This window comes from Citrus sinensis, chromosome 7 (assembly GCF_022201045.2).
Source record: "Citrus sinensis cultivar Valencia sweet orange chromosome 7, DVS_A1.0, whole genome shotgun sequence".
In the NCBI taxonomy this organism is placed as follows: domain Eukaryota; kingdom Viridiplantae; phylum Streptophyta; class Magnoliopsida; order Sapindales; family Rutaceae; genus Citrus; species Citrus sinensis.
Window position 1 is genome coordinate 9,473,719 of NC_068562.1, and position 250,235 is coordinate 9,723,953.

The 250,235-nt window shown below is 34.0% G+C and overlaps 20 protein-coding genes, 1 long non-coding RNA gene, 10 other non-coding genes and 1 pseudogene across 60 annotated transcripts; 21 read left to right on the forward strand and 11 right to left on the reverse strand.

Annotated features, from left to right (window-relative positions):
• Positions 1 to 36,959: 36,959 nt before the first annotated feature.
• On the forward strand, positions 36,960 to 39,795 carry LOC102614474 (F-box/LRR-repeat protein At4g14103-like). 2 transcript variants are annotated; one of them, XM_006465468.4, is made up of 4 exons: positions 36,960 to 37,181; positions 37,457 to 38,679; positions 38,797 to 38,985; positions 39,381 to 39,795. In XM_006465468.4, exons 2-4 carry the CDS (start codon positions 37,468 to 37,470, stop codon positions 39,606 to 39,608), a joined length of 1,629 nt encoding a protein of 542 aa, XP_006465531.2. In that variant the 5' UTR covers positions 36,960 to 37,181; positions 37,457 to 37,467; the 3' UTR covers positions 39,609 to 39,795. The 2 variants fall into 2 exon arrangements, with proteins under 2 accessions (XP_006465531.2, XP_006465530.2); XM_006465467.4 differs by lacking the exon at positions 36,960 to 37,181 and having other exon boundaries at positions 37,188 to 38,679.
• Positions 39,796 to 40,914: 1,119 nt separating this feature from the next.
• On the forward strand, positions 40,915 to 42,802 carry LOC102615257 (hypothetical protein). Its single transcript, XM_006465470.4, has 3 exons — positions 40,915 to 41,673; positions 42,279 to 42,350; positions 42,477 to 42,802. The coding sequence occupies exons 1-3, from the start codon at positions 41,092 to 41,094 to the stop codon at positions 42,480 to 42,482; spliced, it is 660 nt and encodes a 219-aa protein (XP_006465533.2). The 5' UTR covers positions 40,915 to 41,091; the 3' UTR covers positions 42,483 to 42,802.
• Positions 42,803 to 48,903: 6,101 nt separating this feature from the next.
• Positions 48,904 to 50,505, reverse strand: LOC112498874 (uncharacterized). Its single transcript, XM_052431468.1, has 2 exons — positions 50,024 to 50,505; positions 48,904 to 49,597 (listed from the first exon to the last, which is right to left on the reverse strand). The coding sequence occupies exons 1-2, from the start codon at positions 50,244 to 50,246 to the stop codon at positions 48,906 to 48,908; spliced, it is 915 nt and encodes a 304-aa protein (XP_052287428.1). The 5' UTR covers positions 50,247 to 50,505; the 3' UTR covers positions 48,904 to 48,905.
• A 773-nt stretch (positions 50,506 to 51,278) lies between these two features.
• Positions 51,279 to 53,484, reverse strand: LOC112497191 (uncharacterized). The gene is made up of 2 exons (XR_003063894.2): positions 52,346 to 53,484; positions 51,279 to 51,570 (listed from the first exon to the last, which is right to left on the reverse strand). It is a non-coding gene; the product is annotated as an uncharacterized LOC112497191 (long non-coding RNA).
• LOC112496479 (U5 spliceosomal RNA) lies at positions 51,284 to 51,400 on the reverse strand. Its single transcript, XR_003063043.2, has one exon. It is a non-coding gene; the product is annotated as a U5 spliceosomal RNA (small nuclear RNA).
• On the reverse strand, positions 52,338 to 52,488 carry LOC112496467 (U4 spliceosomal RNA). Its single transcript, XR_003063028.2, has one exon. It is a non-coding gene; the product is annotated as a U4 spliceosomal RNA (small nuclear RNA).
• Positions 53,303 to 53,497, reverse strand: LOC112496404 (U2 spliceosomal RNA). Its single transcript, XR_003062954.2, has one exon. It is a non-coding gene; the product is annotated as a U2 spliceosomal RNA (small nuclear RNA).
• A 1,226-nt stretch (positions 53,498 to 54,723) lies between these two features.
• LOC102616133 (DEAD-box ATP-dependent RNA helicase 1) lies at positions 54,724 to 61,602 on the forward strand. 9 transcript variants are annotated; one of them, XM_052444732.1, is made up of 11 exons: positions 54,725 to 55,057; positions 55,895 to 55,999; positions 56,110 to 56,247; positions 56,338 to 56,572; positions 56,690 to 56,944; positions 57,456 to 57,610; positions 58,127 to 58,304; positions 59,089 to 59,276; positions 59,485 to 59,689; positions 60,459 to 60,564; positions 61,095 to 61,602. In XM_052444732.1, the coding sequence occupies exons 3-11, from the start codon at positions 56,135 to 56,137 to the stop codon at positions 61,205 to 61,207; spliced, it is 1,548 nt and encodes a 515-aa protein (XP_052300692.1). In that variant the 5' UTR covers positions 54,725 to 55,057; positions 55,895 to 55,999; positions 56,110 to 56,134; the 3' UTR covers positions 61,208 to 61,602. The 9 variants fall into 9 exon arrangements, 7 of the variants coding, with proteins under 7 accessions (XP_052300692.1, XP_006465539.2, XP_052300695.1 ...); XR_008056591.1 differs by lacking the exon at positions 55,895 to 55,999 and having other exon boundaries at positions 54,724 to 55,057; positions 59,827 to 60,564; positions 61,095 to 61,138; XR_008056592.1 differs by lacking the exons at positions 55,895 to 55,999; positions 61,095 to 61,602 and adding an exon at positions 59,921 to 60,105.
• A 424-nt stretch (positions 61,603 to 62,026) lies between these two features.
• LOC102617991 (shikimate O-hydroxycinnamoyltransferase-like) lies at positions 62,027 to 83,415 on the forward strand. 2 transcript variants are annotated; one of them, XM_052444737.1, is made up of 3 exons: positions 62,027 to 63,014; positions 63,178 to 64,860; positions 82,417 to 83,415. In XM_052444737.1, the coding sequence occupies exons 2-3, from the start codon at positions 64,450 to 64,452 to the stop codon at positions 83,080 to 83,082; spliced, it is 1,077 nt and encodes a 358-aa protein (XP_052300697.1). In that variant the 5' UTR covers positions 62,027 to 63,014; positions 63,178 to 64,449; the 3' UTR covers positions 83,083 to 83,415. The 2 variants fall into 2 exon arrangements, with proteins under 2 accessions (XP_052300697.1, XP_052300696.1); XM_052444736.1 differs by having other exon boundaries at positions 62,027 to 64,860.
• A 3,015-nt stretch (positions 83,416 to 86,430) lies between these two features.
• LOC102618272 (shikimate O-hydroxycinnamoyltransferase-like) lies at positions 86,431 to 101,071 on the forward strand. Of its 3 annotated transcripts, XM_006465482.4 has the most exons (4): positions 99,226 to 99,370; positions 99,470 to 99,908; positions 100,020 to 100,439; positions 100,549 to 100,719. In XM_006465482.4, the coding sequence occupies exons 2-4, from the start codon at positions 99,495 to 99,497 to the stop codon at positions 100,570 to 100,572; spliced, it is 858 nt and encodes a 285-aa protein (XP_006465545.2). In that variant the 5' UTR covers positions 99,226 to 99,370; positions 99,470 to 99,494; the 3' UTR covers positions 100,573 to 100,719. The 3 variants fall into 3 exon arrangements, with proteins under 3 accessions (XP_052287603.1, XP_006465545.2, XP_006465544.2); XM_052431643.1 differs by lacking the exon at positions 99,226 to 99,370 and adding an exon at positions 86,431 to 86,584 and having other exon boundaries at positions 100,020 to 101,071; XM_006465481.4 differs by having other exon boundaries at positions 100,020 to 101,071.
• On the forward strand, positions 86,709 to 87,065 carry LOC112498876 (hydroxycinnamoyltransferase-like). The gene has a single exon (XM_025100693.2). The coding sequence runs from the start codon at positions 86,709 to 86,711 to the stop codon at positions 87,063 to 87,065; it is 357 nt and encodes a 118-aa protein (XP_024956461.2).
• LOC127898760 (DEAD-box ATP-dependent RNA helicase 1-like) lies at positions 87,095 to 88,733 on the reverse strand. Its single transcript, XM_052431250.1, has 4 exons — positions 88,472 to 88,733; positions 88,147 to 88,381; positions 87,775 to 88,029; positions 87,095 to 87,262 (listed from the first exon to the last, which is right to left on the reverse strand). The coding sequence occupies exons 1-4, from the start codon at positions 88,582 to 88,584 to the stop codon at positions 87,095 to 87,097; spliced, it is 771 nt and encodes a 256-aa protein (XP_052287210.1). The 5' UTR covers positions 88,585 to 88,733.
• LOC112496429 (U2 spliceosomal RNA) lies at positions 89,319 to 89,513 on the forward strand. Its single transcript, XR_003062990.2, has one exon. It is a non-coding gene; the product is annotated as a U2 spliceosomal RNA (small nuclear RNA).
• Positions 90,621 to 90,947, reverse strand: LOC127898761 (uncharacterized). The gene is made up of 2 exons (XM_052431251.1): positions 90,913 to 90,947; positions 90,621 to 90,867 (listed from the first exon to the last, which is right to left on the reverse strand). Exons 1-2 carry the CDS (start codon positions 90,945 to 90,947, stop codon positions 90,762 to 90,764), a joined length of 141 nt encoding a protein of 46 aa, XP_052287211.1. The 3' UTR covers positions 90,621 to 90,761.
• Positions 90,709 to 90,859, forward strand: LOC112496469 (U4 spliceosomal RNA). Its single transcript, XR_003063029.1, has one exon. It is a non-coding gene; the product is annotated as a U4 spliceosomal RNA (small nuclear RNA).
• Positions 95,978 to 96,095, forward strand: LOC112496480 (U5 spliceosomal RNA). Its single transcript, XR_003063045.2, has one exon. It is a non-coding gene; the product is annotated as a U5 spliceosomal RNA (small nuclear RNA).
• On the forward strand, positions 96,850 to 97,052 carry LOC127898971 (U2 spliceosomal RNA). The gene has a single exon (XR_008050739.1). It is a non-coding gene; the product is annotated as a U2 spliceosomal RNA (small nuclear RNA).
• Positions 97,907 to 98,039, forward strand: LOC127899009 (U4 spliceosomal RNA). Its single transcript, XR_008050777.1, has one exon. It is a non-coding gene; the product is annotated as a U4 spliceosomal RNA (small nuclear RNA).
• A 2,708-nt stretch (positions 101,072 to 103,779) lies between the features above and the next one.
• Positions 103,780 to 103,930, forward strand: LOC112496472 (U4 spliceosomal RNA). Its single transcript, XR_003063030.2, has one exon. It is a non-coding gene; the product is annotated as a U4 spliceosomal RNA (small nuclear RNA).
• A 1,076-nt stretch (positions 103,931 to 105,006) lies between these two features.
• Positions 105,007 to 105,201, forward strand: LOC112496389 (U2 spliceosomal RNA). Its single transcript, XR_003062926.2, has one exon. It is a non-coding gene; the product is annotated as a U2 spliceosomal RNA (small nuclear RNA).
• Positions 105,011 to 108,573, forward strand: LOC107177364 (transcription repressor OFP14). Its single transcript, XM_015531075.3, has one exon. The coding sequence runs from the start codon at positions 107,501 to 107,503 to the stop codon at positions 108,395 to 108,397; it is 897 nt and encodes a 298-aa protein (XP_015386561.2). The 5' UTR covers positions 105,011 to 107,500; the 3' UTR covers positions 108,398 to 108,573.
• A 523-nt stretch (positions 108,574 to 109,096) lies between these two features.
• LOC102618736 (regulator of telomere elongation helicase 1 homolog) lies at positions 109,097 to 120,409 on the reverse strand. Of its 6 annotated transcripts, none has more exons than XM_015531085.3 (23): positions 120,221 to 120,409; positions 119,477 to 119,733; positions 118,934 to 119,082; positions 118,069 to 118,150; positions 117,774 to 117,921; positions 117,427 to 117,583; positions 116,887 to 117,173; positions 116,713 to 116,758; positions 115,608 to 115,749; positions 115,362 to 115,516; positions 114,697 to 114,788; positions 114,306 to 114,404; positions 114,133 to 114,201; positions 113,908 to 113,994; positions 113,266 to 113,325; positions 113,043 to 113,173; positions 112,454 to 112,511; positions 112,278 to 112,383; positions 112,107 to 112,162; positions 111,371 to 111,973; positions 111,065 to 111,210; positions 110,317 to 110,429; positions 109,097 to 109,601 (listed from the first exon to the last, which is right to left on the reverse strand). In XM_015531085.3, exons 1-22 carry the CDS (start codon positions 120,320 to 120,322, stop codon positions 110,354 to 110,356), a joined length of 3,108 nt encoding a protein of 1,035 aa, XP_015386571.2. In that variant the 5' UTR covers positions 120,323 to 120,409; the 3' UTR covers positions 109,097 to 109,601; positions 110,317 to 110,353. The 6 variants fall into 6 exon arrangements, with proteins under 6 accessions (XP_015386571.2, XP_006465546.2, XP_015386565.2 ...); XM_006465483.4 differs by having other exon boundaries at positions 110,317 to 110,395; positions 112,095 to 112,162; XM_015531079.3 differs by having other exon boundaries at positions 112,095 to 112,162.
• Positions 120,410 to 122,912: 2,503 nt separating this feature from the next.
• On the forward strand, positions 122,913 to 127,634 carry LOC102619242 (heat shock 70 kDa protein 15). The gene is made up of 10 exons (XM_006465485.4): positions 122,913 to 123,105; positions 123,794 to 125,008; positions 125,161 to 125,388; positions 125,501 to 125,596; positions 125,675 to 125,911; positions 126,175 to 126,363; positions 126,450 to 126,596; positions 126,701 to 126,850; positions 126,967 to 127,097; positions 127,214 to 127,634. The coding sequence occupies exons 2-10, from the start codon at positions 123,839 to 123,841 to the stop codon at positions 127,422 to 127,424; spliced, it is 2,559 nt and encodes an 852-aa protein (XP_006465548.2). The 5' UTR covers positions 122,913 to 123,105; positions 123,794 to 123,838; the 3' UTR covers positions 127,425 to 127,634.
• A 4,031-nt stretch (positions 127,635 to 131,665) lies between these two features.
• LOC102619540 (trihelix transcription factor ENAP1) lies at positions 131,666 to 133,930 on the reverse strand. The gene has a single exon (XM_006465486.3). It carries the CDS (start codon positions 133,141 to 133,143, stop codon positions 131,926 to 131,928), a length of 1,218 nt encoding a protein of 405 aa, XP_006465549.2. The 5' UTR covers positions 133,144 to 133,930; the 3' UTR covers positions 131,666 to 131,925.
• A 3,343-nt stretch (positions 133,931 to 137,273) lies between these two features.
• On the forward strand, positions 137,274 to 139,975 carry LOC102619830 (FCS-Like Zinc finger 10). 3 transcript variants are annotated; one of them, XM_052431513.1, is made up of 3 exons: positions 137,274 to 139,064; positions 139,170 to 139,344; positions 139,441 to 139,975. In XM_052431513.1, the coding sequence occupies exons 1-3, from the start codon at positions 138,365 to 138,367 to the stop codon at positions 139,586 to 139,588; spliced, it is 1,023 nt and encodes a 340-aa protein (XP_052287473.1). In that variant the 5' UTR covers positions 137,274 to 138,364; the 3' UTR covers positions 139,589 to 139,975. The 3 variants fall into 3 exon arrangements, with proteins under 3 accessions (XP_052287473.1, XP_024948444.2, XP_052287472.1); XM_025092676.2 differs by having other exon boundaries at positions 137,278 to 137,509; positions 138,287 to 139,344; XM_052431512.1 differs by having other exon boundaries at positions 137,283 to 139,338.
• Positions 139,976 to 142,630: 2,655 nt separating this feature from the next.
• Positions 142,631 to 146,663, forward strand: LOC102620664 (MAR-binding filament-like protein 1-1). 2 transcript variants are annotated; one of them, XM_006465492.4, is made up of 4 exons: positions 142,631 to 143,048; positions 144,138 to 144,181; positions 144,302 to 144,433; positions 144,689 to 146,663. In XM_006465492.4, the coding sequence occupies exons 1-4, from the start codon at positions 142,778 to 142,780 to the stop codon at positions 146,396 to 146,398; spliced, it is 2,157 nt and encodes a 718-aa protein (XP_006465555.2). In that variant the 5' UTR covers positions 142,631 to 142,777; the 3' UTR covers positions 146,399 to 146,663. The 2 variants fall into 2 exon arrangements, with proteins under 2 accessions (XP_006465555.2, XP_006465556.2); XM_006465493.4 differs by having other exon boundaries at positions 144,305 to 144,433.
• A 369-nt stretch (positions 146,664 to 147,032) lies between these two features.
• LOC102621314 (uncharacterized) lies at positions 147,033 to 149,815 on the forward strand. Its single transcript, XM_006465494.4, has 4 exons — positions 147,033 to 147,198; positions 147,341 to 147,900; positions 148,430 to 148,656; positions 149,286 to 149,815. Exons 2-4 carry the CDS (start codon positions 147,677 to 147,679, stop codon positions 149,291 to 149,293), a joined length of 459 nt encoding a protein of 152 aa, XP_006465557.2. The 5' UTR covers positions 147,033 to 147,198; positions 147,341 to 147,676; the 3' UTR covers positions 149,294 to 149,815.
• Positions 149,816 to 150,288: 473 nt separating this feature from the next.
• Positions 150,289 to 154,821, reverse strand: LOC102621812 (probable sulfate transporter 3.4). 2 transcript variants are annotated; one of them, XM_006465496.4, is made up of 13 exons: positions 154,409 to 154,821; positions 153,848 to 153,896; positions 153,546 to 153,753; positions 153,274 to 153,445; positions 152,898 to 152,963; positions 152,700 to 152,813; positions 152,483 to 152,599; positions 151,945 to 152,071; positions 151,561 to 151,847; positions 151,241 to 151,431; positions 151,061 to 151,146; positions 150,885 to 150,961; positions 150,289 to 150,786 (listed from the first exon to the last, which is right to left on the reverse strand). In XM_006465496.4, exons 1-13 carry the CDS (start codon positions 154,742 to 154,744, stop codon positions 150,643 to 150,645), a joined length of 1,974 nt encoding a protein of 657 aa, XP_006465559.2. In that variant the 5' UTR covers positions 154,745 to 154,821; the 3' UTR covers positions 150,289 to 150,642. The 2 variants fall into 2 exon arrangements, with proteins under 2 accessions (XP_006465559.2, XP_024957432.2); XM_025101664.2 differs by lacking the exons at positions 152,483 to 152,599; positions 152,700 to 152,813; positions 152,898 to 152,963.
• A 19,054-nt stretch (positions 154,822 to 173,875) lies between these two features.
• On the forward strand, positions 173,876 to 196,766 carry LOC102622096 (F-box/LRR-repeat protein At3g59190-like). 6 transcript variants are annotated; one of them, XM_052444463.1, is made up of 5 exons: positions 173,876 to 174,023; positions 174,276 to 175,504; positions 175,631 to 175,828; positions 176,308 to 176,470; positions 196,629 to 196,766. In XM_052444463.1, exons 2-5 carry the CDS (start codon positions 174,287 to 174,289, stop codon positions 196,682 to 196,684), a joined length of 1,635 nt encoding a protein of 544 aa, XP_052300423.1. In that variant the 5' UTR covers positions 173,876 to 174,023; positions 174,276 to 174,286; the 3' UTR covers positions 196,685 to 196,766. The 6 variants fall into 6 exon arrangements, with proteins under 6 accessions (XP_052300423.1, XP_052300422.1, XP_052300425.1 ...); XM_052444462.1 differs by having other exon boundaries at positions 176,308 to 176,422; positions 196,581 to 196,766; XM_052444465.1 differs by lacking the exon at positions 175,631 to 175,828 and having other exon boundaries at positions 176,308 to 176,422; positions 196,581 to 196,766.
• LOC127903759 (putative F-box/LRR-repeat protein At5g41840) lies at positions 173,920 to 196,766 on the forward strand. Of its 4 annotated transcripts, XM_052444469.1 has the most exons (4): positions 173,920 to 173,937; positions 194,092 to 194,177; positions 194,430 to 195,658; positions 196,466 to 196,766. In XM_052444469.1, the coding sequence occupies exon 3, from the start codon at positions 194,441 to 194,443 to the stop codon at positions 195,491 to 195,493; it is 1,053 nt and encodes a 350-aa protein (XP_052300429.1). In that variant the 5' UTR covers positions 173,920 to 173,937; positions 194,092 to 194,177; positions 194,430 to 194,440; the 3' UTR covers positions 195,494 to 195,658; positions 196,466 to 196,766. The 4 variants fall into 4 exon arrangements, with proteins under 4 accessions (XP_052300429.1, XP_052300428.1, XP_052300426.1 ...); XM_052444468.1 differs by lacking the exon at positions 173,920 to 173,937 and having other exon boundaries at positions 193,946 to 194,177; XM_052444466.1 differs by lacking the exons at positions 173,920 to 173,937; positions 194,092 to 194,177 and having other exon boundaries at positions 194,184 to 195,658.
• Positions 196,767 to 204,812: 8,046 nt separating this feature from the next.
• Positions 204,813 to 207,429, forward strand: LOC127898916 (uncharacterized). Its single transcript, XM_052431417.1, has 3 exons — positions 204,813 to 204,972; positions 205,102 to 206,076; positions 206,807 to 207,429. The coding sequence occupies exons 1-3, from the start codon at positions 204,951 to 204,953 to the stop codon at positions 206,857 to 206,859; spliced, it is 1,050 nt and encodes a 349-aa protein (XP_052287377.1). The 5' UTR covers positions 204,813 to 204,950; the 3' UTR covers positions 206,860 to 207,429.
• A 29,074-nt stretch (positions 207,430 to 236,503) lies between these two features.
• Positions 236,504 to 236,600, reverse strand: LOC127899011 (small nucleolar RNA Z247; annotated as a pseudogene).
• Between the last annotated feature and the right edge of the window lie 13,635 nt (positions 236,601 to 250,235).

The following is a 250,235-nucleotide window of genomic DNA, read 5'->3' on the forward strand; positions in this document are numbered from 1 at the left end:
AACAGAGGTCCTGTGCAACGAATTAAAATTCACTTAAAGAGCCATGTTGCACAAATGTGTGCAAGGACATAATTTTACAAAATTACTTTTCTTATGTTACAGAATTCATATCTCATATGCATAGGGTCTAGAGGAAAACAATTCATACACAACAATCATTTTATTTAAATTTTTTAAATTTATACATAACACGGGGTACAATTTCATTTATGCAAAATACATATAGCAACGATTATCCCTAAAATACAACATACAATAGATAATATAGGCAGAATAATACAATCATTTCTGCCTTTATCAGTTTGCACAGCTTTGTTGCATGTAGGCACTTCAGTTTGCACCCCCTTTTCGAGTGTTTCCACAATAAATTTTGTAGTTTCTAACATATTGGATGTCTCTGTCAATTTTTCATGCCTTTTTATGTAATCATTGTAGGCTATTTCGGCATCCAACAAAGATTTATAAGATTGATAAGAATTCCCTTTGAATCCATTTACTTTCAGGCCAAGAATTGTATATGCCTGGCTTTCGTCCTTTGAAAACAACATAACAACTTTAAGTAGGCATTTGAATTCTACATTGGAAAAATTTAGATCAAATATTATCACAAATAAATATTCTAGACATTTATGCTAAGAAACTCCTAATGATAATATATATTGATATGAAATACAGGGAAGTAAGACTCTGAACTTTTTATGGACTTTGTTGATTTCCCTGCCCTGCACTTACATTGATCTTATGGACTTTTAGTCGACCATCTCTATTATAACCAAATTTTTATCTAACAATGACTTCAAACAGTCAATCAAAATAAATGTAATAAGTCACATAACTTAGGATTGAAATTGAACTGATTATTATGTTCTTCCCAATGTACTCCAATATGATTTTTTTTTCCAGAAAAAAGTGACTAGTCTTCAACTCTCAATATATTGTATATTAAGAATAGAAATTTATAATTTGAATATAAGAATAGAAATTTAAGTTGTGCTATAATAGAATTGACCACAAGAATTCCACAGACAAAATAATTTCAATGAGAATGATTTGAAGCATATATTATTCAAAGCTTGTCAGAAGAAACAAGTCTATTCGTAGCAGGAAAAGAAAAACCAAAAGTAACAACAAATGCAAGAAATACAGCTCCCCGAAGTAGGAAAACAATTTGGGAAATTATTTAAGGCAAAATAAATTATATATGGAAATTCTAGTTGCTAAATTATTCTTGCATCAAATAGTAACAAAAGGTAACAACAATTTAATGGTTAATTTTATGGGGACAGGAGAATAAAGATTTTTGGGAATAATTACCTTTTCATAGCAAAAATGAAAATTAATTAGAGATAATTTTCTTTTATATCAAAAGTGCAGTTTTTTTATTTTTTTAATATATCATCAGTGTGACAAATCGCAGTAAAAGATTAATAGAATTCGGAAAAGATTAATTAGAAAAAAGATTATCTGTTCAGCACCCATTACTAGTTGATACACAAAGATGATCTCAAACTGTCAATCGGTAGCACTGAGAATTGAAATAAGCTTGAATTGAACATGCAAATTATCTCGAGTTGCAAGGACCAGAATATTTTGATGGTATAATTAATTAAAGGTAATTTTTGACCATCAAAGAGAGCATAAATGGACTCTTCAGCTAGAAGTCTCAAAATTTCATCATCTATAAGATAAAATAAAAATAAATAAAAAGAAATACTTACGGATGGGTCACTACAACAGCAGCAACAAGCAACAACTAGAAGTCTCCAAAGCAGCGACATCATAGATGAAGAAGAGTCGATCATGTCCGTTGTAGATCTGGGCTAGGCGAGAACAAGAAGCGGTCGTCGTTCGGTAACAAGAAGCCGACATCATCCGGTAATGAAGCAAATGGGGCTGGGCGAGAAAAAAAAAAAAGGGGCTCGGCGAGAACAAGAAGCGGTTGTCATCTAAGGGGAGTCCGGTAACGAAGCAAATGGAGGGGGAGTAAAATGAGTAGAGGGGGAATAAACTAAGGAAAGGAAAATGAGTGGTTGGGGAGGGGGGAGAAATGACCAGCTTTCCATTCCTTTTTATTATTTTATTTCTTGTGGATCCACGCAAGACTAAAAGAAGCAGAACTCAACGCGTGAAACGACAATTGAACGCTGCGTTTCTGTCGTCCTTTTGTCTTCTTTGAGTTCGTTTACCATTTTCCTTTATAAAAAGTTTCAGGTTTGTCTTCTGAAAATTGAAACTAAAAGATTGACTAGTCAATCATTAGTCAAATACTAATTTATAAAAGGGTTCAACTACCTTAGAGTAGCTCTAACCTAGAGCAGCCTCTAAAACCGTTGAATGCACGTTGTTACTATTGTTTCAGATTCAGGTACAACCATCCAACGATTCTGGAGCTTGCTCTATATTGGAGTTGCTCCAACGTAGTAGTTGCCTTTATAAAAATGTTTCATATCCATTGGTCGTCGTTCTATATGATTGTTGTTTTATTTTTCTTTCTTTATTGATGGTTTCTTTTCGATTTCTTAATTATATATTTAGATTTGTTTGATTTTTCAAGCAAACGTCTTAATTATTTTTCTAGGCCATCCATTTTGTATAACAACATAGAAACAATAATTTATCATCGTTATGTGATTTATTTCAATAAACATAGAAAAAGTCCAAATAAAAATCTAGAGTGAAACTAATGACACTCCAAAGTCTTCTTAAAATCCTTTTTTCTTTTTCAATCTCATAAAAAGATAATATTATAAAATAAATATCTAATAATACTACTTTTAATTCGAAGAATAACCCTCATCCAATGTGTTTTCAAACCCCAATTCCTGCATGGTTCTTATTGCTCGCAAACGTTGTCTTAAAGCAAGTTCTTTTCATCTACTATTTCAAGGAAAATAAGCAATTTTGTCAAAAAAAATAAATAAATAAAATGAGCAATGGCTATTCTTATTGCGCACGTACTCCTCATGCTTAATGATTGTATACCAAAAAGAAAAAAAAGGAAAAAAACTTACATTCATCTCTTTCCATGGAGTGTTAGTTTGAGAAAATTGGTGTATATATTGATAATTTGTTTTTCAGATTGATTAACTCATGATGGTAAGGAAAAAAAAATCAAAAAATTTGGCCTACATGTTTTATTAGATAATTATATTATTATAGTCACATGTTAAATTTTCTCTTACGACTAATAAAACGTATGCCCTTGGAAAAAGAAAATGCACATGAAAATACACCTAAATGCATGCATTTGTACAAATATAAAAGCAAGAGCAAAATTATATGTTTTGATATTCCACAAAATACATTTATCATTTTACCTAGATCAATCAATATCCAACGTAGAATCTTTTTGCTAATATATTTATCATTTTATACATGTAAATATAAACATATTAAAACTTATAAACACCACCAACAAAGGATCCTTATTCAAACACTTACTCTAATCAATTTAATAGTTTGGATATGCTATCCATTTGTTTTCTATCAATTACTTTTTCTTCTTTTTAATTTGAATGAGCTATTTGTACTTTTATTTTTGTTCTTTTGAATTGAAATGTTGGAGAAAATTAAAATTAGGCATGGGCAAATTTCGGTTCGGTTCAGGCCTCTTTTATATTTAATTGGCATGCACTATTAATACTACATGGACTCCAAATTTTTTGTCCTGCATTGTATGTTAGTTAGCTATAGACTAGGGTCTTAACGAAGTTTAGCATGCATTCTGTTCAACTTTATATATTATAATAATGGTTAAAATTATATATGTTCAATAGAGCTAATAGATGGGTTCACCAATTCAAAAAAAACATATTAGTTTTTTAAATTTATCAAATCATGGTAGTAAGAGAAAAAGATACATCAAAATATTTGGCACGCACACACACATATACAGACACACAAAAGTATACATGTTATTTGTTCACTTAGTGATTTTTAAGTATACATCTTTCTATTCACTTGGTGCACATGCTAGTGGTCGATGAATATACTTGTTATGTTCACTTTCAATATATTTTTATTTTCTTTTTTTCTTTAAAACTAGTCATGTGTATTTTTTTTTTTGTTCATTTGAATTGAAATATTGAAGAAAATTAAAACTGAGATTATTTTCTCCAGTACTTCAGAGTTTAAAATTGTTGTTGTTTTAGTAAGTAAACTAAAAATACCGCGATTGACACTTATCTTCAACTGAAAAAATTTAGATTAGAAGCTCTCTAAAATATGTTAGAATTAGATTTAAACTAGAAAAATACCACGATTAGGGCTGGGCATAAACCCACAACCAATGGGTTTACCCAAACCCAAACCAAATTAAATGGTTTGGGTTGGGTAAATCATGAAAATTGGTTAGATGTGGGTTTTATATAGAAAACCATTTCATTATGGGTTGGGTATGGTTTATCCATGGGTCATGGACAAAACCCCAACACTTAAATTTTTCAAATAAAATAAATGAAAACAAAATAAATGAACACAAATAAGTGAAAGGCCACCATTAAATTTTTTACGGTGTGATCAATTGTGAACAGTTAGAAAATGAAAATAACAGTAAAAATAAATTTAAATCAAATAAGTATTGTTGTAAATAACATAAAATTTTTTCTTATTTACAAAAATAATTCCTCCCACATGGAAGGATTATCATAGAAAGAGCAGGAGACTCTACTAGTGATCAATAATAACTCGGCTTGGATTGGGTCTGATATGCTAGATGGCGGTATATCAAAACATATATTTCTTATTTTTAATGCTTTATTTTTTATTTAGTTTCTATTCATGTGATTTATTTAATTTATAATAAATATAAATAAAAGAGTAGTTGAAAATAAGGGTAATATTGTAAACTTATACTATTAGGGGAGTTTTTGGCCATTATAAAAACAGAAGTGGGAAAAATGATATATGTTGATTACTGTAGGGGGGAAAGTGGCAATCTCCTTAAAATTAAGCATATAAGTAGACAACATAACGCAAAACTACGAAAACGATAAATAAAAACAAATATTGCATAATTAAATAAATAACAAGTGGCAAAATTTATTATTAGATTGTTAATGTCATGTTTGTGAAAGTTTATTATTAAAGTGTACGTTCTTATTTATTGAGAAATAATAATTTTTGTGATTAAACTTTATTTTGATTCTCTAGTATTCTTTAATTTAAGGATTAAGTTATTGTAAAATTTATAATTTTTATCCACTATATTTTTTATATTTTAATATTATTTTAATAATTAATAATAATTATAATTTTGATATAATTAAATTTTATTAAAATAAAAATTATTTTGATAATAAAATTCAAACCAAAGTTGGGTTAAAAATCTTTCGGTTGGATCCAAATTTTTATGGTTTGGTTTGGGTTGACTTAAAATCCAACCCAAACCAACCCATGCCCACCCCTAACCACGATTGTCAACAAATTTGGAATGATAATGCAACCGGGTTGCCTCCAACATTTTAGAGACATTATGTGCACTCACTGATGCTTTCAAGAAATGATCATCCAACTCCACAAATACTTGCAACAAATTCATACTCCCTTTCCCCGCTCTCTTCTCCCCCATTCCCCCGGTTGACTTCCCTCTCTTCACATTCCTCCCCACTAGGGATGGCAAAATCCGGGTCCGGGTCCGGGTTTAGCCTTCCCGGTTCCGGACCCGGACACCATTTTCTTATTCCCGGACCCGGATTAAAACCCGGTTTTTTTCATCCGGGTCCGGAACGGGTTCAACCCGGAAAAATCTGGGTTTCCGAATTCCGGGTTTTGAACCCGGATCAATAAATTAATTTCTAAAATTCTAAAAATAAAATCTTAATACATTTCCAATCAATAACATATCCGGATTGTAAATCATCCATAAACAATACAAAATTCTAAGCAATAACACATCTAATAATATAAATCCATAAATTTCAATATTTCAATTAATAAAACAACCACAAATATTTCTCCATTTTCTATGAAACCTGCAAGCAGCGGGCTTGATGTCTTGAAAGCGACGACTTTCTTGTCCTGCATGATGTCACAAAGCAAAAATAATTAGCACGTTAATCCAAGGTAAAGCCCCTATTTGGTTGCGAAGGAAGTGAAGGAAGATCCATGGAGTTTAAGAGAGACAGAGAGCGGGGCAAATCGAATGAAGGAGCGACGTTGAGGTCGAATTGCGAGCGATTTAAGAGAAGAGAGAAGACGCAAGGAGTCGGCGACGGTGGCAAACTCGAGCTTGGGACGGCAGCTGCCTGGACCGATGATGATGAATAGGCACTTTTCCTGCAGCAGGCGGCAGCTGCAATACGAGAAAGAGGAATAGATAAAATTAGGTTTCTTTTTTTTGTTGTTTGTATTTATATTAATTAATAAATATAATTAAAAAATAATATTAAAATAAGATATCCGGGTCCGGGTTCCGAATATACGGGTTAACGCAAACCCGGAATCGGACCCGGATATATCCGGGTTACTAAAATTCATTCCGGATACCGGATTTTTTACAATCCGGTACGGGTTCAACCCGGCCCGGATTATCCGGGTTCGTCCGGGTCCGGGCCGGGTCCGGGTTAAACTGCCATCCCTACTCCCCACACTCCCTCCACCGCTAGCTGCCGCTGCCACCACTCTCTCCTCCTCCGCAACATCCTCCACCACTGGTGGTGGTGGTGGTACCTTCTTCTACTTTTCCTCCACATTTTCTTTTCTCTTAGGAATTTCATCAAACACCTTGCTCTCATCATTCTCCATAACCTTCTCCTCTTTCACCTCCAAACTTGGTCTTGGATAGTTATCCACCGTCTGGAAAAAATAATCGTAATTCCAATCCCCCATCGACTATATAGACTCACTATTCTCAACTTCCGGTGGCTGTGCCCACTCTTGCGGCACACCTGCTTCCTCTTTCTTCTGATGATCCCTGCTCTGATTTCTCCCACTACTTCTCCTCCTCGTAATCAACTTCTCATTATTCTCAATCTCATCTTCCTCGTCATTACCATCGTTCTCCTATTCAATCATTGACCCCACGCCATTCTCTTGAGTCTTATGTATCTTCATCATCTCCGGCATACTAGCCGCACGCTAAATCGATGCCGGGGACGTGGTACAAGCAGAATAAGGGAAGAAAATTGTGGAATGAATGATTTGACAAATTCATGGGGGTAAGGATTTTTGTTAAAATTAGTACTCTTGACATTCTTGTATGATCTATTGACTTTTATTTGTTTTATAATTCAATCTTTCCAATCTTATTTTCATGGTTACATTTTGAATTGTACAATCCATTTATCCGGTGCCTAATTTCATTAATTTTTTCTTTTAAGACAGTGCCTAATTGTCTGTTTTCTTAAAATTAAGATTTGGTCAGGGTTGAAATTGAGAATTTCTAAATTTAAGTAAATGTAATATGGTCACTTTAGGGAATGAGATTCTCATTTTCACCTCTTTCTATGAGAATGGGAACTCTAGAAATCATTCCTAATTTTAGGTGGGGTCCACCACTTTGACTCTCTTTCCAAATAGACAAATCATTCATACTCATTCCTTCATTCTCATTCTCATTCTTAATTAGTAAACACACCATTATTGTCTTCTACAAAAGAAATTCACTTCCATTTGAAAAGACCATCATAAAAATATTGTATTCTTTGCACTATTTTGAAATTCATGTCATCTTAAGCATGATTGTTTAATTCAGTTAGCAAACTAATTCTACATTCATTAAACCTTATCAAAATTTGCTTTTCTAGGTTAATTACTTACTCTTTGCGAATTATGATAATAACTTGTTATAGCTTGATAGAGGCAAATCACTCAGTTTAATGTTATAAGTTTATGCATAAGTAGATAAAATTATTTTTCATTTTTTAAAGAAAATTCAAAAGCAATGCAGCAATTTTGTCTTTTTTATGTGAATTATCAAACTTCCAATCAGATCTTATTTGGAGGTTTGATTGCATTCTTTAGAAACGATACAAAACCATTAATCCAACAAAGAAGAAGAAGAAATAGAAAGAACCTATCACTTTTCTATTTCTTGTATCAGTTTACATTCAGATTAACTAATAAAAAAAAAAGGAAGATTAAATAGAAAGAATTCTGTCAAAAAAGATAACTAATAGAATGAGAAATTGTACGTAAGTAGGGTTAAATTTGGAATATTCGAAGGCGTAGAGAGTAAATAATAATAATAATAATAATAATAATAATAATAATAATAATAATAATAATAATAATAATAATAATAATAATAATAATAATAATAATAATAATATTCCTTAAATTTTTGTAATAGGTGTTAGGGGTGTTCGCGGATTGGATTTTGCGAATTGGACATTAATCCATATCCGATCCATGATTTTGCAGATTAGAAATTTTTAATCCAATTCAATACAAAACGAATCCATACATCTGTAGATCAGATGTATATTTGACCCAATCCATATCCAATTCACCATTTTGTGAATTGGTTTGCGGGTTAAAATTTTTTAATCATGTCTTATTCATAAACTAACTAAATAAAAAAATTAATAAAAATAATTTTACTATCGATCAAATTTAAAATTAAATGAGATTTAAATAAATTAATTGTTTAAATAAAGCTAGAAAATACATTCAAAATTTTAAAATATAACACACCAAAAAGAAAAAAATTTCATTTGTTTAGATCAGTACATGAATATTAACTGTTTAGGAAGCTATTTTTTATTTAATTATTGGATAAGATATAATATGGTGTTAATGTAACTATATTTTAAGTTATTTATTTATTAGTAAGTATAATGCCATATTTACAAGTCTAATTTTTTTATTAAATAAATATTTTTTATTTTTTTTACAATTCGTAGCTTTTTATGGATTTACATAAATAAATTCATATCTAATCCATCGACTATGGATTTTTAAAATATAACTAAATAAATAAATTAAATTAATTAAAATATAACTAAATTAAGATAATATTATATCTTATTTGATAACAATATAAATAAAAAAATAATTAAATATTACCATCCCTAGGCAGCCTACTATTCATAAACCAAAGAAGCCGGCGAGCCACAGTAATCGTCGTCATGAGTCTCGGCTCAACGTAATGCTGCCGTGTAACGGCGGCGACTCACAGTGCAATTCCGACTTTGTTTGACAAATTGTGCGACGTTCTGTAAGAAAAAGTCAGCGGTGCACGATAACTCGGCCGGCACTTGACGGAAATTCCGGCAACAGTCGCCAGCGACTGATACGTTTATTTATTTTACTATCAAAAGTAATAAAAAAATATACATTCCATTAAACTTACAAAGAAAGCTCATATTACCTTAATTAGGAGATAAACCCTCTCGTCCAGGTGATTCCGATTGTTGTCTTGACAAATTATATGAAATCCCAAGTCCGTTCTCGTCCCGCCTGGGCATCCTCCCTATAAAGAAACATTAACAGTTTATTAAACTTTAAAATAAAGGGAAAAAAAAGAAACAAGAAGAAAATTATTACAAACCTGAATTTTGATGGCCGTGAACTTGTTCCATTTATTGACCGGACGAATCTTCGGCGACACCTTGTCTTCCAACTTACGATATGATTGGAAAATTACAGTGACATAAATGTCATACTGAGTACGTCGATCGGGCCCCTTAGCACGCTTCTCCACTCTTTTTTGAATGTGCTCGTCGATTCTTGGTTTTCTTCTGGGATCTTTTCTTGGTTTCCGAATGTGCTCGTCGTTTCTTTATTTTCCGAATGTGCTCATCGTTTCTTTGTCTCCGAATGTGCTCGTCCTTTAGCACGCTTCTCCACTCTTTTCTGATTGTGTTTCTGTATTCTCGCCATTGTAGTCACCAAGAGGTCACTGACGCAGGCTATCTGTTGTGATATGTTGCGAAGGAGACGATCAACACAGAGCAAATGAAAGGGAGGGGTTTTCTTTCGTAGCAGAGGAGTGCCAGCGAGAGACTGTCACACTCGCTTTTACGGGCGACTGTCACACTCGCCTCTTTCTAAGCAAGAGGGCACGTGTCTTGCTTAGAAAAAAGCAAGTGCGGCTGTCGCTCTCCGCTAGCAGTCCTCTTACAAATTATTCAGTTTAATTTTTTGTTTGTTTATATTATAGGTTTATGGAGATTATTAGAATGTGCATCAATGGTGATGGGTACAAGTTTATGTTGAAGACTTAAAATTATTTTAATTTGTCGTATAAAATTTGATCATTTGTAATTATATCGAAAGTTTAGAATTATTATATTTTTATTTATGTGGAGGTTGTTAAAATTTGAACACTTGTACTTTTATTTCTAATATAGAATTTGATCATTTGTAATTTTATTTCTAAATATGGAGGTTGTTAGAATTATTATTATTATTTTATTTGATCATTTGTAATTTTATTTCTAATATGGAGGTTGTTAGAATTATTATTATTATTTTTTAAAAAATAGAGGAAAGTGAAATATTTAGAAATTATTATTTAAAAAATAGGGATCGGGTCCCCGCTTTAATCCCCGCTCAATTCGGGGACTTTCGGGGATATACCCAAACTATCCCCCATTACAATTTTTCGGGTATGGGGCAAATTCGGGGGAAAGCTTCTAAATTGGGTTCGGGTTCGGGGATTATGATCCCCGCCCCATTGACATCCCTACCTCTTTGTAGAATAATATTTGACATTTTCTCCTAGTGATTCCGAGTAAAAGTGTATGGCAAAGCTTATCTTACATCGGCGGTACATTACAGATATAAATTTTTGAATCATCAGAAAAGTTAATAATTATAACAAAGTCAATAAGTTTTAAAGTTTTATTTTAAACCCCAAGCTACACTGCAAGTACTTCATTTTTTTTTTAAGTTTTTCATTTATATTTATAGCAAATTCAGCACCAAGTTTGTATTTTATCTAATTGAATCTCTAATTTGTTTAATCTTATATTTATTGAGTTTTTATTCATTATATTAATGATTTCTTACTTTAATATATCATAATCTTCAATGTTGAAGTCTTTTATTAATTTTTTAGCTTTATTAAATTTTTTATTCATTTGATCTCCTAACTTTTTACTTTGTTATATGTTTTCTTCATTAAAATTATTAATTTATAATATTTCGTTTGCTTTTTCTATATCATTTATAAATAAATTTTGGTTTCCTAATTTATTTATAAATATAGTGAAATTCAATTTAATTGATTATTTTCCTGCATGTCTGAATCATTGATCAGATCAGAGGATTAAAATCTTTCATAAGAAAATCCTCTTTGTATATACCTAGAATGTGGTATCGTTTGCTTTTTCAATATCATTTATAAATAAATTTGGGTTTCCTAATTTATTTAATAAATATAGAAAAATTCAATTTAATTAATTATTTTCCCGCATGTTTGAATCGTTGATCGGATCAAAGGATTAAAATCTTTCATAAGAAAATCCTCTTTGTATATAGTTAGAATGTGGTAACTCATTAGTTTATATATTTTGTGAAATTATTAGAGATTCTAATGATTTATTCATTGTAACATCTTTCTAGTAATTTATTAGAGTCATAATATATTTATGACATATAATATCTCTTATAAATCAAGATGCTAAATTTAGATTATATATATATATATATAAAAGAAAAAAATCTAATTTATTCTTAGGAGAGACAAGAAATTATAAATGCAGATGCAAATATATATTCATAATTTGTAGATCTTTATGAATATGATAAGTATTTAGATCTTTATAAAAATATAGTAAAAACTTTAAAAAAATTTAAGAATAAATGTAGAAGAGATGGTTAACAAAATCATTTAATTATATAAAATTAATAACGACTTATTTGAAAAATAAGTAAATATGTGATTCAAAATAAATTTTTTTATAAAAAAATATCACACCCATACCTCGTTTTAGGTTAAAATTATTTTCATCCATTAGATTAAGAAATATCAAAATCCAACCACCCATATGTGCTTGTTGTTTGTTGCAGCCGGTGTAACATAAGCTTTGCCGTATAGTTATCCATTCAATAAGGACAAAATAGTCCTCGCAAAAAATGACGGTCATCAGATTGTATTTAGTGAATTTGACTTTTATTGACTATGGAGAAACGCGTAATTAATGAGGAGTACAACGCTCTCTCTCTTGTCTTGACATCTGTCCTTTGCAATTTTATATTTTTATTTACTGCATCAAAACAGGTTTCTCCTCCGGCATTTGATTAACTAATATCCAATATTTTGAAAAATACTATACTCATGGCATACAAATTCATTTTACCAATTTTCCTTTGTCGGCCCCTTACCTTACATTTGACTATTTGAGGAGCTTATTGGACACACTAGCCAGTAGCCAAAATATTATCCAATATTTCTTAAATAATTACATTGGTGTCACACATATTAACTTCATTCGATTTTACTTTTGTTGAATCTTCAAATACATATTACGTTTTTTAGCTAAAAATTCTTTAATATCATATGGACCAGGATAAGTGCTCAATTGAGCACCGAATTAATAATAGTCAGGAGTAAATCAAGATCAATTTCAAAATAATAGTCAGGAGTAAATCAAGATCAATTTCAAAATCGTGATGAATAAATTTGTTCGTTGATTTGATACTCAATACAAATTTTACTGTTCACAGGATCCCCATTCATATCTTAATTTATGATTTGAGAGGCATATTGTGTCCCAATTTTCTTTAGAACCTTAAAAAAATGAATTTGAAATTAATTAAGTTGAAGTATAGACCTGCAACTATTTGGAATATACGATATTTGAGATTTTTTAGTTAAAAAAATGTTATACATTTTTTAGGCGACAATTTTAGTTAAAAAAATGTTATACATTTTTGAGGCGACAATAAAGTAGAATTAAATAACTAACATGCAAGTGTATTTTTTTTTAATATTAACATAAGTGTGAGTATTTAAAAATTATTGAATAATCTTTAGGCTAGTGTGTTCAATAAGCTTCTCATGTTAGAATGTGCAATGAAAGTAAAATTAATAAAGAGTGTGTGTGTGGTACTCTTGAAAATATTGAGTATTATTTTGTCAAATTGACAAAAGACGAAATGTTGTTTTTTATACAATTAATTGAAAAAAATCTTAAAGGATAAAAAAAAGAACTAAAATGTCTAAAGCTGCTTTTACCAGAAAGAAAGAGGATGGGGGTCATTCATGAAATTAAGGCGTGTGTACTTAGAAGGAGGGTGGCATTGTTTTATGCTTTGATGGCTGTATTTAACAAGGGAGGTTTTATAAGAGTAACAGACGGATGCGACAAGCTCCGCGCGTTTGGGAATTATAAGTTACGTGATTCAAGGAAGAGTGACGCTATTGGCACCCCTCTATATCTCTTATGAAACTCCTTTTGTTCTTTATTTACAAATTTGCTCTTTATACTTAATTATATTAAAAATAAAACTTATCTAATTAAACCCACCTATGTTTTCTTATTTTTTTCTCCATTATAAACTCATTGAATCTATAAATTTTGAAAAAATAATGAATTGTCATACAATAAGAATTTGATCTAAATATAAACAAAGTTTTTGTAGGAAAAATAATTTTGTGAAGTTTATTTACTTAGGCCAATTTTTTTTTTTAGAGATTCACACACGTCTTTATGTATATACTAAGGTTATTACCTATTAAGAAAAACAAAGACAGGTAGAGATAAAAATAATAAATTCATGAATGATATAATCAAGAAGAGATTGAAAGTGGTTTGGAATGGGAGAAGAGCGAGAGAGAGTGCCTAATATTTTTTTTTTAAGTATTGATGCAGGGATTTATTAAGAAAGTACAACAAATGAGGGTTATTTTAGGAATTAAGAAGAGTATGTAGAGAAAAGGGGTTTAAAAAGAATGTTAGAGGTGTGCTAATAGTTCAACTCTTCAAGGAATTTGAAATGTATTCATAGCCCAATTCATGCAACCCACTCAACCCAAACCGGATAATTGCGGGTTAGGTTGGGTTGGAGTTTCCAACAAATTGAGTTTGAGTTTGAGTTTTTTTTTTAAATCTTTTTAAACCCAATTTTCTAATAAATTTTGATGGGATAAAATCATTTAAACCCACTAAATGTCTGTTCAATATAACTTATCTAATATGAATAACTGACGAGTTGTTTAAACTTTAAACCCTAAACGCTTTCTCATCATCCTCTTATATATTTTCAACAGCAGAGTTCCCGTTCCTGGAAAGAAGTTAGAACAATCAACTCTGCAATTAAATTTTCTTCGAATTTTACTGGTACGGCTTTGATTTTATTTATTTATTATTTATCTCTATTTTTATTTATTTAGTTATTGATTACTTATCTTTGTTTTTTTTTTATGGACTTCTCGGTATGAAAATTCATGGCTAAGTCAATGATTAGTTTTTTCAGGAATTGCATATTATTGTTATATTGTCCTCCATCTTTTTTTTTCCCTCCCTTTCTTTTCTTTATTGATGGCCGCATAGGCAATGTATACTACATCGATCTGTTCTTTAAATGTGATGCAAATATATGAATAATTTGAATATGATTACAGAGTTGCAGATTGCCATGGATCAAATATCGGAACTGCCTACTTCGCTCATTCATCATATAATGTCTTACCTCTCTGCAGAAGAGGTTGCTCGAACAAGTATATTGTCAAAGAGATGGAATCAGATGTGTATTTCAAACCCCATATTGTAATTTACTAATATATCTCATGACTGGAGACTAGGAAACGAAGAATTTATCAGAATTGTCGATGATTCTCTGCTTCGGTTCCGCAGGCTCAATTTATCTAAACAGAAGTTGAAACTACATGTAATAAGTTTTGTCTTCTCAGCTTGTAGATAAATGGATAGGATTGGCTGTTGAGATTGGGGTAAAAAAAAATAGACGTTGTTGTCCAAACAGCTGATAACGAGTACACTTGGCCTCAGACAATCTTTTCTGCTGAATTGTTAACTTCCTTAAAGCTCACTGGCTGTCGAATGGAGAAGCCCTCGGATGCTATAGGCTTAAGTTTTCTGAAAAAGCTTACCCTATGATCTGTCTCCATAAGTGAACAGATGCTCAAAAAGCTTATTTCAGCACTTCCCTTGCTTGAGGATCTGTCTGTGACTCGCTGTTGTTCCCTCAAAAGGACTAAAATTTCAAGTGATCGGCTCAAGTACTTACTGCTGGGGTACTATAAGTTGACGGAAATTGATATTGATACTCCCAATTTACTTTCCTTTACTTACAAGAACAATCCGATTAATTGCATTATGTCCACAACCGCTCCATGTTCATGGAAAGCGGACATTTCATACAAAGGATATAATCTTGACAATCGTTGGTACCATAGTCTAAAAGAATTTCTTGGAGCATTCAGATAAATCGAACATCTTAATATATACCTGGATCCGACCAAGGTACTGTTTGTTAATTCATTAATGGGTTCCATATAATTGATTACACCATTTGATCACATGTCTAACTACCATTGCTAATTTCTTTTGCATTTTGCTTCATTGCGATTATTTGTTTAGGTTTCATTTAATTTAGAGAAATTCAGAAAATATTCCCCTTCACTCCCTGTTCCAGTTAAGAAAATGGAGCTAACCATGCATGTGCCAAAATCAAAATACAAGATTTTGTTGGATGGTCTTTTCTTGATTTGTCACCCCAAGACTTTGTTTGTGCCTCTAGACAACAATAATTCCGGAGGCGAATTCCTTGCGGTACGGTTGAGAAAAATTCTTTAATGCTGTTGAAGTATTTCTCCTTATCTGTATGAACATTATAATGATTGGTTGGAAAATACGCATACCAAAGAGTGAATGGAAAAGGAGCAATGATCAAAAAGCACCCAAGATTTTTCCTTATTTAAACTGTCATAGTCAATATATTATATTTTGTCAATTTTAGCACTTACAATTCTGAATATTTCTATTGTTTGTGGTTAGTGCAGCCGCTTTTTCAGCAACTATGGAAAAGAGATGTGAAGTTGGAATTCTGATAGTATCAAATGTGGCGACAATATTTGAACGATATAAAGATTGGGAGCTTCGAGCCATATAGATCTGGTAGGCAGATTTATTTATATAATTTGATGGATAGATTGCATATGCATTCGGAAGAAGATTACTATTAGACTTCCAAGTGGACATCCAGCACTCAATCTTGAATGGTGTTTACCTGTACTAAGATCAAGTTAGGAATGCTATAGAAAAGTAGTAGCTGATGTTTCGTTGTTAATTTTAAAAACTTTTATTTTTATTAAAATTGCGTGAGTGAACGGCAACTGTTCTTCTCAATCGTGATTGTTGAAGTCATAAAAGTTTGCAGAAGATCTAATTTTTCTTTATTTCGCCTTTTACATGATGTAAAGACAAAATACACTGATGCAATTGAAAAAAGTAATTGAATCAATGGAATGAGTTTTAATAAAAGAAAAAGAAACAAGCAATTGAACAATTACAAACAAGTAGTACTTTGGCAGATTAATAATTTTTTCGTCATTTGATGTGACAAAAGTTCTCTCACAAACTGGTCTGAATTAATTTGAATGACATTGTAAGCATCTCAGGATTGTAGCCACAAAGACAATGCGATTTCTTCACAATTATATAAGAATTTTCCCTACTTTAAGAGGAGGTCCTTGGTGCTCCTATAGCATTGCTCTTTCTCGATTTATTGCTTGCCATGTGAGTATACATGTTATCATGATTGGCTGAAGCATAATCATGCAATAGCACTTAATGGAAAAGGAAGAGTGCTTCCCGAGACTTTTCCTTAATTGAGTTTATCTTATTTGTGATCAGTGCAGCTGCTTTTTGAACAATTATGGAATGGGATTTAAAAAGAAAGGGAAGGGGGAAAAAAACAGCAATGGAACAAGCAATTTTGGGTTGGAAAGGCAGGGTTCAAAATCATTGACACGTATGGGTTAATAATGGTACTGCTAGTAATCCTTTGATTCAATTCTAATTCGTAATCAAAGTTACAAATTTGACTAGATGTTGACTTGTTAAAATTGAGTACGTGTCCCACCAATTTTACAACTCTAAAACCTTCTGGTTTTTTATTTTCTAAACCGACAAGAAGTTTCTTCTTATATGTGTGTGTGTGTAATAGTTACTCGAAACTCTGTATAGTTCCCGTTCCTCTCTTGGCTGCTGTAAACTCTTGCATAGGATTTACTGGTAAGGTTTTTGTTGAGTAATGAAAAATACCAGCTCGGCCATGTCCTCATCTCTCAACCTGAGGTGAGTCTCCTCAGCTGAGTGGTACGAGCAGAGTCTTGTTGAAACATCGTAACATCATGTACGGGCGCGTACCGACTAGAGATATATACCGACCAGAGATATATGCCGGCTAGATGCTCATCACCCCAAGAAAGGACACACGATCTCATGAAATCGCGACAGTTTCGCTATGCCCCGAACCGTTGGGAAGAACATGGCATTCCATGTTTACCCACGATCTAGTGGTTGGAGACCCATGAGGGTCTGCCATCACCCGAAAATGGGGGGCATGAAGAATATGCAGAAACGTGGGGCAACGACTATAAGAAGCCAGGAGACCGATGAAGAAGGGGACATAAAAATTGAGAGTAAAGGGAAAACTCTGCCAAATTGAAACTAGATTACATTCCATACAAATTTTCGAGAGCATTACAAGAAATCACACAATCTAAATTACATAGTTTTCCCGTAAACACCTTGTGCTAACTTAAGCATCGGAGGGTTTACGCCGGTAAAACTATCGACGTCTCTGATCTGTTTTTTTGTGAACGCAGGCTTAGAAGCGATTCCAACCCCAGGGATTCAAGCAATCGTTGAAATAGAAAGAAGGCGCCATTTTCTCTATTGACCACATAAACGTTGGTGAAAAGATTTGGTCGGATAAAGGGCGAGCAGATTTCAGCACCAACAGTTTTTATTATTATTTTTTCATTTTTCCTTTTGTTTTCTATTCCAATCCGGAGTCCAGACAGCCTCATCGAAATTGTATAGCATGTATTATAATGGTGGCATTAATTAGGAAGCTTGATTTTAGAATTAGAAAAGGATTGGAATTAGAATCCAAATTGGATTCAACCAATAAAGCACACGGATTTGGCCAATAATTGGATGATCGTGGGGTATTATTATATAAGGCTAATGCAAGACGGAAGAGAGGGGAGAAAAAGGAAAGCATTCGGCAGAGAAGAGAAGAGAAGAGCGGCAGTAGCAATTCAATTTTCTACGGCTGATTTTATTTCTTTTGTTGCTCCCAATTCGAGTATGTTTGGCTAATTTTCTTATACTGAGGTTAAGAATGAAATCCCACTTAATGAAATAATTATCTTTTTATTTAATTAATTCCCTATATATGTTTTTTAAAGTTTATGGTTTTTATTTCACATGATTAGTTGGATATTATTAAATTTTTCACAAATTCTATCATGCATTATTGATTGTTAATACTAATATTTGACTAAATCTATACTTGGATCTATAAAGTTTATATATGACTATCTTTGATTTTGTATCTTTCATTAAATTGTTTACACAGAGTGCTTAGGAAAACTTTGACTCTTTATTATTCAATATGTTTACATGGGATGCTTAGATATCATACTATTAAACAGAAAAAGAACCTATATTAGATTTAATTACTTGGGCTTAATTGTTATATCCATGAGATGATATAGATTGATTTCAAGTTGTCACTCTAAAATTGGGAATTAATTAACAATTTGATAATTACTGGTTGAATAGTGGTGGATTCTGAGAGCTTGGTAATTTTCGTCTTATTGAATTCTCCTTTACTTTAATTGTTTTCTTAGTTTAATTTATATTAAAACTCAATTTGCTCAACTAGGTTAGTATTAATATTAATTTTAGATTTAAATTAGAACTTTCAATTTATAGCAATCCTTGTGGGTTCGACCTCGTTACCAATATTTTATTTTTAGATTCGTACGCTTGCAAGTATATTAAAGTTTTTCACAATAGTATAAACAACATTAAGGGATCAAGAATTAAGACAATACTGCAGACAGCCGCTGTAATTGACTGATGAGTATTGACACTGCCATAAAATTTTAATAAAATGAAAGCGTAGGGTTGCTTGTTGGTAACTCTGAAACCTCCTCTAAACAATGTATCTGGAAGACATGCTAAAAAACTTGCCACAACAACGTATAATCAAAAAGGCAATTGGGCAATTTGTCGGGGCTACTTTGTTAATTAGTCATTTGGTATAGATTCACCATAATATATATGCATACTATATTTGGATATGAGCAATTTTTTTTTTTATTATTGTTGTTGTTGTTGTGATTTTCACTGTAAAACGTATTGAGCAATTTTTTGCATTCGTGCTGTCTATAGTTCACTCATTTCTCTTGGTTAATTTACCCCAACGGATCAGCATCATCTCCTAATCTAATCTTTTTCTAAGGTTTATAAACGGATCCGCATCATCTCCTGATCTCTAGGCAATTGTTTAGATTCAATTCAATTCAATTTACCAGCTGACGAGTGACTATTTCTAACTCTCAAATTCTTCAAAAATTTGAGAACTTTATATGCTAAATCATGAATGTCCGACTATTTTTTAAGAGTGATGATACAACCACAAACTCTCATACAAATTTATCTTGTACAAGCTGACGTGACATTAATTCATTGACGAAGTGAAAATATAAAATAATAAAAACAAATCATGTGGATCAAGTGATATTTAATTCAACTAATCTTATCATGCCATGTCAGTTTGTACAAAATAAATTTGTACAAGAGTTTGTGATTATATTATTACTCATTTTTTAATGTCACAAATTGCCTGAAGATCATAATTAATAATATATCCCAAAAAAAAGTGTAAAAGAAATAAAAGAATTAGAAAAAAATCATAGTGGGTCCGTTTGTTAAACGGTATGCTTTTGTGCTAAATAAGGAAAAGCTAGTAGAACATTCAATCCTGTCCGTAGATTTAATAAAGAACGTGTCAAGATTTTGTATAAAACTTACGAAAGATTAGACTAGGAGAGGAGTCTAAATCCCTTTTCTGAAGCGACAAGAAATTAATTTGCTTAAACTGTACAGTGCCGTGCTGCTGCTAACGACGACTCAACTTCCTATCAGATAAATATACCGGTAAGTCTTTGTCTTATTTATTTATTTGTTTATTTTTAAAGTGCTTTTATTATTTCCCAGGGATAACAATTTTCCTGGAATAATTTTTACTATATCTCTTAGTTACGGTTTTTTCATTCAGAGAATATATGAATAATTTGAATACATTATTATCAGAGATTGTTGCAGATTATGGATGCCATGGATCGAATTTCGGAACTTCCTACTCCTATCATTCATCATATGATGTCGTACCTCGACGCAAAAGAACTTGCTCGAACTAGCATATTATCAAAGAGATGGAATGGGTTGAGTATTGCATTCCCCGTATTGGACTTTGCTCTTCCGTATTCGTTTCACATGAACCTCTATTATGATTGGTATTTGCGGCGGCGGAGGAGGATATTGGAAATTGACGAATGGGAAACTTACGAATGGGAAATTGACGAATACGAATGGGAAACTTACGAATGGGAAACTGACAAATCAGTTCGTATAAAGGAATTCATAAAATTCGTTGATGCTTCTCTGCTTCAGTTCCATGAGCTCAAGCTATGTATACAGAAGTTGAGACTACCTATAATCCGTAATGAAGATGAAGGAATGTTTTCTCATGTTGATAAATGGATAGAATTGGCCGTAAGGAATGGGGTAAAAGAACGAGAAATTGGTGTCATGCCAGGGGAAAACGCTTACAGTTTGCCTGAAACAATCTATTCTGCTAAATTGTTAACTTCTTTAGAGCAGTAGAGCTCACTGGTTGTCGACTGGAGGAGCCTCCGAATGCTATAAGCTTAAATTCTCTGAAAAAGCTTACCCTATACGAAGTCTATATAAATGAACAGATGGTCCAAAAGCTTATTAGCGAATGCCTTTCGCTTGAGGATTTGTGCTTTTACTGCTGTTCAGGTTTGAAGATTTTGAGCGTCTCCCAAGCACGCAATCTAAAGAATATGACAATTGTGTCTGAGTGGCCAAGTGAACATTATGAAGGTATTAAAATTGTTGTTCCGAGTCTTCAACAGCTAACCCTTTGTTTATCCAAGCGAATATTGATTTACGTGACTCTGTCTCCTCATTTAAAAAAGTTTGAGTTTACATGGGAGACATGTTGTCAAAGTGCAAGAATTTATTTCAAATTTTCCCTTGCTTGAGGATCTTTCCATTAATTGGTGCCGCTCCCTCAAAAGGTTTAAGATTATAAGTAATCGCCTCAAGCACTTGATATTTCGCTACTGTTGGAATTTGAAGGCCATTGAGGTTGATACTCCCAATTTACTTTCCTTCATTTACAAGTGCAATCCGATTCCTATTATATCAATGAATGCTCCATGTCCATGGAAAGTGAGATGCCGTAGAGTTATACTTGACAAGCGTTGCTACAGTAGGCTAAAACAATTTCTTGGAGCATCAAATCGAATTGAAAGTCTAACCATAACTCTCATGGAAAGGATCGGGAGCAAAGTATGTACACATGTTTACAAATTCGAAATAATTTAGTAGTACTAAAAGTTCACCTTATCTTTTTCAATTTTAACAGTTTGCGTTCATTTTCTAATATATTTTTATTAATTTTTTTTATTTTGATTTATTTAGGTATCATTCAATTTAGAGAGTTTCAGAAAACATTCCCCTTCACTCCCTGTTCCAGTTGAGGAAATGGAGCTATCTGTGCATGTGTTAGAATCTAACTACCAAATTTCTTTGGAAAGTATTTTCTTGATTTGTTATCCCAAGACTTTGCGAGTGCATATAGAAACCGGCAATACCGACCTCGAGTTCGTTGAGGTGCGTTCAATTTTGTCATTAATTTCTCATACTCATCAAATTATTGTCGTTTTTTTTACAACTTAGATTTACAATATACGATGGGGGAAATGGAGAAAAGAATAGTATTGTGGCACATTCATAAATTTTTCGTTATCTGGTGTTTCAAAATTTATTTCACAACCTGGTATAAATCAATTTGAATGGAATCTGTAAACCCTTGAAAACAAAGGAGGATTAACCTGCTGAAAACTAAAACTATCTAGGCAACAAAACTATTTTAGTAAACTAAAGGACTTTATTAATATTTTATTAAAGAATCACTACAACACTTACGGCTCACTCTTTTTTGTCTCTACCAATTATTCACTCGATGCGTACAACAAGGATCTTAGGGGCATCTATAGTATCCTAAAACTAATACAAACTACACATTAAATTACAAAAAATTTAACAATCATATTTTACAAATATAACTAAATATTCAAGAGTTTTCTACATTTAGATATTTTCACCTCCATTAGATATTTTTGGATTAGAGTCATCTCTCATTCTCTACACAATTCTTGAAACTTCTACGGATTGAGCTTTGAAATTGGGCTTGGACAAGTGTAATTGAATTGAATCATTAAATTGGTGTTGGATTTTTAACATAAACATCTTTGGATTGTAACCAATTTTTTATATGAAGTCTACATATATAATAATACAGTGTAATTTGTTCAAAATCATATATAGTTTAATTAGAATTTATGGTCTTTGTGATTATTGCAGTGGCTTTTCATACAACTATGGAATAGAAATGTGAAGTGTTGCAGGTCTCATTATATCAAATGTTGGCTGCAAAGATTATAAGCTTCTTACCATATCGAGATGGTGAGTCGATTAATATCGATGATTTGACGGATAGATTACGGATGCATCCAGAAGAAGATTTTTCACCTCCAAGAGGATGTTATGCACTCAATCTTGATTGGTGTTTTCCTATACATAATGTTAAGCCTTGAGCTTTTTCACTTCAATTATATCAATGAATGCGCCATGCCTATGGCAAGTGAGCTGTAATCGTAGAGATAAACTTGACAATGTTGCTACAGAACGCTAAAAGAATTTCTTGGAGCATCGAATCGAATTGAAAATCTAACAATTTCTCACGTGGAATGGATCCGGAACAAATTTATTAGTGCTAATAGTTCACCTTATCGTTTTACTTATTGTTTTCCCTTGGCTTTATTGTAATAGATTTAGGTTTCAATTTATTTTAGAGAATTTCACAGAAAATTCCTCTTCACTCCTTGTTCCAGTTGAGAAAATGGAGGTATATACACACGAGTCAAAATCTATCTACCAAATTTCGTTGGATGGTATTTTCTTTATTTGCTATCCCAAGACTTTTTTGTGCGTATGGCTAGAGATAATACCGAACTGAATTCGTTGAGATACCTTCAATTTTATGATTTTACCATTAATCTCTCATACTCAACATATAATTAGAGCTAACAATGATATTTGTTTTATTGAACAACTATAGAATAGAGATGTGAAGTGTTGCAACTCTCATCGTATCAAGTGATGGCAGCATTGTTTAAAGGATATAAGGATTGAAAACTTCCGACCATATGATGAAGATTGTGAGTTGATTAATATAGATAATTTGATAGGCAGATAGCGTATTGTTGCGGACCGCCCAAGTTACTAGTCCAATTGCCCACAATTCCAGGCCGAGAGCCTAAAATAAGGCCAAGAGTGCTAGCTTGGCCCGATTCCGGAAATTTCTAGCCAACTCTAGCACACTCAAACTTACATATCTAGAATTCTCTATACATTTCTAGCTCATGCAAATATCTAGAATTCTAGGCAAGTTGGTAGAATTCTCTAGAATTGCAGAGCCTGGCAAGCCTCCCCTATAAATAGGGCATGGCATTAGGCATTTGAGCAACAAGCTTAGAGCAAGCAACTCAAACACTCTTGTAAGCTCTCTTGTAAGCTCTCTTGTAATCTCTCTTGTGAGTAATACAATTCTCTTCATTCGGCTCCATTGCTCTCTTCTCTCTAACTCTTTCGAAAACCTCTAGGCTTAGCTAGTCGAGAAGCTCAAAGGCTTACTTAGCGATTTTCGGCAAGAGTTGTCTAAGTACCGCATGGGTTCGTTGTGCAAAACACGCACCCCGTGACAGTATGCTTCCAAAAGGAGATTTTAAACTTCGAGAAAGATGTTTCACACTCAATCTTGAATGGTATTGTCCTCCTCTAACTAATGTAAAGTCTCGGGAATTTTTCTACTATGCTACATGTCTTGGGTTGTTTTCATATACACAATTTATAATTCTTCAAAAACCTAAAAGGATCTAGAAGATTTTATTTTGCCTTTTACCCAGTGGAAATTGAAAAGAATGGCGATTGATATCCTAATATTTGAGTCTCAATTTGAGTTCTAATGCTAGGTGTCACCCATCTATTCGATATAAAATTATTTATTATTAAATTCTATCATCTATTAAATTAATATCACATCAGTTGAAATTTAAATTAAAACTCAAATGTGGGAATCTCTAATATATTTTGATTTAATATATTTGTTAGTCTTTTCTAAACGACTAAACTTCATTTCATCCCCAAATAGAATGACAATCTTTAATTTACACTTTAAAGTTGCGAAAACCTCAATTTACCTCAATTTTTGTTTGGAAAATAAGGGCAAATATGGGGTATGTTAATGCTTTAATTTTTTTTGTCTTCTTCACAAGAAATGAAAATAAATTGATATTTTCACACTTTTAGGGGTAAATTAAATTAAAGTTTATCCTTTCTAAATTTGTTATCCCATGACTCAGTGTGTATATACTGCGAGGATCAATGTCAATACTCAATAAGTATATTTAAGCTAATTTCAAAATTTGAGAGTGGGGATGTGTATTAGACCGTAAGTAAAGGAAATTTATGAAAATTTCTCTGAAAAAGCTATATGAAAAAGAATATTCACCCATCATTAAAGCATTGAACCACCTCAACCCAGGTGGCTTTAAAATTAATTCAAACTTTCAGGGTAACCACTAAAATATTTGAACTTCTATTTTCTCTTGGTGGTGTTGAGGTGGAGTTTATTTGTGAGGTGCATATTATTCCTCAAAACTTTAAGTCAGTTTTACTAAGGATGGAATGGATCGGATCTGACCCAACATCCATGTGATCCAAATCCAATTAGATCAGATTTGGGTCAAATTAAAATGGATTTGGATATCAATGCGTGGATCTAATGCGGATCTGGAGCAAATTCGGATTTTTCTTAATATCTATATCCAAATCCATATCCACTCACCATTTAATGTAATTTTATTTTAAAAACAATTATGTAATTAGAAATGATGATAAAATTTATTCATTAGCATGTATTTAAGAATCTTAAAACTTAAAGGTACTTAATTGATAATAAGACAAAAAATTATCAAGTGTAAAATAAAATTAGGATAGACTGCCCTAATTTTTTTTAAGTTTTTCACTCTACAATTTAGTCTCTTTTTTCCTCTTTAGTTTACTCTCGCTTCTCCACTTCATTTGAATGCTTAGATCAATTCTTTAATTGTTAGGAAAATCCATAGACTTGATTTTATTTTTCTATCATTTTCTCATAATCTTATTTATTTTGTATAATCACTAATCAATGGTGGCTATCAACTATAAAATAATTATGTTAATTATATATTTAGTAAAATGTGATCATAATAAAAATAATAAAGCACTGGATATAATAAATCATTTTTAACTTATATGTTATTATTTAATGATATAGGAATGATGATAGTCTGCAATGGATATCAAGATAGTAAAGGAGACATTAAAATATTATAATGATCTTATTCCTTCAATTACTTTTGATCGATATTTTATTATCTTTCTTATTTATTTATTTTGGTGTAAAAGTAGAAGCTACAATACTTATTAGATTTTTTGTACACATTATATAATTTAATTGTTACCAATGCATTTTAGTCTTAAATTTTATTTTTTAAAAAAATTGATCTCTTATTATTGAGATTTAGAATTCATAATGGATCTAGAGCAGATTTGGATTTAAATTTTTCTTTTTGGATTTGGAGCAGATATAGATCTTTATTTTTTGTTTCGGATCTAGATATGGAGCGAAAAATATAGATCCATGATGGATCTGGAGCAGATACGGATATTAATTTTTATTACGGATTTGGATTTGGAGCAATGTAGATCTGCCATCCCTAAGTTTTACAAACAAATTAATTTCAAATAAATTTAATTTAAGTTTGAATGTTTTAATGGATCAAAATTTTATAAAGAAAATAGAGTTATTTGCAGTGAAGTTTTGCTGCCTAAAAGCGAACAGACCAGTAATTTGCGAAGTTCATCGTTTAAATCATTTTTTCTCCCAATAAGTTCTTGCTGAAAATAACAATCAGAATTAATACAACTTAGTTTTCTGTGAGAAAATTTTCACAAGCGTTCTAAAAAGTTGTCTGATATCAAATTCACCTCTCTGGTTTTGAATTAGCCAAAAATAAATCCTCATTGGCCTTTAAGAACATTTAGGTATTTAACCAGTGTAATATGAACTTTTTCAAATGTGTGGAGATATGGCCACAGAAACTGACAGGGAAGATTGAAGTGCTAACTGTTGAAGACAACTCGGATTAATAATTTCAACACTTTCAACACATTTCACTTTTAAATTCATGAATTTGTGTGCTTCGGAAACAACCAAAAAGCTCAAATCTATGTATGTGGCAAGGCGCAAATCTTCCTGTAAAGGCGTTCACCAATAAGCTTTTGGACCATTCATTTCTTCATTTCTATACACATAGTGTTGTTGTGTGCGAAATGCGGAAACAAGCGCACCGAATAATCACAGAAAAATAAAGGACACAAGAATTACGTGGTTCGGCAATATACCTACGTCCACGGGAGCAAGAGAAAAATAATTGTATTATTAACAATTATTTGAATACAAATTTGAGTAAAGAAATCTCACTTTCCCAGAACCAAATACACCTAGTACTCTCTCACACACTCTCCAATTGCTCACACTCTCAGAAACTTATAAGTTTAACAATTTTGGGATGATTTACAAATGAAGAATGCATCTCTATTTATAGCAAAAAACGTTGCACTATTGCACCATCCGCTTTGTAATTTGTCAATTCTCCTATCTGTCAATTTGACAAATTTTGCTAACCTTTTTCAGTTTTCTTCATTTGGTGAAGGATTGTCAAAAGTCATATATTCTACAGCTTGCAATTTGGTGCAGACTTTGAAAAACAAAAGCAATACATGTGGCTCACTTTTCTTTTTCAACCAATTTGAAAAAACTCACCAAAAAGTTTTGACTTTTCAACAATTCTCCACCTCGGCAAAGATTTGTCCAAATCTAAGCCGACTACCAACCAATCATCATCCCCAAAGTGGCTGCATCTCTGTGACTGCCTACGTACCCAAAATTTGGGATCAAGCCAACTGTAGTTCAAAATTTCTGAAGGACATAACTTAACATAATTGAAGGATTTGAATTAGTTTCAAGCAATGTTGAAACTTAACTCCAGAAACTACCTTTGTCAACATATCTGATGGATTATCTTTGGTATCGATCTTTCTCAATAACACAACACCGCTCTCGATAATCTCTCTCACATAATGATATTTCACATCTATGTGCTTCGTCCGAGCGTGATATGCTTGATTCTTCGCAAGGAATATCGCACTTTGATTATCACAGAAGATTGCAATGTTCTCCTGGATTACTCGCCAATCACCTAACAAGCATTTCAACCAGATAGCTTCTTTTACAGCTTCAGTTGCTTCCATATACTCTGCTTCCGTAGTGGACAGAGCAATTGTCGATTGTAGAATCGACCTCCAGCTAACCGGACCTTCACCCAATGTGAATACATAGCCCGTTGTTGATCTTCGCTTGTCAAGGTCTTCAGCGAAATCAGAATCACAATACCCAACACATTGTTGACCACAATCCTTCTTGAACAATAAACCAACATCAACTGTCCCATACAGATATTGGAGAATCCACTTTACTGTAAGCCAGTGATTTTTACCTGAATTGTGCATGTATCTACCAACAATGCTCACTACTCGAGATATATCGGGTCTTGTGCATACTATAACATACATAAGACTACCCACAGCACTAGCATATAGAACATGAGCCATGTAATCACGCTCCTCTTGAGATCTAGGACACGAAGAAGAGCTTAATTTGAAATGAGGAGTTAGAGGTGTACATACCGGTTTAGTTTTGTCATCCATACCGAATCTTTCTAGCACTTTCTTCAAATAAGACTTTTGAGTTAACCATACGCTCTCATTCTTCTTGTCTCTACGAATCTCCATCACAAGTATTCTCTGTGCATCACCCAAGTCTTTCATCTCGAACTCAGAAGCCAGCTGCTTCTTTAATCTTTTGATCTCATCCATATTCTTCGAAACTATAAGCATATCGTCGACATGGAGTAACAAATAGATGAAAGCTCCATCTAGTAGTCTTCGAAAGTAAACACAATGATCGTGTTCACTTCTGGTGAATTTCTGCCCTTGTATAAATTGATCAAATCTTTGTACCACTGCCTTGGCGATTGCTTCAGTCCGTCAAAGATTTAATCAACCTACACGCATGATTCTCCTTTTCAGCAACTCTGAAACCACAAGGCTAAATCATATAGATTTTCTCCTCCAAATCTCCATATAAGAACGTCGTCTTAACATCCAATTGAGCCAACTCTAACTCATATTTTACAACTAAGGCAAGTAGGATACGAATGGAAGTATGTTTTACAACTAGAGAGAAAACTTCATTATAGTCAATACATTCCTTCTAAGCAAAACCTTTTGCCACGAGCCTTGCCTTGTATCGAGGAGTTGCTTGATTTGGAGATCCTTGCTTTTTGGTGTAGACCCATTTATTCCAAATAGCCTTTTTTTCCCTTTGGTAACTTTACAAGTTCCCAAGTCTGGTTTTGATGGAGAGATTTCATCTCTTCTTTTATGGCTAACTTTTATTGATCACTTTCACTGCTGCGTAATGCTTCACCGAAAGTGTTGGGGATGTCATCATCAATAACTGGAAGTGCATAGGCTACCATCATGTCTTTAGTAAGTCATCCAGGTTTCTTTATTTCTCTTCTTGGCCTTCTCGTTGCTATAAAATCATCATTATCTACATCATCAATTGTTTCTTCATTTTGTGGGACATCAGAAGAAACAACCTCTTCTTCAACTCTAGGTGTCACCTCCATAGTTGAACCCTTCTCTGATGTAGAACTAACTGGTACATATGGAGTTACATCAAACTTCACCCGCTGCAATACCTTTTTGGTCTTGTTCTCCACTTGCTGAGAACTTGAAACTTTCATCATTGAAGCTTCATCAAACGTGACATCTCTGCTACACACAAACTTTTTGTCTTCTAGATTGCAAAGCTTGAAGCCCTTTACTCCATCTTTGAATCCCATGAAGATAGCTTTTCTAGCACGAGGATCCAATTTACCATCTTTGACATGATAATAAGCTGGACACCCGAATATACGAAGGGAATTATAGTCTTATGCATGTTTTCTAGACCACATTTCCATAGGAATTTTACCTCTAATTGCAGCAGAAGGCAACCGGTTTACCAAGTGACTTGCGTAGCTCACAACTTCAGCCCAAAACTTTTTATCTAAATCAGCATTAGATAACATACACTGTACTTTCTCCAGTAAAGTATGATTCATACGCTCAGCCACACCGTTCTGTTGCAGAGTATGTCTCATCGTGAAATGTCTTTTAATACCTTCATTCTGGCATACTTGCAAGAATGGATCAGAAGTATATTCACCCACATTATCAGATCGTAATACTTTGATCTTTCTGTCAGTTTAAGTCTCCACCAATTTCTTCTATTTCACAAAAATCTCTAGAACCTCATCATTTGCTCGCATGGTGTACATCCACACACGTCTAGAGAAATCATTAATAAATGTAACAAAATAATAGCTTCTACCAATTGATGTAGTCTTGGTTGGTCCCCATACATCATTGTGAACATATTCAAGGATCTCACAAGCATCGTGATTAGCCGTACCAAACTTGACCCTTGTTTTCTTGCCTACTACACAATGCTCACAGAAATTTAATTTACAGGTTTTGATACCTTTTAAGAGTTTGTGCCTCATCAAAGTTTGCAAAGACTTCTCTCCAACATGTCCTAATCGTACCTGCCATAGCTTGGTAGTGTCACTGTGCGCCTCAACAATATTTACTTCATCAGTTGTACCTCCCTTCAAATAGTACAAATTGTGATGCCAAACCCCTTGCAGAATCACTATAGCCCCATGTGTAAACTTCATTGTGTCATCTTCAATGATAACCTTGTAGCCTTTAGCTTCCAAAGCACCCACAGAAATTAGATTTTTCTTTAAAGCTGGAACAAATCTAACCTCTTTGAGTTCTCTGATCATTCCATTGAACATTTGAGTCGAATTGTTCCTATCCCCATTGTGCGACAAGGTTGATCATTCCCCATCATAACTGCACCAGATTCCAATTCGCTGAAATCCGTAAATCATTCCTTAATGGGACACAAATGATAGGTTGCTCCAGTATCAAGTATCCACTTGCTCGAACTAGTCACGTATACTGCAGGAGTAATACTTAATGAATAATCAGAGTCTTCATATTTCTATGCCATGTTTGTTGCTGCTGGTTTCTTCACATCTCTCTTTTGAGCCTTTGGACAACTTTCCTCCAATGGCCTTTTTTATGACAAAAGACACATTCGTCTCGAGCTATATCTCTGCTTCTTGATTTGGATCGAGAATTCTTTCCACCATGCTTTTTCTTTTTCTCCATTGCCCAATCTTTGCTCACCAAAGCTTCAGACGATACTCGTTCAAAATTTTTATTATTATTCTGAATCTCCAAGTTAGTAAATGCTGTGCAAACATCTTTGAAAATGATCACGCTTTTCCCATATATCAAAGTAGTCACAAAATTGCTATATTCCTCTGGTAGTGAGTGTAATAGAATCATAGTCTTGACTTCATCCTTAATATTTTCATCAAGATTCTTCAAATCAGCAAGTAACTTTTCAAATCTTGAGACATGATCGTGCATTGACACCCCAGACTTCATTCGAAAGCCATATATTTGGCTCATTGCATAAAGACGATTTTCAGGACTTTTTAGCAAGTACTTTTCCTTCAATGTATGCCACAAAGTCATCGCACACTCCTTATCTTTCACCAAGTATTTCACCTCCTTGGTCAAATAAGATCTGATCTGACCACAGGCTTTCTAGTTCATACGATCCCAAATTTCTTCATCATACAAGTGTCTTTTATTTTTCAGAACAACATCGAGATCGATTTGAATAAGGGTATCCATAACTTCGCGCCTCCACATGCCGAAGTTGATTTTCCCATCAAACTTTTCAACATCAATCTTCTGGCCTCCTGTAACAGGTGTTGAATAGTGATGTGATAAATCTCGCCTCCCACCAGAAGTATCTCCTGAAATAGTCTCGGTGGATCTGTCCCCAATTCTGGAAGTTTCACCTTCTACCATTTTTCAAAGAACTATTTCTACTTGAAAAACAACCTTTATGATGTTAATTTCGCGTGAATAAATGCACCAGGAAAGTTCCCAGAAATCTGGATGGGAACTCGGTCCCAATTAAAAATCAGAATCCTTAGACTCTTATCGCCTTGTTGACAGAACTTTCCTAGACATGCAAAAATACACACTACTTACAATAGACTGTCTCCCAAGTAAAAATGACCATCTCCACCGTATTCGTGAACAGTACCGTATGTGAACAATACCATATACGGGAATAGTACCGTATATGTGAATAGTATCATATCCCCTCAAGTACGAACCGTCGGCTCTGATATCACTTGTTGTACGCGAAATGTGGAAACAAGCGCACCGAATAATCACAGAAAAAATAAAGGACACAAGAATTACGCGGTTCAGCAATATGCCTACGTCCACGGGAGCAAGAGAAAAATAATTGTATTATTAACAATTATTTGAGTACAAATTTGAGTAAAGAAATCCCACTTTCCCAGAACCCAAATACACCTAGTACTCTCACACACACTCTCCAATTGCTCACACTCTCATAAACTTATAAGCTTAACAATTTTGGGATGATTTATAAATGAAGAATGAATCTCTATTTATAGCAAAAAAACGTTGCACTATTGCACCATCCACTTTGCAATTTGTCAATTCTCCTATCTGTCAATTTGATAAATTTTGCTAACCTTTTTCATTTTTCTTCATTTGGTGAAGGATTGTCAAAAGTCATATATTCTACAGCTTGCACTTTGGTGCCGACTTTGAAAAACAAAAGCAATACATGTGGCTCACTTTTCTTTTTCAACCAATTTGAAAAAACTCACCAAAAAGCTTTGACTTTTCAACAAGCGTAGGATAAGCTTTCGGAGTATAAGATAGAATTTGACTACACTTGGGTTTTCTAGTAGCAACATTCTTAGTTCATTCGTGTATAAGATTTTGAACCCTGCCTTTCCATAACCCGAAATTGCTTGTTCCATTACAGTTTCTTCCTTATTCCTTTTTAAATCTCTTTCCATTTGATTCAATTTTATGTTCAACTTAGAAGTACCAGTTTTAGAGATTTAGCAAAGTTATCTGCGCAGCATGCATAAAATTCTTGTATAATTGATTATAATTACATTGTGCTTTGTATTTATTAGTAATTACCTTTATAGGTTTTTTGTAATATTAAATTTTACAAATAAATGGGCACAAAAAGTATTTTGTGGATTCAAATATTCAAAATAGTTTTTAGAGTGCAAATAACCCAGGTAATTTGTGGAACAAACTACAATAGAAAATGAGTAGTATTTTTCTGAAAGGCAAGTAATTTTGGTCAATACAGTATCATATTTAAAACTGCTGCTTGCTTAAGACCCAAATTATTCATAAAAATGAGAGTGCAGAAGAGCTTCAAGGAATGCAGATATGCAATAACATAGACAACGGCCTAGCAAAAAATTCAATTTCTATTTTGACTTGAACTTGCTGCTGACTCCGCATCATAGCTTGGGACATTAATGACATCTCCATATGATGCCATTGTGAGAGGGGATAAAATAAGCCTCTGTGCCGTGGAAGCAATATATATCAGTTTTTGTAACTCCTTCTACAGTCAATGCTCCACTCTCACCATGTGTCTGACCTTGTCTATCTATATCTTCCGAAACAGCTATCCTGGATTCCAAATTCATCAAAATAGCTGAGTTGGTTGACTGTATGGCGCGATCTAGCTGTACTTGATTAACTCCTCCAGGAGTTATGCCATAGAAGTAAACTCCCTGCCTGCTAAATCAATGGATTTTGGTACGGAATCATAACCAGTTGTACCCTGGATTCCGAATATGCCAGGATGATTGTAGATGTTGCTGAATGCTGAAAAGGGCTGAACGTGCGGGATCTCATTCAAAACACAACGATGCAGCCTTGAATACACTCCTTTTCCGGGGCCTCCAGCTGAGAATGATCCACCTCCTCCCAATAGCATCTGAATAACAGTCAAAGTCATTGAGGATGGATATTGGGTAAGTCAGATAAAAGTGGTTCTACTACAGATACCAACTGGTCATGTTCAACACGAGAGGCAGCAAGTACCATCCAAGGAGCAGTATAATTTTCGGCAAAAAATTCTTTGATAAGTGTAGAGTTTAATCTACTTATAGCACATTCCGGGGCTAGAAGGGGATTAGCCAATACAACAGAATAACAAGCTGAAAAAATTACCTCTGAAATTAAGCTTTGAGGATTTCTGGTAGCCTCACTAATCTAAGATTTCGTCTTCTGATCAAGTTGTTCATTGACCTCCGAATCCAGAAAAACAGAGTTCAGCAAACATCAGTAAGAAGCTCAACCATTTCAGGGACATAAGTTTCCAGAGCAGCAAAGGAGCACCCCATCTGCTCCCTAGAAGGTGAGGCTTGGATATTGCCTTCATATCTCGCACAACACGCAAGTGACTCCTATCTCTTGTACTCCTGAAAGCCATACGCTCAAGCAAGTCTGTTTTCACAAATGAGATTGGTGACTCATAAATTGAACCACAATCAACATAAAACTATATTGAGCTACAAGGCTCACTGATGTTTCTAAGACGATTTTGACACCATTTGGTAGAGCCATAGAGTCGAAATCTCAGTTTTGCCTTGTTCAACATAATCAGGTTATGAAGATGGAAGAGAAAGACAGATACCTGGAAGTGGAAAATCTAGAGAAGGTGAAGAAGTGGACTGTTCCCCAGTCAGCCAGCTATAGAAACCACCCGAAGAGGATGAAGTTGAAGCAACGGCACTGGAACTTGCAAATCTTGCGGTTGCGGGCATCCTACAACGCACGTGGCCCTTGAGAAGTATGGGGAGACTGGCAGGCTCGTTGATACATTTTGAGGTTTCCATTGGATAAAAGGCAAAATAAAATCTTCTAGAAATTTTAGGACTTTGAAGAATTACAAGCTGTATGTCTGAAAACAACCAAGACATGTAACCTAGTGGAAAAAACACTAGAATTGACATTGAGTGGAGCAGGAAACCCCCATTCAAGATTGAGTTCGAAAAATCCCTCGGGAAGTTTAAAATCCGCATTCAGAAGCATAAGCCATCAGTCTATCAAATAATCTAATATTAATCAGCTCGCAATCCTGGTCATATGGTCGGAAGTTCTCAATCTTTAGATCATTTGAATAATGACGCCATCATTTGATACGATGAGAGCTGCAACACCTCACATTTCGATTCGATAATTGTTCATAGAGCAGCTGCAATAATCAAAATAAAGTGATTCTAATAAAAAATTAAAAGAGATATGACTGTGAACAAATTACATTGTCTTATTTCACATAGACTTTGTATCAAAAATAGGCCTAATGGCTACAATCCAGAGATGCTTCCAAAATGTCATTCGAATTAGTTTTTGACTAGTTTGTGAGAGAACTTTTGACACACCAAACGACCAAAATTAAATTCATGAATCTGGTACCATAGTACTGCTATTCTTTTCTCCGTTTCCCTCATAATTGTTAACTTGAGTAAGAGAAATTAATTACAAAATTGAACGTAGCTCAACGAATTGGCCCCCATATCATTTCCAGACCGCGCACACAAAGTCTTCGGATAACAAATCAAGAAAATGACATCCAACAGAATTTGGTAGTTGGATTCTGACACATGCATAAATAGCTTCATTTTCTCAACTCGAACAGGGATTAGGGAGTGAAGGGGAGTGTTTTCTGAAATGCTCTAAATTGGATTAAACCTAAACAAATCATAAGAAAGAAAAAGGAAAATAAAATAAGTTAGAAACTGTACTTATACTATTAAAAGTGAAAATGATAAGGTGAACTTTATTACCAGTAAATTATTTGGAACCTGTAAACATATGTGCCTTGCTCCATTCCATGAGAACGAAATATGGTTACATCCTATTGTAGCAACGCTTGTCAAGTTTTACCTCTACGATTATAGCTTACAATCCAGTTCTGTCAAGTTGAGTCGTCACCAGGAGCGGCACTGGAACTATACACAGTTTAAAATAAATTAACAAATACGGTTGAATTTCTGTTTAAAAAAAAAAAAAGACATAAATTTGCAATAGAATTCAATTAAATCACTATCATTTTGAATAAATTTTTTAAACAAACTTTTTCATAATAAAATTATTGTTATTAGATAATTATTTCAAAATTGTATTCATTTCTTCCCAAAAAAAATTATATCATATATTAGGATAAAAAATAGTTAGGGTCTTTGATTTGTAAAGATATATTAGTTTAATTAAATATATATTTTTTTTAATGCAATTGTCAACAATAATAGAATTATCATTCCAAAAAGTGAGGTGACATAAGGATATTACAGGGGTGTGAAGAGCATTACTCTTCTACATTGTTATGTCAGCAAGCGAAGCTTCAAAGTTTTTGGTCCAGTTGGGCTTTGGAAGCTGGTAGAGTAAAAGCCGATTCCGCTTAGCTACAAAGCAACTGGGCCTTGAAAGCTGGTCCAGTTGTTTTTTAGAAATAAATTTAATATTTATTTCGTGACAATTTGGGTCAATATTCATTTATTCGATTCGATTTCGATGCGAGTTAAATCGATTTGGCTTTTGAAAAAATTGATTCATTTACTAATTGAGTGAATTCCATCTGATTCGCTAATTAAACAAATCAAATTCAAGTTTGATGAAGTTAATTCATTTAGGAGTCGTCTAATAAATGACTTATAAGTGAATCAAGTAAGATAAATTCATTTGTTATTTCTTTTATTAAATTACTTATTTATCCATAAATATGTATGAAAATATTTTACAATTTGATGGCCAATATTATAATTATAAATGACAATAAGTTTTATTTTATAGGATGTTAAATTTGTGGTCCTTTTATATTTTATTTTGTTTAATTTTTATTTATCAATTATATTTTTGTTAATGAATTCATATTCAATTCGATTTGTTATGAATTCATTATAGGATAAATGAATAGTACATGAATTCATATTAGATTTGATTCGTCTTTTAATTCCAAACGAATCAAACCGAATATTCATTTAATAAACAAATAAAATACGAATTCTGAGATTTCAATTCGTTTAACAAATGAATCAAATCCGAATCAGTAGAGTTTTGACCCATGTTTATAAATCGATTTGAATACAATTCGTTTATTCGTTTTGCTACCCCAATTTATTTGATAAAAAATGTTACAAAATCAAATTATTTTATAAACTTTGATTATTTTTATTTATTGAAAAAAGAAGGGCGGGAGAGTGGTGGGTAAAGCTTAATTCAATTCTATAATTAGTGATTTACCGAATACTCTGCAAACAATTCCTAAGTTTCTTAATAACATGGGCAAATAAACGCAATAATAGATAATATCATCAACCTTTTTCAATTAGGTTAGTAAAAAATGATAAAAAGTAAATAAAATATTGAAATGTAAAACCAAAAATATTGATTTTGTTTAAGTTAAGATAATTTTCGAGAAAATTTTGGTCAGTTTTGTAATTTCATCTAAATTTTACTTCTAAATGTGTCGGAGTCCACAAGAGACCTAATTGAAACTTGAAAGCCTGATAGTGAGAATAGTTAATGTAAGCCCAACAATTGACCTCGTGGCCCAAACTGGGTTTATTCTTAGGCCTAAGCTCATTATTACTTACTTCACATTTTCAAATACCTCACCTATTATTCTCTATTCTCAATTCCCGTTTCGACCAAAAAAAAAAAAAAAATGTGTGTTTCCTATTCTTCAAGTGAAAACAGGCGGAGAATTTACTGGTAATAATTTGTTTTATCATTTTTAATTATGTCTTTGTTATTTTAAATTCTCTAACTAGTCTGTCCAGCTTCCTTGAATCTTTTTAGTATTACTATGTTACTGGGTAAATTTTAATACCTGAGCATGATGAAGTACATAGGGCTTAGCTACAAGGAAATAGAGTTCGCTCGATATTCTTATTGCAACTTTCCTGGAATTTATTTAGCTGCTGCATAAATAGAGTTTTACAATTTAGGTTTCTTTAGAGTGTTATTGGATATGAATATTTTGACAGAGTTGAAGATTATGGATGAGACAGTTGTGGCCATGGATCGAATATCGGAGCTGCCTACGTTTATCATTCATCATCTCATGTCGTACCTTTCTGCTAAAGAGGTTGCTCGAACAAGTGTTTTGTCAAAGAAATGGAATCAGTTGTATGTTTCATTTCCCATCTTGGATTTCGACCAAAATTACTTCTTTCCTGGAGCAAGCAGGTTGGATTATGGAAGCTTTTGTGTGAGGAAGCAAAATTATTCTTTCAGTGAAACTGTGAAGAAATTCATGGATTTTGTGGATGCTTCCCTGGTTAGGTTCTGCAAGCTAAAGTTTTGTATTCAGAAATTTAGGCTATTCCTTACTTTTCTGGATGTTAAAGGATCAGCTCCAATTGTTGATAGATGGATACGCTTGGCTGTGGAAAATGGGGTTAGAGAGTTAGATTTTGAGAACATAACAGACGAAAACACAGTGTACACTTTGCCTCAGGCAATCTTTTCTGCTAATTCTGTGACGAATTTAAGGCTAGTTTGGTGTAGGTTGGAGCAGCCCTTTGATTCTATAATGTTGTGTTCCCTCAAAAAGCTAACTCTAGAACGAGTCTGTTTAGATGAACAGATGGTTCAAAAGCTTGCTACTGAATGCCCCTTACTTGAAGATTTGTGTTTTTCGAATTGTTGGGGTTTGAAGCATTTGTGTGTCTCTAAGGCTTCCAAGCTCAAGATTATGGAGATCCGCTCATTTTCTGAGGAAATTGAAATTGTTGAAATTTCAGTTCCAAGTCTTCAGCAGTTAACCCTTTTATTTTACGGAGCGCGAAGGCCACGTGTAGTTGAGGTGGCTAGGTCTCCCCATCTGAAAAAGTTAGATTTAGTTTCTGTATATTTTGCTGACAATGAGTTTAATCACCTTATTTCAAAATTTCCTTCGCTTGAGGATCTGTTTGTGACGCGCTGTTGTTTGCCCGGAAAGATAAAGATTTCCAGTAATCAACTTAAGAACTTACTGTTTCGTAGCTGCAAATATTTGAAGGTAATTGATGTTGATGCTCCTAATTTACTTTTGTTTACTTACGAGTTTAATCCAATTCCCATTATATCAATAAATGTTCCTTGTCCATGGAAAGTCAGCTTTGTGTGTAAAGGTGTTCTCAACACTCATTGGTACCTCAAACTAAAGAAATTTCTTGGAGTATCCAAGCAAATTGAAAGTTTAAAGCTATCTTTGTATTCGAGCAAGGTATGCTACAAAATTCATATTATAGATTTTTAACATTTCACTTTATGTTGTCACTATTGTTTATGGTTACTAATTTTCTTTTTCTCTTCCCGTCTTTGTTCCTTGCCATTTATCAAGGTCTTATATAATTTAGACGAACTCAGTGAATGTTCCCCTTCACTTCCTTTACAAGTTGAGAATCTGGAGCTGCATACAAATGTGCCATTATCGGATTATGAAACTTTACTGGATTGTGTTTTCTGGATTTGTCATCCTAGGACTTTGCGAGTGAATGTGATGTTTGAGGAAGATCACAAATTCATTACGGTATGTTATGTCCTATTTGATCGCCAATGTGTCATAGTAAGTACAGTACAAGTTCTTTGAACACTGATGTGGAGGATAGGAGGGAAAGAAGAGTTGAAATGTTGTTTTGTAGATTCATAAATTTTTCATCCATGGTGAACTTGAATCTCTGTTAGAAAAGGGCAGGATTTTTATTGCAATTCGAGAATAATTTTAACATTTTAAGGTAATTTATAAGCTCTCAATTAAAAGATCGGGAATTTTTCATGCTTGGTGAAAGGCGGCCTAATTTTTTGTTTTCTGATTTGGAGTTGTCGCTATTGAGACTGAAATTTGCTTTTAACTCAGTCATCGTTTTTGAAGCTGATAATCACTTTTATCTGGACTGATATATCTTTTGTTTGCTTGAATTACAGTGGCTTTCTGACCAACTATGGATTAGAGATGTGAACTGTTGCAATTCTCATCCTATCAAGTGTTGGCGGCATTACTTGAACGATCTAAAGACTGAGAACTTCTTACTAGTCAATGATCAAATATTTCTTGATGTAGATAATTTAATGGACGGATGGACTACACGCACGCGAGGAGTTTCAGAGTTTCATCTTGATTGGTGTGTTCCCGTACTTGATGGGAAGTCTTGAGTTCATTATATAACTTGAGATTCATAAAAATCATATAACTTACTGTAATAGTGTTGATTTTGCTTTATGTACCCTTTTATATGAGAGGACGATGTTGTTGAAATAAACTTTTGTATGATGATGTGAATTATCACTCTTAAATGTGGAACATCATATCGATTCAAGTGAATGTTGATTCATATGGAAACCGAGTGCCAGAGATGAATCTTATATTGCATTGTTTGATATTTTACATCACAAACATGTCGTTATGAGAAGAAAGGGAAGGAAGAAGAGGGGGGGGGGGGGGGGGAGGGCGCGGGGAGTAGAGCTGGCAAAACGGGTCATCGGGTCGTGTTCGTGTCGTGTCAGCTTCGTGTCGTGTCAAATTTAGGTCGACCCAAACCCGACCCATTTAATAATCGTGTCAAAATATTGAGACCCAAACCCGACACGGAAAAATAATCGGGTTATCCAATAACCCGTTTAATATCTATATATTGAACAAAAGTTACATCAAATATTTACACACTATCATACATACGTATGTACATACATACATACATAATTTATCAATATTATAAAATATACATATCTACCAATATATTACACATGTATACTATTGAGGTTTTAATTATATATATATATATATATATAATATTATATATCAATATTATAAAATATACATATCTATCAATTTTTACACATTTATACTATTGAAGCTCTAAATGTATGTAAAATTTTATAAATAAAACATTGTGTTTATATTCACCCTTTTAAAGAATAAAAAAAAAAAGAAAATCATCTCTAATATTTGAGTTTTAATTATAAGAATATGTAAATTATTTTAAAATAAAAAATATAATCGGGTCATTGATCGGGTAAATGGGTCAAGAATTTTAACCCAAACCCGACACGGAAAAAAATCGTGTTGACCCGGACCCGACCCATTTAATAATCGTGTTAAATTTGACGACCCATATCCATTTATTTATGTCGTGTTCGTGTCGGGTAATCGGGTCGTGTCAAATTTTGCCAGCTCTAGCGGGGAGGGGGAGAGAGAAGAGAGAACTTACCATGACTTGAAAAATCATTTAAAATGGAACAAGCAATTTTGGCTAGACGCGCATAAAAATTGACTGCAGAACCGAATTCTTTTGACAATCAAGGTGATGAGCTAAAATACTTTTCGAGAAAAGTGTAGCATTTTGCCATACTTCAAAGCCAAGAATAAATGGAAGAACTAAATTATAATTCAAACTGTGTTGCTTCAACTTGAACCCCACATATATATTTCTCCAATAATCACGACAAAATACTTCATCAATAATTACTGACACCTTACGAGCAAAATTCTATCTTCCGAAACAAGCATCTACTATATTTTTCCACACAAAAACAAACCCAGTAAAGAGCAAAACAACAAAGCACTCACTTTCCTCGCAGCCAACATCTTCTTCCTCCTAACATTTTTCTCGAAGCAGTCAGTTAGCCAGCCAGACCTATGGCTCCTTCCAAAACCACCTCACCTCTGCCACTAGCTACATCATCACAGCCCCACTACTACACAGTGTTACCACCTCAACCCCAGGATGAAAACTATACCATTTTGCCTTACTATTACCTGGCAAATCCAAGGCGAAATTGGTGTGCAACCATCGCCATTTCACTCATTCTCCTAGCTGCCCTTCTCTACGTTTTCTGGCCATCTGAGCCTGAGCTTAAGATTGAAAAACTTCACTTAGCACACTTCCATGTGCGCATGAAGCCAGCAATATGCATTGATATATCCTTGAATGTCACATTGAAGGTTCACAATCGTGATGTTTACTCCGTGAATTATAAAAGCTTGGATGTTTCAGTAGGGTACAGAGGGAGGAAGCTGGGGCACGTGAAGTCCAATCATGGTCGTGTAAAGGCTCTTGCATCGTCGTATATTGATGCTGAACTTCAGCTTAAGTGTGTGAAGGTGCTGTCAGATGTTGTGTACCTGCTTGAGGATTTGGCCAGAGGCACTGTGCCGTTTGACACTATTACTAAAGTCACCGGTCATCTTGGGCTCTTCTTCCTTGAGTTTCCCTTGGAAGTAAAGTGAATTTTACTTTGATATACTTCTTGATTTTTGGTATCTTTTGCTGGTGAAAAAGTTTATATTGCTTAAAATAAGTTTAAAGTTAGTGCTAGCTACTAGGCTTAAGGTTGAATTAAGAAGTAAATATAACTTAATGTATTTCGAGTGATGGTAACACAAGATATGAAACTTCTTAGTAAAGCACTTCTTAGATTAAGCACTTATTAGCTAAGTGACAATAACCATGAGGCCAGTGGGCTTATGCTTCCAGCTATGTTAAAGCAAAGATTGAGAGAAAACACAATAACATGTGTTGTAACTTCATTGTGCTCTCATAAAAATTATAATCTACAATTAAAAAATATAACAAGTCACCGACTCTGACTTTAAAATGACAATTTGATAACATTCGGAAGGCAAGAACGGTAAGTCTTTAACAACTCTGCCTTGGCCCTTTTTTTTTTTCTGATACTGAGTAATCACTGATGATCTCTGATTTTAAAAGTGCGATATCCTTTGTTTATAGCTTCATTGTACTTTTTCCATTGTTTCAACCCATGGCAGTAAAAAATTTATGTTGTGATGATATTGGTTTATGTTCTTTTAAATCCTTTTAACAGGCAAGAGTATCATGTGAGGTTTTGATTAACACAACCAGTCAGACAATTGCCCGTCAAAATTGCTACCCTAAGGTGAGAAAGTCATCAAAACTGAAATCATTCCTATCATTATACAGCATTGAAATGTAGCATGATCCTGAGAATATATGAGCTGTTAATGATGAAATATAACTAATTATCTCTTGATTATGATATCAGGGATGAACCTGAATGCCAATGCATGAGAATTGTGAAGCAGCAGCGCTGAAAGATTCAGAAGTTTGTCCAGCACATTTGACCAAGTTCGGGACACCGGACTATGCGTGTATTCAACTGTTTACAAGATCGCTGTCCAAGTTTATTATTTTAATTAAATCCGGAACAGGTTTGAGAATCTTGAATTTAAAATGTATGCTGCTATAAGATTTGCCTGTTTCTTGGATCATCTGTAAATATAATATGCAGCTGTGACAGTGATGGTGTGCAATCAAATCAAGAACGTAATATACCTAAACTTATTAGGTAACCTTTTCATCATCTTTTCAGTTAATGGTTTTCTGTACATTACTGCAATGGAAAAAAACGAAAAAACAAAAATGATGTGTATGGTTTCTTCGTTTATGAATTAAATAGAGTTGAAAACAGATACATACACTTATAAGCTTTCGGTTACATATATTTCTATGCAATGATCGATACACTATACTGATGAACACATGAAATCTAGCTAGCTGTTATTGGCCTTTAATCGACCGCCCCCATTTATATTCAATTCTATGATACCTACACCTGAAGGACCCCGGATGGCTGGTGGGTGAGCATACACATACCCTTGTTGTTTTAGCGTCACCACCATCAGATACCGTTTGCTGGCTAGCTATCACCCTTGCCTGCGCCGCTCTGAGCAGCAGAAACCGCCTTCGTTCTTGATTACTAGCACCAAGCAAAGGATCAAAACTTGGGCGACACATTTTTTTTTTTTGGGGCACTTTTTCTTAAAGTTTGAGGTCTGAAGAAGAAGTTCTCTAGGTTGTATTCTTATAGAAGAAGAAAGCAAGAAAAAGGAGTGTAAAGTGGCAAAGAAAGAGAAGTTAAACCTTGTAAGTTATATTAACAAAAAAGTTCGGGTTTATTCTTTATGAAAGTTGTTGTCTTGTTAGCCTTTTATTGGGTGGTGGGCTAGTGATGAGTTTTGTAACTGTGGAGTGACGCCACAAGTTGAGGAGGCTTATCTGCAGAGCATGCTCACTCTCATTGGCGAACACTAGGCAGAGCATGGAATTTGTGAAGTGATAAACTCACAACTTGTTTATCAGTTGCTTGTGATGTTTTTTAGCCTTTTTTCCCTGCATTTTTAAGATGAAAAAATTAATTGATTCCAAGTTCGATAAGATCAAGGTAAATTTATTAGTTAAATATATCACTACAATTTGATTACTCTTACTTCTTTCATGAATTGAACTCGAAACATATAAGTTTTCACAAAGGAAGCTGGGTTGGAACACGCCACTCTGTCATGTAATTTGTTTTAGTTAATTAGAAAGATGTAATCACGTAACACTTTGCTCCGAAAAAGATACTCTAGTTGGGTACTTGTAGTCTTAAAATTACAATACTAAAACATTTGGTAAAAATTTAGCTATAGTTTGAAACTAAAGTTTGGTTTTACCTTACACTTGTATGATGAAAATCTTATAACATTTTTGCTATTTTTATTAAAATAATCTGTAGGGCTGCCATTCAATGCGACAATCCCACCTAGTAGCAGCATTTAGAGCAAACCCACTAAATGGCTTTGAATTTTTAAAGAGAAGTATTTATCATATACTATCAATTTTTATTTTATACACACACATACAGAGCCCATCAATATAAAATAAAGCTTTATTATACTGAATTATATTGAAACAAGTGGAAAAGTTATCAATTTTTATTTTTTCCAAACCAATTTTAGAAGGTAGATTATCTTTAGTTTATGTTTTTAATAGGGTACGTGGTGGGTAGAGTGTGGTAAGGAACAAAATAAAAATTATGTCTAGTCAGAAAGTGAATTCAGTCACGCTATCTTGTCTTTGTAATCCAAGTTTCGTTCTTTCGTGGTGTATTCGTAATAAATGAATTAATTGTTGCAATTTTGATTAAAAACACAATTTTTAAGTGCTCCCATATTTTTTGAGAAGGAATTTCCGTAAAAGATAGCTTGGCTAATTGAAATTATTTTGTTACCTATACAATTGATGGGATTGTCCACCAATAGTTATTTGTTAAAAATTATCTGAGAATGCTTAAAACTATCTTGAGTGTCGTTTTATTACTTAATCTCTTGTTCAAGATAATTTTGTAATCTCCTTTTTCAATTTAATATATTTTTAGATTCATATAAAAAATAATTAAAATTAAAATTAAATAAAACAAAAGGAGAGAGAGGCAGATGATATTTTCCCAAAAACAGAGTAGACCAATTTTTAATTGTGCAAGGTGTGCGCATCAATATTCTCATTATGTAGTTCAAGCAACAAACCCATCTAACTTTATAAACCAAAATTCAATTTCAATTCATAGTCCCTTGAAACATTTAACATATCATTTAATCCAACCTCAAAGTTCTAGAATAAACAAATGGGCACCAAAAAAATAAAATAAAATAAAATAAAATATACCATCACATGTCACATAACTTCAAGGTCAATAAATTCTGGCATTACCGTCAGATTTTATTACAAATAAAGTTAACCCCCATTATAGTAAATAATCAAAATTATTAATTTTTATCACCCAATTGGATTACTTTTTAAAATAATCCTTCTATATATACGACTTTATAGGATATGACTCTGAAAGCTTGTACAGATTCCCTTATAGATAGCACCGTGAGTGCATGCACTTTGACTTCTCTAACAAAACGTTCCGAAAACATCCACAACAACCATTCTCATTACTCCTCTCTGAGTATGGACCTCAACGGTTGGTGCAACTCTGGCAATCAAAACATGTGCTGCTGCCAAAGCTATGTGAGAAGGGGCTATGATCGGGTTCTTTCATTTAACGGATTGATTACCGGATCAAAGACTCCGCGGTGGAGGTTACTATGGAGGAAGATCAAGAGAGAAAAGGAGAGGATTTTTGATTGTTCATCGGGTAGCACTAATGTACACGTGCCGTATGATCCTTACACGTACTCACAGAACTTTGATCAGGGGTACGTGTGGGCTGATCCGGATAACGCCTCGCGATCCTTTTCAGCACGATTTGCTGTTCCTTCAAGGGTTTTTCAGAAGAGTGAATTGGTTGCTTGATATTGCAAGACCAATATGTGAACAAGAAAACGGTGTGTTTCTTTTTTTTTTATCTTCTTTAAATTTTTGTTTGACATTTGTTCTTTATGACTATTTAGCAGTAATTTTGTAGTTTTAATGTTAATTTGATATATAGAATGTCTCCTCATCGCCATCTTCTTCTTCTTCTCTTTTAACAGTAACTTAAGCTTCTATAACGGTTGCTTGAAGTAATTAATTAATTTCTTGCAAGCTCATGAATTGATTTATTTTCTTAAGATTTAAACAATATTAATTATGATAATAGTTTATGTTGATGAATGATGATAAGTATTCCAATCTTCACACCGACAATATGTTATTGTTACTATTATCTTGCAGCTTGAAGCAACGACTTACTAGAATATATGAAATGAGCTTAGGCAGTTGAAAACTGAAATGCATTAGCTTTCTTAGGGCTAGATGAGGCAAAAAAAAATTGTTGGTACAATTAGAATAATGAACCCTTAATGCTGTAGTTATGCTGCTAAAAAAAAATTAAAAACTATATTGATCTAGTGGTCCTGAGCCTACTGCAGTGTATGGGGCACTAACCCAGCTGGTCTTCAAGAAGTTACTATACATACAAGCATGTGCTGAACAATATTATAAGCACAACTTCAAATCAAAATAATAAAGGAAAAACTTTTTTATTCTTCCACTGGGTTAAATTCTTTTTATTGAGTCCTTTATAAGTTTTAGCACCTGCTCGGCTGCTCCTCGGCCTTTAAGAAAACTCTTTTTTTTTTGGGGGCAATGCAGCTTATCTTCATTGGATTCTTTTTGGTTAGTAGGGTCACTGTATGTGATAAGTGATATATGCAAATGAATTTATTAATTCATTTTTCCCCAAGGACCCATCCCTTTCCCCATTGAAATTTTTGAAATTCAACTAGTAAATCAGAAATGTCTTTGAAATTTCACAAGCAAGAAATATGGTCCACTAAGCACTTTTTTAAAGAAGTCAAAGATTCATCTGGCAAAATGTCGGTTCATTCCTTCCATTGCAAGCCTCATGAAAGTGTGTACGCATTATATGATGGATAAAGTAGTGGCATAAACAAATTTAGTATAAAATTAAAAATTAAGAAAAAAAGGGGGATTTTTTGGATCCAACCAACAACCAATAACAATTTCATTGACTTAGTTATTTAGTGGCTCATTGGATTTCAACATCATGAGGTAAAATGTCAGTTCCTGAGTAACGCTTGTCACTAGTTGTACTTCAACAAGAGCAATTATGAAATTGATTGACTTGGAGTGGGAAAATAATAATGCTCTGTGAATTAAGTTATGTGGGCAGATATGATGAAGTCTTAACAAATGAATTTGCTTCAGAAAATGGTTTAGCAGAAAAACTAGAAAAGAAAACAGTGAAATCATTCTCAAACACAAACAATGGTTGAGATAAGCTTCAAAACAATAAAGATGCTTACCAAACCTCCTTTTTGTCTGTTCTCAAGCCAATGTCACCTCAAAACAATCAACAATGGAATGCAAAGCGCCTTCGGATTTCAAGTTACCATTAATTAGCTTCCCACATTTTTGATAAAGCATTTTTGTAGAGCCCACATATTAGAATGCAGAAACAGGCAATATAAGCTTCTGGGCAATTGCAAGAGCCAGCCAACAAGATGTAGACACTTCTGCAGGTTTTCTAACTGTACTGAGTCCTTAGTTTTTATGACTTCAACTACCTGCTTAAGAGCTTCTCCATGTTCTACATAATACCAAGGCAACTAAAAGGAACAACTTCATCTACTCTAACTAACAATTAAATGCAAATCATTATCTGCCACAATATAAATGAAGAGGACAAAAGAACTACATTCATGAAGTAAAACTCTTCAATTCTGTTTTCTCCTATTAGTTCTGCCTAGCTATTAGCTTTCACAATGATTACCAAACACAAAATAGTTCGTTTCTCAAATGCATCACATGTACAAGGCTAATTAAACTGCACTGAATGCAACCGGCAGCGTAAATTTCTTTATAGAGTCTTCAAATTCTCACCCATTCAAGCAAATGTCACATAAAGGACTCGTACAATTGAACCAAAAGGAAAGCTTGGCTCTCCAGCCGACATGTGCCTTATAAACATAAGTTAAAATGCACAGGGCTTTTGGCAATCAGAATGCTCTGAGGGACTTTCTGCTCCGAGGGGCTTTCATAAATAACATAATCAACTTCCACATTACGATAAGTCACACTGTGGAAAATTTCATCTAATGCCATGTGATGATGTGAAACATATGTCACAAGAAGAAAGCAGTTACTATGCGATATAACTTGCAAAATTCTCCATACTAATTTTATCGTATTGGAGGTCCCCTTAGATTTCACTGCAGCGACAGTCTGCCAGCAGTGACTTAAATTTCTAGTTGCAATAGATATACAAAATATCAATTAAACACGCCAATGAGCACGTAGCCCATTGGCAATCCATGCGCCCAAAAAATCTTGGGCGCATGGGTTCTGGCGGGGACTCGACTCCTCTCTTAGTAGGGGTTTACTTGTCTCCCTGTATTTGAGATAAAATAAATCTCCCTCCAGTATTAAAAGTGATGATAGATTTCTCTCCAATATTAAGTGAGGGTCAGCCTTCGGAGCTATGTCATAATAGAATTATTAACGAAAGTCTCAAACGATTTCAAATCATAAATATCAGTAGACCTCTGATTGTAATATATCAGTATATCAAAAAAAAAAATCAATTAAACACACTATCTATTCAAGTTTTGATATTGATAACAGAAAAAAGCCTTGACTGGAAACTCATAAACCAAAACGTCCAGTGATTTGACATATGCACCCTGAAACGTTCAGTGACAAATAAAAATCAACGGCTATTATTCATTGCAAGAAATTATCATGTTCTATTCCAAGTACTGCTGCATAATTTAGGTAGCAAACTGTAGCCTCTCTGTTTAATAACACGCATTTGATTTCATGCATAAATAATGTGTAAGCAAAACAATTAATACATGTTTCATTCATATACAAAAAACAACATGTGGCAAATCTATTGCTGCATTCGGGGTACCTGTGTGAAAAGAGAAAAAAAAGGAGCCATTTATATATACCATCTTGAATGGAAATGCTGCATCATTCACTTTATGTCATTACTTAAGCAAAATAGGAGCCTTTTTATTTTCTATATAATCATAGAGAAAATGGAGACAATGGCAACTCCAAGATTACAAATCCGAGCAGAATCTGGCGGACAAAAAAAAAAAAAAAAGGCATAATCAGAATTGAACAAATTTTTTTCTCAGCAAATTGAGGGGTGACTGGAATGAGTCAAAATTTGAAAAAAATTATCTTACTACAAAGTCTAGGCTAAAGAGAGGCCACAGACGACAACCACAGTATAAATGCTGAAATCTATAAAAACTGCCCGGGCAGTCTGATACACCACCAAGCTTCTTTCCATTAGTTGAATTGCTTGTGTCATGTTATTCCCATCTTCCTGAGGTTCCACATTTTCTTTCTCAGCTTCTTCAGACTGTTTTTGCTGCTTAAGAAACACTTGCGCAAGCACAATTGTTACATCAGTTAGCAAGAGAATGTAAAGAGGCCTCAGGGCCTCAACACTCTCTGAGCTTACAATATTGATTCCAAGTAATGCATCATCAATATAAGACAGAACCACCAGAAGTGCTATCATGAGAGCACATAAACTGCGAATACCCTGAGACGCGATAATGCACGAGTTAATTTGCTTGCAAGAGAATAGATTTGGTTTTGGTAGCAGCTCTGTGTCATTTGATGGCTTTTCAACTATTGGCGCTGCCGGCATTGGCTCTGGCTCTGGCCGTGACTTGGTGCTTTCATCCGCAGCAGCAACTTCATTAACGCTTTTGGCATCATATTTGGGCACCTGAGGATCAACTTTTCTTTCATGTTTGGGCACTTGAGGTTCAACTTGTCTTCCAATGTCATAAGTTTTTTCCCTTGGAACAACTAGACTACTATGTTTCAGCAATTGATGAGGACCAGAGGGAGTAATTGGACCCTCAGTACCAGCTGCAGGGCCAAAGAAGCCAAAAGCAACTTTACAAACTTAAAATTCGCAAAAGAATGCATCAATTCGATTACTACAAGTCCTACGCAGAATCTAGAAGATAGCAATAGCCAGTACTAAACAAATTAACCAGAGTTCCTCTGTTAATCGGCACGGTCCATGAAAACTTTCTTTCTAGTAAAAAAAATACAATGGGAATTTACTCCCAAAATGAATTTGAACCAGACACCAAACCCATCTAAGATGAAATTAGGTCAAACATTCAACGAAAGAATTAAACTATGTCACATTCACATTCTAAAAACTTCAGGAAAGATTTGAATCCCAACACCATAAAATGTCCAAAGGATATGTAAAAATGATGACATTCATGCATGCATTATATTGTCACGTAACGGAAATGGAATAAAGAATGGATTTGAGGTCACCGTTGCTTTGATTAGAGAGGAGGCTTTGAAGATGGTCATGATGATCGCGGGTAAAGACTAAAGATTGTGTTGATAAATGAGTGGTTGCAGCACGATGATGATGAGGACTTGATATTGGAGACGAAGGGAGGCTCTGGATTCGGCCGCTGATGAGAGCTAGACGATCCGATCCTCTGTCTAATATTCTCTTTCTTCTTTCTTCTCTGCTACTGCCGGTAGCCATCTTTTCTCTTCTTCTCCCATGCAACTTACCACCAATATAATACCTCTCTCTTTTTGCGCCTTTAGAAATGCCCCTTCTGTTATTCTATTGAATAATATTTTAGACTTGTGAATTTTTAGAAATGTTAGGGGCATTTTTGTAAACGCGTGGGTTCCTAAGCCTCCATTAGGAGTAACCTATTTCTAACTTAATAGATAAAATTTAATTTGAGTTAATAAGTTTTATAAGAGCGAAGTCGTGCGGTTTAGAAGCGAGAGAGAGCGAGACTGAAGTTCTTCACCATCAACTTTCATTTTTGTCGGCAGTTCGTGGGTATCTCGCTGGTATAGACGAAACGAGCATCAAAACATAAGATTGAAGATTAGTTAATCATAGAGCTTTGAACTTATTATTTTTGATAATTTACCGTGAAAAAAAAGAAATTAGAGCTTTTAAAATTCAAGTTGAGGATGCTACTTTAGATGATAAAGATTGTTGTTTTGCTCTTGATAACTTCGTTTACCTTAAAAACACATGATATCAGAGTAAGAACATTAACAAAAATAATTTCTATCGAAATTTCAGACTTGCAGATTTATAGACTTGTCAAAAAGCTTAGAAATCAAGAACACGACTAGAACAATCTAAGAAACTCTAATACTGCAAGATTAGGCACAATGAAATTCACCACACACATGGCAAGTGAATAAGTGAGCTGTATATTTAAGTATAATTGATCATGTTTTATGAAACAAAAACTAAATGATAAATACTCTTAACACCTTTGATTATTAGTAAACGTCAAAACTAATCTTATGATAAATATTAAAGATAATGCGGCTTCATAAGAGAGCATGCAAGATTTATAAAGATTATTTTAAGGCATTAGTTGAAGAAATATTAAGGGTTGTTTGAATTTTGTTGAGAGAATATGGTGATTTTGGTGAAGTATTGGATAATTTTGTAGGACATGCTTTTGACAACAATCTTCGTGGTGACACATTATGCATTTATTTGTGTTTAGTACTTAATATTAAGTTTAAACTAAATTGATAGGGAGCTTTACTCTCGTAAAGCTCCTCCAAAAATTGGAGTATGCCGCTAAAAGTGGCGAGCACACGGTATTCTTTAGTAAAAGGCGAAAGAATAGTTCGCTCTGTGCTCACCACACGGCTCCTTGACAACAGATGGTCACTTATTGCACATTATATTCGCATGCAGTAAGGCGAGGGCTTGATCTTCTTAGCCATGTGGGATTGTCTTCTACTTCTGCAGGCAAATTAGAATGTCTACGTAATTGTATATTGCTGGTACTTGATGGCATCTGCATAAAGTCTTGACTGCCCTTTTGTGAAATTCAGCAGATGTTAGTTGCTTATATAATCTTCATTTGTTAATAAATATGCCATAACGTGACAATTAAAATATACAAGCTGATGATGAAATTGCTGCAGAAATAATTTTTAATCATACACACTCTTGCAAGGAGGTCAAAAAATAGTGTTTCGACAACAGAAAACTGAAATGATTTATGATGGAGCAGAATATGGATAATGTTTGGTAGCTTGGACTTTCTATACCAATTCCTGGTGTTGATTCACAACATTTTGAGCTTCTTAGATACAGACAACCGAGTCTCAGTTCAAATCACCTTATTCTATTAGGTACAATGATTTGTCCTGCATCAACTCTCTATTATATCAAATCAATAAATGTGAATAGTTAAATGTTTACACATTTGAAAATGTTTTTGGAATTTTCAAACTTGACCTTGAATTGTGAGTGGCATTAGGCTCGGGAATACTGCTATTCTTGCCTAATAATTGTTAAGAACCAACAATCACATGAACTTTTAATAAAAAAATGTTAGTCTGATGAACAGAAACTAAAAATTGTAAGTTGCAAATGCTAACTAAACGTCGGCTCGAAAGTAAAAGTTTAACTGATTTAAAATTTTGATAAAAGATTCAGTAGGAGTGCGCCAGGCCCTTGGGCGACGCACAGGCTTCTTGTATTTCAGTAGCAAAGCTACCAGCTCTTAAACCATACGCGAGAATTTTAATATACAAATAGTAATACAAAAACAAAGGAATTTTGAACTAGGAATTGCAGGGCTTTACCCCGGAGGGAGCCCTTCCAGAAATTCTCAAAGGCCAGGGCCGAACCCAGGCCTAAGAGGGGGTTTGGAAATAGTTTTCAACCAGCAATAGACGCGCCTCGGTTAGAACCTCACTAGCTGCGTCATTGCCCCAAGCGCAAAGATACTTTAGTATGCTGATTAACTCTCTTTAAAATTTTGCTTCCGCTAGGGTCTGCACTGCTAACTCGTCGATGTGGGACTTAGCTACTATTGAAGCTTAGTTTTTAGGTTGCAAGTGAAATAAAAGATCGAAGTTTCTGCTCTGCGGTGTGTGGAGGAAAAATATTTGATGCTTCTTCCAAGCTAAGGTTTGAATGTCTTATCTCTTCTTCCGCTTGTATTTTAGTTTCTTAACCCAATAGCACATATACAGACATTACATTGTTTAGAGAAATCAACACTGGTTCTACTGAAAGAATGACAGCATTATAAACCGAATTAGTTCTTTAAGAATGAAGTGCCGTATGGAAAAGGTCTGTCCTCGTAAAAACGTCACTTTTGCGCAGTTAAATAGCGTCATATTCCATAATTGTTAGTTTGTGAATCGGGCCTCCTGTTACTTGTACCAATGCAGTAGCAGCAAATCCTGGCATTGACAAATATACTTTCGTGGATCAGAATTCTTCCTGCATCAGAGAAATTGAGGAAGTTGCATACGTAGAGAAGTTCTGCATATTCGTCTGCTTGTAGTATACAGGAGCCCAAAAGTAACACAATCTTGACTGACTACGAAACCAATCTCCGTAATTACAGAATGATCACACTAACAATGCGAGGGAAACTAAATAAATCATAACTTGCAGCAACGATCAATCAATTAGTAAACTCTTCCGAAAGGGATCCGAAAAAATTGGTTTTCACCACACTCCTTACAATCAGGCATAAAAAAGATCTAATTTGTTTACTCCATACTCCAAAAGTTTCGACGTTGAATTGGTTGGGGTGCGCCAGGCCCGTGCAGTGGTGCAACGCGCGGGCGACGCTCAGGATTCACAGTAGCAAGCTACTGCACTGAACCCTCCCCTTGAAAAATTAATTTAATATCGTGTGGATCGATGATCCACATATCAGATATTAAACTGATAAGAACAGATACTACACTTGATCTTAGCCAAAAGGCCGAGAAAGGTATGCTTTGCTTCATGTCTCGGCTCGGCTTTTATAGTTTCCGTCTGCAACTTGCTTAGGTTGCCCTGTCGATGTGGGAAAGAATTTGCTGCATCTGATATATAAGTTAAGGAGATCATGAGAATGGATTGTGTGACCTTTCGGCATTGAGCTGCAAGGTATTATCATGAGCTGATTCAGTTATTTTAGCATTTTTAGCCCATGAGTAAAAAGCCTTTCACTCAACCTTCAACCTTTCGTTGTTGTTGTAACACACATTAAGACGAAGCATAGATGGATAGTCACCAGAAATTGTGTTTCCAAAACTGCAATTGATTTATCACCAGGATTTAAGATCATCAGCCTATCATAGAAATTAGAGGTGGGCATTTGGTTCGGTTCAGTCTGAATCGAACTGAACTGAATTGTATTATAGTAATTTGGTTCGGTTTGATTCGTATTAGAAAATCAAATAGTTTAAAATTTCTGAACCATTTGGTTTTTAATTTGGTTCGATTTTAAAACGAACCAAATTAAAAACCAAATGGTTCAGTGAAAGAATTAAAATAAAAAAAAAGAAAGTGAAAAGTGAAAACCTAAGCAAACTAAACGGGTAATTTTTAAAAATCTCCCCTGAGGTTTAAACTTGTTGCAAGTAGATAGCGAGAATCTGTTTATTTGTAAAAAACCCCCTACCATCAGTTAACTTTAACATTGACCGTTAGTTGACTGTGCAAAGACAATATTATCCTCAACAATAATTTGTAGACGAAAATAACTAAAAAAAAAATTAAAATTATTGGCGCGAAAAGCACAAACCCTATTTTTTGACAATTTTATCTTTGTCAATTCCAAAAATTTACAATATCATAGGTAAAGATTATAACTATTTCATTTTCAAGTTTTTAATTTTATCTTTTTTGTAGAAATTTTAAGAAAATATCAATAATTTAAAGAGGATTTTTTAAATTTTTAATTTTATCTTTCTTGTAGGAACTTTAAGAAAATATCAATAATTTAAAGAGGGTAAAATAGTCAATAATTTTAATTTTTTTTTAGTTATTTCTGTCTACAAAGTATTGTTAAGGGTAATATTGTCTTTGCATAGTCAACTAACGGTCAATGTTAAAATTAACTGACGGTAGGGAGTTTTTTATAAATAAATTAATTCTCGCCATCTACTTGCAACAAGCCCAAACCGCAGGGGAGGTTTTTAAAAATTACCCCAAACTAAACAGTAAACACACATTTGACTCAAATCAGATTTCATCGCACAGCCGCATAACACTCAACAACTAACCACACACCATCTTAAACTCTTCTTCTCTTACTGGCCGCCACACACGAGTAGTCAGCCACCGCTCATCATCTTCTCTTAGCATCATCGTCATCAGCCTGTTACGGACTCCTGTTCAGCGCCATCTCCTCTCACGGCAGCTCACAACACGCTGCAGCCTGCAGTCCGTCAAGCTTCCGTCAGCGCCATCTCTCACGGAAACTCACAACACGCTGCAGCCTGCAATCCGTCAAGCTTCTCACGCCATCGCCGTCACTAGTATTGCCGAACTGCTGTCAAGGACTCAAGGTGCGTGAGACAGCCAACTACTTTTAAATTTTTTAATCTTGCTTTCATATCATAACATTCATAAGTCATAACAAAACTGAATTGCTGTCAATAATTGTATGGTTTAGTCAAAATAAGTCATAAGTGGTTTAGTCAAATTAAGTTAAATTAATCAAATTAAGTCATAAGTCATAACATAACAGCCCACTGATTTAGGCATTGTGAATGTGGAAGGATGAAGAAGTGGTGATAGGAGGAGTGTTCGTTGGCCATGGAACTGTGGAAGTTTGAAGTTTTTTTTTTAATATGTAATGGATTTTTAAATTATTGTTGGATTTTATGATGTTAACTTACTATTGTTAGATTTTGTTATGTTATTTATTGTTTAGATTTCTAAATTATTGTTGGATTTTATTATGTTAATTTATTATTGTTAAATTCTTTTATGTTGTTTATTATTTGTGGATTTATAGACTAAGGATTGATTTATTGTCGTAGTAATAGTGTATTACTATTATATTATTTTTATTAAATAATTAATATATATATTGAAACCGAACCGAATTCAACTGAACCAAATTACCGAACCGAACTGAACCGAACTGAATTAATTTGGTTCAGTTCAGTTCTATAATTTGGTTCATATTTGGTTCATAAATTCATGAACCATTTGGCCTGAACCAAACCAAACTTAATAGTGCCCACCCCTAATAGAAATCTAACCGTGATATTAGAAGTTCTGCAGTGTACTAGTATGCTTCTATTACCCTCCAAGGAACTCATGTTTGCAGAATATTAACAGCAACTCAGAAACATAATTAGGTTTCATTCAATTGAGTCTTCCATAAATTTTTGCAGAAACAGGCATCATGTAAACAAATAGGATCGATGCTAACTTTAGAAACAAAACCGGGAGAATTTGTAATTTTCAATATGCATTTGACACGTGGCAAACTTTGAGTGGTGAGTTCATATCAGTACCGTACACATGCAAATACAGGAGCACTTTTATATATAAGGACAGGTTTAGCACTTGTAACTAAGTCTAAAACCCATTTGCATCGTTGTTGTAGGGTTTAGATTTGTCGGAGAAGAATAATGGAGGAAGCAAAGAAGAAGAGCGTGCCAGTCTTGCCGTGGATGCGAAGCCCGGTTGATGTCAGTCTCTTTGAAGACTGTCCTCTTGATCACCTCCCTTGTCTTGACCCCAGGTACCCTCTTCAAACATGATATGTATTGTTTTGTTGACTTTCGTAGACATTAATTGCTTTTAGCCCATTGTTAATTTATTGCAAAATAAGGTTGAAGGTGGCTTTGCAGAACATGGGTATCTCGTCACTCTTCCCAGTGCAAGTTGCAGTTTGGCAAGAGACAATAGGCCCTGGTCTATTTGAACGAGACCTTTGCATCAATTCACCTACAGGAAGTGGGAAAACTTTGTCTTATGCTTTGCCAATAGTTCAAACATTGTCCAATCGTGCTGTTAGATGTCTACGTGCTTTGGTGGTGCTGCCCACGCGTGATCTAGCTTTGCAGGTTAACTCTGCTCGGTGCAAATATTGTTGTAAAAATATTTTTGGATTGATTGCGGATCATTCGATTGCTGAAATGTGTGTGCAATTTGATAGTCTCTTGTTTATTTCTTTGCCTCAGGTCAAGGATGTTTTCGCTGCGATTGCACCTGCAGTGGGTTTGTCTGTTGGTTTGGCTGTGGGTCAATCTTCTATTGCTGATGAAATTTCGGAGCTTATTAAGAGACCTAAGCTCGAGGCAGGAATCTGTTATGACCCTGAAGATGTTTTGCAAGAGTTACAGAGTGCAGTAGATATATTGGTGGCAACTCCAGGAAGGCTAATGGACCATATCAATGCTACTAGGGGATTTACCCTCGAGCATCTCTGTTACCTTGTAAGTTGCCTACCCCTATAACTTACACGAATACACTGCAATGCTAAAGCTCTAGTTAAGTATAAACTTACTAAATTCATTTGTTTCCAATTGCCCAACCAGGCCTACTTTGATGGTGTGCTTTGCAGATGCATTGATTCTACAAGTGTTTTGAACATTGTTTATCTTATGCTAACTTTATCAAAAGTCTTGGCAAATTCCATGTTGATATGTACTGCGAAGTTTGTTCCGATTAATTTTGTTATTAAGTTACTTTCATTGATTCACAGTACCATGTGTTCATATATCTGGCTCATCCAGTTGGACATTTCTTTTATCCATTAATTGGTTGCCGCACCAAACAGAATATGAATTGTATTTCATAGGTATACTTATTTTAGGACCATTCATCTGTGGAAAATCACATTCAACTATTGTGACCAGACCAAGCCCTAGCCAATTATCTTGGCATACTCCAATATAGATCATTTTGTTTGCAGTAAATCAGACTCTGATTATTTTTGTTACTCAGGTTGTTGACGAAACTGATCGATTGCTTAGGGAGGCATATCAGGCTTGGCTGCCCACTGTGCTCCAATTAACTCGATCTGATAATGAAAACCGCTTTTCTGATGCAAGTACTTTTCTGCCTTCAGCATTTGGCTCTTTAAAAACCATAAGAAGATGGTGAGTGCTATGTTGATTTACTTCCCTTTCCTTTAGATATATATATATATATATATATATATAGCAACCTGCTGGTGGTTTCAAGTACCAAACTGTGTTGATGTTGGAACTTGGGACCAGTGCTCGGTGCTCTGCAAACGCCTATAAATGAAGTAACTAAATGACTAATGTGAATCATCAGTATTTATTAAAATTAGTATTCCCTGCTGATTGTTGAAGGCGAAGGGCTTGTTATGATAGAACTGACTATTCCGGTGATTTCTTATGCTTCCTAGAGTTTTTTGTTTTTCGGTTTCGTTTTGGTCTTTTAACACATTATTGCGATTTGAAGGGCTTTATCTTATTTAGTTCTGTCAATATGATTGTTTAGGAGCACAAAATATTAAGAGTTTCTTATTTTCTGATTAAAGTTATGTTTTTCATTTGTATTTCCTCAAAGTTTCCTTTATTAGAATTTTGAATTGCATTCCTTGAGATATTCGGTGTTGTTAGAATAATATTTCATGTTTGTTGCAGTGGTGTTGAAAGGGGCTTTAAGGACAAACCTTATCCTAGGCTTGTGAAGATGGTTTTATCTGCCACGTTAACCCAAGATCCAAATAAGCTCGCTCAGCTTGATCTGCATCACCCTTTATTCCTGACCACTGGGGAAACTCGTTATAAGCTCCCAGAAAGATTGGAGTCCTACAAACTGGTATGCCATCATAACTGCACTGATTGAGCAAATTTCTTTCTGTCATCTATGTTTTGTTTTCTGTTATGGTGTTGAAAATCAGGACTAAACTTTACAGTTAAAAAACATGCGTTCAAAGGATTCAAGTTTGTTGAATAATGAATATGATGAATATTTAATCTTGTCATATTCATAATTTGAATTTCAGAAACACCTATGGTTTTCTATAAGACCACAAATAATCCGAAAGTTTAAATTGGAGGGCCGAACTATGGATATTAACAAAACAAACTGAAAGTCTTTTCTTTTTCTTTGCACCAAAGAGAGCTTAAAAATCACATACTCCTTTTTTGATGCATCACAATTCAATAGTGATCTTAATTTAGATCCTGTGGCTTTCGTCCTTTCTAAAGTAAAGAATTTTGACAATTTTATATACTCTCTCTATTTTAAGCTGTTAATATTTTTGTATCAGGATCATTATTGCTCTTTTTTTTTTTGGTTTTATACACCATTGAGATCTTCTAAGCCTGATATCTTATTCTTAAATGCAACTAGGATGTAAACAAATATTTAATAACTAGAAAGATCTTATGCATTCTGTTCAAATCTTACTTTTACTGATAACAATGGTCACAGCTAATAATATCTGATTGTGTTTCGGATATGTTTTTGCTTAAAGCTTCGCATATAATGTTGCATGTTCACCTATTGCATGTTAGGAATTATGCTTGTGCCTTTCTTCATACCTGTGCTCTCCCAACCCCTCTCTTTATATCTGTCTGTTAATATCTATCTTATGCAGATTTGTGAGTCGAAGCTGAAGCCCTTGTATTTGGTTGCACTTCTTCAAAGTTTAGGAGAGGAGAAATGTATTGTCTTCACATCATCTGTGGAGTCAACTCACCGTCTCTGTACACTACTGAACCATTTTGGTGAATTGAGAATAAAGATAAAGGAGTATTCAGGTCTTCAACGACAATCTGTAAGAAGGTAAATATGCGGATGTATTTGTCTGTACTGATAATAGAAGTTGTTCTGCATTTATGATAAGCAGTTGCAGCCATCAACTTGGAAACAAATTTGCTCACACAATCTTTCAACTAAATGCAAATTTTTGCTTTAAACACTTAATTTAATTCAATTTTTTTCCCAATTTGACAACATTTGGATTCAAATGAAATGGAAATCCGGATTTCAGCAAGACGTTGAAGGCATTTCGGGAAGGGAAGATACAAGTGCTTGTTTCCTCAGATGCAATGACTCGCGGGATGGATGTTGAAGGGGTGAACAATGTCGTTAATTATGATAAGCCTGCATATATCAAGACATATATTCATCGTGCTGGCCGAACTGCAAGAGCTGGCCAGCTTGGGCGTTGCTTCACTTTGTTGCATAAGGATGAGGTGTGTTTCCATCTTGATTCCTTCCGATTTCTGGGTTTACTTTTCACCACTGCATGGATCTAAATCACTCCAATTTATTTTCCATCTTGTCAGTTATCTATTGTAGGGTCTAACTTGAAATGTTGTTTGTGGTTGAGGTTGATTTGAACCCGAGACATAAGGCCAGAGAACCCAGACCTAAAGAACCAATCGACCAGATTTTCTTTCATTAATTGTTGGCTTTATGTACAGAAAAAGGGGGCCATTGGTAGGAGCCTGTTCCATCAGAGCAGGGTTTTGGGAGTGGGGTGGTCGTGACTGTTTTTCCCTAAACCTGCTGTCATGGTTTCTTTTAAATGTACAAATTCAAATGTAAGACATACTTCTGAAAATGCTAGACTTGGCCTGAGCGTGATGACTTCATTGATCCCAACTTAGTGAGTATGACATGAGATCTTCCCAGATCCTTTGATTTTCATTCAGCCTACTAATGGAGTGGTGGAGTTTGTTTGGCTATCTTGTTTCAGCTTGCACCCTAAGATCGCTTGATTCAGTATCCAAATCATTTGTGTATTAAAATTTTCTTTCGTGTTTCTCTTTAGATCCTGAAAATTTTTCATAGTTGATTGTGCAGGTTTGTCTGGTAGGATGCTTGACCCCCTTGCTATTATGTACTTCTGATATACTACAAAGGAAGACAAGATTGCAAAAAAGCAAGAGTAGATTAAGGCATAAGAATTATGCTTTGTAAATAAATCCTGCATAAAGTTAACTCTTTCACATGTTTCAGGTGAAGCGTTTCAAGAAGCTGTTACAGAAAGCTGACAATGACTCCTGTCCCATTCACTCTATCCCTTCCAGTTTGATTGAGTCACTCCGTCCAGTTTATAAATCTGGTAATTTCTTGGCATTGACACCTTAATCTTAATCACGGGTGCAATTAACCTAATTTAGGAAATATTGGATCAGAAAGTCCTTCAACATAATCTTGAAGGTTGATAATTTAAGCATCTTGTCTAAGTCATTTGCTAAGTTGCTCTATGCGAGTTGTATGCCAGCAGATAAATAGATTGAGCAACTCAGCTAGTGATTTGGCCTTTTGAAACTTGCACCTTTATGTATTTTACCTAATCATGGTGGAAGGGGAGGAGGGTATATAACTGTTGGGTTCATTCTATAAAGGGGATGTGTAGTTCGAGGAGGCATTTCAGATGAGGCCTTTTGGAAAGTTGGTTGCGATTTGCATGGAGTGAACCGTGTAAGAAGAAGCTTCTACCAAACAAGTGGAGACCGAGCATTGGGGAAGGGGATGGTTGCATTTTGCTCGAATCATGGACAATGTCAAAACTAGTTTATCTTCTTTCTTGTGAAATGTTACTATGCTTTTCTCATCACTGAGTCAATATATTCTTTTTGGATGTCTCAGCTCTAGACAAGTTAAAAGAGACAGTTGAATCAGAAGCGCACAGAAAGCACACAATTGGGTTCAAGCTATCAAGAATGGGCAAAGGCAGAGTAACAGGCCATGCAAAGCAGTAATTTATCCAATGTTCTGACTATTAGGATAATTATGGGTGCGATACTATCGAGTGCAAGTGCAAACACTCTTCATCGTTGAGCAAATTGCAAGAGTTGATCAATATGTCAGAGCTTAGGACTTGGTACCTTTTCCTGATCAGTTCTTCTATTTCTCGTTCCAGCAGACAAATGCCGGACAACATCATTTAGCTTATTGAAGTTTTGTTAATATTAAAAGCAAACAGTTGCCAATGTATTACATTTTTGTACAACAGGTAGGAAATGTAAGATTAGAGGCATTGTGATAGCTTGTGAACATAATTTTGTTGTGACCTTGTGGCTCTGTAAAGTAACAAACTGTATATTACAACTTCTAATCATTCAAATAAAAGACCGTTCAAGATAGCTTAAGAAAATTCTAGTGATTGAACTTGCTGAAGTAAAATTGGTACTTTTAATCCAAAATTACATGCAATTCTTATACATCTCTTCAAATGGATACCATCGATCGTTACTTGTTGAATGACTTTTTAAAATATCATTTTATTAATAGACAGAGCAAAAAGGGGTGAAAGACAGTTGCTTTATTTTTTTAACCTCTTCCTCGAGATATCAAAGGCACTGTGACATTGTAATTATGAATCTTATGAACGTCGATTGAATTTCTTTTGTTCATCCACCATGTTCATGCTAGCAAGATGCAAGTTATTAGGTGAAAATCACTAGGTAAAATTGCATTTTTTTTCTGAAAACTTTTAAACTCTGTACAACATTTAACAGAACAGCATATAATTACAGCCTCTGCAACAATCTAAGGAAGTCTCGGTCAATAAAGCCAAACCCTCTAGACTCCGTTAGCAAAACAACGAAAGATCAGGAAATACATCCCTAACAAGCCATTTCTAAGGCTTGTTAATTCTCAAAGATCGGAAATTTTGTTGAATTGGAACTCCCCGAAGAAAATACTTCGAATCAGAAGCAACAACGGCAGACGCTGATGAGGGAGTGGAGCAGGAAGAAAAACTCCTTGGAGTTGAAGCAAGGGCATCACTTCCGCTTACATCTTTCTCCTCTTCACTAATAGTATCCAACATTTTAGCAGTTCGGTGCCTCATGACACTAACAAACTGTGGTGGTGCAACCTCCATAACAAACTTTGCAATACGAGAATTTGCCATTTTTTCCTCCCTTATATGGTTTATCTTATGCACTTTTGCTAGGGCAGGAAGCAAGAAGCTTGTAACGCAAACCAGAAGAGGGATAAGTGCTCTTTTGCAGGTGGGTTTGTTTTTGGATGAGCATAAGCACATGCTACAGGCACATATTTTATATATGGGTGGGAAAGAAATGATTACGCTGGTATTGAGTCAATAGTTACAATCGAAGAAGACACGAAGTCCTAGCAGCTTGTGCCGCCACTCACTTGCGATATTAATTGCAGGAGCTGGATGATTCTCAACCATTGTTCAGGAGATTACTTCAGCGGTCATTTTTGGTGATGTGTCAAAGTTTGAGTGGAAAATTGAGATATCTCTTAAGATATGGTTTTTGTTTCTATCAATAGCTTCCAAATTTGCACTTTTCAAGCTTAACTGGGACGCATCCGGTTGTATACGACACAATGTTAGTTGATTTTTCTGTGGCAAAAATTAGGGTTATTATCAGATGACAAAGCCAAAAAGTGAAAACTAAAGTGTGTGGATCAGCGAGGGAGTCGCTAATCCTCGATCCAATCTTATACCAGAATATTGTTTGAGAAACCAAGATTGTCGCTGATTCTTAGAAGCTTGTAACAAAAACTAGAAGATGGATAAGTTCACTTTTGCAGGTGGGTTTGGTTTTGGATGAGCATAAACACATGCTACAGGCACATAGTTTATAAGGGTAACAAAGAAATGTTTAGGCTGGGATTGAGTAATAGTTACAATCAAAAGGACTAAAGAAAAGTCCTTGCAGCATGTGCCGCCACTCACTCTTGATATTAACTGCAGGAGATGGATGATTCTCAGACAATGCTCCGAAGATTATTCCAATGGCTGGCTCCATTTCTTTTGGGTAATGTTATTTATTTTTTTCTACTTTGCTATTCACCATATGTTAAAAGTAATAATTAAATCCTAATAATATACTTTATTAATGTGGATCATACTAAGTTACGGTAATTACTTAAGTATTGTTCAACTAAATGTATGCCTTAAATTATTGGGTACAACTCTTGAGTTAAATGTAAGTTACATATAATATAACTTAGCCACGTTCTATTAGTATATATGTGGAATGCAATTTAAATGTGATTTTAATGATAAAATTAGAGAAAATAGTCCAATCTCCTCTTTTTTTAACTAAATTCACCCCAAAGTTCAAAAAAAAAAAATCAAATCTATTAACTTTTTATCATGTTTATCTGGTCAATTGAAAACAATAAGAGCAATATAATAAAGATGACCAAAAAAATAAATAAATAAAGTGTTTCAGCACTCAGTCAAAGTGCACGGGCTGAGACAATAGGTTCCATTCTTAAAAATAATTCACAATCAAACTTCTTTTTTTTTTTTTTTTTTTTGGTTCTTTAGGCTGCTAGTGCATGTCCTTCTTTCTTGTACGAAGAGATTTATTGTACTTCTAAATAACTCATAACTTAAATAAAAACTTCTTTTGATAACCCTTATCATTATTCACATCAATATCTCTAATCAGCACTCAACTCTTTTCGAAAATTTTTCCTTTCCAGATTCAGACCAAACTTCTGAATATTTATGGATTCTTCTATTTCAATGAGCTCAAATATAACTCTTCGTAGCTGGACTAAAGCTTAAATAAGACTTCTAACAGTTGGACTTTTAATAGTTGGACTCTCACACAACTCCCAACAATTGGGCTAAAATAAAATTTCTAGCAGTTGGATTTTCAGCCGCTGGGCTTAGCTAAAGCTCCCAGCAGCTAGGCTAAAATAAACCTTCAAGCAGCTGGATTTGGACAAGGCTTAATCAAGGCCCTCCTTTTTAGACTACAATAGCACCATTCTTTTTTATTATCTCCTCTTTTGGAATTTATACTTTTGTGTAACTTGGATGAAGCTTGACCAAAGCCCTCTTTTTAGACTTAAATGACACTACTTTTTTTTATCGTCTCCCCATTTTTACTTTTGCGTTGCAACGTCACAAATTGCCTTCTTGAAAATACTTTTTATTTGACAAGTGTTACTATCCTATATATATTTTTGTGCCCATTGCACGCGGTGAAGCGAAATATTGATTGACACAATGGAAATTCACGTAAAGGAGTCAACAATTATACGGCCTGCTCAAGAAACGCCCAAGCATTGCCTACAGAATTCTGACCTGGACTTGTTAGTGCCATCAATTCACTACCCTGGTGTGTATTTCTATCGGCGGCCAAATGATTCACCCCACTTCTTTGAAGCTGGCTTGCTGAAGGAGGCTTTGAACAATGTTCTTGTGCCATATTACCCCATGCCTGGACGATTTGGAAGGGATGAAAATGGCAGAATTGTGATAAACTGTAATGGAGAGGGAGTCTTGTTTTTGGAGGCCGAAACAAGTTGTGTTATTGATGATTTGGGAGACTTTGAATCAACCTTGAAGCTTCTGAAACTTGTTCCCGAAGTTGAACATACAGAAGATATAACTTCTTATCCAATGCTGGTGATACAGGTACAAGAAACCATCATAACCAGCGCTATCTCAATTTAACTTTCCAATGCATTTAAAACGGTTCCTTTTTTTTTTTTTATAATTTTTCCTTTTGGCGTTCTCGTTTTATTAAAACGACAACGTCTGCAGCGGATACTAAATTGATTAACACGTATCCAAACGAGTAAAGTTTTTTCTTCTTTACCCCTTTAATGTGATGTTTTATTCCAGAAGCAGTATCACAGCTAGAACTTTGTAATTCATTGGACAACCCACAGAAAGAACTAGATATCCTGACAACTAGAGTTGAAGGATTAAACATAAGTGTACCACCTATAGCACCTGGAATGGTAAATGTAAAAGAAAGTTTAGGACTAAAAGTAATATTAAAAGTAATAGATCTAGAAAGAAATAGTAAGATAGATGTCACTATATCAGGAAGAATTAGGAGATTCTTGTCATTTCTAATAATTTATCTACATTTTCTTCATTTATAATATATTCTACTCTTTATATAATCTCTTTACCACCAAAAAAGAGTAAATAGTGAAATATGAATGAAGAAAGATGCTGAAGCAAAATTTATCAAAGTTTAGATCCAGCTCCAAGAAGCAGAACAAACACCCACATCAAAGATTGCAACCCTTCATCACCAAATAGTGTATCGATTACAAAATCATGCATTAGATCTTCCTACACCTCACACCACATCTGATGCCTTAATGATCCTTACCGACACAGATACAATTCCAACCATCATCTAAATTCCCAAACAAATCCAGAAACAAGAATTGCTCAAACTCATGCCTCTTGAATGGCTGACCAATTATGAGCACTTCCACCAAAACTCTGAAACAGTTCAAACCACAAAAGCCACGTTTGAAAGAAGACAAAATGGTCAAGTCAAACTATCTTTCCAAACACCTGAGCCTCAACCTATTTCAGAAACTCCAAGGCTTTCTTACACTGCTATAATTACATCGGTTCAAACTGGTCAAGAAAAGAAACTTCCAATTCATGGTTTCTCATCCGAAGGGTATCCTGTATATCCTGATAAAATCAATGGTCATTTTCTATGGGATGTTCCTGACGCCCATATGTGTAATCTGGATTGTCCTTACTTGGATGATACGGATATTGATGATGAACTACAAGTCATGAGAAGAAGGAAAAAGAAAAAGAAAAAACCTTCTCATCCAAAAACATCTTGCAAATCTTTTCCTCCACAATCTCCACCAAATCCCAAACCTCATGTTCAACCAATAAGATCATGCCTAATGTTTTCAGGTCAATCTTATGAAGAGTCATTCCCTCCACTTGAAAAACAAACAGACTCTCAAACCAGGGTTGTTTAAAAACCTTTTGTCCAATCCCCAATTACAGCCTCTGGACAACTTGAAAAACCAAAACAGTATGAAGCTGTTTTAAATTGGCAAACTAGAAATGCCAATGCTCAAAATCAAACTCTCAAACAACTCGGAAAGAAAATTGATCGAGTTGCCAGTCAAGTCTCCCAGATTGAAACTAAAGTTGATTCAATCAGCCATCGTCTTGATCAGATGTACATACATCTACAAGACCGTATCTTTGAGCTAGATACAGATCTCAGACGAATGATTAACAATCATATCTGGGGTCCAGAGTTTAACAAGAAAGAATCAGAAATCAGAAAACTTAAAGCTGAATTAGCAAGAATTGATGCTGAAAAGGCTCGTCCCACACTCTTCACCCAAACACAGTTCATACATGTGCCTCCACCTGTGTTTGAAACCTATTCACCTTTTTATACACCTCGCAGACCTCAACAGCCTGTTTACAACCAGTTCTTTGGATTTTCACATCTTCAACCCACTCCTCAACCACAACCCTCTTCACCTAAGAAATCAAAGTCTAAAGTAAAAATTTCATAACCAAAGTCAACACCAACTTCATCCTCATCTGTTCCTCCGGTACCTCCGTAAGATTCACCAAAAGACACTCCTGAACCCCCTAAAAAGGATAAAGGACTAGTGGATCAGTATCATTATCATACTGTCCAAGACTCATCTTCTGAATCCTCTGAACCAACTACAGTATATGAGTCCAATCCGTCAGAGTCAAACCCATCTTCCTCTTCCTCTTCCTCATCCACAAACTCAACCAGTACCTCCACTGACTCTGAATCAGAATATGCTGACATTACAAGCATCTTGATGGCCACCAAAACTGAAGATCCCAATGCTTCAACTTCTACACCTATTGTTGAAGACAGTTCTTCTGATGATGAGCATAAAGCATCTCACACAGAACCAGTGCCACCAATGCCGCCACCAGCTCATGATCACTCAACAAAATCATCTTCAGCATCTTGGTTCACATTTGATGACATTCCTCGTCACAAATGGCCTGCTAGACTTCAAGAATTTGTTGCATGGATTGATCTCCAAGGAACAAAGCCAAATGCTCAATCTCAAACTGTCCTTCGTGAATTCATGGCCCGATCTACGGGTTCTTTGCGAGATTGGTTAGAAAGCTTGAGAGAATACAGACAACTCCAATTCATACAATCACCAGTTGGTACAGCCCTCAATACCATCCACGAATAATTCATTGGAGAAAAAACAATATCTACCGAAGCAGACAGAAAAGAGTACCATCAGATGAAGTGTTGTTATCTCAAACGACATTTTTTAGAATCTCATTACAAAAGAATGAGTATTCTATTTTACAAGCTAAATGGGTTTAATAAAGCTTCTCTCAAACATGTCTTCATAGCCTCCCTTCCTTCTGAGTTACAACTTTATCTTCAAACAACACTCACAACCACTAATCTCAGCATTGCTGACATCTCTTTGGGAAAGATTTTCCAAATGGCAATGTTATGCCTGGATAAAATCTGTGAGCGGAAGGAATTCTTCAAAGACCTCATGGAAGACAAAAAAATCATTTTCTGAAGCTTGTAAAAAACCTTATCTCAAGATGGAGTGCAAAGATGAAAGGAAGTGTGTTTATCCGACCAAAAAGAAAAATCATTTTCAGAAACACTTCCACAAAAAATCATCCTTCAAAAAACTTTTCCGGTATTTCAAGAAGAAATATGTTTCCCAATACATAAACAAAAAGCATAACCGTTGTTTTATCTGCAAGAAACGCAGTCACTTTACTCGAAACTGTCCTCATAAGTTTACAGAAGTTGTTTGTCTCATACAACATCTTCAACATTCTTCCCTCTTATCGGAGAACGAAGATGTTGAATCAAACTTTTCTGAACAGTCAGAACAAGGTGACCAAATTGCTTTCATTATCGCAGAATTATCAGATTTTGAGGATATTTCAGTCATCTCTACAGTTCAAACCGTCAACCATGTTTCCACCATTCCTAGACTTTCACTTAAAATGTCAATCCTTCATTCCAAATTTCATAAACATGTTCCTGTCATCGGGTTTATTAACACTGGTGCAGATACCAGTAGGATTGATCCTACTGTTCTTCCCTAAGACTATTGGGAACCTCATTCACAGTTTTTCAGAGCAGTTAATGGCGAAACTTTTGAGACCACTTTGATTACCAAAAAACACATTGGTATTTAATTCTTTCCGAATTGTATAATTTGGAAAAAGCTTGTAGCCTCAAAACTCCCTGATAAAAATCTACTAATAGGTTTTGACATTCTTCATTTGGTTAAAAACATATTCCTAACCAGTTCTAGAGTTTGCTATAAACAAATGTTCTTGCCTTATACAGATACATTACGTCTATATGTACTTTCAGAAACACCGTCTCTATACAGTCATATCTCCCATAAGTTCTTAGAGTTTTGTCCAGAAAATCATTCACAGTTTCACCATCCTTCCCCACTTTGGAAGAATGAATAATTTTTCATTCATCTTCCTTTCAAACTTAATGAAGACATAAATCCCACAAAAGCTTCACCCGGGTATGTTTCCTTCAGATCTCTTGCTTGCTAAGCAAGAATGTTCCTAGTTACTCCAACACGGTCTAATTGAACCTACTGATTCAGATTAGGCTTGTCAAGCCTTTTATGTCGAAAAACGATCTGAATTAGTTCGTGGAAAAAAGCGATTAGTTATTGATTACTAGCCATTTAATTCTTTTCTTAAAGATGATAAGTTTCCCCTTCCAAAAATCCAAACCTTATTTGTTCATCTTCAAGGGGCTCGTATCTTCTCTAAGTTTGATTTAAAAGCTAGTTTTTGGCAACTTGGTATTTCACCAGTTGACCATCCCAAAACTGCCTTTTGCATTCCAGATGTCCATTATCAATGGACTGTTATGCCCTTTGGTCTTAAAGTTGCTCCTTCATTATTTCAAAAGACCATGACAAAAATCTTTAGTCTTATTCTCCATCATGCTCTGGTCTACATTGATGATATTTTGTTATTTTCCTCTTACCATGAGAGCCACCAGAAGCTCCTTTTAGATTTCTTTCATATTGTGCAGGCACATGGAATCATGCTTTCCGAAAAGAAAAGTAACATAGGAAATAAATCAATTGACTTTCTTGGCATGATGATTAAAGATGGCCACTATCAACCTGGTCCACACATTGCCACTGAACTATTAAAGTTCCTGGACACAAATCTCACCAATAAGAAGATCCAACAATTCCTCGGGATTGTTAATTATGTCCGTGATTTTATCCCAAAAGTTACAATCCACACAAGCCAGCTGTCACGCATGCTAAAAAAACAGTGCCCTCAGTCTAAAAAATTGGTTTGCTAAATATGATTTCATTGTTCAACACATAAAAGGCAACCAGAACCTCATTCCAGACTTCCTTACACGACCAGCTATAAATAAACCCTCACTCATTTTCTCAATCCAAATCATTCCAGTTATAGCCATGAATCGCCAACTTCCTTTCAAAGCCCTCAACCAGAGAAACTTTCCCATGAACATCTCTTTCCAATCGGCTTACCAGCTTCAAGATTTTGCGAAGAAGTTCCTTTACATGTATTTCTTTAATGTTCAAACTAAAAAACCCGACCGTTTTCCTAACCTTTGGATGGAGCACCTGTTTCTCACAGGCCTTACTCTCTCCTCTCTGTCCATCTGTGAGGATGAGCTTTGGTACATGTGGTGTCTCACTACCTTGTATGCTACAAAGCTAGTTTTCCCCGTCAAACCAGTCCTGACTCACCTTACCAATCCTGAGTTCTCACCAGACTTTTTATGGACTCTCCTCGAATGGTATTCACCACTCACATGGTGGCGTAAACAGCTCCAGAATCTGTGTACTTTTCACGAATTAGACAGAATGCCAGACCAGGAAGCCAACATGTGGACTACAGTCTTCATCGTTCACAGGCCCTACTTCCAGCACCCAGAGACAAGAGACTACTAGACACAAGACATGGCATATGAGTGGAAAACTTATCCTCATCTTTATACCCTCATCCATGATACATCGATCACTTCCGTTCTCAAAGCCTATCTCATGGAACTTAACATGTTCCTCCACCTGCCACAAACATTCGTCACACCTCTATTGGATCATCACACACCCTTGAAATAATTCCAAAAGCACAAGGTTGTACTCTGGGTTCAAGTTCAAGTTCTCAAGGAATCCTTGTCATGGAACAACGTCTTGATTACACCAACGTCTTATTCCAAGACGCTCAAGACCCATAGGAAGATTTTCAGTCCCTTCTCCATACTAAAAATCCTCATTATACTGTCACCAACCCAAACTCTCCTGCTGCATCTACATTACAGCACATAACTGCAGCTGATGAAGACAAATATCAGCAAGCTGAGGCGTATATAGACCAGAGACAGATACGTCAACACAAGCGCCAATATGAGAAAGAGACAGGAGACGTGTCACCATCGCGTTATCCATCCACTCCATGATGACAATTTGTCTCCATCACACAACTTTTGATGCAACAGCCCATGTGACTCCCGTTTGCTTTGAATGTTTTATGCAAAAGTCTTAGTCGGTGTACTTTACTTTAATATTTTATGAAAAAGTCTTAGTCGGTGTGCTTTACTTTCTATTTTACTTTATCTTATGTAAAAATCTTAGTCGGTGTGCTTTACTTTTTTAAAATGTGTGTTTTACTTTCTAAAAGCATGTGCCTGTTTGTCGATTATAATCATTTAAGGGGTCCTATCCTCGATGATTTTCTATATAAGACGCCTTATGCTTTAGTTGCAAGGGGGCTAATCGGAAATAAATTCAAGTTTTCTTACATCATGTTTCTCTAAATATTTTCTCTCTTCTAGGAATCAAAGAAAATATTTGGGTTAATAATGATACGCTCGCCTCTAATTCTCCATACTGAGTATGCTTTGCACTTGCCTTAAGTCTAAGGATCCTGTGCATCAGAAAGGTCCTGTTTTATCCTCCAAAACTGATTTTTATAAAATGAAAGTGTTTTCTCACGACGTTCACCCTTTTTGAAGGCCACGAGTGCCGTGTTTTCGGGTGGTATCGTGAAAAACCGTTTTCAAATATGATTTTCGGATTTGGTATTTGATGGATAAGTGTATATCGGTTTGAAACCAGAACTTGCGGGCTACTAGCCCTAAGGACAGACTTCGTTCTGTTGTAGATCTGGCGTAACAACGCCACGTACAACTACCCATTGGTATCGATTACAAAATCATGCACTAGATCTTCCTACACCTCACACCACATCTGATGCCTTAACGATCCTTGCCAACACAGATACAATTCGAACCATCATCCAAATTCCCAAACAAAAGCACAAGGCTGTACTCCGGGTTCAAGTTCAAATCCTCAAGGAATCTTTGTCATGGAACAACGTCCCCAACTTCATCCTCATTTGTTCCTCCGGTACCTCCGGAAGATTCACCAAAAGCCACTCATGAACCCAATGGGTGGTTGTACGTGGCGTTGTTACACCAGATCTACAACAGAACGAAGTCTGTCCTTAGGGCCAGTAGCCCGCAAGTTCTGGTTTCCAACCGATATACACTTATCCATCAAATACCAAATCCCAAAATCATATTTGAAAATGGTTTTTCACGATACCACCCGAAAACACGACACTCATGGCCTTCAAAAAGGGTGAACGTTGTGAGAAAACACTTTCATTTTATAAAAATCGATTTTGGAGGATAAAACAGGACCTTTCTGATGCACAAGATCATTAGACTTAAGGCAAGTGCAAAGCATACTCAGTATGGAAAATTAGAGGCGAGCGTATCATTATTAACCCAAATAATTTCTTTGATTCCTATGAGAGAAAAGATTTAGAGAAACATGATGTAAGGAAACTTGAATTTATTTCCGATTAACCCCCCTACAACTGAAGCATAAGGTGCCTTATATAGAAAATCATCGAGGACAAGACCCCTTAAATGATTATAATCGACAAATAGGCACATGCTTTTAAAAAGTAAAGCACACCAACTAAGACTTTTACATAAAACAAAGTAAAACAGAAAGTAAAGCACACCGACTAAGAATTTTTCATAAAACATTAAAGTAAAGCACACCGACTAAGACTTTTACATAAAACATTCAAAGAAAACGGAAGTCACATGGGATGTTGCATCAAAAGTTGTGTGATGGCGACAAATTGTCATCATGGAGTGGATGGATAACGCGATGGTGACACGTCTCCTGTCTCTTTCTCATATTGGCGCTTGTGCCGACGTATCTGTCTCTGGTCTAGATACGCCTCAACTTGCTGATATTTTTCTTCATCAGCTGCAGTCATGTGTTGTGATGTAGATGCAGCATGAGAGTCTGGGTTGGTGACAGTATAATGGGGATTTTCAGTATGGAGAAGGGACTGAAAATCTTCCCATGGGTCCTGAGCGTCTTGGAATAAGACGTTGGTGTAATCAGGACGTTATTCCATGACAAGGATTCCTTGAGAACTTGAACTTGAACTTGAACACGAAGTACAGCCTTGTGCTTTTGGAATTATTTCAAGGGTGTGTGATGGTCCAATAGAGGTGTGGTGAATGTTTGTGGCAGATGGAGGAACATTATTGAGTTCCATGAGATAGGCTTTGAGAACGGAAGTGACCGATGTATCATGGATGATAGTATAAGGATAAGGATAAGTTTTCCACTCATATGCCATGTCTTGTGTCCAGTAGTCTCCTGTCTCTGGGTGCTGGAAGTAGGGTCTGTGAACAATGAAGACTGTAGTCCACATGTTAGCTTCCTAGTCTGGCATTCTGTCTAATCCGTGAAAAGTACACAGATTCTGAAGCTGTTTACGCCACCATGTGAGTGGAGAATACCATTCGAGGAGAGTCCATAAAAGGTCTGGTGAGAACTCAGGATTGGTAAGGTGAGTCAGGACTGGTTTGACGGGGAAAACTAACTTTGTAGCATACAAGGTAGTGAGACACCACATGTACCAAAGCTCATCCTCACATATGGACAGAGAGGAGAGAGTGAAGCCTATAAGAAACAGGTGCTCCATGCAAAGGTTAGGAAAACGGTCGGGTTTTTTGGTTTGAACATTAAAGAAATATCTGTAAAGGAACTTCTTCACAAATTCTTGAAGCTGGTAAGCCGATTGGAGGAGATGTTCATGGGAAAGTTTCTCTAATTGAGGGCTTTAAAAGGAAGTTGGCGATTCATGGATATAATTGGAATGGTTTGGATTGAGGAAATGAGTGAGGGTTTATTTATAGCTGGTCGTGTGAGGAAGTCTGGAATGAGGTTCTGGTTGCCTTTTATGTGTTGAACAATGAATCATATTTAGCAAACCAGTTTTTTAGACTGAGCAGTTGCTTGTCAGGGAACAACTTGTTTTTGAAGTTAAAGATTCAGGGAAAAGAAGAGTTATCTATGTTAATACGAAATTTGTGGCTGATTAGATGAAATTCAAATTTTTTAATGCCATACTTGACTGCCAAAATCTCTTTGTAGATCACATGGTAGTTCTCTTCAGAGTCTTTGAATTGTCCACTTGCATGTGCACAGAAATGACGCACGCCATTGATTTCTTCGAGAAGAATGGCACTCCAGCAATCATCGCTGGCATTAGTCTAAAGGATGCGTTGTCCAGTTGTGGGAATTCTGAGTAGAGGAGGTGATTGGGCTATCACCTTTAGCTGCTTGATAGCTTATGTCTGAGCTGGGCCCCATGGAGGGCACTGTTTTTTTAGCATGCGTGATAGCTGGCTTGTGTGGATTGCAACTTTTGGGATAAAATCATGGACATAATTAATAATCCCGAGGAATTGTTGGATTTGTTTGTTTGTGAGATTTGTGTCCGGAAACTTTAATAGTTCAGTGGCAATGTGTGGACCAGGTTGATAGTGGCCATCTTTGATCATCATACCAAGAAAGTCAATTGATTCTTTTCCTATGCTGCTTCTCTTTTTGGAAAGCATAATTCCATGTGCCTGCACAATATGAAAGAAATCTAAAAGGAGCTTCTGGTGGCTCTCATGGTCAGAGGAAAATAACAAAATATCATCAATGTAGACCAGAGCATGATGGAGAATAGGACTAAAGATTTTTGTCATGACCCTTTGAAATAATGAAGGAGCGACTTTAAGACCAAATGGCATAACAGTCCATTGATAATGGGCATCTGGAATGCAAAAGGCAGTTTTAGGACGGTCAACTGGTGAAATACCAAGTTGCCAAAAACCAGCTTTTAAATCAAACTTAGAGAAGATACGAGCCCCTTGAAGATGAATAAACAGGGTCTGGATTTTTTGAAGGGGAAACTTATCATCTTTAATAAAAGATTAAGTGGCTAGTAATCAATAACTAATCTCTTTTTTTCACGAACTAATTCAAATCGTTTTTCGACATAAAAGGCTTGACAAGCCCAATCTGAATCAGTAGGTTCAATTAAACCGTGTTGGAGTAACTGAGAACATTCTTGCTTAGCAAGCAAGAGATCTGAAGGAAACATACCTGGGTGAGAAGTTTTTGTGGGATTTATGTCTTCATTAAGTTTGAAAGGAAAATGAATGAAAAATTGTTCATTCTTTAAAGTGGGGGAGGATGGTGAAACTGTGAATGATTTTCTGGACAAAACTCTAAGAACTTATGGGAAATATGACTGTATGGAGACAGTGTTTCTGAAAGTGCATACAGACGTAATGTATCTCTATAAGGCAAGAACACTTGTTTGTAGCGAACTCTAGAACTGGTTAGGAATAGGTTTTTAACCAAATGAAAAATGTCAAAACCTATGAGTAGATCTTTATCAGGGAGTTTTGAGGCTACAAGCTTTTTCCAAATTATACAATTCGGAAAGAATTGAATACCAATGGGTTTTTTGGTAATCAAAGTGGTCTCAAAAGTTTCGCCATTAACTGCTCTGAAAAGTTGTGAATGAGGTTCTCAATAGTCTGAGGGAAGAACAGTAGGATCAATCCTACTAGTATCTGCACCAATGTCAATAAACCCGATGACAGAAACAAGTTTATGAAATTTGGAAGCAAGGATTGACATTTTAAAATAATGAAAGCAATTTGGTCATTTTGTTCTGACTGTTCAGAAAAGTTTGATTCAACATCTTCGGACAAACACACTTCCTTTCATCTTTGCCCTACATCTTGAGATAAGGTTTTTTACAAGCTTTAGAAAAGGATTTTTTTGTCTTCCATGAGGTCTTTGAAGAATTCCTTCTACTCACAGATTTTATCCAGGCATAACATTGCCATTTGGAAAATCTTTCTCAAAAAGATGTCAGCAATGTTGAGATTAGTGGCTGTGAGTTTTCTTTGAAGATCATGTTGTAACTCAGAAGGAATGGAGGCTATGAAGACATGTTTGAGAGAAGGTTCATTGAACCCATTTAGCTTGTAAAATAGAATACTCATTCTTTTGGAATGAGATTCTAAAAGATGTCGTTTGAGAGAACCACACTTCATCTGATGGTACTCTTTTCTGTCTGCTTCGGTAGATGCTGTTTTTTCTCCAATGAATTGTTTATGGATGGTATTGAGGGCTGTACCAACTGGTGATTGTATGAATTGGAGTTATCTGTATTCTCCCAAGCTTTATAACCAATCTCACAAAGAACCCGTAGATCGGGCCATTAATTCATGAAGGACAGCTTGAGATTAAGCATTTGGCTTTGTTCCTTGGAGATCAATCAATGCAGTAAATTCTTGAAGTCTAGCAAACCATTTGTGACGGGGAATGTCATCAAATGTGAACCAAGATGCTGAAGATAGTTTTGTTGAGTGATCATGAGCTGGTGGTGGCATTGGTGGCACTGGTTCTGTGTGAAATGCTTTATGCTCATCATCAGAAGAATTGTCTTTAACAATAGGTGTAGAAGTTGAAGCACTGGGATCTTCAGTTTTGGTGGCCATCAAGATGCTTGTAATGTCAGCATATTTTGATTCAGAGTCAGTGGAGGTACTGATTGAGTTTGTGGATGAGGAAGAGGAAGAGAAAGATGGGTTTAACTCTGACGGATTTGACTCATATACTGTGGCTGGTTCAGAGGATTCAGAAGATGAGTCTTGGACAATATGATAATGATACTGATCCACTAGTCCTTTCTCCTTTTTAGGGGATTTAGGAGTGGCTTTTGGTGAATCTTCCGGAGGTACCGGAGGAACATATGAGGATGAAGTTGGTGTTGACTTTGGTTCTGAAATTTTTACTTTAGACTTTGATTTCTTAGGCGAAGAGGGCTATGGTTAAGGAGTGGGTTGAAGATGTGAAAATCCAAAGAACTGGTTGTAAACAGGCTGTTAAAGTCTGGGAGGTGTATAAAAAGGTGAATAGGTTTCAAACACAGGTGGAGGCACATGTATGGACTGTGTTTGGGTGAAGAGTGTGGGACGAGCCTTTTCAGCATCAATTCTTGCTAATTCAGCTTTAAGTTTTCTGATCTCTGATTTTTTCTTGTTAAACTCTAGACTCCATATATGATTGTTAATCATTCGTCTGAGATCGCTATCTAGCTCAGAGATATGGTCTTGTAGATGTATGTACGTCTGATCAAGACGATGGCTGATTGAATCAATTTTAGTTTCAGTCTGGGAGACTTGACTGGCAACTCGATCAATTTTCTTTCCGAGTTGTGAGAGTTTGATTTTGAGCATTGGCATTTCTGGTTTGCCAATTTAAAACAACTTCATATTGTTTTGGTTCTTCAAGTTGCCCAGAGGCTGTAACTGGGGATTGGACAAAAGGTTTTGAAACAACTCTGGTTTGAGTGTCTGTTTGTTTTTCAAGTGGAGGGAATGACTCTTTATAAGATTGACCTGAAAACATTAGGCATGATCTTATTGGTTGAACATGAGGTTTGGGATCTGGTAGAGATTGTGGAGGAAAAGATTTGCAAGATGTTTTTGGATGAGAATGTTTTTTCTTTTTCTTTTTCCTTCTTCTCATGACTTCTAGTTCATCATCAATATCCGTATCATCCAAGCAAGGACAATCCGGATTACACATATGGGCGTCATGAACATTCCATAGAAAATGACCATTGATTTTATCAGGATATACATGATACCCTTCGGATGAGAAACCATGAATTGGAAGTTTCTTTTCTTGACCAATTTGAACCACTGGTATCAGAGCCACACTTAACGATAAGGTGGTATCATTAGTAACTCCAAATAACCATATTTGATCTCTTAGAAGAAGATTAATTAAACATGGCAACAACTTCATCTTCAAGCTCAACTCCTTCATCGTCTTCATCCCATATTTCTCTTTCCTCTAGTCTCTCTCTTTCAAGATCATGTCAAAAACATGTAGCCTCCAAAATTGAAAACCTTGTCTAATATTCTTATATTCCCGAATCTGCCTAAATCAATAAATCCCAGTTTCCCATCATGAGTCCCTATAATCTATACAAACAAAAAACGTCTTTCACCAGAAGTATTCGAACCCTGATCTCCACCAAAAGACCACTGCCAAAAGAATATATCCAGTCTTCTAGACTAGATCAGTGTGTTTTACAAGCCTCTCAAAGTGAACAGTATGTGACTTTAGAAATACCCTCAGATCTCGTAGCAAACTGGAAACGAGAAAAATATACCCATCTTCATCTTGGCGTTATTAGATTGATTCTGACTCTCCATGGCAAAAAAGGCTTACCTGTTATAGCCAGAATTGCTCTCCTGGATACCATGTTCAAACAGTACCAACATGCTGTTATAGGAACCATTCTGACCACACTCCATGTTGGTAGTGTCCTATTAACCTTTTACCCAAATTTCAACCTCTCTCTTGAGGATCCCAACCTTCCAACAACCATCAAAGTTCAGATCCAGCTCCAAGAAGCAGAACAAACACCCACATCAAAGATTGCAACCCTTCATCACCAAATAGTGTATCAATTACAAAATCATGCACTAGATCTTCCTACACCTCACACCACATCTAATGCCTTAATGATCCTTGCCGACACAGATACAATTCCAACCATCATCCAAATTCCCAAACAAATCCAGAAACAAGAATTGCTCAAACTCATACCACTTGAATGGCTGACCAATTATGAGCACTCCCACCAAAACTCTGAAACAGTTCAAACCACAGAAGCCACGTTTGAAAGAAGGCAAAATGGTCAAGTCAAACTATCTTTCCAAACACCTGAGGATACGCCTCAGCTTGCTGATATTTGTCTTCATCAGCTGTAGACATGTGATGTGATGTAAAAGCTGGTTTTTGGCAACTTGGTATTTCACCAGTTGACCGTCCCAAAACTGCGCTGATATTTTTGTCTTCATCAGATGCAGACATGTGTTGTGATGTAGATGCAGCAGGAGAGTCTGGATTGGTGACAGTATAATAGGGATTTTCAGTATGGAGAAGGGACTGAAAATCTTCCCATGGGTCCTGAGCGTCTTGGAATAAGACGTTAGTGTAATCAGGACATTGTTTCATGACAAGGATTCCTTAAGGACTTGAACTTGAACCCGAAGTACAGCCTTGTGCTTTTAGAATTATTTAAAGGGTGTGTGATGGTCCAATAGAGGTGTGGTGAATGTTTGTGGCAAGTGGAGGAACATTGTTCAGTTCCATGAGATAGGCTTTAAGAACGGAAGTGACCGATGTATCATGGATGAGGATATGAGGATGAGGATAAGTTCTCCACTCATATGCCATGTCTTGTGTCCAGTAGTCTCTTGTCTCTAGGTGCTGGAAGTAGGGCCTGTGAACGATTAATCTAATTCTCTATACTGAGTATGCTCTGCACCTGCCTTAGGTCTAAGGATCTTGTGCATCTTGTAACTATATTTTCAGAAATTTTATTAAAATTGATTCTGAAAATATACTTGTAACTCATACCCAAGACATTTTCCTTTAAAACAGCATATTATCAATAAAATCAGGCCAATGGAGTCAAAAGAAATTTTTAGAAATTTAGGAGAAAATTTTATTAAAACAAAAATTTGTTTTCAAAACTCTTTTTCTTTGGTTAATAATAAGGACCGGCCTTTTTTTGATACTTTAAATATAAATTATATTTTTGTTAGGTATGTGATACTTCTTAACCCAAAATATAAATAAATAAATAAAAGGAATGACGACAGCTTACTTGTTAATCATTTTCCAACTAATATCTAATCTACTAAGTATGAAAAGGAATTTTTATTGCTTCTTGTATGCATGCAAACGTGTAGTTTCATGTCCCTTAAAAGCTCTCTTTTCTTTCAAGTATGAAAAGGAATTTTTATTGCTTCTTGATTTTATTTTTTGAATTCTTTGGCATAGTGCACAACTGACCTTAACCTTATATGTTCGGTCTTAGTTATATGAGTAGATTTTTTAAGTTGAGTCTACGGTTATTAATTTATAATCTTCAAATTCATGATGTGCCTAATAAAATTGTCTACCAATTGCTTGGCTTCTCCACTACTAATTTAAATTGCTCCTCTAAACTGAGATGTTAACATAACCAAGAAAATTCTATTGCAAAAAGTGGAGGTCTAAACTTATCAAACCTTAATATTATTTTATGTTGGGCATGTATAAGTCTTGTTTCATCCCACTCAAGTGGTTTACTATCTGTAAATAATATCTACATAAGGATTATTAGATGTTGCAAAAGTATTTAAAACAACCACTGCTATCTTTCTACTAAATGGGTCTGTCTAGTCTAGATTTAAGAATATTAACTGACTTAGTAATCTATAATCTAAGAGTAGGGCAGGGCTAATACAATTTTGTTCCCTTATAATCTATTTCCATGGGTTCATATTTAGACAAATCTATACATGCTAAGGGTATGCTAAAGATAAAATAACATTTACAAGCAAACTTTGTAAAGGGATAGATTTACAAAGAGGGTCTTCTTTGGGCAAGTTATATTTTTTGTTTTATATTAAGTATCCTACATAATGCTTAATCCTTTAATATTTGTTTCTGATATAGCTAAGTCATTTAAAAATTCAGAATATATATTTGTTTTATCTAATACTATTTTTACTGCTTCTGTCTAATTTTTAAAATTAGATGTGCTGGACATCAATATCCTCCTTGGGAAAAAGAGACAATTTTCATTTTTCAAGCTCATCCATCCCATTCTTTTCTTAACATTGATTTTTATATTATTTGATTACAATGAAGCTTGATGTCTAAGTCTAACGTATGGCATTTGTATTCTAATGCAATGCTTTGGCTACTTAATTATATATTAACACTTTCTAATGCAATTATTTTTTTGTTTACATGTTTCCACTTCACTTTCTAAATGATACCTTATCTTATTAAGCTTTTTAATTATGCGTGCCATGACTTCATAATGATTATAAAATTGTATGGGTGTTGATGACGCACTGTGTAATGGTTTAGTTAGATAATTTGGTTGTATTTCCTTACTAGCATAATTTATTGCTTCATGAAATGGTTAAAAATATTTAAATCGTGGATATTAATAATTGATTGTTAAATCAACTATCTCCTGCCAATGTTTAAAAATGTTTTGTTGTCTACTTGATCATTAATTTGTCTAAAATAATATATGAGTGAATTAAGTGTTTTTATTTTATCTTGAGGGTTATGACAATTCCATAGAATATTGCCTAAGATGTATGCTGATTATCTAATAATTTCAATTTACTTCTAAAACTTAAATTTAATAGTAAAAATATAAGATTGATACAAAAACTTAAAGGCATAGTAAAAAAAAAAAAAACTTAAGTTATTAGCTTTACCAATAGACAACTATATATTATAAAATCATTCAAACTGATGCCAATAGTCTAGGATGGATAGACTTATTGTTCCAAAAATCTAATAAGGATAGCACAAAAGAAAAGAAGAAATAATTATGCATACAAGTGGCAAGTTTACAAAAACTGAAGGAACAAAATCAATCACATAATTAGAAATCTTACGAATAATAAATCTTTTAAATTCATTTCATTTACATATACAAAACAAAATTTTACAATAAGAACAGACTATAATAATACTATAGGCTTTTATGGGAAAGTACAAAAGAAAAAATTTGAAAAGAAAAATTATTTTGTTAGTAAAAGATGAATATATTTCTTAGAAATAATAATTGGAAGATAGTACAAAGCAAAATTTGAACATATAATAGGTAAATATAATATTTTAGTTGATATTCTTTCCTCACTAATTGCTCAATAAGAATGGAGTAATTTATGAATTTTGGATCTATAACACTTAGACAGTTCTCACGAGTAACAGATTTAAGTTTTAAAAGCAAGTGTAGATTATTGGATAATCAGCAGTATATTTTAAACAATTTATGGAATTGCCATAACCACAAGATAAAGTAAAATCACTCAATGTGCTTATGCATTACTTTACACAAATAAATGATTAGTTAGTCATAAAAAATTTTGTATTCTATGTATTAGTTAAAGGTGTACTAGTTAGAGGTAGACAACTAGTCATTTTTTTAACAATAAATTATCAATATCCATGATTTAAAGGTTTTTATGCATTGCAGAAGCAATAGATTATGCTAGAAAGGTAATAGGACCAAATTATTTTGTTGGCCATCTAATTAAATCATTAAATAATGCATCATCATCATCTATACAATTCTGGAATCATTGAGTCGGCTTAATTACCAATAATTTATTGTAGTCAGTTAAGTCTTTTACCTTTTATCTTTGGTCGGCTCATTTGCATAAAGCCTGCTATGCATGTAATCTCATTTCTTTATCTCTCTGTACTTAGAATCAATAGGTAAGATGTACATTTGATTACACACACGTGTGTGTGTAGCTATTTGCTTGAAAGAAAAGAGAGTTTTTAAGAGATGTGAAAAAAATACCTTTGTATTCATACAAGAAGTAGTAAAGTTCATTTTAATATTTAATAGATTTAGACATCAATTAGAAAATGATTAATAAGCCGTTTTCATTTCCATTTCCATTTATTTGATTTATTTATGTTCTAGGTTAAAAAGTCTGCTTAGTTAATGATTAAATAATTTATATTTAAAGTACCAATCAGATGTTGTTCCTTATCATTATTTTAGGGATAAGAGTTTTTGAAAAATAAATTTTTATTTTGACAAAAATATTAAGAACACCGTAAAAATTTCTATTAAATTTCTGAAAATTTCTTTTGAATACGGTCTACGTAGAGTTGGTTTTGCCGATAATATTTACTTTGAAAAAAGGTGTTTTGTTCACGAGTCAGATTTTGAAATGTGTTTTTACAGGTAACTCATTTTAAGTGTGGAGGAGCCTGTCTTGGCGTAGGGTTGCACCATACATTGGCAGATGCAACTTCAACATTCCACTTCATCAACGCATGGGCTGAAATGACACGTGGCTTTTCCATTAGCAATCTTCCGTTCACTGATAGGAAAATAATAGCAGTTGGGGTTCCAACTTCTCCTAAATTCCATCACATAGAATTCGACCCAACTAATTCCATAAATGCCCCTACTCAAAATCCAAAACTCCAATCAAATTCTGAACCGGTTTCTTCTTCTATTCTTAATTTATCGGTTGATCAAATCAACATACTTAAGGCAAAATCAAACAAAGATCATGGACCTACCACTATCAAGTTTACCAGGTTTGAGATCTTAGCTGCACATATATGGCGTTGCTTGTGCAAAGCGCGTGGATTGTCAAATGATCAAGTCAGTGAGTTATACATTCCCATAAATGGACGTTCTAAATTTAATCCGCCGCTCCCATCCAAGTATATTGGCAAAGTGATTTTCATCTGTACATTAAACGCCCTTTCAGGTGATTTCCAGTTAGAACCGTTAAATATCACCGCAGAAAGAATTCATAATGCATTAACGCGAATGGACGATGAGTATATGAAATCAGCTCTTGCTTACCTAAAACAACAACCTGACGTACGGTTCTAAAATGAGATTCACAAATGTTCAAGTGTCCGATCCTCAATATATCAAATTTGCTTCATATGCCTATTTACGATGCAGATTTTGGGTGGGGGAGGCCGATATTTTTTAGGCCGGTTACCGTTTCGGATGGGCTAACATATATTCTGCCAACTCCAAGCAATGATGGGAGCTTATATCTGCTTATAAACTTGGAAACCCAACACATCCAGCTCTTCAAGAAGTTATTTTATGAGATCTAGTGTTGATACTTAAAACTATTTATTTGTAACCATGTATTAATTTGCCACTGGTTGTATGATTTTCTTATATTATGAAAATACCACCCGATGTGTGTTACCATAGTGATCACCTTAGAATAAATAATACTTGTTATTCGTGCATGGATAACTAATATTGAGTTCATGTATTTCATTAGACGTTATGAGATGAAAGTTTACTCCTAATAAATGCATATGCATCAGTTGATGTTAGCCAAAGTTGAAGAAAAAGGTAATTGATCATGTAATCAATTCCATTTGAGCGGATAAATTAAAAACCCTGTGTAATTGTATTATTTCGCTGGATATTAATTCTGGATGATTATTGATGGCATCTGGTTATATTTCTTGACTACCCTTTTATTCGTTAATGCGAATGTTAATTGCATGTATTTTATTTCTCAACACGTTCACACAAAACGTTAATGAACATGCCGAGGCCACTGAAGAAAATCTTTATCAGAAATTTTTAACTCAACTCCGAACTTTTGCAAGGAGAGTGAAAAAAATAGAGTTTTGATCAAAGAATATTTTGATGAAAATGAGGCAGGGATTTAGTTGTTGTTAATAGGCAATCTGCTGTTAGTTTTTGAACTTTGCAAGATTATTCGAGCTAGTTGAGGGTACTTGTCTGATAACATAACAGTTATTAAAACCATTGAAACAAACCCAGATTTCCCTTTGTCAAATACTGAGCTATCAGCCCAAATTGAGGGAATCGTGTGAAGTCATTTGTGAGTCAAATTGAGTAATTCTTGTTTCTTTGAATAACTTGTAATCTCCTCTGCAATTCTGCTTTTTGTTCTGAGAGAATTAATAACAAGACTACGGATTTTCCTTCCTCATTTTTGTGCGTTCATCTCTTTCATCAAAATTTTGATCCCGTTTTGCTCAGTTGATTGTATTTGTTTCCAATCTTGATATCATATCAAGATTCATCAATCCTAACATTAATGTTTGGTGACTTTTGGTCTTTCAACAAAATTCTTGGTGTTTAGTTTCACAATATGTTGAGTTTCCCAGAAATTCACTTCAAGTCTTATCTCAAAAGTCTTCATAATATCATTTGGTACAAGTTGATTTGTCCTGCATTCAATCTCCAAATCTGATCATTGAAAGTGCTTAGAAAAAACTATCGAACTCGTAAACCGGCACAAGGCATCGTTTGAACAACTTGATTTTGAATTGAAAGTTGCACCAAGCCCCTTGATGATTGAAAAAATGGTGTGAAAATCTTGGGGTACGTCCCTATCATTAGTTTTTTTTTTGTCTCCAAAAAACTGAACTGAAAATTATAGATACTTATTTTCTCATATAAGCCTTACAATATCCTAATTCTGGCAGTTAAATATTAAAAAAAAATGCAGCTGATCTAAAACCCATGAGACACTTTGGTTGATTATCTTCATATGAGTCGGAGAATTTGTCCAATGTGCTGAATATTAGGATAATTTATGGACTATCTGATGCAAATGCAAACACTCCTCCCTATCGAGCAAATTCATTTTGCTGTAAAAGGGCTGCGTGATGTTTCCCCCTGATTATTATATTTTTTCCCTCTTTTTCCTCAAGATATCCAAGGCTCTGTGATATTATAATTATGAATCTTTTGAACATTGATTCAATTTTCTTTGTTCATACACCATGTTCATGCCAGCAAGACACAAATTATTAGGTGAAAATCACCAGGTAAAGTTGCATTGTTACTGAAAAGTGTTTAGCTCTGTACAACACTGAACAGAACTGCATACAACTAGAGCCTCTGTATCAACATAAGCAAGTTTTGGTCAAAAAAGCCAAACCCTCTAGACTCCGTTAGTAGAACTACAAAAGATCAGGAAATACATCCCTAACAAGCCATTTTTAAGGCTCGTTAATTCTCAAAGATCGAAAAATTTTGTTGAATTTGAACTCCTTCAAGAAAATACTTTGAATCAGAAGCAACGGAAGCACGAGCAGATGAGGGAGAAGAGCAAGAAGAAAAACTCCTTCGAGTTGAGGCAAGAGCATCACTTCCACTTACATCTTTCTCCTCTTCACTAATGGTATCCAACATTTTAGGAGTCCTGTGCCTCATGACACTAACAAACTGTGGTGGTGCAACCTCCATAAAAAACCTTGCCATACGTGAATTCGCCATCTTTCTCTAACCCTTGTATGGTTAACTTGAGCACTTTTGCAAGAAGTATGCAACATAAACTCGAAGAAGGATGAGTTCTCTTTGGCAGGTGAGTTTGGCTGTGGATAAGCATATATAAACACTAGCTACAGGCACATACTTTATAAGGGTAAGAAAGAAAAATGTTCAGGCTGGTATTGAGTCAATAGTTACAATCAAAGAACACTAAATAAAAGGTCGTAGCAGCTTCTGCCGCCACTCACTTATGATATTAATTGCACGGTCTAGATAATTCTCAGACAATGCTCAGGAGATTACTTCAATGGTGGGTTCCATTGCTGGTAATGTGTCAAAGCTTGGGTGGAAATTTGAGATATCTCTTGAGATATGCTTTTTGTATTTATCAATAGCTTCCAACTTAGTACTTTTCCGGCTTAACTGGGTGCATCCGCTTGTATGACACCTGTCCATTGATTTTTCTACGATAAAAATGGGGGTTATTAATCAATTATCAAATGACTACTTCACTTATGATGATGATGATGATTCGTCCACAAACTTTACGCAACCGGATGATGTATGGATAGTGAAATGCATGACCATGTGATTCAGATTTCGGTACAGCATTCTAAGATTTTTCAACCCAATGCACTGAATTAAAGGATGTAATTCAACAGAGTTAGTTCACGTTACACATGGTTTCTGCAATGCCTTGAACATTAATAATCCGAATGTTTTCCTTTTGTTTCGTTTATTCAAATATTAATCGGATGTATTATATTTCTGAACAGGTTCGCATCAAAATGTTAACGAACATGTTGTAGAGTCATCTGAGAGACCAAAGCCACAGAAGAGATCTCAAATGGCGTCGCCAGTGCAAGGCACGTGATTTCTCAAACGATCAAGTAACCGAGTTATATAGAGCAACTGATGGACGGTTTAGATTGAATCCTGCAATCTCATTTTGGGTGTATCTTACAAATCTCACCCCACGCACAAACCTTATCTTCTTTTAATCTTCTTTAAAGCTCTCTCCTCAGACCATCCTGAGCTTCAATCCACTGCTCAAACCCTCTTAATTGGCCCCCGACTTCGCTGCAGATATCGAAACTTCAAGTTCTCTTTCAAGGTATTTTGAACTCTCTTCAACCTACCGCTTTGCTTTAGAAATGTTTTTGTCCGTTATTTTAAATTTTGTCCCATAATATTATTTGTGTGCCCATTACAGGCGGGTGAAGTGACACGCTAACACAATGGAAATTCACGTAAAGGAGACAACAATTATACGGCCTGCTCATGAAACGCCGAAACATTGTCTGAAAATTTCTGAATTGGACTTGTTGGTGCCATCAATTCACGTGCTCGGGGTGTATTTCTATCGGCGGCCAAATAATTCTTCCGATTTTTTTGAAGCTGGATTGTTGAAGGAGGCTTTGAGTAAAGTTCTTGTGCCATATTACCCCATGGCTGGAAGAGTGGGAAGGGCTGAGAATCGCAAATTTATTGACATAAATTGTAATGGAGAGGGAGGTCTGTCCATGGAGGCCGAAACAACTTGTGTTATTGATGATCTTGGTGACTTTGAATCAACAATCAGCAGGGAATACTAATTTTAATAAATACTGATGATTCACATTAGTCATTTAGTTACTTCATTTACAGGTGTTTGCAGAGCACCCAGCACTGGTCCCAAGAAAGTACTTGCAAAAGAAAAGCGGTTTTCGTTATCAGCTCGAGTTAATTGGAGCACAGTGGGCAGCCAAGCCTGATATGCCTCCCTAAGCAATCGATCAGTTTCGTCAACAACCTGAGTAACACAAATAATCAGAGTCTGGTTTACTGCAAACAAAATTATCTATATTGAAGTATGCCAAGATAATTGGCTAGGGCTTGGTCCGGTCACAATAATTGAATGTGATTTTCCACAGACGAATGGTCCTAAAATAAGTATACCTGAGAAATACAAATCATATTGTCTGTTTGGTGCGGCAACCAATTAATGGATAAAAGAAAGGTCCAGCTAGTGGGCCAGATATATTGACACATGGTATTGTGAATCAATGAAAGTAACTTCATAACAAAATTAATTAGAACTAAGTATGCAGTACATATCAACGTGGAATTTGTCAAGACTTCTGATAAAGTTAGCATAAGATAAACAATGTTCAAAATACTTGTAGAATCAATGCATCTGCAAAGCACACCATTAAAGTTGGCGTGGTTGGGCAATTGGAAACAAATGAATTTAGTAAGTTTATACTTAACTAGAGCTTTAGCATTGCGGTGTGTCTATGTAAGTTATAGGGGTAGCCAACTTACAAGGTAACAGAGATGCTCGAGGGTAAATCCCCTAGTAGCATTGGTATGGTCCATTAGCCTTCCTGGAGTTGCCACCAATATATCTACTGCATTCTGTAACTCTTGTAAAAGATCCTCAGGGTCATAACAGATTTCTGCCTCCAGCTTAGGTCTCTTAATAAGCTCCGAAATTTCATCAGCAATAGACGACTGACCCACAGCCAAACCAACAGACAAACCCACTGCAGGTGCAATCGCAGCAAAACCATCCTTGACCTGAGGCAAAGAAATAAACAAGTGACTATCAAATTGCACACACATTTCAGCAATCGAATGATCCGCAATCAATCCAAAAATATTTTTACAACAATATTTGCATCGAGCAGAGTTAACCTGCAAAGCTAGATCGCGTGTAGGCAGCACCACCAAAGCACGTAGACATCTAACAGCACGATTGGACAATGCTTGAACTATTGGCAAAGCATAAGACAAAGATTTCCTACTTCCTGTAGGTGAATTGGTGCAAAGGTCTCGTTCAAATAGACCAGGGCCTATTGTCTCTTGCCAAACCGCAACTTGCACTGGGAAGAGTGACGAGATACCCATGTTCTGCAAAGCCACCTTCAACCTTATTTTGCAATAAATTAACAGTGGGCTAAAAGAAAGTAATGCCTACGAAAATCAACAAAACAATATGTACTATGTTTGAAGAGGCTACCTGGGGTCAAGACAAGGGAGGTGATCAAGAGGACAGTCTTCAAAGAGACTGACATCAACTGGGCTTCGCATCCATGGCAAGATTGGCACGCTCTTCTTCTTAGCTTCCTCCATTATTCTTCTCCGACAAATCTAAACCCTACAACAACGATGCAAATGGGTTTTAGACTTAGTTACAAGTGCTAAACCTGTCATTATATACAAGTGCTCCTGTATTTGCATGTGTATGGTACTGATATGAATTCACCACTCAAAGTTGGTCACGTGTCAAATGTATATTGAAAATCACATATTCTCCCGTTTTTGTTTCTAAAGTTAGCATTGATCCTATTTGTTTACATGACGGCTGTTTCTGCAAAAATTATGAAAGACTCAATTGCATGAAGCCTAAATTATTTTTCTGAATTGCTGTTAATATTCTGCAAACATGATTTCCTTGGAGGGTAATAGTAGCATACTAGTACACTGCAGAACTTCTAATATCACGGTTAGATTTCTTTAGATTTCTATAATAGGCCGGTGATCTTAAATCCTGGTGATAAATCAATTGCAGTTTTGGAAACACAATTTCTGGAGACGATCCATCTATGCTTCGTCTTAATGTGAGTTACAACAACAACGAAAGGTTGATTGAAAGGCTTTTTACTCATCGGCTTAAAAATGCTAAAATAACTGAATCAGTTCATGATAATACCTTGCATCTCAATGCCGAAAGGTCACACAATCCATTCTCATGATCACCTTAATTTATATATTGCATTCAGCAAATTCTTTCCCACATCGACAGGGCAACCTAAGCAAGCTGCAGACGGAAGCTATAAAAGCCGAGCCGAGACATGAAGCAAAGCATACCTTTCTCGGCCTTTTGGCTAAGATCAAGTGTAGTATCTGTTCTTATCAGTTTAATATCTGATATGTGGATCATCGATCCACACGATATTAAATTAATTTTTTTAGGGGAGGACTCAATGCGGTAGCTTGCTACCGTGAGCTCTGCGCGTCGCCCATGCATTCCACTACAGCACGGGCCAGGCGCACCCCACCAATTCCGAGTTTTCAATTTTTAATTTTTTATTTTAAGCTAAGTAGTCTGGATTTATTATGGAACATTACGACCGAAATAAATGGATCGGCCCTTTGGTCGTCTTCTAGGGTGAGGGTAAAGCTTCCTGCTGAGAGCCCCGTGTCTCTCGCTCAAGCGTTGCACTACTGCAAGGGCCGATGACTTTATACCAAATGAAATTTTAGCGTAAAATATTTTATGTTTTTACAAATAACATTTTACCTCTGGCGCTACCCCTACCAGAATCTTTATCAAAATTTTAAGAGTAAATAAATCATATTTTAAGTTCTTACAAGATAATTTACCTCACAATTTGTCTAAAAGCTTTTTGAGGGTGTAAAGAATTGTTAGGAGCTTGAATAAAGTGTGATGAAAACAAATCTTCAACATTATTCATAAAGATCCTTCCAGCAAAGAGTATTCAGTTTCCCTCACATTGTATGTAATATGATCATTCTGCTATAAGGAGATTGGTTTTCAGACTCATGTTCACTACTACAATTTTTCCCTTCTCTTTTTGGTTTTTTGGTATTAATACATGGTACTGAGTACAACTTCAAATGTGTATAAAAGAGCTTCTCTACGTGTGCCACTCAATCAATTATGATTGAAACTAGATGGCTCTAAAACTTTTGAAGCTACTTCACAACCGGGATCTCACTTTTTTCAATTTCCCTTCACGCAGAAGAATTCTGATCCACGAAAGCATTGTTGCCAATGCCAGAATCTGCTCCAGCTGCATTGGCACTGGTAACAGAAGCTCCTGTTCACAAATTAACAATTTCGAAGATGATCCTAATTCCACAAAGATGACGTTTCCTCTTCCCACTAGAATGTAGAAGTTGTTTCTTAACATAACGCAGCGCTAATGATAAATTCGAATGTCTCTTCCTCAATACCAATTAAACCTACGCTCTTTCTAATCGAGCGTAAAACTTTTATCAAAGACTAGGTTATGGTGGATTAAAAAAAAGAAAAAAAGACGTTACTTGTGGAACTTAGCTTGGGAGAATCATCATACCCTTCACTCACAATAACACAAGCTGGGACTGAGCACAGAAGTTGACGAAGTAAAATTTAACCTCAAACAATAAGCTAATTCCCACATGGACCAGATTGCAATATAGACTGTGATGGAATCAATTTATTAAGAGAGCTATTCAAAATCCCAAAGCATCTTTGCGCTTGGGGCAATGACGCAGCTAGTGAGGTTCTAACCGAGGCGCGTCTATTGCTGGTTGAAAACTATTTCCAAACCCCCTCCTAGGCCTGGGTTCAGCCCTGGCCTTCGAGAATTTCTGGAAGGGCTCCCTCCGGGGTAAAGCCCTACAATTCTTAAGTTTTAAAATTTCTTGTCATTGACGTGCCGACTCAATTGCCCAACACGTGAGCCAATTTCCTTAAGGGGCCACATTCGATCATAAGCTTGTTATTAAGACATCTAATGTCTTTGATTCTAACGCAAAGTGAAAGATTGTCTAATTAGTATGAATTTGATGACAATGCTATGTTTGCTGTAGGATTTGAGCAAAAATAAAAACAGCAAGATTTGATTATGCTGTCAATAAAATCCTGCAAGATTGTAGGAAAAATTTGTTTTCGAATTTTATGATATCATATATATGTTAAAGATATGTAGGCAGATTTTTTGGCTTTGTTTGTTTCTTTTCTTGTATAAATTCTAATACTGCAGCAATGAATGAAATGCAATTAACAGCCTCAATTTCTCTATGTTATCTTTTCTTTGTTTAAAACCAATAAAGTGGTATCAGAGCCCTTATTCTTAAGGGACCTGTAACGTGATTAGAGAGGCTTCCTACACTTCAATATGGCAGGAAATGGTTTCTTATCTGCTCCTCTAGTTTTCACATGTGAAAATTATCAAATATGGGTTGTGAAAATGGAATCTTACCTGGAAGCATGTGACCTGTGGGACTTGGTGGAAGCAAATCCAGAGGATCCACCATTAGCTCATATGAGGAATAACAGGGATGAAAGAAAAAGGAGATATAAGGCCAAGACATGCATTCACTCTGCAGTTTCAGAGACAATTTTTACAAAGATCATGACCTGTGAAACAGCAAAACAGGCATGGGATTTTTTGAAGCAAGAATATCAGGGGAATGTCAGGACAAAACAAATGCAGGTCCTGAACCTGAGAAGGGAATTTGAAATGCAGAAAATAAAGGAGACAGAAACAGTTAATGACTATAAAGACAAGTTGATGATGATTGCCAATAAATTTAGAATGCTTGTGGAAGAGTTTTCTGATAGAAGGATTGTAGAGAAGATTTTGGTGACCTTGCCTGAGAGATTTGAATCTAAAATCTCTTCACTTGAAGAGTCCAGAGATATGTCAACAATAACATTGGCAGAGCTTGTCAATGCACTGCAAGCTCAAGAACAAAGGAGAGCTTACAAAAAGGAGAAGATGGTTGAAGGAGCATTTCAAGTGAAAGAGGCTGATCAAGCTTAGGGAGGCAGCAAAGAAAAGAAACAGTGGAGTAAGAAGATTTACAAGAAGGGGGAAAGTAGCATCAATGAAGGCAACAAGGGCAAGCACTCCCCGTGTCCTCACTGTAAGAAAACCTCTCATCCGCAAAAGAAATGTTGGTTTAGGCCAGACATTCAATGCAGGGCATGCAAGCAAATGGGGCATATGGAGAGGGTGTGTAAAAACAAACAACAAGAAGGACACCAAGCTCAAGCAGCAGAACAACAACAGGATGATCAACTTTTGTTGTATCTTGTTTTTCAAGTAACAGTTCGAGTGATAATTGGCTCATAGACAGCGGATGCACAAATCACATGTCTTTCGATGAATCTCTTTTCAAAGAAGTAAACAAGTCAAAAGTGTCAAAAGTGTCAAGAGTTAAAGTTGGCAATGGGCAGTATATTGAAGTGAAAGGTAAAGGGACAGTTGCAATAAAAAGCTCAGCAGGTATCAAATTAATTTCTGATGTATTACTTGTTCCTAAAATTGATCGAAATCTGCTGAGTCTGGGACAATTGCTTGAGAAAGGTTATTCTGTTGTATTTAAGAATAACATGTGTGTCATTACTGACCCAAATGGTGTAGTGTTGTTCTCTGTGAAAATGAACAGCAAAAGCTTCAACTTAAGTTGGAACAAGGATAAATCTAGTGCATATCAATGTACTTTGAACCATGCTGAGTTATGGCACAAGTGGATGGGGCATTTTCATTATTCTGCATTAGATTACATGCAGAAAAATGATCTTGTGCAAGGAATGACTTTCAATAGAGGAGGAGCATCAGTGTGTGGAGTCTGTCAGCTGGGAAAACAAGCTAGATTGCCATTCCCTGTTAATAAGGCATGGAGAGCAGTTGAGAAGTTTCAGTTGATCCACACAGATGTTTGTGGACCTATGAGGACTGCATCCTTAAATGGTAATAAGTACTTCATGGTTTTTATTGATGATTTTAGTAGAATGTGTTGGGTTTACTTTCTCAAACACAAATCTGAAGTTGCTAGTGTGTTTTGGAAGTTTAAAATATGGATTGAAAATCAAAGTGGCTGTAAAATCAAGGTGATTAAATCTGATAATGGGACTGAATATACAGCTGATAAATTTGCTAAGTTTTGCGAAGCTGCAGGGATTGAACATCAGCTTACAGCAACCTATACACCTCAACAAAATAGAGTCAGTGAGAGGAAAAACAGGACAATCATGGAGATGGCTAGATGTTTGTTGTTTGAGAAGGAAATGCCAAAAATGTTTTAGGCTGAGGCTGTTAATACTGTTGTATTTCTGCAAAACAGGTTACCAACAAAGGCTTTAAAGGGAAAAACACCTTTTGAAGTGTGGTTTGGTTTTAAACCCTCTATTCATAACTTGAGAATTTTTTGTTGCTTGTGTTTTACTCATGTTCCAGATGTAAAAAGAGAGAAGTTGGATCAAAAGGCAAAATGTGGTGTTTTTGTAGGATATAGCACTCTCACCAAAGGTTATATAGTTTATTAACCTTTGACGGGAAGAATCATAGTGAGTAGAGATGTTAAATTTGATGAAATCGGAGGATGGAATTGGGCAACAGCTGAACCAAAGCAAGTTTATGCAGAAGAAAAAGCACCAGAATTGCAAGATGATGATATAATTGATGATGAACCAATAAGAGGTACTAGACCACTTACAGAAATTTATCAAAAGTGCAATATAGCTGTGCTTGAACCTGCAAGTTATGATGAGGCTACTAAAGATCCAAAGTGACTTGAAGCAATAGAAGATGGGATCAAGATGATTCACAAGAATCAAACTTGGGAGTTGGTGGATAGACCACTACACAAGAAAACTATTGGTGTGAAATGGGTTTATAAAACCAAACTCAATGCTGATGGTTCTGTAAACAAATTCAAAGCAAGGCTGGTTGTAAAAGGGTATGCTCAACTATTTGGTGTTGACTTTTCTGAAACGTTTGCACTTGTAGCACGGCTGGACACCATTAGATTGCTTCTAGCACTTGCAGCACAAAAGCAATGGAAAATCTACCAGCTTGATGTTAATCAGCCTTTTTAAATGGCTATTTAGATGAAGAAATCTTTGTTGAGCAGCCTGAGGGTTTTGTTGTAGATCCGAAGAAAGTATATTTGTTAAAAAATGCATTATATGGCTTAAAGCAGGCTCCAAGAGCTTAGTACAGCAGGATTGATGATCATTTGCTGAACATAGGCTTCAACAAGAGCATGAGTGAATCAACTTTGTATATTCAAGTAATTAATCATGAATTGATTGTTGTTTCACTTTATGTTGATGATTTGCTTGTCACAGGAAGCAATGAAGAATTAGTAAAGCAATTTAAGGTTCAAATGATGCAAGCATTTGAAATGACTGATTTAGGAGAGATGACTTTCTTTTTAGGTCTGGAGATTCAAAAGTCACAGCAAGGGATCTTCATTGGACAGCAAAAATATGTAAAGAAGTGCTAAAGAAATTCAACATGGAGGATTGCAAGTCAGTATGTACTCCTTTAGCTCAAAATGAGAAATTTAATAAAGATGATGGTGCTGAAAAGATTGACGAAGCATTATATAGGAGTATTATAGGTTGCTTGATGTATTTGACAGCCACAAGACCTGATATAATGTTTGTTGTGAGTTTGCTATCCAGATATATGCATTGTGCAAGTGAATTGCACTACAAGGCTGCTAAAAATGTGCTCAAGTATATCAAGGGAACTTTGGATCATGGAATAAAATTTGAGAAGAAAGACAAGTTGATTTTGCATGGTTTTGCTGATAGTGATTGGGCAGGATCCTGTGATAATATGAGGAGCACGTCAAGCTACTTGTTTAGTCTCGGTTCAGGTTGTTTTTGTTGGAGTTCAAAGAAGCAGGAAATCGTAGCTCAGTCTACTGCTAAGGCTGAGTATGTTGCAGCTGTTGCTGCAGTCAATCAAGCCTTATGGCTAAGGAAGCTTATGACAGATTTGAAAATGATTCAGGATTATGCAACTGAAATCTTTGTTGATAATCAAGCTGCCGTAGCAATTTCTAACAATCCAGTGTTCCATGGGAAGACAAAGCATTTCAAAATTAAGTATTATTTTGTTAGAGAAGTCCAGATGAATGATGAAGTAAGGCTCGTGTATTGCAAGACTGAAGATCAGCTAGCTGACATTTTGACAAAGGGACTGTCAAAGTCAAGATTTGAGTTGTTGAAGAAAAGAATTGGTGCTGCAGCAAAAATAGCAAGGAGGAGTGATGACAATGCTATGTTTGCTACAGGATTTGAGCAAAAATAAAAACAGCAAGATTTGATTATGCTGTCAATAAAATCCTGCAAGATTGTAGGAAAAATTTGTTTTCGAATTTTATGATATCAGATATATGTTAAAGATATGTAGGCGGATTTTTTGGCTTTGTTTGTTTCTTTTCTTGTATAAATTCTAATACTGCAGCAATGAATGAAGTGCAATTAACAACCCCAATTTCTCTGTGTTATCTTTTCTTTGTTTAAAACCAACAGAATTAAAGTTTAATCAAAGGAAGTGACTGAAAGTTAATCATGCTTTGCAACAATCACATATCATATAGTATGGTGTTGAGAAATTGTTTATGATTCTTCCAGCAAGAGATAAGAGGTGGAATCCTGATTCTTGATATAGATTTCTTCAATGGTTTTGATCTTTCAGTGTACCGGTATATTTATTATTATTTTAAATTTAATATGTTGAAAAATATATTACAACTGAATAAAATCTGCCCAAAAAAATAAGAAGGTAATTTATTATTATAAATGCATTTCATAGATTGTAGTTTATGAATCCATATAGAACATTGTGCAGTGTCATGTCATCTGCTTAATCGAAGAGCCAACAAGCGAAAAGATATAGTTATGTATATAGTCCCACATGGCTAAGTTATCAAGCCAGTTACCAGAAGAGATGTATATAATATAGATAATTTTCGCCAAGTGTTATTATGGAGCCGTGTGGTAAGCACAGGGCGAACTATTCTTTCGCCTTTTACTAAAGAATACCGTGTGCTTGCCACTTTCAGCGGCATACTTTAATTTTTGTAGGTGTTGTATTCTTTTGAGTGCAGCCCCTAGCAAAATTTAGTCCAATGTTTTCTTGAATAGTTTATCATATTTGTATGCGAGGCTAATTTTTTTTTGTACTTTTTTTAATACAAAATGATTTAGCAAAATCAAAAAACACACCACAGGTTTGTCACATTTGTCGAGCCTAGCCTCAACCCTGTGGAGAATTCTGTTCTGGGGTATTTTATATTTATATGACAAAATCATTTATGCTTTATGCCAATATAACAACTGCACAGGATTTAATGCCCATGGCATTTTGGTGGGCTTTAATCTAAAATACCCCTTGCATCTTCATCAAAAGCATATGTCCTACAAAATTATCCAATACTTCACCAAAATTACCATATTCTCTCAACAAAATTCAAACAAACCTTAATATTTCCTCAACTAATGCCTTAAAATAATCTTTATAAATCTTGCATGCTCTCTTATGAAGCCGCATTATCTTTAATATTTATCATAAGATTAGTTTTGATGTTTACTAATAATCAACGGTGTTAAGAGTGTTTATGATTTAGTTTTTGTTTCATAAAACATGATCAACTATACTTAAATATACAGGTCACTTATTCACTTGCCATGTGTGTGGTGAAATTCATTGTGCCTGATCTTTTGAGAGAAATTATTTTTGTTAATGTTATTACTCTGCTCTCACATGTTCTTATGGTAAACGAAGTTATCAAGAGCAAAACAACAATCTTTATCATCCTAAAGTAGCATCCTCAACTTTGAATTTTAAAAGTCCTAATTTCTTTTTTTCACGGTAAATTATCAAAACTAATAAGATCCAAGTGTAGTATCTGTTCTTATCAGTTTAATATCTGATATGTGGATCATCGATCCACACTATATTAAATTAATTTTTTGAGGGAAGGGTTCAATGCAGTAGCTTGCTACTGTGATCCCTGAGCGTCGCCCATGCGTTGCACTACTGCACGGGCCTGGCGCACCCCACCAATTCTACGTCATAACCTTGAGAGTAAACAAACTGTGATGCGAGTGCTTTGAATGTTTAATCTTGAATTTTTTTTATGCCGACATGTTAGCCAGTGCTTAAGGGTTGTATTAGATTGGTAGAAGTACCTTCCAGATTCCTTTTCGAAGAGTTTACTAATTGATTGATCGTTGCTGCAAGTTTACTGATTATTAATTTAGTTTCCGTCGCATTGTTAGTGCGATCATTCTGTAATTATGGAGTTTGGTCTCGAAGTCAATCAAGATTGTGTTACTTTCAGACTCCTGTTTACTACTACAAGCAGAGGAATATGCAGAACTTCTCTACATATGCACCTTCCTCAATTTCTCTGATGCAAGAATTCTGATCCACGAAAGTGTATTTGTCAATGCCAGGATTTGCTGCTGCTGCATTGGCACAAGTAACAGGAGCCCCCATTTAAACTAACAATTATGGAAAATGACGCCATTTAACTACAGAAAAGTGACGTTTTCACTAGGACAGACCTTTTCCATATGTAACTTTATTCTTAAAGAACTAATTCGCTTTATAATGATGCCCTTACTTCTGTAGAATCAGTGTTGATTTGTCTAAACAATGTAATGTCTGTATATGTGCTAGTGGGTTGAGAAACTAAAATACAAGGGGAAGAAGAGATAAGACATGCAAACCTTAGCATGGAAGAAGCATCAATTATTTTCCTCCACTCGCCATAGAGACAAACTTCGACCTTTTACTTCACTTGCAACCTAAAAAGTAAGCTTCTATAGTAGCTAAGTCCTACATCGACGAGTTAGCAGTGCAGACCCTAATGGAAGCAAAATATCAAAGAGAGTTGATCAGTATGGCAAAGTATCTTTGCGCTTGAGGCAATGACGCAGCTAGTGAGATTCTAACCGAGGCGCGTCTATTGCTGGTTGAAAACTATCTCCAAACCCCCTCGTAGGCCTAGCGTACTTCTACTGAATCTTTAATTCTTTATCAAAATTTTATATCAGTCGACTTTTACTTTCAAGCCAACATTTACTTAGCAGTTGCAACTTACAATTTTAAGTTTCTGTTCATCAGACTAAATTTTTTTTCTTTTATTAAATGTTAATGTGATTATTGGTTCTTAACAATTATCAGGCAAGACTAGTAGTAATCCCGAGCCTAATGCAACTCACAATTCAAGGTCATGTTTGGAAATTCCAAAAACATTTTCAAATGTGTAAACATTAATTAACTATTCACATTTATTGATTTGATATAATGGAGAGTTGATGCAGGACAAATCATTGTACCTAATAGAATAAGGTGTTTTGAACTACCACTCGGTTGTCTGTAACTGAGAAGCTCAAATGTGGTGAATCAGCACCAGGAATTGGGATAGAAAGTCCAAGCTACCGAACATTATCCATATTTTGCTCCATCATAAATCATTTCAGTTTTCTTTTGTCCAAACACTATTTTTTGACCTCCTTGCAAGAGTGTATATGAATAAAGATTATTTCTGCTGCAATTTCTTCATCAGCTTGGGTTCCATTGCTGGTAATGTATCAAAGCCTGGGTGGAAATTTGAGATATCTCTTAAGATATGCTTTTTGTGTTTATCAATAGCTTCCAAATTACTACTTTTCCAGCTTAACTGGATGCATCCGCTCGTATGACACCTGTCCGTTGATTTTTCTACGATAAAAATTAGCGTTAGTAATCAATTATCAAAGGACTACTTCACTTATGATGATAATGATGATTCGTCCACAAAAGTTACGCAACAGGATGATGCATGGATAGTGAAATGCATTACCATGTGATTCAGATTTCGGTACAGCATTCTAAGATTTTTCAACCCAATGCACTGAATTCAAGGATGTAATTCAACAGAGTTAGTTCGCGTTACACATGGTTTCTGCAATGCCTTGAACATTAATGATCCTAATGTTTTCCTTTTGTTTCGTTTATTCAAATATTAATCAGATGTATTATATTTCTGAACAGGTTCACATCAAAATATTAACGAACATGTTGTAGAGTCAACTGAGAGACCAAAGCCACTGAAGAGATCTTATATGGCGTTGCCAGTGCAAGGCACGTGATTTCTCAAATGATCAAGTAACCAAGTTATGTATAGCAAATGATGGACGGTTTAGATTGAATCCTGCAATCTCATTTGTGTATATCTTACAAATCTCACTCAACGTCACAAACCTTATCTTCTTTTAATCTTCTTTAAAGCTCTCTCCTCAGACCATCCTGAGCTTCAATCCCGTGCTCAAACCCTCTTAATTGGCCCCCGACTTCGCTGCAGATATCGAAACTTCAAGTTCTCTTTCAAGGTATTTTGAACTCTCTTCAACCTACAGCTTTGCTTTAGAAATGTTTTTGTCCATTATTATAAATTTTGTCCCATAATATTATTTTTGTGCCCATTGCAGGCGGGTGAAGTGACACGTTAACACAATGGAAATTCACGTGAAGGAGTCAACAATTATACGGCCTGCTCATGAAACGCCGAAACACTGTCTCAAAAATTCTGAATTGGACCTGTTGGTGCCATCAATTCACGTCCCCGGTGTGTATTTCTATCGGCGGCCAAATAATTCTTCCGATTTTTTTGAAGCTGGATTGTTGAAGGAGGCTTTGAGTAAAGTTCTTGTGCCCTACTACCCCATGGCTGGAAGGTTGGGAAGGGCTGAGAATGGCAAATTTATTGACATAAATTGTAATGGAGAGGGAGTTCTGTTCATGGAGGCCGAAACAACTTGTGTTATTGATGATCTTGGTGACTTTGAATCAAACACGATCCTTCTCAAACTTGTTCCCAATGTTGATTCTACAAAAGATATATCTTCTTGTCCATTGTTGGTGACACAGGTAAAAAGAAATCATAATCTATTCATTTTCAATACATTGAAAACTGCTTTTATTTTTTTGTCCATTTAATGTGATGGTTTATTTTACTATATGCATGTATTCGTTTATTAGGTAACTCATTTTAAATGTGGAGGAGCTAGTCTTGGAATAGGGGTGTATCATACTTTGGCAGATGCAACTTCAGTATTCCATTTCATCAATGCTTGGGCTGAAATGACACACGGCATTTCGATTAGCAACTTTCCATTCATTGATCGGACAGTACTAGAAATTGGAGTCCCAACTTGTGCTAAATTCCATCACATAGAACATGACCCACCTCCTTCCATAAATAATGCCCCTATTGATCAAAATCCTAGGCCCATTTCCACTGCTATTCTTAATATTTCAGTTGATCAAATCAACACCCTTAAAGCAAAATCAAAAGAAAATTATCGACCCACGAATACTATCAACTTTACCAGATTTGAGATTCTAGCTGCACATATATGGCGGTGCCTGTGCAAAGCACGTGGATTGTCTAATGATCAGGTCAGTAAGTTATATTTTCCCATAAATGGACGGTCTAGATTGAATCCGCCGCTTCCATCCGGATATTTTGGCAATGTGATTTTTCCTGGTACATCACTCGCTTTATCAGGTGATATCATATCAGAACCATTGAATTCTACTTGCGAAAGGATTCATAAAGCATTAATGCGAATGGATGACGAGTATTTGAAATCAGCTCTTGCTTACTTCAAACAACTCCCTGATGTAATGGTTCTAAGACGAGGATCACATACTTTTAAGTGTCCTAATCTCAATGTATCCAATTTGTGTCATATGTGTATTTATGATGCAAATTTTGGGTGGGGGAGGCCAATGTTTTTCAGGCCGATTGCCGTTTCAGATGGGGTTGGATTTATTTTGCCAAGTCCTAACAACGATGGGAGCTTATATTTAGTTATAAATTTGGAAACCCCACGGATCCAGCTCTTCAGGAAATTTTTTTATGAGATTCTTGTATGATAATGATACGGGAACTATACATGTTGACTCTTAAAGATAAGCACTTGTCAACGTGGTCTACAACTCTTTGTGTATTAATATTTTATATTAGCTAAGCGTTAATATGTATGATGATCAGATGTGGCTAATCTAATTCTTTAGCTTATCACATATATATAGTGTATATATTTATAAACATGCAAGACGGATACATACAGTTTTCCACGTCATCTTTCATGGTATCAGAGCTTCCCCTCTATAGAGTATTTATCCAAGGAAAATGGTAAACAAACTAAAGGAAGACTAAATGACGACAAAAACTAGCGTGGTTTCACGCGTTGCCTTACGCCAATTCGAAAATGCATGGGACCATAATAAATAATAAAATAAAGAATAAGAAAATGGAAAAGCAGCTCAAATTTCTTCATTTTATCTTTTTTCTTATACTTTATCTAGCAAATCTCCCCAGAGAGATAGAGAGGATAGGAAACTAATTTTAATCCTTTTTCCTCTTAATTTCAGCTTAGCACCGTGTGAGCATTCCCTTTTCATCAAACGATGTCGCTCTGCATTGCTTCAATTCATTTCAGCTAGGCAGCACGTTGTGAGCTCTGCTCTGTTTCGAAAATAAATCAGAACATAAAAAATTTTGTACCCAGGCCAAACTGACAAAATTGAAAAACTGAACTGACTTTTATTGATTATCTCTATTACAAGCATTGATTTTGTGCTGAGGCCAAACACTTATTATAGAAGCTTGTAGTTGAGACAGGAATAGAAACAGAGACAAACAAAAACACACAAACACAAAAAAAAAAAAAAAAATTACAGCAACAACAACTCCAGCATCAATTCCAGCACCAGTAACACTTTCAGCAAAAAAAATTCCAGTAACACTTCCAGCAACAACAACCTGGCTAAGGGGAGCCGTGGTGTGGCGCTTTGTGAGTGGATGAGGAGATGAGAAGGGAGAGAGGTTGACCCAGTTTGACCCACGAACCCAACCCGCGAACGTGACCCGGTTGGATTTCACGATCCCGGCCATTCTACTGGCCAATCAAGGTATTGATCTGAAGCTTGGAAGCCGGCCCTTGTTTCCCTGCCATCCTTGCCGCCGAAAACCAACAAGAACGCCGTCAATTTAGCTCAAAAACCGCAAATCCGACCCGACCCACGAACGTGACTCGGTTGGATTTCACGATCCCGGCAACTCCACCGGCCAATCAAGGTATTGATCTGAAGCTTGGAAGCCGACCGCTGTTTCCCTACCATCTTCGCCGATGAAAACCAACAGGAACGCCGACCTTTTAGCTCGAAAGAACCACGGCTCCAACGCACCACCGCGTGAGTTCTACTCCCTCGATCACGTGATGGTGGTGGTCCGTTGTCTGTGGGCTCGTCCGTCGTATGTGGTTTGTCAAACGGAAAGTAAGAGTGCGTGGCTGATTGTTGATTGTGGGTGTGATTCTGTGGTTTGTCAAAAGGGAAGTAAAGAGTGCGTGCGTGAGTGAGTTTGTGGTTTCTATTCCAGCTAAAAGAGAGGTGAGGGAGAAAAAAAAATTCTTGTTAATACTTTATTGGCTCACGCATTATGTTTAATTTAATTTTTTAAATTGATTGTGGGTCTAACTTAAAATTCACGCATGCTCATTTTCTAAAGAGAGAGGATAGAAAACGACAGCATGTGCTGCCGTTTCTGTCTTCTTTTTGTCGTTCCTAAGTCTCAATAGCAGCACTCTTTATCCAAACCTTGTTCAAGCCAAATTAACCATCATGACAGTAGAACATTCGGCGACTTCCAACGCTCCAACCTTAGGCCAACTCTCCAACCTAAACCCAACCAAATGGATGCATCTCCATTAATGCAGCTGCTTAGTTGCCTATACGACTGACTTCAGAAAACTACTTTACCTGAAGAGCACAATTTCTACCTCTAGCCTATTATACGAATTAACAAAATTCATTGATGGAACTCATACTTGCCCAGCTATGACCAGTCCCTCTAGCAATGATTCATCAAGCATTCAGCAATAAATCTCGATTATCTTATTAGGAAAACACAGAACCAATTCATTTTCCATACCATCTTCACTTCAACCACCGAAAGAGTAGCCCTCCTCATTGCTAGTTCTACGACATCAAAACAAGCTTAGGACAAGTTAGCACGATTGTATTCACACAAATGCAAAAGTAGGGCTTGTTCATTGAAGAAACGGTTGACGCGAACACGTGGGGAAACAAGGGAGGTGGCTGATTATCACAACACTCTAAAATCTGTAGCAGATGAGCTCCGATTGATGAACCAATCTCAGATGACGACTTGGTTGTGCGCATTGTGAACAGTATTGGGAAAGCTTTCAATGAGATAGCCAACAGCTGGAGTTCGAACAAGAGAACCGTCTATATTCTTTGACGAACTTTATGAGAAACTTAATAGATTATTAAGTAGTTGTCAAGCGTGATGAAACACAATCACCAGTTTCTTCAATCTCCGTAAATTCAAATGTAAAACAGTTTAACGAAAACACCTCTCAGCATCATCAAAACAGCCAGCAATTTCTTGGATCCAATGGACAGTTTGATAACTAATATCGTGGACAGCAGTAGAATCAACAACAATTCAGAGACCAAAATTTCAACACTCAATATCGTGATCCCAACAAGTCAACAACAATCAAAATAGCAAGAAGGGTGGCGGTTACAAGGTTTTCTTTCATCAATTTATACCCTTCACTCACCATAACACAAGCTTGGACAGAGCACAGAAGTTGAAGGAGTAGAATTTAACCTTAAATAATAAGCCAAGTCCCACATCGACGAGGTAGCAATGTAGACTGTGACGGAATCAATATATTAACAGAGCTAATCATGACTTGGAAGTATCTTTGCGCTTGGGGCAATGACGCAGCTAGTGAGGTTCTAACCGAGGCGCGTCTATTGCTGGTTGAAAACTATTTCCAAACCCCCTCCTAGGCCTGGGTTCAGCCCTGGCCTTCGAGAATTTCTGGAAGGGTTCCCTCCGGGGTAAAGCCCTACAATTCCTAGTTTCAAAATTCCTTTGTTACTGTAGTATTTCTAAAACTCTCTCGTACGGCACCTGCAAATTTAGCATAACAATTTCCTGAATATGCGGACTCAATTTACATGTGAGACAATACTACATGTACATAACTTTTCAATACTGGGTTAGTTGATCAATCTATATAACATACAGAACAAAAATTCCGTCATTTCAATCTTAAGTTTTACATCATGTTGTCAGTAACTCTACTTTCCCTGTGCTCTGCCTTCCTCGTTCTCTAAATCGATTTCTTGGTCACGTTCAGTAACACCACCATCACAGTCGTCATTTAGGATTATAATCATTATCAAAATGAAACTAGTAAATAAACTCCTCAACACGGTTAAAACGGAGGACCAATTAACTTTCATTTAGCCTAAAATCAAAGGGAAACTTGAAAACTGAAACTGAGACTAAAAAAACCTAAGTGAAATTCAAGACTCGGGTGCTAAGTAATGTTCTCACTTATAAATGCTAATAAATTATAGAGAATAAATGTATAACAAGACATGACTATTTTCACAAAATAAATTATAAAAAATGATATAAAACTGATGAGGAAAAAAAAGGAACGATATTTCGTAAGTGTCCTGGTCTGAGTTTGACCATAATGGATGGTTGGGAGGAGGCTTCACTTGTTGGCAAAAAGCAATCATTGTTTATTGAAGATATTGTGTTTGTGTCAATACATGAAAATTGCTGTGTAGACATACGCATATCGATGATATGTTTTATCTTTCTGAATGGCATTGACAGTATGTTGTGAACAATAGAACTCAGGATCCCAACGCTACTCTGTTTCTTGTTGAAACTTTCATTTTTGAAATCAGTACTCAGTCCTGTTAACAAGTACGCCACTCGCGATTTCTAGAACTCGAACTAACAAAACTGTTTAATTTCCATACTTGTGCATTGAAATGCAGAAAATTCAAATAATCTCCTCTCAATTGGATACGCATAGCCCCAAGTGCATCCCACATCGATAGCTCAACAGAAGCGAGATACCAGGCAGAGCTATAAAAACAGAGACGATACTTGAAACAAAGCATACCTTTCTCGGCCTTTTGGCTAAGATCAAGTGTAGTATCTGTTCTTATCAGTTTAATATCTGATATGTGGATCATCGATCCACACGATATTAAATTAATTTTTTGAGGGGAGGGCTCAACGCGGTAGCTTGCTACTGTGAGCCCTGCGCGTCGCCCATGCGTTGCACTACTGCACGGGCCTGGCGCACCCCACCAAATGTATGTCAGAACATTGTTTTTTATTCTTAGTGAGATTCAGCCATTGAAACGAGATTGGTGTTTGTTGAAGCGGAAGTTTGAAGTTGTTATCTAAAGAGCAACAGGGGAAGTTTTGTTCTGTAACTAAGTCCCTGTTTGGGAACAAAAAATTATCTTTTTCTCAGGTGAGGTGGCGTGTGATCTCTCTCTCTCTCTGGTCTATGTCTCCTGTACACGTGACAACACCCCCACTAATTTTTACTTCCTTTCTCTCAGCAGTAAGTAATATTCTCTTCATCTAACACAATTGGCTTTTGTATGGTTTTGTTAAGGGAAGTGAGAAGAAAGTGTTTATCAGAACTCTCACTCTCACCTCCCATCCAATTAAAATAAGGCACCTGCTGGGTTGGAGTATCTCCAAAATAGAGCAACCCTAATTTTAAAAATTTAACTGAATATTTTGGAGACTGGTGGTGTATGTTGGAGATACTCCAAGTAACTGAACCCAATAAATAATTATCACTTCACACACACTGTCTAGTTCATGTCAGTCCATCATCCTCTCTAATATTGTATGGACCACAAAGAATAACCTAAGGCCCAACAGAAAGTCTTACAATTAATAAAGGCCTAACTCAAGGCCCGAACAAGAAAAGTCCATTTGTGCTTCAACCAAAATGAAAAGCTCAGAGTTTCCCAAAATGGAGCAAGGGCTCTCATTTGAGAATTCCCATAAAACGAATGAACTTTAACCTAAATGTAACTATATATCTTGATTCATTTGTATAATTTGTTTTGGTTTATGCTATGCGATGAAATGGTGGGAGTTAGTAGGCAATTTCACTGTAACTGGTTGTACATTCATGTCTAGTTGGAAGAACAAAAAGAAAAAGAGAGGAGTTCCTTATTGGGGTTGTCTCAACTAAACATGTATTAAAAGAAAATGATTATATTAAATTAATCATAATCAAAGACAAAAATCATGATTCCTCACAAAAGTGTTTAGTTAAGAGGAATCGAGATTTCAATAGAATATTCCTATCTAATCTGTCAACAAAATATCAGCACTACAATTTATAATACTTTCCATCGAAAATTATCCTACCAAACATGTCACAAAAGAAAACGGTTATAGTAATTTAGCTATCAATGAAGGCAAGATTCGTGATTCCGGACAAGGTTTGGGAATCAAGATTGCAGTGAAATCCTTGCTGCTTCCTAAGTGTGCTAACAAAACGCCACATCCCCCTTTCCTTTCCGGTAGGAATAACCCCCAATTAAACATTCCATAACATAAAATGAGGGTACTACATACAATTCTCACATCAAATTAGGCCCCAAAAAAAAAAAAAATTGATTGTTTTTGTGTTTTGTGCAATTTATCACCTAGTGAAGCATAATTAAATAACAGAAGACCCTTTTATTAAGGGCTAAATGTGATTTCTTATAGACTAATTTTTCAACAGCTCTGAATGGTAGGTACCTATGTGTATTTTTTTTTTTATTAAAACAAAAATCTGTTGGCCCTATGCATGCCAAATTCAAGGGGTTGAAGTGAATAAAATTAATACTTGGTTGAAACATGCAATTCAAAAATTAGTTTAAAGTATACGCGCTGTAATCCATGCCTGTGCTTTTCAACTATTCTTGAATTGCATGCCTAAGCCCTAATATTTCTGAATTGACCAACTTTTTTCAACTATTTTTTGAAATATTTTGTTTGCTCACTTTAAACCGAAACAAAATTATTAAGTTGCCTAATTACACTCTAAAAAAGTTTAATTTTTAAAACATGCTAAGGTGAACTGCATTGCTGTTATTTTATTTTATTTTATTTATTTTTGAAAGGGAATTGCATTGTAATTTACTGCTATTTTACAAATTTTGACAAAAATTGAACCAATATTTAGTTTTAGATTCTCAAGGGATTTTGTGAGATAATTAAGGACTGGAAAGTTGCCCTATATTTTACACAAAAGGGAAAAGAAAATGTAAAACCATAAAAAAATAAATTCTGATTTTAATTCTATCTTTAGGTTCCCCTCTTAATGTAATGCAAATTAATTTCTATGCTTCAGCTCCCATTTATGGCTTGAAAACTTCCACAAAAGCTACCTTCCATTTAATTCCATTGTTTATGATTTGATTTACAAAAAACATAAAAAAATCTTCCACCAACTTAATTCACGCCAACAAAACGTTTGCAGACATTTATTTATTTTGTATGTTACTTTGCTTTGCTTGTTTATTTATAAACCCACTTCACATCTTCTAAAGTTCAAACTCAAAACACATCTTAAGTGAACCAAAATAAAATGCCCAAGCACCTTCAAAAATCTCTCCAAGATTACCTTTCCAAGATCAGAAAACACACCCAACATAATATTCAACATTCCTCTTCATTTCCTCCTTCTAAAGAATGGATTCTTTCAGGTTGCAAGCGCCCGAAAACCCTATCGTTCGCGATTGCTCGTGGCCAAAACAACAACATCGACGACGACAACAACAACAACAACAACAACAACAACAATGATGCTGCAGCTACGCTTTCAGATATTGACCGTTTCTTGTTTGAGAATTTTAGGTCTCTTTATCTGAAGGATGATAATGAAGATAATAATAACAACAACAGCAAAAAGACAGGATTCGAAGACCAAGATGACCATCAAGCAAGCTTCAGTCCAAGTCCAAGGGGGGTATTATTTGGGTCACCTAGGTTTGTTGAACCCCCGCCGGACCTCTGTGGGTCCCACAGGTTCTTCGTGTCACCGGGGTCATCCGGCTCGCTCATCGAGGAAGCCCGGAACAGTCTGACTGCCACATCCGAGGACGTCGGCTCGACGTCGACCTCAACAACCACCCTAAATGATCACTCCTCCACAATTTCCAATGATTCAAATGATGTCAAGCTTCCCGAAGAATGCATTGCCGTGTTGAAGTATTCTCCGAGCCCTTACGACGATTTTCGACGTTCCATGCAAGAAATGGTGGAGGCGAGAGTGCAGCATAATGCAAAAGTTGATTGGGATTTCATGGAGGAGCTTTTGTTTTGCTACTTGAACTTGAATGAGAAAAAATCATACAAGTTCATACTAAGTGCTTTTGTTGATTTGATCGTCGTTTTGCGGGAAAATTCAAATAAGGTTCCGGCAAGATCACGGAATTTTCGAGTCGCTAGAGAAAGGAGGAGGAGAGTGAGAAACGTAACGTAAGATTATGGCAATAATAGGTTTTTGCATTAAAGAAATATGTATGAAGGGTGGTACCAAGAAAACGTAGGGCTTCAAATTAATTACTGGTTTTGGCCTTATTCATCTTAGTCCTCACATGCAAGATGAATATTAATATGTTTGTCAAGAAGAATGGCACTTTGATTATGATTTAAGTTTTTGTATTCTTGTGGTTTTTGGTGAGATTCGGCACGTATGCATTGGCCTTGTCTGTTGCATGTTCCCCGGTGTTTTAGTTGAATTTGCAATTTGCATATTCCGCTAATTCTAAGAACAGCTTGATTCGGTTTAGGGAAAAGGGAATCATGAATTTCATTCACGCCAATGGGATTTACTTGTATTGCACAGTACCAAATGCCCCAATTGTGTTGATTTAATTAACTGAAATATACAAGTATTGAACTCCTGAATAGGACCTTACAACAGTAATAATGTGATTGTCATCGCTTTCTTAGGAAGCATTAATGTTCAGAAGTGTTTCTCACAAAAATATTTGGCACTGCTTTCTCGGGTACATGTCTACAAACTGGAGCGTTAAGAGTGTGGATTTACTTATTTGTTACAGTATACTGACCGTAAATAATCCCTTTCAGCCCAGGCTTTCGCCAGTATTCGTTTATTAGGGGCATTGAATATAATTTTCTAGTCATGTTTACAGATTATAAATGAAAAAATTACCCAGATACAAGAGAATCGGCTTACAATTTATGAATTTTCGGTTTCCAGTCTCTTTCGCCAGTGACAATAACAATATAGTTTCACTGAAAATCATCTGTAACTTCACTACGGTATCCACATAATAATAAATATGGGACAATTATAGTTACAATTGCCAGAAATCATTTCTTTTACAATTGAACCACGTAAATCTAACTAACTTTTTCTATCTCTTGCACCATGGAAGCTGCAAAAAGATGGGAGGCTATGATTGAGGGATCTTTACATTTTTGAGTTACCAGATCTGTTGGCAGAAAAATAGTTAACACTCCAGGCAAAAAATCACTGTGCAAGCCGCATATATGCAGTTACAACCATTAAAGTCTACTGGCTAGCTCCACTCATAGCCTCCATAATATACAGGAAGAGAGTCATTAACCTCTGGGGCATCACAGGAATACTATTATTCCTTCATTCCACGTGTCAAAAAAGTAGCAGCTTAAAAATCCCGGTACGTGCAAAAAGATCCCTGCAGATCAGAATGTACAAAATTAAACGGAGCAAGGAAAACAGTTATCAAGCCTCTCAATTAATTTAAGAAGCATTGTATACCAGAAATTTGGAAATTTCTAGCCTATATATATTGTCTTCAGTTTTGTTATAAAAAAAAAAAAATGTTTCATGTAAATTAACAAGTGAAATTTCATCTTGAATCTCATAATGATAATAGTGTAATAAGAAAACAGTTATTCCAAGAATAACTGAAGTAGAATGATTGGTTCCTCAAATGCAAGTTTCTAGAAAAACAAAAGAAAAGTTTGGCATATCTTCAGATCCTGTTTTAAAAACACAGACCATCATTTAGTTATTTTGGTTTAGCACTAATTTTCAGGATATGAAATTTGTGTTTCTAAAAAATAATAGGGAAAGCATTTTTTTCACTGGTCTCGTATTTGGAAAACAAAAAAGTAGGCTTCAAAGTTAATTCTATTAATTCTAAATGCACCTTTCTTTTGGCTGTAATGCCAACTGTTATTTAACCATTATACTAGATATTTTAACAACTCTTTCTATCACAACTTGACTTTCCATATATAATATATCCATCATGCACATTTTTTAAAGGAAAGAATATATTTTGTAGATGTACTTTTCTTTTCTCAAATTATAGTGGTAGAAACAGTCAAATATATGGCATACTGTCAGCATCTGAGTATTACTGCTACATGAGTATATTTCCTTACTTTATAGAGCACTCAGCTGTTGTTCATAAGGTACTGCTCATACAAAGGATGGTACTTTGCAGGAACATAATCTTTGAATCTGTAAATGATGACAACAGACAGTGGGTGAGATCCTGGAACAAGGTCACAAGCGAAAAGAGATCACTGCAATGTTATAAATTTTTGTACATAGAAAGGAAAAATAAACGAAGACGAGAAAATTTAAATCTAACAGACAAGGAAAGAAGGCTAAAGACCAACAAGAGGAAGATTAATCTCAGAAGCTTAAAGCTCCAGCCCTAACCCACCAATATTCATTTCTACATGTGATTCAATGGATAGACAAGCAGTTAAGTGAAACCGAAATCTAGTAATTTGGTAGGACATATAAGAGCTCTACCATATAATGGAAAGAAAAAAAAAAAAAAAGGCAATGCCACATTGGCAGTATCAAGTGTAGCATAGTCATTTTGAGATATGCATGACAGAAGTAAACAATCGAATTGACCTCACAGGTCATTATTGAGACAAAATTAATCTACATAACTGGAAATTTAAGTTTGAGAGAGTAATACATGCCAGAAACTTAATAGTATCAATTCCGAAGAGACATAATCCAAGCTTTAAAACATACTCCTGATAATTGAAAGGCTATCATCCTATGTAAATAAATTGAAAAACAGAAACTGAATTTAAAGACATCCAGCCTAGGTCAAAATTTTAAAGCTAGAGGCAAACACAGTAACACCTATAGTATGGAACTTAATACCTTCTAAGAAGAGGAAGCCGCTCAGGTCCAGCGAACAATTTTGCAATTGATTGTAGAACATGACTAATTTTCATTGCCTTGGACTTCATTGCTTTCATAAACCCAACAAATTCTTTGTATTCAGTGGCACTAAGTTTTTCTTGAACCTGTAACACATCAAGTTTCGAAATCAGAACTTGTACTTAGGAGACAATGGTATCAGCTTTCATATACATAGCTCACATATAAAACCATAGCAAATGTTGATGGAACTGAATTATTAGTAACGCAACAGATATGTTTCTCATATTGAAATGAATAAATTACCTGAATCAGAAAAGCAGATCCTTTTGTTTCCTCACCACCACAAGGTGGAGCGCTAGAATGAGATCCTTTGCTTTTCTCACTCTGAATTTCAGCTTCTATCCTGTAAGTTGTCCCATCAACTTTACTGGGTGCTGAACCTTGAGCAATTATCCTGCTTCCACTATCAGAAATCTGAGGCTTTTCGTGCTTCACTTTATTAGTAATGGGAATGAAGCTGCTTGGTTGTGAACTTTCAGCATCTGATGCAATCTCAGAAATTTTTTTAACACATTGCATTTGATCGGACTCACTAATTAATACTTTACGCTTCTTAGTAGAACAAGGTGCTATCAGCTCCTCTTTCCTTGGTTTTGCATGCAATGAAGAATTACTAGTTAAATCTATGAATTCATGATCTCGATATTGTATACTTTTCCTGCCAGACAGTAGTAATTTTTTCTCAAACTGGATAAGGTCACTTGAATTCTTCAATTCAGAAGCCCAAATTCCCTTGTAAGGACTGAGAGATGATCGGTTAGCAGGAACTATTTCTCCTGAGTGGCTTGAGGTGTTTCTGTTTTTCACTTCATGTAGAGAATAGCAAGCTTGATCCACTGCCGGAGTCTATTATTTCATATCACAGAGGAAAAAAATTCACACACAAGAAGAAAGAGGGCGGGGGGGGGGGAAGAAATCAGACAGATCAAAAAGATGAGCTCATAATGAGGAAACAGTAAAAAATTACTGAAGAAGGAACCTCTTCCAGAGAAATTTTATCCAAAAGATCCACAGGTTTCAATTCTCTGACATCTCCTATACAATTGAATTTACCATAAGCTGCTGAATGATGGACAGTTATTGTAAAGTACAAATTAGGATTAAAAAAACCACGAAACAGACAAGATTATTGCTCCAAAATATACTTTACCAGAGACTTCAGTTTTTATTAACTTGAGGTTTGTAGACCCACAAATTCTCTCTTCTCGGAAAAAACGGGTCAATGTGTAAACCACGTCTCCAAATTTTGAGTAACACTGCAAGCAAAAATGAGTAAGTATGAAACAAGCAAAAGGAATAGATTATTCTCTTACCCACATAACATACCTGTATATGAGGTTGTATCCAAAGTGATATTTGGGACTTGCGACTTGGATGTGCAAACCTATTAGCCCGGAAGATAAAAGAAGAGCAATACAAGTTAAATGCATGACAAGGTTCTAAAATGTGGATTTTATGAAGAATGATAGCTGGATCAAAACAAGAAAACTATAAAAATAATATTTATCCATGGAAAAACTCGAGTAGTGAAGTTCCGCATTCTTTAATTGAACAACAATAATGATAATGATTCAGTTCAGCAGGCAGAAATGGTAATAAAATAGAAAGCAGATAATCTAAGGTTAAGAATCTCCTATACACTTATATATCTTCCATAGCTTTCTACTAAAAATCAAATTGCAGAATTTATTTTATATCTGGCACCTTTGGTTCAGAACTAAATTGACGCAGTCAAAATGGCAAATTAAGAATCAACACTTAGAGGCTTTATATTTAAAAAAAGAATGGTAGAGGGAATGAAACGACCTAAACAATACCAAAAATAAACTATATACTAGATAATCTGTTTAATATTGCATCAAAATATAAAAAGCAATTTGGTAAAACTTCAGATAGAGCTAATTGTAAACAAAACCTTTCATCACAAAAGATAATTGCCCCATAATCATGGCGATGACGAATAACACGGCCAACAGCCTGATTTACAGCCCGGGATGCTTGTTGATTGTACCAGTCTTCGCCAGATAGAAAAGACAATTTTGTCTCCTAATGAAGTAATAAAATTTTTTTAAAAACTTAATTGAAAGAGAAGAATTAGAATTTTAGCATGATATCCACCTAGTTGTTATTGATAGTACCTTATATTCTCCCCCTTGAGATTGTGCTTGTAGATCCAAATACTCACGTTTAAGGCGAACCTGTTTTATAGCAAAGGCAAAAAAGATGAAGAGAAGACTGAGACAGAATGCTAAACCATAGAGTATATGGGTTCCAACTAATTGATATAAATAACAAAGTAAGTCTGTAAAGTACAATTATCCAAATTAAAATGTAACTGCTACTAGCAATAGTAATAATCTTCACTTCAATTCAAGCTTAACATGATTTTCTTACGTACTCCCTGACTCCCTCACCCCTACCCTAGAGTGTGATGTGAGGGAGATTGTTCCCTGCCTTTACTCCAAGACAAGGAGAACTAGTTGTCAAAATAATCAAACGTACAGAAATAATTGTGGAAAGAAGATTTTCCTTAAGTTTATAACAAGGTATCAAACAAATTCATCTGGATAAACTTAGATTTTTAAAATCTATAATCATTGAACAAAATTGACAAGACAGCTAGTCAGATTTAAATATGTGATGCTTTATTCAATTATTACAGGTTCACCAGCCAAGATCTTGAGAGGTAAAGCTTGAAAACAGCTTACTACAATAATGATAAACATACAGAGATTAACAAAATGATAAGAAGGGGAAACGGGCCTGGAATATTATGATACCTTAGGATCAGTCATCGTAGCAAATGGCATACCAGTGATGACTACAGCTCTTCCAGCATGATCAGCAAAATCTAGCCCTTCACTCACCTGACAAATCAAAGATATGAAGCAGAAATGTTTATGTATAGTTTCAGAGAAATTTCTTTTGTTTTCATTGATCACATGCTATACACAAATGACAACCAGATTGCAACAAAGGTTACTTAAAAGCCTAATGAAATATACCTTCCCACGACAAACAGCAAAAAATACTGCACCAGAAGTTGAGGTGTCCTTCAGTTTAGCCATATAGTCCTGACAGAAAATAAAAAATAAAAAACAGACAACCCAAGATCAAGACAGCACATAGGATCACAAATGAAAAAACGGTGATTATGTCTGTAGTTTGATTTAAGCACCTCAATTGCCAAAGGAAACAATGAAGATTGTCTGGGTTCCACGACAGGTTTCTTATGTTTGCAGATTCTTTCCCATATTGTTGTTAAATTTCCATGGCTCTGCAAAAGTAAAACATAATTTGTACAACAGTAAAAGTCAATGAATTCACTTCCTCAATGGTAAAAGCTAGGGCTGTGAGATGGTCTATTTATGGATTTGGCAGAAATGAAAAAGTGTTAATACAGAAAGACTGAAGTAGTGGTGAAGTTATTAGCTGGAATGGTAAAGGCCTATGGCAAATCTGGAGTTTGATTACTTGTTTTCTCTTCAGAAAGACAAGTTCCAATTTGTAATTTAAAAAGATCACAATAACCAAATTCAATTTTTAATAAACTGTGTTTGATGCCTTACTGTATTTTTCCAGCACGCAATGCATTGGTCCATAAGGTAGTATGATGGAAAAAATATGAGTAGTCCATCAGGTACAATGCGAGCAATATTGACTGGAACATCAAATTGAAGAAAGTCAACAAGTAATCAAATGATTATCTATTATAATTTTGTGTACTGAAAGTTAAAACTTATAGCCAAGTGCTTCAACTAAATTTCAGCATAATGCATCAGATATGTGAAAGCCCTTGCATCTTTTTCAATTTAGGAACCAAATATAGCTTTTAGTAAGAAAATTATTCTGCCCTCTAAATTATGTAGACATTAGCTGATAGCCAGTTTTGACTCATTTAGTTTTGCATATATTAAAATAATTTCCGCTCCCCGATTATGTTTACATTCCCTTTCACCCCTGTACTGGCACAATCTAGCAAGTACAAAAATTCTCTCAACATATGTAGCAAGAGATCATCGACTGTCTCTTTATTCACCAAGAACTCTCAAGATTTGCCCTTCATTGCAATACCTAATGAGTAGCAACTGAGCAAGAACCTTTTTGGCACCAAAAGGATCTATGACCCCCTTATGCATATCAAAAGTGGCATCTAGATCAATGACCTAGTAATGACAAGCAGAGTAGAGTATCAGCCTATCAAATTGACCATCAGCATGCCTATGCTACATACCAATAGTATTCCCGAGCTCTTGCTTGTATTCTATAGAGTCACGGTTCCTGTAAGATGAATTTAATAAGTAACCAGAGGGACCAACAGGTACAATTCCAGCCCATATCTGTTTTGAAGTTATGACATGAGGATTTTCCACTCGCAGAGGAAAATTCCTGACAAGGACAGCAAGCAGTTCTCAATTCAACAATTATGAAAGTCACAGCATGATAATTGAAAAATACAATATGCATGAAAGTTACTTACAATTTCAATTCCTGCGCAAATGAATCCATGGGTGATAGTGTGCCAGAAGTCAATATGATAGACCCCACTTCCAACCTAGAGAACTCTTGCATGGCAATTCCTGGATTAAAACACCACCAGCTGAGAGTCCTGGATGCCTTACCTGCACTTTCAAAACAATGGAGATATGGAATCATCATTACTGAAGAATGGTAATCTGGATCAATAACAAGACCAAAAATGAAGGTAAGGCATAAGAGTAGTAGTTGAGCATTGCACATTTGTTTCAATATATATTTGAAACAACCCAAAGAATTAGGTATCTGTATAATCCAAAGGATTTGTGGTGAAACGTGTGGCTAACCAAATTCAGTTTCATTCTTTTCTTTCATTCCATTTGGTATAGAGCAATAGGGCTGGAGGGTTTTGCATCTCCATCTCCAATATTTTCCTCTTTCTCCATCTTTCTGCCTCCTCATCAATTGAATTATTGGGGAAAATTGATGAATGCTACATACACACTCCTCAACCTTTACTCTCTCTGTTTTTCCCCTTCCCACTTATTTATTCTTTTGTATCACAATGCCAATTTTTTATATTGGACTATAATACAAATTACATCACTTAAGTTTACTTCTGATAATACCCAGCTCATCAAACAAATAAATGATAGCATGTCAATTATTTTAGCAGACACAGATTGTTAAATCCGAAAGAGTAAATAGTATTGTTAGGCATTTTACCTGTATATAAGCAAAAATTTTCAGTCAACTAGTTAATAACATGTTATCAAAGCTGGCTTTACCAAGTTGTTTTTTCGAATCTCCCCCATCAGAATAATTAAATTACACTAAGTTGTTGTGCTTGTATTATTTGTTATGCTTGCAGTTAGGGTTGTGGAGACATGTAAGAGATTAAAATATTATTGTTGGGCCCTTCCCCTTAATTCTTTGTTTAACTTGCAAAGATTCTAATCCAATGTATTTTATATTGCAAACACAGTCAGAAACCTTACAACAAAAAAACAGGAGAAAGTGTAGCATGAAAACATAAAAACATAAAATATAAATTAAGAACAGGTAAAAATATTCTGCCAATTAGCAAAATAAGTTTCTACTTGAATTACCTTTTAAAACATCTGCAGCATTTGCATCAGCTTCCCGCACGTGAACCTAAAATGACAAGCAAGAGTTTAGAATTCAGATTTCTACTTCCTTATGGTACAAGATCAATGAAACATAGAAAAGAACAATCTCAACTTGGTTCTACCATGAATACACATTGCTAGTTTAAGGCTTACACGATAATATGCTGAATGAGCAGTGCCTTTATCTCTAAAGATAATTTTAAGGATGTTGCTAATGCTTTCTATCCTGCAGGCGGTGGTGCTCTTTTTGTTCTGCAGCTTATCCTCCTGAAGAAGCTCAGCAGCTACCTCAACTATATCGATAAGCTTATAGGCAGTTTCTTGAGTGATATTAAGGTCAGCAAGCAGTTCATAGATGTAAGGCCCTGGCTTAGTAAATCCCAGCTCCTTAGAATTAATAGGCACTTCAGCTATTCGTTTCTCAAGCTTCAGAAGAAGTGCTGCAAGATATACGCAACTTGTAAAGAAATATTACAATGTAAAGTACAATAAAGATGAACAGGAGTTTTTCAAGAAATGAGAGAAAGTATTTCTACATTCATATTATACTGAATGTTATAGAACAACAAAATCATATGAATTGGGTTGACTGCCTTACCCACATGATAAACAATGTACTCTGGTTTCAAATTGCTCTAGTTGCTCTTAACAGTGTATCACAAGAATAAAAAATATATGCCAGTAAATACCTACCTCTAAGAATAGCGAAATTATCTGGATTCAATGTTTCGTCGCTTGACTGCCCCCTTCTGGTTGAAGAAATGTCAATACAATTCTTTGCTTCAGAGATGCATGCTGTCAGAAGCCCAGATGACAAATCGAAGGAGGCAGCATCCGCACATAGACCTTCCTGCATGGTATCTATCATGTAAATAGCTATACTATGCAGATACTGATCTGTTGGATTGGCAAAGAATACTCTATTATCCAGAGTGGATCAGCAGAAAAGTGAAATGAAAACATTCAAAAATAAGCCTCGATAGTCTCAGCAGTTTCACATGTGAACTCTCCAAGTCAAGAATTTGAGTATTTCTTCTTACCAAGTTGTGAGCTTCATCAAATATAAGTATACTGTTTTTCCACTCGACCCCAAGACCTTTTCTAAACCAAGGATCAATAAGATAGTTATAGGGTGCAAAGACAATATCCACGGTCTTTTGGAGCTCCCGTGTCATGAAATAAGGGCACCTACAAGAAAGACATTCCAAATAAATAGCAAGCAAAACAGGCCATGCCACAGACAGTGGCAATCACTTTCAATGAGAAATCTGAGTTCAAGAAGCGAACCAACTAAACACGTTAGCATGAATATAGAAGATTATTATAAGAACATACGGTCCAAATGTTTGTCCGATATTGACTAAATCCTCAATGTCAATAGGTTCATCGCCAAGATGAGGATTGTTCTTCATGTAATCTACAACAGAAGCACAGACATATACAAAAAGTATGGGCCGGCTGAGATAATTATTTACAAATACAAGAAAGTAATTTCAGTACAGAAATAATTCACAAATATAATTTACAAATGCATAGAAATATTAACCATTCATGATATCCATTATAAGCCACACATCAAAACATGTGAAAAAACATTTCCCTTGATAAATTAATCCCATTGTCATTTTCATCTATATGCTGAAAGTCAAATTTAGGTGGTTAAAAAGAGAGAGCCTTGTGGTGTAAATAGACACACTGAAAGAAAACAGTGAAGAAATTTACACAGTTCAAATCAACCATCCTACCTGTTAAAGGTAGTAAGTGTGGGATCTATATAACCAACTGACAATGAAGATGTCGTGTCTCACAAACAAATCCATATTTAGCATAAACAGTCACACAACAATAACCAACTGGCATGCAGAGTGTCACAAAAAATACCATAATCAAAGCAAAGCCATTCGGCTACAATCACAAATGCTCAACTGAAATCACATAATATTACTATCAAAACCTTCAAATTAGATCATCACCATCCAGATCCATAAGTTTTTCTTATTGGATAAATCTTGCCTTTTTGCATGACTTGCACTAAATGGATAGCATATGGGACTCAATTTTCTTTGAGATATCTCAAGTTTTAAGAAGATTTCACTTAGTAACAAAAGGATTCAGGGTCAGACGTTTTGTCTATTAATAGTAAAAATCAGCAGAAGAAAGAAAAGGAATGATAAATGCTCGGTACACACTGTGAGATTACCGGCAACACGAGAATGGTGATTGCAGCGACGATTTGTACCCTTTTTGCAAAGGAATCTGCAGGCATTATTTTGTGCACTTCCACGAAGCAAACTGACTTCACGATGAATGCACAATTGCTCTCGAGATCCTAATATTACCATTTTGGGCCTGCAAAATCTCTATAGTTTAGCTAGTTAACATTATTCAATGAGGCTGTCAAAATATAAAAACCAATTTTACTGCAAGACCTTCAAAGATTCTCTAAATGAGCAATCATTTCCCACGTTTTCCTGACGTGTTACGACAGTCATAACCATTACTTGACAGAAAAGTTAAAATCCTTGACAAAGTATAAAAATGAAGAAGGAAATATGAAATAACTAGATTTTATTGTAATTTTATGCTATTTCAAAAAAAAATAATGTAAAATTGAAATCATGCATTTAGAAATCTTCAGAATAAAAAAATAAAAGAATAAAAATGGGATTTTAAAGCCTTTGCATAGTTACAGTCATGGAGATTGAAACGAGCCTAGGCAAACACTTGAGGAATAATATCTAACCTGTAGTTACTTGTTTTCAACTCTTGAATCACTTGCCGGAGTTGACTATGAGTACGAGAGGTATATAGTATTGTAGGAAGTTTAGAATCACCAGATTGTGATGAATTCACAGATGACTGGCTCCCAGAAATCTGATTATTTACTTGACTCCCAAGAGTTGAGAAACTGCCCAAACTCTTCCTCCAAGCCAGTGTGGCACATAGAAGACACAAGGTTTTCCCAGTTCCAGTAGGACTCTCCAAAAGTGCATTACATTTCTGCCACGCCATAAAGGCAGGAGTACAAAGCATAGTTAGGTATTTGTGGTAATAACAATGTCACTCCACAATGTGGACTGCACAACAACAATGTGACTCTAAACTTAAAATGTGAATACAGCCTGCTATAATCATTCGCCATCTGCAATCATCAGCAAAATTGAGAGTTTTATTACTTGATATTAGAACATATAACTTTAAGGCACATATTTGTGATCGCCCAGAAACAACTTTCTGTCACTTGCGCCAAAAGGAATCAGAAACTATTGAATAGCCTCTTGATCGTACACCCATCCCATTAAGATTATCAAACTAACAGAGCATGAAGCAAACTGAACAATTTACATATTCATTTGCACTAAAATGAAGAACTTGTGTGATCAAACCAGACGACGTCGTTACCGCTGCTTAACATAAAAAATGATACTGAAAAGGAAAAATGAATTTTCATGATCGAAACGAAACCGCAGCGTCTTGGAAGACTCACATTTTGAAGAGACTGAATGACTTTTTCCATGTACACGAGCTGGCAATCGTACGCCTCGAACGGAAACTCCACATCGATACCTCTGATTTTGTAAGTCGGCATTTTGTTTTTCCTCTCACTTTCTCTGTTTAGACACCAAGAAAGTGAAGGGAAATTTTCAAGTCCAGCGATACTAAACCCTAACGGGAGTTTTATTTTTTTATTTATTTATTTATTGTACCGTTTTCCCGCCACCAGCTCGTTAAAGAGCGCAACGACGTCGTATCCTTTCTTTCTTTTTTTCTTTTTTTCCCTTAAAATATATTTTTGTTGTCTATCATTTTTTCAAAAATAATAGTTTTATGATAAATTTCGTTATGACTTTTTGATAAAAATAAGTCATGGTACCGTATGAGAGTTTCTTGCTTTAATAAGAAATTCCTTATTTCTTACAACGTAACTAAGATTTATTATTTTATTCAATATGAATGAATACAAAAAAATAATAATAAAAATAAAAATAAATGTCCCTATTGTTTTGTTGTTGATCAATTGGACTGCTACTGTATGTATACAAATTTGAATTATCAAAGTTGAAAGCTCAGGTCGATCGATTTGTGAAAGACCAGTGCATAATTGACCACGAGCATGTATTACATCTACATAACCGGCTATAAAATTTGTATTAGAAGCGATATGATATTTAAAATTTCATAAATTAATAGGTGTTTTAAAATCTAAACTAGCAAATTAATGATGAAAAATAACATATTAATACGTTAAATTAATATAGGAAAATTGAATTGTTAATCTTCTTCAACATAACTATTTATTGCTTTGTTTGATTGCCTCCACCTATTTTCTTATAGAATCTTTTTAAAGTATTGTTAATCTATCTAAAACTTATACAAATATTTTTGAGATATTCCCATTAAAAATCAATATTTGTGTGCAACCGAATATTTAAAGTTTTTTTAACAGATAATATGCATAAGGTGTTATAAAAACATTCTATTACAATAATTTTCTTCAAATATTTCATTTATTTGATATTATATACTACAAAAGAAAAAAAAAATCTAATACAACTAAAGCTCACTAAAATGGACAATTACTTCAAAAAGTCTAACAAGTATAGCATAATAAAAAATCTCCTATATCTACTGAAAGACTAGAACCATCTATTTTAAAATTAAAAGGAAGAGATGCCAACTAATTCAACTGAAACAGAAAAATTATCAGTAATATTCTTCAATTCCTTAATAGAGTAATAACTAAAAAATAAAAATCCATAATATGAAGTGAAGGCCTATAGAAATTCTAAGGCTACAAGGAGGAAACATGAAATTCTAAAATAATGATGTACGAGAGATATTAGTTCATCTTGGCTTTATAGGTACTAGTTAATTTAACTAGAAAATATAACTCTTATTTGGAATTGAGGTACTATATCTTTTAAGTTACATGTATAAAAAAAAAAACTGAAATTATGAAACAAAAATTAATAATATGTAGTAAATATAAATTTTAAATAATAATTTTGACAAAATTATTAAAGATATAATAAATTTTTATCATACGAGTAAAAAGTTATATCAACATAGTTTTCATAGTACAACACTTAGGTGGCGTTTGTTTTTTTGTTTGAAATCTGAATAGATCTAAATTAGTATGAATTCTGAATAGATCTGAATGTCTGAATCTAAATAATATGTTTATTTTTTTATCTGAATCTTGAAAAATAAGTATTAAGTTGTTTGTTTTTTTCAACTGAAAAAGCTGAAAATATGTACTTTTACATTTGTATCCTTATTAAATTTGAATGTCAAATAAATAATATATTAAATACCACAATATTTTAACATTTATAAGTAAAACTATATTAAAGTGAATACATAATTATTTTGAAATTTTAATATATAAAATACCATAAATTTCAAATTTTTTCGTATATAATATAAGAAAGAAAAAACATGGATATTTTTATGTGGGGTAAATGTCTATGAGTGAGTTTTGGGATAGACATGAAAAATAAATTATAAAACATGGATATTTTTGACATTAGTAAGTAATTGACTTAATTCAAATTTCTTCATTAAGTAAAAAGCCAAAAAAATTGGCTTATTTTATTAAGTCAAAATTATCTAAAAAATCTCATTAAGTTATAAAAACAAACATCTCTAATTAACTTAATTAATTAAGTTAAGTCACTTTAAGTTATTAAGTTAAAAAACAAACGTCTCCTTAGTGTTTACTAAATATTTTAGTACTATAACTTTTAGGTTATAACTGTTCATCTTCAATCTTAAAAAGCACCCATAGTCATATTAGATAGAATTAACAGATCTAGAGTTTGAATCTTGCCTATCGTGTGGAGAAGGCATTGAGTCACCGTTAGGCTACAATTAAGCCAAAAAGAATTGTCCATGTTGACTTTTCTGCTTATTTTTCCAAAGAATGAACTTATTGAAAATAAATATAAACAAAAAGGACCTTAGTAAAAATTCTCCTTCCTACATATAAAACGATGCGTTTTGTAAAAGGCCGGCCCATTGTTAGCCCACAAAAGTTTCAAAATCCGCCACCAGTTTGACCGTGTGACCATTTCCCACGTACCTCATAGACCTTTCTAGAACAAATAGTGTCTAGACTTCTCGCGGACCACTTCGCTTCAGCAACAACAGCTTAAAATATTATATTTTATTTTTTTAAGAAAAAAAGAAATTTCCAGTTTTTAATACAAACCCTTAAAGCCCTTTGTCTCTAATAAAAGGCCCCGGCGTCTCTCCTCGCATCTCTCGTAGTTTCGTTTCTTTATGTGTTTTTGGGTTTCTCGCACCACCGAAAGCAAAAATACTCAGCAGAAATTTCCAGAACACATTAAATCCCCTCCATTTAAGTCGCTGGTACGATCGTTTTAAACCTAGAACTCTAAGCTCCGAGATTTGAGTTCGAATTTTTTTCTCTTTCTATAATTCTTAGATCTGTGCCTTTCTCTCTATAGATTCGACTTGTATGTGAACAATTTAATCTTTTGATTGTGGATGATAGATTCAGCTTGTTGCGCAGTTAATTCTTGGCTTTTATTGTTGCTTTCTAATTACAGATTCACTCGCCTTGGTTTTTTTTATTATTGCTTCTTTTATTTTTTCCCCTCTGGATGTGATTTGTTTTCTGGATTTGAATTTGATATATTTTTATTTTGGCTATGATTGTTGCTGAGTTTTTCTGTTTTATTCATGTTTAGGCTGTTAGATTTAATAGTGTATACTTGGTTAGTTCATGCACATTGGTTATTTCTATGATGCAATCGTTTTCTCTGATGTGTGCATGCGATTGGATTTGCAATAATTATCATGAAGAATCAGCTCAGGTTTCATTATTGAAGTTCATTGAATTAGTTGATTTTGTTCAACTGTTTTATTGTGTGCATTGCCTTGGACTCAGGGTGAATTCTTTTAACATACATAAATTTCATGTTTGCTTGGTGTTTCAATTATTTTAGAGTAATTAGGATCCGTTATGTTTTGTAGATAATCTTTCTGGTCAAATTTATTACTGTTAATCCTGTAGTTGTTTTCTTTTCTTTTTCAGGAGCCGACCAATTTAATTTAATAAATTGGTTAATTATTGGCAAAGATGAGCGTGGTTGGTTTTGATTTGGGCAATGAGAGCTGCATTGTCGCTGTCGCCAGGCAAAGGGGCATTGACGTTGTGCTTAATGATGAATCTAAGCGCGAGACTCCTTCAATTGTCTGTTTTGGTGACAAGCAGCGGTTCATTGGCACCGCTGGGGCTGCATCATCTACAATGAACCCCAAAAACTCAATCTCACAGATAAAACGGCTGATTGGGCGACAATTCTCTGATCCTGAGCTGCAAAGGGATCTTAAGTCACTGCCTTTTGCTGTAACTGAAGGTCCTGATGGTTACCCTTTAATACATGCACGATATTTGGGTGAAACAAGAGTGTTTACTCCAACCCAAGTTTTGGGTATGTTGCTCTCAAATTTAAAAGCCATAGCTGAGAGTAATTTGAATGCAGCAGTTGTGGACTGCTGCATTGGAATTCCTGTTTATTTCACTGATCTCCAAAGAAGAGCTGTTATAGATGCAGCCACAATTGCAGGATTGCATCCGCTTCGTTTATTTCATGAAACTACAGCCACAGCATTGGCTTATGGTATTTATAAGACAGATCTACCAGAAAATGACCAATTAAATGTTGCGTTTGTTGACATTGGGCATGCAAGCTTGCAAGTATGCATAGCTGGTTTCAAGAAGGGTCAACTTAAGATATTGGGTCATTCCTTTGATCGATCCGTGGGTGGTAGAGATTTTGATGAAGTTCTATTCCAGCATTTTGCAGCTAAGTTCAAGGAAGAGTACAAGATTGATGTCTCCCAAAATGCTAGGGCTTCCCTCAGGTTGAGGGTTGCTTGTGAGAAACTGAAGAAGGTTCTCAGTGCTAATCCCGAGGCACCTTTGAATATTGAATGCTTAATGGAAGAGAAGGATGTCAGGGGTTTCATTAAGAGGGATGAGTTTGAGCAAATTAGTGCTCCAATCCTGGAACGTGTAAAGAGGCCTTTGGAAAAGGCTCTTGCTGAAACCGGGCTTTCAGTTGAGGATGTTCACATGGTTGAGGTTGTTGGCTCTTCATCTCGGGTTCCTGCAATAATTAAGATACTCACTGAATTCTTTGGAAAAGAACCCAGGCGTACAATGAATGCAAGTGAGTGTGTAGCCAGAGGATGCGCTTTACAATGTGCGATTCTTAGTCCTACTTTCAAAGTGCGGGAGTTTCAGGTGAAAATTTCTCTAAATCTTTGTTTCTCTGTGAGCTACGTTATGTTTTTTTTTCATGACAGCACTTACTACTTGCTTTTGTTTTTGTATGCTACGCTGCTTGTGTATAAAAGTTCTCATTAAAGGATTTTTGTTCTCTCCTGAATGTGAAGGTCAATGAGAGTTTCCCATTTTCAATTTCTTTGTCATGGAAAGGCTCTGCTCCAGAAGCTCAAAATGAAACAGGGGACAATCAGCAAAGCACTACTGTGTTCCCCAAGGGAAATCCAATACCTAGTGTGAAGGCTCTGACATTTTACAGGTCAGGTACATTCACTGTTGATGTGCAGTATGCTGATGTGAGTGAATTGCGGGCACCTGCCAAAATCAGTACTTACACGGTTAGTGATACAATAGATTAAGAGTTTTGTCTCTTGTTTTGCTTGTATGCTCTGTCGTATTTTACTTTCTTTCTATTGTAGTGACAATTTGTATTAACTTTTTGTTGGGCAGATCGGTCCTTTCCAATCTACAAAAAGTGAACGGGCCAAAGTGAAAGTCAAAGTTCGCTTGAATATGCATGGGATTGTGTCTATTGAGTCAGCAACAGTAAGTTTATGGAAACTTCTATAACAGAAAATGTAGTATTCTAAATCCTTGTATTTATGATTGTACATCTGTTTTTAGCTCTTGGAGGAAGAGGAAGTTGAAGTTCCAGTTACGAAGGAGCCTGAAAAAGAAGCCGCTAAGATGGAAACTGATGAGGTTCCCAGTGATACTGCTCCCCCTAGTTCCAGTGAGACTGATGTAAACATGCAAGATGCTAAGGGTACTGCTGATGCTCAGGGTACCACTGATGCTCCGGGGGCCGAAAATGGTGTTCCTGAGTCAGGTGACAAGCCTACCCAAATGGAAACTGACAAGGTAGGTGTCACTGCATTGAATGATTTTGTACTGAGAGTCCTCCTGTTTGTGCTGATTTAACTATATCGGTTTTTTTTTATTTTCTGTTTTGCTTTAGTAAAAAAAATCCTTTGTATCTGGATTCACATGGCTAGAGTAACTTTCTGTTTTACATGCTATGTGCATGTAAAATGTGTAAGATAGCGTGCTGGGTTTAATTTTGTACTGATTTGGGAGTTTCTGTTCTTGGTCTGGCAATATTATGAGTTTCCTTTTGGGTGCAGACTCCGAAGAAAAAGGTGAAGAAAACAAATATTCCTGTGTCAGAGTTGGTTTATGGTGGAATGCTGCCAGTTGATGTTCAAAAGGCTGTGGAGAAGGAGTTTGAAATGGCTTTGCAAGATCGAGTTATGGAAGAAACTAAAGACAGGAAAAATGCTGTTGAGGCCTATGTCTATGACATGAGGAATAAGGTAAAAGTGATGCTGATTATATATTACCACGAAAGTGCATTCTTAGTCTTATTCTGCTTGATTTAATACTCTTTCTGTATCCTCAGCTGTGCGACAAATATCAAGATTTTGTTACCGACTCTGAGAGGGAGCTGTTCACTTCCAAACTTCAGGAAACAGAAGATTGGTTGTATGAGGATGGTGAGGATGAAACTAAAGGTGTTTATGTAGCCAAGCTTGAGGAGCTCAAAAAGGTAATTTTTTAATTGACTGTCGTCTACTTGTTCTTTCACTGATTCTGCTCAAAAAGGAAGTGGCATATGAGCAGTGTGTTAAACTTTGGGTTGGATTATTTCAGCAAGGTGATCCCATTGAGGAGCGTTACAAGGAGTTCACAGATAGGAGTTCTGTTATTGATCAACTTGCTTATTGCATCAACAGCTACCGAGAGGCAGCTTTGTCAAGTGATCCTAAATTTGACCACATTGACATAGCTGAAAAACAGAAGGTACCAACTTGTTTTATTTTACCTGTCTTTTTGCCCCTCTATCGCACAAACACTTTATCTCTCTCCTTCTTGGTGTACTTATTGGTGTTGCAATGTTCTCCCTTGATATTTTCTAGGTTCTGAATGAGTGTGCTGATGCTGAAGCCTGGGTGAGAGAGAAAAAGCAGCAGCAGGATGCTCTTCCCAAATATGCTGCTCCTGTACTTCTTTTGGGTGATGTGAGAAGAAAGGCCGAAGCTCTTGATAGGTATTTTTTCCAGAGTTTTTATTCCATCTTTTAGAATGAATGTCACATTCTTTTCTCCTCCTGGATTTGCATAAAAAAGTTCCAAGGTTTTGAAAAATAGAAATTTCTCCTCACAGGTTTTGCAGGCCGATAATGACGAAACCAAAGCCAGCCAAACCAGCGGCTCCTGAGACACCTGCAACCCCACCTCCTCAGGGAGGTGAATCTCAAACTAATTCTGGGGAGGCCAATGCCAACCAGACCGAAAATGCACAGAATGCTACTGGCGAGGCACCTCCGGCTTCCGAGGAACCAATGGAGACGGAGAAGACAGAGACTACTGCTTAAGTTGGGTGGGTTTATTTTAATGATTTATGCAGGCCAAACAGCTTCAGTATGTATAAGAACTATTTTTATGAACGAGACACGAACTTGGTGGGATGGCTTTGGAGGGGGTGGACTGTTCTCTTTCTTGCAATCTATTCTGTAATTTCTTTTTAGTTGGTTTGGTCTTGTTGTTAAAGAGTTGAGTCATTAGAATCTGAAAGTTTTTTTTTTTTTTTTAAGAAAAATGGAGTTGGTGGTGAGCTTTTCTCTCCCTCTCCCAATCTTATATTGGGAGAGATGTAAGACTTGCTTCGGAAAATTGTCTTACTATTTTTAACCATAGTAAGCAAATGCCTCGGTCGATTATTTCATGTCGTTGGATGTTGTCAATTACAAATTTTGAGCTCGTTTTGAGTTTCAATTTTTGTTTGCTTTTGAAATTTCTCTCTTCCCTTCATGCTCGAATCTTGTTTGTGAATGTCATTGAAAACTACATGAGCTCTCTCTTCTCTCCACCAACACCGTGCATTTCAGGATTCTGGTTTTCAAGTTTCTGTAACTATTCTCCGGCAACACCGTGCATTTCATCCAATTTCCCAAACGAAAGTCCGGACTCGTATATATCGGCGTTTGGGAAATTGGATGCAGCCAGGTTGCTTGGTGGAGGAGAGCAACGATATTTGAACGGAAAATTACGAACATCTCTTGTACTAATATTCAGTTTTTTATTGTTTTTATACTAACTAATAATTTCTTAGCAATATGATTTTATATTGTAATCCTTATATTTAAATGTATCTTTATTTATAACTAATATAATTTTTATTAATAATCATATCAGTGGAAATTAAAGTAAAATTAAGTATTAAAATAAGAAAAAGTATTATTCCATGCGAATAAGAAATTAATAATAAGGTATCCTTATTAAGTATTCTTCTTATAACAAGTATATATTTGATGTTTTAAATTTAAATTATCGAATAAATAACTTATTTATTCTTTTTTTTTTTTAATTTTTACTATATTATAAAAAAATTTAGAGTGAGTGGTATATATATTGATTTGAATAGGCGAAAATTTGACAATCTCTTTATTTGAGCCTTAAAATTTATTTTAACACTCAATTATTCATGTTTATTTCTAAAACCACTGTTATTCATTTTTTTAAAACTGTTCATGTTTAGTCTCATTTCTTATGCAGTTATGCCCATGGATTGTTCTAAAAAAATTTGTTTTATTAATCCTCAAACATTTGTAACTACAACTTATTTGGATGTTAAAAATCGTTTTCTTTAGTTTGGATGTTCATGTCGATACAGTATTTATAAGTATTGACTCATTAATATAAATGAATGAAATTAATATGAACTAAAAAAAGAAAAAAGAGACGTAACCTGTAAAATTTTAGATTCTTTGGAGGAGGATTGTTGAGTCGCCAATTGTTGGTATTGGTGGTGTTGTTGGCACAAGCAAAAATAAAATAAAAATAAAGTGAACCAACTTCTAATCAAAAAACATCATTTATTCTTGTGATGAGTGTTTGCAAGAGAGAAAAGAAATGGTAAAATTTTGAAATTTAAGTTATTTTAATAGGTATTTTAGATATTTCAATTTAAAATGAAAAAAAATATATTAGGGTTAGAGAGATAGGTTGAGGGATCAAATATCACTAATCATATGAGAATGGCTTATCGCCCACGGCAAACATTAATACAACCTTAGTACTAGGTCCAGTCCAGGAGATGAAAGAGAAGGGTTGAGCCCTAACAGCCCCTAACTTTCTGTACTCATTCGGAATTGACAAGCGGGCTTGGTAGTTGGTAGAGCTGGCAGGGTTGAAGATGCCTAAAATTTGTTAATGAACATGCTGAAGAAGGCCGTAAGCCTGATCTTGTGCTCATAGAGAATTTAATTATCATTTTGGGCAGGGCTGAAAGCTTGGGAGATGCTCTTAAAACTCGTCAACAAAATGAAATCTTTACAGTGTACACCCAGTTAATGTGGTCGCATGTAACATCGTAATTAAAGCTTTATTCAAATCCAAAGCTCCAGCCTCTTGAGGCATCTACATGGTTTGAGAAGATGGAAGGCAATTGGTGATCTTTTTAATGAGATGAGGATGCTTATAATGCGCTTATGTCTGGGATGGTTAAGGGGTCGCGTGATATTTCTCCCTTAGAAGCATGGATGAAGATATTGCAGCATTTATCTGAGATAAAGCCAGATGGAGTTTCTTTAGCGGTGAAAGGTTTCTCAAGCATGTTGATAATGGAAAATGCAGAATATTTGATAAAAAGAAAAATCTTACGAGTTTTTGAAAAGAAAAAAAAATTATTTCCTCTTATTATGCTGCTTTATATGAATTATTGAAATTAGTTTTTAAGGAAAAAAGATACCCTTAATGTTTGTTTAAGTGATACGCACATAAATATAAAAATACAAAAGTCTCTCTCTCTCTCTCTCACACACACACACACACACACACATATATATATAACATATGGACTTAACACATAATTAAAAACTAGTTCAAGAGCCAAAGAATTATGTAAGAGTCATATTATAAACTGCTCTAAGTTAATATTGTAGCATATTTTTGCTATCAATACAAACAAGTGAAAGATAAGTGGACAACATTGCATCACTCAATGTTGTCAAGAACATTGAACATAAATTTAATAGAGTTCAATTAGTTTTATCATTTTGGTTTTTGGAGAGAATTTATGGAATTTTTCTTATACCTATTAAATAATCACAATGGGAAAGTAATGAATGTTATTCACCTCAACATTATATCATAACACAAAGGAGACATTATTAAAGTATACAAAAGGCTATATGGAACAAAATAAGTACTCAAAGTTCGCATAATCATGAAGAAGTTATATGAGATGAACTTTCTCAACTAAGAACTAAATGAAATAATTAAAGATGGTGGCATATGAATAGGACATACTCATCCAAAACTGAACCAATCTGATCAAATTGAATTTGTTCAAAACTTTACTAAGTTGTCAAAGTCCAACTATAAGTGTTACCAAATACCTTAGTAGCTGGGCTGCCACACTCGCAAACGGGCTTAAAATGTCAATGTTTAATATGTGTTAAAAGACTACTTTACCCTTTACAAAAATATAATGAGACAAACATTTTACTAACATTTGTTTGTGTTTTATATGATAACCCTTTTAGGGGATTGCATCTTGGCCCAAGCCTTTATACACTCAGGGTGAGTTATTAAAAGGCCTGGGCTTTGGGTCCACTCTCAAAAGGCCTATATTTTTGTTATAATCTCTTTAAAAAACAAAATAACTCAATTGAGGTGTCTAGTTAGGAAATGATAGAATTTAGAATTATTTGAAGTTTTGAACCCACTAATTTTTTTTTTCACCGTCCTCAAACCCACTAATTTTATTACACCATTTTTTAATTAAAATTTTTATTATTAAAAGAATATTCAACAAATTATTTATTTGACCTTGTTCTAAAGTAAATATGACACTTAATGAATAGAAGTGTTACATAAATTAACAAATTCCTTAGTATAGTCTATTACAGATTGAAAGGAATAATGCCCTTACGTAGAAGTGAAAAGTAGATTTTTTTTTTTACCACTTTAATCTATATAATTTTTTTTGGTCAAATTTTGAAATAGATAAGAACATGATATTATTACTTGCACTAAAGAAAAAGTAGATTTGTGATTTAGTTACAAAGAATAAAGAACTTTAGGAAAACAAAAATAATATAATTATTTTATTGAAAAACAGAGGAAATGAAGAAAAGAACAACAGATTTTTTTTTTTTTTTCAATCTCTTTAAACAGTAAACAGAAGGGGTGCTACAACCGGTTTTATTCATTTCTATAATCACAAACAAAAACTTCGTGCAAGTAAAAACAGCCTTTCAAAGTCATATGCCGCTGCCATCGCTTACTGTCACTAGTCGTTAACCCCCAAGACTAACTCCAATTGAATGCAGAATGGACGACCTAGTGGATTGAATCGGACACTTGTACATTTTAATTCATAAATGACCAACTTTATTCCTTAATTATATATCCTCGCATCCCTTAACTACCTAATTATTCAAAGATTAAAATAAATGGCCAAAATTTATTCCTTAATTATATATACTCAGCAAGTTTGACTGGACACTTAGCTGCCTCACCAGCCACCAGCTAGAGTCTAGAATGTCCCTCGGCGCTCTCTAAAGTGGGAAATCAAAAGTTACAAAAATTAATAGAACTTGATGGCGACTGATGGTGATAAATGCAGAATATATATTAATGGTAAAACAGTTACTACAAAAAGTCAAGAATTACAGAGGAAAGAGGAAACAATCATCCTCTCTAAATCTGAAATTTCTGCAAGTATCAACTGATACAACATCTCCCAATTTTTTTTTTTATTGCCGCGCGATTTAAAGCAGGTCGTCGGAAAAGGTCCCCAATGTTATAAAACAGCAGCTATTGTTTGATATGCTAATCGACATTACATATATGCGATCAGGCCTAGATGCATTACCCACTGGCATTCTCAACAGAGACATCGTTCTCATCATCAAGACCCTGTCGTATTTTTGCAATCTCAGCCTGTGCTCTCTCCATAATCTGCCTCTTCTGCATTTCCAGGTCCCTGTGGAAATCCATCCTCATCTTTTCTAGTTCTAACATCTGCTGCCTCTTACTATTCTCAATCTTCTCATATATCTCACTAAATTTGTGAATAGAATCCGCAAGCAATCTAAACGAGGACCTATCATCAGATTCCCTTCCAATCTTCCTTTTCTTCGGTGGAAGTCCATCTGAATCATCCTCCTCACCAGCAGTAGATTCTGAATGCCCTGGACTATCCCTCATCTCATCCACCCCATTTGCACGGTTCAAATATGCCCTAGGATTCATAAAGACATACTCTCCTGAGTCCATCCCACAAGACAGTCCACCTTGTTGCTGGGGCGATGACATTAGCATATCCATTTTCTTGAAATAAACCCATTTGCTGCCAGTGTCGCCAGTCTCTGCCATCCTAAGCTTCTCCTTCTTATATTTCTTCTTTAATGTATCCAAACGGTTCCTACACTGTGTGTCTGTCCTTTCAATCTTGGACACCTCAGATACCTTCTCTGCAACTTCTTGCCATTCCTCAGATCGAAGACTCTTCCTCCCACGTTGCAGAAACCGGTCACCCCAAGCATCTAATAAAACAAATGTTTCATGCTCATTCCAATCGGTAAGTGCATTCCGCCCACCAGATGAGGGCCTCAGTGCTGGAGTAGCCATAACCGGGGTCGGTACTCGAGGAGCAAATTCATAACTTGAAACCAAACTCTTCAACTTCCTCTTTTTTGGGTGCCTTTCTACATCATCAAGGTCATCTGCCTTCCAGTTGTAATTTCCTCGGTTCCCATCATCATCCTCATTATACTCGTCATCATTATCGTGATCTTCAACCTCGTCATCTTCATCATCGTCATCATCATCCACATCTTTCTCCACATATGGAACAATGCCATTATTTTGATTATTGTTTTCTTCTTCCTCACCAAACTCTACTTCATCTTCATCATCATCTACATCAGTCTCATCCTCATCATTAACATATTGATTGCCAACTTCCCGAGAATATGTCACGCCTCGAACAGGAAGCTTTTGGCGACGTGAGGAACCATAACCCTGCTGGTGATTGCCACCATATGGGTTTGGTGGATACCTCGCATCATCATCAGTGTCATCCATTTTAAGCAAAACTCAAGCTCAACAATAAGAAACCACGAAAATGTACACTAGTACGTTTACTATCCAATTTTAAAACAAGATTCAAAAACCAAATATAAAAACCCTCAGCCAAAAAAGGCTACCTCTCAAGACATTCAGCCCTAATATATCCACCAATATCTTCAAATACACAGGATAAGACATCAAAAACAACAAATCCCGACATTCTTTCTACTAAAATAACCTAATTTTTCACTTCAAACATTCGAAACCATGTTTCTGTGATTGGGAAAACAAGACTTTCAAGTTCAAAGCTTACTTTTCAACAGATCAAATACCCAAAACTTACGACCCCCACACATCTGGACTGTCAAACAACCTAATTTCTTGAGTTCCAACAAATATTCTGTCTTCTCAATAATCAGATCAAGAAACAATCGTAATTCATAAACCTCAAACTTCGTTACCGTTACATTAGATTAAAACTAACTATTACTTACTAAACCAAAAACAAATTACCCAGAATTTATTATCCTGAAAAAAAAATCCTCCTTTTAAGCTAAGAAAAGAATCCAAATTCAAAGAAAAACAAAACCCACAATTCTTACCTCAAAACTAGCTCAAAGTTTGAATCTTTTCTTCAGAAACAAACCCCAACTCAGGCTTCTCACAAAATTTGGGAAAGGCCAAAAAATAAAAACCCTAGCTCATAAATTTGTCAGAAATAGAATATGAATTTTCAAGAAAAATAGAAATTGTTTGTGTGGAGAGAGTTGTCAAAAGTACATTCGGGGTTAAAAGAGATGACTGCTAATGTGCGCTAGGTGTGTTTCATCTTGGAATCAAAGACTTTGTGATAATGGGCTTCGGCTTTATACTATTGGGCCTAGCTTCAAGCCCTGAAGTTTGAGACAATCGCAATTACAATAAGAAAAGAATAAATTTTAGATTAATAGAAGTTTGAAGACATGGTGCACAATAGTTTAGATGTTTGGTAAATTTTTATTTTTACTTTATAGTTAATATCTTTTTCTAATTCTCTACGACTGGTAAGGAGTTGTGTAACTCCAAATCTTTTATACGATCCTGATAGGTTTTATTAGTTAAGCATAGTAGTTATATTAATAAAAAGGCAAAATATTAACTGTAAACAAAAAATTCATTGATAATTCGTTAATATTTATTTTTTTAATTATTAGTATTAACTGGTTTATTTTGTACAATACTATTACGATATCATCTAAGTTTCAAATTAAGGACAAGCGCTAGAGAGTGCTCGGAGGGTTTAATTTTTATTTTGTACTACATTTTGATTTTTTGTTTAAAAAAAAATTGAAGCGTTTTATCTTATTATGAGCGTGTTATTATTTTCACCCTATAAATAACTAATATATTTTATGCATAAAAAAAGCTATTTATGTAAACAATACATAAAAGAAAACTATTTTGCAAAAATAAAAATACAAATGATGAAGTAAAGGGTATAATTTTTTAACGTATAAATATATGGCAATGGTAGATATCTCAACAGTCAACAACTAAGTTTTAATTTAAATCTTAATTAATTTGGTCGCTGAATAATGGTTAAATAGTTTAATTTTATAAATTATAAGATTATCGTCAAAATAAATAAATAAATAACACGTAACATAAAGGAAAGAAAAAGGAAACTGGAAAATATCTATAAAGCTCTAAGAAGTCCAACACCAACCGAACACAAACTCCTCATCCGTCGCTGGCGATCAGAAGCAGTTATGTTTCACTGACACAAATGTCTTAAACGTGTGGTGGGTCCCACAAGCCCGGGCGGCAATTGGTTCCCTCTTGAGCCGTTCGATCGCCGGCCTTTTCCCGGGCGAATCTATCTCTGGTGCCGTCGGATTGCACGAGATTGGCACGGCTAAAACTAGCACGTGTGAGTCAATTTTTGTAAACTATTTTAATTTTAGTTTTTCTTGCGTCGCGCAAAACGACGATGCAAAACTGTAAAAAGCGTAAATAAAGAAACTGTGACGGAATCATCACTCAAGGCTCTCAGAGCCTTTTTGCCATGTTTTGTGGGGTCGACCGTGGGACCCACTGTGGCATGGACTTGATAGCGAAATCTTGACGTCGTTTATTGACGGTTTTTGAGTTTTCCACTTGTCAGTGACGGACGTGGCAGAGACTTGTGGTTCCAATTTGCCTCCCGTAATTTCGCATTTACTCAATTACCCTTCAAGTTTTGATTTTTTAAAATTATTATTTTCCAGTTCTGTGATCATACAATAAAATATTTGTCGAGATATTGTTTGGATTCAAAGGAGACCAACATGTAACAACTTGAATTCTCAACTTTTGAGTGGTTAAATAATTATAAAGCATGTGTTTGAAGTGATGATCTAGTTTAAAGAGATTTATTATACGATTAAAAATTGATTCTAAATCTTCATATTAAAATTTAATAATATTTTTAAGTCTAAATAATAAATTAGATGTTTAAATTATAGATGTTTTTATAAACACTAACTAGTTGTAAAAAATGTGATGTGCATAAATAATTAAGCTAAAAATTGTAACTCACTTTATTCACCTTGGTGAAATTAATAAATATACTTAAAAGAAGGAGTTATATTAGCCAATAATAGATTTTTCATAAATTTTTGGTCATTAAAATTAAAATATTACATGATAAGCGAAAAAAATAATCAAAATTGATTGAATAAATATGAGGTGGCAAGCTATCTAAAACTCCTTGAACTGGTGAATAATTTTTTATTTTTTGAATTAAGAAATGGGAAGAAATATAATGCCTTTCTAATTTTGTTTCATAACGGATTTAGAAATTTTTTTTTTTTTCAAACAAACAAAATGATTTTGGTTTTGGAGGTTGATGAACCAAACAGGACCTTATTCCTAGCGGTGATCGTCGTTAAGCGACTGAAAACATCGCCGTTAGAAAGATAGACGCTGTTTGGTAACTTACAATTAAGCTTGAACTCCACCAGTCAACTTTGTCTTTTAGTGCTTACTCCCTCAATAAAAGCTAAATAAAAATAATTCTTTCACAAGCTTCATCTTTAAGTTGAGAATTATTTGGGTCTATCATATAAGCACCGTTTTATGGTCTGAATCCAAGGCATTTATCCACAAATCCACTACTTTTAGACTATTTTCAGGGTTAGGATCTTATCAAAAGAAAAAAAAAATTAGGGTTTAGGATTTTAACTTTCTCTAATGCTTTACTTTTTTCATATAAAAATTAGATATTTAGATATATTTTATTTATTTGTTGAATTTTCAAATTAAATAAAAAGCAAAAATGAAATGTCTGAATTAAGATTATTTAAATAAAATACAATTAAATGTCTTTCTTATTAATATATTCGAGATTTATTTATTATTCTTATTTGTGAGTGTTGGTTAGTGTAACTAATTATATGTTTTTTAAATTCATTCTCATGTGATTGATATTTTTATGATTAAAATTTTTATTCTAAATCTTGATTGAACATAAATTTGATTGGAGCCTAAATTAGTCACCAAATGAAATTAAAGCAAGCCGTACATATTGTATAGTAAGCGTATGCGCACATATTTATATATTTTAAAGCAAGCATGCACACACAAAACACAAGTTTCTATCACCAAAAAACAGTGAATTTTTCACTAAAATCATGTATCTTGATTATAAATTATCATAAATAAATTGTCATAGTCCAAGTCTGCAACTTTGTCTCTCATAAGACACGACAAAAAATTTTATGTATACAATGAAAAGGTAATTAAAAATATATATATATGTTTCACTCGTACTTATACCATAATAAGACACGATCTATATACCAACAAACTAAATATAATTTGTTAATTTTGTATCCTTTCTTTTTTTGCTAAATTATTATTGTGTTTATAACAACAATTCTTATAAGAAAAATGCTGGCGATGGGCTTAGAAATAAATAATATTCACTTTTAGTAATGCGCTAACTAACGGCCGGATTTGCATGATGCCACAACTTAATTAGATGGTCCTAATTACTCTCACGGAGTAATTGGTAGTTTGTCTTTTAATTCGGAATATACGTAGTTTTATACCGTAGCTTATACAAAAATACGTATTGCTTAATTAATTAATCATGAGAGATTGAGAGAGAGAGAGAGAGAGAGAGAGAGAGAGGGAGTAGTAGTATATCAGAAGCCTCAGTGCTTCACTGTTTCTCTGATTTTGAAGCATGCAAGAGAAGCAAAAACTGAAAAAATAAAAAATAAAAAAATATTTTGAAAGTGAAAGAGAGAGAGAGATAGAGTGGGAGAGTTTGTGAGCTCTGAAAGCTTTTTCACTTTGTCAATGGCCATCTCTCTCTGCTGCATTTGTGATTTTGAGGCTTTCTAGTGAAGAAAACCAGGTGTACTTTTGTTATTATTTTTTTTAAAAAAAATTTCCTTGTTTAGTTTGATGCATTTTTTTTTTTTTTTATAGTTGTCAGCTGTCAAAACTGGGTCGTGATTGGGAATCAGATTGATTTATTTAAATTTTAACTGTTGGTTGATGATTTTGAGGTTCATTTGATGCACTTGATGAACATCTAACAAGTTCTTTTGCATCTGGGTCTGATCCTGCTGCAGGTCATTTGATTCATAATTTATCTCCATTATTGTTTTGGATTTAAAGTTTTGTTTTTATTTTGGATTAATCATATGAGCATGCTTCTGTTTTATGCATGATGTCTTAAGGTTGGTTCTTTTCTGCAATCAATGCACTGAGGCTTTTGTGGGGTTATTTGGGTTTTTGTTGATTTTTAATCAAAAGAGATTTATCTAATTTGATTGTGTATGTATTACAAAGAATTTTCAATTGGCTCTTGGAATTTATGATCAGTGTTTTGATTCAGTTGATCATGGAATAAGGTTCTGGAAAAAATTGCAGTTTCCGTTGGTTTTCAGTTTTGATATAACAATTTCTGTAGATTGTTTTCAGGTGAAATTTTTGAGCAGATTTTCTTTTATTCAACAATCTTGATCATCAGTTTCTGTACCTTTTAAAGCTAAAACCATCATTGAAATTTTTTTCATTTGGGTTGCTTAATAAGCTATCATTGCTTTCTTCATTTTGCAAACGTAGATTGCTTCTCTCTCCCATTGTTTTCACTAATTAACAATGAGTTCTATCAAACTCATTGCAGTAATTCGTTGCTGGTTTTCTTTCATGAGGAGTGGGGTTTTCTGATAATCCCCAGGAAACATCTATTCATGTTAATGTGATGGCTGATTCTGCTTCAGAGTTCAGTATTCAGTCTGATAGTTTTGGCATAAGGCAAATAAGCAGTTCACTTTCTGGGTTCCTAGTAGGACTTAGTTCTAAAGGTTCGTCTGACTCCGACACTGTTTGGAGTCCTACATCTCCTTTAGATTTCAGAGCTTTTGTGAACCTTAGCAATCCATTTAGTGTTAAGTCTCCAAGATCGCCTCCCCAAAATGGCTATCAGAAGAAGTGGGATAGTAGTGAGGTAGGCCTTGGTATCATAAACTCTCTTGCCGAGGAAAAAGAATTAACCAGTGAAGTTTGTAATTCATTAAAGAGGAAGAACATTGTTTTTGGATCACAGGTGAAGAATAACATCCCTTATTCCTCGAGGCATTTCAATGAATCGGTTAGTTCTTTTATGAAGTCCAATTCTTTGCCTCGAAACTACATGATTTCACAACTTCCGCAAACCAAAAATCCCAAATTCCCATTCGATAGCTCAAATAGTGTTGTAGGAAACACAGAATTCCCATCACAATCTGGGTCATTTTCCTCATCTCCAACCAGCTCGGCCCAAAACCAGGATTTGAGATCCAAAATGTTCTATTCAGCAGATAGCACTATTACACTGAGTGCACCTCTGGTTATTGACAGAGATTTGCTCATTAAAACAAGTTCGCTTCCAATACCCATTGGTTCTGGCCATGGGCATGCAGGTTCTCTCTCTGCACGAGATATAGAGCTTTCTGAGGATTATACTTGTATAATATCTCATGGTCCAAATCCTAAAACAACTCGTATTTTTGGTGACTGTATTTTAGATTGTCAAGCTCATGAGTTGACCAATTTTGATAAAAAAATAGACCAAGAGGTTGAAATGACTCAAGTGTCCGAGCGCCCAAATGATTTAAGCCAATATTCATCTGATGAGTTTTTGAGCTTCTGTTACTCATGTAAGAAAAAGTTGGAAAAGGGAGAAGACATTTATATGTACGGGTTTGTCTCAAACACCTTTTTTCACATTTTTTTTCTCATACCAATTCTAGCACTAGCACTGACGCTGTATGGTTTTTTTTCCCCCTCTCCTTGCAGAGGTGAGAAAGCATTTTGCAGTTTTGATTGCCGCTCTGATGAGATTTTTGCTGAGGAGGAAATGGATAAAGCATATGAATCCGCCAAAAGCTCTCGTGAATCAAGTTACCATGAAGATATCTTGCTGTTGGGTATGCCCGCCACATAATCAGCTGTCTTTGCTTCCCATGCTCTCATGTCTATTAGTGATGAAGTTATCACCAAGTGCCCCTATCTAAAGAGCTGTGTATGTGAATCTGTCTGCAGCCATAGATGATCCGATTGGAATCTGTTTGTTGAATGTGTTTTGACTTTCGCTAGAGTGTTGAGTTGTGGGTGGCAACAGCCTAGAGTTTCCTTCTGCAATCGGGATATAGAAACAATTTCGACTATTGTTTACCCTATAATTTTGATCAGATGAGTTAGAAGAGGCCAGAAGCCCCGGCTCATCAGTTTTCTTTCCTAATTTTCATGTTTTTGCCTAGTGAAAGTTCATGTAGAATCCTTTGGAGCCTATTGAACTCATTATTCAATGTATGAAGCTCTCTCTTGCTCCCGTTGTTTGCAGCTACATATTTGCTTTGGGTTTCTCTCTTTAGCTTCCAATCACACTTTTGATTTCATATTAACTGAAGTGAACATACATTGATTAGATAGTATCTTTTCAGTTTTCTCAATTTGTTGAAGTTCTTTGAATTTGATTGTCAAAATCTTGCATTAGTGCAAGTGCTTGTAGGTTCAACATGACTGCCCGGTATGCGTATGCAAATTGATCAGATAGTATCTTTTCAGTTTTCTCAATTTGTTGAAGTTCTTTGAATTTGATTGTCAAAATCTTGCATTAGTGCAAGTGCTTGTAGGTTCAACATGACTGCCCGGTATGCGTATGCTATTGCAAATTGCAAATGGCAATTTGGAAGCATTGAAATTGGCTGCCTTGCTTGTGAATTTTCAGTTAATTTTACCTTTATTTTGTGTCAACACCAGCTAAATGATCAGCCATTCTTTTTGAAAAAGAACAATATTGGTGTTGCATCTTGCTCATGAGAGCTTTAAAAATTAAAACCCCACATGATTGCAAGTCAATGGTTAAGAAACCAACAAAACCGACTAGTCATTTTATGTGGGCATATTTTCAATGACTTGAAGATAAGAAGAATAAATTATGGAATGAGAATGAAATGTCCCAAGATATTATCACGTAACATGGTAGTACCCAAAGGGAAATGTACCACATGATTCCAAATTCCAATTTTTACTCTTTTTATTTTTTCGAATTATGAGAGTATCTACTCAAAAAGCAATATAACGTGATATTACCATAAATTCAAAATTGTCGATGTACTTGGCGAATACTTATCTTATTGTCACACATAGTCTTTTATTTACGGAGTACTTATCTTATTATCTCATTGCCACACAATGATTTGTATACGGGTCACATAAATGTTACATCAACTAAAGTAGAAAACTTGCAAGTGTAGCGTTATTCATTTGAAAGCATGTTTCGGCATGTTAAATGAACAATAAAAAACGATTTTTCTGCTAATTTGTAGTATTTGATTGAAAATGAAATAGATAGAATTCATTCGATTGCTGGGATTTTTTTTTTTTTTATGCATAAAAAATGCTTTCTGGTTTGAAAATATTATTAGCTTCAATTATTTATTTATTTTTTTTAATAAGGAATTTATTGGCCCCCAATCCCCATAAGGACGAGTTGAAGTGAGATGAACTAAAACATAGATTTTGTTGAAGTGGCACTAATACAAATTATCATATAGGAAAAAGGTAATTAACTACAAAAGCCCGTCACGTGTCAACGTATCTTAGAGGTAGATTGAGGATAAAGATACTTTTTCCTTACACGGCAAATTTCTATTGGTGATAATCTAGAGAAAAAGGTGCTACATCCGGCTTTATAAAGGCCTCTTTATGAAAGATACCTAATCAATGTCACCAGTCGGATCGCCACTCAACTCACTCAATTTGTGTACAATAAAATACGGGTCGGAAAATTGTTAATCATATACAGCTCGTCATAAATCTCAATTCAATCAAACCCCATCTGATTAATTGTGGGAAAATTTAGGGTTTTGCTTATCCCAAAAATTGGGGTGCAAATTTTATATTAAATTAAAATAATTAGAAAAATAATTAATTAATTAGAACATTTAGCAATACAACAAAAAAAAAATTATATACCATTTTTTAATTTTACACACTTGATTCTCAAAGCAGCTAGATCCATTGTCCTCATATAGATTGTGATTAATAATAATTGTTTTTTAATAGAATTATGGATAAATGATATATATGGTTTATATCTTGAGTAGAGCTGATAAAATTTAACACAACTCGATTATTTAACATGAATACAACACAAATAAATAGGTATGGATCGTCAAATTTGACACGATTATTAAATTAGTTGAATTCGAGCTGACACAATTTTTTTCCCACGTTGGGTTAGGGTTAAAGTTTTTTACCCATTTACTCAAATAATGACACGATTATATTTTCTATTTTAAATTAATTTTTAAGTTTTTTTATTAAAACTCAAACATTGTATATGATTCTCTCTTTTTAATTTTTTTTGGAAGACGGACATATATATTTTATTTATAAAATTTTATATAAATTTAGAACTTTAATAGTGTAAATGTATAAATATTGATACATACGTATATTTTGTAATATTAATATATAATATTGTTTACATATATATAATTTAAACTTTAAATAGTATAAATTTGTAATAGTTTGGAGGTATGTATAATATTTGTTAAATATATAGATATTAAATGGATTATTGGGTAATTCGTTTATTTTCCGTATTGGATTTGAATCTTAATATTTTGACATAGTTATTAAATGAGTTGTGTTTGAGTTGACTTCAATTTGACGCGATATGAATATGATCTGGTGACCCATTTTACCGCCTCTAATCTTGAGTAATGTGGCAGACGTATTTTTACTTTTATTTTCCCTTATTAATATGATAATTTTATATGCGTAATGTGATAAACATTTATTTCACTTTTATTTTTCCTGATTATTATGCTAATTTTTCTGGCGTATCATGATAGATGCCATGTCACTTGAAATAACGTATGTATAAACTAGGTGTCTCGTGACTCGTTCTTTTGAAATCTTTTTTAAATTTCCTAAATACGATTACGACTCCTTTCTTGTTAACTGACCAACTAGCATCGGGGAAAGGCCATTTTGGTAATTTAAACCTCAACTGAAAGAATCACGATCAGAAACTGAGAGATAGAGAACTGACACAAAACTAGGCCTCTTTCTTCATTTCATATCATTTCTTATTTATCTGAATCCAAACCTAAAGAAAATCATGGACCTTGTAATGGGGAGCTCCTCATTCAAACAGCCTCTCCTTCACTTTCCCTCTTCTTCTTCTTCTTTCTATTCTCAATCTTCACTACTTCTCTGTACCAATAATGCAAGGACCAAGAGAAGAAACAGACTGTCAGCAATGGCTTCTATGAGACCAGGAGACCCAAAAGACAACATTTTTATCAGGAGGAAAACGATTCTGCTCGTGGGTATTTCAGTTCTTCCGTTATTGAACCTCAGAGCCAGAGCTCTTGATGGTTTAGCGCCAAGTGAGTGCAGTGTTTCATTTGGTTTCTCTAGATATATATATATTTTTTTGGTTTTTGCTATAATGTTAGAGCATCGCATTTTGTGAAATGAATTCGTTCAATGTTTTCATGAAAATGCATATGTTTGAGGGAGTAGATTGCTTCTGGGTTGTTAATTTGGAATTTTGTTCATTGCTGCTTGTATTTGTTTGCAAGTTTTGTTTTTTGATGCTTTTATTATTAAACAAATGGATTGAACCAAAATTAGTTTTGGATTGGGTTTGTTGTGTTTAGTTCATGAATTTTGTTGTTAGTTATCCTGTTAGATAATTGAGAAAATGAAAAGATATTGGGGTTGGATTGAGTAGAAAATGCTGAATCATGTTGATATATTTGTACTTACAATGTGTCATTCTTAACTGGTTCATTGTTTGCAACAATAGGATAGGAATTCTAGCTGTATATTTGAGACAAGCTGACTATCATTCTTGATAACTATCACAAAATTGAGGAATTACTGTTAAAATAAAAATCTATATGGTAAGTGCAAAAGATGGACCTGAATATCATTGGCTAGGTGAGAGAGGGAGATGGAACTTGTGGGGGCTTGTTTCAGGGCGAGGGTGTTTGCACGAGCTTGCTGCGAAGAAGCTATGTTTATGTTCTGCTCCTCTATCATATCTAGTGGATCAGCAAGCAATGTTTTTGGGATAAAGTCAAATGAGCCAAAGTTAAATTTTTGAAAATTTTCCTAAAATCTTCCCTGTCATGCTTTAACTACGGCATTCTCCTTGCATGGCAAATGATTTAGCTCCCATCTGCAAGAGATAGAAGAGCTTAATGAAGACTGGGTAGGAAGTAGTTTCCGTAGATTTATTTGAGATGTAAGCTTATTTATATCATTTGCATGTACAATGAAGTGAATCACGTGAAGATATCCATGGCCGACCATTTTTGTAATAATCTACATTTCTAGTGGAAGTTCTGAATATTTTAGGTCTGTTTCATGTCGTGATCTGCTCTAATTTCCTTGCTGTGTTTGTGGACGTTTAAGTCCTATCTCAATCTCCTAATTTATGATTGTTAACATACTTGTTTATGCAATTTTAGGGGAAGGTGAGCTAAATGCAACAGATGAAAGCCAAAACTCAAAGGTCTTAATTTATTTGGATCTTTGGTCATATACAATTGAACCCTGAATACAAAATTCTAGCTTTTTTAAGTTGTTATTGTTAATTTCTGAAATGGTCTAAATAGAGTAGCTTTCTTGGCAGCAGGGACTTCAACCATCAAATCCCTTTTTGTTTGTCCTTAATGGACTTGGAATTTTAGGAAGTGGTGTGCTCGGTGCACTCTATGCTTTGACTCAAAATGAGAAAAAAGCCACTGATGCAACTCTTGAATATGTAAGTTGCTCTCACCTTTATTGTTGAGTTTTTGGCACAAATCATTTAGGAGGATAGTTTTGAGCATTCAAGGATGAGTCCATTTAGAGGAAAGTCTTCCTTGGTTAAGTTTTGAATGAAAAATGTTCTTGATTCTCATCGGTTGTAAAAATGTTTCCATCATGGTAATAGCATCCTTTCCCTCCCTGTTCTACGTCTGGTAGTCAGTTTGGACATCGGTTTCTAAACCACTCATACACTGGTTGAAATGCACAGATGAAAGCCAGGCTCAAAGAAAAGGAAGCGGCCATTGTTTCATTGGAGAAAGATTTTGAATCAAAATTACAGAATGAACAAGAACAACGAACTAAGCAACTCAAGTCAGCAAAGGAAGAACAGCAGTTGTTGATGAACAAACTGAACTCAGCTAATACTACAATTTCTGGGTTGGGAAAGGAGCTGCAAAATGAAAAAAGATTTATTGAGGAACTCAGAATTGAAATTGATAGTCTTCAAACCAGCCTCTTGAAATTTGGGGAAGATAAAAGGACACTTGAAGAAGAACGTAAGCAAAAGCTTGACAGAATAGAAGGTTTACAAGATAAGATTAACTTACTCAGTTTAGAGCTCAGAGAAAAGGATGACGGTGTTCAAAAATTGAGCTCTTCTCTCCAGCAGAAGGAAACAGAGTTGAAGAACTTGAATTCTGTCTACAAGCAGACTAAGGATGAACTAGCCAAAGCAGAATCTGAAATCAAAGCATTGACAGATAAACTCCAGAACAAAAAAAAGGAACTAGAATTGAAGAATTCTTTGGTAGATGAATTAAATGCAAGAGCAAGTTCTTTATTAGTTGAGAGAGATGATTCCAAGCAGAAACTTGAGGCGGTTCAAAAGGAGTACAAAGAGCTGAAGTTATCTTCTGAAAACGAGACAGCTTCAAATGCAAAGCGTTTGAGAGAGAAGAAAGAAGAACTTCACCAACTGAAGGAAAAGCTTGAGCTTACTCTGGATGAAGCTTGTGAAAATCGAGCAACCATTGCTAAGTTCACCCAAGAAAAGGATGACTTGAGGAAAATGCTGGATAACGAATTGGGCAATGTAAAGAATCTGAAATATGAACTTCAAATTACTCAGGAAACTCTTGAGACGACAAGGAATGAGGCTTCTGATCTGGAAAAGCAACTAAAGCAATCGAAAGATTCGTGTGCAGATCTTGAGACTGAAATTTCTAGAATTCGGGCTGAATTTGCTGAAGTTAAGCATACCTTGGGAAACAGCCTTGATGAGGCAAAAAGAAGTGGTGAAGTGCTAGCCGGCGAGCTCTTTGCAGCAAAGGAAGTTCTGAAGAAAGCTAGCGAGGAGCTGCAAAATGTGTCCCATGAACTGGAAGCTACAGCAGAAAATCGTGATAGCCTACGAAAGGAATTGGTAAATGTCTATAAGAAAGCAGAAGCTACGGCCAATGATTTAAAAGAACAAAAAGAGATAGTTTCTTCTTTGAACAAAGAGCTACAAGCTTTGGAGAAGCAAACCTCCAAGGACAAGGAGGCGCGCAAGTCCCTGGAAACAGACTTGGAAGAGGCTACCAAATCACTCGATGAGATGAACCGAAATGCATTGGAACTTTCTAAGAATTTAGAGAAGGCTAATTCTCAGATCTCTAACCTTGAAGATGAGAAGGCAGTGCTTTACAAGAGCCTCACGGAACAGAAGAGCATAGCCAATGAATCCCGAGAAAACATGGAAGATGCTCATAATCTAGTCATGAGGCTTGGCCAGGAAAGGAAGAGTTTGGACAAGAGATCAAAGAAACTTGAAGAGGAATTGGCATCCGCAAAAGGTGAAATACTGCGGCTAAGAAGTCAAATAAATTCATCAAAAACTCTTGTAAATGATGAGAATCCTCGGAAAGTTGAAGATGACAACAAGGTCCCAGTCACTGCAAAGAAAACTACTAGGAGGAGAAAGAGTAACTCACAATGAGACTGCAAACTAATTTTTTGTTCTCCATATTCCTAATGTTCATATATTATCCAATGCCACTAGACACTGAGACTTTGCATTCTCAGATTAATTTTTCGGGACGCATATGTACGATTATTGTATAAATGCTGAGGCATGAGATTAGGGAAATGGCTCTTTGTATGTAAGGATATAGTCTTTTCATTTCATTGTCTTCACTTTTCATGAATGTATAATGTCTAGTTGAGGTGACCACTCAGTGTATTTACTCTTTATTCTTCCTTTTTTCTGGGGTGAAGTATAGATTGCTGGTTTGCTGCAAACATTGTTGGCATAGTTTATTTTCAACATTGTGAAGTGTCATGCTTTCACATACATACAAAATACATATGCTAATTGTCCAACACAAAAGGGGAATTACACTCAAGCATTTATGTTGCGCAATTACCAAAATTGATATAAAAAGTTTTCGTAATTTGTAAGATTAATAAGTTTATCATCTATAAATGTAATTTTTTAATACTGCCATTAAAAAAACAAAAAAAAAAACGATAAACCCTTTGGCTGTACTCGAACCTGCAATCTTGAGAAAAGAAAATCAATATGCTAAACCCCTCGGCCGCGATACTTTAAAGCAGCGAGTAATTTACCAATTTGACCAACACGCAACGCCGTTGTCATGTGCTTAACATACAAAAATGGACCAAATTTTCAGGAAATTAAAATACCAAGCTCTTCACTAATTGCCCGTCTGTATGTTTTTGGTAAAGTATTTGTTTAATAACCAAAAGCATAAATCCTTTGAAGAAACCCTCCACATGGTCAGTCTCTCTCTCTCTCTCTCGTTCTGAATTTTGGTAATTTAATGCAAATCTGCTCTATACATATATATATATATACACATTCAATTTTTAAAAAAATTTACTAATTTTTCACAATAATCTGTCCTTTTGTTGCCTCCAGATTTGGCTTGGGTTCTTCTTCCTTCATTCGTCAATTTCCCAGATCCAAGGAAACCTGGCTTTCAATTTGGGTGCCAAGAAAATTGGCATTTAAATTTCATTCTTGTTATTTTATTTTTTATTTGTTTAGGTTTAATTTTCAGAATTGAGTTCCTTTGAATTGGTTAGTGGCGTTTCCTCGGCTTTTGGTGATCTGGATATTGAGGTTATTAGTTTAATTGTTCAAACGAAGTTTCCTTTTTTGGTTCGGAGAATTGGTTTGTGGCCTTGTTGTTACTTTTGGTGATCTGGGTATTGAAGAAATTTAGTCTGAGGTATTACTGTAGTTGTAGAAGATATGTTCTATGGTTCAGTAGTATGGGACCCTTGGCTTATCGTTGCCCAAATTGTCTGTCTGCAATGCTTATACTACCTCACACTTGGTGTATTTGTATCCATTTTTGTTGGCACTCGTGTTTCGCATATGAGTCTTGTGTACTTCTTTGATTTTGCTACAGTCACTGCCTCTACGGTCACTGGGTGGTGTGTTATTGCTTCGGTCCTGCTCACCTCAGTTGCAGGGTGAGAATACTAGTCCCTTTGCTTTAATTTACTTGTAGTTTGTTGTTTTCTTATGCAATATGTTAGGGGACCGTGAGTTAATTAGAATAGGTCTGTAGATTGTGTTATTTCAAGCTTATGCACAGTCATGCATGGTATGGTGCACAAACTGATGGCTCAAGCCACCATAGCCTTAATGAATGGGATTTACATAGATGATATCACTATTGTTATTAGGTTTCAACATTGCCATGTCATTGTTAATGAATTATTCGTTGTGTCTTCCATTGCATCCTTACTAGAGTCCATTTGCTTACTAGCTCTATATTTCTTCATTTTTCTTTCCGTTCATGTGCATCTGTGATTTGGGATTATATTGTATTATCATCTTCAATTTATTTCATAATATTCATTCACTTGTACTTATCTTATTATTGACCTAAAAAGTAGACCTTGTAAATTATATTAGTTTCATAGATTCATATTTATTTTTTCTGTCAAAATGGTTGCTTGCTTTGGTTAACTTTGGACACTGTTGTTCCTTGTGCAGAGCTGGCTACATGTTTCATTTAATAGAGAGGGCAAAGAAGTGCTTAGATTTTTCAGCCACTGTGTATATCATCCATCTTTTTATATGCATTGTATATGGAGGTTGGCCCTCCTCTATAACGTGGTGGGTTGTGAATGGTACTGGACTTGCACTGATGGCTTTGCTAGGTGAATATCTGTGCATCAGACGTGAATTGCGAGAGATTCCTATACCACGTTACAGATCAAGTAAGAACATTTTCCAGTATATGCTCTAAGTGATTACGTAAACGAATATTATTTCATTTATTTATGTCTATTTCATGTTATTTTTTATTTTTCCTATTAACATGCTTCATAATTCATATCAAAATATTGGCTTCAGACTTGTTTTCTTTCCTAGCTTGAAGGTTTTTGTCCTGGTGTGACTCTTATTTTAGGGAAGCATAGAAGCTTTTTTATTTTGTGTCAGGGTGTGTGTTTATTTTCTACGCTCTGTGGGGTAATGGTTTTGCCATCTAAAATGTTCTTGTTATCTGCTGTTTATGCTGAAATGTTGGTGTTATTGATCTGGATGAAAATTTTCATTTGGATGGGATTCCTGTGATATAAAAACAGTTTCTAGAAAAATGAATCTGCATTACAGTTAATAGAAGAGTTTAGTTATTGATAGGCCGAGATTTTTATTGGATTACTTTTTCATTGGATTGCTGTTTGTGTTTATATTCATAGGTGATCTATTGCATGCTAAACAGTCATTTCACTACATTAGAATTTATACCATACTAATTACTTACAGATTTTCTTTTCTTGTTTTCCTTATTTAAATTGAATATTGCTGTGATGTCATCTAAATTAATTGGACCTTGGCCATGCAGATGTTTAAATGAAAAGGAGAGCTCAACAGGCAGGAATTAGTTTTCTTGTGGATTTTTATGATTATTTCTTCACTGTTATGGTGGAGTCCAGGACTGCTTATTAATTAACAGGTCTACTCTGACAGAAAAGAATTGTTTATATCTTTGCCTGTGGCTGCAATGGAGAGCAAATAGGCTCGAGATGGTTGTCAAACGTATGAAGATTGAGCACATTGGACTAGTTATGTGGCTCAGGAAACTTTTAAATGTTATGTACAATTGTAGGAGCCCTTGAGAAAGATGATGCATTGCTTTTCATATCATTTCTTATGGTGGCAAATAGTGATGTGCATAGTTTATTAGGTTTCTACATTTTGATATCACCAATACTGAGTTTTCAGATAAGTGGATGAATTGGGCAAATTTTTGTCATTTGAGTTGGGAGAATATTTTGCAAGGTTGTTAAACTGAAACATGATTACAGATTGTTTATTAGATTTCATAACTCTGAGATGAATCAATTATTGGTATCGCATTTTGCGCCTGGTTAATTGGGCTAGTAAGCTACTTATAGTTTCTTCTTTGGGCCTCAATTTTCCCTACTAATTGTCACAAATTCAGTGGACAGGAATGAGGAAATACATCCATGTAGAACACTCAACAGAAAACTCATTCATGTAGAACTCACAACTTACATTTCAAGGAATCATGAAGATGAACTATAAATTATTATTATGATCTTGAAGAGGTTGTTTTTTTCTAATTAAATTTTTTTTTTTGGTGTCATTTCTAGCTCTTTCGTTGGATTTTACTGATGCCTCAGTTTTAGGACATCATTTCTGTGGCTTCTTGCTCTCTCTCATTGTCTCATTTGCTTTATTCGAAGGCATGCTATGAAAGATGTTGGTTTGGTTCCACGTGAATTGTGAAGCAAACTAATGCTAACATGGTTCTGGTCTTTTAATTATGTGGCATCAAGCTTTGAAGTCTATAGATTGCTCAAATGTGTTATTTCACAATGACAAATGGAAAGAAGAAACTTCTTCATTATTTTTCATTGAAATTAAGTTACTTTCATGGCCAAGCTTTCCGTACACATAATTGTAAGGCGAACAATTCTTCTCTTGCAAACAAGAATACATATAATTAACAATTGAGATACAATTGGATCAAAATCTCTTCTTAGAAGAGCATGCATGGCCGCCGCCTTCTTTTTATGTAAAAAGAAAATGCTTCACTGCCTCCTATTTTTCCGGGGGAAAAAAAAGTATGGAAAACTAATTACTCTGCTCTCAAGCATTCTTCCTAGACTGCCAAGATTTGGATTTGTTAGTGTTCTCTTCATTTTTCTCTTTTTCTTCACACAGCTCTGTAGAATTCATGGTTGAGCCTTCCACAAAGCTGAAATGTCTGCTATGGCTTCTCCGACTGTGAGATACAGTCCATTTAGTCCAAAGGACTCCAAGACTTTTGACTGATGCAACTTTTCTGTCACACTTCCGACCGGATTTGCCAATACAAGCTGCATAGAAAACACCAAGATTAGTTAAATACTGTCCGACTGAAGAATATCATGGAGAATGTGCGTGTGATGGATGCAATATGATTTGCAATCCTTACCTGCAAGGATTGTTTCTCAAGAATTTTTCTGAGTTCACACACCATGTCGATACCACTTGTGTCAATAGCTGTCACAGCTGAGATTAAAAGAGTACATATGTTAGCCAATTGGACTTTCAAGTGAAATAATTTCACAAGATTGGTGATCGGTTTTCTGAATTTTCTGAATAACGTACCGGTCATGTCAAGAATTATGCATTTTAGTGTACTCTCATTGTTTGCTTCTATCCATTCTTCCTCCTCCCGAATCCATCGTAAAATCCTGCAATAAGATAGTATAGAGTTGAGCCTGTCTGGTGTGAATTGCATGATCCAGAACTATGAAACCCAACTGCTAGTGAATTCAGTGAACTAACCTTTCTTGCAGATAAGTTGAATTTGCAAAGTAAATGGGAGATTCAACTGCTAGAATGAGAAACGAAGAGACTCTTAAAGCTTCTCTGTATCGGTTGAGGCTTTGATATATATGAGTTCCGGGTATGTTACCCAAGGCTACAGTGTTTGGCCTGGTGACATGCAAGAGAATCTTGAACACTGAAACTCCAACCTGAATTTTCCAGCGAAAGGTATCACCATAGATTATGGTTATTTATATGTAACGAGATATAAGCACGTTGCCATGTAACTAAAACTGAACAGGGGAGGAAAATTAGTTTCAAGAAGCTCAGAAACTTACTGCAATGGCAAGACCAAGTGGCACAGAAATGAAAAGAACACCAAAGAAGGAACATGAACAAGCCAGGAAATCAAGCTTGTCAACTTTCCATAACCGGAATGCAGCTTGATAATCAATAAGTCCTATGACTGCCGTGATGATGATGGCTGCTAAGATGACATTGGGAGTATAATAAAACAGTGGCATGAGAAAAAGCAGAGTCACTAGCACAGCTGAGGCCATTACTACGTTAGAAACTGCTGATTGTGCTCCAGCATTGTAGTTTACAGCAGAGCGAGAAAATGACCCTGAAAGGTTACGTCAAAAAGAAAGACAAATTTAGAAAATCTGAGTATCATTTTGCTTATAAATTTAGAACAGACAAAATGGAAAATGGAGCATCACCTGTGGTAACATAGCATGAGGTACATGAACCAGCTATGTTCATGAAACCAATAGCCATCATTTCTTTATTGCCGTCAACTTGGTAGTTCTTTAGAGCAGCAAATGTCCTTCCCACTGCGATTCCTTCCTATAGCCAGAAAGAAATAAAATAATATCAACATGATTAGAAAGAGTAATTGTCATAAAAAAAAGAGAATTGTAAGTTTCCTAATTATAAGTAAAAATATAACCATATATTTCAAACATGACAACAAAGTCAAAACTTAAAAGGCCAAAAGAATAGACCAAATAGAAATGGCAAGTTTCAGTTGGCATAATGTTTTTCACTATGCATGTTCTTGTGAATACTCTGATGGAAGGAAATTAATTTTCATTCACTATTAGGTGAGTTACCTATAGGAGACGGATAAGATTGGTTAAGCCACCCATCAAAATGGTTGGAATTTTACTGACTTAATATGAATAAATGCAACATAACCAGAAACCATATACCATGGAATTACCCATAAGACTTTTACTGCTAGTTTTGGTAACTTACGGTGAGAGATAGGATCCCGGTTACAAGGCCAGTTTTGATAGCAACGGCTAGAAAAGGGCCATTAAAGCTTAGCATGTTTGATGAAGGTGGATTCAAACCCTTTGGCAAGTGGCCAATCTGTAGATGAAAAAAGGTAAAAATTTCAATAGCTGCTGCAAGGAAGAATTTTTCTTATGACTGCGTAAGTTAAAAGTAGATGTATATATTGGGTTCTTACAATTGAGATCCCGTGAGCCTTTGATTTGAGGCAGAAGACTATTAGAGTTGAAAGAATAACTGATGTCAACGGGGCAGCAGCTGACACCCAGAAAAGTTTTGGTTTTCTCATGCTCTGTCAATTCATCAGAAGTTAGCGACTTTAGTTAGCTTGAAAAAGGGATTGAATTCTATAGGCAAGCAAAACGACAAGTCTTACAATTTGCCTTGTTGTCAGCAGAAAAACTAGGAAGCTGAAACCCATTACAACAGTTTTCCAGGACCACTGCACATCAGAATCATAATAACTTTCTAATTAGAACTTGATGGTGACTACTGTTACAAAATTAGTCTCTCAAACAAAATTCAGAAAGCAAGCATGCTAAACATATCATATGTTCACAAAATTATACTTTAGCCTTTTGGCATCTTTTGAGGAGCAAATAATTTATAATTATAAAAAAAATATTTCATCAAAAGACAAGAAAAGCATTTTAAGATGCTACCAACAGTGAACTAGTAGACATTCCATGACAATGCTTTATTGTTAAAAAGGAAAAGAAGAGCATATTGCTTGCTCATAGTGAGCCACTAACCTCATCTCTCTGGTTAAAAACAGAGGACATAACAGGAATAAATTGCATCTTGCTAGTGAAGTGAACGATCCCAAGCAATCCTTTAAGCTGTTGCAATGATACAATAACTGCTGCACCAGCCATGAAACCAACAAGTGTGGCCTTTGATAGAAAATCAATTATAAATCCTAACCTGTCAACCATTTATATAAAATCAATTATGCCATAAAATGGGTAAATAAGAGTTGGAGATGAACCCAAAAAAAAAAGGAAATTGTTATGGCTTTTAGTACCTGAGTAGGCCTAAAGAAGCCTGAAACAGGCCAGCAAAGAAGGTGGCAGTGAAGGCCAATTCGAGATAAAGAATTGGGTCTTGGCTGTATGAAACAGCCTCTCCCAGCATTGATCCCATAACCAATGAAGCTATGGAGACTGGACCGACACCGAGATGTCGAGAACTTCCCAGAATAGAGTAAATCAATGGAGGCACAAAACTTGAATCTGCAAGCAACCCAAAAAGCAATTGATTGATATATTTCTAAAACATAATAAGACTCCAGTAATTTAGGACTGCTTGCAAGGGATTGATACTTACAGAGGCCAACAATTGGTGGTAAATTTGCAAGCTTTGCATAGCTAATTCCCTGCAGTATACAGAAAATTATAAATCATATCAGATTACCCAGAAAAGAAAAAGAAAGAAAGGTAATATAATTCTTATCTGTTTCGATCTAAATTCAGGGTGGACATATGAATTTCCACGAAAAATATATTTTATATTGATGGTAATGCATAATGCATAGCATATTGTCTGATTCTAAGGGAATAAAAAGTAAAAACTTACGATGTGAAAGTAAGAAAAGAAACATTAAATAAAATTTGTGTAGTGATTAAGAACAAAAATCTTGTTGAAATCCTTATCAAATTAAACTTATAATTTAGTAAAAAAACAATTTTCTTGAGAGTAAGAAAATATTAAACGAACTTCTTCCAAGCCAATATTCCACCAAACTTCAAAACTGCTACTCTAATGATCCAAAACAAATGGAATATATCACAGTAACCCAACTCAGAGTCCTTAGTCCACTAATTCCACTGATCTTTATTAATGCATGATGCATGTATACATGCATGCATATGTGTATTCTTGTGTTACCTGAGGGATTGCAAGGCTGGCAATGGTGAGACCAGAGATGATGTCAGACCTAAAGAGCTTGAGATTGTAGTCAGGGCCCCATTGGAGAATGGGGAACAAGAACTGAAGAGCCAAGATGAGTTTCTTGCACCATTGTTGGTTCTTGAATCTGTAGAGAGGATCATCAGGGAAGAAGATTTCGGAAAGCCTGTGCTTGAGTTTTTGGAGAGTTGTTTTCTTGGGTGGCAAACAAACACTGTGTATTTCCATTGGTGGGCTTATTGTGTTTGTTGATGGGATTCTAATGGAGGTTTCATGGCTTGAGAAATCTTCAACTCTGTTTGAGTTCACACCCATTTTTCTTGAAAACAAGAACAAGAAAGCAATAATTTAACAAAGAATTTATGAATGGAGAGAGTTGATTTTTTTCTGAAGGAATAAGTTAGCACTGGCTTGCAATTTATAGAGAGCAACATTTGTCCAGTGGGCACTGTGGCAGTTACTGGGGCAGTTGCTGCAATTTCATTGTCAAGAGCAAAATTGTCATTTTATGTTTTGGGTGGTTATTTGCTTATATTACTTTGACAGGTAAAAGCTTGTTTAGTCCCTATATTATAAGTTTAGTGCTCATTTAATTCCTATATTTTTAAGAATACCTCAAAACGTCTTTGCTATTAAATATTAACACTTATGCCATTATTTTTTATTTTTTTTAGCATGCTTTTACAATTTTACACTCTTACAGTAATGTTTTTTTTAGATATTAATAAAAAAATTGGATTATCAAATTAAACCCAAAAATAAAATAAAAAAAAAAGATATATATTAATTTTTGTGGAAGCTCATGTGTGTCCAAAAAAATTTAATTTTGTAAAAAAATAAATTATCAATTTTTAAAAAAAATTAATATTTTAACTTCTCAGCAGAGTGTTCCACAAAAATTAATATATATTGTTTTTATTTTATTTTTTTGTGTTAAACTGGTAATTTAATTTTTCTTTTTAATAATGTTTAAAAAAGAACATTATTGTAATAGGGTAATATTGTAAAAAAAAGTCAAAATGAATAAAAGGTAATGTCAAGGATGTCAATAATTTAATGATAGGGATACTTTGAGGTATTTTTAAAAATATAAAGACTAAACGGACACTAACCTCAAAATATAGGGACTAAATGAACTTTTACCCTTACTTTGACTACATGACTAAATTAGAGGGAATAAAGTGTGAAATTACAGTAGTCAGTTGATTGCGGTGGGGTCTACAGAACACTTCGTTTTTATATATAGATTGTTTTTGCGTATTTTTGATTGGATTCCCCTTTTTTTTTTTTTGAAGATTGTGGAGATTGCACAATGTTGTATAGTCTGGGGGAGCCATTATCATTTTTCATGGACTCTATACTAGAAATATCGCAAATTTGGGGTTTATGGTTAATTTTGGTAATACTATTTTCTTAATATGTTTGTTGAAGAACTAGTGTGTCAATTGATATCAGACAACTTATATGGTTATTGCCATATTATTTGTAATTATTGTATAAACTTACATTAAATCAATTTGAATACCATATTAAGCTCAATTGATTTTTTAACCTTTTATTTTTAAAAAAATTTAAACTCTAGTACCCAAATAAATAAACTGTTTGAAAACTACTTGATCATACTCATGTTATGATAATTATTCAATTTAACAATTTTCTACTTAATGTTACCAGTGTCAATATTGATCTTGGATCCCACAACAAATATTAGTTATGTGAATATTTACATTTTACAATAGTGTACGTTAAAATTTTATTTTTAAAGTTATAATCAAGATTAAATTGTCCATATATTTTTATCCTATAACTATCAATTATAATTTTTAAAAAGTCAGCATAAAAATCAGACGATCACCTAATATTATTGCTTTTACTTTCTTCTATAAGTTATAGTATAAAATTTTTTAATATGATATTAAAATTTGAAATATTCTTATTGAATCCAGATGTGACTGTCACTGATATGTTAAAAAAAAAAAAAAAACCTTGGGGTTAAAGAAAGTAGTCAATAAAATCAACTCAAAAGCTTGATTGAAATATCCCCATATCGTCAAATGAAATTCACAATAACTTTTGGGCACAGTAGATAAAAGAATTATTGGCAATGAATGGAGTATCCGAAGGTTCCAATTTCAACTTCTGTTTAACAAAAATGACCATTCGATTTCAATCGTCCATTTATGCTACTGCTACCTTTAGCACCAATTAAAAAATGATGCTGCTTTTCCTTTTGCCTTCCCCACTTTTCTTCCCATTTGTAAGCAAAAAAATAAAAAATAAAAAACAAAAAATAATCCCTTTTTGAATTTCAACAATCTTTTGATCATATATGTTGTGCTTGGGAGAGGAATAAAATTGGAACATTCCTATTGTGCTCTTTTCTTTCAATTTTCAAGTGATTGCTAACGTACTTACAGTGCTTTTTGACATTATTAAAGTGCATTTTAATAATTAAGCATTTTTCACATATTTTATTAAATGAATAACATTTAATTACAAATTGATTACAGAAAATAATGAAAGCAAAGAATTACATGAAATAATACTTCATTCTCCAACAATTGGTGTCGAGTGCTTCATGAAAAACCATTTTTTTTTTTTTTGGGACAAAGGCAATTCTTAGACTTTGCTTGTAGTTTTTAATTAAAAAAATTGAAAAAGAAAAATAAAAATTGTTGGTTGTTTGGTTTACAATCGTACAAGTGTTGTGATTAAGGTGTTGTTTAGGTCATCTTAAAGTTCTAAATACAGGCTAATAAAAAGAGCTTATCTTAGAAGCTGAATTGCAAAAGCACTTTCCAAAGTTTAGTCAGACAACTAAAATTAAATTAAATTAAAAAAAAAAATCTCTTTTGCTTATTCCAGAAACCATTCGAAACACAATTACGAAGCACTTTTCAATCATATTCTGCATGATTAAGGGTTACAGTAAACAATATATATGTAAATGTAATAGAATAATAATTCATTTCTTTACTCATAACCCTTCTAAGCAAGTAAAAGCCAAGAATCAATTTTTCCAAAGTACTTTTTCCAAGCTTTCTCTAGTAAACTAGCTCTACACCATAAAGTCTTCAACACTCATCATTCTATTTATGGAATGAAAATTTTTCCCAAGTCCATGAAAACAATGGAAATTAGAGCATAAAAAAGTAATTAAATTTTAATCAATTTTTCAATATACAATTTTTGGTAACTTAATCATATTGTGTTTCTGGTTAATTTATTATTAATTAATCGTATTGTTTTTATTTTTCTGTAACTAGTTAAATTATGAAGTCTATACCAAGACATACACATTGATTGTATAATATTTCTAACATTATATTAGATCTAAGGTCAAGTGCTCAATTCTTCCTACATTAAATTCTAACATTGTTTCATTTCAAGCTTTTGTCTCTCAGTTATTAACGTATTTAAGAGTTCTTATTTCCGTCCATGTTTTGTATAAGCCGTTTGTTTAATCTTATCTTTAATTTTATTAATTGTTAAACACTTATATATTGGTTTATAAACTTTTGTATAAAGTGATAACGTGATATATCTAATAAATTAGTTTTACAATGGTTTGAGTTATGAGTAATGATACAGCCACAAACTCTTGTATAAATTTATTTTGTACAAACTAATGTGGTATTAATTCATTGGTTGAATGAAAATATAAATTAATAAAAACAAATCATGTGGGTCAAATGATATTTAATTCAACCAATCTTATCATGCCACATCAGTTTGTACAAAATAAGTTTGTACAAGAGTTTGTGGTTATATCATTATTCTTAAGCTAGTTAGAAAGTTAATTAATTACTTCCAAAATAAAAGTATCTTAGTGCTTCCTTAGTAGGATTGGTGCAACCAAGAATCAAGATTAGAGTTCATCAATTTGACAATTTGACTTTGACAATTTGACTGCAATGGGTCCAAATTATGACTTAACACAGACCAAGATATGATATTCTTTCAAGTTCTCCTGATCCTCGTTTATTCTGTAGGGACAAGCTGATTAAGCAAATTTATCTTACAAAAATTAAAGCAATTGAAAGTTAATTTTAATGATAGGTTTTATAAGAAAAAACTTGCCTCATGTTAATCATCAATTGGTCATACCCACATGGGATATTGTGTATAATATTAAAGATCTACCCTTCTCGAAAAAAAAAAAAACAATCTACCCACTTAATTGATATCACAATCTCACCTTCAAGTTTGGTTTGATACGTGCCAATTGGGTATTTTTCTAAGACCATGAAGTGATTAATACATAGTTGCTTTACGGAAAGTGCTTATTTTAAAAGAGTTCTTGGGCAGGGAACGTGCTTAATGAAAATGGCATATCGCGCCTCTCTTATTTGTTAATTTATGTCAGGCTCGCCACTTCGGCCTTGGCCGAAGTGGTGGGCTGCTGCCCTCACAAGCATTGTGAGGGCAGCGGTTCTAGCCCCCACAAAAGTATTGTGGGGGCTAAATGTTCTTTATATCCTTCTCCCTTGCGAAATGTAAGTGAAGTATGGACATCCTCTCTTATGAGGGGTTATTTGTATTGGGCATGTACTTCATAGAATTTATTATAATAATGTAAGTCCCAACCATGTATATCTGATTGTAAATATCAGTGTAATATCTCTGCTACAATAAGCAGTTGTTGTAAATATCTGTGTAATGCAGTAATCTGATGATTAATCAGTCTCAAAAAAAATAAAAAATAAAAATTTATGTCAGGCTCAAGGGCAAGTGAAGAATGACGATAAATAAAGTTTGAGATTTGGTAGGTTAGTGCCTAATTGTTAAGTTCATTTTCTGAGACACATCACATCATCAACTCAATTTGTGGAGAATGATAATATAGAATAATACATTTTTTTATATGTATATACAATAATTTACTTTTACAACTTTGACCGAAGCCTTAGATACATGTAGTTATTGAATTTTTTTGAAATGTTTACTTCTTGGTACGTACTTAAAAATTGTAATTAATTGATTTAGCTAGTTTAATTAAAGATTAGCAAACCAACCCTATGATCGTGCACTGATTTGAAAGACGATGTTGCTACTCATCATATTCATATAGCATTAAGGGTTACATGAAATAATGAGAAACTATAAATTATAAGAAAAAGGTAAAATAATATATGCCTTTGAATGTTACTTTTCGGATGCACCTTAAATTTTGAACTAATTACATGAATTGTATATATAAATTTTATATTCTCCTATATTTAAAGGGAGAATTCTTTTTTCGAATTATGGAATAACTTAAATTTGGTTTAATTGGTCATGATGTAGCAGCTAGCAGAGGAAGGAAGTACGTATTGAAAGGAAAATGTTATTATAATTATAGAGAAATTATCAGTTTTCTCATGTCAGTATATGTCATTTACCTCATATTAATTTTATAATAACCAATTACCTCATTGACGTCAAAATAATAATGCAAAGTAAGGGCAAAATGATAACTTCATCTACAAATGTCATAAACTACAAATTTTAACAGGTGTGTCATTAGAAACATAAAACCTGAAAAAAAAAAAGGTTTTAGTAAATTAACCCATAAATTTAAAGTTTTTTTTCGTCTCACTTTTGTTTTTAGCGAGTCAAAAAGAGAAAGTTTCACTCTCAATTTTTTCTAACTTTGCTTGTGTTCGCTAGCGCATTTGTATACAGTATGTGGAGATGACTCCATTACATCAAGGTTGGTGAATGGTTAGAATCACAAATTTAATAATAGAGAAAGCTTCAATCCATTGTAGTTCGTTAATGTTGTAATGAAAACGCTATGGGTATGACCGAAATCCAAATGGATATTTTGAGGAAAATTTTGTGATAAATATATAACTTAGGCTATTTGTACTTTAAAATTTACTTTGACTACTCTATTTAGACTTAATGTAATTTACTATTAAGGACAATTTAATAAAATATATTTTAACAAATTTTTATCCAACATCAGATTTTATCTATAATAAACTATATTAATAATGAAAATTGAATCAATGTTTACATCAAAACGTTGTTTATTACTTGTTGACTAAATTGTTTTTCACTTTTGTTTATTAGAATTGCTAGGAAAACATCAAGTAACATGTTCCATTCTTTGTAATTGAAACAAAAGGAATGGAAAACAGAAGTGGAGGAACAACAATAAATTGTTTGTACCACTCCGGCGTAAGAAAATGAAAGAAAATCAAAGAATAAGATTTGTTTTAAATTTACTTTTTGATTTTCGCTCTATCTAATATGCTCCTATCATGGGTTTGAAAAACAAAATTATATAACCGCATTAAAGAGGAGAACAAACAAATATCAAACCTTATTATAAAAGGAAAATAAAAGTTAATAAAAATGGAAAAAGTTTGGGCATTTTGTTTATGATGATGAATATTTTATTGGGAGTACAGAGGAAACAAGGTAATTTAAGAAATGGGTAACGATAACCATATAAGAATTTGAAAGTGTGTTCTAAGTAAAAACTAATATTTTGAAATTATTAATTGAGTGTGTAAAGTTAATAAGTGTCCAAAGTAAATTTTAAAATGTAAATAAATCCATCCTAAACATATTTGGGAAAATTAACACAAAACCTACAAATATTCTGAATGGTAGTGGTACGTGTAATGGAGTCATAAAGTGTAGAACTTTATGTGTGTTTAAGGTAAAACATTGAAAAATTGAAATGGGTATTCTACCTTTTTTTTTTTTTGGAATAGTAATTGATATACTTTTTTAAGTATAGGGATTTGTATCCTATTGGGGAAAAGAAAAGCAAATTTTGTTTTATGTTTAAAACTTTTGGGGAGGTTTGTAATAACTACCTTTCTTTTCTAATACTTATGATAAGTTATTGCAGGAGGATACTTGGATAAATTCAAAATATACATATTTTTACATGATTTTTCAGTTTCTTTAATTACTCTTATACATTTGAGTTTTTATTTTTTTCCCCGCAATTTTGGAAGTGTTATCAATTTGCTATTTTCACTGACTTTATTGTTGTCACTTGCTGCAATGCCTATATGAATATTTGTTGCTCTTAGACCTTTCGCAAAGTAATTGCGTGGCTAGCCTCCAGCTAATTTGAGAGTTTGCTATACAGACTTCCTCTTTGGATGCTATGAAATTTCTTTCAAATGATGCTAAAAATTTTCTAAGATACAATTTTACTTAATTAGATTTTTTATTTTTTCTTGATTTGCAGCCGTTTTATTTTGTTACAGTTGAACTTTGATCTTTTTTATTTTATCATTGTGCATTTTATGAGAATGCACTAAGGCTCACTGCGTCCTTCTCGATTAGGTGTCATTTTTTTTCTATTATTTAATACATATCCCCTCATATCATTGGGGTTGCTTAAAAAAAATAAAATTGATTCTCATTTTCTATTTTCATGGATAACAAAATAGTCTATGATTTGGACTAACGAGAGGTAAAATTCAAATAAAATGCACTCCTTTTTTTTAAGGTTATTCGTTTCACTTTTCATTTGAAAAAGTTCATCTCTTAACATGGAGCAGGGCCGGTCGCAAAATTTTATATTGTTCCGGGCTAAATTAAAAATTTTATATTTTAAAGTGAGCATAAACATTCATAAGTAGAAATAGGAATATCAAATAACGGAGACACAAAAAATCCTAAAAATAGGTAGTCTAAAGAAAAATAATTATAGAAAATAAGTAGAAAATAAAAGACAATTCAAATATAAAAATACTATTTTTCAATTATGGAATCTGACATTGCAACCTATAATAACATGTAATTATATAAGAATTAAGAAATCAATTAAGAATTTCAAGTTAAAATAAACAAATACATGTAATTACAATCAATTAAAAATTGCAAGTAGAATTTTTATGTTTGAAAAGTACTTAATTATCACGTCTAAATAAATTAAATAATTAAAATTTATTCATCTTTTTAAATTATAAAAGTATTATTAGTCAAAAGTTTCAATAATAAACTAAATTCAACCAATCAAAAAGGTATTTGGGTGTCATTATTTCTTTACTAGACACTTTGACTCTCTTTAAAAAAACTAGATGCTAATGATTCTTCTATAAAAAGTACTCAAAATATTCAAATTTTATTTTCGAACTTGTCCTCTTAATTAATGTAACTAATAAATAAAATATAAAAAGTTACATAAAAAATTTATGAAAATGTTGATAATTGTTACTGTATGTTTTTTTAAAGTACTTTTAATACTAGTGATGAAATTATATTACATTAACATACTTTTTTTTCAATTAGAATTTTTTTAAAATAAATTAAAGCGGTAATCACATTTTAGACTCCTAATGTTTTCAATCTATTCAATAAATATTATAATTTAATCATTTTATAAAATAAGTCACTAATTTCAATTGGAAAAAAAATATAATTGAATTAGGCACATATTTGAAAATAAAATAAATCTACTGTAATATGAAATTGATGAAATATAAGGGCAACTGAATAGGGACAAATATAAAAACAAAATAAAAACTCTATTCATATATAAAATTAATCAAAAAATAAGAGGGAAGAATTATTTTCTAGACTCTAGCCCAGCAGCAGGTCCGCAACAACTGACATGGAGCAAAACACCAATCGCAAAAAATATATTAAATGCACTGTTAATTTTAACAGTGCTCTCATGCTACGAATACGATCCCAAGGCGTACTTTATTATTATCTTTCTAAATACTAAGTGTTGTTTTAACCGGCCTTTCCCTTTTATCAAGTTTTCTTGGATATCATTCTCCATCTCTCTCTCTCTCTCTCTTTTGTTTTCCTTAGTTAATTTGATGTGTTTCAATTTTCAAACGCAAATGACTGAAAGTGTTAGATCTTGAAATTTTCTTTCCTATCTCTTTTTTCAAATTTGATTCATTTGCATGCACATCTGTTATGAAGTAATAGATCCGAGAATTTCTTTTCTGCTCTTCCTTTTTTTTTTCTTTTAAAAAATACGTTAATTAATGAAAACGCCCATGTGTGAAGAATTTGATCCAGGATTTTTCCAATTATTTTTACTTGTTTATTCATTGGATTCTTAATTCTTTCTTTCTTATTTTTCGTTTTTGGTGTGATAAACATGCATAATGCATTTATCAACATTACATGCATTTCATCACGAGCTTACTGTGGATTTCTACTAGTACGTACGTTTTAATTATAATTAATCAATGTGCTCAAAAAGCTGTTTTCCTTTTCAGATACTTATAAATTCCTAAAGATTACGCATTTGCTTTCAAAATTCTCTAAAAAGTTCCATATCAGCTGCTGTGTCTGCTTTGTTTACTTACGATTTTACCCTCATTTTTTATTTTTGATCGTGTGATTAATGTGTTCTGTTAATTTGCTTAAATTATTCAGCATATTCGGATTTAGTATAAGTAAATTCTCCAAGATTATTATTACTAATATTTTTTTTATTTGATAAACGATTATTTAAAAAAGTAAGAAATGTAGGTAATTTATGTGGTCTAAGAAACTCATACTTTTAAATTTATGGGGTAAATGATCCTTCAGCATTTCTTTCTTTTTTTCTTGGGAATAAATCCTTTACGTTGCAATTAGTTTAATTCCCAATGCAATATTTGATTTTGTAAAAGCCTTTGTATCTAAAAAAATTACTTAAAACATCTTTGTTATCGGTGGTGGAGCCAAGAATTTTCTGTGGTGAGGCAAAATGATACAATATTATTTTATATATATTTAAGAAAATATTAATATTTAAAACTAGGAAATTTCAAAACATATAAAATAAATCATTCAAATTTCAGTTTCCATACATCTATAGTGAAATCACAATTATTACAATTCCGAAGTAATTTACAGTAGAATTGTGTCTGACTACAAAATTTAGAATCATATTCCATATAAAATTCTGTAGTTCAACTTTTTACGGCTTTACTAAAGCTTCCAAATTTTGGGGGGTTTTTTCTTATATTGCCTTAATATAAGAGATGAAATAGGGTATCAAAATCTACCAGGGATCTGACTGATAAAAATTAAATCTAATTAGATTGGATTTGGGTCCATGTAAAATGGATTTGATTTGAATTTGGTTATCGATACATAGATCTAAGTCAGATTTGGAGTAGGCTTGAAGTTATCTCAATATCTAGATTCAAATCCATATCCACTTTCCGTTTAGTTTAATTTTATTTTAAAAATTTCTTAATAATTGTGTGATTATAAATGATAATAAAACTTATTCATAGCATATTAGTGGTACTTAGAATTTATTTAAGAATTTTAAAATTTAAAGGTTAGTTTTGTAAATTTAAATGATAATAAGACAAAAATAATTAAGTATAGAGTAAAATTAGGATAGCCGGCCTTTTTTTTTGTGGTAAATATTTCACTCTTCAGTTCAATCTCTTTCTTTCTTTTCAGTCTATACTCTCGCTTCTCTGCTTGATTTTAAAATGCTTGGATCAGTCTTTTAATTGTTAGGTAAATCTCTAGACATGAGTTTCCTTTTATGTTATGAGAAATTATCACTCGTATACTCTAAATTTGCGCTTTTATAAAAAATACTACAACACTTTAAGGATGTATCCATTGTCCACCCTAAATTAACAAAAGTTGTCCACCGACCACTAAACCATTAGCTACCGTTTGAAAGTTAACGGAACTGTAGTGAATTGACGATTTTACCCTTGAAAATTATCACTGGTATACCCTTAAAATATCTTATTATCACTTATATATCCTTAAATTATCACTTATATCATATCAAAAGACCATATTACCCTTCTGACGTCATCATATTTAAACGGCAACTAACAGTTTGGTGGACAGCATATATATTTTATCAACTTAGAGTGGACGACTGATATACAATAAAATTGTTGTAATAAATTTGATAACGGAATAAACTAAGGGTATACAATTGATAATTTCCCTTATGTTATTTTCTCATAATCTTATATTTGTTGTGTAATCACTAATTAGTGGTAGCTAGCTACCATAAAATAATTATGTTAATTACATAATTAGTTAAATATGGTCATAACAAAAATATTAAGCACTATCACTGAATATAAATCATATTTAACTTATATGTCATTATTTAATATTATAAGAATGATAGTAGTGTGCTTGGGTATCAGGATAGTGAAGGTGACATTAGAATATTACAATAATCTTATTCCAGCAATTACTTATGATGAATATTTTATTATCTTTCTTATTTGTTTGTTTGGTGTAAAAGCATAAGCTACAATATTTCTTATATTTCGAGACAAATTATATAATTTAATTATTATCAATACATTTTACTCTTTAATTTTCTTTCTAAAAAATTATTACTCTTTTATTATTGAGTTTTAAAATTCATGACGGATTTAGAGTAAATTTGGATTTTAATTATTTTTTGGGGCATTTGGAGCAAATATAGATCTTATTATTATTATTTTTTAGATTTTGATATAGTGCAGAAAATATGGATCCATAACAGATCAAGAATAGATATGGATCTCAAATTTTATGATGTATCTAGATTTGGAGTAGAGTAGATCCAACCTATATCTACCCTATTGACATCCATATAGACATTCCCCTAAAATAAAACAAGTTGTAAACCCAAATTAATTTTATTTTTTTCTTTAAAATCATAACATTACGTAAAGTCTAAATGAATTTTTTTAACACCTACAACACTAAAATTTGAACTCAAGCGACCCCAAATAAAATTGGTTGAGAATCACAGACACTTGGGGGCACTTGAAACATGGATTTGCAATCTCTTTACATCACAATTCAATAAACTCATGTAGCGATGATAATTTTTTTAAAAATTTACATGAGACTGATATTCAAATATTTACAATCAGACAATTTCAAAGAATGTCTAATCCACTCTTATTATTATCTATAATTAAAAAGAATTTAAGTGGACTCGAACCACTACCTTCACAATTGTGAAAGTAGTGGCTCTCTCAACCTTTACCTAAGTGGATCATGATAAAGTTACAATCTCTAATATAAACTTTTTTTATAGAACCGATATAACATAAATTTATGAATTTGATGAAAATATAAAATAATAAAAACAAATCATACAAGAGAACACGTATTTAATTAAACCAATATAATCTTACCATATCATTTTATTAAAAAAAATCTCTCCATTATTATTACTCTTTAACCATATTTCTTCGGAACTTTGTTTCACAGTCTGCGAGTCCACAAGATTATGCCAAAACCATACAATCATGGCCTTCCCTACGCAACCTACTTTGATTATTTAAAAGAAAGTGGAATAATTCTTGTCAGTAGTCAGTATCCCATTAATCTTCAATCCTGTTGGATAGCACATCTTTAAGAATCAAAGCCGGTCAAAAGCTTCCGCGTACATGCCGTTGAGACAACATTTGATTTGCCCTATTTGCTTCATAAAATATCACCAACCAGAACCACCAATTTTTACAGGTATGCAATAAGAGAGAATATTATGCTTATTGTTATTTATCATTATTATTATTGTTGTTGTTGTTCTTGACTCCATTGGCAGCATACAAAATGCAAATCATAAAAATGGAAGAGACACAGACACATTCATTGTCCTTACGCGGCGAGAGGTAGGCGTTTTTTCAGATTTAATTTCTTATCCTTACAAAATTGTAAAGCCCATAAAAGGTTCAAAACAATTTGTTGAACAAGTATCTTTATATATTGTATTGTGTATTGCCCACCATTAATTAATGAACTTTGTTTGATGAGCAGAATATTTATCTTTACGAAAGAAGAGAATTTATTTCTGTTTTAGCTTTTTAGCTGCCATTTGGTTTGATGAGAATATTCTGCGTATTGGCGGTAAGATTTGATAGGTGTGTTGCGGTGTACACATGGTGGGATCCCACTGGGAATCTTGTGTTTTTTTTTTTGAATACTGATTAATCATCAGATGACTGCATTACACAGATATTTACAACTGCTATTTTAGCATATATATTACACTGATATTTACAATCAGAAATACATGATTGGGACTTATATTATTACATTGAATTCTGTGAAGTACATGCCCAGACAAATAAGCCCTTACAGAAGAGGGATGTCTATACTCCACTCGTATTCACGAGGGAGAGAAAGTTTTTTTGAAATATTAAGCAAATAAGCACGTTAGCCCCCACAAATGCTTTTGTGGGGGCTTGAACCGCTGCCCTCACAAGCATTGTGAGGGCAGCAGCCCACCACTCCGACCAAGGCCGAAGTGGCATATTTGATTGTGTTAATATTTGATTGTGGGGATTCTAAGCCATTCTTTGAGGACCTTATTTCAACACCTCAATGCTCTAGATCTAAGAAGGTAACTAAAGAATTTTTTAAAATAAATCATTTACGATAGTGTCAAAGTTTACGTACTTACAGTATCTTTGTATCGTTGATTTATGTTAAATTTATTAATTTTTAGTTAGTATTTAAATTAGGGCAATTATGGGTATGTTTGACCCGATTTATAATGTATTTAGACGCTCCTCCAATCTACTTAATTAATCTAACGCTATCTTTAGGTGATTTTCTCTTTAATATGTAATAGATGAAGAGAGATCCCTTCTCCTATTAATAACTCTTTTTTGTTTGTGTGGGTAGATTTATTGCCGTCAATTTTAGCAATATATCTCTAGTATGAATCTTTCAAGTTAAAAACAAAAATGGCCGAGGGAGTAATTTTTTTTTTTTTAAGTATATGTTTAGATTACTTCAATTATGATATATCAAGCAGGTATTGCTAGGCATTAAACTGGACATAGGTCCAGACAAGACTTTCCGAATGCATAATTTGATTTGAACCATATTTATAAATCATTTTTAAACTCAAATTAACACTAGATCCAAATCTCTCATATACCTACCTGTTAGATCTTGAAGCTTTTGCATGTTTTGACACTTTTAGTGTAGCGGGGTGTGAGTGTCAATTCGGGTCATCCCAATATAAAATTCAGATCCGATCCTAAGAATTTCTAATTGAAGCCATGCATCCTTATCAATCCACTTCTGCTTGTTCTCGACCTCTTGCTTCCAAGAACCAACTAATTAATTAAGTTCTAAATATAAATCACATAGTATTTTATTTATGATAAATTGTTAATGTTTCCATTTAAACCACAATTAACACACGGTCAAATAAGGGATTCTATAGAGGCTTACAAGGAAGCCACCCTCACCAGGCATCATATTTTTCTAAGAACATATGCTTGAACTTAAATGGACTATAACTTCACAAATCCAAGTATTAAGCTGTTAGCGGTCAACGCAGACAGATATGCAAATGCAATGGATCGAACGTGTTTAGAATAGGAAAATGAAATGCTCGCCCCGCAATCTGCTTCGTTAAAAGCAGTTACGCACAATCAGCTTTTTGAGTGCCAATTTTGATTGATTTCCAGAGGCCCAAAGTGCTTCTGTCTACACAATAGTTCACTTTCACTGGTTTATGTGATGACTTTCTTTCGGATATGTTGTCTCAAAGGTTCATATCCAAAAGTTAGAAGGTCACGGACGAGAAATGTTGTAAACAGATATAGAGGTGATAAGGTGATCACGATAGAAAATTAAAAGAATAATATTGGCCGGAGTTACTCTGTTGTAAATTAAGTAAGTTTCATTAGATTTATAGTTGTTTTTATCGTTATTTTGTCTAATTTTTTGGTCCAACATCAGTACTTGATAAACGACAGATTGCAGTTGAGCTGATGCATAATAGTCAGAAGAGCCAATCATGAGACGAAGAGTTATGTAAAAGAGCTGAGGCAGATGTTCAAATCTATTATCTAAATATATTGTAAAGGGATTTAGGATCCTTTCCTAGCTAATTACAGATGCGGTTTTAAACCGATCAATGATGAAAAACTAAATGCATCAAATTCTAAGCTCATTCGGTTTTCGAACTGCCCATAAAAATGTGAGGAAACTACACCGCAAAACTTACCAAATGTGAAATTAAAAAAAAAAAATTGTTCTGTAGCCAGTGAGATTTCCAAATTTGTTCAATGGGCATTAAGAAACATGCAATGAGTTGACATGCGTTTGCTTAAAATATATAGGTACCTAGGTGTCAATAAAGCCCTCTTGAATTGGATGGATGTAAGAGAAATCACTTAAGAAAAATGAGAATGGTGATGAGTGGACAAGTTTATTCTAGGAATATACCATTCCATTCCCTTAGGTCTTAGCCATATATTTTTTTTTTCAATTTTACTTTCACGCGACATTCCTATGGCAATGATCATGATTAAATTGACTTTAGTTTATGTTCTTTTCTATATATGTACTTTAGTGTTCTTCCATTGAAGTCAACTTCATTGGTTTTGATTTGGGTAAAATAGTGTGTGTGTGTGTGTGGATGTGCGTGTTTGATGGTGGGGAATGCACTTAAGTGCTGAAAACTCTATCAGAAGCTGTGCTGTTTTTGTAGATTTTCTGAGAAAAAGTCATGGATTTTGTGCTCAATCATGAAAGCTAGCTACCTATATCTTGGTTATGGCCTGTGGACTGTATAAAACAGATATAGGATTTTTCTTAAAAATGGCAGCAACTTAAATCTTAATTTTATCTAAAAACTAAGGGTTTGCTTGAAGCCATGGGTATGCAGTCCTGAAAAATGAAGGAATATATATATATATATATATATATATATATATATATATATATATATATATATATATATATATATTGTTTTTGGGTCTTAATAAATATTTTGTTTCACTTGTTTACATGTTAAAGATACAAAAGTACATGGGGATTCATTATAGTTATATGACTGGCGTTGTATTAAGTGGCCAAAAGTGCTGCTTTGTTTCATTAGTTTCACACTTTCGCTTATTAATTAGTTCACAAGTATGGTCTCATTAATTGATAATATAATTGCTCTTTTCATTTTGCTTTATCGTTTTTAGTAATTTATTATACTAATTCATTAAAAAGATGAACCTCAAAGGGCACTATATAAGTGAAAATTTATAATCATCATTTTGATTATTCTAGGATATTTTTATCTCTTTTTTATGTCTCGAAACTTTATTGAAAGAAAATGTTGAGAATGCAATCAATTTGTCTCTCTAAAGAAACAATAACAATAAAATCGGTTACACAAAAAAATAGGAATTAACTTCTATTCATGCTACTCAAATTTTGAATTTCCAAGCCGGATCCCCTTAAGTTACATGCATGTAACTTACAACCTTCTCACATGAATAGTGAGTAGCCCCACACCATTCACTATTCATGTGAGAGGGTTGTAAGTGACATACATGTAACTTAGCATTAGCCTTTCCAAGAAGTATAGCCATTTATTGAATGACCTATTGCTAGATATTATCTTATGTGATAGCACTATTAATTCCATTTAATTTTTCATGCATTTCTTGGAACTCAAAACAATTATTCTCAGCAACATGCGAACGTTATCCTTATCTGTTTCTGTAAATCAAAATTCAAGTATGGGGCATGCTTACTACACCAAAAGATTTGTGCCCATGAAACCAAGATGAATGTCCCTCTATATCACACTGTTAAATTGATCTTCACAAGAAATAATTCTCTCTATTAAAAAATATGGACATAGATATGATTGATTCTCATTATAGGCACTTCGGTAACAGTATCAAAATACTTATCAACTATACAGCGTCGTAAGAAATTTAATTTGATTCAATATCAAGAATGCAGCAATTTTTTTTTTTTTCCGGTGATATAATGAGAGTCCTCTAAAAGCAACCACAATCCCTGAAAGGGTGTATGTGCTGCAGAATTTGGAAGTCGTTGAAGACTAAAAAGTCAAATCATCTGGAAGCATATAATGTGAGAAGGCACAAGGATGTATAAATGGATAACACATATCAATTGCATGTGGTATCATCAACACCACCGGCCATTGACTTTAGTTGACTTGTGGATTGCATGGGGACAACAGATTGCGATATAAGTTTGTGCTCAATCATGGAGGCTACCTATAACTTGGCCATGGACCATAGCTTCTATTTGTCACGTAAATACCATCGAGAGAGGTTGGTTCTTGATGGAATTGTGTATGCTTGTGAATCGAATGACAATTTTCAAATTGCTAGACTTTTGCGATTTGTTTTGAATTGCGGTGATGTGACCTTTTAATTCACTATTGTTTTGAAGTTGTGATATATATCTGCTAAGTTATTGAAGTATTGTTCCTCGAGTGTATGCGTATTATTATGAGTGTTTGAAGTGCTTACATGGTAAAAAATAAATGAGAAAAAGTGAAGTCTTATATACTAACAATATATACATGATCAACTGTATAATTCTTACCATGTATAATTCTCATCCAATCAAGTAAATATAACTGTAGGAAGAATCTAACATAGGGTAGCATATATGGAGACATGTCATATTTTTATATTAAGGTGAAACCCATAAGTTACATAATAATCATAAAAATAAAAAAATAAATAAGCAGCAGATCTGTAGAATTATGAATTTTTTCAGATGAAGTAAAGAATCAAAACATCTTTTAGACGTTTTCCTTAAATAAAATTATCACTTTCTTGGTTTATTCTAAATAAATATGTAAAACAGATAGTTTACAGGCCACGTGATGACGAACAGCCCAAACAAATAGTAACTTTATGCTTTAGGTGCAGAGCCTGCCTCATCCGCAAATATATTAAAAATTGACTTGGCCGGGCAAATAGGAGTTTTTCAAATCGATAGGTGTCAGACATGAATTATAAATGTGATATTATTCTCTAGGAATTATGATTAGAAAACATAGCTTAAATGGCAACGAATTTAATATGCAAGCGTCTAAAGTTGTTATTGTTGCAGAACATCTCAAATCAAACCCGCAACTTATAAACTACCTAGAAAGTAAGCTCACGAAGTCAAATAGAATTGGGGTTTCTAGCCATTTACGACCAATGCTTCTTGTCATTTATTTATGCGTCCGGGTATTTTGAAGGAAAGCACTCCTTGTGCTCCAATACTACCAATAATGTATTCATTTATCAATGATAAAACTCCTCTGCTAAAGGTCCAAAGTATCATTTATTATTGCTATGAATATTGAAATTTAAGTATAAAATAAAGCATAGCATTTTAGAATATGTAATAAAAAAGGGGATGGTAGCTAGTTTAATGAAGCCATTAAACAAAGTCATATCATTATAGCAAGGAGATGCGATACTAAAATAATATAGAACTAAAATATATATGCTGTAACATATAATCTTTATACTAGAAAATGGCTAATGACGATGAGTTGAAGCCCGATGTAGCAAATGTCTTAAGTCAATAAATATATTTAACTAATAAAATTAGGGTTTTATAATAAGTACTCACCCGTTTCCACCCATTATTACCACAAAATCCGGGCCTTTCTTGGGCCTTGTCCAGGCCCGACTTGACGCAATGCAGCACCTAGTTGTTGACTTCGGAAAGTTTTTTATACCATAAAAACAATTCTGAACACTTTAATTATATATATTATAAAATTATCCATAATCTGAAGTACTATTAATAATAATTTATTATAAGTCAATATTTTAATTTCTTTAAATGGGCATATAGTACACTCATTATTTAACTTATAATTCTCACACCTTAAATTCTAAAATTTTTATTTTCAACACTTTAGTTAATATTTAGATAGAGAATGAGAAAATCAGTTTTGAGAAAAATTTTAACTACAAAAATACTGTAAAAAGACTTTTTTTTCCTCTTTTTTTTTTTGGGCTTCTGGCCCGGCCCTCTTATATTGTTGTAAGCACATCAAAAACCGCATTGCAATTGGGTAACTTCGATTTGACGAGCGACTGATGCTGGGTTAGATATTAGAGCATCTCCATAAGATTTTTTTCGATTTTATTTTTTAAATATCAATTTATTTAATAATGTGATAAATAAATAGATAGAAAAATATAATCTCTTCCAAAATACTCATTAAATAAGAATAAGTTAATATTATTTTAATTAAATCTTTTCACTATTAAATTAAATTGCTGTTATATTTTTGAAAGGAAATATAAATGATAATTATTACAGTCTTATCTTTTTAATAAATAATAATAAAATATTAATAGAAGAGGGAGAAACTCACTCGATAATATTAAAGAGTGAGAAATAAATCTTGTTTGAAAAATTTAAATTAACGTGTCTTTTAAAATATTTAATATTGATATGACTTTTTAAATAAGATGTATAATTTTTTTTTAAAAGTGTTTTGAAAATACTCTTAATTATGTTTTCGTTCATTTTGACATGAATAATTAAATGGGTTAATAACGGCGTCAAGGAACTTACGGTACCGTATGGTGTATCCAAAGTAAATTTGCAACATGAGGGGTTTAATTGTAAAATTCAAAAAACAGAAGTGGTTTTTGTGATTTTCATAAAACCAACAGGGGATTTGGCCTTTGGGGTTAATTGGCGACGGTAAGAAGCCAGACTCCGGAGCAGCAATAGATTCTTATTCTTAATCCTTATCCTACACGAAGATGGATTTGTTTATTTATGATAATATAAATAAATAAATAAAAGCCAGTCAGGTCTGATAACAATCCCTCGCCGCCTGTTGTAGCAGTTTATGCGGGAGATCTTTATCCTCAGATTTAATTACTTTGTTTTGTATAAGGTAAATTTTGATTCTTTAACCTGCATGTTTTGCATCTTTTAATTGAGTCTGGTTCTGATCTCTATCTCCTCTGTTTTACAATTAAATAAGAATTATAATAATTTAGTTATTCTTGTGTATTCGTCTGCAGTGTTCTGTGTTCCCTATAATTTTTTTTGGTAATTTTTGTTGTTGAGTTTAATATTTTTCAATACGCAGCACTCTGTTCTTTAAATTTGATGCAAACATGAATGAATCTGAATGTTGTTACAGAGTTGAAGATTATGGATGAGACTGTGGATTGTATATCGGATCTTCCTATTTTTATCATCCATCATATTATGTCGTTTCTCTCTGCTAAAGAGGCTGCTCGTACTAGTATTTTGTCAAAGAGATGGAGGCAGTTTCAATCTTCATTCCCCATCTTTGATTTTAGTCAACACAACTTTCGTAGGTCAGAAGATGCTTCTCGGTATACCTTGTTCTTTTTGAGGAAAAACAGAAAATTCCGTAGAAGTCTTAAGAGATTTATCAGAGTTGTTGACCGTTCCCTGTCTCGCTTCTGCGAACTTAACTTGTCCATGCAGAAACTTAGAATCTTCATAAGTGTTATAGATCTTCAACGTTCGCCTCCACTATTTGATAAATGGATAAGATTGGCCTTAGAGAATGGGTTAAAAGATTTAGATTTTGAGATCATATCAGATGAAGAAAATAATGAGGTTTTCACTTACACTTTGCCTCAAACCATCTTTTCTGCCAATTTGCTGACTAGTTTACGTCTAGGCGGTTGTAAGTTTGAGCAGCCCTCTTATGCCATGAGTTTCCATTCTCTCAAAGAGCTTTGTTTAGATAGAATCTATTTAAATGATCAGATGGTGCAAAAGCTTATCTCCGAATGCCATCTCCTTGAAGATTTGTGGCTTGAAAACTGTTCGGGCTTGAAGTTTTTGTGCATCTGTGAAGCTCACAAACTCAAGATTTTGACAATTAGATCAGAGTCGATTGAACTTGAAAGTATTAATATTGTTGTTCCAGGTCTTCAACAGTTAAGCCTTAGATTTACTCTGTCCTGGGGTGGCCCTCGGGTGGTTGACGTGGCTGCATGTCCACTTTTGGAGAAGTTATATTTAACGTCATTCAAGCTTAAAGAAGAAGAGTTTCATAATTTTATTTCAAAATTTCCCTTGCTTAAGGATCTGCTTCTGTGTGGCTGTCTTCTCCTTGAAAGGATTAAGATTTCAAGTAATCAGCTTAAGTACTTGAGTATTAAGTTATGTGAAAATTTGAAGGCAATTGATGTTGATGCTCCCAACTTACTTTCATATAGTTTCCAGAGGAATCCATTTCCCATTATATCAATAAATTCTCGATGTCCCTGGAAGAAAATAGAGTTTACATGTCGCGATGATCTTGACGGTTGTTGGTTCCTTAACTTAAAAGAATTTCTTGGACTATCCAATCAAATTGATGACCTAACGTTAGAACTCAGATTGAGCCAGGTATGTTTATAAGTTCTTTATAAATTGGTTTGATGTTTCCGTTGTGCTTTGTCAATTTTTCCCCCCCTTTTTAACATCGTTCCTAATTGTTTTTGGCTCTTTATTTGCTTGTTGTGGTTTCCCTAGAGCTTATTTAATCTATACGAATTGAGTAGATGCTTTAATTCACTTCCGGTTGGAGTTGGGAGTCTGATGTTATGGATGGATCTTTCGGATGTTTCACCATCAGAGTATGAAATTGTGTTGGATGGCATTTTTTGGATTTGTTACCCAAGGACTTTGTGTTTGTCTACCATGTATGAGGAGCAACACCCATTCATTGTGGTGCGTTTATTTTATGCATTTGTTTATGATGGTCAACACGTTATCGTTGTTTAAATAATTTCACTATATATAAAGGGGGAAGGGAAGAAAGGGAAGGAAAGAAAAGGAAAAATGTTAATTCTCATGAAGTTCATGGGAGGTAAGAAAGAAAAGTAGTACTCTGTAAATTCATTATATTTTTCATTGTTGGTGTACCAAATTTGTTCTCAGAAAATGGTTGGATTTGAATTACACAAATTCCAAAAAAGAGTTTATATTTAAGCTCTCATGTTGAAAGTCTGCTAAGTTTTAAACTCTTACTGTAAACAATAAGTAGATGAAAGCTCATGCTTCAATTTGCACTTTGAGGAGAAATGTCCGTTCCCTTTTTTCCCTTCGTTTTCTTGATTAGGGATTTTATTGGCCTAGAACTGCTATCAAGTCTGTAAGACAATTGTATTTATGTTAACTGAATTATTTGATGTTTGGTTATGTTGCAGTGGCTTTATGACTACTTGCGAAATCCAGAATTGAAAAATTGCAATTCTGATGATATCAAAAGCTGGCGGTATTATTTAATGGATGCAAAGATTGAGAGCTTCAAACAGTTTGGAGGTCCTATGCTTAATTCTGACGAATTGAATCAATTTATGGATGAATGGCCTAAGTTTCCAGATGGATTTTTGCGGTTACATCTGGATTGGTGCTTTAGTGAGTAAGTGTAATGTAGGCTTTAAAGGGCTGTACAAGTTCACCGTGTCCTACAACTTCAACATAATACAGCTTCAATTAATTTTTCATTATATCAATTATTTTGTTTTTATTTGATAAAATCTTTTATTATGAAGTATACTTAATTGAGAATATTTTTTTTCTTTTACTTATCTTTAATCATTGCAAATTTTTTTATTGAATGATTTTTTTAACCTTTTCAATATTATTGCTATAGTGCAGATTTAACACGACTCTGTTCAACAGAGGATCTAAAATAAACGAAGATAGTTTTGTTAGTTTTTTCTTTGCATTTTTCAGCATCGTTTGAGTTGCAACCCCCCCCCCCCCCCCCCCCCCCCCTAACCAAAAAGGGAAAGGACAAGCACACTCCCAACATTTAGGTAAGCACACTCCCAACATTTAGGTAAAGGGACAAAAATTTCTCTAACATTTCAAAAAAAAAAATTTACACCCTAATTTATTATAATTTTATCATTATATCCTTCTAGCATATAAAAAAATAATTAAATTATTTAATTTGTATATATATTGTTAATAAAATTATAAATATACCCTCATTGCCTCATTCCTCTATTTAAATTTTTATCAATAATTATTTTTCAAAAAAGACATCTATACACTTAAAAAAAATTGTAAATAAATTATAATTTTAAAAATAAAATTAGTTATTAATATCATAATAAATAACATAGAAAATTGGTTATAAATGTACAAGTTTAAATGATTGACATGTGGAGAATTGTTAAATATATAAGTTTAAAGTTTAAATAAAATTGATTATTAATAACAAATTTTATTTTTAAAATTATAATTTATTTACAATTTTTTTAGGTGTATAGATGTCTTTTTTGAAAATTGGTTATTGATAAAAATTTAAATAGAGGAATTGGGCAATGAGAGTATATTTAATTTTTTTTTATAATATCCAATTTGTCTATTTACAAATTTATTAACAATATATAGACAAATTGGATTATTTAATAAAAATTTATATGCTAGAAGGGTATAATGGTAAAATTATAATAAATTGGGGTGTAAATATCTTTTTTGAAACGTTAGAGAGATTTTTGTCTAACTTATAATATAATTTTTTTTATATGATAGTAAAATTTGAAATATTCTTATTGAATCCATATGTGACTGTCATTGATAAGTTTTTTTTTAAAAAAAAACAAAAACTTGGGGTTAAGAAAATAGTCAATAAAATCAACTCAAAAGCTTGATTGAAATATCCCCATATCATCAAATGAAATTCACAATAACTTTTGGGCACAGTAGATAAAAGAATTATTGGCAATGAATGGAGTAATCCGAAGGTTCCAATTTCAACTTCTGTTTAACAAAAAATGACCATTCGATTTCAATCGTCCATTTATGCTACTGCTACCTTTAGCACCAATTAAAAAATGATGCTGCTTTTCCTTTTGCCTTCCCCACTTTTCTTCCCATTTGTAAGCAAAAAAAATAAAAATAAAAAATAACCCCTTTTTGAATTTCAACAATCTTTTGATCATATATATTGTGCTTGGGAGAGGAATAAAATTGGAACATTCCTATTGTGCTCTTTTCTTTCAATTTTCAAGTGATTGCTAACGTACTTACAGTGCTTTTTGACATTATTAAAGTGCATTTTAATAATTAAGCATTTTTCACATATTTTATTAAATGAATAACATTTAATTACAAATTGATTACAGAAAATAATGAAAGCAAAGAATTACATGAAATAATACTTCATTCTCCAACAATTGGTGTCGAGTGCTTCATGAAAAACCAATTTTTTTTTTTTTTTTGGGACAAAGGCAATTCTTAGACTTTGCTTGTAGTTTTTAATTAAAAAAATTGAAAAAGAAAAATAAAAATTGTTGGTCGTTTGGTTTACAATCGTACAAGTGTTGTGCTTAAGGTGTTGTTTAGGTCATCTTAAAGTTCTAAATACAGACTAATAAAAAGAGCTTATCTTAGAAGCTGAATTGCAAAAGCACTTTCCAAAGTTTAGTCAGACAACTAAAATTAAATTAAATTATAAATTAAAAAAAAAACTCTTTTGCTTATTCCAGAAACCATTCGAAACACAATTACAGAAGCACTTTTCAATCATATTCTGCATGATTAAGGGTTACGGTAAACAATATATATATAAATGTAATAGAATAATTCATTTCTTTACTCATAACCCTTCTAAGCAAGTAAAAGCCAAGAATCAATTTTTCCAAAGTACTTTTTCGAAGCTTTCTCTAGTAAACTAGCTCTACACCATAAAGTCTTCAACACTCATCATTCTATTTATGGAATGAAAATTTTTCCCAAGTCCATGAAAACAATAGAAATTAGAGCATAAAAAAGTAATTAAATTTTAATCAATTTTTCAATATACAATTTTTGGTAACTTAATCATATTGTGTTTCTGGTTAATTTATTATTAATTAATCGTATTGTTTTTAATTAATTGTTAATTGTTAAACACTTATATATCTTAATTGTTAATTTTTAATTAATCTTATCTTTAATTTTATTAATTATTAAACACTTATATATTGGTTTATAAACTTTTGTATAAAGTGATAACGTGATATATCTAATAAATTAGTTTTACAATGGTTTAAGCTATTTAGAAAGGTAATTAATTACTTCCAAAATAAAAGTATCTTAGTGCTTCCTTAGTAGGATTGGTGCAACCAAGATTAGAGTTCATCAATTTGACAATTTGACTGCAATGGGTCCAAATTATGACTTAACACAGACCAAGATATGATATTCTTTCAAGTTCTCCTGATCCTCATTTATTCTGTAGGGACAAGCTGATTAAGCAAATTTATCTTACAAAAATTAAAGCAATTGAAAGTTAATTTTAATGATAGGTTTTGTAAGAAAAAACTTGCCTCATGTTAATAATCAATTGGTCATACCCACATGGGATATTGTGTATAATATTAAAGATCTACCCTTCTCGAAAAAAAAAAAACAATCCACCCACTTGATATCACAATCTCACCTTCAAGTTTGGTTTGATACTTGCCAATTGGGTATTTTTATAAGACCATGAAGTGATTAATGCATAGTTGCTTTACGGAAAGTGCTTATTTTAAAAGAGTTTTTGGGCAGGGAACGTGCTTAATGAAAATGGCATATCGCGCCTCTCTTATTTGTTAATTTATGTCAGGCTCAAGGGCAAGTGAAGAATGACGATAAATAAAGTTTGAGATTTGGTAGGTTAGTGCCTAATTGTTAAGTTCATTTTCTGAGACACATCACATCATCAACTCAATTTGTGGAGAATGATAATATAGAATAATACATTTTTTTATATGTATATACAATAATTTACTTTTACAACTTTGACCGAAGCCTTAGATACATGTAGTTATTGAATTTTTTTGAAATGTTTACTTCTTGGTACGTACTTAAAAATTGTAATTAATTGATTTAGCTAGTTTAATTAAAGATTAGCAAACCAACCCTATGATCGTGCACTGATTTGAAAGACGATGTTGCTACTCATCATATTCATATAGCATTAAGGGTTACATGAAATAATGAGAAACTATAAATTATAAGAAAAAGGTAAAATAATATATGCCTTTGAATGTTACTTTTCGGATGCACCTTAAATTTTGAACTAATTACATGAATTGTATATATAAATTTTATATTCTCCTATATTTAAAGGGAGAATTCTTTTTTCGAATTATGGAATAACTTAAATCTGGTTTAATTGGTCATGATGTAGCAGCTAGCAGAGGAAGGAAGTACGTATTGAAAGGAAAATGTTATTATAATTATAGAGAAATTATCAGTTTTCTCATGTCAGTATATGTCATTTACCTCATATTAATTTTATAATAACCAATTACCTCATTGACGTCAAAATAACAATGCAAAGTAAGGGCAAAATGATAACTTCATCTACAAATGTCATAAACTACAAATTTTAACAGGTGTGTCATTAGAAACATAAAACCTGAAAAAAAAAAAAGGTTTTAGTAAATTAACCCATAAATTTAAAGTTTTTTTTCGTCTCACTTTTGTTTTAGCGAGTCAAAAAGAGAAAGTTTCACTCTCAATTTTTTCTAACTTTGCTTGTGTTCGCTAGCGCATTTGTATACAGTATGTGGAGATGACTCCATTACATCAAGGTTGGTGAATGGTTAGAATCACAAATTTAATAATAGAGAAAGCTTCAATCCATTGTAGTTCGTTAATGTTGTAATGAAAACGCTATGGGTATGACCGAAATCCAAATGGATATTTTGAGGAAAATTTTGTGATAAATATATAACTTAGGCTATTTGTACTTTAAAATTTACTTTGACTACTCTATTTAGACTTAATGTAATTTACTATTAAGGACAATTTAATAAAATATATTTTAACAAATTTTTATCCAACATCAGATTTTATCTATAATAAACTATATTAATAATGAAAATTGAATCAATGTTTACATCAAAACGTTGTTTATTACTTGTTGACTAAATTGTTTTTCACTTTTGTTTATTAGAATTGCTAGGAAAACATCAAGTAACATGTTCCATTCTTTGTAATTGAAACAAAAGGAATGGAAAACAGAAGTGGAGGAACAACAATAAATTGTTTGTACCACTCCGGCGTAAGAAAATGAAAGAAAATCAAAGAATAGGATTTGTTTTAAATTTACTTTTTGATTTTCGCTCTATCTAATATGCTCCTATCATGGGTTTGAAAAACAAAATTATATAACCGCATTAAAGAGGAGAACAAACAAATATCAAACCTTATTATAAAAGGAAAATAAAAGTTAATAAAAATGGAAAAAGTTTGGGCATTTTGTTTATGATGATGAATATTTTATTGGGAGTACAGAGGAAACAAGGTAATTTAAGAAATGGGTAACGATAACCATATAAGAATTTGAAAGTGTGTTCTAAGTAAAAACTAATATTTTGAAATTATTAATTGAGTGTGTAAAGTTAATAAGTGTCCAAAGTAAATTTTAAAATGTAAATAAATCCATCCTAAACATATTTGGGAAAATTAACACAAAACCTACAAATATTCTGAATGGTAGTGGTACGTGTAATGGAGTCATAAAGTGTAGAACTTTATGTGTGTTTAAGGTAAAACATTGAAAAATTGAAATGGGTATTCTACCTTTTTTTTTTTTGGAATAGTAATTGATATACTTTTTTAAGTATAGGGATTTGTATCCTATTGGGGAAAAGAAAAGCAAATTTTGTTTTATGTTTAAAACTTTTGGGGAGGTTTGTAATAACTACCTTTCTTTTCTAATACTTATGATAAGTTATTGCAGGAGGATACTTGGATAAATTCAAAATATACATATTTTTACATGATTTTTCAGTTTCTTTAATTACTCTTATACATTTGAGTTTTTATTTTTTTCCCCGCAATTTTGGAAGTGTTATCAATTTGCTATTTTCACTGACTTTATTGTTGTCACTTGCTGCAATGCCTATATGAATATTTGTTGCTCTTAGACCTTTCGCAAAGTAATTGCGTGGCTAGCCTCCAGCTAATTTGAGAGTTTGCTATACAGACTTCCTCTTTGGATGCTATGAAATTTCTTTCAAATGATGCTAAAAATTTTCTAAGATACAATTTTACTTAATTAGATTTTTTATTTTTTCTTGATTTGCAGCCGTTTTATTTTGTTACAGTTGAACTTTGATCTTTTTTATTTTATCATTGTGCATTTTATGAGAATGCACTAAGGCTCACTGCGTCCTTCTCGATTAGGTGTCATTTTTTTTCTATTATTTAATACATATCCCCTCATATCATTGGGGTTGCTTAAAAAAAATAAAATTGATTCTCATTTTCTATTTTCATGGATAACAAAATAGTCTATGATTTGGACTAACGAGAGGTAAAATTCAAATAAAATGCACTCCTTTTTTTTAAGGTTATTCGTTTCACTTTTCATTTGAAAAAGTTCATCTCTTAACATGGAGCAGGGCCGGTCGCAAAATTTTATATTGTTCCGGGCTAAATTAAAAATTTTACATTTTAAAGTGAGCATAAACATTCATAAGTAGAAATAGGAATATCAAATAACGGAGACACAAAAAATCCTAAAAATAGGTAGTCTAAAGAAAAATAATTATAGAAAATAAGTAGAAAATAAAAGACAATTCAAATATAAAAATATTATTTTTCAATTATGGAATCTGACATTGCAACCTATAATAACATGTAATTATATAAGAATTAAGAAATCAATTAAGAATTTCAAGTTAAAATAAACAAATACATGTAATTACAATCAATTAAAAATTGCAAGTAGAATTTTTATGTTTGAAAAGTACTTAATTATCACGTCTAAATAAATTAAATAATTAAAATTTATTCATCTTTTTAAATTATAAAAGTATTATTAGTCAAAAGTTTCAATAATAAACTAAATTCAACCAATCAAAAAGGTATTTGGGTGTCATTATTTCTTTACTAGACACTTTGACTCTCTTTAAAAAAACTAGATGCTAATGATTCTTCTATAAAAAGTACTCAAAATATTCAAATTTTATTTTCGAACTTGTCCTCTTAATTAATGTAACTAATAAATAAAATATAAAAAGTTACATAAAAAATTTATGAAAATGTTGATAATTGTTACTGTATGTTTTTTTAAAGTACTTTTAATACTAGTGATGAAATTATATTACATTAACATACTTTTTTTTCAATTAGAATTTTTTTAAAATAAATTAAAGCGGTAATCACATTTTAGACTCCTAATGTTTTCAATCTATTCAATAAATATTATAATTTAATCATTTTATAAAATAAGTCACTAATTTCAATTGGAAAAAAAATATAATTGAATTAGGCACATATTTGAAAATAAAATAAATCTACTGTAATATGAAATTGATGAAATATAAGGGCAACTGAATAGGGACAAATATAAAAACAAAATAAAAACTCTATTCATATATAAAATTAATCAAAAAATAAGAGGGAAGAATTATTTTCTAGACTCTAGCCCAGCTGCAGGTCCGCAACAACTGACATGGAGCAAAACACCAATCGCAAAAATATATTAAATGTACTGTTAATTTTAACAGTGCTCTCATGCTACGAATACGATCCCAAGGCGTACTTTATTATTATCTTTCTAAATACTAAGTGTTGTTTTAACCGGCCTTTCCCTTTTATCAAGTTTTCTTGGATATCATTCTCCATCTCTCTCTCTCTCTCTCTCTTTTGTTTTCCTTAGTTAATTTGATGTGTTTCAATTTTCAAACGCAAATGACTGAAAGTGTTAGATCTTGAAATTTTCTTTCCTATCTCTTTTTTCAAATTTTATTCATTTGCATGCACATCTGTTATGAAGTAATAGATCCGAGAATTTCTTTTCTGCTCTTCTTTTTCTTTTCCCTTTAAAAAAAAAATACTTTAATTAATGTAAGCGCCCATGTGTGAAGAATTTGATCCAGGATTTTTCCAATTATTTTTACTTGTTTATTCATTGGATTCTTAATTCTTTCTTTCTTATTTTTCGTTTTTTGTGTGATAAACATGCATAATGCATTTATCAACATTACATGCATTTCATCACGAGCTTACTGTGGATTTCTACTAGTACGTACGTTTTAATTATAATTAATCAATGTGCTCAAAAAGCTGTTTTCCTTTTCAGATACTTATAAATTCCTAAAGATTACGCATTTGCTTTCAAAATTCTCTAAAAAGTTCCATATCAGCTGCTGTGTCTGCTTTGTTTACTTACGATTTTACCCTCATTTTTTATTTTTGATCGTGTGATTAATGTGTTCTGTTAATTTGCTTAAATTATTCAGCATATTCGGATTTAGTATAAGTAAATTCTCCAAGATTATTATTACTAATATTTTTTTTATTTGATAAACGATTATTTAAAAAAGTAAGAAATGGAGGTAATTTATGTGGTCTAAGAAACTCATACTTTTAAATTTATGGGGTAAATGATCCTTCAGCATTTCTTTCTTTTTTTCTTGGGAATAAATCCTTTACGTTGCAATTAGTTTAATTCCCAATGCAATATTTGATTTTGTAAAAGCCTTTGTATCTAAAAAAATTACTTAAAACATCTTTGTTATCGGTGGTGGAGCCAAGAATTTTCTGTGGTGAGGCAAAATGATACAATATTATTTTATATATATTTAAGAAAATATTAATATTTAAAACTAGGAAATTTCAAAACATATAAAATAAATCATTCAAATTTCAGTTTCCATACATCTATAGTGAAATCACAATTATTACAATTCCGAAGTAATTTACAGTAGAATTGTGTCTGACTACAAAATTTAGAATCATATTCCATATAAAATTCTGTAGTTCAACTTTTTACGGCTTTACTAAAGCTTCCAAATTTTGGGGGGTTTTTTCTTATATTGCCTTAATATAAGAGATGAAATAGGGTATCAAAATCTACCAGGGATCTGACTGATAAAAATTAAATCTAATTAGATTGGATTTGGGTCCATGTAAAATGGATTTGATTTGAATTTGGTTATCGATACATAGATCTAAGTCAGATTTGGAGTAGGCTTGAAGTTATCTCAATATCTAGATTCAAATCCATATCCACTTTCCGTTTAGTTTAATTTTATTTTAAAAATTTCTTAATAATTGTGTGATTATAAATGATAATAAAACTTATTCATAGCATATTAGTGGTACTTAGAATTTATTTAAGAATTTTAAAATTTAAAGGTTAGTTTTGTAAATTTAAATGATAATAAGACAAAAATAATTAAGTATAGAGTAAAATTAGGATAGCCGGCCTTTTTTTTTTGTGGTAAATATTTCACTCTTCAGTTCAATCTCTTTCTTTCTTTTCAGTCTATACTCTCGCTTCTCTGCTTGATTTTAAAATGCTTGGATCAGTCTTTTAATTGTTAGGTAAATCTCTAGACATGAGTTTCCTTTTATGTTATGAGAAATTATCACTCGTATACTCTAAATTTGCGCTTTTATCAAAAATACTACAACACTTTAAGGATGTATCCATTGTCCACCCTAAATTAACAAAAGTTGTCCACCGACCACTAAACCATTAGCTACCGTTTGAAAGTTAACGGAACTGTAGTGAATTGACGATTTTACCCTTGAAAATTATCACTGGTATACCCTTAAAATATCTTATTATCACTTATATATCCTTAAATTATCACTTATATCATATCAAAAGACCATATTACCCTTCTGACGTCATCATATTTAAACGGCAACTAACAGTTTGGTGGACAGCATATATATTTTATCAACTTAGAGTGGACGACTGATATACAATAAAATTGTTGTAGTAAATTTGATAACGGAATAAACTAAGGGTATACAATTGATAATTTCCCTTATGTTATTTTCTCATAATCTTATATTTGTTGTGTAATCACTAATTAGTGGTAGCTAGCTACCATAAAATAATTATGTTAATTACATAATTAGTTAAATATGGTCATAACAAAAATATTAAGCACTATCACTGAATATAAATCATATTTAACTTATATGTCATTATTTAATATTATAAGAATGATAATAGTGTGCTTGGGTATCAGGATAGTGAAGGTGACATTAGAATATTACAATAATCTTATTCCAGCAATTACTTATGATGAATATTTTATTATCTTTCTTATTTGTTTGTTTGGTGTAAAAGCATAAGCTACAATATTTCTTATATTTCGAGACAAATTATATAATTTAATTATTATCAATACATTTTACTCTTTAATTTTCTTTCTAAAAAATTATTACTCTTTTATTATTGAGTTTTAAAATTCATGACGGATTTAGAGTAAATTTGGATTTTAATTATTTTTTGGGGCATTTGGAGCAAATATAGATCTTATTATTATTATTATTTAGATTTTGATATAGTGCAGAAAATATGGATCCATAACAGATCAAGAATAGATATGGATCTCAAATTTTATGATGTATCTAGATTTGGAGTAGAGTAGATCCAACCTATATCTACCCTATTGACATCCATATAGACATTCCCCTAAAATAAAACAAGTTGTAAACCCAAATTAATTTTATTTTTTTCTTTAAAATCATAACATTACGTAAAGTCTAAATGAATTTTTTTAACACCTACAACACTAAAATTTGAACTCAAGCGACCCCAAATAAAATTGGTTGAGAATCACAGACACTTGGGGGCACTTGAAACATGGATTTGCAATCTCTTTACATCACAATTCAATAAACTCATGTAGCGATGATAATTTTTTTAAAAATTTACATGAGACTGATATTCAAATATTTACAATCAGACAATTTCAAAGAATGTCTAATCCACTCTTATTATTATCTATAATTAAAAAGAATTTAAGTGGACTCGAACCACTACCTTCACAATTGTGAAAGTAGTGGCTCTCTCAACCTTTACCTAAGTGGATCATGATAAAGTTACAATCTCTAATATAAACTTTTTTTATACAACCGATATAACATAAATTTATGAATTTGATGAAAATATAAAATAATAAAAACAAATCATACAAGACAACACGTATTTAATTAAACCAATATAATCTTACCATATCATTTTATTAAAAAAAATCTCTCCATTATTATTACTCTTTAACCATATTTCTTCGGAACTTTGTTTCACAGTCTGCGAGTCCACAAGATTATGCCAAAACCATACAATCATGGCCTTCCCTACGCAACCTACTTTGATTATTTAAAAGAAAGTGGAATAATTCTCGTCAGTAGTCAGTATCCCATTAATCTTCAATCCTGTTGGATAGCACATCTTTAAGAATCAAAGCCGGTCAAAAGCTTCCGCGTACATGCCGTTGAGACAACATTTGATTTGCCCTATTTGCTTCATAAAATATCACCAACCAGAACCACCAATTTTTACAGGTATGCAATAAGAGAGAATATTATGCTTATTGTTATTTATCATTATTATTATTGTTGTTGTTGTTCTTGACTCCATTGGCAGCATACAAAATGCAAATCATAAAAATGGAAGAGACACAGACACATTCATTGTCCTTACGCGGCGAGAGGTAGGCGTTTTTTCAGATTTAATTTCTTATCCTTACAAAATTGTAAAGCCCATAAAAGGTTCAAAACAATTTGTTGAACAAGTATCTTTATATATTGTATTGTGTATTGCCCACCATTAATTAATGAACTTTGTTTGATGAGTAGAATATTATCTTTACGAAAGAAGAGAATTTATTTCTGTTTTAGCTTTTTAGCTGCCATTTGGTTTGATGAGAATATTCTGCGTATTGGCGGTAAGATTTGATAGGTGTGTTGCGGTGTACACATGGTGGGATCCCACTGGGAATCTTGTGTTAATATTTGATTGTGGGGATTCTAAGCCATTCTTTGAGGACCTTATTTCAACACCTCAATGCTCTAGATCTAAGAAGGTAACTAAAGAATTTTTTAAAATAAATCATTTACGATAGTGTCAAAGTTTACGTACTTACAGTATCTTTGTATCGTTGATTTATGTTAAATTTATTAATTTTTAGTTAGTATTTAAATTAGGGCAATTATGGGTATGTTTGACCCGATTTATAATGTATTTAGACGCTCCTCCAATCTACTTAATTAATCTAACGCTATCTTTAGGTGATTTTCTCTTTAATATGTAATAGATGAAGAGAGATCCCTTCTCCTATTAATAACTCTTTTTTGTTTGTGTGGGTAGATTTATTGCCGTCAATTTTAGCAATATATCTCTAGTATGAATCTTTCAAGTTAAAAACAAAAATGGCCGAGGGAGTAATTTATTTATTTTTAAGTATATGTTTAGATTACTTCAATTATGATATATCAAGCAGGTATTGCTAGGCATTAAACTGGACATAGGTCCAGACAAGACTTTCCGAATGCATAATTTGATTTGAACCATATTTATAAATCATTTTTAAACTCAAATTAACACTAGATCCAAATCTCTCATATACCTACCTGTTAGATCTTGAAGCTTTTGCATGTTTTGACACTTTTAGTGTAGCGGGGTGTGAGTGTCAATTCGGGTCATCCCAATATAAAATTCAGATCCGATCCTAAGAATTTCTAATTGAAGCCATGCATCCTTATCAATCCACTTCTGCTTGTTCTCGACCTCTTGCTTCCAAGAACCAACTAATTAATTAAGTTCTAAATATAAATCACATAGTATTTTATTTATGATAAATTGTTAATGTTTCCATTTAAACCACAATTAACACACGGTCAAATAAGGGATTCTATAGAGGCTTACAAGGAAGCCACCCTCACCAGGCATCATATTTTTCTAAGAACATATGCTTGAACTTAAATGGACTATAACTTCATAAATCCAAGTATTAAGCTGTTAGCGGTCAACGCAGACAGATATGCAAATGCAATGGATCGAACGTGTTTAGAATAGGAAAATGAAATGCTCGCCCCGCAATCTGCTTCGTTAAAAGCAGTTACGCACAATCAGCTTTTTGAGTGCCAATTTTGATTGATTTCCAGAGGCCCAAAGTGCTTCTGTCTGCACAATAGTTCACTTTCACTGGTTTATGTGATGACTTTCTTTCGGATATGTTGTCTCAAAGGTTCATATCCAAAAGTTAGAAGGTCACGGACGAGAAATGTTATAAACAGATATAGAGGTGATAAGGTGATCACGATAGAAAATTAAAAGAATAATATTGGCCGGAGTTACTCTGTTGTAAATTAAGTAAGTTTCATTAGATTTATAGTTGTTTTTATCGTTATTTTGTCTAATTTTTTGGTCCAACATCAGTACTTGATAAACGACAGATTGCAGTTGAGCTGATGCATAATAGTCAGAAGAGCCAATCATGAGACGAAGAGTTATGTAAAAGAGCTGAGGCAGATGTTCAAATCTATTATCTAAATATATTGTAAAGGGATTTAGGATCCTTTCCTAGCTAATTACAGATGCGGTTTTAAACCGATCAATGATGAAAAACTAAATGCATCAAATTCTAAGCTCATTCGGTTTTCGAACTGCCCATAAAAATGTGAGGAAACTACACCGCAAAACTTACCAAATGTGAAATTAAAAAAAAAAAAATTTGTTCTGTAGCCAGTGAGATTTCCAAATTTGTTCAATGGGCATTAAGAAACATGCAATGAGTTGACATGCGTTTGCTTAAAATATATAGGTACCTAGGTGTCAATAAAGCCCTCTTGAATTGGATGGATGTAAGAGAAATCACTTAAGAAAAATGAGAATGGTGATGAGTGGACAAGTTTATTCTAGGAATATACCATTCCATTCCCTTAGGTCTTAGCCATATATATTTTTTTTAAATTTTACTTTCACGCGACATTCCTATGGCAATGATCATGATTAAATTGACTTTAGTTTATGTTCTTTTCTATATATGTACTTTAGTGTTCTTCCATTGAAGTCAACTTCATTGGTTTTGATTTGGGTAAAATAGTGTGTGTGTGTGTGTGGATGTGCGTGTTTGATGGTGGGGAATGCACTTAAGTGCTGAAAACTCTATCAGAAGCTGTGCTGTTTTTGTAGATTTTCTGAGAAAAAGTCATGGATTTTGTGCTCAATCATGAAAGCTAGCTACCTATGTCTTGGTTATGGCCTGTGGACTGTATAAAACAGATATAGGATTTTTCTTAAAAATGGCAGCAACTTAAATCTTAATTTTATCTAAAAACTAAGGGTTTGCTTGAAGCCATGGGTATGCAGTCCTGAAAAATGAAGGAATATATATATATATATTGTTTTTGGGTCTTAATAAATATTTTGTTTCACTTGTTTACATGTTAAAGATACAAAAGTACATGGGGATTCATTATAGTTATATGACTGGCGTTGTATTAAGTGGCCAAAAGTGCTGCTTTGTTTCATTAGTTTCACACTTTCGCTTATTAATTAGTTCACAAGTATGGTCTCATTAATTGATAATATAATTGCTCTTTTCATTTTGCTTTATCGTTTTTAGTAATTTATTATACTAATTCATTAAAAAGATGAACCTCAAAGGGCACTATATAAGTGAAAATTTATAATCATCATTTTGATTATTCTAGGATATTTTTATCTCTTTTTTATGTCTCGAAACTTTATTGAAAGAAAATGTTGAGAATGCAATCAATTTGTCTCTCTAAAGAAACAATAACAATAAAATCGGTTACACAAAAAAATAGGAATTAACTTCTATTCATGCTACTCAAATTTTGAATTTCCAAGCCGGATCCCCTTAAGTTACATGCATGTAACTTACAACCTTCTCACATGAATAGTGAGTAGCCCCACACCATTCACTATTCATGTGAGAGGGTTGTAAGTGACATACATGTAACTTAGCATTAGCCTTTCCAAGAAGTATAGCCATTTATTGAATGACCTATTGCTAGATATTATCTTATGTGATAGCACTATTAATTCCATTTAATTTTTCATGCATTTCTTGGAACTCAAAACAATTATTCTCAGCAACATGCGAACGTTATCCTTATCTGTTTCTGTAAATCAAAATTCAAGTATGGGGCATGCTTACTACACCAAAAGATTTGTGCCCATGAAACCAAGATGAATGTCCCTCTATATCACACTGTTAAATTGATCTTCACAAGAAATAATTCTCTCTATTAAAAAATATGGACATAGATATGATTGATTCTCATTATAGGCACTTCGGTAACAGTATCAAAATACTTATCAACTATACAGCGTCGTAAGAAATTTAATTTGATTCAATATCAAGAATGCAGCAATTTTTTTTTTTTTTCCGGTGATATAATGAGAGTCCTCTAAAAGCAACCACAATCCCTGAAAGGGTGTATGTGCTGCAGAATTTGGAAGTCGTTGAAGACTAAAAAGTCAAATCATCTGGAAGCATATAATGTGAGAAGGCACAAGGATGTATAAATGGATAACACATATCAATTGCATGTGGTATCATCAACACCACCGGCCATTGACTTTAGTTGACTTGTGGATTGCATGGGGACAACAGATTGCGATATAAGTTTGTGCTCAATCATGGAGGCTACCTATAACTTGGCCATGGACCATAGCTTCTATTTGTCACGTAAATACCATCGAGAGAGGTTGGTTCTTGATGGAATTGTGTATGCTTGTGAATCGAATGACAATTTTCAAATTGCTAGACTTTTGCGATTTGTTTTGAATTGCGGTGATGTGACCTTTTAATTCACTATTGTTTTGAAGTTGTGATATATATCTGCTAAGTTATTGAAGTATTGTTCCTCGAGTGTATGCGTATTATTATGAGTGTTTGAAGTGCTTACATGGTAAAAAATAAATGAGAAAAAGTGAAGTCTTATATACTAACAATATATACATGATCAACTGTATAATTCTTACCATGTATAATTCTCATCCAATCAAGTAAATATAACTGTAGGAAGAATCTAACATAGGGTAGCATATATGGAGACATGTCATATTTTTATATTAAGGTGAAACCCATAAGTTACATAATAATCATAAAAATAAAAAAATAAATAAGCAGCAGATCTGTAGAATTATGAATTTTTTCAGATGAAGTAAAGAATCAAAACATCTTTTAGACGTTTTCCTTAAATAAAATTATCACTTTCTTGGTTTATTCTAAATAAATATGTAAAACAGATAGTTTACAGGCCACGTGATGACGAACAGCCCAAACAAATAGTAACTTTATGCTTTAGGTGCAGAGCCTGCCTCATCCGCAAATATATTAAAAATTGACTTGGCCGGGCAAATAGGAGTTTTTCAAATCGATAGGTGTCAGACATGAATTATAAATGTGATATTATTCTCTAGGAATTATGATTAGAAAACATAGCTTAAATGGCAACGAATTTAATATGCAAGCGTCTAAAGTTGTTATTGTTGCAGAACATCTCAAATCAAACCCGCAACTTATAAACTACCTAGAAAGTAAGCTCACGAAGTCAAATAGAATTGGGGTTTCTAGCCATTTACGACCAATGCTTCTTGTCATTTATTTATGCGTCCGGGTATTTTGAAGGAAAGCACTCCTTGTGCTCCAATACTACCAATAATGTATTCATTTATCAATGATAAAACTCCTCTGCTAAAGGTCCAAAGTATCATTTATTATTGCTATGAATATTGAAATTTAAGTATAAAATAAAGCATAGCATTTTAGAATATGTAATAAAAAAGGGGATGGTAGCTAGTTTAATGAAGCCATTAAACAAAGTCATATCATTATAGCAAGGAGATGCGATACTAAAATAATATAGAACTAAAATATATATGCTGTAACATATAATCTTTATACTAGAAAATGGCTAATGACGATGAGTTGAAGCCCGATGTAGCAAATGTCTTAAGTCAATAAATATATTTAACTAATAAAATTAGGGTTTTATAATAAGTACTCACCCGTTTCCACCCATTATTACCACAAAATCCGGGCCTTTCTTGGGCCTTGTCCAGGCCCGACTTGACGCAATGCAGCACCTAGTTGTTGACTTCGGAAAGTTTTTTATACCATAAAAACAATTCTGAACACTTTAATTATATATATTATAAAATTATCCATAATCTGAAGTACTATTAATAATAATTTATTATAAGTCAATATTTTAATTTCTTTAAATGGGCATATAGTACACTCATTATTTAACTTATAATTCTCACACCTTAAATTCTAAAATTTTTATTTTCAACACTTTAGTTAATATTTAGATAGAGAATGAGAAAATCAGTTTTGAGAAAAATTTTAACTACAAAAATACTGTAAAAAGACTTTTTTTTCCTCTTTTTTTTTTTGGGCTTCTGGCCCGGCCCTCTTATATTGTTGTAAGCACATCAAAAACCGCATTGCAATTGGGTAACTTCGATTTGACGAGCGACTGATGCTGGGTTAGATATTAGAGCATCTCCATAAGATTTTTTTCGATTTTATTCTTTAAATATCAATTTATTTAATGATGTGATAAATAAATAGATAAAAAAATATAATCTCTTTCAAAATATTCATTAAATAAGAATAAGTTAATATTATTTTAATTAAATCCTTTCATTATTAAATTAAATTGCTGTTATATTTTTAAAAGAAAATATAAATGATAATTATTACAGTCTTATCTTTTTAATAAATAATAATAAAATATTAATAAAAGAGGGAGAAACTCACTCGATAATATTAAAGAGTGAGAAATAAATCTTGTTTGAAGAATTTAAATTAACGTGTCTTTTAAAATATTTAATATTGATATGACTTTTTAAATAAGATGTATAATTTTTTTTGAAAAGTGTTTTGAAAATACTCTTAATTATGTTTTCGTTCATTTTGACATGAATAATTAAATGGGTTAATAACGGCGTCAAAGGACTTACGGTACCGTATGGTGTATGCAAGTAAATTTGCAACATAAGGGGTTTAATTGTAAAATTTAAAAAACAGTAGTGGTTTTTGTGATTTTCATAAAACAGACAGGGGATTTGGCCTTTGGGGTTAATAGGCGACGGTAAGCCAGACTCCGGAGCAGCAATAGATTCTTATTCTTAATCCTTATCCTACCCGAAGATGGATTTGTTTATTTATGATAATATAAATAAATAAATAAAAGCCAGCCAGTTCTGATAACAATCCCTCGCCGCCTGCTGTAGCAGTTTATGCAGGAGATCTTTATCTTCAGATTTAATTACTTTGTTTTGTATAAGGTAAATTTTGATTCTTTAACCTGCATGTTTTGCATCTTTTAATTGAGTCTGGTTCTGATCTCTATCTCCTCTGTTTTACAATTAAATAAGAATTATAAGAATTTAGTTATTCTCGTATATTCGTCTGCAGTGTTCTGTTTTCCCTATAATTTTTTTTGGTAATTTTTGTTGTTGAGTTTAATATTTTTCAATACGCAGCACTCTGTTCTTTAAATTTGATGCAAACATGAATGAATCTGAATGTTGTTACAGAGTTGAAGATTATGGATGAGACTGTGGATTGTATATCGGATCTTCCTATTTTTATCATCCATCATATTATGTCGTTTCTCTCTGCTAAAGAGGCTGCTCGTACTAGTATTTTGTCAAAGAGATGGAGGCAGTTTCAATCTTCATTCCCCATCTTTGATTTTATTCAACACAACTTTCGTGGGTTAGAAGATACTTCTCCGTATACCTTGATCTTTTTGAGGGAAAACAGAAAATTTCGTAGAAGTCTTAAGAGATTTATCAGAGTTGTTGACCGTTCCCTGTCTCGCTTCTGCAAACTTAACTTGTCTATGCAGGAACTTAGAATCTGCATAAGTGTTATAGATCTTCAACGTTCGCCTCCACTATTTGATAAATGGATAAGATTGGCCTTAGAGAATGGGTTAAAAGATTTAGATTTTGAGATCATATCAGATGAAGAAAATAATGAGGTTTTCACTTACACTTTGCCTCAAACCATCTTTTCTGCCAATTTGCTGACTAGTTTACGTCTAGGCGGTTGTAAGTTTGAGCAGCCCTCTTATGCCATGAGTTTCCATTCTCTCAAAGAGCTTTGTTTAGACAGAATCTATTTAAATGATCAGATGGTGCAAAAGCTTATCTCTGAATGCCATCTCCTTGAAGATTTGTGGCTTGAAAACTGTTCGGGCTTGAAGTTTTTGTGCATCTGTGAAGCTCACAAACTCAAGATTTTGACAATTAGATCAGAGTCGATTGAACTTGAAAGTATTAATATTGTTGTTCCAGGTCTTCAACAGTTAAGCCTTATATTTACTCTGTCCTGGGGTGGCCCTCGGGTGGTTGACGTGGCTGCATGTCCACTTTTGGAGAAGTTATATTTAACGTCATTCAAGCTTAAAGACGAAGAGTTTCATAATTTTATTTCAAAATTTCCCTTGCTTAAGGATCTGCTTCTGTGTGGCTGTCTTCTCCTTGAAAGGATTAAGATTTCAAGTAATCAGCTTAAGTACTTGAGTATTAAGTCATGTGCAAATTTGAAGGCAATCGATGTTGATGCTCCCAACTTACTTTCATATAGTTTCTAGAGGAATCCATTTCCCATTATATCAATAAATTCTCGATGTCCCTGGAAGAAAATAGAGTTTACATGTCGCGATGATCTTGACGGTTGTTGGTTCCTTAACTTAAAAGAATTTCTTGGACTATCCAATCAAATTGATGACCTAACGTTAGAACTCAGATTGAGCCAGGTATGTTTATAAGTTCTTTATAAATTGGTTTGATGTTTCCGTTATGCTTTGGCAATCCCCCCCCCCCCCCCTGCCTTTTAACATCGTTCCTAATTGTTTTTGGCTCTTTATTTGCTTGTGGTTTTCCTAGAGCTTATTTAATCTATACGAATTGAGTAGATGCTTTAATTCACTTCCGGTTGGAGTTGGGAGTCTGATGTTATGGATGGATCTTTCGGATGTTTCACCATCAGAGTATGAAATTGTGTTGGATGGCATTTTTTGGATTTGTTACCCAAGGACTTTGTGTTTGTCTACCACGTATGAGGAGCAACACCCATTCATTGTTGAGTGTTTATTTTATGCATTTGTTTATGATGGTCAACATGTTATTGTTGACTAAATAATTTCACTATAGATAAAGAGGGAAGGGAAGAGAGGGAAGGAAAGAAAATGAAAAATGTTAATTCTCATGAAGTTCATGGGAGGTAAGAAAGAAAAGTAGTACTCTGTAAATTCATTATATTTTTCATTGTTGGTGTACCAAATTTGTTCTCAGAAAATGGTTGAATTTGAATTACACAAATTCCAAAAAAGAGTTTATATTTAAGCTTTCATGTTGAAAGTCTGCTAAGTTTTAAACTCTTACTGTAAACAATAAGTAGATGAAAGCTCATGCTTCAATTTGCACTTTGAGGAGAAATGTCTGTTCCCTTTTTTCCCTTTGTTTTCTTGATTAGGGATTTTATTGGCCTAGAACTGCTATCAAGTCTGTAAGACAATTGTATATATGTTAACTGAATTATTTGCTGTTTGGTTATGTTGCAGTGATTTTATGACTACTTGCGAAATCCAGAATTGAAAAATAGCAATTCTGATGATATCAAAAGCTGGCGGTATTATTTAATGGATGCAAAGATTGAGAGCTTCAAACACTTTCGAGGTCTTATGCTTAATTCTGACCAATTGAATCAATTTATGGATGAATGGCCTAAGTTTCCAGATGGATTTTTGCGGTTACATCTGGATTGGTGCTTTAGTGAGTAAGTGTAATGTAGGCTTTCAAGGCTGTACAAGTTCACCGTGTCCTACAACTTCAACATAATACAGCTTCAATTAATTTTTCTTTGAGTAATGATACAGCCACAAACTCTTGTACAAACTTATTTTGTACAAACTGACGTGGAATTAATTCATTGGTTGAATGAAAATATAAATTAATAAAAACAAATCATGTGGGCCAAGTGATATTTAATTCAACCAATCTTATTATGCCACATCAGTTTGTACAAAATAAGTTTGTACAAGAGTTTGTGGCTGTATCATTACTCTTTTTCTTTATATCAATTATTGTGTTTTTATTTAATAAAATCTTTTATTATGAATTATACTTAATTGAGAATATTTTTTTTCTTTTACTTCTCTTTAATCATTACAAATTTTTTTATTGAATGATTTTTTAACCTTTTCAATATTATTGCTATAGTGCAGATTTAACACAACTCTGTTCATTATTGCTGCTCACTCTCTAACAAAGCTAGCTCTAGAGAAGTTTAGTATGGGTATACTCGTACCCTTCAGAAGTTATGGAGTTGTTTAACTCTTTGAATGAATGAAAACCACTTTTCTTCTCCCAACAAAAAAAAAAAAAACACAACTCTGTTCAACAGAGGATCTAAAATAAACGAAGATAGTTTCACTCCTTTAAAAAGTTAAAAAGTAATATCAAGAGATCAGGCTTAGGCTAAGTATTTTGAGATTCGGTTTGATTTTTATTATTTTTTGTTAGTTTTTTCTTTGTATTTTTCAACATCTTTGAGTTGCAACCCCCCCCCCCCCCCCTCCCCAAAAAAAAATTTGACCGGACTGAGAGTTCGTGAGTATTCAAGGACAAATCAAAATTAAGGGTCTGTTTGGTACAATTTTTAAAGTAAAATTTATTTAAGTAGAGTTTTATTGGTAGAATTTTTATAAGTTGAGTTTTTATTTAAGTTCAAAAGTTCTACTAAAAAAATTGATAAGATCTTATAGGATTAAATAAAGAGTAATGATACAGCCACAAACTCTTGTACAAATTTATTTTGTACAAACTGACGTGGCATTAATTCATTGGTTGAATGAAAATATAAATTAATAAAAACAAATCATGTGGGTCAAGTGATATTTAATTCAACCAATCTTATCATGCCACATCAGTTTGTACAAAATAAGTTTGTACAAGAGTTTGTGGCTGTATCATTACTCTTAAATAAATATTTATGACTATTGGATAAGTTAAATCAAATAGACACAAAAAATTACTAGAAACCATGACCAAAGAAACTTATTACCACCCAACTCTATCGCAAACACTAATATTTTTTTTCTCCTTTTTTCCATTTTCTAACAAACTTTTAATAACTTGCAATAGCCTTATTTATTGAAATTTGCATTACAATAGTGTACGGTTAAAATTTTATTTTGAAAGTTACAATCAAGATTAAATATCCCATATATTTTTATCCTATAACTACCGATTATAATTTTTAAAAAGTCAGCATAAAAAATCAGACTATCACTTAATATTATTGCTTTTACTTTCTTCTATAACTATTATTGCTTAATAGTATAAAATTTTTTTATATGGTAGTAAAATTTGAAATATCCTTATTGAATCCATATGTGACTGTCATTGATAAGTTTTTTTTTTTTTTAAAAACAAACTTGGGGTTAAGAAAATAGTCAATATAATCAACTCAGAAGCTTGATTGAAATATCCCCATATCATCAAATGAAATTCACAATAACTTTTGGGCACAGTAGATAAAAGAATTATTGGCAATGAATGGAGTATCCGAAGGTTCCAATTTCAACTTCTGTTTAACAAAAAATGACCATTCGATTTCAATCGTCCATTTATGCTACTGCTACCTTTAGCACCAATTAAAAAATGATGCTGCTTTTCCTTTTGCCTTCCCCACTTTTCTTCCTATTTGTAAGCAAAAAAATAAAAAATAAAAAATAAAAAATAAAAAATAAAAAATAAAAAATAAAAAATAATCCCTTTTTGAATTTCAACAATCTTTTGATCATATATATTGTGCTTGGGAGAGGAATAAAATGGGAACATTCCTATTGTGCTCTTTTCTTTCAATTTTCAAGTGATTGCTAACGTACTTACAGTGCTTTTTGACATATTAAAGTGCTTTTTAATAATTAAGCATTTTTCACATATTTTATAATATGAATAACATTTAATTAAAAATTGATTACAGAAAATAATGAAAGCAAAGAATTACATGAAATAATACTTCATTCTCCAACAATTGGTGTCGAGTGCTTCATGGAAAACCATTTTTTTTTTTTGGGGGACAAAAGCAATTCTTAGACTTTGCATGTAGTTTTTAATTAAAAAAATCGAAAAAGAAAAAGAAAAATTGTTGGTTGTTTGGTTTACAATCGTACAAGTGTTGTGATTAAGGTGTTGTTTAGGTCATCTTAAAGTTCTGAATACATGCTAATAAAAAGAGCTTATCTTAGAAGCTGAACTGCAAAAGCACTTTCCAAAGTTTAGTCAGACAACTAAAATTAAATTTAATTATAAATATAAAAAAAAAAAAAAACTCTTTTGCTTATTCCAGAAACCATTCGAAACACAATTACAGAAGCACTTTTCAATCATATTCTGCATGATTAAGGGTTACGGTAAACAATATATATATAAATGTAATAGAATAATTCATTTCTTTACTCATAACCCTTCTAAGCAAGTAAAAGCCAAGAATCAATTTTTCCAAAGTACTTTTTCGAAGCTTTCTCTAGTAAACTAGCTCTAAACCATAAGGTCTTCAACACTAATCATCATCCCATTTATGGAATGAAAATTTTTCCCAAGTCCATGAAAACAAAAGGCTTATAATTAATTATTATTAATGGTTACATATTATTGGATTTAAGTAGAAAGAGGAAAAACATGTACAAAGAATATACACCAATATTTTAGATATTTTAGATAATAGAAAATATAAAAAGATGAGGTTGAGGGAAAATGAAAGAATCTTTCTTCCTATGTTAATTAGTTTATGTATTTTAAGACACTAAAGTTTAATTACTAGCATAATAAAATTTGAAGAAGCCAAAAGGCACTCAACAAAATGTTGCATAATTAAATATGAGATTATGGTATTGAAATTAGGCCCTAGTGACATTATTGAGGGAAAATAAAAGAACCACTCTTCTTATGTTAATTAATTGATGTATTTTAAGCCACCAATATTTTAGATATTTTAAATAATAAAAAATATAAAAAGATGAGAAATTGTGATGTCACATCAGTTCTTGAAGTCTCAACTTTATATATATATATATATATATATATATATATATATATATATATATATATATATATATATATATATTAAATTAGATGATTAAGGGAAATACATTTGAGATTATTGGGTATGTATTAAGAGTAATAATATTTATAGAGTTATATTAATGTCTTTAATAGTAAATTAGAAGGTCTAAAGTATAAATTAGAGGATAAATAATTCACCCGATCTTGGTACGAATTTAAAAAAAAAGGTGGAGCTACTATCACCACTTTGTTACTCTTATAAAACCCATTATTAAATGCGCCCATCAAAGCATGAAATAAATCATTTTTCATTCTAAGTACACTCGCTTTATGTCATAAATGACCTTGTCCTCTTTCTTTTCGATAAACACGAAAATAATAATGATAATAATGTGGCCAGAATATTAATATCATAATCAAAACAAATATACATAGCATCCTTCGCTCTTCAGTCAAAAGATAGAAACCACTAAGGTAGCGTTTACTTTTTGGATTGGATTGGGAATTTTGGGGAGTGAGAATCCTAGGATTGGGAGTGTGGAGTGGGAGTGGGAGTAGGTTGTTTACTTACACTGGAATGGAAGTATGGAATGGAGATCAGAATCCAATTTATGTGTTTACTTTGTCTTGGATTGGGAGTAAATAGTTTCAAATTACAATTTTATCCTTATTTAAAGAATTATAATTTTTAATTACAAAACTAATAAAAAATATATTTAATGAATAATATTTATTTTATTATATTTGTAAATTTATTATAATTATTAATATTCTTAATTATGAACAATAAATTATTAATTGTAATTTTAATATAAAATGAAATGTTATTTTATTTTATTTAATATAATTATATTAAATTTATTATTATATAAAATAATAATATAATATTATTTAGTACAAAATTAATATTTTCTTAGAATAAAGTATTTATTATTATTATTAAATAAATATAGTACTATTATTTTTAAAATAAATATAATAATATTATATTTATTAATTCTCTATTAATATAATAATATTATTTTAAAATAATTTTAACTTAGAATCAATGTAAATTATTATTTAGTTAAATATAATATTATTATTTAAATAAATATAATATTATTTATTTTATTTTATTAATTATAAAACATAAAATAAAAAAAGGGTAGAAATGGGAGAGGTGGGAGTGGATTCCCACTCCCACCTCCCCCAATGGGAGTCCCACTCCCACTCCCCACTCCAAAAATGGGTGGGGCCCACGGAGTGGGACTCCCAATCCCTCCACATTTTAAGTAAGTAAACGCTGGAGTGGGAGGAATCCACACTCCTCCCACTCCAGCAAGTAAACACAACATAAATTCTTAATTGGTTATAGGCAATTCAAGAGAAGAAAGCAACCCCTTATTTTTTTATCTAGTTTTCAAGCCCGATCTTACATTTTATAATATTATATAACTATATTTTTAATTAATTTTATAATTTTTAAACTCATTTTAATATAATTAGTTATGAAAATATAAAGATAAATATTTAAAATTTTAAATATATGTAATTAATTTGTCGAAGAAATATAATTATTTAAAATAATATGTATTTTATAATATATTTTTATAAAATTTAGTTTCCAGACCAATTCTGTTCTTATCAAGTGATGTTCGGGACTGGCTCGACCTCATTCCTTGTCGGGTAATACCCGATCCGTTTGGCACCCCTAAATGAAGTTGGCATTGACATTAATGTTGACGTAAGGGCTGAAAACAGTAAAGGAAGGTGATAGAATGGCATATGGATCATCTTATGGGTGAGGGGGCTTAGCCCATTGGGCAGTGGGCACTTCTCTGATTATCAACTATGAGTGGTTAGAAGCCATGGTCTAGTCTGTCGACTATAAACTGCTTTTTGCTAAACCGTGATTAGGTTTTTTGTTAGTTATGGTTAGATTAAATAATCTACCGCCTCCACCTCCACTGCGGTTAGAATGCGAAGATAAGAAAGAGTTGGACTATTGACAATCCTTTAATGTTCTGATAAAATTCTTTTCTAAATGAACCCCCTTTACTGATGGAAAGAGTTTATTATTTATAAATACATCTTTATTCTTTCAAAATTACCCCTAAATCAATTCCAAAAAAGATGACTCGCTAATTGGCTAGAGCATACTCTTATGGAAATTTTAGTTTTCTTATAATGTTCTTTATATTTTTTTTATGAAGTATTAATTAAAAAAATGAACCCATTTACTGATGGAAAAAGTTCATTATTTATAAATACATCTATTTTCTTCCAAAATTACCCCCAAATCAATTCCAGTAAATTGCTTCTCTCTCTTTGTGAGAAAATTCATTTTTTTTAAATTAATACTTCATTAAAAAAATAAAAAGAACATTATAAGAAAACTAAAATTTCCTTAAGAGTATGCTCTAACTAATTAGATAGTCTTCTTTTCAACGTATGCTCAATTTCATCAAGACTTTAGAGGAGATTTCAAATGTTCACACCAACTTCTTGGTAAATGTTGGTGACTCGACTTCTGGAGACATGCTTAATCTCATTGCTTGTGTTAAGAAAAAGGTTGATTAGAAATTTGGCGTATTTGAAATAATGACTAGTCGTGTATTTGGCTGGGGATGGGCTTCTACAATTTGCAACTCTCTCTTGTAATGTTTTCTGTTAATGCAATATTAATTTTTTTCCCTTTCGAAAAAGACATTTTTTATAAAGAAAGAAGTTAGAAAAAGATTGAATTATGGATAACTTCTAAATAACATAGATGTCCTTATAAATTATGAATTCTTCTAATTAATTAATGGAGTTTTTTAAGAAGAGGACTTATATTAGAACTTTAAAGTGGGGCTGATAGTCCCGCTCGATAAGAAAATGCGTCGTTGTGCTGGTTTTGAGAATCTATTGTCACAACCTTACCTCTACCGTTGATAATTATCACTGAAAATGCTACAAATGGGTTCTAAGCAGTTGTCACTTTTAAAAGCGACTGTGGGTGGGAGCAGGGACCCTTAAAATATAGCAATGGTATTCTTTGCAAGTGAATTAAGATGCTTACCCATATAAAATGATAATTTTCAACATATCTTCAAACTTATGAACATATCGACTTACCTTCTTTATTGTTAAAAAAAAAAAGCCTACGGTCGGTGCTTTGCCTTTGTGCCCCCTACATAATTCATTCATATCCTTTCTAAGTGATCGGGTTGCCACTATTTTATATTATTTTTTTACATCTTTTTTTTATGCATGTATTGCTTTATGCAAGTCTAAAAGAGATTCTATGATATCATCCAAACTCCAAAAAGTAAGCGCCTCTCTCTTTTTATATGGATTTAATTTTTTACCTACTTGGTGTGCTAGTGTTATGGTGTAAAGACAAGATTTTTTTTTTTTTTTGATAAGGAAGTAATCTCAAAACAAATTTTAGTGGGTGATGTCATTGTGCAATATTGTCACAAGCTTTCTGTTGATTCATAACGTCGGCATTATTTATAGAACATTATACAATATAAAGTAAATTACCAATTATATTTGACAGTGGGCTGTTTTATTGATGTTTGCGCATGAGACTCAGTTTTCTTAACAGCAAGAGATTACATTTGTTGGCTCAATATTTTATGTAGGTGAGTTTGTATTTATAGATCATGCGAATTGCGACCGTCTCTTGTAAGGTGGCATTTGTTGGATTCCTTGTACATTTTAAGTGTTTTTGGTATACTATATTTTTTTGGAAAATGATGTTTGCCCCGGGTCAAACCCTAAAATAATTAAAACGGCGTCGTTTCGGCACTTATTTTTCTCATTCTAATTTGCTGTGAAACGATGTCATTTTGGCTTGTATAAAGTGAAAAAACAAAACTTTTCCTCTTCGTTTTCTTCACCCAGCTGCTTCTTCCTTTCCTCTTCGTTGCTGCAGAACCCTTAATAACACAAACATCATTTTCCTTTACCAAAGTAAAGAGTGAAAAAAACAAAACCAGCAAACAAAACCAATTGCTTCTTCCTTCCTCTTCGTTCTCTTAATCCAACTGCTTCTTCCTCTTTGTTCTCTTAACGGAAACATCATTTTCCTTGGAGGGTGTTCATGAAGGGTACTTTCCGATGCCGGAGTTCAAGTATAGATTAGTTTCATGTAGGTTAAGGAAGCCATTGTTAGAAAATATAAAGGAAGAGCCAGTTTGTTCTGGGTGATGATGAATTAATCGATGGCCATTTAAAGGTTTTTGAGAGATAATTAATTGTATTTTCGCGAAAATTTATTTACAGGGCAAGAGAGAATATTAATTAACTGTCGTTATGTAATGGGTGATGTGATGATAAATCTATGTAGATAAAGAGAAATTAAAGGAACGAACTGAGATTGTGCTTAGATTTGAAATCTGTCATTCCAAAAGCTTCCCCTTTTCTTTTTTCTATGGGTTCTTGCTGTTTGGTGAAACGAGAACGAAGACAAAGAAACAACTTGGTTCTATTGCTGCTTTTGTAATTTATCCAAGCCAAACATCGTCGTTTCATAGCGAATAAAAATAAAAAAAATTAATAGATGAAACGACGTCGTTTTAGCCTGTTTCGAGATTTGACCTGGGACAAACATCAGTGCTGTATTTTTTTATCCTCTCAATAAGGAATGAAAATAAATTAATATTTTTTAAATCTTACGCATAAATTAAAATTATCTACCACTACTTTCTGTTTTTGAGTCTAGTGCCGCCTTAATTACTTTTGGCCGTACCCAGTGACTAATTTTTATTAAAAAAATAATTTAACGGTTATCATCGCGAGTCGCGAACGTCTTTTGATTTTAAAGATCACTTTTTGAAGAGGACAAAAAAAGTCCTAAATAAGTAATAAAAGAGTTACAAAACATACAAAACGTGGAAGACAAGAATTACGCGCTGCGTCCTGCCCCGCGCCGCTGCGTCGGAATCTTCTTGTTATTATTTATAAAGAATTTGTGGTCGCTTCTTGATATTAAAAAAACCCATCAATATGTCCGCGCGTTCATCATCAGGTATGATATTTTTATTTATTTTAATGATAATTTTGTAAATCGTTTGGGTTTGATGCTCTACCTCTCAACTGTGATGATGATGTGAACAATAACACTAACTTTTTTTTTTTTTGGTTGGTAAATTAACAGGGGAGAATGAGATCGCTGGTGGTGATGCAGAAAAAGAGAATGTGATTAAGGTGTTTAAAGATAATGGGTTGGAGAATTGTTTGGGTGGGGATGCTTCTGATACAGAAGAAGTCTTTAGAATTTGTAGCGTGTTCGGCGTGGATCAAATAGTGAATGCGATGAAAGCCTTTGTGCCTTCGGGAAGAGTTGATCTTTTGAAGGCCTTTTTGAAGATTTTTTTGAAGACTACGAAGAGGATTGCCGATGTTTATGTTGCTGGTGGTCCTAATGCTAGACTAAACTTTTTAAAACTGCAAAAGAACTTACTTCTCTCCTCGATTCAGGCTTTTGAACAGAAAACACAGGCCGTGTTCCAGACTTTACATGAGCAACACCAGCAAGAATGGATCAAGTATTTACAACGGGTACAACTGCGTCTTGATCGTCTGCAGAGTACTGTGCCGAGCAACACGTCTTTGCAAAGTTGGGAGGATCAACAACTGAACGAGTCCCTTGCTATTTATGTCAGGCTCCAATGTTTAGCAGTGGAACAGCATATCGTGATGAGGTTCTTGCAACGGCAACATCACCAGCAAAGCCAGGCCCAGCAGCAGCAGCGGCAGCAGCCAGCGATGGGATTTTTAGAACAGCGAGTCCAACAACAGCAGCAAGCCGTGATTGGGTCATTACAACTGCTACAGAAGCAGGCACAACAGCAGCAGCAGGCGGTGACGGGATTTTTACAACAGCTACAACGGCATATTCAGCTACAGCAGCAGGCAGCGTTGAGATTTTCACAACAGCAACAGCAGGCCGTGATTGGGATTCTACAACAGTTACAACAACAAGTTGGGATTGGATTTCAACAACAGCAACAGCAACAGCAGGACATCATTGGGCTTTTGCAGCAGCAGCAGGCTGTCATTGGGTCCTTGCAACAGCAGCAGCAGCAGCTGGCCCAACAACAACAACAGCAGCTTCATAATAATGATGATGGTAGTGCTCAATAATCTATTACTGCAAGTAATTATAGGGAGAGTGCTAGAAATGCGAACCTGGGGCCAATCAGTGCGTCTTTGCAAAGTTCCGAGATTCAGCAACTGAATGCTGGCCTTGGTGGTGGCTGATTATTCTTTTCTTTGTGATTCTAACGAATGTTCATATCTATTTATGTTTGCAAGGATTAAAATGGGTTTTAAATTTGATGTCTTGATAGGTTTTGGATTTTAGAGAAAGATCATATAACTTTTGCCTATTTATTTTCTCTTTTGTTTGTTGTTTGTTGGATGGATACTGATCCTGCATTTATAATGATAGTAATTTTTCTTTCTGCTTCTGTTGAGTTAACTCTGAATAGTAATCTGACTCAGCAAATGCCCTCTAATTACTAAAATGCCTGGGAATGGGAGATTATGAAAGATTAAGGAGTCTAGTGATTTTACTAAAAGGGTTGTGTTTATGTTTTGAGGGAAAAGCTTTTGATGCCGTTGGAAGTGTTTGATGAATTGTCTGTGAGCAGTTTAGGAAGTAAACCTCAGGGGACACGTAATATTAAGTACTTTTACCCTTCTTGGATGGATTGGTTTCATGGTTGATTGCAGCTTCAGGTGGTGCTCCTTTAGCTTCCCTGACGTGCAGGAAGCATAATTTGCCTTACAATATTGCCTAATTTTGTTAGGCCATTCAAATGACGGTTGTGACTTTTCAAGCTGTGCTGCCTTTGCAGGCTCGAGGTCTCTTCAGCTCAATTCTAAGCAACCTGATACTGAAGGCTGTTAGCTCTCATGGGTGATGGACTTCTTGAGAAGCATTTTTAAGATTTTGCTGCTGCTGTTATTTGCACCTGGTTGATGTTTGATGTAACGGTGGTCATACTTGTTGTCGATGAAAGAATAAGATCCCCATTGCCTGGAAGCTCCAGAATATCATTAATCTGAGCTACATTCTATGGCACCAGCTCTTGCTTTTTATGCATAGTTTACAGTTCGTTTGCAGTGCCGTAGAATAGAAGCTCTAGCTGTCTTAATTAATATTGTTTAGGTACTGATAATTTAAAGAAAAAAACCTCTAGTTGTCTTAAAAAAATTATTTAGGTGTTGTTTGTATAAATAGTTATTACAACTGAGAAAATATCTGGCTTAGCTATGGCAGCCCAACCTTTAAACAACACATTGGCAATTTGGCAGTGGCAGTCCAGTTGTTTTGTAGCTAAGACAACTTACTATGATATTTTTGTTTTTAATTGTTATTATATTTAGTTACATGTTAAATATGTTCTGTACTCTGGATCTTTGGATTTTTCAGTGCTATTGGAGTTAAATCTACATTGATCATAATGGGAGTTATTCCTTTCCTTGTCTTAGCTGTAAGTTCATTCTTCAATTTTCTTTGAATTCCATTGTTTTCTTGATGTTGTTTGTGGGGGGATTTCTGTCCGACATTCATCTTGGGCTTGCCAATGCAGGATGAAAATTCATTTCAACTCCCTAAATTTTCTTGGCTTGCCTTCATTTTATATTTTCCTGTCATGCCTTTAACATGCCTTAGAAGTTTCTGTATAATTGTGTTTGGCAGTGGCAGTCCAGTTGTTTTGTAACTAAGACAAAAGGATCATTAATGTATTTACTTTTGATAGCTTAATGTGACAACTTACTATGATATTTTTATTTTTAATTGTTATTATATTTAGTTACATGTTAAATATGATTAAGATCATAAAACTATACTATTGATCTTTGTTATTGGTATAGACTTAGCTAGGCGACCGTTTAACATCAACCAAAGGCAAAAAATTAATAAAAGAAAAAAAGTGATTTTTTGTGTTAATTTCTCTGTAAAGTCTTTGTTCGGTCATCTATTTTGTGTTTTCTTGAGTTTTCTTTGTGATTCTGCAGTAAAAAAGGATTTTTTTTCCTTCTCTGTTTATAAGGATAAAATTTTCAAAAAAGATTATATAATTTTGCCCACAAATTTCTTTTTTATTTGTTGTTGCGTTATTTGATGCTGCTTTAATAATGCTTCTTTTCTTGAGTTTTCTTTGTGATTCTGCAGTAAAAAAGGATTTTTTTTTTCCTTCTCTGTTTATAAGGATAAAATTTTCAAAAAAGATTATATAATTTTGCCCACAAATTTCTTTTCTATTTGTTGTTGGGTTATTTGATGCTGCATTAATAATGCTTCTTTTGAATTATAGTAATCTGATTCAACTATGCCCTTTAATCACTAAATGCTTGGAGATTATCAAAGAATTAAGGAGTGTAGTGATGTCAAAGCTTCTGATGTAGTTGAAGTGTTTCTTGAATTGATTGTTAGAGGTTTGGAATGAATCAGCTTTGATGGTAGATTGCAGTTTTCCTCAATGCCATCCCTGGAAAAATTCACCCAAAGCTCTGTGAAAAGCATTACAAGCCTTGCAATATTGCTTCTTTCTGGAAGGCCAATGCAATGACAGTGGGGACTCAATGGGCTAGTGACTTGCAGGCTCAAAATCTCTCCACTCCGGTTCCTAGAAATCTAGGGATGCTGTTAACTAACTCTCATTCTTGTGAATTTTTACAAGTTGTTGCTGCTGGCAGTTCTGGTGATCATTCTTGGTTGCCTGAGCTGCATTCTATGGACTGGCATTTGATGGTTTTGGTTCTTAAGACTTGAGCAATTTGTGTTGAAATTGCAGTCAAGCTTGAAACCATCTTTCACAAGTGTCATTAATTACACCACCATGGTGTGATCAAATTTCAGTGACTATCTCCTCACTACCGCATATAATGCAGCACAGACTGATTTAAGAAAATATTCAGGTTTCTAATTTTTTTTTTTTAATCTAATGCTTTGTGATTTGCTTTGTATTCGGAGGGTTAATTCATGTTCATCAAGTGTTTTGCCTAGAATCGAGCATTTAGTGTTTTCTGAGGCCTTTTAATATTTTCCTGCATTTCCATGGATTTGATGCTGAGATGTCTACCAATCATGTGTCTAGAGTCTATTAGAGCCGACGGAGTAGTTTTTTGGGGGAAGGCCTTACCTCTGGGAGACGCAGACGCTGAGATAGTATGCTTATCATTTTTTAATGGGACCTATTTATATCTTTAATTGTATGCTTAGATTCACCATGATGATGCAAAAATACAAAAACATATTGTACACTTTCCAAGTATTAACTTTGTCGTTTTCGTATTCTCTGCCTTTTCTGGTAGTATTTGGAAAATGACCCTGAAATTACGATTCCTATGGAGGAATTGGACATGCTGAGTATTGTTTTGGGGTATAAAGCTAGTTACTGTTACATGACAGCTACTGAGGTATATGTATATCTAGGACTGTTATTTACATGTTGACTTTTTAATTCCCCGTGTGATCCAATTTCAGCATTATGCCTCTTCAGACACATGTTTGAGCGCTTTTAAGGCTCGACTCGATGCAAGCACTGTCTTAAGAGGATTTTTGAGCTATTATTCTGAGCCTAATACTTTTATCCCTTTGTTTGAAAGCTGATTGAATCCTAAGCGTTGATGTGGTTTGATTTCAGGCTTCTGCCTCTATTATCACCTATCCAGTTAATAATGTAACTGATGAAACAAGTGAAGAGAAGGGGAAGGCTTTGTCTTGGGAAAAGGCTTTCATTAAGAATTTCAAGTTCAAATAAACCAATACATGCAATTACAATCAATTAAAAATTGTAAGTAGAATTTTTATGTTTGAAAAGTACTTAATTACCAAGTTTAAATAAATTAAACAATTAAAATTTATTCATCTTTTTAAATTTTAAAAATATTATTAGTCAAAAATTTCAATAATAAACTAAATTCAACCCAGTAAAAAGATATTTGGGTGTCGTTACTTCTTTGCAAGATACTTTGACTCTCTTTAAAAAACTAGATGTTAATTATTCTTCTATCAAAAGCTACTCAAAATACTCAAAATTTATTTTTGAACTTGTTCTCTTAGTCAATGTAACTAATAAATAAAATATCAAAATTACATAAAAAATTTATGAAAATATTGATAATTGTTACAATATGGTTTTTTTAAGTACTTTTAATACCGGTGACGATATTATATTACATTAATATACTTTTTTTTAGTTAGAATTTTTTAAAAATAAATTAAAGCGGTAATAACATTTTATACCCCCTAATGTTTTCAATCTATTCAATAAATATTATAATTTAATCATTTTATAAAATAAGTCACTAATTTCAATTGGAAAAAAATATAATTGAATTAGGCACATTTTTGAAAATAAAATAAATCTCTACTGTAATATGAAATTGATAAAATATAAGGACAACTGAATAGGGACAAATATAAAAACAAAATAAAAACTCTATTCATATATAAAATTAATCAAAAAATAAGAGGGAAGAATTATTTTCTAGACTCTAGCCCAGCTGCAGGTCCTCAACAACTGACCTGGAGCAAAACACCAATCGCAAAAAATATATTAAATGCACTGTTAATTTTAACAGTGCTCTCATGCTACGAATACGATCCCAAGGCCTACTTTATTATTATTTTTCTAAATAGTAAGTGTTGATTTAACCGGCCTTTCCCTTTTATCAAATTTTCTTGGATATCATTCTCCATCTCTCTCTCTCTCTTTTGTTTTCCTTAGTTAATTTGGTGTGTTTCAATTTTCAAACGCAAATGACTGAAAGTGTTAGATCTTGAAATTTTCTTTCCTATATCTTTTTTCAACTTTTATTCTTGTGCATGCACATCTGTTATGAAGTAATAGATCCGAGAATTTCTTTTCTGCTCTTCTTTTTCTTTTCCCTTTTAAAAAAATACTTTAATTAATGTAAGCGCCCATGCGTGAAGAATTTGATCCAGGATTTTTCCACTTATTTTTACTTGTTTATTCATTGGATTTTTAATTCTTTCTTTCTTATTTTTCGTTTTTGGTGTGTTAAACATGCATAATGCATTTATCAACATTACATGCTAGGGATGGCAATGGGGAGGGGACCAATCTTCCCGTACCCATCCCCGATATTTTGCGTATGTCCCCGCCTCCTTCTCGTCCCCGTCAGATTTACTTGAGAGAATCCTCATCCCCTCCCCGAATAATAACAGGGGATCTCCAAGAGTCCCCGATCCCCGAATAACTAATACATTTTTTGTTTTCGATTTTGAGCTAATCATATTAAAATAAAAAATTCAAATAAAAGTAAAGTTTGAAATATATCTCACATTAATATCCATTACAAAAGTCACATACATTAAATTAGTAAGTAACGCAATATGTAAGGGATACAAACTTCTTTTACAAACTATCGTGAATAAATTAATAGACTAATACAAAATTGTTACAAATAAAATCGAATTTAGATTCAAAATTAACTTTTTCAATGGTGGCGTGGGCACTTTATAAATGTTGACTATTCCCTTTACAACACAATAGTTAAGTCGGAGCAAATCAAGAGCAAATATTAGATTAGATTAGATATTAAAATTGTGATTTGGTGTGGGCAATTATAACATCTAAAAATAAATAAAAAATAGATTTAAGTTTAAAATATTTAATGAATATTAAAATTAAAACAAAATTTTTTGGGCTAATAGAATTTACCTGGTTTTTTTAATGTCCTAAATAAAAATTTAGGACTTTAATTAGTTAATTAGGCCCAAAAGTTTAATAATATAAATATTTTGATATTTGTTATTTTTACCAATATTTATAATTTTATAATTCAAATTTTATTATTTATTTACTAGTAATTTTAAAAAATAAAATAAAAATTAAAATGGGGAAATGGGTAGGGGATGGGGATTCCACCTCATCCCCGTCCCCTCCCCGAATAAGAACTTGGGTAAAAAAATTTTCTCGTCCCTTCCTCGAATAAGAAATTGGGTATGAAATTATCCCTATACTCTCTCCGAATGGGGAAAATCCCCGAGGGTACCCGTCCCCGTGAGGATTTTTGCCATCCCTATTACATGCATTTCATCACGAGCTTACTGTGGATTTCTACTAGTACGTACGTTTTAATTATAATTAATCAATGTGCTCAAAAAGCTGTTTTCCTTTTCAGATACTTACAAATTCCTAAAGATTACGCATTTGCTTTCAAAATTCTCTAAAAAGTTCCATATCAGCTGCTGTGTCTGCTTTGTTTACTTATGATTTTACCCTCATTTTTAATTTTTGATCGCGTGATTAATGTGTTCTGTTAATTTGCTTAAATTATTCAGCATATTCGGATTTAGTATAAGTAAATTCTCCAAGATTATTATTACTAATATTTTTTATTTGATAAACGATTATTTAAAAAAAGTAAGAAATGGAAGTAATTTATGTGGTCTAAAAAACTCGGGAAATTTACAAAAATAACCATAAAACTTTTGTTATTTTCACAATTAATCCTCTCAATTTTTTTCTATCAACATTAGCCAAACACACGCTTTTCTCCCCAAATTACCCTTCTGAACTTGATCGAGAGTTTCGGAACTGTGAGTCGTGAGCGAATCTGACGACAGACTGCCTGTCGCACAAAGTTTGGTGCGACAGATTGCATGTCGCACCAAAACTTAGAGCGACAGGCGCCTGTCGCACGAAACTTGGTGCGACAGACTGCCTGTCGCACGAAACTTGGTGCGACAGACTGCCTGTCGCACGAAACTTGGTGCGACAAGCAATTTTGGACACCATAAATCCGCTTAATGCCGCTTGGACAAAACTAGAAACTGCAGAAACTTTTCATGCTCCTGCTGCTTATCCTTGAGCTGACTGGATACCATGGACAAAATCTCAGCACCTCTAGTTGTTGTCCGTATATACTGGTGCAATTCATTATCGGCATCAGCACTTTCAAGTATCATCTGTAGTAAGTCCTTGGAATTTTTGCCATCCTTCAAACTCTCTTCTTGACGATCTTTGACCACTTTGAGTATCAAATCCTCCACCTCTTTCTTCAACCTCCGTATTTCTCTATTACTTTTTGTAGGAAGCCATCTGCACAAGCAGATTATAGATTCCTTTTAAATTCGTATTTTAAAAAGAGCAAAAGTCAGTTAGAAAAACTACTATAAATGTTTACCTGATGTTGGGAAGTCCGAAAAGTAAACTGGGTTTGGACATGACCTCTTGCATGGCCCTCAACTTTACAAAAATACTTTTTCCTTGGGCATAAGTAGAGATGGCAAAACCCCGGGCCGGGTCCGGGTATTGCCATGACCGGACCCTGCCCGGATGCAACCGGTCCGGGTCCGAGCCCGGGCCGGGTTTTAATTCGGGTACCCGGATTTTATATTTTTTAATATTTTATGTGTATATATTTTTTATTTTTTGGTAATTTTATAAGTTTTAAATTTATTTCAATAAAATTTGACATGAAAATATAAACTTTAAGTGTTTAAAACTTTATATATGTATAATAAATAAGTCAAATAAATATAAAATATTTAAAATAATATATATTTTATAATTTTTTTAATAAAATCCGGGTTCCGGGTTTATCATGTGATGCCCAAGACCGACCCGGCTTCATACCCGGGCCGGGTAATACTCGGCCCGCAACGCTCGGGTACGGTCCGGGTCCGGACCGGGCGGGTATTTTTGCCACCTCTAGGCATAAGAGCTACCAAAACAAGCTCTAGAGATGACATCAGCCGAAAGGCTTCTCAAATCTTGATCAATTAACAAGTCCAGAACTCCTCCTTTGCTTTCTGTTAACAGGCTCTCCCATTTACTAATCATTGACATGGTACATTCTTCCATTAGTCCAATCATGCCCTAGAATACAATTCAACTTATATTATTTGGCCATCTGTGAATGCCAAAGTGCCAAACTAGCTTGCATTAAATTTGTATAACAAGTACCTTAACCTTGTGGGGAAAGAACTCCGGAGCAATAAGTCAGAAGGGTTTCAAATGCAAGTTCTTGCATGATTTGAATATTCAGAGAAAGGGTGGAAAGATAGATATTTACAGTGATAAGCGTGATGGAGAAACAATGGAGGATTGGGACCAGGAGACACTGGAGAAGGTTGTTGAGTCAAAAAAGATGGAGTATAACTAGAATAAACCAACTGAGATTGTTTGCAAAGCTTGGTTCTTCGGTTTGGGAGAGATGGGAGAAAGAGAGATTGTTGGGAGAGAGATGAGAGAGAGGGGTATTTTGGTCTCAAAGGCTTTTTTATGGCTAATGTTGATAGAAGTTTGTTTGGGGGGTTAAGATGGAAAAAGTCAAAATTTTTATGGTTATTAGTGTAAATTTCCCAAAAAACTCATACTTTTAAATTTATGGGGTAAATGATCCTTTAGCATTTCTTTCTTTTTTTCTTTGGGAATAAATCCTTTACGTTGCAATTAGTTTACGGCTTTACTAAAGCTTCCATATTTTGGGTGTTTTTTCTTATATTGCCTTAATATAAGAGATGAAATAGGGTATCAAAATCTACCAGGGATCGGAGTGATAAAAATTAAATCTAATTAGATTGGATTTGGGTCATGTAAAATGGATTTGATTTGAATTTGGATATCGATACATAGATCTAAGTCAGATTTGGAGTAGGCTTGAAGTTATCTCAATATCTAGATTCAAATTTATATCCACTTTCCGTTTAGTTTAGTTTAATTTTATTTTAAAATTTTCTTAATAATTGTGTGATTATAAATGATAATAAAACTTAATCATAGCATATTAGTGGTACTTAGAATGTATTTAAGAATTTTAAAATTTAAAAGTTAATTTTGTAAATTTAAATGATAATAAGACAAAAATAATTAAGTGTAAAGTAAAATTAGGATAGCTAGCCATTTGTTTTTTTTTTGTAAGTATTTCACTCTTCAGTTCAATCTCTTTCTTTCTTTTCAGTCTATACTCTCGCTTCTCTGCTTGATTTTAAAATGCTTGGATCAGTCTTTTAATTGTTAGGTAAATCTCTAGACATGAGTTTCCTTTTATGTTATGGGAAATTATCAGCTGCTGTGTCTGCTTTGTTTACTTATGATTTTACCCTCATTTTAATTTTTGATGGTGTGATTAATGTGTTCTGTTAATTTGCTTAAATTATTCAGTATATTCGTATTTAGTATAAGTAAATTCTCCAAGATTATTATTACTAATATTTTTTTTATTTGATAAACGATTATTTAAAAAAGTAAGAAATGGAAGTAATTTATGTGGTCTAAAAAACTCATACTTTTAAATTTATGGGGTAAATGATCCTTTAGCATTTCTTTTTTTTTTTCCTTGGGAATAAATCCTTTACGTTGCAATTAGTTTAATTCCCAATGCAATATTTGATTTTGTAAAAGCCTTTGTATCTATAAAAATTACTCAAAACATCTTTGTCATCAGTGGTGGAGCCAAGAATTTTCTGTGGTGAGGCAAAATGATACAATTTTATTTTATATATATTTAAGAAAATATTAATATTTAAAACTAGGAAATTTCAAAACATATAAAATAAATAATTCAAATTTCAGTTTCCATACATCTCTAGTGAAATCACAATTATTACAATTCCGTAGTAATTTACAGTAGAATTGTGTCTGACTACAAATTTTACAATCATATTCCATATAAAATTCTGTTATTCAAATTTTTACGGCTTTACTAAAACTTCCAAATTTTGGGTGTTTTTTCTTATATTGCCTTAATATAAGAGATGAAATAGGGTATCAAAATCTACCAGGGATCTGAGTGATAAAAATTAAATCTAATTAGATTGGATTTGGGTCCATGTAAAATGGATTTGATTTGAATTTGGATATCGATACATAGATTTAAGGCAGATTTGGAGTAGGCTTGAAGTTATCTCAATATCTAGATTCAAATGCATATCCACTTTCCATTTAGTTTAATTTTATTTTAAAATTTTCTTAATAATTGTGTAATTATAAATGATAATAAAACTTATTCATAACATATTAGTGGTACTTAGCATGTATTTAAGAATCTTAAAATTTAAAGGTTAGTTTTGTAAATTTAAATGATAATAAGACAAAAATAATTAAGTGTAAAGTAAAATTAGGATAGCCTACCATTTTTTCTTTTTTTGGTAAGTATTTCACTCTTCAGTTCAATCTCTTTCTTTCTTTTTAGTCTATACTCTCGCTTCTCGACTTGATTTTAAAATGCTTGGATTAGTCTTTTAATTGTTAGGTAAATCTCTAGACTTGAGTTTCCTTTTATGTTATTTTCTCGTAATCTTATATTTATTGTGTAATCACTAATTAGTGGTAGCTAGCTACCATAAAATAATTATGTTATTTACATATTTAGTTAAATATGGCCATAACAAAAATAATTAAGCACTATCAGTGAATATAAATCATATTTAACTTATATGTCATTATTTAATATTATAAGAATGACAGTAGTGTGCCTGAGTATCAGAATGGTGAATGTGACATTAGAATATTACAATAATCTTATTCCAACAATTACTTATGATGAATATTTTATTATCTTTTTTATTTGTTTGTTTTGGTGTAAAAGCATAAGCTACAATATTTATTATATTTCGAGACAAATTATATAATTTAATTATTATCAATACATTCTAGTCTTTAATTTTCTTTCTAAAAAATTATTACTCTTTTATTATTGAGTTTTAGAATTCATGACAGATCTAGAGTAAATTTGAATTTGAAATTTTTTTTGGGGGCATTTGGAGCAAATATAGATATTATTATTATTTTTTAGATCTGGATAAAGAGCAAAAAATATGGATCCATAACAGATCCAGAATAGATATGGATCTCAATTTTTATAATGCATCTAGATTTGGAGTAGAGTAGATCTAACCTATATCTACCCCATTGCCATCCATATTGACATTCCCCTAAAATAAAATAAGTTATAAACCCTAATTAATTTTATTTTTTTCTTTAAAATGATAACCGTACGTAAAGTCTAAATTAATTTTTTTAACACCTACAACACTAAAATTTGAACTCAAGCAACCCCAAATAAAATTGCTTGAGAATCACAAACACTTGGGGGCACTTGAAACACTGATTTGAAATCTCTTTACATCACAATTCAATAAACTCATGTAGCGATGATATATATATATATATATATTTGAATTACATGAGATTGATGTTCGGATATTTACAACCAGACAATTTCAAGAAATGTCTAATCCACTCTCATTATTATCCATAATTAAAAGGAAAAAGGACACAGAGACCCCCAACGTTTGAATAAGGGACACAAAACCCCCTAATGTTTTAAAAAAGACACTCAGACCCCCATTTGTTAACAGTAAATTATAATTTTAAAGTACAATTACCATTATACCCTTATAGCATATTAAAAAATAATTGTTCATTGTCCAATTTATTCCTATATTATTAATAAAATTACGAATATAACTTCATTATTTAATTTTTCCATTTAATTTTTGTCAAATTTTCTCTCCAAACTAAATAAATTTAATCCATTGCTCAAGAATAAAAATAAATTAAATTGATTACTAATATAATAAAAATAACATATATTTAATATAAAAATAACATATATTAAATTAAAATAAATTTAATTTATATATGGAGAATTGTTATTTTAAAGAAATTATCAATTTAATTTATATATAAGAAATTATCAATTTAATTTATAAATAACATATGGAGAATTTTTATTTTTATTATATTAATAATCAATTTAATTTATTTTTATTTTTGAGCAATTGATTAAATTTATTTAGTTTGAAGAGAAATTTTGATAAAAATTAAATGGAAAAATTGGGTAATAAAGTTATATTTCGTAATTTTATTAATAATATAGGAATAAATTGGACAATGAACAATTATTTTTTAATATGCTATAAGGGTATAATGATAATTGCACTTTAAAATTATAATTTACTGTTAACAAATGAGGGTCTGAGCGTCTTTTTTGAAACATTAGGGAGTTTTGTGTACCTTATTCAAACGTTGGGGGTCTCTGTGTCATTTTCTCTAATTAAAAAAGAATTTAAGCGGACTCGAACCACTGCCTTCACAATTGTGAAAGTAGTGGCTCTCTCAACTTTTGCCTAAGTGGGTGATGATAAAGTTACAATCTCTAATATAAACTTTTTTTATACAACCAATATAACATAAATTTATGAGTTAAATGAAAATATAAAATAATAAAAATAAATCATACAAGACAACACGTATTAGATTAAACCAATATAATCGTACCATATCATTTTATTAAAAAAAATCTCTCCATTATTATTACTCTTAAACCATATTTCTTCGCAACTTTGTTTCACAGTCTACGAGTCCTCAAGATTATGCCAAAACCATACAATCATGGCCTTCCCTACGCAACCTACTTTTATTATTTAAAAGAAAGTGGAACAATTCTTGTCAGTAGTCAGTATCCGATCAACCTTCAATCCTGTTGGATAGCACATATTTAAGAATCAAAGCCGGTCAAAAGCTTCCGCGTACATGCCGTTGAGTTGAGACAGCATTTGATTTGCCCTATTTGCTTCATAAAATATCACCAACCAGAACCACCAATTTTTACAGGTATGCAATAAGAGAGAATATTATGCTTATTGTTATTTATCATTATTATTATTGTTGTTGTTTTTGACTCCATTGGCAGCATACAAAATGCAAATCATAAAAATGGAAGAGACATAGACACATTTATTGTCTTTACGCGGCGAGAGGCAGGCGTTTTTTCAGCTTTAATAAGGTTCAAAACAATTTGTTGAACAAGTATCTTTATATATTGTATTGTGTATTGCCCACCATTAATTAATGAACCTTGTTTGATGAGCAGAATATTTATCTTTACGAAAGAAGAGAATTTATTTCTGTTTTAGCTTTTTCGCTGCCATTTGGTTTGATGAGAATATTCTGGATATTGGCAGTAAGATTTGATGGGTGTGTTGTGGTGTACACATGGTGGGATCCCACTGGGAATCTTGTGTTAATATTTGATTGTGGGGATTCTATGCCATTCTTTGAGGACCTTATTTCAACACCTCAATGCTCTAGGTCTAAGAAGGTAACTAAAGCATTTTTGAAAATAAATCATTTACGATAGTGTCAAAGTTTACATACTTAAAAGTATCTTTGTATCATTGATTTATTTTAAATTTATTAATTTTTAGTTAGTATTTAAATTAGGGCACTTATGGGTATGTTTGACCCGATTTGTAATGTATTTAGATGCTCCTCCAATCTACTTAATCTAATTCTATTTTTAGGTAATTTTTTCTTTAATGTGTAATAGATGCAGGGAGATTCCTTCTCCTATTAATAACTCCTTTTTTGTTTGTGTGGGTAGATTTATTGCCGTCAATTTTAGCAATATATCTCTAGTATGAATCTTTCAAATTAAAAACAAAAATGGCTGAGGGAGTAATCTTTTTATTTTTTAAGTATATGTTTAGATTAGTAGTCTTTTGGTCCGGGATCATAAAACGTGGGAAACGTCCGGGATCATAAAGTGCGGGAAACATCCAGGAAAACTTTAAAACCGCGGGATTTTTAAAAGTTTAAAACTTAAAACACTTAAACCACATGATTTATGCGTTTTCCTGAATGTTCCCGCACTTTAAAATTTTGGACTAGAACATTTCTCATGTTTAGATTACTTCAATTATGATATATCAAGCAGGTATTGCTAGGCATTAAACTGAACATAGGTCCAGACAAGACTTTCCGAATGCATAATTTGATTTGAACCATATTTATAAATCATTGTTAAACTCAAATTAACACTAGATCGAAATTTCTCATATACCTACCGGTTAGATGTTGAAGCTTTTGCATATTTTTGACACTTTTAGTGTTGCGGGGTGTGAGTGACAATTCGGGTCATCCCAATATAAAATTCAGATCCGATCCTAAGAATTTCTAATATAATTGAGCTTTATTGAAGTCATGCATCCTTATCAACCCACTTCTGCTTGTTCTCGACTTCTCGCTTCCAAGAACCAACTAATTAATTAAGTGCTAAATATAAATCACATAGTATTTTATGTATGATAAATTGTTAATGTTTCCATTTAAACCACAATTAACACACGGTCAAATAAGGGATTCTATAGAGGCGTACAAGGAAGCCACCCTCGCCAGGCATCATATTTTTCTAACAACATATGCTTGAACTTAAATGGACTATTACTTCACAAATCCAAGTATTAAGCTGTTAGCGGTCAACGCGGACAGATATGCAAATGCAATGGATCGAGCATGTTTAGAATAGGAAAATGAAATGCTCGCCCCACAATCTGCTTCGTTAAAAGCAGTTACGTACAATCAGCTTTTTGAGTGCCAATTTTGATTGATTTCCAGAGGCCCAAAGTACTTCTGTCTGCACAATAGTTCACTTTCACTAGTTTATGTGATGACTTTCTTTCGGATATGTTGTCTCAAAGGTTCATATCCAAAAGTTAGAAGGTCACGGACGAGAAATGTTATAAACAGATATAGAGGTGATAAGGTGATCACGACAGAAAATTATAAGTATAATATTGGCCGGAGTTACTTTGTTGTAAATTAAGTAAGTAAATTTCATTAGATTTATAGTTGTTTTTATCGTTATTTTGTCTAATTTTTTGGTCCAACATCAGTACTTGATAAACGACAGATTGCAGTTGAGCTGATGCATGATGCATATGTTGGGGAAAAATCAGGTTTTTAAATTTTTATAAAACCTTTTAAGGACCGCTCTCATATAATATATAAGAATTCGTATTCTAGAAATCGTACCTTGAAAATCCGAGTTGGCTTTTTCCGCTGAAGTGTTTTAGGCTCCTAGATCACGATCCGCCACCACCACTCCTGTTAGATCACGATCCGTCACCACCACGTTTGTTAGATCACGAACAGTCTCCAATGATCTTCCAGGTTATGACTCAGGTTCGATCTGCACTTGACGTGTGGGCGCCTTTATCACTACCAAAGCAACTAGCACGAGAAAATTTTTTCTCTCAACAATCGAGAGAAAAATCTTTTTCTCTGATCTGTATAAAGTGGCTTCTTCCTTTTTCTTTAGGGAAAAATAAGCCTTGTATATCACCCTTTAGTGAAAACCCTAGGCTCCAAATAATGCCCTAAATAAAACTCACGTTATTTTCTTTTTCAATAGGGGACCCACCTTGTAAAATAACATAAGGCCCCTTATACAAAAGCTAATTAAATGGAGCCTCCCACTAAATGATATATTTAGGCTTTTGACCCAAATAGCTAGTTATCTTACTTATTAGTCCAGTAGTGGTGCAGTCAATTAAATGAGCTAACCCGGGGATCATTTGGGAACATACAATAGTGGCTACAATAATTAGGCCTGTAATTAAACTAGCCCAATTATTTAATTCCAAATCTACTCCACTAAAAGATTGGAACTGACTTCCATAATTGTATGCTCGAATAATAATTCGTCCCAAGCCACATTGATTTCTTTACTGCACAATCCTTTGTACCATATCGTTAATTAAATTGATATCTCAACTGTCCAATCAATTTAATAACATCTTATTCCTTGATCCTTATTGGTTTTCTCTAATGATCATTTTCAACATACTAAATATGTTGACACACTCTGGCCAGAGAATTCTATGATCAAGTGCCGAAAACCCATCAAGAGATGTGTTGTACAAATTCTATATTGTTAATCCATAACTCCAATACTCATAATTGCTCCCACCAAGATACCGGGTAATCTTGACCACAAGGCTGTGTCGTGCCCATTGGTAACTCAAATGGAATAACAATTACAATCATGAAATCATAATTAACTCAAGATTAAGATTACAGTAAAATCAACGCCTATGAGATTTAATAAGTCTGACAGTTATTACAAAGTTAATTAAATCTCATATGTGATCCTGTTCAATGTAGTCGTACTACATCAATAAATTCATACATGATTAAGACAAATCATTCAATGAATTTATTACAGTCTATACCTAAATAAAGTGTCCAACTTTATTTATCAACTGCGAACTAAATTTATTTAATCATAAGATAACTTGTATTTATGTCTTCTGTGAATCCACATGGTGATCACATAAATACATATAATATGATTAAATGGACTTTAATACAAATATTAATGCAATTAAGATATTTGAATAAAATACCTCATTTATTTTATTAATCAGAAAAATTGTTTATTACAATTAAATAAACACATATGCTTTTAAAGAGCATATTTTCCCAACAATCTCCCACTAGCTCTCAAAGCATATCTGGCATATTGCACATGCTCTAGGGCTCTAAGTTCAGGTTATAAAGGTTTCCCACTAATGGCCATTGTAATAAGATCTGCCATTTAGCATCTAATGCCATTTGGGGTACTGTCATATAACCTTTCTACACTATTCCCTTATAAGATGATACTTCCTTTCAATATGTTTTGTTTCTTGTGGTTCTTTGGTTCCTTAGATTGAGCTACCGCACCACCATTATGACATAAATAGTTTAAGGGGTGCAGTTACAACAGGTACCACCTCAAGATTTCGTAGGAACTTGCGGAGCCATATAGCTTCTTTTGCAGATTCAGATGTAGCCACATATTCAGCTTTAGTTGTTGAGTCTGTGATACAAGATTGTTTCACACTCATCCAACTAATAGCTCCACTTCCCAATGTAAACACATAGCCGGAAGTTGATTTTCTGGAATCCTTATCTGACATAAAGTCAGAATCAGTATAACCCACTGGAATGAGTTCATCACCAAAATACACAAGCATATAATTTTTAGTTCTTTTCAGATACTTTATAATATGCTTGACTGCAGTCCAGTATTGAGGTCCAGGATTAAATTGATATCTGCTAACCATCCCTACCGCAAAACAGATGTCTGGCCTAGTGCAAAGCATGGCATACACGAGACTTCCCACAGCGTCTGCATAGGGAACTCGTCTCATTCTCTCTATCTCTTCAGATGTTTTAGGTGATTGATCCTTAGAGAATGTAATTCCATGTCTGAATGGTAATAAACCAGTCTTGGAATTTTCCATGCTAAATCTAGCCAATATCTTATCGATATAGACCGCTTGAGACAAGGCTAAAGTTTTATTCTTCCGGTCTCGTAGTAACTTGATACCAAGAATATAACTTGCCTCCCCCAGGTCTTTCATATCAAATTATTTTGCTAACCAAATCTTTATTGTAGTCAATACTCCTATATCGTTTTCAATCAGGAGAATATTGTCTACACAAAGAACTAGGAAGGCTACAAATTTTCCCTGAATTTTCTTGTACACACATGGTTCATCAATGTTCTGAATGAATCCAAGTGATTTAATCGCTTGATCAAATCTGATGTTCCATGACCGGGATGCTTGCTTCAATCCATAAATGAATCTCTGCAACTTACATACCATGTGTTCTTGGCCTTTTGGTATAAATCCATCTGGTTGCTGCATGTAGATGTTTTCTTCAAGATGCCCGTTAAGAAAGGCAGTCTTGACATCCATTTGCCAAATTTCATAATCTAGCACTGCAGCAATGGAGAGCAGAATCCTGATGGATTTAAGCATAGCAACCGTAGAAAAAGGTTTCCTCATAATCAATTCCTTCTTTCTGAGTAAACCATTCGGCTACTAATCTTGCTTTAAATGTTTCCACCCTTCCGTCTACTCCTCTTTTTCTCTTGTAGATCCACTTGCAGTCTATAGGTTTTACCCCATTTGGTGCCTCTACAAGTTCCCAGACTTTATTGGAATACACAGATTCCATTTCTTGATTCATAGCCTTTTTCCAAAATTTAACATCTCTATCTATTAGAGCTTCGTTGTAACTAGTGGGATTTTGTACATGTTCATCTGAGATAGCCATATAGGTTTCTCCCAAAAATATGTATCTCGCAGGTAACCTAGTTACCCTCCCACTACGACAAGGTTCTAAAAGTGATGGTTGTTCAAGGATAATCCTGTGCTGATCAGCTGGTTGTTGCTGTTCTTCCTGTTCTATAACAGGTGTTGAAAGCTGAGCATCAACCTGATCTCTTTTATTTCTCTAGTTTTACCTTACTCTTAGGTTATAAGTCATTATAGAGTATTCCTCAAAGAAAGTAAAGAATATTTCTATAAATACATTCCTATCTTGAGGACTATAATTCAGACTTTCCCTTATTCCTTTAAGATACCTAAAACATGCAAGCTTCTGAACACGAATCCATCTTGTCTATCTCTGATTCTAGTAGAAATACTAGTAAACTCCAAATACAAATGTGTCTCAAACCATGTTTGTGACTTTTTCATAATTTCTTGGAGTAGTAGACACCGAGATAGATGAAACTAAGTTCAATAAACTTTGTAGTTTTAATTACTAGTATTTGGAATCAAAAAGGTAAATGATAAACCACTTAGTATATATCTTGTCTTATCCAAAAGAATCTTGTTTCTTCATTTAATTACACTATTGTATTATAGTGTTCATTGACAACCAAATAGTGCTTGAATTCTCCATAGAGATATTCTTTGTTTCGATCATATCGATGTTCTTTTATGTTCCTGTCTAATTGCTTCTGTCTTATCCATGTACTCTTTTGAATTTCAAAAGCAATGAAATCATGACGCACTTAGACAAACATAAATAAAATGAATATTCATCAACAAGTTTGATAGAATACTCACAACCTCTTATAACATGTAAACTGATTAGTCCGTATACATTTGTATGCGCTAAATCATCAAATACAATGTTATGCTTTTAGCTCAAACAGAGCATCCTTGTCATATTACTTTTCTAAATAAGATTTATAAAGTTACAATGATCAATCTTAATAGGCCAACAAGTCTATCATTAATCATTTTCTTAAAATCTTATTATAGTTTATATGACTTAAGCATAAATATCAGAGATAATTTTGGTTTGAAGAAACATTTCTTTTCTTAGATAAATGCATATACTCTTTATCATTATATCTTACTTTGAATAGATCAATGGACTTATATGATATAAATTGTCTTTATAAATAACCAAAATAAATAATAAACAGAGGATCAAAAAATAACAGTGTACTCCTGTTTATTAAAACAAGTCACCGAAATTAATATTCCTCTAATAATTGGAAAAATAAAGACAAATATCAAAACTAAAGTCTTGTAAAATTGATCTAGTCTTTCAATTGATATAAACTAGCATGTCCTCAACTGTTGTTTGAAGCTTTCTTCACTTAATCTCTTGGTTTCCTGAAAACCAAATAAATGAATTATAAATAAGATTAGTTATCTCAGAATTCATTATTGTATGAATCAATAGAAATCTGAACTAATTAAGAAGCTTAAAGATTTCCTATACCTGATTTTAATAATCTTAGGACAATCTTTCTTCCAGTGACCCTTCTGTCCACATTTGTAACACTTGCCTTTTGGCTTGCCACTTCTTTTAGTGGACAGTTTGCCGATCCCAACTCTTGCTTGCTCATTCTTGTCTTTCGACTTAAGCCTTGAAGAGAATCCTTTTTCAGGAAGTTTTCTGCTATGATAGAATTCTTCTATAGCATGTAGTTCGTGCATTAATTAAATTAAGGTCATATCTTTATTGTTTAAGATATAACTGACCTTAAACTCTTTGAATGTATCAGGTAAAGATTCAATCACCATGTTAATCTTTGATTTATCATTGATTTGAACACCATGAATCTCTACCTCATTCAAATAGTCCATCATTTTGAGGACATGATCACGAACTTTTGTGCCCTCTTCCATCTTAGTATCCGTAATATGTTTTAATGCTGCTTCTCTGGCAAAATGGGTATTTTGCCCAAACATCTGATGAAGACAAGCCATTATTTCAGTGGCTGTTTCCATGCTCCGATGTTTCTTATGCAGTTCCACAGAAATCGAAGCCAATATATAGCGCTTAGCCATTTTGTTAGCTTCGCACCATTTCTCATAAGGCTCCCTCTGATTTCTATAATCGTATAACGATGGTTCAGGAGGGCAAGGCTGGGTCAACACATATTTGCTTCCCTTAGTAGTGAGAATATTAAATAGATTGCGTTTCCAATCTAAATAATTTTCGCCAGTGAGTTCATTTTTAACAAGGATAAGTAATAATGGGTTGATGGAAGACATTTTCTGAAAAAAATAAAATAAACATGCATAAATACTTTGAAACAATATTCACAATAAATGACAAAAATGCAAAAAACCACAAATGCATTTTAATTTATTGTAACGATAATCTAGTACCGCTTTGACAAGCTATCCGTTGGGGAAGTCATGTCTACACTTACTAGACCCAATTATCCATTAGATTATTTACTTTCATGTAGAGACATAATTATCGTTATCCCTTTGGGCCTAAATTTGTTAACAGAGCTTCGTTGGGAAGGTTAATAACAAACTTTAGTTGAGTGTATAACCATTGTTTCAATCTACGTATTTTTCATATCAATAGTCACCGTTGGGGCGAACAATCGATTGAAAAAATATTTCAATTTTATCTTTGAAGAAGTTCATCAAATAAAATATCCAATATATATACCCTCCGTAGGGAGCATCACCGTATCATGAAGTCGAGGTATATATATAATTTTATTATTGAACTAACAATGGAGCCCGTGGGAAAAATTATCTTGAATTTTCCCTCTCCCACTCAATATTTTTAAAATTGATTTTTCCTTTTTAAAACATACATATTGTTAATTGCATGCTTCCTATAATATTATCTAGATGATATCAAATATTATTAAGCATATGCAAATTTCAAACAATATAATGAAATTCATTATTAATGAATGACATGTATCATTATGCATAGAGTGGCACTACCTATTCTATATGACATGTTATCATGGCATGTTATTATCCATAACAAAACATATAGAAAAACAATTAAATAATCTTAATTCATGGCTTTCCTAATAATGAAAAATACATTAACCCTAAGCCTAATCTTCATTGGGCTTCTTTGTCAATGTCCATCTTCCATAATCTTGTCTTTGTTAATGGACTAGGAAAAATTAGGCTTTTAAATTTATAATTGGTCCAATTTTAATTTTGAAAAAAAAATAATTAAATTTTTTTTATTAAAATAAAACTTTTGGACCAAAAAATAAATTTAATGTGTTCAATTTTATCTATGCATTTTAATCCATTAAGCCCAAATTTAAATTGGGCCTAAAACTAGGATTCTTTAAGTCCAAAACTGTTTTTGGATTTAAACGCAAAAAATTGAAACATTTCTGCCCGAAAGAAAACTTATGAAACTATAGGGACATCCATGATAAAAACCATGAAACCCTAAAATCATATTTTTCTTTCTTTCATCTTCCCAAGCCGCCATCTCCACAAAGGGCAGCAACTGTTCACGCATCTCCGACGCCAATTTGCTGCCGCCGTGTTGCCGGAAACGCTCCAAACTCGCGCATGCAACTTGCTGCTCGTGCAGCTCGCGCTACTGGCCACGCTGGCCGCGCGCGCTGTTTGCTGCGCGCGCGTCCTGTGCCAGCGCGTGCTGCGCGCACAAGCCACGTTTCCCGCGAGCGCTGGCTGCTGCTGGCTTGCAGCGCGCGCTGCTGGCAGCGTGTGCTGCGAGCCGCGCGCTGCTGCCGCTGCGCGTGCAGCGCGCGCTTGCTGGCAGCATGTGCTGCTGGCCGCGCGCTGCTTGCTGCTGGTTGCCGCTGTCAAAATTTCCGGCCTCCGTCACTCCGATCTTGAAAATCCGAGATTAATTTACAAATTTCCTAGGCCAATTTTGGCTTACAAAAATTCTATAACAGTAAAATAAATCAAGAGTGAAACATGGTGATAAAAAACCACCCCTCCTGTTACAGATCCAAAGAAAAAATACAACAGAAAATCTAACCATGAATTAAGACAAACCAAAACATGCTTTATTCATATATTAAACAAATAATATATATCTGAATAAATTGTGCCACTCTAATACATAAATATCAAGATTAATTTCATACGAAATTCTTATATATTAATATGAGATGGCTCTGATACCAATTGTTGGGGAAAAATCAGGTTTTTAAATTTTTATAAAACCTTTTAAGGACCGCTCTCATATAATATATAAGAATTCGTATTCTAGAAATCGTACCTTGAAAATCCGAGTTGGCTTTTTCCGCTGAAGTGTTTTAGGCTCCTAGATCACGATCCGCCACCACCACTCCTGTTAGATCACGATCCGTCACCACCACGCTTGTTAGATCACGAACAGTCTCCAATGATCTTCCAGGTTATGACTCAGGTTCGATCTGCACTTGACGTGTGGGCGTCTTTATCACTACCAAAGCAACTAGCACGAGAAAATTTTTTCTCTCAACAATCGAGAGAAAAATCTTTTTCTCTGATCTGTATAAAGTGGCTTCTTCCTTTTTCTTTAGGGAAAAATAAGCCTTGTATATCACCCTTTAGTGAAAACCCTAGGCTCTAAATAATGCCCTAAATAAAACTCACGTTATTTTCTTTTTCAATAGGGGACCCACCTTGTAAAATAACATAAGGCCCCTTATACAAAAGCTAATTAAATGGAGCCTCCCACTAAATGATATATTTAGGCTTTTGACCCAAATAGCTAGTTATCTTACTTATTAGTCCAGTAGTGGTGCAGTCAATTAAATGAGCTAACCCGGGGATCATTTGGGAACATACAATAGTGGCTACAATAATTAGGCCTGTAATTAAACTAGCCCAATTATTTAATTCCAAATCTACTCCACTAAAAGATTGGAACTGACTTCCATAATTGTATGCTCGAATAATAATTCGTCCCAAGCCACATTGATTTCTTTACTGCACAATCCTTTGTACCATATCGTTAATTAAATTGATATCTCAACTGTCCAATCAATTTAATAACATCTTATTCCTTGATCCTTATTGGTTTTCTCTAATGATCATTTTCAACATACTAAATATGTTGACACACTCTGGCCAGAGAATTCTATGATCAAGTGCCGAAAACCCATCAAGAGATGTGTTGTACAAATTCTATATTGTTAATCCATAACTCCAATACTCATAATTGCTCCCACCAAGATACCGGGTAATCTTGACCACAAGGCTGTGTCGTGCCCATTGGTAACTCAAATGGAATAACAATTACAATCATGAAATCATAATTAACTCAAGATTAAGATTACAGTAAAATCAACGCCTATGAGATTTAATAAGTCTGACAGTTATTACAAAGTTAATTAAATCTCATATGTGATCCTGTTCAATGTAGTCGTACTACATCAATAAATTCATACATGATTAAGACAAATCATTCAATGAATTTATTACAGTCTATACCTAAATAAAGTGTCCAACTTTATTTATCAACTGCGAACTAAATTTATTTAATCATAAGATAACTTGTATTTATGTCTTCTGTGAATCCACATGGTGATCACATAAATACATATAATATGATTAAATAGACTTTAATACAAATATTAATGCAATTAAGATATTTGAATAAAATACCTCATTTATTTTATTAATCAGAAAAATTATTTATTACAATTAAATAAACACATATGCTTTTAAAGAGCATATTTTCCCAACAGCATAATAGTCAGAAGAGCCAATCATGAGACGAAGAGTTATGTAAAAGAGCTGAGGCAGATGTTCAAATCTATTATCTAAATATATTGTAAAGGGATTTAGGATCCTTTCCTAGCTAATTACAGATGCGGTTTTAAACCGACTAATGATGAAAAACTAAATGCACCAAATTCTAAGCTCATTCGGTTTTCGAACTGCCCATAAAAATGTGAGGAAACAACACCGCAAAACTTACCAAATGTGAAATTAAAAAAAAAAAAAAATTCTGTAGCCAGTGAGATTTCCAAATTTGTTCAATGGGCATTAAGAAACATGCAATGAGTTGACATGCGTTTGCTTAAAATATATAGGTACCTAGGTGTCAATAAAGCCCTCTTGAGTTGGACGGATGTAAGAGAAATCACTGAAGAAAAATGAGAATGGTGATGAGTGGACAAGTTTATTCTAGGAATATACCATTCTATTGTTTAGCCACATTTGTTTTTCAGTTTTACTTTCACGCGACATTCCTATGGTAATGATCATGATTAAATTGACTTTAGTTTATGTTCTTTTCTATATATGTACTTTAGTGTTCTTCCATTGAAGTCAATTTCATTGGTTTTGATTTGGGTAAAATTGTGTGTGTTGTGTGGATGTGCGTGTTTGATAGTGGGGAATGCAAGTGCTGACAACTCTATCAGAAGCTGTGCTGTTTTTGTAGATTTTCTGAGAAAAAGTTATGGATTTTGTGCTCAATCATGAAGGCTAGCTACCTATATCTTGGTTATGGCCTGTGTCCTGAAAATGAAGGATGATTGTTTTATATATATATGTATGTGTATATGTATATGTATATGTATGTACATATACACATTTGTATGTATATATGTGTATATGTATATGTATATATGTATATATTTGTTTTTGGGTCTTAATAAATATTTTATTTCACTTGTTTATATGTTAAATATACAAAAGAACATGGGGATTCATTATAGTTATATGATTGGCGTTGTATTAAGTGACCGAAAGTGCTGCTTTGTTTCATTAGTTTCACACTTTCGCTTATTAATTAGTTCACTTTTTTCATAATGTTCTTAAGCACGATCTCATTAATTGATAATATCATTGCTCTTTTCATTTTGCTTTATCATTTTTAGTAATTTTATTATACTTTTCATACCTTCTAATTCATTAAAAAAATGAATCTCAAAAGGCACTAGAAGTGAAAATTTATGATGTTCATTTTAATTATTCTGGGATATGTTTCTCTTTTTTATGACTCAAAGCTTTATCAATCGTGAAGCAAAATGTTGCGAATGCAATCAATTTGTCTCTCTAAAAAAACAATAATAATAAATATCGGTTACACACACACACAAAAAAAAGGCATTGACTTCTATTCATGCTACTCAAATTTTGAATTTCCAAATAGTATAGACATTTATTGAATGACCTGTTGCTAGATATTATCTAATGTGATAGCACTATTAATTCCATTTAATTTTTCATGCATTTCTTGGAACTCAAAACAATTACTCTCAGCAACATGCCAACATTATCCTTATCTGTTTCTGTAAATAAAAATTCAAGTATGGGGCATGCATACTACACCAAAAGATTTGTGCCCATGAAACCAAGATGAATATGCCTCTATATCACACTGTTAAATTGATCTTCACAAGAAATAATTCTCTCTATAAAAAAATATGGACATAGATATGATTGATTCTCATTATAGGTGCTTCGGTAACAGTATCAAAATACTTATCAACTATACAGCGTCGTAAGAAATTTAATTTGGTTCAATATCAAGAATGCAACAATTTTTTTTTTCCGGTGATATAATGAGAGTCATCTAAAAGCAACCACAATCACTGAAAGGGTGTATGTGCTGCAGAATTTGGAAGTCGGTGAAGACTAAAAAGTCAAATCATGGAAGCATATAATGTGAGAAGGCACAAGGATATATAAAAGGATAACACACATCAATTGCATGTGGTATCATCAACACCACCGGCCATTGACTTTAGTTGACTTGTGGATTGCATGGGGACAACAGATTGCGATGTAAGTTTGTGCTCAATCATGGAGGCTACCTATAACTTGGCTATGGACCATAGCTTCTATTTGTCACGTAAATGCCATCGAGAGAGGTTGGTTCTTGATGGAATTGTGTATGCTTGAGAATCGAATGACAATTTTCAAATTGCTAGACTTTTGCGATTTGTTTTGAATTGCGGTGATGTGACCTTTTAATTCACTATTGTTTTGAAGTTGTGATATATATCTGCTAAGTTATTGAAGTATTGTTCTACGAGTGTATGCGTATTATTATGAGTGTTTGAAGTACTTACATGGTAAAAAATAAATGAGAAAAAGTGAAGTCTTATATATATATGATCTACTGTATAATTCTTACCATGTATATTTCTCAACCAATCAAGTAAAACTAAATATAACTGTAGGAAGAATCTAACATAGGAAAGTATATTTGGAGACATGTCATATTTTAATATTAAGGTGAAACCCATAAGTTACATAATAATCATAAAAATAACTAAATAAATAAGCAGCAGATCTGTAGAATTATGATTTTTTTCAGATGAAGTAAAGAATCAAAACATCGTTTAGACGTTTTTCTTAAATAAAATTATCACTTTCTTGGTTTATTCTAAATAAATATGTAAAACAGATAGATTAACAGGCTAAGTGATGACGAACAGCCCAAACAATACTAACTTTAGGCTTTAGGCCCTTCTTATGGCAAGCAGAGACCCTACTATATAGCCTCTTGGACTCTATTAAGAAAATTTCAAACCCAACAACCACTAGTACAACAGTGATTAATGAAATTTTTCTGGCAGATGAAAAAAATTTAAAAAAATAGCAAGTTCATAATAATTTGTTGGATAATACTCAACACAGTTACCCTTGTCAGGAAAATAGAAAATAAAAAATAAAAAAACACAGTTACCACAAAAAAATACAAGATTCAAAATAAATAAAGGAATTTACAATGTTATTTTGAATATTTGTTTCAAATTTCCATTCAACTATTTGTTTCAAATCTCCATTCAACTACAGGCATATCTATAATTATTGAATTACAGTTATCGATATTGACACTATAGTTTCTTTTTCGAAACTATTGAATTACATACATTAATTAAAATACAAATTAAAATGCCTAACATTTTTGTTATCACTTGTGAACCAAACGAAATTATGCGAGTCAAATCACTGCTCTCTCATGCATGCAGACCAATCGAATTGTCTTGATTCATTGTGTGATTTTTATTGGGGCTAATGATTCGTTACCCATTTCAGTAATGAATGTTGGGGACCCAAACTTACTGAGTAGAAAATGCAATCATTTCATTGCTAAGTTCCTAAGGAGCTATGTGTATCATCATCAATCATTCAGTCTTGAGTATGGCTATAAAGTCTAGTAGCGAATCACCTGAGAAGGGGATCAACTCGTAAAATGTAGAGACACATTGTTGGACAAAATTGAAATGGTCCGAGCATAAGTCTATCTTGTATAATTTTTCCGCTCTTTGATTAATTGTGTATTTCAACCCCTATGTATTGAATACCTTTTAAAGTGGATGATAAAACTATAAAAGGTTTCTATTCTTGTTTTCATTGGAGGTATTGTTTCTTCTCTGCGGGAAGATAGATGTTGGATTATAAAACCAAAACCAGTGTACAAATCTTAGAAGGCCATATAAGCACTGTGTTACTGTAGTTTGCATTCATCGTGAAGATTCTCATCATTATTAAATACAGCTTCTGAGGATGGAAGACTATTCGCATATGGAATGCCATTACTTTTAAGTGAGGCTAAATTTTAATTTAGCTTCTACTTAAAATGAGAATCCTTAATTCATTCTAAAATATATAAAAATATCAATTTACCTATTTATTGTTAAGAAGATAAAAAAAGAAAAAAGAAAAAAATCAACTTATCTCCTTTTACCGTCATCTTTTGAAAAAAACTGAGGATAAATTAAGAATTTTATACTTTTTAAAAGTAAATTAAAAATTATCATTCTATTTAGGTATGTATTGGAGTTTACCCTTTGAATAATAACTAATATAACTTCTAAAAGTTCAGTTTTGATTTCAGAGTACTATGTTTACTCTATTTTTATATTCCCCCCCCCCCCCTGATACCTGCTGTAGGCTTTGTAGCATCAATATTGTATATGCATTTTTTTTTGTCTTGATGTGGATAAAATTCAAACCTTAGATCTCATGCATTATCCTATAATGCCATTAAAAATTATAACTAAAGTCTTGTTCGGTATTATAGTTAGATAACTGTAACTTTTAAGTTACATCACTAAAGTGTTTGACAAATACTAGCTGTTGCGCTTTGAAAGTTAAGTTTATCACACAATTCTAAATTATCATTACTATTTTTGTCAAAATAATTATTTACACACGTGATTTGGTTTTGCTTTGTCAACAAAGCCTTCAAGCTGCATCATGTAAACATCTTCAACTAAGTCTTTATTTAAAAAGGCGTTGTTCACATCCAGTTGTATTACACCCCAATTTTTCATCACAACAATACTCAACACCAATCGAATTGTTGCAGCTTTAACAACATGACTGAAAGTCTCATTGAAATCAATTCCTAGGGGTCTGATGAAAGCCTTTTGCAATCAAACAAGCCTTATATCGCTCTATCTAGCCATCAACTTTTTGTTTTATCCGGAAAACCCATTTATTTCCTACAATCTTCATGTCAGAAGTAGGTTGCACTAAACTCCATATGTTATTTCTAGCCAAAGCATTTATTTCTTCTGTCATAGCACTACGCTAAATTTGATCTTGCAAAGCTTCACTAACACTGGCAGGTACACTTACTTTGGTATTAAAGGTTGTTAGGTAAAGTCTAGGTTTGGGTTTAAAGATGCCGACCTTGGCACGAGTGATCATTGGATGAGTGGATCGTGTATGTGTTGGCTGTTGTAATTGAGGAGATGAACTAGGTGGTTGAGAGATTGTGTTATCGGCTTCTTGATTGGTAGATTCAAGGATAACTAAAGATTGTTCAGTGTTCTCAGTTTCTTGGATTTCAGTGCTTGATTCAAGGTTGGCTTCTCTGGTTGGGCTTTTAGTGTTGGATTCAAAATTGTTTTCCTCACTTTGACTTGATGCTTGATCTATGAGTGTTGTGTCATGAACAAACTCTAGTGGAGAATCTGCTATTTGAAGAACTGAGAGAGTCTTATCAGCTTTAGGATTTTCAAAGCCTGCAACCATAGGAAAATGAGCGAGTATGTCAGCATGTCACATCACATAAAATTTTTCCTAAATTGTGGAGACACTTATACCTTTTACGAACTATACTATAGCCTAAAAACACACATTTATTTGATCGAAAATCTAATTTATGTTTGTTATAAACTCGAAGATAAGGAAATACAACACACCAAAAACTTTTAGAAAAGAATAATCAGGTATTTTATTGTAGAGTGTTTGAAATGTTGATTTATTTTCTAAGATGGAAGTAGACATTCTATTAATTAAATAAACAGATGTTTGAAAAGCATCCCACCAAAAGGTGAGTGGCATACCAATCTGTGCTAAAAGTGTTAAACCAGTCTCTACAATGTGTTGGTATTTTCGCTCTACTCTACCATTTTGATGGTGCATATGTGGGCAAGAGAGTCGGTGAATAATTCCTTCTTCTTTTAAAAAATTTGTAAATGCTTAAAACTCTCCTCCACCATCAGTTTGTAAACCTTTCATTTTCTTTCCTATTTGTTTTTCAGCTTGAACCTTGAAATATTTAAAGGTTTCAAAAGCTTGTGATTTAACTTTAAGTGGAAATATCCATGTAAAATGTGTGCTATCATCTACAATACTCAAATAATATTTGTAGCCATTTCCAGACATTAAAGGTGCAAGCACCCACAAGTCAAGATACAATAGTTCTAAAGGTTCTGAAGCTCTACTATTTGATGCTTTGATAGTTTGGCATATGACTTTTTCCTTGTTGACATGCATCACAGAATTGAGGAATGAAATTTTTATTTGACTGACTTGTTTTGTTACACAATGATAGAATTTGTTTAAGTATAGCAAGATGAGGATGTCTCATTCTTCTGCGTAAAAGATTTATACAATTGCTAGACTTGGAATTAAAAATAAATTTTTGTTCATTTAAATAACTTATTGTTGAGCTAGAATTGAAAAAACTAAATGGAAGAGAAGACTCATAAGATTTATTGGAAATTTTTTTTGAATCAGATAGAATGGTTTGTCTTGGAAACACTGGCAGCCGATATAAGCCTCTTTCAGTTTTTCGCTGCAGCAACTTCTTCCCTAGAACTTTGTCCTTGACAGTACAAACATTGTCACAAAAGTCAAGCATTATCTCATTATTAGAAAGCAATTTTGGAATGCTAATTAAGTTCTTGGTGATTTTGCGCACATATAAAATATAATTAAGCAACAATGGTTTATGGTTTGAAATAGAAATAAGTGCATTGCCAATGTGAGATATTGCTAGAGTTTTACCATTACCTACAACTAGCTTCTCACCTCCCTTAAACTCTGACTTAATCTGCAGATTGTTTAAATCATTTGTCACATGGTGTGTTGCACTGTTGTCCAAATACCATCCATTGTCTATTTCTTTAGCAGGGAGTGCCATATAGGCAGAGGCCTGACCTGCTTGTGTTGTTTCTTGTCTTGTAGGGAACCCTTGATCGAAGCGAAAAAAACATTGATATCCTGAATGTCCATATTTACCACCTATTGACATGTTAGTCTATTTCCAACGCGGCCAAAGTTGGTTCTTCCTCTGCCTTTACCACGTCCATTGCCTCTAAAACTTCCTGTCATAAAGCCTTTTCCTGCAACTTTCCTTTTGTGAAAAGAAGCTCCTGCAAAATTTGCATTGAAACTGCTTCAGACTCCATATTTGTAGCAGCTGAGAGTTGCTCCATTCGACTTTAATGATTGAGCAAAACAAAGAAAACTTCAGGTAGAGATAAATCATCAGTTTTGGCTGTAATGTTTACAACCACAGGGTCACTTTCAATTCCTAAACCTGCAAGAATATAAGAAATTAAATCATCTTCAGTAACATATTTCCTTGCAACTTGCCAGCCGTTACAAGGCCGTCAGCTAAATTTTTCATTTTGTTGACATAATCACTCATGGTCATAGCATTCTTTTTCGTGGTTTGGAGTTGCATTTTGAGCTGCAAAATTCTAGCCTTTGATTGAGATGCAAACAATGTTTCCAAAGCATTCCAAACCTCAAAAGAGGTTGTGTGCTTAAAATTGATTCAGTCATAGTAGACAGAAGCCAGCTAAGTAAAAGCTGATCTTGTCTCAGCCACTGTATGTACTCTGGATTTTACACAGTCGTCATTGTTTGATCCTCTTCTACTTGCACCAAGAATTTAGTGTTGGACAAAAATCAATTTTTTAAAATTTTTATAAAAACCTTTAGGACCGATCTCATACAATATATAGGAATTTGTAATCCAGAAAATAATACATTGACAATTCGATTTGGCTTTTTTGCTGAATTAATCTAAGCTCCCAAATCACAATCCGTCACCACTACTCTTGTTAGATTACGATACATCACCACCACACCTGTTAGATCACGATCCGTCACCACCACGCTTGTTAGATCTACACTTGACGCGTGGACGCCTTTATCACCACTAAAAGCAACTAGCATGAGAAAATTTTTCTCTCAAAATTAGAGAGAAAAAATATTTTTCTCTGATCTGTATATTGTGGCTTATCTTTTCTTTTAGGAGAGAATAAACCCTTTTATATCTCTATCTAGTGGAAACCCTAGGCTCCATATTTTTATTTTTTTAATTCTATTAAATCAAATTTGATTTAAATTAAAAAATAATAAAACCAAAAGTAATGTTACTTCTACTTGTGATAGGGGCCCACCTTATAAAATAACACAAGACTCCTTACACACAAGCATATTTTATGGAGCCTTCCACTAAGTAATATATTTAGACTTTTAACCCAAATAGCTAGTTATCTTGCTTATTAATCCAGTAGCGATGTAGTCAATTAAATGAACTAACATGTGGATCATTTGGGAATATACAATAGTGGCTACAACAAGTAAGCTTGTAAATGAACAAACCTAATAATTTAATTCCAACTCTACTCCACTATAAGATTGGAACTGACCTCCATAATTGTATGCTCTAATAATAATTCGTCTCAAGCCACATTGATTTCTTTACTGCATAATCTTTTGTACAACATCGTTAATTAAATCAATATCTCAATTGTCCAATCGATTTAATTACATATTGTTCCTTGATACTTACTGGTTTTCTCTAATGATCATTTTCAACATACTAAATATGTTGACACACTCTAGCCAAAGAATTCTATGACCAAGTGTCGAAAACCCATCAAGAGATGTGTTGTACAAATTCTATATTGTTAATCTATAACTCTAATACTCATTGCTCCCACCAAGATACCGGATAATCTTGACTACAAGTGTGTGTCGTGCCTATTGGTAACTCAAATGGAATAACAATTACAATCATGAAGTTATAACTAACTCAAGATTAAAATTACAATAAAATCAATGCCTATGAGATTTAATAAGTCTGACAGTCATTTCAAGGTTAATTAAATCTCATATATGATCTAGCGCAATGTAGTCAAACTATATCAGCAAACTCATACATGATTAAGACAAATCATTCAATGAATTTACTACAGTCTAAACATAAATAGAGCGCCCAACTCTATTTATCAGCTGCGAACTTAATTTATTTGATCATAAGATAATTTATATTTATGTCTTTTGTGAATCCATATAATGATCACATAAATACATATAATATAATTAAATGAACCTTATTCAATATATTTATGCAATTGAAAAATATCTCAAATATTTTATTAATAAGAAAATAAATTAATATGCTTTAAAAGAGCACATAATCCCAATATTTAGTGGGTACAAGATTTGTTCCATTAATCAAGCTTTCAAGATTGTTACCACGAATGGAAGGCAGCACTTGAGACTTCCATATCATAAAATTCTGCCTATCTAATTTACCAGGAGTCGAAAAGTTGAAAGTTTGTGGTGTTTGGTTTGCAGCATTCATATTGAATAATTTTGCAGAACTGGAACTTGCCATGCTCTGATACCAACTCAAATTATAAGGTCGGGCTTGAAAGGAAATAAAGCACCTTTTGTTATGTTTTATTCACTTCATAATCATTACATTTATAGTGCTTTACAGGAAACACGATAAGCCTATAATGAGATCAAGCCTAGTATTACAGCCTTAAAACTCGAGGCACGCTAATGCTTGGCTTACGGGCTTGTGCCAAGCATAATGTGGCAGCGGACGTGCGAGAAAACAAGGCAAGTCTGCACGCGGGCTGGGGCGTGGCAGCAACTAGCGGGCAGATGGGCAGCACGCGAGATGTGCGAGGCAGCGCACAGGTGCTCCGAGGGTATAGCGCGCACACGAATGCGCGCAAGGCATGCGCACGCTGATGGGCAGCGGGCGACCGTACGCAGCGGGCAAGCGTGCGCCAAGCAGCATGCGCACACACAAAGTGTGCCAGGCAGCGCGGACACGAACGCTAATGGATAGCAGACAGGGGTGCTAATGGAGCGCACACGCACAAAACATGTGCCACACATAAGCATCAGGCCAAGGGGATTGTTGGAGCAATTCTTAGTGGCGGCGGCCCGCCACTGCATGGGCACTACCTAAAATGGGGATATTGTCTAAGTGGGGATGGTCCGCCACTATTCAATGTATCCTAAATAATAGTGTATGGACAAAGCACTTAGGTAGTGGGATTATTTGTTTATGTGTGCTAGTGGTAAACAAGGTATGGGTTGGGATTACTGTATACTATCCTAGTAAGTGGGACTGTCACTTACAAATGCTATAAGTAGCATTATGGGGGGAGAGCTTGGAGAGCCAAGTTTTGTAGACAATGATTGGTAATCTGCAAGCACTCTTGCTGGAAGCTATTTGTAGTTCCTTGTTCTTGATTAATAAGAAAAGGTTGGAAGTTGGTGCTTCCGTAAATCTCGTGTGCCTTGTGTTTGTGTTTCGGTTGTTGTATCGTTGAAAATCTTAGGGTGTGTTTCACACACGTAGCCTCCGTTGTGAATTTTCAAGTGGCTGGCTAAGCGGAAAACTTAGCGCCATCACGGGCTTGCCACATCAAAGAAAATAGCCTTGTGACAGTTTGGTATCAGAGCCTCGATTCAACAACATGTCGGGAGACACATTGAAAGATAGAATGAGTCGGATGGAAGCTGCTGTTGGGGAAGTACAGCCCGGAGAGGAATCGCCGGCTGTCAAAATAGAGGTAATCTCCATTGATATGGCGAATCTGAAGTTGGCCTTTGATGGGTTGACCAAAGATGTTGCTGATAAACTCGGTTCGGTGATGGAAGATGTTGTTGCTTTGGTGGGGGAGCTAAAGGGTAGCGTCATTAACCTTGAAAGTGAGTTGAGCTTGCTAAAGCGTGCGGTAAGTACAACTTCTATGCATTCGGAGGGAGGGCCTTCGAAAATCAAGGTTCCGAAGCCGAAACCATTTGGCAGTACGCAGAGTGCCAAAGAGCTGGAGAACTTCTTGTGGGATATGGAGCAGTATTTCAAGGCTGCTCGGATACCTGAAGCGGAGCGGGTTTCCATTACAAGCATGTATCTTGAGGGGGATGCAAAGCTTTGGTGGCGAAGTAGACTCCAAGAAGATGCTGAAGCCAACCGACCAACTATCGAAACATGGGAATCACTAAAGCGAGAGTTGAAGGGTCAATTCTTGCAGGGTAATGCGAGCTGGATAGCGAGAGAGGGCTTGAAGAAGCTCAAACATACCGGTTCAATAAGGGATTATGTGAAGGAATTTAGTTCTTTAATGCTTGATATCAAGAACATGTCCGATAAAGATAAGCTTTTCAACTTCATGAGTGGTTTGGAACCGTGGGCGCAAACCGAATTGAGAAGGCAGGCTGTGCGTGACTTGCCGATGGCAATTGCTGCTGCGGAAGGTTTGGTTGATTTAAGGTTTGTGAGTTCTTCTCCCTCCGAACCTAAACAGAATAAAGATTCGAAGAAATCTGGCCCTTCTAAGCGTGATGGCTGAAAGAAAGGAGATTTTGCTGGAAAATCCAAACCGAAAGATGGACATGAGAAGAAAAGCTCGGGATGCTTCATATGTGACGGACCACACCGGGCAAGGGATTGCCAAAAGCGGACATAGCTGAATGCTATGGTCAAGGAAATGAAGGCAAAAACTTCAATAAATGAGGCAAGTACTTCTCGAATAAACCCCTTACAATTGATGAATACTTTGAGGGAGGAAGTCGTGTGCAATGACTTCAATCAAAGGTTGATGGTCACGAATGTTTTGGTGGATGGAAGGGAAGTGCGTGCTATGCTAGACACGGGAGCCACAACTAACTTTCTTGCGTCCCATGAAGTGGCGTGTTTGGGTTTGAAAGTAACGGCTGTGGGAAACAAAGTGAAGGCTGTAAATTCGGCTAGCATTGGTGTCCAATGGGCTATGCAAAGTTCACCACGGATCAGAACTTGGCAGAAAACGGTAAAGTTCACTGTCATGCCTCTTGATGATTTTGATTTAATCCATGGTATGGAATTCTTTATGGCTGCAATGATACAATAAATGCCTTACCGGAAGAGCATTTTAATCATGGGTACGGAGACACCATGCATTATGCCATGCAATTTTATGGTTCATGGCAGATCGGTACCATCACTCCAATCTGCGGGACAATTTGCGAAAGGCTTGAAAAGGAATGAGAACTCTTACTTGGCAGTGTTGTTAGAGATAAAACTTGATCAAGTTATGGAGGTGCCTGATGAATACGCCCAAGTGTTGGATGAGTTTGCGGATGTCATGCCGCCGGAGCTCCCTCGAGCCTTACCACCGAAACGTGCTGTAGATCATCGGATTGATCTAGAGCCTGGCGCAAGACCCCCTGCGCAGTCTCCTTATCGGATGTCGCCTTCTGAGTTGGTGGAACTTCGAAACCAATTGGATGAGTTGTTGGATGCGGGATTCATTCAACCATCCAAAGCACCTTATGGTGCACCGGTATTGTTTCAGAGGAAGAAAGATGGCTCAATGCGGATGTGTGTGGACTACCGTGCCTTGAACAAGGTAGGCATAAAAAACAAATATCTTGTCCCCAACATTGCTAATTTGTTTGATCGTTTGGGCATAGCCTCTTTCTTCACAAAGCTAGACTTAAGATCGGGATATTGGCAAGTACGGATTGCGGAAGGTTACGAAGCAAGCTTGCGTAACTCAGTATGGGTCATATGAGTTCTTGGTGATGCCTTCCGGACTCACCAATGCGCCCTTAACATTCTGCAACTTAATGAATGATGTGTTGTATGAGTACTTGGACCACTTTGTGGTGGTATATCTCGATGACATAGTTGTGTACAACGAGTCTTTGGCGGATCACTTGGATCACCTTCAACAAGTGTTCTCACGGTTACGGGAACACACACTCTTTGTCAAGAAGGAAAAATGTGAGTTTTGTCACCGGGAGATAATATTCTTGGGGCATCGGGTAAGCTAAGGCAGAATCCGCATGGATGAGAGGAAGGTCAAGGCTATCCTTGATTGGCCTACACCTACAAATGTGGCAGAACTTCGGTCGTTTCTTGGGCTAGCTAACTACTACCGTAAGTTCATCAAAGAGTACTCAAAACGGGTTAGTGTACTCACGGACTTGTTGAAGAAAGATCGGAAGTGGGAATGGACGGAAGCGTGCCAGCAAGCATTCGAGAAACTCAAGCAAGCAATAGCTTCGGAGCCGGTGCTCAAACTACCGAATTTCAGCTTGCCATTTGAGGTACATACGGATGCATCGGATAGGGCCATTGGTGGCGTGCTGGTTCAAGATGGCCACCCGATAGCTTTTGAAAGTCGGAAGCTAAAGAACGCAGAACAAAGGTACTCGGCACATGAAAAGGAGATGACGACAGTGGTATATTGCCTAAGCACTTAGAGGCACTACTTGCTAGGTACGGTTTTTTCTGTTGTTACGGATAATGTTGCTAATACTTATTTCAAGACGCAGAAGAAGCTATCGCCAAAACAAGCAAGATGGCAAGAGTTCCTTGCTGAATATGACTTTGTGTGGGTACATAGGCCGCAGAAGATGCTCTCAGCCGTAAAACAGTTGAAGCGTATGTGGCCGCTTTGACAACTGTGGTGACGGATTTTCTTGACAAGATTCGGCAGCAAGCAGAAGCGGATACAAGCTACTGCCAACTCCGTGAGAAGATCAAGCAGGGCTTGGTGCGGAAATATTGGATTGAGGAAGACCTAATCTATGCACGAGGTGGGAAATTATATGTTCCCTCGGGAGTGGACTTGCAGAGAATTTTGTTGCGGGATACATATGATTCTCAATGGGCTGGACATCCAGGGGTGGAAAGGATGATGGCGTTGCTGGAACGTTCATATTTCTGGCCTAAGATGGAAGATGACGTACGGTTATACATCAAAACTTGCCTAGTATGTCAACTAGACAAATCGGAGAAAAGAAAGCCAGCGGGACTTCTACAACCATTGCCAAATCCGGAGAGACCTTGGCAATCTGTCTCAAAATGGATTTCATTTCGGGAATGGCTAAATCGGATGGGCAGAAATCGATTCTTGTTGTGGTTGATCGATTTTCAAAATATGCGATATTTATGCCCGCACCTCATGCTTGCCCAGCGGACAAAGCAGCGTAGTTGTTTTTTAGGCATGTGGTAAAATATTTTGGTGTTCCGGAGGACATCATTAGTGACCGGGATGCTCGGTTCACCGGAAGGTTTTATACAGTACTCTTCAATTTGATGGGGACAGAATTGAAGTTTTCTACTGCCAATCATCCTCAGACGGACGGACAAACGGAGAGGGTGAATGCATTGTTAGAAGAATACTTACGGCACTATGTGACAGCAAGCCAAAAGAATTAGGTGGACTTGCTAGATGTGGCTCAATTTTGCTATAACATCCATCGCTCTTCGGCGACGGGGATGAGCCCAGCAGAGCTGGTCATGGGGCAACAACCATTGACTCCTCACGAGGTGGCGAAATGGCATACTTGCAGGAAATGCCCTGCAGCTTACCGATTCGCGTGAGACAAGCAAGAAATGATCGAGAGGGCCATCGATAGCTTGGTGAAGGCATCGCGACGAATGAAGAAGTATGCAGATGCTGGAAGGAGACCATTGGAGTTCAATGAGGGCGATAAGGTGTTACTGAAACTAACGCCCTAAATTTAGAAGAAAATCAATAGCAAAATGGTGCATCGAGGGCTGGTACCGAAGTATGACGAACCATTTGAGGTAATGAAAAGGGTGGGTCAGGTTGCATATCGGTTATGGCTGCCTGAGCATTTGAAAATCTATTCTACATTCCATGTAAGTTTCCTTAAACCTTCAACGAAGACTTGGCGGATACGGGGCACCAACAAGCCAAGCGTGTTCCACCGGTAATTCGGAAGCAGTATGACAATGAAGTAGAGAGAATTCTTGATCATAAAACCATGGGGCAGAGTAAGAAGAATCGGAGAACGGAATATCTGGTTCAATGGAAAGGAGGCAGCGAAGCGGATGCTAGCTGGGAAAAGGAAGTGTCATTATGGCAATTCGAGTAGGAGGTTAAGGCGTACTTGGACTCCTTGCTGACAAGGGCGTCAGGTTCTTCTGGTGGGGGAGGTTTGTTACAGCCTTAAAACTCGAGGCACGCCAATGCTTGGCTTGCAGGCTTGTGCCAAGCATAATGTGGCAGCAGATGTGCAAGAAAACAAGGCAAGTCTGCACGCAGGCTGGGGCGTGGCAGCAACTAGCGGCTTGATGGGCAGTACGCGAGATGTGCGAGGCAGCGTGTTGAGAATCAAATAAAACGGCATTGAATGAAGCTTTCAAAGACAGAATCTGCACTTGTCAAAGGGGTAATCTGCACTTTTCAAAGACAAGATCCACGCCGAACAGATTGACACATTTCCTTCCGTATTCACATATGTAATCTTTGAAAAAATGTAGCTTTGCATCTATAAATAACTCTCAATGTATAATGCTTTATTTAAGAAATGAAAACACGTTTCTTCATGGTATCAGAGCCATGAATACGCTCAAGTTTCTTCAAGTTCCGCTGCTCTGTTTGTAACAAAAACAGAGGAAACCAAATTCCTCCCACAACTATTTTTCCCACCATTTTCTTTCTTAAACCCATTCCTACCATTACAGATATCTATGCCGATCAAGAAACAAGCCACCCATACGTAAAAAACTTGAGTTTACAAATTTATCAACAATCCCATCAATTTTCCGAGAGTGTGTTCCTCAAAAACCAAGAACACCATCAAATTTCTCAGTTTTCAGTAAGGAAACTGTAAAAATTTCGCATTTAAACACATTCCCACACGCTCCCACGCGCCACCCGAAGCCACGGCCAGTCAACCACGCGCCTCTGTCATCATTCACGCGCTCTCACGCGCTCCAGAGGTTGAAGAAGACGTCAGCCGACATGTTGTTTTTATCTCAAAAGTGCAGCAGTAAAAAAATGACGTGTCGTTTTTTGTTATATTAAAACCGACATGTCGTTTTTAAATTAGAGATAAAACGACGTAACGCTTAGTCTCCAGAAGTGCAGCAGGATTAAAACGACATGTCGTTTATATTCCACCATAACCGACATGTCGGTTTGGCAAGCAGTGGCCAAACGACCTGTCGTTTTGTTACCTAAAAAGGTTTTTTTTTTCTTCTTTCAATCTAGACGGAAAAAAAAACAAAAAAAACAAAAAAAAGAGAAAAAAGAAAAAGAAAAAAAACAAAAAAAATGGAGAAAACTCCAACTGAATCTAGTCCTGTTGTCATTCAATCTGTTCGATCTGATGGAGTATTTAATGTTGGAATTATCCTCATTGAGACAAACTACGATGTTTGGTCTCAAATAATGGAGATGCATCTTGCAGAAAGAGAAAAACTCTCATATATTCGTAGCAGCACAAAGCCATTTGAGGAATCTTCAAAGGAATATGAGAAATGGTATAGTGAGAACCAAAAAGTAAAAAGATGGTTACTCATATCCATGTCTTTGGAGATCATGAAGCGATATTTACGAATTCCTACAGCCTAAAAATCTGGGATGCATTATCAAAAGCCTTCTATGATGGAAGCAATGAATTACAAGTTTTCACTCTAAACCAGAAGGCATTCTCTACCAAGCAAAATGGACAACCACTCTATAAATTCTATGGAGAATTGGTCGAAATATTTCGAGAACTTGATCACCGAGATAAAGTGGTCATGAAGGATCCAGAAGATGTTGTAATATACAGAAGGTCTGTTGAAAAATTGAGAGTGCACATTTTTCTTGCTGGGCTAGATGAAGAATTTGACCAAGTTTGTGGAGAAATTCTACGAAAAGACATTATCCCAGACTTAGAAGAATGTTATTCTCTGATCCGAAGAGAAGATATACGGCAAAGCAAACTAAACAAGAAGGTCGACTCAGAAACGTCTGCTATGATAGCACGACAGCAGTCTCAAAGGAAGTTTGTTGACAAGTCATCACTCCATTGCACTCATTGTAGAAAGAAGGGTCATACGAAAGAACAATGTTTTGAAATCATTGGATATCCTGACTGGTGGGATACTCGAAAGAAGAACACCAAGCATGGATCAAAAACTACAGTAGCTGAATCCACATCCACTACAGATCTTAGAAAAGAATCTTCAATGCAAATCGCAACCTCTGTCAGTCCAGGTAAGGCCCTTAAAACTCTTACACCTGTTATTAATAGTACATGGATAATTGATTCTGGGGCAACTGATCATATGACTTTTGATTCTCGACAAGTTTCTCAATTGAAACCATCTTCACAAAAACATATTTCCACTACAAATGGAACCACAACCTCAATTATTGGGGAAGGATCTTTACGACTCACAAATGAATTAAATTTAGAAGCTGTGTTAATTGTTCCATCTTTAGATTATAATCTTTTATCTGTGTCTCAATTAACCACTTACTTATTATGTGTTGTAATTTTTTGGCCTGATCATTGTGTGTTTAAGGACATCCAAACGAAGCAAACGATTGGTTATGGTATTAGACGAGGCAACTTGTACTACTTGGAGATGTCATCAACAAACACTGGAAAGCTAAGCCCCGCACTAGTCACAGATAGTTCCATAAAAAAAGGAAAATCAGAAATTTGGTTATGGCATAGACGTTTAGGGCATGTGTCATTTGATTACTTAAAAAAATTATTTCCTAGTTTGTTTCTGAAATTTGATGTTTGTAACTTTAAATGTGATGTTTGTGAACTTTCAAAAAGCCATCGAACTACTTTTCCATTGTCCTTAAATAAAAATCCAGTTCCTTTTATGGTAGTACATTTTGATGTATGGGGGCCATCTAAAGTTTCTACAATTGGAGGTACTCGTTGGTTTGTTACATTTATTGATGATTGTAGCAGAATGACATGGATTTTTCTGATGAAATCGAAAGATGAAGTAAACTCTTTATTTCAAAGATTTCATAAGATGGTGACAACTCAATTTCAGACACAAATTCGAGTTCTACATACTGATAATGGAGGAGAGTATATGAGCACAGCAATTCAACAGTTTCTGAAATCACAAGGATCTGTCCATCAAACCACTTGTGTGAGGACACCCCAACAAAATGGCGTTGCTGAACGAAAAAACAGACATTTACTAGAAGTTGTTCGAGCATCACTAATCCAAGCCCATGCCATTATCTTATTGGGGAGAAGCACTGGCATCCGCAGCATACTTGATCAATCGAACACCTTCAAGCTCCCTTGGATTCAAGACTCCTTTCCAAGTTCTGAATGATGCAATTATGTCACCAAATGTGCCGAATCTGCCCCCACATGTGTTTGGCTGTGTTGCATTCGTTCATTTGCCGCAACAAGACAAATTATCTCCTCGAGCACTACGTTGTGTGTTTGTAGGGTATGCCTTACATCAAAAGGGATACCGATGCTATCATCCACCATCAAGAAAAATATACATCACCATGGGTGTCGTTTTTCATGAAGATATCATGTACTACATGTCAGAGTCTGAATTTCAGGGGGAGTATAATGAAGAGGAAATTCATACTCTTACATATCTTCCACCTGAAGAAAGTCAATCTTCCATTGAGATAGTAAACCTTCAAGATACTAGAAAAGCAAATGGTGATGATTCGCAGGCTGAGATATGTGAAGACACATTTGGGGAGCACAATAACTCAGACACAACTGCAATCGAGAATGAGTCACATGAAGAAATACTTAACCAATCGTCTGCAGAGGATGTTTCTACCACAAGTCCAATCAGAAGAATTCTTCCCCAGCGTCAAAATAGAGGTATCCCTAAACCCACATATGAGCCTGACTTCTCTAGTAGAGTTAAATACCCTATGAGTCATTTTGTGTCTAACCATCGCTTGTCAGAATCAAATCAGTCATTTGTAAATCAATTATCTACTGTATCTATTCATAACAGTGTGCAGGAAGCTTTAAAAGATCCAAAGTGGAAAGCGGCTATGAATGATGAAATGAGATCTCTTCAGAAAAATCAAACATGGGAACTAGTTGATCTTCCACCAGGAAAGAAACTAGTGGGTTGTCGATGGATCTACACTATAAAATACAAAGCATATGGCTCTATTGAACGATACAAAGCAAGACTCGTAGCTAAGGGTTACATCCAAACCTACGGGATTGATTATACTAATACGTTTGCACCGGTAGCAAAAATTAATACTATTCGTATCTTATTATCATTAGCAGTCAACTTGGATTGGCCAGTGCAACAGTTCGATGTAAAGAATGCTTTCCTCCATGGAGACCTGTCTGAAAAAATTTATATGGATCTACCACCAGGATGCAGTGGACCAGAACAACTCAATCAGAAAGTATGCAAATTGAAGAAATCATTGTATGGGTTGAAGCAATCCCCAAGAGCATGGTTCGGGAAATTCACAAAGGCTATGGTTCGTTTTGGGTATAACCAAAGCAATTCAGATCATACCTTATTCATTAAAAAACGACAAGGTAAAATCACTGCCCTTATTGTCTATGTGGATGATATGGTAGTTACAGGCAACGACGAGGAAGAAACAGAGGCTCTTCAGAAGTACTTGTCAAGAGAGTTTGAGATGAAGGATTTAGGTGCCTTAAAATACTTTCTTGGAATTGAGGTTTCTCGATCTAAGGGAGGAATCTTTCTGTCTCAAAGGAAATATGCCTTAGATCTATTGCACGAAACGGGAATGACAGCTTGTCAGCCTATTGACACCCCAATAGAAGAAGGACTGAAGTTTTGTATTACTTCAGACCAAGTTCCAGTAGACAAAGGAAGATATCAAAGGCTGATTGGAAGATTGATGTACTTGTCCCACACAAGGCCAGATCTTGCTTATGCATTGAGTGTTGTAAGCCAGTTTATGCATAATCCCGGAGAACAACACATGAAAGCAGTAATGCGGATCCTGAGGTACCTGAAGACAAATCCAGGAAAAGGAATCTTATTTTCCAAAAATGAAGATTACAGCAACATAGAAGTTTATACTGATGCAGATTGGGCCGGGTCAGTTAGTGATAGACGCTCTACTTCAGGATACTTTACCTTTGTGGGAGGAAACCTTGTCACATGGAGAAGCAAGAAATAACATGTCGTTGCCCGTTCGAGCGCTGAAGCAGAATATCGAGGCATGGCCCTTGGGATATGTGAAGGGCTATGGATAAGTTTTATCTTAAAAGATTTGGGCTATCCATCACAACAACCAATACAACTATACTGTGACAACAAAGCTGCACGAGATATTGCTCATAACCCAGTTCAACACAATCGAACAAAACATGTGGAGGTAGATAGATTTTTCATCAAGGAGAAATTAGATGAAAAAATCTTAGAACTGCCGAAAATTCGATCAGAAGATCAACTTGCAGATATTTTAACGAAGGCCATTTCAAGCAGGGCATTTACAAAATTCCTAGACAAGTTGGGTATGCAAGACATCTATGCACCAGCTTGAGGGGGAGTGTTGAGAATCAAATAAAACGGCATTGAATGAAGCTTTCAAAGACAGAATCTGCACTTGTCAAAGGGGTAATCTGCACTTGTCAAAGACAAGATCCGCACCGAACGGATTGACACATTTCCTTCCGTATTCACATATGTAATCTTTGAAAAAATGTAGCCTCTGCATCTATAAATAACTCTCAATGTATAATGCTTTATTTAAGAAATGAAAACACGTTTCTTCACAGCGCACAGGTGCTCAGAGGGTATAGCGCGCACACGAATGCGCGCAAGGCATGCACAAGCTGATGGGCAGCGGGTGACCGTACGCAGTGGGCAAGCGCGCACCAAGCAGCATGCGCACACACAAAGCGTGCCAGGCAGCGCGCACGCGCACGCTAACGGATAGCAGACAAGCGCGCCAATGGAGCGCACATGCACAAACACATGTGCCACACATAAGCATCAGGCCAAGGGGATTGTTGGAGCAATTCTTAGTGGCGGCAGCCCGCCACTGCATGGGCACTACCTAAAATGGGGATCTTGTCTAAGTGGGGATGGTCCGCCACTATTCAATGTATCCTAAATAATAGTGTATGGACAAAGCACTTAGGTAGTGGGCTTATTTGTTTATGTGTGCTAGTGGCAAACAAGGTATGGGTTGGGA

Excerpts from the sequence above, each read along its gene's own strand:
- LOC102614474 (XM_006465467.4), top strand. The coding sequence starts at position 37,441 with ATGAATATTTTGACAGAGTTGAAGATTATGGATGAGACAGTTGTGGCC. Across the intron at positions 38,680-38,796 it reads TATCTTTGTATTCGAGCAAG|GTCTTATATAATTTAGACGA; the intron begins GTATGCTACAAA and ends CCATTTATCAAG. Across the intron at positions 38,986-39,380 it reads AAGATCACAAATTCATTACG|TGGCTTTCTGACCAACTATG; the intron begins GTATGTTATGTC and ends CTTGAATTACAG.
- LOC102615257 (XM_006465470.4), top strand. The coding sequence starts at position 41,092 with ATGGCTCCTTCCAAAACCACCTCACCTCTGCCACTAGCTACATCATCA. Across the intron at positions 41,674-42,278 it reads TCCTTGAGTTTCCCTTGGAA|GCAAGAGTATCATGTGAGGT; the intron begins GTAAAGTGAATT and ends TCCTTTTAACAG.
- LOC112498874 (XM_052431468.1), bottom strand. The coding sequence starts at position 50,246 with ATGGCTACCGGCAGTAGCAGAGAAGAAAGAAGAAAGAGAATATTAGAC. Across the intron at positions 49,598-50,023 it reads CCTCTCTAATCAAAGCAACG|CTGGTACTGAGGGTCCAATT; the intron begins GTGACCTCAAAT and ends TTGGCCCTGCAG.
- LOC102616133 (XM_052444732.1), top strand. The coding sequence starts at position 56,135 with ATGGAGGAAGCAAAGAAGAAGAGCGTGCCAGTCTTGCCGTGGATGCGA. Across the intron at positions 57,611-58,126 it reads TTAAAAACCATAAGAAGATG|TGGTGTTGAAAGGGGCTTTA; the intron begins GTGAGTGCTATG and ends TGTTTGTTGCAG. Across the intron at positions 60,565-61,094 it reads CCGTCCAGTTTATAAATCTG|CTCTAGACAAGTTAAAAGAG; the intron begins GTAATTTCTTGG and ends TGGATGTCTCAG.
- LOC102617991 (XM_052444736.1), top strand. The coding sequence starts at position 64,450 with ATGGAAATTCACGTAAAGGAGTCAACAATTATACGGCCTGCTCAAGAA. Across the intron at positions 64,861-82,416 it reads ATCCAATGCTGGTGATACAG|GTAACTCATTTTAAGTGTGG; the intron begins GTACAAGAAACC and ends GTGTTTTTACAG.
- LOC112498876 (XM_025100693.2), top strand. The coding sequence starts at position 86,709 with ATGGAAATTCACGTAAAGGAGACAACAATTATACGGCCTGCTCATGAA.
- LOC127898760 (XM_052431250.1), bottom strand. The coding sequence starts at position 88,584 with ATGGAGGAAGCTAAGAAGAAGAGCGTGCCAATCTTGCCATGGATGCGA. Across the intron at positions 88,030-88,146 it reads CACGCGATCTAGCTTTGCAG|GTCAAGGATGGTTTTGCTGC; the intron begins GTTAACTCTGCT and ends TCTTTGCCTCAG. Across the intron at positions 87,263-87,774 it reads TCGAGCATCTCTGTTACCTT|GTTGTTGACGAAACTGATCG; the intron begins GTAAGTTGGCTA and ends TGTGTTACTCAG.
- LOC127898761 (XM_052431251.1), bottom strand. The coding sequence starts at position 90,947 with ATGTGGCCCCTTAAGGAAATTGGCTCACGTGTTGG. Across the intron at positions 90,868-90,912 it reads GAAATTGGCTCACGTGTTGG|AATTGTAGGGCTTTACCCCG; the intron begins GCAATTGAGTCG and ends TTAAAACTTAAG.
- LOC102618272 (XM_052431643.1), top strand. The coding sequence starts at position 99,495 with ATGGAAATTCACGTGAAGGAGTCAACAATTATACGGCCTGCTCATGAA. Across the intron at positions 99,909-100,019 it reads GTCCATTGTTGGTGACACAG|GTAACTCATTTTAAATGTGG; the intron begins GTAAAAAGAAAT and ends TTCGTTTATTAG.
- LOC107177364 (XM_015531075.3), top strand. The coding sequence starts at position 107,501 with ATGCCCAAGCACCTTCAAAAATCTCTCCAAGATTACCTTTCCAAGATC.
- LOC102618736 (XM_015531079.3), bottom strand. The coding sequence starts at position 120,322 with ATGCCGACTTACAAAATCAGAGGTATCGATGTGGAGTTTCCGTTCGAG. Across the intron at positions 114,789-115,361 it reads AGAGCTCGGGAATACTATTG|TCAATATTGCTCGCATTGTA; the intron begins GTATGTAGCATA and ends TTGATGTTCCAG. Across the intron at positions 110,430-111,064 it reads CGGCTTCCTCTTCTTAGAAG|GATCTCACCCACTGTCTGTT; the intron begins GTATTAAGTTCC and ends ACCTTGTTCCAG.
- LOC102619242 (XM_006465485.4), top strand. The coding sequence starts at position 123,839 with ATGAGCGTGGTTGGTTTTGATTTGGGCAATGAGAGCTGCATTGTCGCT. Across the intron at positions 125,912-126,174 it reads CCCAAATGGAAACTGACAAG|ACTCCGAAGAAAAAGGTGAA; the intron begins GTAGGTGTCACT and ends TTTTGGGTGCAG. Across the intron at positions 126,364-126,449 it reads TCTATGACATGAGGAATAAG|CTGTGCGACAAATATCAAGA; the intron begins GTAAAAGTGATG and ends CTGTATCCTCAG.
- LOC102619540 (XM_006465486.3), bottom strand. The coding sequence starts at position 133,143 with ATGGATGACACTGATGATGATGCGAGGTATCCACCAAACCCATATGGT.
- LOC102619830 (XM_025092676.2), top strand. The coding sequence starts at position 138,365 with ATGGCTGATTCTGCTTCAGAGTTCAGTATTCAGTCTGATAGTTTTGGC. Across the intron at positions 139,345-139,440 it reads GAAGACATTTATATGTACGG|AGGTGAGAAAGCATTTTGCA; the intron begins GTTTGTCTCAAA and ends CTCTCCTTGCAG.
- LOC102620664 (XM_006465492.4), top strand. The coding sequence starts at position 142,778 with ATGGACCTTGTAATGGGGAGCTCCTCATTCAAACAGCCTCTCCTTCAC. Across the intron at positions 143,049-144,137 it reads TCTTGATGGTTTAGCGCCAA|GGGAAGGTGAGCTAAATGCA; the intron begins GTGAGTGCAGTG and ends ATGCAATTTTAG. Across the intron at positions 144,434-144,688 it reads CTGATGCAACTCTTGAATAT|ATGAAAGCCAGGCTCAAAGA; the intron begins GTAAGTTGCTCT and ends TGAAATGCACAG.
- LOC102621314 (XM_006465494.4), top strand. The coding sequence starts at position 147,677 with ATGTTCTATGGTTCAGTAGTATGGGACCCTTGGCTTATCGTTGCCCAA. Across the intron at positions 147,901-148,429 it reads CTGCTCACCTCAGTTGCAGG|AGCTGGCTACATGTTTCATT; the intron begins GTGAGAATACTA and ends TTCCTTGTGCAG.
- LOC102621812 (XM_006465496.4), bottom strand. The coding sequence starts at position 154,744 with ATGGGTGTGAACTCAAACAGAGTTGAAGATTTCTCAAGCCATGAAACC. Across the intron at positions 152,814-152,897 it reads TGCTGACAACAAGGCAAATT|AGCATGAGAAAACCAAAACT; the intron begins GTAAGACTTGTC and ends ATGAATTGACAG. Across the intron at positions 150,787-150,884 it reads TTGAGAAACAATCCTTGCAG|CTTGTATTGGCAAATCCGGT; the intron begins GTAAGGATTGCA and ends TTTTCTATGCAG.
- LOC102622096 (XM_052444463.1), top strand. The coding sequence starts at position 174,287 with ATGGATGAGACTGTGGATTGTATATCGGATCTTCCTATTTTTATCATC. Across the intron at positions 175,505-175,630 it reads TAGAACTCAGATTGAGCCAG|AGCTTATTTAATCTATACGA; the intron begins GTATGTTTATAA and ends TGGTTTCCCTAG. Across the intron at positions 176,471-196,628 it reads TCAATTTATGGATGAATGGC|CTAAGTTTCCAGATGGATTT; the intron begins CTAAGTTTCCAG and ends TGGATGAATGGC.
- LOC127903759 (XM_052444466.1), top strand. The coding sequence starts at position 194,408 with ATGAATCTGAATGTTGTTACAGAGTTGAAGATTATGGATGAGACTGTG.
- LOC127898916 (XM_052431417.1), top strand. The coding sequence starts at position 204,951 with ATGTCCGCGCGTTCATCATCAG. Across the intron at positions 204,973-205,101 it reads GTCCGCGCGTTCATCATCAG|GGGAGAATGAGATCGCTGGT; the intron begins GTATGATATTTT and ends GTAAATTAACAG. Across the intron at positions 206,077-206,806 it reads GCTTCATAATAATGATGATG|GCTCGAGGTCTCTTCAGCTC; the intron begins GTAGTGCTCAAT and ends CTGCCTTTGCAG.